Here is a 253,424-nt window from a genome sequence, read left to right on the forward strand (position 1 = left end):
AGGCCCCAAAGAGAGCAGTCCAAAACAATGAAAAAAAAAAAAAAGAAAAAACCTTACAATAACGTCAGAGCTGCCTGGACACCGCCTCTGATTTTATTTAGAGGACAACAGATGTCCAAGAATTCTACCTATTTTGAAAATGAGAATACAAACTGCTACCTGTTAAGACAAGCAAATGAGGGGCAAATCTAATTCACATAGTTAACTTAGATAAACTATAACACTATTAGGAAATGCCCAAATCACAACTCAACGTTCACTACCTTTTATAATTTGACACTCTAGTATTTTTATAATTTATTAGTTCCATGATTAGCAATTTCCCTTTAAATATATATTTTTATGACTTGGTACATTCTGAAAAAACAGTATGAACTCATTCTCATTTTATTCTAAAACAGTAGATGTGCATAATGATCTATTAGTAAATGCTTTTGCATTTTAAAACTTGATACTGGCAACACTCCTATGGTATAAATAAGGCAGGTAATAGAATCACTACTATGGAGAAGAGAAAATAGAAGCCCTAGGAAATTAAATGATTTGCTCAAGGACCTCTAACTTCCATGTAGAAGTCAGAATTCAAACCCAAGGCTTTTGATCCTTAAAATTTTTCATAGCACATTCGTTCTATTAGGATGCTTGGTCTTAGTAGTCACTTCTCATCAGGCTTAGTGAAAAACTACGCCCATGTGTTTCACATAGACTGTGTCAGTGGTAGGCTCTGGTTTGTGAAAAATGCTGGGGAGAGAGGGTTCAGATATTTTGTCCTGAACAAAAATGTATCGGTTTCTTTATCCACAAAGTCCAAAGGGAGGAAAAAACTTGTTACTGGACTCCATGGCAACAGAACCAAACTTTGACCCCTCCTTTAAAGGCTGGAGGTTTCAAAGTTAAAAGCAAATAAAATATTATTATAATTTTTATTTAAATATATCTGGTGTTAAGCGTTTCTTGAAAAGGTGTACTTAGTTTTCCTGTTTTGCAGAAGTAGACATTAAAACAAATAAAAAGAGAGTCATTAAAAAATCACAATTTTATTTTTGCAATAAATCTCTATGTGACTAAAAAAGGCAGTATTCAATGAGCAAACACACAAAGCTATTTTAAAAAGACATCTATTTTCATAAGATAGGTTTCTCTAAAATGTAGAGAAATTACATCTTATTTTTCTAAATGGCTGGTACACTCAACAAACTAAAATACTCTTATAAAGAGCAGCTTTATAAAACCTACTAGAAAGGTTACGACCAAGACACGTCAGAACCAAAGCTTAGTAGCCTTCGGGGAAGATGGTAATATTGATTCCTAGATCGTCATCATCATTTTCAAGTTCTTTATCATTTTCTTTAGTAATACACTGGGCATGTGCTTTTTCTGGGTTTCTTTGTTTCTTATGAGTATATGATGAGTTATTTTTCTCTTTGATCTTGGGATGTAAGTTAGTCATAGTTTCCCTTTCCAAAGCATGATGTAGGCAGTTATAAAACCTGTAAAGAAATAAGTACTACTGTTATATCTGTGTGTACTGAAACCAAATGCTTGAAATACACCAAGAGCTTATCAGTTATATAAATCTGACTATGTCCCATATTAGCTTTATAAATAGAAAATAAATCAAATAAATAATATGTTTTCTAGGGAAACAAATGCACTTTAGTTCTTTAAGAACAGCCCTGAAAATTGGATTGGAATCACCTCTTGACAATCTCTGTCCTACCTCACTTTCCCTCCCAAATGTAGGGGTCGAAGAAGAGGGTAAAAAAGAATGGAATTATAATTACATAAATGTAATGGCTGATTTTACGTAATTTGTGTAATGTATGGGGTTACAAATACAGATCACCTCTACATAACTAGAAATAACTGCTTTCAATATTTTTCTTTTCAGTTTATTAATGTAGTCTGAATGAATGTATTTATTAATCCATATACCTATTTTTTCACAATTAGAATATTACATATAAAGTTTTACATTGTTTTTTGAAGTTTAACATTTATTGAGAATGGCAGTATATCATTATGTCACCTAGATTGGCCTTTATTTATATTCAAAATTTTCCTGATACAAACAAAAATGTGGTAAGCATTTTTGAAAGTGATGTGAGTTTTTAGCCACTTCTTTACTACAGACACCTAGAAATATCATTACATGGTTAAAGGGCATAAACATTACAAGACTCTTGATAAATACTGCTTGTTTTCCACAATAGATATTCAGAGAAATATGCTTCTAATAGCTGCACTTGAGAGAGATCACTACACCCATACACTCAATATTCCTACCCAAAAATACATTCTACCTGGATGAGTGGAAATGATATCGCATTATTTTAACTTTCATCTCTTTGTAAGTAAAATAGAATGTTTCTCATTTATTAGCTATTTGAATATTTAGTGTAAATTATTCTTTCCCTTTATTCAGTTTTCTATTGGAGTTTTAGTGTTAGTTTTGTGATACAATAAACTGTAGGCTCTCTGAAAACCAGGCCTCGTTTCTTTTCTACCCTCATGTTAACACGTAGCACAAAACTCTGCTTGACACAGTAGCCTTCAGTCTATGTTGGAAGGCAGCAGGCAGCTGGTGTGTTGCATGCATTTGATACCAACATTCCTTTGGGAAAGAGGATGTCAGCTAATTCCAATTAATTTCCCACAGTCTTGATTTTTCACATTTATAAAGCTGGATATTATTATCCTGTAGTTATCAGGGTTGTCACAGGATTATAGATGATATATGTAAGTACCCAGAGAATTAGTTATCAAAAATGACTACTTTTATAGAATATAGACTTCAAGAGACCAAGGATCCTATCTACCTGTCTTCTGTTATATCTTAGCATGCAGTAGAGTGCTGGCATCCTCAGTAAGACTATATTGAATAAATGAATGAATAACCCCAGATTAAAAATGTAACTATAAATGTATTATCCTAGGTCCCAAATTAGAATGATCTGAAAGTTAAGAAACCCCCTTGCCACTGCAGAGATCTCATCTTACTTTTATGTCCTATTATAATGGGAGACTATGGCAGGAAATTTTTGATATCTACAGAATAGATCTCTATTTGGACCAATTTTCATCTTTGTTTGATTCAATAAACAGGCTAAGTTCTACTTACAAAGCCTATAAAACTCGAAAACTCCAAATATCCACCTATTCCTAAATACATCACCTAACTCTAATACATATACAACATGATGAGTACATATCCTGTCCATTTTCAAGAACTTACACACTCATCACTGTACACGTTGATATCTAGCGCTGTGCTTGGCAAATAACAGATGCCATTCATCACATTAAAAAAAAATAATTAAAAAAGAATGTATGCCTTACTTTAATCAACCGTTAAAGAACCTGAGAATTCAAAGCTATGTCCTTAGGGTACCAAAACAACCGGTAAAATGGAACAAAGATCCATAAAAATGAATGCCTTTAACAGCACGCAAGTCACCTGTTAAATGCTTTGCTGCTTAGAAATTTCTTCTGCCCAATACCCTAAATCATCTCTCTCAACTTTAAAGTTCCACAAATCTCGAGGGCAGGGGTAAAATGCTGCCAGTCTCTTTGCTAAAACCTAACAAGAGTCACCTTGCTCCAGTTCCCAATAAGTTCCTCATCTCCATCTGAGACTACCTCAGCCTGGATTTCCTTGTCCAAATTATAATCAGCAATTTGGTCAAAGCCATTAGATAAGTCTTTAGAAGTTCCAAATGTTCCCACATTTTCCTGTCTTCTTCTGAGCTCTCCAAACGGTTCCAACCTCTGCCTGGAACTGGTACCCAGTTCCAAAGTTGCTTCCACATTTTTGGGTATCTTTTCAGCAGTGCCCCACTCTACTGGTACCAATTTACTGTATTAGTCTGTTTTCACACTGCTGATAAAGACATACCTGAGACTGGGCAATTTATAAAAAGAAAGAGATTTAATGAACTTACAGTTCTATGTGGCTGGGGAGGTCTCAAAATCATGGTGGAAGGTGAAAGGCATGTCTCACATGGCAGCAGTCAAGTGAAGAGAGCTTGTGCAGGGCGACTTCCAGTTTTAAAACCATCAGATCTTGTGAGACTTATTCACTATCACAATAACAGCACAGGAAAGACCTGCCCCCACGATTCAGTTACCTCCCTCCAGCCCCCTCTCACAACACATGGGAATTCAAGATGAGATTTGGGTGGAGACAAAGCCAAACCATAGCACTATCTCTTTCTCCTTTGTTCATGCTATTCTTTTTTTTATCTATCATGCTATTTCTCCCTTCCGCAGAGCTCTTCATATAATAACCCTGCCTGCATTTTAGGCCCTGCTCAGTGACTTCTTCCATGAAGCTTTCTTTGATTACACTATACCACTTCTGAGTATATATATCCAACAGAACTGAAAGCAGTGACTCAGATACTTGTACAATCACCATCAATCATCATTTATCACCAATGATGTTCAGAGCAGCATTATTTACAATAGCCAAAAGGCAAAGACACTTTAAATGTCCATTGACAGATCAATGAATAACAAAATGCAGTCTATAAATACAATGGAATATTATTCAGTCTTAAAGAGAACCGAAATTCTGATACACGTTACAACATGGATAAATCCTGCATTAACTAAGTAACATCGGCCAGATACTAGAGGATGTATATTGTATGATCCCACTTAGATGAATTATCTATAATACTGGAATTCATAGAGAGAGAAAATGGAATAGTGGTTACCAGGGGAATGCAGTATGAGGAATGGAGAGTTAGTGTTTAATAGGAATAGAGATTTAGTTAGTGATGATGAAAACGTTCTGGAGATGGACAGTGGTGACAGTTGCATAACAATGTGAATGTACTTAATGCCACTGGTAAAATGGTAAATTTCCTATTACATACATTTTATCACAAAATAGAGTAAAAAAAAAAAAAAAATCAACCATTGAAAGTGGATTCAATTACTTTTCTTCCAGATTTGTTTTATCAACAATATTACATGACAATATATTCTGCCCTTTTATTACGCATTTTATGTAATATTTTCTCATTACACAGTTGGTGAAAAGAACATGGCTAGTTTTATGCTACTCATAGCCAGATGGTGGCTTCATCTGACCCATGTGCTGACTGCTTATTAACAGATTCAAAGATAGCCTTCCTCTTGTAGTTAGTCAATAGCTATCCAAAGTTCTCTAGATCGTTATGTATGGATTGTCTTCCTACATCTGGTGTCAGTTCCTGTCTCTTCCAGTCTCCAGATTAGCTATTTATAAAGCAGGCTGCTGTTTGAAGGTCTTGTCTTGACAGCTCCAGAAACAGGAACCCAATGGATAAGTCTCTTCCCACTAAGAAGTGGGCTTAGGAATTGTTTCTCATGAACAAGGCCTTCTTTTTATTAAAAATATTTTACCTGTCTAATTTTCACATTTCTAGAATATTTCTTATTGCTGAAATGTTTCTCAGGAGTTTTTGAGTTTTTGAAATTCTCTGAATTGTGAAACTTTGGTCCTTTGGCAAACCAATCTTAGTACTTAATTAATGTCTGATTGCATAACTCATCACCTCCAGTATTTTTTTCTCTTGTCAACATCAGAAGAATAACTCTTTCTCTGCATTTGGTTGAACATACAGCTGTTCCCAAAGGAGCTCCTTAATTTGTTCTCACTTTCTAAATTCACATATAATCTTCTAATCAGTATCTTAAGACATTTTTACCCTTCTTTAATTTTTCCCTGATTTTATATGATAAGCATGGCTCTTAATGGCAGCATGCACATTATAATCTCAAAACATATTTTTGAGTCAATGGATTTAAGCATAATTTGATTTTATAGTTGGTGAATGTGGCTCAATTAACTTCACCAGGTGTATAGTTAGTTGATCTTGGGCTCTATTTATAAGCTTGTTAAAATTCAAGTAAGGAAATGGAGAAAACTGATTTGCTACCTCCCATGTTTTAGCAAACAGTCTCACTGGATTACAATTTAGTAAGTGGTAAACTTATGGAATGGTACCAGTAAATACTTACGTATAGTAATCTGTAGTCTGGTGGAGTGGGTTGCTGCTTATTTAAAAGTATTACTTTAGTTAGAATACTTGCTCAAAGCATTTTGTGGCCTGGTTTTGGTGGTCAGTTTTTCTCAACCAGGGTGTGGCTGGAAAATTAAGCTCTAGTACCCTAAGACATCCACTGTAAGTAATGAATTAACTTCTCTCCAACGTATCTAAAATAGTACATGTTACATAAAATCCTTGAGAGAATTCAGAAAATAGTCACTCAAATAACTTGGTGAATTGTGTGGTTCGAATGAGGAACCCCAGCTGAGAAAGCCTGGATGGTGATATTTTTATGGTTATAGGTTTATTCTCCATCAATCAAAGACAGAGAAGGGCTATCCTGTCCTGAGAGTCCAAAACATAACAGAGTCAGGGCAGTCATTATAAATACACTACCTAATGAATATAATAATTATTCTTTAAGATAGGTATTTCCCAGAAGTCAGAGATAAGAAAATTGAAGTCCAGAGAGTTGAGCAATTTGGTGGAACCAGACTGAGTAACTCAGAACCAGGATTTGAACCCAGTTCTGCCTTGGTGGCCTACTTCTACTTCACTTCACCCTTTTACACTGCCACCACTAGCACTCCTGGCCTTCAATGCTTCAAAAAAAGTTCTAAGTATTAAAGAATCTTAAGCATGCAAGTTAAGCAATAGGAATCCTTTGCTCTTTACAAACATGATTTGATAAAGAATGGCTTAGCAGACAGGCATACTAGAAGCATCCTGAATGAGGCTATTGCGATGGTTGTGAAGGAGAAAAGCAGCAGTATGGATGGAGACAGAATGACTGAAGAGATATTCAGGCAGCGATTGACTGAATGGAGGTAGCCAAAAGGGTGGGGAGAAGAAAAAAAGAAAATTATAAATGACATCAAAATGGCTATTACTCCTTGGATAACTCAAAACTGTGCATCTAGCTGATGGCAGGTCAGTGGCATTACTTTCATATATGAAAGATAGCACAGTATTTACTACTTTATATAAAATCTTTATTCTTGCGAAAAAGTTGTAAAAGAAAATAAAAGTTTCCTTTGCCAGGAGGTAACGATGAAGAACAAAAGAAGTATGGAGATGTGAAATGAAAGCTATACCTTCCTACTTAGAAAGTTATGGTAATTCTAGATCTAATCCATGACAAAAGTTTGGTATTAAACTAGCTTAAGCCAGAGAAGTGAAATATTTATCAGACAAAAAGTCAACCAGGCTGTTCCCCTAAACAGGAAAGTCTAGGTAATCTCTGATAGGTCACATCTAGGGGCAATATGCACCTCTTCCCTGGCTGCCTTCAAAGTGATCAGTTACGGTTCCTGTAGCTGCTGGACTGTCTTTCTGGAATGATTATGTTTCTCCCCTTTATGCCGGCTTCTGGTGGTCATGTGCCCTACCATTCCCCAGAAAGCCTCTCCCGTATGCTCCATTTAGTGCCCATGGCAGCCTGACCTACTCTCATCTATTACTTTGATCATCTTTTTATTATTAATGATAATAAAAGTATTTTTAATTATCTACAAATAGATGAGCAATTAGCATTATAAACTGAAGATGGTATGTATTAATGTTTTCAAAGATGACCTAGGCATATAAGAATAACATGGAAATACCCAGTTAATATACCTCTCAATTCTTGTCTTGTTTTCCTCCATTTTTTGATTTGCCACATTTAACAGGAAGTCAATATATTCCTCTGTCACCATCAGTTTTCCTTTATGGCTTAATGGAACTTCTAAGCCATGTGTACTCCGGACAGCCTAAAAGGAAAAAACAATTTAGATATGAAGACTTAGATACCAGAGACACTGAAAATAACTCAAGAAAAGTCCCAGTCAGGGCTGTGTTTGAACATACTTTAGTTCCATTACAGCAGTTAGGTTAGTGCTTTGATAGAATTTAGCTGAACACAGTTAAAGGAGATTAAATAAAATTTTTTCCATCATCTACAGTCATTTCTAAAGAAAGACATTCTATACATTATCTTTCAGAGAGGCAGATGATATCAAAGAATCAAATAACTTTTAACAACTTCAATCTTGCTAAAGCTTAGAAAGCCATAATACACAACTTAAAGAAATAAAAGCTCAACGGAAATCTCAAGGGAAAATCAAAAGGAACTGGATGCCAAAGAGTCTCAGTGCTCTTGGAGCAGAGCACGGTTACAAGAGTAAACCATGCCTCCTCTATCATACACAGGAGCTGCTTCTCAGTGCTTTAGGGTTCACAGTCTTAATAGCCCTGTTGATGAAACAGTCAACGTGTTCCAAGTAGAGGCAAACACTGGATAGAGGTTAAGAACAACCATACAAATGCTGTAAAAATTATTATGAGAATAAAAATTCACTTCATAAACTTTTTTTTTTTTTTTTTTTTTTTTCCCAGAGTTTTGCTCTTGTTGCCCAGGCTGGAGTGCAATGGCACGATCTCAGCTCACGGCAACCTCTGCCTCCCAGGTTCAAGCGATTCTCCTGCCTCTGCCTCCAGAGTAGCTGGGATTACGGGCATGTGCCATGCCTGGTTAATTTTGTACTTTTAGTAGAGACAGGGTTTCTCCATATTGGTCAGGCTGGCCTTGAACTCCCAATCTCAGGTGATCCACTCGTTTGGCCTCCCAAAGTGCTGGGATTACAGGCGTAAGCCACTGTGCCTGCCCACTCCATAAACTTTTATTGAGCATCTGCAATGTTCTAGGCTCCCTATAAGGCATGAAGATACAGGGTGCCTATAACACGACCTCTGACTTTAAGAGTTATGACAAGACAAAACACACATGCATGTATGTGCATGTACGTACACACACATACACACACAATGGCAAGAAAATGTTGAAGAGAAGCAACTAAGTGAGTCTAAGAACTCGGCTTTATGGGAAAGGCAGCAATTGAGCTGGGATTTTAAAGGATGAGTGCAATTTCAACACACAGAAAAATTAAGAAGGGGCTGGGCATGGTGGCTCACGCCTGTAATCCCAGCACTTTGGGAGGCCAAGGAAGGTGGATCACCTGAGGTTAGGAGTTCAAGACCAGCCTGGCCAACATGGTGAGACCCAGTCTCTACTAAAAATACAAAAATTAACCGGGCATGGTGGTAAGGGCCTATAATCCCAGCTACTTGGGAGGTTGAAGCAGGAAAATCACTTGAACCTGGGAGGCGGAGGTTGCAGTGAGTCAAGATCGAGCCATTGCACTACAGCCTGGGCGACAAGATCGAAACTCTATTTCAAAAAAAAAAAAAACAGGAGGAGGAGGAGGAGAGGAAGGCGGAGGAAGAACTCCAGCCAGAGTCCAGCCAGAGGGACAACTTATCTGTGGGCATAGAGACATGAAAGAGCATGATACCGTTGAAAACAACTAATAGTTCTATGTGGCTGGAGCATAAGTATGTAAGTGGGAGATGAACATAAACAGGTAGACGCAAAATAGTCTGGGTAAGACCTTGTATACCAGGAAAATGTTTGGAGGACCTGAGATTTTTGTTTTCTTTTTTTTGAGACGGAGTCTTGCTTTGTCGCCCAGGCTAGAGTGCTGTGGCACGATCTCGGCTCACTGCAACCTCTGCCTCTCAGGTTCAAGCAATTCTCCTGCCTCAGCCTCCCAAGTAGCTGTAATTATAGGCACATGCCACCATGCCCGGTTCATTTTGGTATTTTTAGTAGAGACGAGGTTTCACCATGTTGGTCAGGTTGTCTCAAACTCCTGACCTCAGGTGATCCACCCACTTTGGCCTCCCGAAGTACTGGGATTATAGGCATGAGCCACTGCACCAAGCCAAGGCCCTGAGCTTTTTAAAGGGGGATTCTGATAGCGCTGGTTGGACGGACTCAAGGAGAAGGCCCAAAGTAGGAAGACTAGTCAGGAGACAATGTTAAACACTGAGGTTAGGGATCCTGAGGACTGGGCAGTACCAGAAGACCTAGGGTGGGGTCAAGTATTAGAAACAAGGGGCAGCATGGATAGGACCTATAATGAATTGAATATGGAAACAAAGAAGAAGGTGAAAGAATGGCTGTTTTTACTTGGGTTACCAGATGGAGTAAAGAGTGAGATGGGGACACACAGTACCACGGGCTTTAATTTTCTTTTCTTTTTTGTTTGAGACAGAGTCTCGCTCTGTCCAGCTGGCGCGCAGTGGTGTGATCTCCGTTCACTGCAGCTTCCACCTCCTGGTTCAAGCGACTCTCCTGCTTCAGCCTCCCGAGTAGCTGGGACCACAAGTGCGCACCACCAAGCCCAGCTTATTTTTGTATTTTCAGTAGAGATGGGGTTTCACCACGTTGGCCAGGCTGGTCTCAATCTCTTGACCTCATGATTTGCCTGCCTTGGCCTCCCAAGGTGCTGGCATGAGCCACCACATCCGGCCAGGCTTTGATTTTCTATTTAGCCATGCTTTAAGGGTGTCCTCTTTTGTCATACACCCCTATTTGGGAAATACGTTATTGTTAAAAATAGGTAGAAAATAGGAGAGTATAGGAAGATAGAAGGAGGGTAATCTCAGATAGTTCAAAAACATGTCATGCCAAACAGTAAATACCAAGAAATCAGAATAGGGCAAAATATCTAAAGGCTAGCTTGCCTAGAGAAGGACTCCAAAAGAAAGCAAGTCTTAAAGATCATCTAGTCGAAAGGTCGGCAAATCTTTTCTCTAAAAGGACAGATAGGAAACATTTTTTGACTTCGAAAGCCATATAGTATTTGTCACACCTACTAAAGTTTGCCATTGTCTCACAAAAGCAACCTTAGACAATAAGTAATCAAATGAGTCTAGTGGGATCTGGCCCCATGTGGGCTGAATGTGGCCCTAGGACAGTAGTTTGCTGGACCACTGACACTGCTGAGAAAATTCAAAACCTGAGGGACCGAGGAGCTTGCCCAAATTCACACAGTACAGCTGTGATCCAGCAGGCATCAGTACACGGGACTTTGGACTCTCTCTATGACTCTTTCCATGACGTCACAGTGCTTTTGGGCTTTGCCTACTTAATGAGGAGGGCAGAGTTAAGAATCAGGTTAAAAGTAAATGGAGAAGAATATTATAAAATAAGACCTCAAATGTAAATCTAAACTCTGGACTTAGCCCTGTAGGAAGGAGTTAGTCACTGAAGGTTTATGAGTAAGAGAATGGCAAGAAGACTGAGAAAGGAGACATTAAAGGAAGGAGTCTAATTAGGTTATTCAATCTCTGGATCACTTTACACTAAAAAAGATTGCTCTTTGACAAAATATCTTACCAACATAATTTTTCCTCTCTTTCCCACTGTTATGCCAGAGTTCCTGAAACCAGAATCTATTGCCACGGAATGCTGTAAGAAAATAAAACTTGTTAAATTTTGATACTGTGGGTAATCAGATCATCTGTTTAGCTCCACAAACTACAGAAGCATATATGACTCTAAAACCTATTAAGGTTTTTAAAAAAATTTTTTTTTTGGCTAGCCAATACTGACTATGCTTAAAAACGACTTTGATCAAACTCCTAACATCAGGAAAAATATTGAAATATGAACTACAGACATGTCATTGAGAAAGATTAAAAGTAGAATTCAATCACAAACAGTGACATTTGGCTAGTGATTGCTTCCAGAAAGCAGAATGTAACCAAAAAACAGTCATTCTTCTAATTGTGTTGTGTAAAAACAAACAAAACAAAATCTTTTAAAATAAGTAAAATGTTCTCAGTTTCCTTTCTATCGCTTAAAAATCTTTGTTGAAATGATAGAAGAAAGCATAGAAAGCACAAAAATTCTGATCTGACTGGGGTGGCTTTGTTAGTTATTTTATCAGTCTCTAAATGTTAGAGAGCCCTGGGGAGCAGACATGGGTCCTTTCTTTTCTCTAGCTCAGTAGTTCTTAAGCAAGAATAATTTTGAACCCCAGGGGCCATCTGGCAATGTCTGAAGACATTTTTGTTGTTAAGTTGTCACCACTCAAGGGAAGAGGAAGGGGGATCTCTAGCAAATAGTGGGTAGAGGTCAGGGATGCAGCTTAAACATTCTCCATTGTATAGGACAGCCCCCACACAAATAATTATTTGATCTGAAATGCCAGCTGCGCCATGGTTGAGAAATCTTGATCTATGTACATGCTCTCCTTTTGAGATTCCCTGGGTTAAATACCATATATATACATATATGTTTACATGTATATATGTATATCTATAGATCATCTATATACCTATAGATATATAGCTATATAGATGAATCCCATTTCCAATTCAGATCTCTACCCTGAAACTGATTCTCCCTAATATAAATCTATTTCTCTCACATCCAGTCTTTCTAATTTCAGTAAATGACACCATCATTCATCTAGCTGCTCAAGCTTCAAACCTAGAGAGCCCTGATGCTTTCTACCTCTTCACCCCCAATACCCAATTCCCATTGATTCTACCTCTATGATTACCTCAAATTAATCCAGCTCCTGCCACATCCACTGCCCACTCTTTTCAAGTCTCCATCACCTTTCTCCTTAACTTCTGGAGGAGTCTCCCAATTAGTCTCTGCTTTCATTCTTGCCCCCTTCAAACCATCCTTGCAGACTAGCCAGCGACAGAATCCAAGCTCTAAACCATGACTAATGATGTTCTATTTGCTCTAGCCCTGGCTATTTTCTCTAACCTTGAGTGGCTTCCCTTCTGTTCTTTGAATATTCCAAACCCTTTCCTACATCAGCTTCTTTATTTTTGCTGTTCCTCTATCAGTACTACTCTTTTCCTGGCTGGTTTCTTGTCATTCATCCTGTTTCCATTCAATGCTACTGCCTAAAAAGGTCGTCGTCTTCTTTTTTTTCTTTTTTATTTTGAGATGGAGTTTCACTCTTGTCACCCAGGCTGGAGTGCAATGGCGCAATCTTGGCTCACTGCAACCTAGTGATTGCTTTCAGAAAGCAGAATGTAACCAAAAAACAATCATTCTTCTAATTGTGTTGTGTAAAAATTAAGAAAATCTTTTAAAATGAGTAAAACGTTTCTCAGTATCCCTTCTACAGCTTAAAAAACTTTGTTGAAATGATATAAGAAAGCACAGAAAGCGCAAAAATTCTGATCTGACTGGGGTGGCTTTGTAAGTTATTTTATCAGTCTCTAAATGTCAGAGAGCCCTGGGGAGCAGACGTGGGTCCCTTCTTTCTTGTAGCTCGGTAGTTCTTAACCACCCTCTTTAAAGGCAGCTCTGCCCTGACTGTCTAGTGGAGTGCCCTGTTTATCTCCTTCATAGCATGTCTCACAGTGAGAAATTATGTTTATTTATGTACTTACTGTCTGCCTCTGTCCCCTAGAATACAAATATAAGTTCCTTAGGTAAGGATCCCCCTCAAAAAGGGGCTGTGAAGAAATGAATTTCTCAGTTCCTCTAAGTCCACTTCAATTTGCTCCCTGAAATGTTAGCCTTCCAATGAGGCTTAGGCCCAGAGAAGAGCACAGCTGGGCTTAATCAGGATTAGCACAGAGAACAGAACATGGATATAGAAACAGGAAAGTTAAAGTCTGGAGACACATCAGGGATGTGATGTGATATAATGAGACTAAAATAAGGTTAGATAAATGTTCAAGGTTAGAGCAGAGACTGAAGCCATGAGCCACTGAATGATTAAACACCATGTTTTGGAGACTATCTCTAAATGCTCATGTTCCTCAGGCCCTCTTCTCTTTTTCTTCTGTACTTTCTCCACAGGTGATTTTATTTAGGCTCATGTCTTAAAAGAATTGTGTATTGGCGTCTTCTCAATGTTTGTCCCCAGTCCACATGAGTTCCAGACTTCTACCCAAACATCTATTTGAAATTTTCACTTAGGCGGTGGTGTTATGGACTGAATTGTGTCTACAGGGCTTCAAAATTCAAATGTTGATGCCCTAAACTCCAATGTGACTGTATTTGGAGATGGGGCCTTTAAGGTGCTAATTAGGGTTAAATGAGGTCATAAGGATGGAGCCCTGATCCAACAGGACTGGTGTCCTTACAAGAAGTAGAAGAGACAGGTGACGTGCATACACAGAGAAAGGGCCATGAGAGGACACAGGGAGAAGGCAGCTGCTGCAACCCAAGGACAAGGGCCTCAGAAGGAACTACCCCTGTCAGTACCTTCATCCTGGACTTTCAACCTCCTAACTGTAAGAAAAATAAATTTCTGTTGTTTACGCTACCCAGTCCATGGTATATTGTTATGGCAACACTAGCAGACAAAAACAGGTGTCTTACAGACATTTCACACTTAACATATGAATCACATTCTTGATTCCCATTCCTTCTGAAAGCTGAAGCCAACTGGACTTCCTGGGTCTACTTGGGAGTTGGAAAACTTTTCTGTCTAGCTAGAGGATTGTAAATGCACCAATCAGCAGAAGATTGTAAATGTACCAATCAGCACTCTGTAAAAAAGCACCAATCAGCACTGTGTCTAGCTAAAGGATTGTAAATCCACCAATCAGCACTCTAAAAATGCACCAATCAGCGCTCTGTGTCTAGCTAAAGGATTGTAAATGCACCAATCTGCACTCTGTAAAATGGACCAATCAGCAGGACGTGGGCAGGGCCAAATAAGGGAATAAAAGCTGTCCACCTGAGCCAGCAGCCGCAATCTGCTTGGGTCACCTTCCAAGCTGTGGAAGCTTTGTTCTTTCATTCTTCACAATAAATCTTGCTGCTGCCCACTCTTTGGGTCTGCACTACCTTTATAAGCTGTAACACTCACTGTGAAGGTCTGCGGCTTCATTTCTGATGTCAGCAAGACCACGAACCCATCGGGAGGAACAAACAACTCTGGATGCGCCACCTTTAAGAGCTATAACACTCACTGCGAAGGTCTGCGGCTTCATTCCTGAAGTCAGCAAAACCACGAACCCACTGGGAGGAACAAACAACTTTGGACGTGCCACCTTTAAGAGCTGTAACACTCACTGCGAAGGTCTGTGGCTTCACTCCTGAAGTCAGCAAAACCACGAACCCACTGGGAGGAACAAACAACTCTGGACGTGCCACCTTTAAGAGCCGTAACACTCACTGCAAAGGTCTGTGGCTTCACTCCTGAAGTCAGCAAGACCACGAACCCACCGGGAGGAAAAAACAACCCCAGACGCGCCACCTTTAAGAGCCATAACACTCACTGCAAAGGTCTGTGACTTCATTCCTGACATCAGCGAGACCACAACACCACTGGGAGGAACAAACAACTCTGGACGTGCCACCTTTAAGAGCTGTAACACTTACTGTGAAGCTCTGCGGCTTCATTCCTGAAGTCAGCAAGACCATGAACACACTGGGAGGAAAAAACAACTCTGGACGTGCCCCCTTTAAGAGATGTAACACTCACTGCGAGGGTCTGTGGCTTCACTCCTGAAATCAGTGAGACGGCGAGACCACGAACCCACCAGGAGGAACAAACAACTCCAGACGTGTCACCTTTAAGAGCTGTAACACTCACTGCAAAGGTCTGCAGCTTCACTCCTGAAGTGGGCAAGACCAAGAACCCACCAGAAGGAACCAATTCCAGACACATTTTGGCAACCCAGATGGGACATATTTTGGCGACCCAGATGGGACAATCGCCTATTGCCAAGTGTTGAGTACCATTGGACCCCTTTCACTTGGTATTCTGTTCTATTTTTCCTCAGAATTTGGGGGCTACATACCGGGCACCTGTGGGCCAGTTAAAAGTGACTAGCGCGGCCGCCGGACTAAAGACATGGGTGTCAGGCTTTCTGGGAACGGGCTCTCTTCAGAGTTGGGAGCGTTGGTTTGCCTGGAACCAGTTTCCACTTCTCCTGCACTTCTGGGCTAAGCCGAGGGTCGACAGAGAGGAAAGCCATTTAGCTCTGGGGTCCCAACAATAAGTTGGTTGGCCCTGCCGCCATGAGCAGAACTCTCAAAGTCACGTTGCCCAAGCAAGACTCACCCATCTATCCTATCTATCCTGACCCTTGCCTCCTGGGTCCTAATACCTGTCAGACAAACTTTCTCTTGTCTCTTTTCTCCAAGGCTAGTCCTGCTTCTAAAAACCACTCCCTGTCTCTTGTGCTTTTCTAGTTTCTCCTATAAGAATGATTTCTAGTATAAACTTCAGGACTCTGTTCCCTTCTTTAGGTACCCAGGCTCACCAATCAGAAAGACATAATTTTTGCCTAAAGCCTTGTCAGGTTGGGGGAACTATCTGGAATTTTAGGATCCCTTTTCAGACAAGCAGACTAGCAAAAGCTATTTCTGAAGCTATGATATGGGGAGCTTCAGAAATGATATTCTTCCTATTCAAGTGAGGACAAAAGGCATCACTCTTCCAACCCTGGAGATACCTTCCCTCCCTCAGGGTATAACCCTCCACTTCATTTTTGGGGCATAACATCTTTACAGGACAGGGATAAGGTCCCAATACTAACAGGAGAATGCTTAGGACTCTAACAGGTTTTTGAGAATGTGTTGGTGAGTGTAACTATTCCAATCAGCAGGGTCCAGGGACGTCGCAGGTTCTTGGGCAGGGGGAGAAAGGAAGAAACCAAAACCATGGCAGTTTTGTCTTTCTGATGGGAAACACTCAGGCATTAACAGGCTCACCCTTGAAATGCATCCTAAGCCATTGGGACCAATTTGACCCACAAACCCTGAAAAAGAGGCAGCTCATTTTTTTTCTGCACTACAGCTTGGCCCCCTCTGATGGGGAAAAATGGCCACCTGAGGGAAATATAAATTACAATACTATCCTGCAGCTTGATCTTCTCTGTAAGAGGGAAGGTAAGTGGAGTGAAATACCTTATGTCCAAGCTTTCTTTTCATTGAAGGAGAATACACAACTATGCAAAGCTTGCAATTTACATCCCACAAGAGGACACCTCAGTTTACTCCCATATCCTAGCCTTCCTATAGCTCCCCTTCTTATTAATGATAAGCCTCCTCTAATCTCCCCTGCCCAGAAGGAAACAAGCAAAGAAATCCCCAAAGGACCACAAAACCCCCTGTGCTATCGGTTATGTCCCCTTCCAGCTGTAGGGGGAGGGGAATTTGGCCCAACCTGGGTACATGTCCCCTTCTCTCTCTCTCTGATTTAAAGAAGATCAAGGCAGATCTGGGAAAGTTTTCAGATGATCCTGATAGGTATATAGATGTCCTACAGAGTCTAGGGCAAGCCTTCAATGTCTCTTGGAGAGATATCATGCTATTGTTAGATCAAATCCTGGTCTTTAATGAAAATAATGCTAATAGCTGCAGCCTAAGAGTTTGGAGATACCTGGTATCTTCGTCAAGTAAACGACAGAATGACAGCTGAAGAAAGGGACAAATTCCCTACCGGTCAGCACTGTCCCCAGTATGGATCCCCACTGGGACCCTGACTCAAGATCATGGGGACTGGAGTCATAAACATCTGTTGACCTGTGTTCAAGAAGGACTAAGGAGAATTAGGAAAAAGTTCATGAATTATTCAATGATGTCCACTATAACTCAGGGAAAGGAAGAAAATCCTTTTGCCTTCCTCGAGAGGCTATGGGAGGCCTTAAGAAAATATACTCCCCTGTCACCTGACTCACTCGAGGGTCAGTTGATCCTTAAAGATAAGTTGATTATCCAATTAGCCGCAGATATCAGAAGAAAGCTCCAAAAGTGAGCCCTGGGCCCTGAACCAAATCTGGAGGCATTATTAAATGTGGCAACGTTGGTGTTCTATAATCAGGTCCAAGAGGAACAGGTCCAAAGCAAAAGCAAGATCAGAGAAAGGCCACAACCTTAGTCATGGCCCTCAGACAAACAAACCTTGGTGGTTCAGAGATGACAGAAAAGGGAGCAGGACAATCACCCAGTGGGACTTGTTACCAGTGTGGTTTGCAAGGACACCTTAAAAAAGATATTCCAATGAGAAGCCGCCCCCTCGTCCATGTCTGCTATGCCAACGCAATCACTGGAAGGTGCACTGCCCCAGAGAACAAAGGTTCTCTGTGCCAGAAGCCTGCAACCAGATGATCCAACAACAGGACTGAGGGTGCCCAGGGCAAGCACCTGCTCATGTCATCACCCTCACTGAGCCCTGGGTACGTTTAACCATTGAGGGCCAGGAAATTGACATCCTCCTAGACACTGGCACAGCTTTCTCAGGGTTAATCTCCTGTCCTGGACAGCTGTCCTCAAGGTCCGTTACCATCCAAGGAATCCTCAGACAGCCTGTAACCAGGTATTTTCCCCACCTCCTCAGCTGTAATTGTGAGACTTTGTTACAGATAGTAAGTATGCTTATCTAATTCTACATGCCCATGCTGCAATATGGAAAGAAAGGGAGTTTCTAACCTCTGGGGGAACCCCCATTAAATACCACAAGGAAATCATGGAGTTATTGCACACAGTGTAAAAACCCAAGGAGGTAGCAGTCTTACACTGCCAAAGCCATCAGAAAGGTGAAGGAGAAAAGGCAGAAGGAAACTGTCGGGCAGATGCTAAGGTCAAAATTGCTGCCAAGAAGAACCTCCCATTAGAAATACCTAGAGAAGGACCCTTGGTATGGAGCAACCCCCTCCAAGAGATTAAGCCCCAGTATTTCCCGACTGAAACAGAATGGGGACTTTCACGGGGGCATAGTTTTCTCCCCTTAGGGTGGTTAATGACAGAAGAAGGAAAGGTACTTATACCCAAAGCTAGCCAGTGGAAAATACTTAAAACCCTCCACCAAACTTTTCATATGGGTACTGAAAACACTCATCAAATGGCCAAATCCCTATTTACAGGACCGAATTTCCTCCGGACCATCCGACAGGTAGTCAAAGCATGTGAGGTGTGCCAAAGGAATAATCCCTTGGTCCATCCTCAGGCACCTTTTGGGGAACAAAGAATAGGTCACTATCCCGGAGAGGACTGGCAGTTAGACTTCCACCCATATGCCTATGTCAAAGGGGTTTCAATAATTGTTGGTCTGTGTTGATACCTTTACAAATTGGATAGAAGCTTTCCCCTGCAAGACAGAGAAGGCTCAGGAAGTGATTAAAGTCCTAATTTATGAAATAATTCCTAGATTTGGGCTTCCCCAAAGCTTACAGAGTGACAATGGTCCAGCTTGTAAAGCCACGATAACCCAGGGAATTTCCAGGGCACTAGGGATACAATATCACCTTCACTGTGCCTGGAGGCCACAATCCTCAGGCAAGGTCAAGAAGGCAAATAAAACACTCAAGAGGCACTTAAGGAAACTAACACAAGAAACTCCTCTCCCATGGCTTACTCTTTTGCCCATGGCATTGTTGAGAATCCAAAATTCTCCTCACAAAATGGGGCTCAGTCCATATGAAATGCTGTATGGACAACCTTTCCTCATAAATGACCTGCTACTGGATCAGGAAAAGGCCAACTTGGTCAAAGATGTAACTTCTTTGGCAAAGTATCAACGAAACCTTAAAAACCTACCTGAATGATGTCACAGAGAAAAGGGAACAGAGTTGTTTCAACCAGGAGCTCTAGTGTTGGTTAAATCTCTCCCCTCTACCTCCCGATCTATGAATTCTTTGTGGTAAGGACCATACTCGGTAATCCTCTCTACTCCCACTGCAATTAAGGTGGCAGGAGTGGAATCTTGGGTTCACCACACCCCAGTTAAATTTTGGATACCCCTGAGAAACCTGCAGAACCATCAGCTCAGGAGTCCCAAGATCAGCCAGACCAGCCTCGATACACCTGCAAACCACTGGAGGACTTGCATCTCCTATTTCGGAAGGAAACATCCCAGACTAAAAAGGCTCCTATCACTGATCCTGAGGAAGAAAAACCCCTTCCTCCTTAAAAAAGATAAGTGAAAATCTACATAATCTTTAACACCTTTAATGGAATCCTTTTACTATTTCATCATATTATTAAGCAGCATACTAACCATACTCTTTGCCATAGGACTACATACCATAGCCAAATGAGTTCAACTAACAACTTCTACCAAGGACCCCTGGATCGACCTGCTGGCCCTTTCACTGGCCTAAAGAGTTTCCCTCTGGAGGACACTACAACTGCAGGGCCCCTACTTTGCCCCTATCCAGCAGGAAGTAGCTAGAGCCGGTCATCGCCCAATTCCCAGCAGCATTTGGGGTGTCCTGTTTGGAGGGGGGATTGAGAGGTGAAGCCAGCTGGACTTCCTGGGTTGAGTGGGGACTTGGAGAACTTTTCTGTTAGCTCCAGGATTGTAAATGCACCAATCAGCACTCTAAAAACGCACCAATCAATGCTCTGTGTCTAGCTAAAGGACTGTAAATGCAGTGATCAGCACTCTAAAAACACACCAATCAGTGCTCTGTGTCTAGCTAAAGGATTGTAAATGCACGAATCAGCACTCTGTAAAAATGCACCAATCAGTGCTCTGTGTCTAGCTAAAGGACTGTAAACGCACCAATCAGCACTCTATTAAATGGACCAATCAGCACTCTGTAAAATGGACCAATCAGCAGGACATGGGCAGGGCCAAATAAGGGAATAAAAGCTGTCCACCTGAGCCAGCAGCAGCAACCGCTCAGGTCCCCTTCCAAGCTGTGGAAGCTTTGTTCTTTCATTCTTCACAATAAATCTTGCTGCTGCTCACTCTTTGGGTCCACACTACCTTTATGAGCTGTAACACTCACTGCAGAGGTCTGCAGCTTCATTCCTGAAGTCAGCGAGACCACGAACCCACTGGGACAAACAACCAACTCTGGACGTGCCACCTTTAAGAGCTGTAACACTCTTTGAGAAGGTCTGCAACTTCACTCCTGAAGTCAACAAGACCACGAACTCACCAGGAGGAACCGATAACTCTGGACGCGGCACCTTTAAGAGCTGTAACACTCACTGCGAAGGTCTGTGGCTTCATTCCTTCAGTCAGCAAGACCGAGAACCCACCGGAAGGAAGAAACTCTGGACACATCTGAAGGAACAAACTCCGGACACACCATCTTTAAGAACTGTAACATTCACTGCAAGGGTCCATAGCTTCATTCTTGAAGTTGGCGAGACCAAGAACCCACTGGAAGGAACCAATTCTGGACACACTTCAACTTCAGCACGCTCCATCTGGATAAAGGCTACTACCATAGAGCCAGGGTCTCCAGCCAGACCTAAATAGTTATCCTTGATTCCTCTTTCTCCTCCTCCCTCTGGCTGTCCTTCCCCAGGCAACCTTACAAGTCTGTTGATTCAAACGCTGAAATATATTTTGAATCTATTCCTTTCTCACCTGCTTTGGTGCTATCACTTTAGGCCAACCCACCACCACTTCCCACTTAAATCACCACAAACTACTCCTAACTCATCTCTTTTCACTTACTGCACTCCTTTCTCTATGCTGGAGCAGAACTGAGTTTTTCAGAACAGAAACCTAGAAAGCCACTCTTTGCTTAAAACTGTCGCTTCAATAACTTTTCCCTGAACTCAGAAAGCAATTCAAACTCTTTAATCTGGTCTACAAAGCTTAACTGACCTGGCCTCAGCCTCCTTCTCGCACTTTCTTTCCACTCTCTAGACCCAGTGAAACCTTGTATATACCTTTCCATCTTCCTGGAACGTTCATTTCTCAGCTACATGCCTAGCTCTTTCTGTTCCTTGTAAGTCCTAGCTTAAAGAAACGTTTTCAGAGAAGCCTATCTTCAAGTCAGCAGCTTTTTGCACTGTTCTCTATTACCAGGTTGTTTTTCCTTTGGTAGAACATTTTGCAACTTGCAGTTTTTTAAATTTAATTTTATTTTATTTGCCTGTTCACTTGTTTGTATTTGCTGTCTCCTAACTTTGGGAGAGGAAGCAAGACAGTCTCTAATCTTGTTCATCGCTGTGCCTCTAGTATTTGACACACTGAGACTCAATACATTATTGTTACTTAAAATGCAATTTAGTTTTATATATAAATATATAAAAGGTATAAAAAGGAGAATCAAGACTAAACAGATATTTACCTCATGCTCATTTAAATGGGAAAAATGAAATATTCTTTAAAATGCTTAATTGCACATGTAGTTCCACAGTATTTTTTCTTAAAGCTTAGCAAACAAAAACAAAATATAGAATGCTGAAGTACAATTTATAAATAAAAATGTTAAGAAAGAAAACAGGAGCCATAACCTGGGACTTATATTTTCCTAGTAATGATTAGGTACTCTTTTTTTCTAAAATTAAAAATGAATAGATTGAGCAGACCAATTAATAATAAATATATAACTAGTTGAATAAGGTAATATCTCATTGATGTTTATAGCAGGTTAAAAGCTTAAAATTGCATCTACCCACATATCTATAAATTTAAGTACAATTACAAAAAAATTTTACCAGAATCTGTGCATCCTGCAATTGTTGACACTGCACGTGAAGAATAAATGGTTCAAATTTCAAAGTGGCATCACCATTTGCTTTCTTCAGAGCTACAATCTAAATAAATGAAAAGTGGTATCAGACACAAGCCTATGGCTTGTCCTTTGATTACCCTTTACCCCATACATAACTTCAATTTCTCTTAGAAATTTTCAGAATCACTCAGCGTATTTTTTTTCTGCAATAACGTTTCCCTCTGCTTTCTTGGTTCTTTTTCACCCAAAATTTGTTCATTTTCTTAAAATTTCTAGTTCTCCCATAAATCTTCTATACCATTATTTCCATCTATTAGTGTACTTTGAAGAAGTAAACTACTACTTTATTTAATTCTGTAACAGATCTTTCATTAAGGAATGGAGTATAAAAACTGTATTAGGATTGTTTAAATTTTCTGTTAGATTGAGATACAGAGAAATGTAATGTAAGAGAAGGGTCCAAACAAAGCCTAACTGCCCCCCATGTTCCCAAGAAGCATTCTGTACCAAGCACCAGTGCTTACCAGCAGCACTATTAAGCTCACAAATAGCCGTCCATGCAAAGAGCTCAGTGCACAGCCAGCAAGTTCCTGTTCCCTCTGTAATAGGCACACATACAATTCCCTTGGAACTGCTTAGCTACATGAGAACAAATGGCCCCTGAGCATGTTCCTAGCTTTCTGTATTTCAGACCCTATGGGGTAGTGGTCAGGGTCTGGGGGCTACTGCAGCACAAAGTGGGGTACATGCCATCACTCTGCCCTGATCAGCTGTGGAACCAATCTGCTAGCCATGGGGACTGATACATTGAAGGGCTAGATCTTGTGTACTCTCTTTCCTCCTGCTGTAAGCGAATGTTACAACACTTGACCCTAGCACGCGTGTTTGTTGTTGTTAGTGACCTTAAGTCATGTACTAGTCTCTTCCCTAGGTAGCACTTGCCTGCCTTTTAACTTTGGCTGCACCGATGTTACAGTGCATCCGGCGGCATAGTCTGACCACCTAGTGAAACATGTAATATTGTGTCTGAGCTATAATTTATACAAGACAGTTATTATTTCTGTCTGCCCTGTATCCCTGGGCAACATCGTCCCTCCTTCACGCCATTTGATTTCTGGTAGGGCTGTCAATCATTACCCTGTCACACATCACTCTCCCTATCACAGTATCAGAGGTGCCAAGTGCTTGCTTATGTCTGATCAAGGATATTATTATAGTCCACTAGCAAATTAATTGACCTAATGTAAGCAGGACAACTCCGAGTCCTCCTCTAGGATGAACACATGAATTGCAGGAAAAAGAATTCTTTTTCTACTGGTGTTGCTGGCAGCTACCATTTCTGCAACAAAGATTATCTGCAGCAGAAGAGAATAAAGGCACATTGCAAAGAGAACCACTGCCCAAAGATGGAGATGAAGTGGGTACTCAGAAGATAAGATTTGAACATCTGAATCAGCAATACTTGATTCAAGCTCCATCCGTCCTTTCCAGTTAAATAATCTTTTTTGCTTAAAACAGAATTGGATTTGTAAATTCACTGGGAATGAAAAGTGCCTGGCTGATAAAAACTTATGAATTCATCTAAACTCCTTACCTTAGGAAACTAAATAACCTAGCAGAGATATGAAGATTTTCAAAAAGCAGTGCAGGTAAGTCACGTATAATTTATTTATATCAGTAAAGCTGGTAACACAGAGATAATGCTAATCCCCTTCTCTTTCTATAATTTGTTCTAGGTTACAGGGTTATCAAATAGCAGAATTAAAATTCAAAATTTGGATCCAGTAGGTGTCCAATATCTATGAACTTTCTGCTATGTCCAAAAGGATGTGTTGAGTAGCAGTAAGTAATGCTTCCATACTTTTATCTCCTACAACCCAAAAAAAGTCATTGTAATGAAAGCTCTCTAGGTTTCATAATCTTCAGCCATTATAATTCTGCATATAAATTACTTTGAATTTTCTATTCTTGTCATATGTATTTAAAGTACCTGAATTTAAAAGTTTATTTCCAAAACTTACCACATCATCTTTTTCACAAGGTTTGTGTGTAACTAGTAGCCAGCCACAGTTTTGTTTCTGAACCTCAAAACCATTTATACCCTAAAATAAAAAGTAACATAATTTGTTAATCATACAATATTTTACAAAAATAATAAGCATAATGTATAGCATGTTGTAGGCTTTCTTAAACTAATAATCCCAAGTTAGGATTTTAAGTATTAATAAAAACAATTCGGTATTTTTTGGGTAATGTTAACCCAGAATAAGAATGAGCCCAAATAACCTGAGGTAGAAAATTATTTGAAAGGTAAAACTACTTGATAAACATCTTCTGAAATACGGTCATGATTTTACAACAAGAAAAGGGATTAGTACAAGGGATAATACTAGCAGCACCTGAGTTGTACTCTATTTGGCTAGCACAGTATTTAAAAAATGAAATAAAAAAAAGAATTTTAATTCCTTTTGTAGGACAGCACTGTCCTAATTCCACACAAGACCTACTACCCTTAATTGTACCTATGCCATTTACACATTTATAATACTTTCTTAGTTTCTAGAGGCATAAATTCGTGACCTCTGAATTAGACTGCATATGTAGTCCTGAAGGATGGGGCTAAGACTGAAAGGCCAAAATTTCAAGAAGGCAAACATGTTAATACTAACTTAAATTTGACAAATGTTTATTTGCAAAGTTCTATTAGGTACTTTGGGTATACATAGAACCTACCCCTCAAGGACACTGGAAAGAGGATGCAGGAAACCACATGAACAGAAATCACTATACTCAAAGTAACTATAATTCATATGATGGATCCACAAAAGACTCTGCTGTCTGGCCTTGGAACGGGGAATTGCTATGCATGTCCTAAGTAAATATTCTGACTTCATTGTATGACTTTGGTGATGATGACTTACGTATCTGATGTTGTGCTGGCTACTCTAAATCTTAGAGCCAAATATATGGCCCACTTCTAGCCACTTCACAGGATCTAATGGTAGGATTGGAAACTAATGCCATCACTGACTTCATCTTATTTATATTTTCTTTATTCAGATTTTCCCACTTTTTATTTTTTTGTGTGTGTTGCCTGTTTGTAAGTTGCCCAAAATCCTTACTGAAATAAGGCAGATTTTAAAATAAACTATAATACAAGGTGTAAGATGAGAAATAAAAGTCTAACCAGTTCAGAAGCAGTCATTATTCCCAAGTAGGTAGTATGGGTTTGTGAGTGTGTTCAAGTAGGAGAGTGGAGTTTTTGGAATCATGCCTCAGATATGCAGAGATGGGAAAACATTTCAGGAAAAAAAAAAAAAAAAAAACCCAAAAACGTGAGCAAAAGCAAACAAATACAAGATGACAAAGAACAGTTCAGTTTCAGCAACTAGCTAAAGATGAAGTGAAAGCAATGGAAAAAAAAGGTTGAAAGGTATACTAGAGTAAGCATTTGGATATTCCGATGTAGAAAATGTGTAATAAAATCCAACACAGGTGAGAGATAAGCAGAGTTGTGATTTGTCAAACATGGTTTGGAGAAGAGCAGTTAAGTGGCTTGTTAGGGAATCATTGCAAAAGTCAAGGTGAGACAGAGTTGTGAAAATGGGGCAAGTGAGAGTGTGTGGCAAGAATGCCATTGCTCTGGAGGTAATGGAAGTGATTTAAAAATGAACAGGCCCTGCTAACTTGAGAGATGAGCAAATAAATGATCAGTCAATAATGGACCTAAAGAATGAGCCCAATAATGTGCTGTCTTCCATGCTGTTAACCTAATATTACGAATAAAATCAGTACACAGCCAACTTTTACAGTGCATGGGCCAGGCACAATGCCAAATATTTCAAATAAATTATCCTATTTTCTCCACATAAAATCCCTATAAAGCAGATACTTTTTATTACCCTCAGAATTTTTGGATTTCTGGATACTCTGATTTTGGTTTTGATTTTGGTTTTGTGCAAACTGCAAAAGTGTGCGTGTGCCCTTTTTACTCGTTCTCTGTTTTGTGGTGTGCGTGTGGTGTGAGCGTGGTGTTTTGTCTTGAAGAAGCGTAGGTCAGGCACAAATAAGTCCACCCTACTAGGAACCATGTTGAAAATTTTGAAAAAACCATTTAAAGGAGACTGTGGAGTACTATGACACCAGGAAAACTTAAAACTTTGTGTAAGATAGACTGGCCAGCATTAGAGGTAGGTTGGCCATTAGAAGGAAGCCTGGGCTGGGCACAGTGGCTCACGCCTGTAATCCCAGCACTTTGGGAGGTCAGGGTGGGTGGATCACGAGGTCAGGAGATCGAGACTATCCTGGCTAACACGGTGAAACCCCGTCTCTATTAAAAATTCAAAAAAATTAGCCACGTGCAATGGCGGGCACCTGTGGTCCCAGCTACTCGGGAGGTTGAGGCAGAAGAATGACATGAACCCAGGAGGTGGAGCTTGCAGCGAGCCGAGATCTCACCACTGCACTCCAGCCTGGGCGACAGAGAGAGACTCTGTCTCAAAAAGAAAGAAAAAAAAAAAAAAAAAAAAGAAGGAAGCCTGGACAGGTCCCTTGTTTCAAAGGTATGGCACAAGGTAACCTGTAAGCCAAGGAACCCAGACCAATTACTGTACTTAGACACTTGGTTACAGCTGGTTTTAGACCCCCTGCCCCCAACACACAGTGGTTTAGAGAACAGCAGCATAAACAGCTGGCAGAGGCAAGGAAAGATCAGCAGAGAGAAAGAAAGGAAAGAGGCAGAGAGGAAAAGAGGCAAAGAGAGAGGAAGAGACAGACAAAGAGGGAGTCGAGGAGAGAGAGAAAGAAAGAGAATGGCAGAGAGAGAATGGCAGAGACAGAGAAGAGATGGAGGCAAAAGGAAAGTCAAAGAGAGAGAACAAAGTCAAAGAGAGAAAGAACGAGAGATATACAAGTAGTTAAAAAAAAAAAAAGAAGTGTACCTTATTCCTTTGAAAGTCAAGGTAAATTTAAAACCTATAATTAATAATTGAAGGTATTCTCTGTAACCCTATAACCCTCCAATACCACTTTGTTGTCAGTGTAAACAAGGGCATATCCCGAAAGCACTGAGGCTTTCCTATCAAAAATCCTTAACCCAGTAACCCATGGATGGCCCAAATGCATTCAATCTGTAGCGGCAACTGTTTTGCTAACAAAAGAAAAAGAAACCAAGGGGGGGGGAGGGGATTTATATAAAAAGAGTGTTATATAGTAAATTCTTGTCCTGAAATAAATTAACTGGTTGTTTAAAGAAAGAAATGTTTGTAATAAGTCAGAAAGTTAAGGCATGTCGAAAAATTGCCTGTAAAAGTCATGGAAGAAAAAAAGGTTATTAAAAAAAGTTATAAAAAAGAATTTATGCAAAAAATGTTGTATAATTTAAATGTAACTAAGCCTTCTGAATGTAAAACTACGGGAGAATAAAACAGTTTATATGCAAGGTGTATTAGAAAAATAAAATATATCTTTGGTAAAAGGATTATAAGATGGCATAAGAATGTACATTTTTACCTACATTAAAAACTTTTAAAAAAATTATTGTTTTGAAGGTTTAAGCAAGTTTTAAAATATTAATTGTAAAGAAAATTCTGTGTGTAAACATATTAGTTAAAGTTAAAGAAGTATCATCCAGTTTTTCTGTGAACTGGACATTAAAGTAAAAGCATAACACATTTTTCTTAAAGCACCAACCTGCTCTTTAGCAAATATTATAAAAGGTTAAAAAGACTCTACAAAATCTTACCTTATGGTCAAACATTAAAAATTAGATAAATATGTCTACAAAGTTTTATTACAATTATGTTTAACATTAACAACCCACTAATATAAAGATAAAATTTAGCTTATCTCATATAAAAATCATATGAGAAGCACTGTTAAAGGTAAAATGGTATTTGGCTTTCTTTGGTTTAAAAACTAATAAAAATAGGTGCTAAAGGAAATTTCTCAGTAAAAAGGCATTAAGGACCATGAAGTCCACTGCCAAGGTCCCCACATTTGAAACAAAAGGTCAATTTCTTAAACATTATATACTTAGTTTATCTTCCACTTTCCTTTGTCTCAAAAAAAAAAAAAAAAAAAAAAAAAACCCACACTAAAAGTCTTTTAGCACATGTACCACCCCTAGAATTTCTGGTAAACCAGCACCAGCCTGAAGATCACGTTCTCATCTAAAGGTGGAAAGAAGAAAAACTTGAACCAGCCTGGGAAGGACCCTACCTTGTGCTGCTAACCACCAAGACTGCTGTTCATACAGCAAAAAAATGGACTCATCACACCCAAGTCAAGAAAGCACCACCCGCTCCAGAGTCGTGGGCTATAGTCCCAGGGGAAAACCCTACCACATTAAAGCTAAGAAAAATTTAACTCTTTTCATCTATTCTATTACTCTTTATTCTTTCCTTGTTCTACTGCTGACCATCTAGTTATTAACATAACCAAGTCAATTTCAGCTCAAACTACTACATTTAATGCTTGCCTTGTTATACCCTGTGGGGACTTGCCAAGTCAAAGACAGCTTTCTACTTCAGAAAAGTACTTCTGTTCTCCTGACTCTCCTCAGACTGGCCATTAGTAAACTAGGACCATTTAATCCAGGGAGATTTCGATAAAGACCCCAGTGCCAACCAGGAATCTTGCCCCCCGATGTAGTCTCCATAGTTGGTCCAAAGTTCGGTGGACCACTAAAGAGCAAGGATGGACTGCCCCAACTGGATTTTGTAATTTCCTAAAACCATATATTCATTTTACTAGAGGATCACAGAAGTTAAAGACTTAAAACAAACTTTAGCAATTAAGACTGGGTACCAAGATGCAAACGCCTGGTTAAAATGGATCAAATATTCCATTTGCACATTAAACAAAAGCAATTTTTACGCTTGTGCACATGGCAGGCCAGAGGCCAAGACTGTCCCCTTTCCACTAAGGTGGTCCTCCAGTCAACCAGGTGTGGACTGCACGGTAGCTCTTTTCCAGGATTCCACAGCCTGGAGTAATAAGTCATGCCAAGCTCTCTCGCTATATCCCAAAGTCCAGCACCCCACGGGTCAGCCCCCGAAAGCCATCCAGCCTCCATCTCCCAAGTTCATTTTGTGTCTCTCATGATAGGGAGGAAACTTAGCGTTCCTTGGAGACCTGAAAGGATGCAGTGAGCTTAAGAATTTTCAAGAGCTTATCAATCAGTCAGCCCTTGTTCATCCCTGAGTGGATGTGTGGTAGTATCATGGTGGACCTTTACTGGCCACTCTGCCTAGTAACTGGAGTGGCACTTGTACTTTAGTCCAATTGGCTCTCCCTTTCACCCTAGCATTTCATCAACCAGAAGGAAAAAAAACAATAAGACATCAAAAAGCGAGAGAAGCTCCCTATGGGTCTTTGAACTCTCATGTCTATTTAGACGCAATTGGAGTCCCACGAGGAATACCAGACCAATTTAAAGCTTGAAATCAAATAGCTGTAGGATTTAAGTCAATATTTTGGTAGGTGACATTTAATAAAAATGTAGATTAGATAAACTACATCTATTACAACCAACAGCAATAAGGTTTTCATGACTTAAAAGAAAAACTCGCGTCGGCCCCGGTCCTGAGGCTACCTGACCCGACAAAACTCTTTACACTCTATGTGTCAGAAAGATAAAAAATGGCACTTGGAGTTTTAACTCAGACTGTGGGGCCCTGGCCAAGGCCAGTGGCCTATCACTCAAAACAACCAGACAGGGTTTCCAAAGTCTGGCCCCCAGGTCTAAGGGCCCTGGCAGCAATGGCCCTTTTAGCACAAGAAGCAGATAAACTAACTCTTACACAAAACCTGAATATAAAGGCCCCCCATGCTGTGGTAACTTTAATAAATACCAAAGGACATCACTGGTTAACAAATGCTAGATTAACCAAGTACCAAAGCTTGCTATGTGAAAATCCCCAAATAACCATTGAAGTTTGCAACACCCTAAACCCCACCACCTTGCTCCCAGTATCAGAGAGCCTAGTTGAACATAACTGTGTAGAGGTGTTGGACTCAGTTTATTCTAGCAGGACTAACCTTCGAGACCATCCTTAAACATTAGTAGACTGTAAGCAGTACATGGATGGGAATAGCTTCACCAACCCCCTGCAAAGTGACTCTGAAAAAGACGACAGGCCCTGCTGCAGTCACACCCGGAAGCTGACTGGTCCACGCACAGACAAAGCATGAGGAAACTCATCGCGGGACTCATTTTCCTTAAAATTTGGACTTGTACAGTAAGGACTTCAACTGACCTTCCTCAGACTGAGGGCTGTTCCCAGTGTATACATCAAGTCACTGAGACAGGATAAAAGGTTGCTACGGTCCTATTATTTTATGGTTATTATAAGTGTACTGGAACTCTAAAAAGAACTCGTTTGTATAATGTTATTCTATACAAGGTATGTAGCCCAGGAAATGACCAACCTGATGTGTGTTATTAATCATCTGAGCCTCCCATGACCACAGTTTTTAAAATAAAATTAAGAACTGAAGACTGGTAGGGGCTCATAAATGATACTAGTAAAGTGTTAGCCAAAACAGAAGAAAAAGGGGTGCCCAAACAAGTCACCTTAAAATTTGATAACTGTGCTGTCATTAACAGTAAGTTAGGAAGGGGATGTGGCTCTTTTAGTTGGGAAAAAGGCTATATGACTGAAAATAAGTATATTTCACATGAATTAGGACTGTGTGGAAATGAATGTGGATCCTGGTCTTCTGCCATTTGAGCCACTTGGATAAAAAATAAAAAGGATCCAGTCCACCTTCAGAAAGAAAAAAATGGCCCTTCCTGTACTAAGGGATAATGTAACCCCTTAGAGCTAGCAATAATCAATCCTCTTGATCCTCACTGGAAAAAAGGGGAGTGTGTGACCTTAGGAATCGATGGGGTCACACTGGATCCTCGAGTAAATATCTTGGTTTGAGAAGAAGTTTACAAACACTCTCCTAAACCAGTGTTTCAAACTTTCTATGATGAACTAAATGTACCAGTACCAGAAATTCCAGGAAAAACAAGAAATTTGTTTTTGCAATTAGCCGAGCATGTAGCCCAGTCTCTCAATGTCACTTCATGTTATGTATGTGGAGGAACTGAATGGGAGATCAATGGCCATGGGAAGCACGAGAATTAGTACCTACAGACCCAGTTCCTGATGAATTCCCGGCTCAAAAAAATCACCCTGATAATTTCTGGGTCCTAAAAGCCTCAATTATTGGACAATACTGCATAGCTAGAGAAGGAAAAGAATTCACTCACTTCATAGGACAACTTAGTTGTCTGGGACAGAAACTGTATAATGGTACTACAAACACAGTCACTTGGTGGGAGTTCAAATCAAACAGAGAAGAATCCATTTAGCAAATTCCCAAAGTTTCAAACCATGTGGACCCACCTGGAGTCCCACCAGGACTGGACAGCCCCCACTGGATTATACTGGATATGTGAGCATATAGCTTATATCAAATTACGTGACCAGTGGGCAGATATTTGTGTTATTGGCACTATTAAACCATCTTTCTTCCTACTGCCCATAAAAACAGGCCAACTCCTGGGTTTCCCTGTCTATGCTTCCCAAGAAAAGAGAAGTATAGCTATAGGAAATTGGAAAGATGATGAATGGCCCCCTGAGAGAATTATACAATATTATGGGCCTGCTACTTGGGCACTAGACAGCTCATGGGGATACCAGACTTCCATTTACATAATCAACCGAATAAGGTTACAAGTTGTCTTAGAAATAATCACTAATAAAACTGGCAGAGCCTTGACTATTCTGGCCTGGCAAGAAACTCAGATGAGAAATGCTATCTATCAAAATAGATTGGCTCTCGACTATTTGCTAGCAGCTGAAGAAGGGGTGTGTGGAAAATTTAACTTTTCTAATTGCTGTCTACACATAGATGATCAAGAGCAAGTAGTTGAAGACATAGAGATATGACAAAACTGGCACATGTGCCCGTGCAAGTGTGGCATGGATTTGATCCTGGGGCCATGTTTGGAAAATGGTTCTCAGCGCTAGGAGGATTTAAAACTCTTATAATAGGAGGTATAATAATAATAGGAACCTGCCTACTGCTCCCTTGTTTGCTACCTGTACTTCCTCAAATGATAAAAAGCTTCACTGCTACCTTAGTTCACCAAAATACTTAAGCACAAGTGTACTATATTAATCACTATCAATCTGTCTTGCAAGAAGACATGGGTAGTGAAAATGAAAGTGAGAACTCCCACTAATAAAATGAGTGACAGTCTCAAAATAGAAGAATAAGGGAAGAGACTACCCCTCATATCGTCTTATGCCCAATTTCTGTCTCCAAAGAAAGAAGTAAAAATTAAAAGACAGAAATGAAATCCACAGGCAGACAGACTGGCACCACAACCTGGGCCTGGCAGTTAAAGATCGACCCCTGACCCAATCGGTTATGTTATCTATAGATTACAGACATTGTATAGAAATGCATTTTGAAAATCCCTACCTTGTTTTGTTCCAATCTAATTACCAGTGTATGCAGCCCCCAGTCACGTACCCCCTGCTTGCTCAATCAATCACAACCCTCTCACATGCACCCCCTTAGAGTTGTGAGCCCTTAAAAGGGACAGGTATTGCTCACTCGGAGAGCTCGGCTCTTGAGACAGGAATCTTGCTGATGTCCCTGGCCGAATAAACCCCTTCCTTCTTTAACTCAGTGTCTGAGGAGTTTTGTCTGTGGCTTGTCCTGCTACAACACAGCCAATGGTTTTTAATCTAAGCAGTATCACTCCCAAGCAGCCTTATCCTCAGGGGATATGTCCCCAGACACCCTAATGGATGCCTGACCTCAGAAGAATGAATTTCTTTTTCCTTCTTCACAATTTCACTGACACAGATTCATTCTTTCCATAGATCTTAGCAACCTCAGCATATTCTGTTTTTTCTTTCCTTAAGTCTTTCCTTAAGAACTTTCACCTTTTCACTTCAAAGAAGCACTTTATGACTTACTGTTGTCAGATCCAAATAGCCAGCATCATTACTCTCGTACTTCGGGGTCATTATTAAGTAAAATAAGAGTTACTTGAACACAAGCACTGTGATACCACCACAGTGGATCTGATAACCCAGAGGGCTATCAAGTAGCTAAAGGGCAGCAAGAATATATAGTGGAATATTCTGGACAAAGGGATGATTCACCTCCCATTCTGGAAGGAGCTGGTTGGCTCAAGATTTTATCACAGTACTCAGAACAGCATGCAATTTAAAACTTACTAATTGTTTATTTCTGGAATTTTCATTTAATATTTTCAGACTGCTGTTGACTGGGGTAACAAACCTGCAAATAAGGAGGTATGGCTTGTACAGCTGCTTCTTGATTTATGATGGGGTTACATCCCAATAAATGCGTCATAAGTGGAAAATGTAAGTCAAAATGCATTTACTACCGCTGTAAGCCCATCATAAAGTTAAAAATCCTAAGTCTAACCATCCTAAATTATATACGATCCTACTTATCTGCGTAAAACTACCAGAATGGTAATAACAGTTGTAATAATGGAGGGGCTCACTAGGAGGCAGTGAACTCCTTAACCCTGGGGCTCACTAGGAGGCAGTGAACTCCTTAACCCTGGTGATGTTCAAGCATGCAGTAACAATGTTAGAGCTGTTGATGAGCCGATTCCGGCATTCAATACCTGCAGGCTACGAAGTCTTTAAATTTCCTTAGTATTCATATAATAAAATCAATTTTCTAACCTTTGCCACACAAGATAGTTCCCAGGTCACCAGTTTCAACATCATTTGGCCACTTGTTAGAAATGGACAAGATCAGACCCTACCCTACACCCAAAGAATCATAATCTGTATTTTAAAAGATCCTCAGCTGATTAATTGCCACATTAAATTTTTAGGAGCACTAATCTAATCCCCTAAATCACACATATAAAGAAACAGAGACCACCCCACGGAGGTACAAACACAGACATGCTGGATCGGGTCGTCACTGGGTGGGCTGAGGGCTCCTAAAGTTTCGCACTAGAAGGCAGGCGCTGGACAGGAGCAAAGGGGCCCTCACCCCGTCAAGGAGTAGGATGCGGCCAGCGCAGGAGCTAGTGGTGAAAAACTGATCTCGCGTGTTCAGAAACTGCACAAGCTCTACCACATCCTCGTCCACACTGCCCTTCCGACTGAGGTCCGCTTTGCTCAAACACTGCGCCTTCCATTTCCTGAACTCTGCGCTGCGATCCATGTGTGAGGTACTCAGGGTTTGCGCTCGGCTCCTTCATGGATGCCTAGTCTCTCCCCGGGGGCGGCCATATTGAAGCGAGCGGTGGCCGAAAAGGTCCAAACTTCCTCTGCGTTCTTAATTTGGGAAATTCTAGTGCCTTCGGCTGGGGTTGGGGAGAGGTGCACAGCGTGGGCGGAGCCTGCAAAAGTTGGAGAACGTGTAGCAGGCCTCATCCTGTGGAATCTGAAGAGGCCCACGCAGATTTTAATTCCCACTCTAGATTCTGGTAAGTGGTTTTAAAAACTCTCCTTAGTTGTTCAGACAGCGAATCTCCCCACTGCTCGTGCAGGTGCAACGGAGGTTGATTTTGGCTGCACTCCTTTCCTGCCCTCTGTCGTCTCAGAGAATTAGTGCGTTAAGAGCTCCAGACCAAAGCCATTCCCCTCCAGGGGCTGCAAGTTCCCATCCATAAATCACGTAGGGAGTTTTGCGCTCTGGTCCTGCGTTTAGTCTCTGAGTTTAGGCTACCACACCATGAGGCGTTCGTTGGAACTACCCCTGCCCAGCCTCCACCCCCCCCACTCCCCGACCCCCAGTCCCACGCTGCATCCCCCAAGCCAGTCACCCGCTTGATTTTCCCTGCTGCCCAGTGCCTGGGTTTGGGGGGGTTTGGGGATTCCTGCAGCAACGCGCAGCGGTCTGTCCGGGGCCCGTTCCCACAGCCTAGCTGTAGGGGATTTCTCCTAGGTAGGGCCCCTTCCCACAGCCCAGCTGTAGGGGATTTCTTCTCCTAAGTAGGGCGCCTTCCCACAGCCCAGCTGTAGGGGATTTGATTTCTTCTCCTAGGTAGGGCCCCTTCCCACAGCCTAGCTGTGGGAAATTTTTTTCTCCTTGATTCCCACAATTACAGGTTTCCCGGAGCTTGCCGCCTGGTCTTCCTTGAGCTTTGTCATCAGGATTGCAGTCTTACTTTGAGAGAAATGTATGTTTTTATTGACCCTGTGACGCCCCCCACTTAGAATAATCTTCAAAAGAAAATTACGAAACACCCTGTTAACACATCGTTGGATGTTCATACTGAGTTTCTAGAGGAGACTCAGTGACCAGGGAAGGTGTGTCAATGATTAAACCTAAAGGCTAAAGTTTGGAATGCTTGTCCGTAGCTAATGGAAATTGCTGTGTGAGTCCCACTGAAGCCACTGTGATTACGTGTCTGGTTAGCGCAGCGAGTTCAGCAGCAAATCTCTCCGAGCTCTACTCCCCCAACATTAGGGACCAGACTGCCCTGTTCCATACCATCAGGGAACCTGGAGGAGTCCGGAATTGTCTATTAAACTCCTCCCTTCTTCTTACCCCGTCCTGTCACCAGTGAACAGAAGTGGCCTGATAAGATCACACAGCCAGGAAGAGACTTTCTCTGACCACTTGTAATTCTTGACTTTTTTACCTTCTGGATTAATAATAAACCATATGCTTACATGAGTCATTTTTTATTAGCAACAGAGCATTTTGTAATGATTGATTTTTTTCCTAAGTTTTCAGTTTTTTAAATTCTTGCCAGAATTCTTATTTAATTTTACTTTTGCTTTTGTCTCATCATGTTCCTTTGTCCTGGCTTTGTGAATTGATCTGTTCTTCCTATGTTAAAATATACTCCTAACATTTTCCCAATTCCTTTAATTTTCATTTAAATCAAATGGATACAAGCATGGCCAGGAAAATGATCACTGTTGGAGGAGGGATTTTAGATTTCCTATTTCCTAGATTTGTAAGGCATATTGGCAACCTTTCAGAGGTAAAATAAAACCAAAAATTAAACCAAGGGACTCCAATTTTTAAAAGTTTATATTTGATAAACAGGAAGGCCTGTTTGAAGTATAGTTTAATTAAAAACCACAAGCAATGGAAAGGTCTATCCTGTCCACAAGGATCCGATGCTAGGGAGTAATTTTTTTTACACATTTTTAAAAATAGAATCATGTCCTTTGTATTTCTGCTGCATTCCCTGACTTAGTGGGCATTTGAGAAATTTCAAACTCTAAGCAGATGCCTTAGTCATAAAATATGTGATTCTCCCCGCAGGTTAGTTTGATTTCACATTTTCTAGCTCAATCTTTCTCACTATCACTATTGTAAAGTTTCTTTCCTTCCTCCCTTCCTTCCTTCCTTCCTTCCTCCTTCCTTCCTTCCTTCTTTTTTTTTTTTTTTTTTTTTTGTTTGAGGCGGAGTCTCGCTCAGTCGCCCAGGCTGGAGTGCAGTGGCGCGATCTCGGCTCACTGCAAGCTCCGCCTCCCGGGTTCACGTGGTTGTCCTGCCTCAGCCTCCCAAATAGCTGGGACTACCGCCCCCGCCGCCACGCCCGGCTAATTTTTTGCATTTTCAGTAGAGACGGGGTTTCACTGTGTTAGCCAGGATGGTCTCGATCTCCTGACCTCGTGATCCGCCCGCCTCGGCCTCCCAAAGTGCTGGGATTACAGGCGTGAGCCACCACGCCCGGCTGTAAAGTTTATTTCTATGAAGTAAAGGGTCTTATATGCCAGCATCTCAAAGGATGAGATGAAAAGGATCGTACACTTAAAAAAAAAAAAAATCAGCTAACACCATTTACTTATAGGACTTGAGTTCTAGCTTTGCTTCTGTGTGACCCTGGCCAAGTCTCTTAACCTCTTGTGATGTTTTCTCATCCATAAAATGGATGGCGATTTTATTTTTACTTCTGCTTAAAATAATAGTTTAAATAACTTCTCTACTTGTTGTGAAAATAGTTATGTCAATGAAAGTGAGAGACTTATGCTTTTTAGAAGAAATCCAGTATTACAGGAGTTTAAGTATTATCCTATTTGCTATCAGTATGCCACGTTATTTTATTATTTGTATAATCTCTTTTGACAGGCTTCATCATTATGAAGCATATGATGATCCCGTGGATAGGTGAGTTCAAAGGCAATGAGTGCAGGTTGGAGCCTGATCAATCAGAATGCTAAAGGCTCAGTGGGAAATAAGATCAGCTGAAGCAAAGTAGGAGATAGTGTGGTCAGGCCACGCCCCATCACTTTCAAGCCCAATAGTATAATGTGGTAGTTTAGTACTGGGCAAAGCAGATGAGTCCTCTTTCTTTATTCCTTTCTCTCACTTAGCCAATGCCAAAATGTGTGTGTTTGGTTGGGGGGGGGGTGCGGTGGGGGGGAGATACAGCTCCTGTTTCAGAGTAATTTTACTTTTATTATTACAACAGTTTTTTTTATGGTAATTGTGAGATGTGAGTGAAAGACATAGGTAGGAAGTAAGTAGATATGGAAAATGGAAAAAGAGCAAGCATCTCATAGGGTATGTGTGTAGGTGTGTGAGAGAGAGAGAGCACCCAGCTTACAGAAGCTAGGGGCAGGGTGGGGCATATTCTCCTTGCTCTTTGTGTTCTCTGAGTTTAACACACTGCTTCATGCACAGTTAAGGTTCAGAAAAATACCCATTGGGTAACAACCAATGTTTGGTATTAATGTTTTGTTTAAGTCATCTTCACCGAATTCTTTGAGAATAAGAGCTTGTTTTGACAACCAGAGTCCTGTAAATATCGTTATATTAAAGATAATTACAGAACTATAGAGTATATTTTTTTCATAACATTTTAGTGACTTCTCTAGTCTGCGCTTTTTTTTTTTTTTTTTTTTTGAGACTGGGTCTCACACTGTCATCCAGGCTGAGTGGTGCAGTGGCACGATCACAGCTCACTGCTTCACTGCAGCCTTGACCTCCTGGGCTCAAGCGATCCTCCCAGCTCAGCCTCCTGAGTAGCTGGGACCACCCGTGCTTGTCACCACACCTAGCTAATTTTTTTTTTTTTTTTGTAGAGATGCCATTTTGCCATGTTGCCCAGGCTGGGCTGGGTCTCCTGGGCTCAGGCAATCCTTATGATTCAGAAACTGAAAAGAATAGAGGGGAAAACAATAATGATGTCTACTATATACAAGAGCATGTGTTTGCTAAGTTCTGTGCTTGGTGCTTGCCATGTCTCTAGCATGTAACTCTGAGTGGGAGCCCAGATTTCAGATGAGGAAACAGCATCAAGAGGTTGACTGTCTTGCCCAAGGCCATGTGGCTGCTACATGATAGAGCTGGGACTCACACCTCGAGCTGTGTATTCCAAAACCTGCTCTTCCCGTAACACCATGTTGAAAAAACAAAACAAAAACAACCTCTGTGTTCTTATATCCACCATCTCATCTGGGCAACCTGTTTCTTTTTTATTTTCTTGACACTTTCACTTTCTTGTCTAAAGAATTCTCAGCTAGAGTGAAGACCTGAATGGAGGTAGAGTGGTGAGATTGCTGAGTAGGAGTGGGCTGTTTTTTCCCAGCCCTGCCCTCTGACAGATCATCTCCCCGTCAGACACTGCCAAGCTGTTTTAAAGTGCAATCTTTATGCCGTCTGCCTGCTTCTGCCTCTTTTTTTCCCCCGAGGACCACCCTTCAGGATATGTCATTGCTAAACAGCCTTTGGAAATGTCACTTTCTCCTTTGTGCTAGACACTGTGTTAAATCATTTTAAGGGTTTTAAAGGGACACAAACTTTTGATTAATTATATCAGGAACTTTCCATCAATAACACTACCAAAATACTTCTGATTCCATCCCCTGCCCCAGCCGCTGTATGTGGAAATGTGGAATGACATTTTATAGCCAGTATGGGCTCTGTTCTGAGTAGTCCTGTATGGAGTTCTGATACAGTAAAAGTCTGAATTCTTTCGTATCAGGTCCTGGTTTCTGCAACTCTTCTTAATGTTTAAACTTCTTGTGGTTAAAGCAGATGTTTTAGGTGATGGCAGAATCTAACACTATTTGGTTGATTTCAAGAAATTATGATAACCCACAGATAAAATTATGGGGATATAGTCAAAACCTTTCATTACATCTTTACAGGTACAGAAAATTTTCTAAGATTATATAATTTACAAATGTTCTTTGTCTTTTTATAGGTTATTTGAACTCTGAGTTTCCATTTCATTTGATATTAACAGTGATATGACAGAAAGGTTAGCTGTGCCCTTGTAATTTATAAAAGATTGCATATGGTGCACTGTTTTTAGTGTTTGACGTTTTTCCCCTTTTGTTAAAATGAATGAACTACAGAAAGCCAACTGTTTCGACATTGATAAATCTCAAAAACTTAATGCTGAAAGGAAAAAGCAAATTGTAGAATTCTTTTTCAAATCAGAATTTGCTTTTTCCTTTCAGCATTAAGTTTTTGAGATTTTTGTGTTCCCTAAACTGTATGAATTTTGAAAACATGCAAAACAATAACACATTGTTTAATATTACATACACATATAGAAGCGATATTAAATGCTTGAGAATGATGAGTACTGAATTCATGGTTATAGTCACCTCTTGAAAGGGTGGGCCAGAAACAGGTTTGGCTTCAATTATATCTATAATAGTTTAGGTTTTTTAAATGTTAAGATTTGTTAAAGCTGGGTAATATGGTTTGGCTGTGTCCCCACACAAATCTCATCTTCAACTGTAGCTCCCATAATTTCCACGTGTCATGGGAGGGACCTGGGGGAGGAATTCAATCATGGGGCAGGTCCTTTGCATGCTGTTCCTGTGATAGTGAATACATCTCATGAGATCTGATGGTTTTTTTGTTTTTTGTTTTTTGTAATTTTTTTTTTTTTCTTTTTTTTTTTTTTTTTTTTTTTTTGACAGTCTTGCTCTGTTGCCGAGGCTGCAGTGTAGTGGCTGGAGTGTAGTGGCACGATCTCAGCTCACTGCAAGCTCCGCCTCCCAGGTTCATGCCATTCTCCTGCCTCAGTCTCCCAAGTAGCTGGGACTACAGGTGCCCACCACCACACCTGGCTAATTTTGTTTGTTTTGTATTTTTTAGTAGAGACAGGGTTTCACTGTGTTAGCCAGGATGATCTCGGAGATCTGATGATTTTATAAAGGGGAGTTCGTCTGCACATGCTGTCTTGTCTGCCGCCATGTAAATTGTGCCTTTGCTTTTCCTTTGCCCTCTGCCATGATTTTGAGGTCTCCCCAGCCACGTGAAACTGCGAGTCCGTTAAACCTCTTTCGTTTGTAAATTGTACCCAGTCTCAGTTGTTTTTTCATAGCGGTATGAAAATGAACTAATAATAGTAAATAGGTACTATTAGAGTTCGGTACTGCTGTAAAGATACCTGAAAATGTGGAAGCGACTTTGGAACCGGGTAACAGGCAGAGGTTGAAACAGTTTGAAGGGCTCAAAAGACAGGAAGATGTGGGAAAAAAGTTTGGAACTTCCTAGAGACTTGTTGAATGGCTTTGACCAAAATGCTGATAGTGATTTGGACAATAAAGTCCAGGCCAAGGTGGTCTTGAATGGAAATGAGGAACCTGTTGGTAACTGGAGCAAAGGTGACTTTTGTTGTGTTTTAGCAAAGAGACTGGTGGCATTTTGCACCTGTCCTAGGCATCTGTGGAGCATTGAACCTGAAAGAGATGATTTAGGGTATCTGGCAGAATAAATTTCTAAGCAGTAAAGCATTCAAGAGGTGACTTGCGCATTGTTAAAAGCATTCAGTTTTATGTATTCACAAAGATATGATTTGGAATTGGAACTTATGTTTAAAAGGAAAGCAGAGCATAAAATTTCAGAAAATTTGCAGCCTGAAGATGCAATAGAAAAAAATCCATTTTCTGAGGGAAATTCAAGCCAGCTGCAGAAACTGGCCTAAGTAAGGAGGAGCCAAATGTTAATCATCAAGATAATGGAATGGGGAAAATGTCTCCAGGGCATGTCAGAGACCTTTGCAGCAGTCTGTCACATCACAGACTCAGATGCCTAGGAGTTAAAAAATGGTTTCTTGGACTGGGCCCAGGGCGCCCATGCTGTGTGCAGCCTAGGGACTTGGTGCCCTGCATCCCAGCCATGGCCTAAAGGTGCCAACATACACATCAGGCCATTGCTTCAGAGGTGCAAGCCTGAGGCCTCTCAGGCGTTCATGTGGTGTTGGGCCTGCCAGTGCACAGAATTCAAGAATTGAAGTTTGGGAACTTCCACCTAGATTTCAGAGGTGTGGAAATTCTTGAATGTCCAGCCAGAGGTATGCTGCAGGGATGGAGCCCTCATGGAGAACCTCTGCTAGGGCAGTGTGGAAGGGAAATGTGAACCGGGAGCCCCCACACAGTGTCCCTTCTGGGGCACCACCTAGTGGAGCTGTGAGAAGAGGGCCACTGTCCTCCATACCCCGGAATGGTAGATCCACTGATAGCTCACACTGTATGCCTGGAAAGGCTGCAGACACTCAATACCAGCCCATGAAAGCAGCCAGCAGGGAGGCTTTACCCTGCAAAGCCACAGGGGCAGAGCTGACCAAGACCATGGGAACCCACCTCTTTTTTCAGAGTGATCTGGATGTGAGATGTGGAGTCAAAAGAGTTCATTTTGGAGCTTTAAGATTTGACTGCCCTGTTGGATTTCACACTTGCATGGGACCTGTAGCCCCTTTCTTTTGGCCAATTTCTCCCATTTGGAACAGCTGTATTTACCCATTTCCTGTACCCCCATTGTATCTAGGAAGTAACTAACTTGCTTTTGATTTTACAGGCTGATAGGCAGAAGGAACTTGCCTTGTCTCTGATGAGACTTTGGACTGTGAACTTTTGAGTTTATGCTGAAATTAGTTAAGATTTTGGGAGACTATTGGGAAGGCAGGACGTGGTGGGAGGTAATTGAGTCATGGGGAAGGGAGTTCCCTTGCTGTTCTAGTGATAGTGAATAAGTCTCACTAGATCTGATGGTTTTATAAAAGGGAATTCCCCTGCACAAGCTCTCTTGTCTGCCACCGTGTAAGACATGCCATTGCTTCCCCTTTGCCTTCCACCATGATTGTGACACTTCCCTAGCCATGTGGAACTGTGAGTCCATTAAACCTGTTTCCTTTATAAATTATCTAGTCGCCAGTATTTCTTCATAGCAGTATGGAAATGAACCAATACACTGGCTGTCACATAAATGTTTGAAATATTTCATAATTTAACAAAAGGAGGGCGGTTTACCTAATGTTAATAAAACTAAACTCATAAAACTTCTAAAATCGCAACCCAAGCAAGAAAACCTAAATATAGTATCATGCTATGTCTCTCCAGATGTTTTTGTTTGCATATTTGATTCCTTTGTTGAAGGCACTGAATCCCTACAGTAAGTATCATGAAGTATTTTGCTTTGTGGCTGAGGGATTTGTAAGATGAAAGGTCCTTAAACATGAAATGAGATCAGTGGTAAGCTCATGATTTAAATTGTTATTTGAAAAAATTGTTTGATCTGCTCCCTCCAGGGGGGGAAAAACATGATGATATCTTAGATACAATGTGACAATACATTAATTTTTTTTCTTTCTTAGTATCTAGATCACCATGGCGACCAGACAGAAGTTGATGAGAGCTGTTAGAGTTTTTGAATTTGGTGGACCAGAAGTCCTGAAATTGCAATCAGATATTGCAGTACCAATTCCAAAAGACCATCAGGTAGAAATAAAATTACTTTATTGAGGCCGTAATTATACTGAGTGTGAGTCTCTTGCAAATAGTGTTCAAAAGAAGCAGAGTCACAATTATTTTTAAAGACATTGAATTAGGATGCAATTTACACTACATATACATATGGACATTGATAAAGTTAACATAAACCTGATAATTAGTGAAGTAGATATATGAAAAAGAATAACCTTTGGTTATAAGAAAATTTTTGATGTAGGGAATGATCTATGTAGTGCAATAATTGGATTTTTCTGAACGGACACATAAGGAGTTTTGAATAAGTTATTCTATTACAAACATTCATGATTTTTATTTTTTGCATGCTGGGAAAACAATTTTCTTTTGCATTCATGCTTTTTCATGTGTGATTCATGAGAATTTAAGTGTATAGTTTAATCATCTCCAATGACTTTAATAATATATTTTTGATTTTAAATTATGTATTTTTATTACTGCACCCTCCATGCTTCCCAAGTCTAATCTTCTTAGCAAGCCTATGAGAGTTTTTACAGTTTGGCTGTAACCTATCTTTACAAATATTTTTCTCATCACTCCCTCTCCATATAGAGATATAGTGCTGTAACAACATGAGATTTTGTCCAGTTTCCTTAAGACTCCCTTTCATTCCTCTGTCTTTGCACATGCTATTTTTTTTTACCCAAACTATCCTTTTTCTCTCATTCCTAATTTCTACTTATATTTTAAACCCTAACTCAAATACCACTTCCTTTATAAAGCCTTCCCTTACTTTTATACCAGAGGTAATCATTCTGTGTTAATTAAGGTAAAATTAGCTCCTACAATTGCTGTAACCTAAAAATTACAATGGTCCAGCCAGGGATAATTATTTCTTATACACTAAATTTAAAAGTTCTCAAATGTGGGTGGGTAGCTGTTCTCCAACAGTGACTTAGGGACTCAGCTTCTTCTTTCATGTGGCTCTGCCACCCAACTCCTGTCTTCCAGGGTCTCCATGGAAGAGGAAAAGCACAGTGTGGCTTGGCTAGGAAGTTTTAATCGGTCAGGCCTGCAAGTGTCTGCTGTCACTTTTGCTAACATTCCATTGGCTAGAACTCAGTCACTTGGCTAATCATAACCATGAGGGAGGTGAAGAAGCACCACTCTTTCTGTGTACCCAGGAAAAGGAAAAAATGGGTTTGACGAACATGCAGAGGTCTCTACCACATATCCCCTTAAATATTTCTTTCACTATTTTCCCCAAAATGTTTTTAATACAGTACATAACCATTCTGTCATACTTATTTATGTTACCTTGTAAAACTGGAATGTGAGGTTGTTGAAGGCAAGCACTTACTTGTTTTGCTTTTTTCTCCCATTTTGATAGCTCCCATAATCAGCACAGTCCTAGCATAAAGTTAAATGAATGCCTATATTCTTTCATGAACTAAAATACATTGTCATTGCAGGTTCTAATCAAGGTCCATGCATGTGGTGTCAACCCTGTGGAGACATACATTCGCTCTGGTACTTATAGTATAAAACCACTCTTACCCTATACTCCTGGCTCAGATGTGGCTGGCGTGATAGAAGCTGTTGGAGATAATGCATGTGCTTTCAAGGTATTGCATTTTTAATTATTTCTATTTGGCTTAATTTATTTCCTTAAAATATTTGAACATAGTTTTCAACTGCATCTTATTTAAGGCTTTAAAAGGCCCTGTTACACAATTTCTGCCACTTGGGGGACTCCTCTAGTCAAGAAAGAAATTAGATTTTATCCAGAGGCCTTATTTGTTTACTACATTGTTGTGAATAGGTGCTGGATAATTTCTGTATCTTCATGTCCCCACAGAATGAACTGTGATTTTTTTGATTTAATAGAAATATGTAAGGAAAGAAAGCACACGAGGAAGTTAGACTATTTCCCAACTCTTGATGATACACAAGCTAAAATAATTTTTAATTCCTTTTATAAATCTTGCTTCATAAGATAAGGTTAATTCTTTTGAAAAATAAGTAAAACATGAAAAAATGCAAGGTCACTATACAATTTTGGAGCTCTGACTCAGTCACTGAAAATGTTATGATCAGGATATATATGTGTGTGTGTGTGTGTGTGTGTGTGTGTGTGTGTGTGTGTATATATGCCAAAAGGCATATTCATAGTAGACTGATGTCCTATCATCTTTCTTCATAATTCCTTGACCTACTCAACTTTGGCAGCACCTTACCAAAATTAGGTTGAGACAGAGAAGATTACTGTTCCTCTGTACAGGAAGACTCGCAAATTCATACAACTTTCCACTCCTCAGCCTGTGGCAACCTGGCTTCTGCCCCCATCGCTCCACTGAAAGGACTCTTGCTAGTGTCACTAATGGCCTCTGTTTTGCTGGAGTTAATGGGCCCTTTTATGTCATTATCTTTCTTGACTTCTCTGTGACATTTGACACTCTCAGCCACTTAACTTTTTCTTTAAAAAACTTTTTCTGCAGCTTCTGTGACATCATTTTCTTCTGTTCTCCTCTCCCCTTCCTTTCTGGGCCTCTGTTTTCAGGCCTCTCTTTTTCTCTGGATATTCCTCAAATCTTGGTGTTGCCTAGGGCTCTCAGTCTCTATTTAGACCTCTGCTTTCTGTATTCTTTACCTTTTTCGCAATCTCATACACTCTCTTTGTTGCCGTTATCACATGTTACATCTTTAGCATAGAATTTTCTGCTGAACTCTGGATCTGTGCTATCCAAAGCGGTAGCCACTAGCCACATGTGGCAGTTTAAAATTCAACTTAAATTCATATTGAAAATTCAGTTCCTGAGTCACTCTAGCAACATTTCAAATGCTTAATAGCCTCCTGTGTCCAGTGGCTGCCCTGCTGGACAGTACAGATGTGAACATTTCCATCACTGCAGAGAGTTCTGTTGGAGACACTGGACTCACATGGTCAACCTCCAGAAATCTCGTACAAAACGTGTCTAAAACTAGCTTATCTTTTCTCACTGCAGATAGTGCCTCTCTTGTGTGACTGTCCTGGTGACTTCTGGGATTTGAGGATTACTCCTCGCTTTCCCTTACTAGAACTGTTTTCTCTCTCCTTTCCATTTCCACTGCCAGTAGTTTAGTTCAGGCTATCTTACCTACCTAACTACACCCCTGACCTGGATTTCTATAATGGCTACATAACTTTCTCTTTTCCCTGGAATTCATCCTTAATCTAGAATGAATCATTTTATAAAATTTAATTATGATTGTTATACACCTCTGTTTTCATTCTTGCATCCATGTCTTGTAGACTTCAGGAAGACTCTCAAAATTCCTTATTGTTATGAAATAAGACTGTTTCATGCTGTCTCCCATCTGTTTTTCCAGTCTTACCTCCCACTCCTCTTCACAGTGTAGTTTATTCTTCAGTAATGAACTGTTTGTCCTTCCCTGCACATCCCATGCTCTCTCATCTCTGTGTTTTTGTTCATATTGGTTCTTCTAATGGACAAAATTTAATTAAAACTTAAAAACATGGATTCAAAGGATTTTACACTTTAGCTTCAGTTTCTTTTCATTTTATCTCCTGAAACGGTTGCATACCACACGTTAGTCTGCTTACTCATTGGTAATAAATGCTGCTAATTTCTTGGCATTTATTCCTGTCCCTATCATTTTGCCAACTTTGTTTCCTTCACCCATAATGACTCTTCCCCATTCTAGTTTTCAAAATCTTGTCCTGTTCTTCAAGATTTACCTCAATTATTAGCTTCTCAATGAAGCTATTCCTAATTTCCTCTACTTAGAAGTAATTTCTTTCTTTTTCTTTTACCTATCCTCAGTGGCTAATCATGTTTGCCTTGCTTTTTATAATTATTTCTATACTTTGCTTTTCTCTCCTCCTAGAGTCTAGGATGCTTGACATTAGGGACAGTGGTATTGATGTCCCTCACATAACTTGAAATAATGCTTTCTATATAGTATATTCGCAGTAAATGTTTGAATTATATTGAAATCAATTCAACATGTTTTTTAGCTGTAAAAACAGGATTAATCTTCATCATATTTGACATTTCTAGGCAACCATATTAAGTGGTGGTACTTGTCCTTGATTCTTGGATGACTTTTGTATCTTTTTTGTCTTTATCCTATCAGATAGCATTTCTACATTTTCAGATTTCTGTTAAAGTATACTGAGCAATTATTGCCTTAATAATTTGCCTCTTCTAAGGAATATTTACTTTTTTTTAAGAAGGAGGAGTTAAGGCACGTGGTTACGGTGGGGGGTCCAATTTTCCCTAACGTGTGAATTACATACTGGACCAATAATGCCTGGCTGGGGCATTACTTCTCCCTGAGTCCTGCATCTGCTTTTTAATAGTGAGGTCCAACAGACATTCGTTGAGACTTTACTGTGTTTCTGGTGCCGTGTCAAGAAGGCGGCTGTCCTGGGTCATCGTGCTGTCAGGGTCCTAGTATGGTTTTCTGCCTTTGGGTGTTTGCATGAGACATAGTGGCAATGCAGGGGCGAGGAAACTCATGGATGGGATTTAGAGAAGGTGTTTGGTGTGTGGAAGAAACTTCAGATTTTATTTGTTTCTTCTCCCTAGCATTTTGGGCAAAAATAACAGTTTATGTTGACTGCTATTTGCTAGCTGCTTGATCTGAGGAAATTATTGAACTTCTTTGTTCCTCAATTTCCTCATCTGTGTAGTGGGGATTGCTCTAAAATAAGAGATAATAAACATGCCCACCTCACGGGCCGTTGTGAAGATGAAATTAGATAACACTCCAGAGACACTTAATGCAGTGCCTGACATAGCAAGCTCTTCATGGACTGAGCCATCAGCATCATCATGATGCCATTCAAGGAAGTTTATCCTTCCTTATGTTTTTTTCTGTTTTCTTTAGATTTTCTTCCCATCGGTTCCCATTATTAAATATTTTTAAATGTTCAGTATTTTAAAATGATTTATGGCTGGGCACAGTAGCTCACACCTGTAATCCCAGCACTTTGGGAGGCCAAGGTGGGCAGATCACGAGGTCAGGAGTTCAAGACCAGCCTGACCAACATGGTGAAACCCTGTCTCTACTAAAAATACAAAAATTAGCTGGGCGTGGTGGTGCGTGCCTGTAATCCCAGCTACTTGGGAGGCTGAGGCAGGAGAATTGCTTGAACCTGCAAGGCAAAGGTTGCGATGAGCTGAGATCATGCCATTGTACTCCAGCCTGGATGACAGAGCAAGACTCCAACTCAAAAAAACAAAAATTATTTATATGAGACCCTAGGTATAGAGAACAATAGATAAGTACTCACTTATTTCTTGTTATAAAGGATTATACCTATTTTGACGTAATATTTTTAGAATACAAATGCATGTATTCATTTGTCTCTTCCCCTAGAAAGGTGACAGAGTTTTCACTAGCAGCACGATCTCTGGAGGCTATGCAGAGTACGCTCTTGCAGCAGACCACACTGTTTACAAACTACCTGAAAAACTGGACTTTAAACAAGGAGCCGCCATCGGTATCCCATATTTTACTGCCTGTCGAGCTCTGATCCACAGGTAATAACACACTTTGTCAATTTTATGGCCAATGCCAAATGAGGGCAGTGTTAACTGCCTCCCTTCTAGTTGTCTGTCCATCCATCTGTTCATTATTTTTGGTTACCATTTACTTACCATTAAACATTTATATAATGGAAACTGTGAATTTGGGAAATTGTACTAATCACTGGGGATACAAAAAAGAGTGAACACTGTGTTCAAGATGCTCATAGTCTAGTAAGGGAAATGACATTAGAATGATCATGTTTATATATAATGTGGAAAATACAGTGGTAGAAATGTACAGAGGGATATATAGGCTCAGAAGGCATGTGCCTGTGGTGATGAGGTAGGGCTTCCTGGCAAGGTGTAAGACTTATTATTTTTTCACGGTGGCTAACACCTGTAATCCCAGAACTTTGGGAGGCCGAGACAGGCGGATCACCAGGTCAGGAGATCAAGACCATCTTGGCTAACATGATGAAACCCCATCTCTACTAAAAATACAAAAAATTAGCCGGGCATGGTGGCAGGTGCCAGGTACTCAGGAGGCTGAGGCAGGAGAATGGCGTGAACCCAGGAGGCGGAGCTTGCAGTGAGCTGAGATCGCGCCCCTGCGTGCCAGCCTGGACAACAGAGCGAGACTCTGTCTCAAAAAAAAAAAGAAAAAAAAGACTTATTATTTTAACTTACTGTTTTAAAGCCATGGTTCAAGAATCTTGTTATCCATTAGAATCATCCAGGCAGCAATTTAATAGTACACTATAAGGCCCTACCCCAGACCCTCTGGTCAGTTTCCATAGCTGGTGCCTGAGAATCGATATTTTAATCCCGTCTACTAAGTATTTGAAAAGCATCAGAGGGAATTCACCTGAGGAATGGTAACTAGAAGGAGAGAGGACATTCTAGACATTGGGGATAGTATGGGGAAAAACAGTGTGGTGTGTGGGAACAGCTATAGCAACTTAATTTTGTTAGAGAGGAAATTTCAAGAGAAAGAGTAGTGAAGAATAAAGTTGGAACAGAGTAATCTTTCAATAAATGTTAGCTGTCATCAAATAGATAGAATTCAGATTGTAAAAGACAGATTATAGAGCTCATCTATTGCACTGTAAAGGACTGGAAGTAATGAAATGCTTTATTCAGGAGACTACCATTGTGATATTTGTGTTTGATTGAGATCACTTGTCTGCTGTGTATAGGATGGATTTGAGGATAGGAATGGAGAGAGAGATAGGAGTATCTTATAGGAGTCTCTACTAGACAAAATCCTTATGGGTCAGAGCAAGGATTCTGGTAGAAGAAGTAAGTAGAGAGGAAAGAATAACTATTTAGTGGGGATAAAATCAGGGGTATTTGGTGATTATTTGCAGGTAGAGAATGAGGAAGAGCTTAAGAGTAGTCTAGCTTTCTAGCTTGGTTCATGTTTAACTGTGACAAAGAAAAGAAGGAGAAAGTTTCAGAGGGAAGCTGTATTCAGTTTTGGATTTGAAATTATGAGAGACACATCCTAATGGAGAGGTTCAGTAGCCTGTTGGATAAAAAAGTCAGAAGCTTGAAGACTGGAGATAAAAATTTGGGGATAGCAGCATGTAGGTAAGAATTGACAAGATGAAAAGTGGTTGAAATCCCTCAGGGAGTGAGAACAGTGGAGTGAGAATAAAACCCTCGTGAACATCACCATTTAAGAATGTAGTCAGAGAAAAAGGATAGACTCGTAAGAGACTGAAAGGATTCCATGGCCGGCAGAATCTAGAGGTCATGGTATCCCTTAAGCATCCAGTGAATGCATGGGCTTTGAAGACAGAAAGGCCTGGGTTAATGTCTTCACATAGTGCTAGTTGTATGACCTTGGTTAAGTTACTTAAACATCTCAGGTGCAGTTTACTGATTTGAGAAACATAGATAATAACAGGACCTACCTGCTAGGGTGTGGTAAGAATTATTTGGAGGTAATGTGTATAAAGTTCTTAGTACAGGGCTCACACAGGGTAAGTTCACAATCACTGCTGGCAGCTTTAGGAGTGGCAATTGATAGTGCTACTAAGGAGGGAGGCCAGTTGTCAAATGCAACACAGAGGTCTGTTCAGAAGCAAATAACAGTTGGGCCCAGCAATTAAGAGGTCATTGGTGACATTAGTCAGTTCCTTTTCAATAGAATGGTGGGAAGAGCTTGATTGAGTGGATTGAGGAAGGAAGAGGAAATCAATTCCTTGAGTGATGACTATTCTTTTAAAAATCGGGGAGACAAGAGAGAGTAGAAGGTTACCTGAGGAGAGTATGTGGGAAAAAGGGATTTTTTTTTTTAAGGATAGGCAAGACTTGAACATATTTACAGATCGAACAAAATCTGCATAACGTAAGATGGAAAGGACTTAGGACATAGGTAGAGAGACTGGCTTCCAGTATGGAAAGGACAACTTATCCTTAAAACCTAGAAGGGGTAAAGATGATATAATTATGGAAATATTTATGGGTAGGGAGGTGGAGTGTTGAAGGTACTTGTATGTCATTGCCTCACTTTTCACAATTAAGTAGGAGGCAAAAAGTGATATTTTAACAATCAGAGCTAAAGTGGCACCAAAATGCATGGTCATGTGATTTTTTTTTTTTTTTCTATAATACTTAGTCATTTGGATAAAGTATCAAGGAAGCTAGATTTGAACATTAATCCAGGGCTGGAATATTGGTGGCAAAATAGAATGGTGCAAAGGAAATGAGAGCACAGGGGACTGCAGGGAGAGGAGGTTGGGCAATCTACTATGGAATCCAAGCTGAGGAGGGATGGAAGGAAGGCCAGGAGCAGGAAGCGGGCAGAAATGGAGCTGTTGAGAGTCAGTAATCTCTGCATAGTTGAAGAAAGATTTTGAGAGAATATGGGTTTTCAGAATTAGGATAGATTAGTGTCATAATCCTGGTTATTGGCATCTGATACTTCTCAGGGGGAATGATTGCTGATAGTTATAGCCCTGGGAGACAGTGGCTATAAGTGGAGGAAAATTCAGGAACTGTAGTGCTTGATTTTCTGGGGAATGCTGAATCTCCTTGATTGGAGCTGGATTTGGGGTAGAAGAGAAAGGCTATGTGCCAGGTCTTAGTCTTCAGTGACTAGAAGATGGTAGAGAACAGCAGCATGGAAGGCCAGGCTGAGTGCTGTGAGCGCCAGGGAAGATGACTGTATTAGTGGGGGTCCTCCAGAGAAGCAAATAACAGGATGTGTGTGTCTTTGTCTGCCTGTCTATCAGTCAGTCATCTATCTATTTGATCTATCTAATCTATCATTTATCTCTGTATAAATTCCTTAAGAGTCAGTCACTGTGTATACACACAGACACACACACACACGTGTGCACGCACACAGATTGATTCATTTTAAAGAGTTGACCCATGAAATTGTGGAGGACTGGTGAGTCTAAAATCTGTTGCGGTGGGCCAGCTGGCTGGAGACGCAAGGAAGAGGTGCAGTTTAAGTCCCTAGAAAGTTTGCTGGCTGAATTTACTCTTGCTCATCAGAGGTCAGTCTCTGAGAACAAAAGCCTTCAGCTGATTGGATGAGGCCCACCCACATTGTAGAGTGTCATCTGCTTTACTCAAAATCCAGCTATTTCAGTGTTAATCTCATTTAAAAAAACAAAACAAAACAAAACAAAAAAAACACTGTTACAGAAACATCCAGAGTAATGTTGGAACAAATATCGGGTTCCTTGGCCCAGTCAAGTTGACACATAACTGTCACAGCAACTCTGCACAAGGATTCAGGAAAGGATTTGCCTGCTTTTTCTCCCCTCACCCCAGGCCTAGAGATTTTTATGAGAATGTGTCTTTAGTGTTTGAGGGACATCTTACAAGAATTTTTGAAAAATTTTGTTGGAAGTATTTCATATCCCATAGTTTAACACTAGTGATCCTATCCCCTTATGTTAATGTTTTACTTTAACATATTGTCCTCAGTCTCTTTAGCTCCAAGCAAGAGTGTGGGAGAAAGCTTCTCTTATTGCTCATTGTTGCCACTTCTCAGTTGTTGGTGCACAGCTGGGAGCAGGACTCTGGTTACTGTGTTCTCTTTCCCACATGGAGCATAATGTTCCATAATGTCTCTACAGTGTGGCCACCCCACATTGTTTAAGGAAGTAAGAGATCCTTCCTAAGAGTCAGATCTGGATCCCACAGCATCTGCTGGCTTGTGACATTGGCACTGTCCATCTGGAATAGTGAGGTATCCCCTCATGCCTTGCTGCATGTCCCTTCTTTTCAGTATATACTAGAAAAGTAGTCATGTGAACCAGAAGTAAAAAGAAAATGCCATTTCACCAGAGAATCTGGACATTTTAGGGGATGACATGGGAATCTTTGTGATAGGATTTATTGCATTTCCTACTCTCTGACCTTTGCTGACTCAGCTTTGCTCTCTGAAGTGAGAGTACAAGGCTGGTGCAAGCTGATGTTCCAAGACATGGAGAAGAAAAAAATACTTTCTTTCCTCAGGCAAAAAAAATAGCTACTATGTTTACTTGGACATTACTCTAGACCACAGAATAAAGACTGAGCTATAATAAACCTGCTTTGAGGCCCTTTCTGTGGGGATATATGGGAATGAGAGATTCCAGATCCTCCAGGCTCAGCAGTTTCACTTCATGACCTACAAGGACTGTAGCTACTCAGAAGTAGCACCGCATAGTGATCCCAGTGTCCAGTAGCATAGTGCCTGGAACATAAAAGACTCCCAATAAATACTTGTTAAAGGAATAAATGAATTGAAGGCTTTGTTTATTCTGTGAAGCTTAGGGAATATTTGGGGCTGTATATCAGGTTGCATTTGCTCTTTGTGTTAGTGTTAGCCAGACTAAGGGTAGAAATTCCTTATGATGATGAAAACACCTAAGATTAATTAGCTTCAAAATATAAGATGATGTAACTTATACTTTCTTTTGCAGTGCCCGTGTGAAAGCTGGAGAAAGTGTTCTGGTTCATGGGGCGAGTGGAGGAGTAAGTATTTTTTTAGTATATTTTGAAACAAGCTTGAGTTTATTTCATTATAGTTCCTTTGGTCATTTTTAAAAGTCAGATTTATAAATATAGTCAAAGATTTTTTTTTTTTTAATGTAGTAAAACTTTTTTGATTTTGGTCTTCTGAAGGTGACAGTCATTAGTTTAGCATTTCTTGGTTAATAAACCCAACACAGCACCCCTTCAAAAATACGTTAGATTTCCCACCTGTAGTGGGTGTGGACTAAGATAAACTGGCCTTGTTTTTGCCTTCAAGTAGCATATAAAAATATTTATTTAGAATTTTAAACAGTTCTTTAAGGTCGATATTAATTCCATATTCCCTTAGATAAGGAAACTAAGGCTCATTAAAGCTTACCTATGTTGCCCCAGACAGCACGGTAAAGCTACACTGTGAATTCTTAGTCCTTTCTATCTCCCTTCCTTCCGCTGCTTGCCTGCTGTGCTTTGATGACATTCATGGAGTGCAGTGTACAGGCCTGTCCTTAACACCACAACCCATGGCTGAAAATGCTAATGTGGGGGAATGGAGGAGGAGGACTCTGAACTTAAAATAAGCCCTTCAGTGAAATCATCCAACACAGGGCTGTGAGAAACCTCTTCAGGAAACTAGCTGCCAATCTGCCTCTCAGGAGCTTAGAGCGAAAAGTTAGAGCTCTCCAGTTAGAATTTAACAAGAAATCCATACGAACTCTATCAATGGATGCTTTGGAAATTTTGGAGATAAGATTTTGCATTTTAAAAATAAAAGGCCTGGGGCTAGATACTTACTTTGAGGAAGCTGTTAACCCTTACAGAGCACTGTGTATTCTGGAGAGTGGATTGAAAGAAGTAACATATTAAATGGCTCGTTGTCCCCTGAATAATGATTGGTATCTTGAAAATGTGAATTTACCTTTAAAAGTAAAAGAACAGGTAGTTTCAGTCCTTTTTGTCTCTGTTTCTTAGGTAGATGAATCACGAGGTTTCACACCTAGCTTCCTACACTTCCAATAGATCAATTCTAAAGGATTTCACAGATCAGACAATTTATTAAAAAACACCAGGATTGTCTTTATGGGGCTTGAGAAAATATGGCAGATACACCTTGTCCAAAACTCCCATTGTTTAACTTCACTGAAGAGGCTATTTTTGGGTTAAATTAAATTTAACCCTAAATAACGAAAGGATCTGTCAAACACATACATTTATTTAAATTACCCTGGCTTTCAGAGAGCTAACATCGGGCTTTGTGCAGAAGGGAAAGATTTCAGTAGAAAAGGGAGAGAAGAGTTTAAAGAAAATCTCTTTATATTCCCTTTACCCTCTTGTAAGAAGCCCAGTTGCTTCACCATGATTTTTTTTTTTTTTTTTTTTTTAAGGTAAAATCCACACTGTTCTCTGAGCTGGCTGAGTTTGTTAAATCCTCGGCTGGCAGGGATAGGCTGGTGACCTGGTGTGTGAAGCGCTTCTGATCCTCCCTGTCCTATCAGAGGGAAACAGTACTGGGTTTTGCCTTGCTTCTGTTTGTACTTTCTGTCCTCATTTAATTCAAATTCCTTGGGGATTATGTTGTGTGTTTAAAATGGTGTGGAATTTATGAACACAGCTATTATCCAGATATGTTGGTGAGGAGTGCCCTATTTTAGTGTTAGCAAAATAAGTAGAAGAAAAATAGTTGACACATACATAATGGTACATAATCTGTTGAAGGAGTATTGCTGGTATAATTGTTGACAAGAATAGAATAAACAGTGCCTTTTTAAAAGAGCTATTGAGTACCCTTTTAAAGCAGTTAGAACATCAGGAGATGTAGTTACATTAGCTTTTTAAAGTATGGTTTTATTAGAGGTCTTCTATTTAAATTTGAAAATTAAAGTAGAAAATCAGTTGGGCCCACCCCATAGTGGATTGCGTTTTATCTAATTGGATGTTTCTCTCCTCCGTCAGACAGTGAGTTCCATGTATTTGTTTGTTTCAGTTAAGCAAATTCCTGCCATAACCTGGCTGAGTCCAGCCTCGTTATTCCCCTGTGCCATATAATCTTGAAGGTCCATTTCAGGCCTGGAAATCTGTTACAACTTTAATCTGTTTCTATCATTAGTTTTCATCTTAATTCTTTTCTTGCCCAACCCGGTCCTCCCTGTACATCACTGATTATGAGTAGCGGGTGATTTTGCATCATTTCTCCTTCCGCTCTGGGACATCTGGCAGTGTCTGAAGACATATTTGGTTGTCACAACTTGGGGAAGGGTTTCTGGCATCTAGGGGGTAGATACTCTTCAATACATGGGATAGTCTCCCACAGCAAATCAGTATCTGGCTCAAAATGTCAATAGTGCCAAGTTTGGGAAACTCTGTTCTAAATGTATGTGACACTTATTTGTATAATCATCTGTCATCTAATCAGATATATTTCCTAGTATTGTTATTTAAATAATTGCTCTTTTGTCTGTCTTCTTAAACTACTTTGATTTCTCTTTTATGCTAAGCTAAGCACATTGATCTGGTATTCTAGTGATTTCTTACAATCCCAGCACTTTGGGAGGCTGGGATTTTACCAGGTTGCCCAGGCTGGTCTCGAATTCCTGACCACAGATGATCCACCCACCTCAGCCTCCCAAAGTGCTGGGATTACAGGCATGAGCCACCATGTTCCACTTAATCTTTTGGCTTTAAATACCGTCTGTAAGATAATGAATCTTTAACATATATCTCCAACTGAACTCTTTTGAGTCCATACTCATATTCACCTGATTGCTGAACATCTTCCCCTTTAAGTAGATGAGCACTGTACAGCTCAACATGTTCCAAGTGGTTCTTTTATTTTTATTTTTTAGAGACAGTCTTGTTCCATTGCCCAGGCTGCAGTGCAGTGCAGTGCATGATCACTGCAACCTCAAACTCTTCAAAGTCCTGGGCCCAAGTAGTCCTCCCACCTCAGCCTCCCACATAGCTGGGATTACAGGCATGCACCACTACACTTGGCAAAGTGAAATCTGGAGATTTTCACAAACTTAGTGCTCTCCAGTCTCCTTCTCAGTTACTCTACCCAGTTAATCTGGCCAAAGACATAGGAGACATCCTGTATTTTTCTCTTTTCCTCATCTCCCGCATTCAATCTGGGAGGAAGTCGCATTAGCTTACTTCTAAACTATATCTGAATGTGTTTATTTTTTCCAGTGCCACCACCTTTGTTCAAGCCAGCTTCATCTCTTATCTAGACTGTTCTAACAGCTACAAACTGATCTTCCTCCTCCCATTTTCCTCGCCGCCTTCGTTGTACCTCACATATAATTGGAGCAACCTTTTTAAAGCCTGAGTCAACCAGATCATTTCCTGGCTTAAGCTCTCCAGTGGTTCTGCATAGTTTTTAATACACTCAGAAGCCTCTACCTTCACCCCTCAGATCCTATGTGACTCGGCCTTTCTGGCCTCATCTTCGACCCTTTCGCACATGCCCCTTCCTGAACCACACTGCCCCTCTTTCTGTTCTTTGACCCCAACTGCATTCCCACCTCCCCAGGTTAGCCGTGGCCATTCACTCTGCCCACGGCATCCTCCACATGGCCGATCGGATGTTCTTGTGGCTTGTTCCTCACTTTTTTCAGGTCTCGTTTTTTCAGTGACCCTTCTTGATGACCTAAATAGCCCCTATTCCTATCTCTCTAACACAACAGCCAGTCTTATTTTTTCTTAGCGCTTTTATTTCCTGAATTTATTTTATTCGTTCAATTTGTTCATATGACGATTATCTTCCTCCACCCTTAGAATGTAAATTTATTTCTTACGTTAAGTACCATGTCTAGCACATCGTAAACACTCTATAAACATTCACCATATGGATGAATTAGTTAATTTGCCCGTATACCTGTCTCTTCTACTTAAATGTTAGAAGCCTTACATTTGTTATTTAGAATTTCGTATGCACAAAGAAGTCAGAGAGCATGTTCTGATCATCTTTAAACCCTGCAAACATATTGATGCAGTGGTTAAAAACTCAAGTTCTGCAGTCAGACTGGTCTAGCTCCTCCTGTTTCCATCTCTGCATGTGACTTGGCCAAATTACTTATAATTTGAAGCTTTAACTTTCTTATCTGTAAAATAGGGACAATAATAGTATCTACTTTATAGGGTCATTGTGAGAATAAAATAAAGCAATATGTAGAAATTATTTAGTATGGTTCCTGGAATATTTTAAATGCTCAATTAAAGTTAGCTCTTTTTCTTATTTCTTCATTTACACTCTTAAGTTCCTTAAAGTTAGGGTGGGTCCCATAGGAATCTTAAGTTCCTTGTATGTATTTAAGTGTTTGCAGGAATGCAGAGAATATGTAACTCTTGGGTTGTATTTGTTTTTCAGGTTGGATTAGCAGCATGCCAGATTGCTAGAGCTTATGGCTTAAAGGTTTTGGGCACTGCTGGTACTGAGGAAGGACAAAAGATTGTTTTGCAAAATGGAGCCCATGAAGTGTTCAATCACAGAGAAGTGAATTATATTGATAAAATTAAGGTAAAATTTTCCACCATTTTACAAATGTCAAACTTTGTTCCTTGGAGACTTACGTGGTTTTTTAATACGTTTTTAACCAACTACTCCTTTAAAGCTGTTTGCTTCCGTTTTTCAGTGCCTAGATGAGTTTTTATGCGTGTTTTAAAACTTTATTTAAAAAACAGAGGTGTCTAAGTTTTAAACCTTCACTATCATTTTTGTATTGTTTATGTGTATTAAGTAGAATATAGCTTCTCTAGAATCTTATAGCTATAAAAATTGATTTTTTTAATGCAAATAACTTTTTAAGTAAAGCTGCAGCTTTGTATTTGCAGCTGTGAGGTATTCTTAATATAATTTCAACTGATGTGAATTCTCCATGGAAGGTGAGATATCCATAGATTACAAACCGGATCTGTGTGGCCCAGGGAATGAAGTTCATTTGTTAGCTGGATGTTTTGGAGGAATAATCAGTACTGCATCCAAAATGGTGAGGTGGCATTTGGTTAGTTGCTGCATTTAACAGAATTCAAGCAGATTCTGAAGTTCTTCACTTGTACTATAGTAGCAGTTTGCTAAACACTTATTGCTTTGCTAATCCTCAACCACTTCCTCATGTTAGGGAGATTAGAATTTCCCAAATATTGAGTACTGTGTAAACTAGATCATTACAAATGAAGGAAAAAATAGGAGTGAGAATTTATTACCTTTTTGGCAATCATCTTACCAAAAAGCCCAGCAAAAGCACTCCTTTGTTATACGTCTGGGAAACCTAAGATCTAGCACTCACTGCTGATACCATTATCCAAGAATATTCACAAAGATGAAAAATGGCCTGTTATTTTAATAGTATGGTTTTTGTTTAGCAATAATCTAATTTTAAGATCATGAGGTCTTGGGAGCTTCAACTGACTCCTTCTGCTTAAGTCTCTCCCATTCTCAAAAACATTCTCTTAACCTTTATCTCACCCCCCTCTCTCACGTCCTCTTTCCCACAAAACTTCTTGAAAAAGTAGTATTTATTGGTTTTACTTCCTTACCGTCCATCACTTCTCACTGCAGTTTTGCTTATAGCCCAAGTATTTATACTGCTTCTCAGAAGTCACTGAGAAGCTCCTAATTAACAGTCTGCTGGTCTTCTTTCAGTCCTCATCTTGTTTGATTTTTCAGGAGCATATGACCCTGACCACATTTCTTTGAAACTGGTTCTCTTCTTACTTTCCTGACTTTTCACTTTCAGTCTCCCCCTCTTCATGTTATTTAATATTCATATTCCTTAGGTTGTTTTTGCTTGGTCTCACATCTTCCCTGGTGCTAGACTTTCATCCTGATCAGTCTCATATACTCTTGTGGCTCCCTTAATACCCGTATGCTGTTGATTTCCAAAACTGTCTTTGGCATGAGTTGACTTCCTTCATGCCATCAACCCGCTAGACATTGCTACTCATCTGGTCCCCCAAGAGAGAAACCTTCATTTTATTTGTTTTTCCTGTCTTTTAATTATCATTTTCCCTCCCACCCAGCAAGTTGGTTACCTCATTTTATCAGTTTCTTCTCTGACATGCCTTTCAAATGTATTTCCTTGTCTCTATTCCACTCACTACCATAACTTAGTTTAGGCCTCAGTTTCTCCAGCCTTGACTGTTATTCATAACTGGGCTAATAAAAAAACTACAGAAACAACTAAAATGGAAGCTTTATGAGGACAGGAGTTTTGTCTGTCTGTTCCCTACTGTACTTGCACATGCAATAATAAACACCTGTAGAAAACAACAACAAAAACACAATCCAAATCCTTTAACATGGCATTCACTGTATTTTCACTATCTGTCCCAACTTACTGTCTCCTCTCTCCTACCTCTTCCTCTTCCTGCCACTCCCCCTTACCTGATTATGTACTTCAGCTCCACTTGTATTTCAGTCCTGTGGTCTCAGTCCCCTCCATCTTTGCTTTTCTGTTTCTTTGGTCCAGACTGACTCAGCCTCAGATCTAACTTCCCCTTACTCATCTTCCTTTCTTTTGGCTTAGGAAACTCCTATTCATCCCTCAGGGCCAAGTTCATCGTCTCTGTGGAACTTTCTCTGACCGTGGCAGGCAATCAAACCTTAACCTTTTTTCTCTGTATTGTATGATTTATTTCTGCTAATGTGTTACTTAGCCCATTGCATTATAGCTATGACTGTAGTATTTCCTGTCTTTCTCACTAGTTTTGTTTTGAGCTCCCTTTGTTTGTCTTTGCATTCCTAGTACCTAGTGTAATCCCTGGCACAAGGATTCATTTGTGTGTGTATGTTAATATAAAATGAATATAATGTAGATGTGTGTAGCTTTTTCTAAGAGCCAGCATCCATCATCCAAGAGCCCAAAAGAATTAATGCGTTAAACAGATTATAAACCATTTAGAACAAAACCAGATGCACTAAAACAACAAAAATCATGAAAAACCAAACAGCTAATGATATTTTCTTTTGCTTTTTGTTTATTAATAAAAATGGGAGCCCCTTGGGGCTTTGGGACTTTTGATTTGTTGTTTCTTTATGAAATTTTATTTTAAAGATAGAAAATTTTCAGCTAAGGAAAACTATTTTATACTCAAGTTGAGTCTAGCACCTGAAAATTCCAGGCAAATATTATTTCATTACATCAATGTATTTAGTACAAATCTTTAGCATTTTAGATGTTCTGGCTGGTACCTTGGAATTACATCATAGTTATATAATTAGATTATTTAAAATTTTGCATTATTAGTTTCAAAGATGTAGCATTTATATATCATTTGAAACATATTTTTATAATATCTTGTATAGATAGTAGCTATTTTACAGTTTTTCACTTGCTATCTTACTCTACATTTCTCTTTTATTATATAGAAATATGTTGGTGAGAAAGGAATTGATGTAATTATTGAAATGTTAGCTAATGTAAATCTTAGTAAAGACTTGAGTCTTCTGTCACATGGAGGACGAGTGATAGTAAGTATTCCTTTTCTTTTTTTTTTTTTTTTACCATTTTAATGTTTTACCATAATTTAACACTATTTTGCAGTAATCTTTAACTGTAGACTTGCCGTTTTTCATTTTAGGTTGTTGGCAACAGAGGTACTATTGAAATAAACCCAAGGGACACCATGGCAAAGGAGTCGAGTATAATTGGAGTTACTCTCTTTTCCTCAACCAAGGTAGGAAAAGAAGTACTTCTGATTTTGATAACTTAAACATTGGTACAGTTTGCCTATTCAGGCAAACAGAAAGTTTGAGTAGATGTTAAACTTAGTTATATGACTAGAGGGAGTTGGAAAGGATTAGTCACCAGAAGGACAGCTAGGGTGACAATATAATTTATATCCAAGTAAGCATACCTTTTGAGTTAGAAATGTGATACTAGTAATTATTTCAGGACAGTAGGTATTTTGTATACTAACACTGTCTCGGGCACATAGGATTTATGGTTATCATGTAGAGAACTACTTTTTCTATTGTTATGGACAAGTTGACAAAAGTCACATATTTGTAAGAGACTATGGTATAACACTTAGATTCTGAAGTTTTTTTAATGCTTCTGAAAATTAAATCATGGTTCACTACAAAAAGAAATTTATTTTTCCTTTTTCTTAGGAGGAATTTCAGCAATATGCAGCAGCCCTTCAAGCTGGAATGGAAATTGGCTGGTTGAAACCTGTAATAGGTTCTCAATATCCATTGGAGAAGGTGGCCGAGGCTCATAAAGATATCATTCATGGCAGTGGGGCTACTGGAAAAATGATTCTTCTCTTATGATTAATTCTTTCATGGATTTCCTGTGTAATCAGAGGTACTGTCTTTCCCCCAGTTGTACTTACCCTATCTTTTCTTTAATTAATATTCGATTCCATGAGTTTCTTACGTGAAAAAATAAGATTTTTCTTTAAAGAACAGAGGCAGAAGAGTAAAATTCATTGTATTGCTAGCAATATATTTTTTATGCCATCTGTCTCAAATCAAGGAGTCATCATAGTAGGAAATAGCATGTTAGTCATCGTTTGGCATGAGGGTGCATTCCAGTAATTCTTAATTGATACTTGATTAATTCCATACCTTTGATTAAAACATGCTAGTTCAAAATAAGACTGCTCAGTTTCCAAGGGTTTTCAAGCCTACTTACCTTTGTAAAGGTTCTCTAGTCTCTGATTAGCCATGGCTGTATTGGACTTGGAACATTTTCTGGACTCAAAACCTCTACTCTAAACTAACCTCATTTGGATGTGTAAGTCTTTTGTAAAGGCAAAAATAAATAATGTCCAGGATAATTTATTAGTTTTCTCAGTATTTTCCCAAATATTAGAATATTTACTTCATTATTGGTTGGCTGCCAATGACCCCATATGTTCTGTGAGAATGCGAGCTTTATCTTCGATATACTGCATAGTCTCCAAATAGGTAATACTTCTCAATTGATTAGATTTTCAGAGTAAATTTAGAGTTATCTGTTTGTCTGGTGAGGGTCATACATTTTGTTGAAATAATTAAGCTCAAAAATTTGATAAATGAAGAATTATCTTCATTTGTCTCAATAATGTGTAATAAAATCTAGAGAAAATCAAAACCTGCTTTTCCAGTTTTTATAGTGTTTGCCTCTCATCACTTCTGCATAGCTCCTGACAGTTACTTCTTAACAGTGTTCTATGCTGGAAGCCTTTATCTAAACTAAATACAGGGATGACCTCTTAGCAATCTTGCCATCAATATTGTATTCAAGGAAATAAAAGTTTGATTATTTGTTATTTTTGTTTTTCATCACATGAGCACATCCTTTTGTCGTGTCACATTATGTGGTTGATTGTTTTGACCTGATTTGTTCTGTTGAATGACAATTTCTGGCTTGAACGTGGAATCCTGTTTCAGTAATAAACAGAAAATACTGCTAATTTCTATAGTTGAAGGATATCATTGGCTTCTGGCTATATGTGCCATGACTGAAATGTTTTTGCTATTAGCATTTTCCAAGTTTATCCACTGTTTCTCTTATAGGTTAAATGCCCTGTAAAATTACTAAAAAAAAAAAAAAGAAAAGTGTTAAGGCAATGCCATCAATATAGGCTAGCATTTTATGTGCATCCTAAAATGGAGGATTCCTTTCCATGCAACAAGGTAAAAGAATAATTATTCTGTAAAAGTCAGTTTAATCTGTTTGTACATTTGCCTCATCTATAGAAAGAGCTAAAGCATACAGATGACTTAACACTTCAAAATACATCGATACAGTTTAATTAATTTTGAAGGCAAAACTAGCCAAACTGTATGCATTAACTACTATTTTTATGAATATGTAGCACTAGGTATGTTCTCTGCATAAATCTCTATGGTTTTAGTCTTGTTCCAACTTTCAACCAACTGCATTCACTACTTGGTTGGTGCCTGTGGCCTTAGGGCTACTACATAGTCATCAGTGCTCGTTCTTGATGAAAAGTAGAGAATAAACTGTATAATAAACAAACATTGTTTAACTCAGTCTTTTGAATGTCTGTTCTTGGTTGCTTTGACTTCTGTGACCTAGTCATATAATGTTTTAGAGACCAAATTGGTCAGCACCATGAGCCCAAATAGGTGAATCAACATACCAAAGGTCACATGACTAGGAGATTCAAATTCAGCTGACTTTTTTGTAGGCTGTCGATATAAAATCATACATTTAAATTTCCAGGCCTTTGGCTTTCCTTGCTCACTGTACCTCTGGCTTCTCTAATAGATTATTCTATGCATCCATTAGTCCAACAAGTATTTATTGAGTACCTAGAGTCTGAGAAAGTACCCTGTTGAATTTTGAAAATACAGAGATGTGTAAGACAGAGTCCATATCCTTGAGCTTATAGTTGAGTAAGGATGAGACCCAAGTAAAACATTTTAGAATATAAGAGGTGTCATACAGGGTTCTCCAGACAAGCAATCAAAATACAATGAGATGTGTTTGAAAGAATTTGCTCATGCAATTATGGGTACTGGCAAGTTAAAATCTGTAGGGCAGGCCAGCAGGCTAGAAATACAACTAGTTTCTATTGTTGCAGTCTTGCAGAATTCTTTCTCTGGGAAATGTTAGTTTTTCTTCTTAAGGCTTTCAACTGATTGGATGAGGCCCACCTGCATTATTGAGGGACATCTCCTTAAAGTCAACTTAAAATTTTGTATAAACACATAAGTAGGACATGATGACTATGTTGACACAGAACTAACTATCCCAAGGGTTGGGCTCTTAGTGTAGCTTGGGATTTGCAATCACACCTTTAATATATTTGATGTTAGCTGTCTCCCTCCACAGTAGCTTTAACCATAGAGGTAAAAAATAGGATGCTTCTGAAAGGAAAACAAAAAACAAAAAAACTAGCATTTTATAATGCCCTTAACTCAGCCTGTTGAGGCAAGAAATTATATGTGTGCCACGGGGCTTCCTCAATTCGTAGTATAAAGAGCTTTCTTTTTCTACACACTTTCCAAGAACAGCAAAACCTGTCAGGTCACTTTGACCTACCTCTTTCCACCTCCTTGACCATATCTCGCAAACAGAAAAACACCTCAGCTCAATCCTCCATCATTTCTAATGCTTTCATTTTTTTAGTACAGTGCGTTAAAAAGTCATTTAAAAATTGTCATATGACAATTTTGCTAATTCATAGGGCTCATACTCCAAGGACAAGGCCTAGGAAATGTTATAGAAAGAAACGTAACTTCACTTTGGTCTGTGTCGACCCCCAAGTCATACATAGAGACAGTCCATGTATGTCGTTAAAAGGGAGTCTAATACTGATCCCAAAGTTATGTGATATGGATGTTCATTAAGCGTGCTAAATATAACTACAGGTAGCAGTCCCTGATTTATTCATTCCCAACTTCACGTAAAAATACCCACAAAACTCCAGTAGTACAAGACAGTGAAGAAAAAACCATGTGCCAAAATCCACTGGGAATTTCTGACATCAGTGTCAATCATATGATTCAGTGAACCAAATTATCTACAGAGTAGGCAGGAAAAAGCCACAACTCAATCACTGCCTCTAAGTTGGGACACAGGAGGTACACTGCTTGGAAAACCAAGCCCCCCTGCCCCCCACCACTTTTTTTTTTAAACCAGAAATCATCTGAACTAGCTAGAGTTGAGGTCTAGGTTCACCCCACAGTATCCTTCAGCTCCTTGCTTTCACATGCATTTTAGAGTCTACAGGTTTCAGTTTTCAGTACAGCTATAGATTAAGGAGGAAGACGGACTGCACCCTCAGATGTCACCACAGAGAAAATCTTGCAAATGGATGGAGAATAGTGGAATTGCTGGAGAAATACAAGACTTGTGCAAACAACATTTGTCTGACTCGAGCAAAGCCAGATAATGTAGAAACTGGAGCAGAAGATGCCCATGCCTTAGTCCAGCAGGCCCTGGAATTGACACAGAGTATTGAAGAGGCTAGCTCACTCCAGATATTGATCTGGAAGAAACTGAGCTCTCTTATGGGCAGGGAGGAAGGCCACAGGTACAGCTCTGGTATAGTTGTCGAGAGCATGGGTTATGAAGGCAAAGAAACTGGATTTAAAGCCTAGCACTATTATTGACCAGCTATGGAATCCTAGGCAAATTAATTATTTGGAGCTTCAGTTTCTCATACGTAACATGGGAAGAAAGGGAGGTCAGAATTGTAAGAATTAAATGAGCTAATGGTCATGTATTACTTAGCACTCTGTCTTGCACAAACACGTGTTTAAATAATTAATAATATTTTTGTTAGCCAAAGAAGAGTAGATTGGGGCAAAGAGGAGGAATGAAGAGAGAGCATCCTGAAATATGAAGAAAGGAATCCCAAATGCAAATCCCCAGAGTAAGTGCAAACGAGCATAACTAACATTACAGAAAACTTGGTCACATGAACAAATTTCATAACTCTCCAAAAGTATAGAGAAAAATGAAGAAAATAATATGATAGAACAGACAAAAAGCAAAAACCTTTAAATTATAGGGATGGCCCCTAAATTTCACAGAATAATGAAAGAAATAATAATTAAGGAAAATTCCTGGCCTAAACCAAAGAGCTAAGTTTATTCACTGGTAATATTAATTAGGTTTGTGTAAAATTAATGAAGACCTGGAAATAAGATAATATCCTTTAAATGTTTAAATTTCACATAGATTTGGAAGGGAGCATGCTGAAGGATCATTATTTACAATTATGTTATTCAAAACCTAGAAAATGCAAGAGAACAAATAGGAAAACTATTGATAAGTTAAGAAAACTGGTTAATTATATAATAAATATATATAAATTAATATGCATCAGTAATGATTCATATTAGAAAATTAGAAAATAATGAAAAAAGATCTCTTTCACAATTGCCATGCCACTACTATCACTAATTTTAAAAGCAGTGAGAAAGCCCGGCGCGGTGGCTCAAGCCTGTAATCCCAGCACTTTGGGAGGCCGAGACGGGCGGATCACGAGGTCAGGAGATCGAGACCATCCTGGCTAACACGGTGAAACCCCGTCTCTACTAAAAAAAATACAAAAAACTAGCCGGGCGAGGTGGCGGGCGTCTGTAGTCCCAGCTACTCGGGAGGCTGAGGCAGGAGAATGTCGTAAACCCGGGAGGCGGAGCTTGCAGTGAGCTGAGAATCCGGCCACAGCACTCAAGCCTGGGCGACAGAGCGACGACTCCGTCTCATAAATAAATAAATAAATAAATAAATAAATAAATAAATAAATAAAAGCAGTGAGAATTACCTTATGTGTGTAATTGGATTGTTTGTAATTCAAAGGATAAATGCTTGAGGGGATGGATACCCAATTCTCTGTGATGTGCTTATTTCACATTGCATGCCTGTGTCAAGACATCTCATGTACCCCATAAATATGTACATGTGCTATGTGCCTACAAAAATTTAAGAACAAACAATTTTTAAGTAGTAAAATACAAGCTACCAAATTTACAAGAACACACAGGACCTTTACAAAGAAAACTACAGAAGTCTCATGGAGGACAAAAGATTACTCAAAGAAATGATTCTTGGTCAGATTCATGTGAAGATTCTCCCTTCATACGCTAGAATGTCAAAGTGATTTATATCAAAATCTCAATACGAATTTTTAGAAACTTGACAACATATTTCTAAAGTTTTTTTTGAGGGGGAGGGGGGCGGGGGAGGGAGTGGCAGGGGGAGAAAAAGGCAGCCAGAAAAAATCAGAAAAGAAAATGAGCTGGAACCAGTCCCAGCAGATGTGAACATTTTTTTCCCAAGTTAGAGTTACTAAGGTGGAATCATATTAGCTCAACGATAACTAGATTAGTGGAACAAAATAGAGTCTAGGTATGCTACTCCCTTTTGTGGATGGTAAAAATGGCTTTTCATTGGGGAGAGAGGTTATTCAATAAGAGAACTAGCTCCCCATTTGGGAAAAAAAGTAAATATTCAACTTCACTTCGAGCATCAAAAACTTTTAGATGAGCCTGGTGCAAGTGGCTCACATCTGTAATTGCAGCACTTTGTGAGGCTGAGGCGGGCGAATCACCTGAGGTCAGGAGTTCGAGACCAGCCTGACCAATATGGCAAAACCCCATCTCTACTAAAAATACAAAAAAAAAAAAAAAAAAAAAAAATAGCTGGGCTTGGTGGTACACGCCTGTAATCCCAGCTACTCGGGAGGCTGAGGCACAAGAATTGCTTGAACCCAGGAGGCAGAGATTTCGGTGAGCCGAGATTGTACCACTGCACTCCAGTCTGGGTGACGGAGCCAAGACATGGTAGAATATTTTTATAATCACGAGGGATGAAAAGCCTTACACCATTACTCAAAATCCCAAACTATAAAAGAACAAGAAAAATGGGAAAAGTAGAAAAAGATCTCCAATAACAGATAAAAATATTAACCTTAAAAAATTCTCCAAACTAATTAGTAAATTCAAAACATCCCACAAGAGAAATGGACATGAATGGATACAAGACAAAATACATATAACCAGTGAACTTATGGAAGGAGTTGTTTATTCTCACTAGTAATAGAGGAAATGGCACTCATGTACTATTGGTAGGAGTATAAAATTGATTCTGTTCTGGAGAGCAGATACGTAATGTCTTTAAATTTTAAAATGTGGATTTCCTTTGATCCATTAATTCCACTAGAGAAATTTATCCTAAAGAGATAGATATATCTGGAAAGATGTGCCAAAATTGTTTTCATTGCAGCATTCCTTATTATAGTACAATATTGGAAACGACTTAAATTTCCATCAACTGCATGATTAAAATGCCAAAACATCCATACAGTGCAATACAATGTATCTATTATAATGACAAAGTGGACCCGTAGTTCTAGACATGGGAAAATGTTTAAGGCATAGTATTAAGAGTATTATTAATAAGTTTAAAAAGCAGATATGGGAGGTATGTAGTATAATTCTACTTCTATATAATTCTTGTGTATGCATTTCAAGAGATTCCTAGTAGATAGTTATCAAAATGATTTGTCTTAGTGCTGAGATTATAAATATTTTCCCCAACAATTTTAAAACATTTTCAAATTTATTATTTTTAATAAAAAGTTATTTATGACAAATCAGTAGCTAAATTCAATTTAGGAAGAATAATTTATTAAATATTAAATATTAACAAAATCTAAAAACTTAATATCAAAAATAAAAAACTACTTCGAATTTCCAAATATATATATATTTATATTACCTTGAATCTTCTGTAATTGTATGTCTGTGCATTCAGATTAACAGTTGTCCTTCAGTATACATCAGGGATTGAATCCAGAACCCTTGAGTACGCCAAGATCCTCACATACTCAAGTCCCACGGTCATCCTTGGGGCACCTGCGTACATAAAAAGCTAGTTCTTCGTATTTGTCGGTTTCACATCCTGCAAATACACCTGCCTTTGGTTGAACAAAATCTGCATATAAGTGGACCCACACAGTTGTTCAATGGTCAGATGTATTTCTTACTTGTGCTAATAACTTATGATTTATTCTTTAAACATGCTCAGTAAAAAATTGTAGTGTGTTTGTCTTGAATTTGAACTAAGTGGATCATAATGATTTACTTATTTTTGTTTTTTTGAAATAATAAATTGTCCTTTGAAAATATTCCGTTTTATTTTCAAAAGATAAAGTATTCGTCAAGTGATGAGAACTATTCTTGGGGGAAAACTCTGTGTTTGCATTTCTCGAAATAAACTATTAGACTTAACTCAAGAGTTAATACAAAACCTAAAATTAACTTGGTCTTATTGATTTGTTTTGGATGTTTATTTTGATTGTAGCATCACATTTGAAATCCAATTGTAAGCATCACCTCTAATCAAAGCTCTTTTAGTACGGTGTGACAAATGCATTTTAACAAAATTTTACCCATGTTTTATTTGGTGAAATAATATTTTGCTTAGGAATTAGCACTGTAATTCTGTTTCACAGTTTATCCATGTAATTTGAGTTTTTACATGTCTTGCAGTTTCTTTCATCCTAGAGTAGCTTTTGAGTTTATTAGCTGGTTTCACTTAGTCTTGTTTATAGGCCTATCACTATAGCTTCTAAGTACTTCTCAGATTATGTTCCCTTTTATGTCTATCAAACTGCGTTTCCACATAAATGAAAACTCTTCAATTGCTGGAATTCTTTGCTGCTTTATTGTCAGCCTACTAGCTAACCACATGAGGAACACTACTTTCCAGAGTTTTGTTCTACCCAATGTAGGCAATTTATCTGGATTTTTTTTTTTTTCCAATGGAGGAAATAATCCTATTCACACTTACAATTTTATTTGCATTCTTTTGTCCCATTCTTCTGCTTCATTGAAAGTGATGGCCTTCCTTCTTACTAAGCACAATTTCTCTAAATCTCATTGCTCTGGCCTCTCCATGAACTTTGCTTAATCAGCCCCTGAAACTTATATCTTCATCTTCTTTCTAAAAATATAAACATCTCAATGCCTTTCCCATCCTGACTTTCAGAATATCATTCTCCTGGTATCCCCGGACCTTCTCAGCTTTATTTGCAAGCATCACTTCTTCCACTCACTTTTAAAATGTTGCTATGCTTTACTTTCTGTTTTTTATTTTTCCTCTACACATTCCCTCTGGCTGGCATCTGAACCAGGCCTCAGTATCACTGGGTATTGGTGACCCTCAAGCCTTTATCTCTAGCCTGTTCTATGCCCTAAGGTCCAGATATTAGACTGACAACTGGTTATCACTCAGATGTTTCAAAAACTTCTCAAAATCGACATGTTCCAAATCAAATTATCCCCAATAACAAACCTGTTCTACTTCCTGTATTTCCTATCTCTGTGAATAAAGACACTGTGTACCTAGTTAGCCAAGCCTGGCAGTCATTCTTAATGCATCCCTCTCCCAAGAACCCCTTCCAGACTGAGTGCACAGTGGAAAAGTAGCAGCACCTAAGTGCAGAAGAGCAAGGAGAAGCAGAGGAGCAAGACTTAGCAGCTGCAAGACAAGGAAAAGTAAAATTGGTCTAGAGAACCCTGGACCCCCAGAAGTACTTGGTGAAGATTTTTCAGGGAACTCTATGCCCTGAACCAGGCACTGGGGTCACTGAATAATATAATTTGCATCATTACTATTTCTGTGGCCTCATTTGCCCTACCTGTTAACCCCCAGGTGGTGAGGACTAGAAAAGGTTGTACACCTTTCTAAACTCATTAGAGAGGGAGGAAATCAAGTTCTAGGGCAGAGCTTCTAGACCTTCCAGATGTCATTTAAATTAGCCTCTGAAATACATGTTGTGGGCCAGGCTCAGTGACTCACACCTGTAATTCCAACACTTTAGGAGGCCGAGGCGAGCAGATCACAAGGTCAGGAGATCGAGACCATCCTGGCTAACATGGTGAAACTGCGTCTCTACTACCAACAACAACAACAAAAAATTAGCTGGTCATGGTGGCACGTACCTGTAGTCCCAGCTGCTCAGGAGGCTGAGGCAGGAGAATCACTTGAACCCAGGAGCAGGAGGTTGCAGTGAGCTGAGATTGCGCCACTGCACTCCAGCCTGGGTGTGAGACTCCATCTCAAAAAAAAAAAGAAAAATATATGTTGTGGATATTAAAATCATGGGTCTTAGTCCATTTGGGCTGCTATAACAAAGTACCTTAGACTGGGTGGCTTCTAAACAACAGAAATTTATTCCTAACAGTTCTGGAAACTGGGAAATGGAAGATCAAGGATCCGACACATTCAGTGTCTGGCGAGGATGTGCTTTCTGGTTCATGGATGGTGCCTTCTCACTGTGCCCTCACATGGTGGAAGGGCAGAGCTAGCTCTCTGGGCACTCATGACCTAATCACCTCCCAAAGACCCCACCTCCTAGTACCATCACCTTGGCGCTAGGTGCTTGTGCCTGTAAATTTTGGGAGCACAGAAACATTCAGACCATATCAATCATTTTCCCTCATTTCAATTTTACCTGCTCTTTGACCTCATTCGGTCCCTCTCTTCATTTAATCTCTCATTGCCAGTCTCAGTCCAATGGCCCTAACCAGCTCTTACATCCCACTAAGCTTAAGTTGGTCACTAAAGTACCCTCAATTATCTTGAATCACCATCCTTCTACAAAAGTCACTCATTGAAATCTAGCCCTGGATGGAACTTGTAATCTACCTCCAACTTCCAGCTTTTTCACCACTTCATATATCATAGATGTAGCCAATCATAAGGAGCAGGTGCTGTTCTGCCTCCCTCTCCAATTTGCCCTTCAAATCCAGCACTCTCCTGCCTCTAGTTCTGCTCATGCCATTTATTCCCATTTATTACCTTTTCTCTGATTAAATTTGAAAATTAATCATTTGATTAGTTTTAGAATGATCTGTGTATGTCTTTGTGTGCAGTATTTAGAAGATGAGATACGCATCTTTCCCTTTGGGAGGTGAGTGGAATAGTGGGAGCAGCTATTCATTAGATGTCACTCTAGTCATGATGGAAAGGGAATTGCTATAAACCTCACAATAGACAAAGAGATGGACTGCGTGAAGCTCATGCAGTTGCTAATCAGGAGGAATGAATATTTTCATTTTAATTTTAACTTTTTTGCTCTATAACTTAAGCAACTTGAGATGATGGATAAGACCTAGCATACCCCAGGCACTCAGATGCTAGATGAGTGAAAGATTATAACAACCTGTAATTGTACAGGTTTTCCTACCTGTACAATTTTCTCTCTCAGGATTAATGTGTCACTGATCATTAGAGAAATCCAAAGCAAAACCACAATGAGATACCATCTCACACCAGTCAGAGGCTGAGGCGGGCGAATCACCTGAGGTCGGGAGTTCAAGACCAGCCTGGTGGTCTTGACCAACATGGTGAAACCCCGTATCTACTAAAAATACAAAAAATTAGCTGGACATGGTGATGGGCGCCTGTAATCCCAGCAACTCGGGAGGCGGAGGCAGGAGAATCGCATGAACCCAACAGGTGGAGGTTGGAGTGAGCTGAGATCACGCCACTGCACTCTAGCTTGGTGACAGAGCAAGACTCTGTCTAAAAAAAAAAGGTCAAAAGATAACAGATTCTGGTGAGGTTGTGGAGAAAGGGAATGCTTATACAGTGTTGGTGGGAGTGCAGATTAGTTCAACCATTGTGGAAGACAGTGTGGTGATTCCTCAAAGACCTAACGATACAAATACCATTTGACCCAGCAATCTCATTACTGGGTATATACTTAAAGGAATATAAATCATTCCATTACAGACACACACACACACACACACACACACACACGTATGTTTACTGCAGCACTATTCACAATAAGCAAAGATGTGGAATCAACCTAAATGCCCATGAATGATAGAATGGATAAAGAAAATGTGGTACATATACACCACAGAATACTGTGCATCCATAAAAAAGAATGAAATCATGTCCTTTGAAGGGACATGGATGGAGCTGGAGGCCATTATCCTTAGCAAACTAACATAAGATCAGAAAACCAAATGCCACATATTCTCCCTTGTAAGTGGGAGCTAAATGATGAGAACACATGTACTCATAGAGGAGAACAACACACACTGGGGCCTATCAGAGGATGGAGGGTGGGAGGAGGGTGAGGATCAGGAAAAATAATTAATAGGTACTAGGCTTACTACCTGGGCAATGAAATAATCTGTACAACGAACCTGCAGGACATAAGTTTACCTATGTAACAAACCTACACATATACCCCTGAACTTAAAAGTTAAAAAAAATAATGTATTTGCATGTGTATGTGTGTGTACATATATACATACATATGTATGTATACATATTTAATTTGAAATTTAAATTGTATTGCAGAAGAACACACAGAGGTATATATACATGTTTGTACATTAATTGTAAAGTAGAAATTTGACATTTGACATTTGAATCAAGTATGAAAAAGCTGGCTTTATGTGCATCGAAAGCTTAGCTCTGGGCACGTGTCATCTTGCTTCAAAGTAAAGCTTATTTTTGATGTTTCAGAGAAATAAAATGGAATTAAAAAATAAGTAAAACCAACCTATTAAAATTATTTTTCTTTATTATTTTGTTTAGGTGAAACAAGAATCTGCTTCTCTTAAACTTATTCAATTTTTTACCTTTAAAACTTTTAACAGCCTAACTCACATTCTAAATACTGAAAGTGCATAACATAGGTCAGTATTAATTTTTTAAAGTCAATTCAACTTAGTAGAAAAAAGCAATTGATGTGCTTCAGTAATAACTTCCACTTGTTTTAACTTGTTATATTAGCGCTTGCAGTTCTATTTAATTGGCATGTAATTTAATTGCCACATAAGTTATTTAATTATATACTACAAATGGGAAAAGTTGTTTATAGGCAATCATATCTCTTTTGCTAAAATCTGGAATACTGAATCTTCCTCAATCTTGTGTTTATGTGTCATTCCTTCATGCTGATTATTTGCATTGCATGGTTGAGTTATATCACATATTAATTCATTCTGTCATTGTTTATAGTAGGGTATATATTTATATTTTTAGTAACAAATTCAGACAGTCAAATTTCAATCTACTTTATTATTAAAAACAAAGGCACTAAGACCTGTGTTTTTCTCTTTATGGAAATTACAATATCACAATAATTCACATATGTTATTTGTTCAGGCCAGCATGCCTTACTCTCTCTCTTTCTTTGCCTAATTTCAGCATATTACTTTTGAAGGTTTACCATAGGTGTTACTTTTACTTAGAAGGCTTTTCTGACCTCACTAATGATCAGGTGGCTTTTCTCTGTGTTCCTTTCAGTACCGTAACAATACAGAGTGAGACAGAACTAGGGTATAGTCTTTATTTTTCAGTAGTGTGGCAACCTTGGACTCTAGCAAGATATCCTTGGAAAGCCTTGGGTTTTTTGGTTGTAAATCAGGGATAATAGTTACTTATTTGATTGTTATGAAAGATATATTAAACAAACCTTATTATGTTTTTGCCTGATGCCTGGCACATAGAAAAACTGAAAAATCTGGCCTTCTCTTTAATGTGCAATAAATAAAGGTTGAATGAATGAATGGGTTACAATTATTTATTGACTTGTTTGACTTCCATTGTTCTGTTCATTTATTCAGGAATGGGTCTGTGATCTCTTGTCTCATATAAGACAGAAAATAGTACTTTCCTCATAGTAAGTGGCTGACAAGTTGTAAAAACCTTTTGCTTTTCCATCTGACTAAATCTTTCATAAATATTTCAAGTAAATATTACTCATTTAACAAGTATTTGTTAAACCCTTACTCTGAGCCAGGGATTGTTCTGCAGGCAGGTTGTACTTCAGTGACAAAGTCTCTGGTTTCATGGAATTTGCAATTCAATGGAGAAAGACTAACAATAAGCAGATAGACAGGCAAGTACACTGTCCAGTGACGAGAAGAGCTATGCAGAAACATGAGCAAGGGGTCAAGAGAGTATCAGGAGCAGATGCTATTTTTATGCAGCATAGTCAGGAAAGATGATATTTGAACAGGAGACCTAAAGGAAATGAGGAAGTCAGTCCTGTGGACAGATATCTGGATACAGAGCTTTCCAGGTGGAAGGAATAGCAAGTATAAGAAATCTGCACTTGTGCCTCTTAAATATATAACAGTTTTTTTTTAATTTAAAAGAAACCTTGGCTTTCTAGCATTTGCTATACAAGGTGGCAGGCTAAGATGCTCCAGTAGTTGCTGAGACCCTATCAGTGGCAATCCACTCAAACCACTCATTATTCGTCACTGGCAGTCATAGGAGGGTATTCAGGAAATACACAATCTGAGCTGGGTTTTAACAAGACCACTCCCGCTGCTGTGTAGGGAACAGACAATAGAAGACCACTTAGCGGCCACCTTAATAATCCAGTGAAAGATGATGGGGCTTCGGTGTAATCTTGTGTTTGAAAGAAATGTTATAATCTAGCCCAACTCAGTCATTAAGCTATGTCATTCATTCATTCATTCAACAGTTTATGTATCTTATAATAGCACATTGTATCTGTAATTCTTAAAGATATATATCTGTGTGGTCTTATTCAAAACGGAGTAAACATTTCTGTAAAACCAATAGTGAAATTTGTATACCTATGTGAATTAAAGTTTAATTTTAAACAATCTTTCCAATGATGATAACCTACATTGAAAAATTCAAATACACTTAAAATAGTTTTCTTTCATTTTTTAACATCACAAGATAAACTAGTTTATCTCATCCACTTGGCTACATATAAAGCATGTCCAAACTTGTAGGAGGTTGAATTATAGACAATTACTCCTTGCAGGTTTGATATAGGACACTTGCACATTTGGCAATATTGCTTATTTACATGACCCTCATGGAAGCTCATTATTTTGTAGATCGGGATGTGGTAATCATTCCGATGAAGAAATCAATATTATGTAGCCAAATCTGGTTCTTACAGGAAATTTTATTTTTTACCATTTTATTTTTTCAATTCTTAAAATTTATTCAGATTGACATAAAATTCCAAAATATGAATAAATGCCAGCAGATGGCATTTAAATTGGCCTCTGAAATACATGTTGCAAATTTTAAGCAGATGATTAAAAAATAGACTTCATCATAAACATAATTTTTATTTTTCGATCAAATATTTTTGTAGGTAAAAATAATTCAGCTTCCCTGCTTAGTTATAGTAAGATATGTTTTCCCAGGTGATAGTTTTAATTACATTAGCTGGCAACATTAATTCACTCTATGTTTGAATTTTTATTCCTTTGTACCTCTTTTTAATATATTCAACACATACTTTGTTTTTCAAAAGAACACTATAATAATTATTCCTGTGGAACCATGTAATGTATTGAGTTAAATGATTTTAAAATATATATATCTTTGTACATAGTACCCACACAAGTAAATATATATGTAATGTTTATGATTATTATATTATAATTTTGTTGTTAATTCAAATTTCTTTATTTTTATTTTTTATTAATTTTTTCTTTAAGTTTCTGTAAGTTATATTTTAACATACTTGACTAAATAAGTGGTATTATAATTAAATACTCTGTTCTCACTAGTCAGCTGTCAGGTAAAATATGTCTAATACATAAGAAAATTTTCATTGTTTATTTCTAGAATACTTCCTCACACTTCATGGGTTAAAACAGATATATACACACCCTCATACACATGTGCACACACACATACATACACACAAGCGTATGTATATATTGTATAAATATATGCAATACATATATATATATATACACACACACACACACACACACACTTTAGTAAATGGGACTATCTGTTCCTGGAAGCTGAGGGATTTATATTATTTTTAATACTTTTATCTTAGTTCATACATACAAACACTCAGTAAATATTTGTTAAATAAATGAATTAAGTGCATGCCCTTGTCTGATTCTCAACGGGAAAATGTATTCCTCTGAGTTACTTTGACAGAGAGGGAAATCATGGCCTCTTTTTCACTATATTTAATTTCTCAGTGTATAACTATAGCTATTCGTTTAAGAATTTTAGGATGGGTACAGTGGCTCATGCCTGTAATCACAGCAGTTTGGGAGGCTGAAGCAGAAGGATCACTTGAGCTCAGGTGTTCAAGAATGCCACTATGGCACCACTGTACTCTAGCCTGGGCGACAGAGCAAGACTCTATCTCTAAATAAGTAAGTGAGTAAGTAAATAAATAAATATTTTACACCTTCCTTTGAAAAAACATTTATTACGGTCATCCAAATTTCTCAAGGACCTTGAGTATGTTTTTCATTGGAGCACTTAAGCACTGTTGACACAAATTGGTGTCTCTGCGTCCTTGTCTCCAAATTGCACTTATTAAACACTGTCTTCAGGTGAGATCAATATTTTTTGAAAGTCTCCAAATTTACTTTATATAATTATGTGCTTGGATTTGCAGAGCAATTAGGCTCTCATAAGATGTGAAATATTTTAACTCTTTCCTAAGTCCACACACAAAGAAAAGAAAGCTATCTACACTAAAAAGCCAGACTCTCTTTTTTTATTTTTTTATTTTTAAGAAAAATAAATGGCTCCTATTGTTTGTAACCATATAGACATAAAGGATCTTTTCAAAAATCCTTCTTCTTTCTCAGAGTCCACACCCAAAACATGCTTTAATATTGGCTGATGTTCTTTCTTAAGAAAATGTTCTACTTACTGCATCTCCACATTCCCTGCCCTAATTTAGGCTTGACCTCTCCCGAGCTTTCTCAGCAGCTTCCTGTCTACCTTCCTGACCCTAACTAGTCTCTCTCCCTTCTTGCACATTGCGGTCAGGGTGATTTTTCTAAGGTGAAAATCTGATCCCTTCACTGTTATGCTTACATCTTCCAGTGGGTCCCTGGCTCCTCCTCCTTCAATATTTCAGCATCCCCTTCTCTGTGACACTGTCTCTGATTCGTGAGAGAAGGTCATCTCTGTGGGCCCTGTGGTATGTTAGAGGTACCCAACCCAACCTGACAACCTTGACTGTAGAAAATAGTCTCTCTATATTTAGGTGAGCATATAGGGATATTTCTTCCCCGGAAGTCTGTGTGATTCTTGGGTGTAAGGATCAGACCCCCACCCCCATCAGTTCCAGTGCCTGTCACAGCACCTGAGACATACCAGGTATTCACAAAAGATAGGTTTGTAGGAATAAAATCTATCCAAGCGATCCATTGTCTCCATTTGTTTTTGCTGTTGTTGACACAATGCACTTTGTTTCTTACCAGCAGGTGTCGCAATAGCTCCATGTTTTCAGCATGATTTTTGGCTTTTCAGCTTTGCTGTAACATATTAATTGGGCTGTTATGGGAAGGAGATGATAATTTAGGCACTGTTTACAGAATAAAGCTGATTTAACCTTCAGTTTCTCTGTGAACGTTTTTTTTTTTTCAAACGCAGTGTTCCAACTGAAATTGCCAAAGTAAAAGGAAGACTTCAAATTTAAAAAACGATTAGAGTGAAATAAAAATTCAAGCTAGGGCATCAAGTTGAAAACACAGGAAAAATGTGAAGCACAAAATCAACACCTCAGAATGGTAATGGCACAATGATAGCTATAGCCACACAACTGTTTCTTTCCATCTCACAAGCAAAAAGCAAATTGTGTTTGGTATTTTACCAAGAGAGCTCAAAGGAAAAACATGGCCCAGACTGAAATGTGCCTTGTTTTTAGGTTTCTTTAGCTTTGAAGAGCTCAAGATCCTGACAAAAACTTTAATTCATGGACCTATGAACATTAGAAACGTAACACTTTTATAAGCTGAGAACCAGGGAAAACGAAGAAACAAACAGAAAAAGAAACACTAGGAGATGATAAATCATCTCCGAAGATATGAAAACATATAGTGAAGATAATTTTTTAAATAAGATGTGCAGTGGTCAGGTACACATTACTGAATACTTGCAGCTCAAGGTAGTAAAGGGAAAAGAAAGTCTTGGAATCAGACGATCCAGGTGATGGATTCTAAAATCACTAGTCGTGTGACCTGGGACTATATTGACCCTGGCATCTTAAATCGTGTATATTTCCAAACATAAAATAAAGCCCATTTACAAAGGGTGTTGTGAGGTTCAAATAAGATAAGTCATGTAAATATGCTTCATGTTCTTTAAAATGCTGTATTTGCATAAAACAGTATTAGAGAAGGACGAGGCAACACTTACTGAGCATCTGTGGTGTGGCGAGTGGAGTGCTGGATACTTTACATAAAATCACATGCAATTATTTTCCAGTGGGGAAGATTCTCTCCAAAGTTTCCTAGTCCATAAGCTGCAATCACAGCTCCCTCCTCCTCACATCTCCTTTCTGTCATGGCCCTGTCACCATATTCCAATGAATACCTCTGAAATATGTAAATGATCGATATTACTGCTAGCCTAAACACTGAAGGAACTCAATGAAGGGTGAGCTTTACTAGAACTAGTACTTTTCAGCTTCCAGAGGCATTGTGGTAGTGGTGAGTTAGAATTAGTGCTTCTAAAGAAGCTCTGGATATATTTGCCAACAAATTCTGAGTGGAAACTTCCTTTTGAAGATGTAAAGGAATTTATCATCAGATAAGATCACATATACCTTTTTAGACCTTTTTATGTGGATAGAAGAGACTTTTAAAAAAAAATTCAAAGGTTTCTTCTATTTCAGGTTAAAACTAGTTTTGGAAGATGACACTTTGAGACAATAGGAATAGCCTTACCCCAGATGAGCCCTCAATGAATTTTTTCTTAATAAATTAAGATTAGGCCATATACCAATCAATACAGCAATCTGTATTTCTAAGGTTATTAATTTCAGTATATGCACAAAAGTATAAGTTGTTTAGTGGTTTGTAATTTCCATTCCAGAAATAATCAGACTTGGTCAGGCAAAATATATCATCTTATATATATATACTTTTAGGTGCGTTAGAGTCAATAGTGTTATTCTAATGAACATCACATGGGCTGGGTGAAAAAAAAAGAAGCCAAAAAAAGAGTGAAAGAGAAAGGAAACTCTAAAATTTTGTTCAGTTTAAGGTACAGAAAGTGAATCTTACAGCAGTGAATGTGCTTAATTCCATGCTAACTTTCTCTCCTTCTATTGATCTTTGGTTTTAAATAAATTATGCTTGAGATATTTACTGTTAAAAGAAGCCAAATAGTGCCAGAAATTAAACTGTTCATCCTAAAAAATTTGCAGAGTTTTGAATCATTATCACCCAAACACTGTTAGGACATTAGCAATCTATGCAATAGCTTATAACTTCCATAGATTTTCTTGTGCAGTTCTGCAAAACTTCATTATTTCCATGACTGTTGAACTGGAACTATTTCTAGTTGCTAAAAAGGCAGGTCGAATATTATGTCAATTGCTGATTAATCATTCTATTTCTTGACAAGGTTACCAGTGCTGCCATTTGATGTTTTGCACCTAGTGGAATTAATGTTATTCAGGGAAGTAATGGTAATGAACTAAATTTCATATCTACAAAGAAGCCTGGACAGCGGGGCAGTCTTGCACTTTGGTCTTTATCTGAAATCAGATGCCTTATCACCACAAATCCTGTCTGTCAAGCTCCCCCAAATAAGCTGGATTTATTACGAGTTGTTACTCTTTGTTCCAATAATGAGCTCCACTACTGGTGGTGGCTCAAAGAACCACAGAAAAGCAAAGCAGAGGGCCTGTCATTAGATAGCAGACTACATAGGCAGCGGGAATTGGATATGGCTTTTAACTCCATGCCATTGATGGTAATTTTTGGTTGCTTTGCTGATTTGCCTGGGGCAACTAAAAACATCACCTTAGTTTTATTCAGGCTAATTGTCAGCCTGTGCAGTGGTGCCAAATTTGAGAAATGATTGACAACTAGATACATATCCTCAGATGTATTACCCTCCAGTTCATAGTCATTAGCACTCCATCACAAGGCTGCTCTGCCTCAAAGACATTAGTAGAGGGCAATGATCTGCTGAGTTCAAAGAGCTCTGGGGAGGAGAAGCAGCACATTCCCACCCAGGTGTTCACAATATTTGTTGCATTATTGACCATCTTGCATAGGAGAAGCCTGATGGTGTAGGGCCTATCAATGACCTTGTTTGACACCCATTTGTGTGCAGAGGCAGCTCAGGCTAGATGCCATCTGTCCTGACTTGCTGGCCATATCGTCATGTAGCTGTCTATTTGTGTTGATGGATTTCTTCGATTAGCTGAGTGAGTCGAGCATTAGCTAAGTCCATAAAAAAACAATGTAGAAACCCTGATGTTGCTTATCACATTTTTTCTCACTCTGGAAAATCCTAAAGACTGTGTCTCTGAGACTTGTCTGTATTTTAAAGAAATGCACATGATAACAAGGAGAAAGAAAGATACATAGATATTACATCCATCAACTTTAAAATCTAAACATATCTCAAACTCTATTCTTTTCCCCTTTGTTCTTTTTAAACACATTCCCCACACAGTGAAAGAGGATTACCCTGTGCCTGTCACTTTTTTCGGTGCTTCTAGTGCTTGGTTGTGTAACCAAACATATTAAAGTTAAAATCCATATGAACAAGCTGTTGAAGATTACATCTAAAAACAGGGCTGATGGCAAATGTGCTATGTACTGAAGGTTATCTTTATCAGGAAAAGACCCTTGAAATGATAAAGTAAATACGACTTTTTCCCCAGTCTGAGGGAAACAAAAAAATCATGCAAAGAATTAAAGCTTTCACGGGTGTCTTCTGGTGGTCATCCCCACTTTCTAATTTTGCTACACTTCCTTAGGTCCCTGCTCCTTCCTAAGAATGACTTTCTCTTCAAACTAGGCCTTGAGGGTCATTTGCCCTTTGGGAAAAATCCACTCCCCACCTACAAGGGCTGATGTTGCAGATGATCCAGTGGCCTTCCCAAGTCTGAGCTATTTCTTCCAGAGAGAAATACTCAGTAGCTTCAGCAAGACAGTGAAGAGGGGTCTCTGACCCTTCAAGTCCTGCAAAGCAATCTCATGTGGGCGGCGTCACTCTAATTGAGTCTTCTTCAGATCTTCCAACCAGAGTGGTTGTTCCTACTTTTCTTTGTCTCCATTTGCCTGATAGATACCTGCTGGTTGATATGGAGACATATATGTGTGCATGGGCTTCCCACTCGCTGTTTTCTGAAGGTCAGGCCTTCCTTTCCTGAGTAGGAAGCTTATATTCCTACTCTGTTGTCATAAACTGGAAGCCAGTGGGCAGAATTCTAACCATAGATATTATTTGTTTGGCTTCCATAATGTTCTAAAAAATTTTTTAAAATTCACTCAATCTATCTAGCTTTTCAGTTTCTTTGGAAAAATCAGAATCTGTGGCAACCTTAGAAGGCATTTCTAGAAGGCGACATAGCTTCGGAGCTCAGAAGCAGCCAACTTTTAGACAGACCATGCTATAGGACTGTCTGCCATTCCCCAGTGTCATAATGTTTTTCTTTCTCCTTTGGGTTTTCAATTCCTGGTTTAAGACCATAAGGAACAAGAAAAACTTTTCAGATCAGACACTGCTCTCACAGTGGATTTGGCAGAACTTATTGATATACAGAGCAGTATTAGGTTCTTTATTTCTACTCTCACTCCTCTCTGAAATTGTGATTCTTAGGCCTTCCAGGAATAAAAAATAAAACCAGCCCTTTAATAAAACATAGAATTTCTGTGGCTGTTTGCTTAACTACATGAGACCTGACAGAAACTTTGAAACGCTCACATGTAAGGGCTGGATCAAGCACTCTCTATAAGGCCTCAACCTCCTTCCAGGGGGAAGGTAATGGGAGTTCCTTCTTCCAGGACTGGTCGAGGTTAATAGGTTTTCATACCATCATGTAAACACAGAGTTAGTTTCCTAGAAGATGCCTTATAATCCATTTAGTTCAATATAACTCTATGCAAGGATATCCTATAGAGTATTTGATTCCTCTTTTTGATCAATTCCAGAGATAAAGTGTTTCACTATCATAAATATTATCCATTTTTGGACTTGTGCCCTATAAAATGGGTCTAAAGTGTTAAACTATGCCCTTTATCGTAGGGTTTTTGTGACAAGATTTCTATTTGTTGTTTGGTTCTGGAAAGTTATTTCTTTTGCTGAGCCAAAATTCATCTCATAGCTTCTCCTAATTATCTCCCATAGATCTCAGTCTCTTCCCTCTTCTGCATAAAATCCTTTCTAATGTTTTATGACATTGATACTTTCCATGGTCCCAATATCATTTACTTTAGACATCACCAGTTATTTCAATGCTTTCTCCTATGAAATAGTTTCTAGAGTGATCATCATTTTAATAAATTTATATTTTATATTGTGTTTTAAAAGGAAGTTCTTTAGTTTTGGAGTGTTGAATGTCATACTTAGCAGTAAATTAAACATGCATTTTTCTATTTAATTTCACGAGAGCTTGCACAGACAGAGAATAAAGCAATATGTGCCAGTAGGGCTGCTGAATTGCACAATCAACCATGGGGGGCATCATTCCCATCATGGTCCATGTAAACAGTATACTCTGTAGTTATGCATGCAGTATGCAGCCTGAGTGACCCTACATGGAAGTCCCTGACACATCTCAGAGAGAAGTACCAGACACGTATGCAGAATAAGCATTAGCATATTACCCATTTCCAGGGTGTAAGAAAGAAGGCAAGCAGTTCATTGTAAGAAGGAAGAAGTTAGTGGTATGGATTTCACTGGAGAGAGCTATAAATGTTTTGAGTTCTCCCTGTTCCTACACCTACCTGCCATGCATGAGAGGGAATGCTTCCCCCTCACTTTAAACCAAATGAAGAGGGTTTTCAGAGCACAACTCAGAGAAAGTGGTCCTTGCCTCTGAATTTGGAGAATGCAGTGAAAAATACATACTTTGAGATATAAGTCTGTCATATAAGCACAGTATTCCAAACATGATCGGTTTGATGCAAAACCCAAAGGAACTTTTATATCTCAGAGCATAAACCAGTATCACATTGATGGTTTTAGTTATCATGTCACAAAATTGCCTTATATTGAGTTTCCAAGCAACTAAAATATCCAGGTATTTCCAGATGAACTGAAATTTGATCACATATATAGATACTTTATATGGGCAAATAATTTTTCGAGAGTAAATCTGAAGCAACTTGCTACAGAAGCAGTGTCATGAATGTGGGGATTTACAATGCCTTGGTTTGTCTCTTACCTTGTTTACTTAGTTGACCAATCATTGATCTCTCTGAGCCTCAATATCCTTATCACCATGAGAATAATACCTCCCCCAAGGAATTGTGGAAGTTAAATGAGATGATTTGTGTAGGTGGTTAGCACATTAGAAGCACTAGATAAGTACAAATTCCCTTCCGCCTTCTTTGATGACACCCACAGTTTGTGATTTTGCTCATCTCCAATCACCGTCCATGGGACAGTGTGACACAGGGACTGAGAATGGTTGCTAAGGAGGAGGAACCACTTACAAGCATGTGACTTCAGGCAAGTTTCTTCAATTCCCTGCTTCTCAGAACCTTTCTTTGTAAAAAGGAGGAAACAATAGCATTTGAGCATAAGTTGAGATATGGCACTTGAAGCATTTGGGCACAGAGCCTGGCATACATCATATGTTCAGTATTTTTTAAATTGTCATTACTCCCACCCCAGCGACCATGACTATCGTGGGGTTTATTTACTTTGATGGCAGGGCCAAAAACTGTCCTTCAGAAATCTGACCAAAGGGTGACTTTGAAATACTATCTTTGTTTTGTTACAACTGAAGAGCCTTTAATTTAGTCTGGAAACCAATAGCCGATTTCTAGCAGGGAAAGCTAGAAGGAAGGATGGCCACAGAACTCCATTTTGAGAGTCATTCATTTTGACCCACATCGTCTACAAAGTCTTTTGTCAATTTCTCTGAGAGACATCCTCACCCAAATTCTAGGTGTTCTGTTCTGTTCCCCATAAATGACAAGGTAAATTTGAGTCTGTCACTTTCATTTCACCTGTCACCTCTTCCTTTTATGGAATTGACTTGAAGAGAAGTGGCTTTCCTCCTCTTTTCCCTGAATTCATTCTCTGGCTGGTTCCTCTACTAACACTGAGTTTTTTGCCATCCTCCCTTGGCCATCACATATGATGTTTCCTGGTGTGTTGCTTCCCTGTACCTCTTGGGACTACAGGGACAACCTGGGTTGTTAGGAGCTAAGCTGCAAATAGATGGAGAAATGAAAATTTACACTTGTACTGGCCAAAATTTAAGACTTGGGATATAGTAGTGTTTAACAACCTTTTTATAACTAATGGGCCCTTGTATAATTTTTTTGAATTACTAAGAATGTAGTGTTTTGATAAAGATTATTTTTATGCAAGAAAAATAACAAATAATGTCCTCCTATGAGAAAGCCAAATGTACTACAATGAGATGACCTACTATAATTATTATAAAAAAGAAAAAAGCAATTTTTATTTGGCTTGGGCCATGTTGCCCTATGTAACTCTCATTTCTTCTAGGCTTGTGGAAATCCTGAGAACAGGTTGCAAACCCATATTATTACCTTAATAAACCCTTAGGGGTTGGTCACCCTAGGTTGGGAATGACTGAGCATAACTTTACTGGAATTATTAAAACAAAATCATTTAGTGATAAAGGTGATTTGTCTGAAGAATATAATAATTTAAAATTCTAATTTATTTTCTTTTTATTTGTTTTTAATGTTATGATACTTGTCTTAATATTGTAAGTTCTCACTTATTTAATGATGGATTAGCTGCATTTTCTTAAGAGAGGCAGCATGGTGAATAAAGCAAGAGCTTTGAATCAGAAAGATCTGATTCTTCCACCTACGAGCTGGTACTTTCATCAATCTGTAAACCTCTCTGAGGCGTGGTTTCATCATCTATAAAAAAGATCAAGAACACCTACTTTATAAGATTGGTGTGAGGATGAGAGATGATGTATGTACAGGGAAGATAGTGACTGGCACAGTGTAGGTGTCTAATAAAGTGTAGTTATTATCATGAAGATGGGTAAATTACCATTTTTGAATGCTTGCTATATACCAGATCCTCCTCATTTTCTGATTAGAAAATAGAGGCTTTGAGAAAGTAGCTTTCTCCAAATCACATAGCTAATTTATGACTGTGTTCATCACCATAGGCCAGCTTTGCTGTGATAACCAGCAGCCCCCATCTCTGAATAGCTTTAATCAGCAAAGATTCATTTCTCATACATGTCATGTCCATCATGGGTTTGTGTGTGGCTCTGTGCCACATCATCCTCAGTGAGGAGGACAAGCTGAGGAAAGCACCACCATCTGGAATGTTGCTGGTCACTGGGGCCAGTAAAAGAGAGATGAAGAATTCTGCTGGAGCTCTTAAAAGATTCTACCCAGAAGTGACACACATCACTTTTCATATTTCATTGGCCAAAACAAGTCAAATGGCCATCCGTGCCTAACATCAAAGAAGTAGAAACATACAAGCCTTTCCTATAACCCAAAGTGATAACATCTTTACAGTGACTGAATTGTAATTCAAACCTGGATCTCTGATTTGCATATGGACAAAATAGGGCAACTGGAACCTCTTGCTTCTTCTTAAATCCATTCTTCATAACATGGCCTTTTTGGTACATCTGAAAAAAATTCTCAGAATTTACAATATCACAAGCATAACTACTCAAGTCTTAAGTGCAAAGGTATAATGCCAAGCAAACTAGAGGGGATTTGTGGATTTTCTCCTTTTTGTGATTATGCATAATGAAACTATGCACCTTCCTTGTCAACTTCGCCTCCTTCTTTTTCATTTATTTGCCTTTTAAGTGAGTAAAGTTATATATTCCCCTCTCGACTTCCTTTCACTGCTTACAAAATATTTCTCCACATCATAGCACACTCCAGTGTTAACCACGTTGCTTTTTCCCCTTTGGCTTATAGCTTAAGAAATAGCCTTGGTTGCTGTGTCTGAGTACAGAACACATCAGAACTATGAGCACCATAAAATTTTTTGCTTCTGTTTCCAATGTTGCAGAACCTTGGCTCATCAGAGCATTTTTCTCACGTCCTGTCTGACTGACCATTTAGCTCAGGGATAAAAGCTCCCTGTGGTGACAGGCTTGCACAGGTGCAGAGAATAAACCCTGTAGTCATGATTCTTCCTCCTGAACCAAAAGGTGGATTTTGATATGGCCTTTAAGTGAGAGAAAAACTTATTGAAAAAGAAGCCCAGAGGAACGAAGAAACCCCACAATTCTGATCTTGGGTCAGCTATGGGGATCATATTACAAACTGTCAATTTATCAAGGAATCCCCAGATTATTCTTCTCAAGTGATTCTGCGGAGCTTAGGAGCATGGTTGTGCTGTTTTAATCTGCCTATTTATTAATTTATTTTTACTGCTTTGGGTTTTCCTGCAATTCACCAATGAATAATCTCTCTCTCCAAACTCTCACTCTAGAAATGTGTTTTTTTTCTTTGATGTTCGTTCCACAACTTCCATTGAGTTATTGTCTTTTATCATAACAAGAAATTCTCATTAGTTCAGAATTTGTGATCATTCCAACAGCAACAAAACTTTTTTTAACCTATGTGCCCTCAAGGAGGAAATGTTGGCTAAGCAATTTACTAGTGAAAGCATGCTTGTCTGGAGAGTATTTAAGCCCTATGAGAAAAATCCATGAACTCCTTTAAGGGTGTTTCTTTCCATGAAACTAATATGGTCATTACCAAGAAGAATCTTTACCTAATCAATAACTATGTCTTAAAGTCCCATCAGGTGGCATTTCCTTAATCAAGTCTCAGTTACAACATGAATGTGTAAGTAATAAAGTTATGTGTTTTTTTTTTAAAGAAAAAAAAGATAGTATAGGTCACATGGTTTGTTCTATGAGCTTAACTACCATTTACCTCCCAAATGAATAATCCTAGTCTTCTATTCAAGACCATGAATCTACTTATAACCTAAGTTTAAGAAGCATAAGTTTCTTGTCTATACAATTTAATTCAAAGGTTGTGGAGATGAAGAGAATAAGGCAATTCAGCCAGCAGTTTATGATGCAGGAATGCTTGAAGACCAGTGCTGCTATGCTTTCATGGAAGGGCCAACTCCAATGTCATTTAAACCAAATGAAGCTATAACAATGTTTTGGAGATGGTTGCTCTTAAGGGTGAGAGGACATGGAGTACACTATTTACTCTGTCAGAAAACAGATGTGTGGTAATGAATGAAATTCCTGCTCTTCAGTTTTGTTTTTCACCAGCCACATTATTGAGTCACTGTGAGTGATGAGGGTTGGGAGAAGAACAGTTGGCACAGTTGAGAACAGCTTTTATTTGAGATCAGCGACCTTGCATTTATTACCTTCCCTTTGTGAGGTTATGTCTTTTTACCTCTTGGATGTGGGAAGCAATACAGCAAAGTGTTTAAGAGTGTGGGTTCTAGAAACATAGACAACGGGATTTGAATCTCAGCTGTGCCATTTACTAGCTGGTATTTAATTTATCTGAACCTCAGCTTTCTCATTTGTAAAATAGTGATAAAAATAAAACCTACCTCAAGGTGCGAAGATTCAATGAGTACCTGATATATAGTAAATGGTCAATGGATATTTTCTGATCTTAGGCCAAGTGGAGTCTTAGTTCTGTGAATGCCAAGTATAATGTCTATTTCTAATGGCAAACAGTAGTGTCAGCCATCTGTAGCTGTTTCAGAAACATTGGATCAAGTAAGCTAACCTAATCTATTGTGTCAGGCCATTGTGATGGCTCTACTCAGTTCCTCTCCCAAAATTCAATGCCTGTTGTTTAGAATGCCTTTAGGCTAGCAGTGGACAATCACAGACATGCTGAACTCCTTAATATCGCTCAAGTTCACTCATACATGGGTGGCGCCAGAGCCAAAGACATATCCATTTATTACTCTTTTTATGTCACATTTTTCGTGTCCTCTCCTCCAACTGGAGTGTCAAGGAAAACATGGATTATACTCTTTCTATCATTGTTCATGAAATACTTGTTAAATACTTTCTAAATCATGGTAATTTGATTGATACTGAAGGAAAGAGCAGAAATTTATGCTAGGGTTGGAAGAGAGTAGGCGTGCACACCAACAACACAGTGTGTGGATAGGAGGCAGGAGTGACACAGACAATCCACAGTAGAAGAGGCGACGACCTCGTAGCAGCAGCTTGACACAGCTGAGCCCTGCTTGAACCCCATCTCAGTCCACGAGTGTCAGGGCCTTAAGGCATCATGATTTGATGTGATCCAGGGCTACTTTCTTTATCATCATTATATAAAAGCCCAGTGGGAGGCCAGTAAGGTAAGCATTTCATCAGGACATGCTCCATTGTGCAGAAGGTTAAATTTACAAGTGAGCTTTGAAGATCTCCGAAATGCCTTTGGGATTACATCTGGGGAGAAAGTCTTGGTAACCTGAACTCTGTCTTTCAGGAGAATAATAAACACATGGAAAAACTTATTTCTTCAATCTATTCATTAATTCCTTCATTTGCCTATTTATTCAGCACCCCTCTGTGAGAGGCACAGAGCATTTGGTACTGGGAATACAAGGGTGTGGTCCTTGTTCTCAAAGTCGGTGAGGGTAAGTTACGTCTTCAATTGTGGTGATAAGTTAGTCCAGAGGTCAGCAAACTTCTTCTGTAATGGGAAAGATAGCAAGCATTTTAGGTTTCATGGGCCGTAAAGTCACTGTTACAACTACTCAACTCTGCCATTGTTACATGAAAGCATAGGTCATTTGTTAAAAAAAAAACCAAAAAAACAAAAAACAACAACAAAACACAAATGGGTGTGAGCATATTCTAATAAATCTTTATTTGTAGACATAAAAAACAATGTGAATTTCATATACTTGTTATGTATCATATAATATTATTATTCTTTTGATTTTTTCCCCAAGCATTTAAAACTGTAGCAGCCATTCTTAGTTATAGACTGCACAAAAACAGGCAGTGGGTCAGATGTTGTCGGCAAACCATACATTGCCTACCTCTGATCCAAGACATGGTCACTGCTATGGTTTGAATGCATCCTCCAAACTTCCTTTGTTGGAGACTTAATCACCAAATTCATATGTTGATAGTATTTGGAGGTGGTGCCTTTGGGAGGTAATTAGGACTAGATAAGGTTATTAAAGTGGAGCCCCCATTGATGACTTTGGTGGCTTTGTAAGAAGAGGAGAGACCTGAGCTGACATGTTCTTGCCCTCTCACCGGGTGATGCTCTCCTCGATGTTATCACTGCAGCAAGAAAGCCCCCACCAGATGTGGCCTCTTAACATCGGACTTCACAGCCTCCAGAATTGTAAGAAATAAATTTCTTTATAAATTACCTCATCTGTGGTATTCTGTTATAGCAACAGAAAACGAATAAGACCGTCACTGATAGTTTAGATCTGTGATTCCTAAGTCCAGCTGCTGTTCACCCTAAATGAAGATCCAATCAACACTGTAGGTGTAATCCTCATCTCCCCACTGCCATTCTACTTCTCTCAATCTCCTGACCTCGACTCTCACTCCGCAGGTCTTTCTATAAAACCAGTATCATTTTATACATTTATGATACTTCTGGGGACATCTGGGGACTTTTATTTCCTGTGAGAAAATGAAAAGGACTCCAGTGACTATTTGGTCTTGAAACAGTTTAATTTAGTTTTTTTCTTTATTCCCTTTCCCTATCTCCATTCTAGAAATTAACATAAAAATTCATTCTGGCTAAATTCCCAATACATTTTCACAGTGAGCATTTTCTGAAGTGAAAATTAGTAGCTTCCTTGCAGTTTCATCAGGAATGTGAAATTTTGGAGCTCACAGGGGTGGAAAACTCAAACCCATTTATGAATTAATACATGCTGTTGAGGGTACCTCACTGTCTGCAGAGTGCTGGGGAATCTTTTCTGCAGAATCCTGAGTATCTAAATAGTATATTTTAATTTCCTTTCTCATTGTGCAGTGAGAAAATACCATGTTTTATTTGCAATTGAATTTTGGAACAACTAGTACCTATATAAGATTATATTATTTACACCTTAGGGATTGGCAGCACCTGGAGTAAGTTACAATGTATCTTTCTAGTTCCTCCTCCTCCTTCCCCCTCCCCATTTTTATCCAGGTGAAATCTAGTTACAGTGAACTTTAAGGGCAACCTCAAATAGGAACCAATGTTAGTGGGGATAGACATATGGTAGAGGGGTGTGGGGAGATGACCTCTGCCTTGGTCTAGCTCTAGCCATTTGGGCCCTGAAGCAGCCTTGAATCCTTCAGTCTCAGGACCTAAGCGAGCATCCTATTTCTTTTTTCTTGGAATGGCTCTGGTCACTCAGGTCCAAAACCTGTAATGGTATAGAATATCTGGCTTCTCTGGCAATTTATAGGGGCCACGGAAAAGTAAATCAACTTGTAATTGTTAAAGACATTTGTAGGCTCAAATCAGATAGATCTAGATTTGAATCCTAGTTTTTCCTGTTGGAAGCCATTGTAGATGTCAGAAAAAATAATTAATTTCTTTATGTATTAGTTTTGATAGCTATGAAATGGAGAAAAAAAAAAAACCTGTCTCATAAAATGAAGATGAGGATTAAATGAGATAGTAAATGCTCAATAAAAGGCTGAGGAGAGCATTTATTAACAATTCATTACAAATGCTACCACTCTTTTTTTCCCTTCACTCATGCTGCAAATATTTATTAAACTGTTGCTTCCTTCTGAGAATATGGAAAAATGGAATAGATGTACAAAATGAAATGGAGAAGCTTGCATTTGAGTAGAAAAGGCAGCCATCTACTTTAGCAAATGTAATACAGGGAGGTAAGCATAAAACAGAGGCATATCCTGGCTGAGTGGCCCCCAGAGGCCAGAGTCATTAGCACACCTGAGGATGTCAAAGAGGAAGTGTTCAAGCTAAGTGTTCCAGGATGAATAGGAGTTTTCCAAGTAGTCAAGGGTGAAAGTATGTTTCCACTAGAGGGATAGTGCAAGAGTTTGGTTTTGCTAGAGTTTAAGGTAGTGGAGAAAGTGGTCCCAGAGGCTCGGGAAAGATGCTGGGGCCAGGTGATGAGGGCTCCTGAATGTCACACTAACGAGTTTGAATTCTGTCATACTCAGTGGGCCTTTACCATGTAAGGAAAAGCAGAATGATATTAATGAGGTGATGCTCTTCCCACCTCTAAGTGTGACTGACCCAGAATAGAGACCCTAGAAAGTTCAGTCACCACTGATACGTCCAACCCTTCACTTATACATGAGGAACCTGAGGCCAGAGATCAACTCATTCTGCAAAACACCTGATCAAGCATGAACAAAACAAAAATAGGTTATCTGAGTCTAGTGCTTAAACTTCCTCCATATTAAGATCCTCATTTAAATCCAGGCTGCTTCATCTAAGCCCTGCATTCCATGTACTGGATTCCAATACAAGTACTGTTCCTGGGTGCTTTACTGAATAACTGCGTCTCCCCTACCTACTGAAAGCCAGCACTGTCAGCCCTGCACGCTGGAAGTGGGGACCTCAGCTAGGAACAAGGATAGGAGTTTTCCAAGGAGGAAATGAGTCGATTGTAATGCATTACAGATGCAGAAACAAATTCAAAACCCAAAACAGATTGAGAGACTTCCTTCTTTCCCTTGAATTTGCAATCGCTGTTTTAGCACTGGAAACCACCGCATCACGCAGTAGCTGCTCCCTGCTCTTATTACCCCCAGCTGCCACCCAGTCCTTCCTTCCCCAGGGCCTAGCAGGAAGCACGCCAGCCAAAATGTGTGCGTGTACCTGTGTGTGTGTGCAAGCGTGTTTGTGTTTTCATATTACAGGTGCCTGGGGGAACTCTCGCCCCAGAGCAACAGAGCAGGGGCTTGCCTGGGTCTCCTCCCACATCAGGGCCCAGAAAAAGGGGTAGAAGCTGGCTTCACCCCCAGCTTCTGCAGGCTGGGTTCCAGCAGCGCCTCCACTTCTCCAGACCCTGGGCGCTTGTCTCTCTCCTCCCTTAGCAACCGCGAAGCTGTGGATACCAACGGAGAGTGGGAGCCCGGTAGGCTGCGGGTAGCCCGGGCGCCCAGGGGCGGCGGCGGCCCAGCCCAGGTGCCCGCGCACAGGGGACCTCAGTGCGGAGCCACCCTGCGAGTGCGACTGTCGCAGCGCCAGCGCGCACGGGGCCCCACGCACCCACCCTCCGCACCTGCCGCGGGGTCCAAAAGGGATCCTGCAAAAATGAGCCATTCTCATCCCGCTGGGTAAGTGACAACTGGAGCTTTTCCACTCTGTGGCAGGTGGCGGCTTCAGCCAGCGGCCCCTCCTCCTCCCTCCTGCTGCGGAGGGAAGGGGCGAGAGGGGAACGAGGGGGAGGGCTGGGGAGAGGAAAAAATATACGAATTCTGGGTTGCAGCTAGGATGGCAGAAATCCCAGGCATCATGTCTCCTCCCTCCCCTTCTTCGTTTCTTTCACCCACGTTCGCCCCTTTTGAAATTTTCACCCTGAAAGGATTAAAAAATGGATGTGAAAAACGCATACATTAAGTAAGGACCTTCGCTGGGATCAAGAAGATCCTGTGTTGTGGAACATGTATGTTTAGATGCAAAAGAAGAGGTTACCAAAATATGCATTCATTTGGAGATTTGAGACTAGGAGATGCATTCTCGCCGCAGCTTACATATAAGCGAGGTGTGAGTTCATTCAGTATCGAAAGAGGTTTCACTGGGAAGAGGGGGTATTATTTCAGGGATTTTTTTCCGCCCAACTCAAAAGAATCACAAGAGTTTTTAAAAAGTATTTTAATAAAGGAAGCTTATATGGCACAAGAAAAGAGAGGAAGGAGTTGTGTGCCTGTGTATTTACTCATGATCTTCAGTTGCTTTAGGTAGGTGAACCCCTTAGAGGACCTATTTTGGCATTATTCATTGTATTCTAGAAAGAACACCGTCATCATTGGCTGTTGAAAAAAAAAAGGTTTCTTTTTTTTATTGGAAGGGAGACTATCCAATTTCCTCCTGAATTAAACAATGTAATGCATATTAGACAGTTTTTTATTATGATACATCTAGTAAGAAGATAAATATCGTAGTCAATCTTGCAATTAAATTGAAGATACTTTCCTTTTTAATTGCATTTATTGCACATTTTTAGGAGCAGCAAATTAGCAGAGGACAACATATTTGAGATCATTTGGAGTTTGTGATGTTTGAAATACCACATTAGTCGTTGTGTTGGAACTTACACCGAAACTTCAAGATTTTACTTTTTAATGAATTCTCTGAGTGTAATGACATAAACGTAAATGTTTGAAAAAACTAAAGCCATATAAGGTGCCATGTTGGAAATCATTTTGAGAACTTTTAGAAAAGTGATATAGCTATGATTAAATGAACTTTTTGTTTTGTCTCAAGTTGAATTTAATTTAGGTACTTTTAAACATTTTGATGCTGAACTCCTATGCAATTTTAGTTTTCTGTGGGTCATGTAAGATGTAAATAGCACTATTTTTCAGCAGCTGATGTTTGCAATATGTTTGCATTTGGGAAAATAAATGTGTCAGTCATGGTTGTCTTCCTATGTTTTTCAAGTTTTTGGCTAGTTAGAATCTGATTAGACCATTTAATCATCTTTTATAAAATGTGAAAAAAAAAAAACCTGTAGCTATTTATTAAACTGTGCATGATTAAGATTTCAGAAACTGAAGTCAAATTTTTCTGAAGTTCCATTAGTTCCAAGCCTATGGGGAAAAGGGAAAATTTGTAATTTAATGAAAGAGTATGTTTCATGGTTCTCTTCAGGAAAGATATTAAGATGGCAACAAATACTTTGCACTTAAATGGTAAGCTCCTGAAAAGTAGGCACCATATTATATTAATTTCTCTGCAACCTTTACTTAGGACAGTGTTCAGAACAAAATAAAACTCAACAAATATGTGTTGAATACATGGTATCGCCGGATGGTGCATCCAATCTAGAGGTGCATGTATTCAGAAATGAAAACTTTGTTAGAACTAAATATTTATTAAGTGCCTACCATGTGCCAGGCTCTACTCCAGTGTTTTACATGAACTACCTTATTAAATCTTCCCACTCATGCCGGTTTTTAGTCACCCTCATTTTTAAAGATAAGGATTTTGAGGACTGAGAAGTTTCTAGAAGTAGCATTGCTAGAAAGGGTAAGGGTTGGAATACAAAGCCAGACAATATAGCATCAGAGTCATTGCTCTTCACCATCACAATATGTTGCCTCACATGGTCAGCAACTGAGATGTGTAGGAGCCTAAATACATAAAACTTTGTGTCTGGATCAAACCAACATCTGACAGAGGATGGCTGTATGTAAGTATCTAGTATTTTGATAGATGATTAGAGGCTAATTTTGTAATAGTGTGTGTCTGTACATTTTTTTGGTTTTAATTTATCAAAAGTAAATGAAGACAATAAGCATAAATACAACAAATCTAAATGTCTTAAAATTCACCCAAGAACAAAATTATTTGAATTGCTAAAGTTTTTCCTCAAATGAAAGTAGTGACTTTTTCTTGCTTATGTTACCATTTGGAAATAATAAAAGTTTCATTAGCAAATAAAAGGTTTCATTAAAGCTGAGAAGGCTTTTCTATCATTACTGAAGCAGTTTGTACTTATTACATTTGAGAATAAAATGGTAATAAAATGCAGTTATACACTAAAACAAAAATTTTAAATCCCTCAAATGCCACCAATCAATAAATGATGTCCTGATTCCTTCTCTTAGTGCTTCCTTTGATTTCCATTGCTTACTTAATTATAGCATGAAGCACTTGATGTAAACATTGCAAAGGGCCTGTGCTGGCTTTGTTCAGATAGAGTTTGGAGTAAATAAAAACGGTTTTTAAAACTTCTGCCAAAGATAATAGAGATTTTGAATCTGAGCTGCATCATAATTTGGTGGAAGTCAACTATAAAATACCATTTCCAGCACTGCGATCTCGAATGAAATTGTTTTAGAGTGCGAAATTACAATTGATTGTCCCTCTAGTTTGCTAAATCTCACTCATGTTGCCATTTGTGTGTGTGTTTGTGGATTGTGCATGAGTTCTAGAGGTGGAATGGGGATTTTATATCCCTCAGCCATGCATGAGGATAAAATGATATGGCTCTTCTGGCTCCTTCAAAGGATCACTGAATTCATGTGAAGTTGGCTTTCTGTGTGAAAGATACACTTGGCTCTAAATAGAGATAGTCACACTCATCTGTAAATTTTCTTTGAGGAAGGACGAATGAGAAGCATTATAGATCATGACAAGAAAAAAAGCAGAAGACATATGTTTTGAAAGACTGTTCAAAGGTTTAGAAGCATTTTTTGTTAGTTTAGACTTATTAGTTTATACCTTTTTAATGTAAAGAAGTGTTTCTGTAATGACAGAGTACACTGAAGACTGGTAAAGAAAGAATTAATACATCCTTAGTACTACCTGATAACTTAGTCGTTTTTTCATCAAAGGCAGATTAAAAACCACTGTTAGGTCAAGTTGTCAATTTTACATAGTATGTGTATCCAGGAGGGACAACAATGATAAACCCACCACATTATTTACTACAGAAATGTCCGTTGCATTCTTAAGTAGCATACGTTTCTTGCCTTCTGAGTTAGCAAACTAGGATGTACTTTGGATAGCTACAGTAACATTCTAGTCTGTTTGTTACCCACTGGCACCACCAAAATCATCTCTTTTACACAGAATTTCAGACTTTAAGTCATTAAATATTTAAATTCAACTTTGGTAGTTTCTATTCACCCTCCCGTTAAATATTAACAAATTAAGGAGTAAATTGATTGTGCTTAAATGAGGTGAATTGAATAGGCTCATTTGTTGTGGCTTCCTCTGTAAAGCATTTCATGTTATAGATTCTGCTTTTTTAAAAATATATATCGATATCTTTTATTCTCTTACTCCTTTAACAAACATGTTTATGTAAGTAGACGGGAATGGAAAGGGGTCTATTATGGCAATGTCACTTAATTCTTTGAATTCCTTCAGAGTTATAAGCCAAATATCACATAGTGATCACACACAAAAAATGTTTTTGATGATCTTTCAAATGACAGCTCAATTAGGTCCTTCTTCAACTGAACTGAAAGCTAAGGATTGGAAACTACAGTGTTTGAATTGCAATTAGATTTGTTGCCCAGTCATGAAAGTCATTTGTTGTATAAATACCTGTGCAATACTTCAAATTGTCTGTTTCTCAGGTGTTTTTCTAAGCTCAAAGCACTACCTAATAAGACCACCAGATGAAGAGAGATGTGTCTTTCTGCTGGAAAATACAAAGATAATTATAACAAAGTAGGTGGAAATCAACATGACTGGAAGTGCATTTTTCAGGAAGATCAATTTTAGGGGAGTACAAAGTAAACTTGAGCAGTAGAAATTGATTCTCTTAAAACAATTGTATTGGCCTGTTTTTACACTGCTATAAACATACTACCTGATACTGGGTAATTTATAAAGAAAAAAGGTTTAATTGACTCATAGTTCTGTATGGCTGGAGAGGTCTCAGGAAACTTACAATCATGGTGGAAGGCGAAGGGGAAGCAAGGAACGTCTTACATTGTGGCAGGAAAGAAAGCAAGTGAAGGGGAAGTGCCATACTTTTAAACCATCAGATCTCATGAGAACTCCCTCACTATCACAAGAACAGCATGGGGGAAAGCGCTTCCATAATCCAATCACCTCCTACCAGGTCCCTCCCTCAACATGTGGGGATTAAACTTCGAGAAGAGATTTGGGTGGGGACACAGAGCCAAAGTATATCAACTATCCTTACCCAAGTTCCCCCAGGAAAATCTTTGGGTTTCACTCAGTCTCTGCTGAGAAAAACCATCTCTAACTAGGAGGATAGGTGGAGATTTGCCCAACTTATTTTGATTATTCATAAATCCATATAAGGTTTTCAGAGGGATGGGAAAATAAAATTTCTGATTCAATTCTGAATTTAAAAATCAGCCCCAAATATTCTGAATCTGAGGTAAAGTTTAATCATTTTTGAGGTTTTTAATTTCCAGTGCTATCACTTTCAATTTAAACTTTAGCCACTGAAGGTAGTACTGAAATAATCTAACCTGTAGTTATTCATTTTGGTACAGACCAAGAGAAGTGGTGTGCAGACTGAATTACTGGATTTTCCCCTGCTATGGCTTACTCATTTCCCCACACAAATAGTTGAGAATAGTGTTATGTTATGGAATGACTCCATACATGTCAATCAGTTTAAATAAATCTATCAAATTAGGTGGGGATAAAATTTGCAAAAAAAGAAAATCTAAGATTAAACATTCACATTAGTTTGTAAGTGTCTTTGTCACCTTTTTCTAAACTGGAAATCCTAAATGATATATTATGTATATGATTCATATAAAAAAAGGATAGAGGAAAATCAACTGAGTCATAGACAAAATAAAGACCTTGGCATCACAAAAAATAGTGAATAGATATATATTTATGCTTTTATTTAAAAAAATTAAGGTAAACTGTATTCATACACAGTTATTTCATTAATTTTACTTTTTGTTTAACTGACCAGCTGATTATATTGAATAGGAAGACTTGCGCAGTGCCCTACTTCTACAATGTCTACATATTCAAGAGAGAATTATTTGAGTCTGTAGACACTGCATTTTGATGTTTCCTTTGTTTATTTCTTTGGCTTAGATCCATGGTTCTAAAACTTAAGCATATAAAAATTGCTGAATAGTACATTGAACACACAATCATGTGTATTGTACTTCATGGGTTAAATAAGTGATTTTCAAGGATAGATTTTTTTTTTTTTAAAACCAGGTAGTAAATTTGCATATTGTGCTAACTAAAAAGTTGACCCAAACACAAGATAGGATTCACCATACCTCTGGGTTCCAGCAGAGCAGAAGTCATTTTGTTCTTTCACTGGCCATAAGCTCTAAATCACTCTCCTCTTGCACAAGTCCCAGTAACGAAACACATTCTTCATTGACAACATCATTGCTGCAAATTGTTGTATCAGGAAATATACTCAGATTAAAGTAATTCACCTGAGAGCTTGCCTTTTTGGATTAATGTTTTTCTGGAGGAAGGAGAAAAAGATGTGACAAGTTGAATAGCGCAGCTTGAAAAATCATACCTTACTGAGGCTCTTTCAGTATTAGGATTAAAAATTTTTTGACAATTGTAAAATCATTGCTTTCATAGTGAGCCACAAGAAGCATACTTTAAAAGTGAAGAACATTGAAGAGTGTAGATATATAGATTTCATATAGATCTGGATTCTTTAATAATTTCTTATTCTCTTGTGGGTCTACTCACTCTTGCTGTCTTTGTCCCCTTGCCTCTTTTGTATGGTTAACTTTTTTGGTCAATGAGCAAGTTACTATGAAGTGCAGTTTTTTTCTGACAGTGAAACCATGGTTTCCCCATGCTCTGGGGACTCTCTTAGAGATCCTCATTATCCTCTTCTCTTTCTTCTGAGCTATCTACGTGAATGTTCTGGGATGTAGAAGGTATCTATGCCCTTTTTTTGATGGTTATCAATGATCTTTTTCTGTTTGCCAGCACGGATAATTCAGAATCAAGGTATGGTATTTTGGGTTTTCATGTACTCAGAAAAGATGTCCCTTATTTCTTCTGTCTAAATCCATGATACATAATTAAGTTGGTCACCTTTCTGGTTATTTCTGTGTCATGGACTCAATTGTGCCACCCTCCCCTCTGTCTGCCACCCCTCCCCTTGTAATGTAAATGTTGAAGTCCTAACCCTCAGTTCCTCAGAATGTGACTGTATTGGAGACAGAGTTTTAAAGAGATAATTAAGGTTAAATCAGGCCAATGTGTGGACCCTAATCCAATGTAACTGTTGTCTTCAAAAGAGGAGATTAGGACAAAGATATGCTCACATACACGGCCATCTGCAAACCAAAAAGAGAGACCTGAAACAGACTCTTCTCTCATGGCCCTCAGAAGAAACCAACCCTGCTCACACCTTGATATCAGATTTCTAGCCTCCAGAACTATGAGAAAATAATTTTTTCTTGTTTGAGCTACCTGATGCCTTGTTACGGCAGCCCTACCAAACTAATGCAACCTGTTTGCAGCTGCTAATGCTCCTCATTACTTGGCTCTGCAAAGGCTGAAAGTGTTTTTTTATGAGAAATGCAAAATCATTTAAAATAAATGATTGGTTGATTGACTGATTGATAACATATGGGGGTCATAGTCAATTTGGGCCCTTAAAATAGAATACCTGAGTGGTTTATAGAATAGTCTGAGTGGTTTATAAACAATAGAAATTTATTTCTCATAGCTTTGGAGGTTGGGGAGCCCAAGAGACATTTGCAGGGTCCGGTGAGGGCCTGCTCTCTGGTTCACAGAGGGCCATCTTCTTGTTGGGCCTTCACATGGCAGAAGGGGTGAGAACTCTCTGAGGTCTTTTTTTTTTTTTTTTTTTTTTTTTTGAGACGGAGTCTCGCTCTATCGCCCAGGCTGGAGTGGAGTGGCGCGATCTCTGCTCACTGCAAGCTCCGCCTCCTGGATTCACGCCGTTCTCTTGCCTTAGCTTCCGAGCAGCTGGGACTACAGGCCACCACGCCCGGCTAATTTTTTGTATGTTTAGCAGAGACGGGGTTTCACCATGTTAGCCAGGATGGCTGAGGGCTGAGGTCTCTTTTTTTAATGCACTAATTCTGTTCATGAGGGTCCTACCTTCACTTAATTGACTCCTAAAGGCCCCATCTCCTAATAGCATCACATTGTGAGTTAGGATTTCAACATATGAATTTTGGGGTGATACAGACATTAAGTCTATAACATAGAGAATAGAGATCTGAAGCCAAAAGTTCAAAAGGGAGATAAAAGTCAAAGCTAACAAAAAATATGAGTAAAAGCTTAATGAGGAGAAATAATTAAGATAATAAATCAATGATCTCTACAGGTAAGTGTTGAACTGTTAAGTCTGATTAGTAATCAAATTACTCCCTACCTCTCAGTGCCTGATGCTGGTTGAGATAGAAAATTGAACATTTTAAGCTGGTGATCCATTTTTATGTGACTGTTATTATTTTTCTATAATAGTCATAAACATTTACAAATTAATGAAAATTCTTAGGGCAAAATATTGAAGCAAGGAAAGAAACAGCAGGAAACTAAACAGACAATATAAATTGCACATAGTAGTTATGAAACAGCATTAAAAACTAAGGATTTTAAATTGAATTGAATCATAGTGTTTTATAGTAGCAGTTAATTTGGCATTCTCTATATGCCACAGATTGTAATATTTTATATTTGTGAATATTATTTGGCTCTCATACAAAGAAGCTGTTTCTCTTCATAGCTTGCTCCAAGATATTTACAATAATATTGTTTCTGTTGTTTAGATTGAAATAAAATAATCTGCTGTAAATTAGAGTAATAGAGTTAGAAGGAATTTCAACTCTCTGGGTACTAGGGATACAAGTGTGTGTGTGTTTTTTTTAAATCTTCCTCTTTGTATTTATTGTATTTTGAAAATTTTTTACTTTGAGTAAAGTACCACGAGGAAAATCAAAATCATTTGAACTTCTACATCCATACATAATTATAGTTTGCATTTTTGTTATATTCCTGTGGATTATTTAAGTTGATTATTCTGTTTTTAAAACTATACTGATAAAGCTGTACTACTTAAAGAGCTGCTTCTAAGACTATTTTGTCTTTGAAGTTATACCAACAAGTACCACACAGATACTTTCCTTGTAGCATTTGAGTAGTTTTTATATCTCCCATGTAAATTGCAAACTCCATGGGGTGGAGACCATACCTCTCTACATCTTTGGGTTCTCACTGTACCCCAGGACTATGCTCCAAACTTAGCTCAATAATTCCTACCATATGTCTCTGACTTTAGTGACCTTAGGAATACTTTCAGCTGCAAGTAACAGAAAGCCGAACTACTAGTGGCTTAAATCATAATAAAAGTTATTATCTATTTTACAAGTAGTCCTACAGGTAGGTGATTATATTTTTTAGTAATATCAGGACTTGGGGTCTTATCTCTGCAACATTTTTTAAATTTTTTTCTATGTTAGCAAGATGACGACCCTAGATTCAGTCATTATATTCTTATCAAACCACTCCAAACCAAAAGGAAAAAGATGGGTAAAAAGAAGATTTCTTTTAACAAAAATCAGGAAGGATACCATTTTAAGAACCCTTCCACTAGACTTTTCTTTATATCTCATGGACCATAACTGCAACAATGGACATGCTTTGCTATAACAGAGAGTAGGAAAGGGTGTATTTGACTTCTCTAACTTCTACTATGGGAGATAGGCAAGGAAGACAAGTTTGGGAATGGCTTTTTATAGCCAGTCAACCATGTCCACTACAAAGCTTTAGTGACTGGCTGTCTGCTACTGGACTTCAGTTGAGTTTTAGATTGTCATATTTGCCAGATAGTTGTTGTGTGACCCTAAGCAAATTTTGTAATCTCTCTGATTCTTGTTTTTTTCCATCCTTGTGGGATTTATATCTGCTTTGTAGTTGTTGTTAGGGTTAAATTAGATGCTGTAGTACATTTACCACAGGGCCTGACACGTAGTATGTGTCAATATGTTTGCTTGGTGTCTGGTAGCTTATAATACTGATAGTATGTAAGTAGGCACAGACTTCTATAGAACAACTTCCATACCTAAGTCCTGAGCTAGATGCAGAGTTGGGTTAATTGGAGAAGGCATCCTGGGGAGATTAATTTGGGGAAAGAATGTTGAAGGACGGGAAAGACATAAAATGATCTATCTGGAAACATTTTTAACTTTTTTAGAGAGATGATCTCACCATGTTTCCTAGGCTGGTCTCAAACTCCTGAGCTCAAGCAATTATCCCACCTTAGCCTCCCAAATAGCTGGGATTACAGGCATGAGCCACTATGCCTCGTTGGGAAACATTTTTAAATAGTAAAAAGCACTCTTTAAAAACTTGGTGTAATTTCAGTCATCACTGCAGTAGTCTATTGTGACTTTGAATAAGTGAGAAGAGACAGCAGCATTACTTGTTTATTCAGGTGACATGTTCTTAGAAGCAGGCAAGGATGCTATAAAACCATGTGAAAGCTGGCCTGTAAGGAGAAGTTAATACCTCTAATTAACTTTTGTTTTTAAGTTCTACTTGTGTCTTGCTTAGTTTTTGGAACCTTGAGTAGAACATTAACTGTACATAACAGATTAGGATTTTTCTTTTTTTAACAAAATGATATTTGCCTTCAATTTTAAGTCATAAATTAATTTCAGATTTATTTCTGATCATCTCCTAAGCCTTTATAAAAATGGGTTTGAACATTTTTTTTCTGTTGAAGTCAACAGTTGGCAATATCTCTGCAGCTGTAACAAATGAATATTTTACCACAATTCATAGGGATTTATGTAAGATTATGACTTTTAAAATCTTCTTTCCCATAGTTCTTCTTTCCTTTCAGTCAAGCTGGAGACATGGAACTTCAACTCATGCTGGAATCTTCCAGAACAAAACCTTAGGGAGTGGGTGAGGCTGGCCTCAGGCTGCAGTGTGTGAAGAGGAATATTGAGATTTCAGTCCTTGGTGAGGAGATTGGCTCAGAAAAATTAATGGAAAGTCTGATGTTTCAGGGCCACATGCAAGAGTATGGAGCAGAAATCAAACTTGAGAATGCTGTGGCAGGGAGAAGGAGAGCCCAGGCACAGTGGTTAAAAGACAGAGATATTCAGAAACTGCAGTCAGGAGTGTGGGCAAAAAATGGGAACACTTCAAAGAAGGAATGAATACAATTCCAACTGTCTGAAACTCATCTTTCCTATTTTTTTTCTCTTCCTCTAAATTAAAAGGACTGATATTCCAAAGAGAAAACATCAATGTCCAATGCAAAAAACTATGAAATAAACATGCTATTTCAGAAGAGGATTTATTTTTGGAGTCAGAAGGATGTAGCTTTAAATTCCAGTTATGCCTTATGTAAACTCAGGAGAGTTAATTTCTGCATCTCATTTTCCTCCTTCAAAAATATGGAGCTAATAAATATCGACACATAATGGGAACTCAGTGAATGGCAGCTATTGTGTATTTATTTTGATCTTTGTGTAAAGCATAAGTTGCTTAAGTCTTTAGGATTTAATTCTTAAGGGACATAAACCCCAAATAAATAAAATACACAGTTCAAAATAAGCAGACATGTCCCAAGCTAATTGGAAGGGAGCATAGAGAAGGTGTTCCCAGTCAATAATTCACTTTCTTGTTCAATTAAACTAATTTCTTTTAAATGACAACCTGTTCTTAGATTCATGAATCTTTACAAAGAAAATTAATATTGACCTACCAATTCATGACCCCTCAAAATGAGGTTGCTCCTTTAAGGAAATCATGCTCTGAACAACTGAGCATTTTAATAAAAATGGAAGCAATGACTCAGAATATTTGTACCTCTCGAGCACACTTGCTCTTTTTATCAAATTTGAGAATTCAAGACAAACTCATGAAACTGCATCATTGCTTTGACATTGACAAATGGTAGAAAGACTGGTGAAAATCTTATGGGTATTATTTTTAAATAGTTGAGTATTTAAAAGTTAGTCAACCTCTTTAACCTTTGCCCACATGTCATTACCATTTTAAATCTTACTACTGCGCATAAGAATTACATTTTAGGGCACTTAAGAAGCTTTTAACATGGTTGATTATGTTTTCCTTCTCAACACACATAGTAAATTTATTGATTTGTTCTCTTTGGTGTCTGGCTTTTCTGTTTTGGTTTTTCTTCCTTTTTCATTTCCTTCTTCTTCTTCTTTTATTCTTTCTCATAGTACCTCACTCTGTGGGATCATTTCTGAACATTTTCCCATTGTACATTAAAAAGTACTATTAACATTGAAAAGCATATGTGAGAGTTTTCTTTATATTTGCCAAGTTTGCTTCAGATAAGCAGACCCTATGATTTGCATCACAGAAGACTAGTGGAAATCATTGACAGACACTAGGTACCATTCATAAGCATTTGAGGAAATACCCAAAGACTAGAAAGTAATTGAAAATGATACATACATGTGTAAAAGTGTGTGTGTGTGTGTGTGTATATATATATACTTCTGTGTCTGAATGTGTGCACACATATATATTGAGCCATCTTATAATCAATGGATGGTAAAGAGTTTAAGTAAGCTATTCGTATCTATAAGAGACTGTGTTCCAAGATCAAATATAAATAAAGAGTGATCACATTTCCTAGCCAACATAGCCCTCTAAAGTATATTTGACACATAATGGTAACTGCCTTAATCAACAATTTATAATTTAATAATAATGTAAACTAAATTCCGTTTTATTATACTAATTTTATGTTAAATTGTATTAGTCTGTTCTCACACTGCTATAAAGAACTACCTTAGACTGGGTAATTTACAAAGGAAAGAAGTTTAAACAGGTTCCTGGTAAGGTCTCAGGAAACTTGCAATCACGGTGGAAGGGGAAGCAAACATGTCCTTCCTCACATGGTGGCAGGAAAGAGAAGTGCCAAGCAAAAGGGGAAGCCCCTTATAAAGCCATCAGATCTCATGAGAATTCACTCACTATCACAAGAATAGCACAAGTAGCATGAGGGTAACCCCATGATTAAATTATCTCCCACCAGGTCCCTCCCATGACACATGGGGATTATGGGAACTATAATTCAAGATGAGATTTGGGTGGGGACATAGCCAAGCCATAGCATAAATAATCAACCAATTCCTATTTGGGTGACAGAAACTTGTGATCTCTCTCTCTCTCTGGGACTTTGTGTATGATTTCCCTACTTCTTAGAATGAGTCCAGATAGTACTTCTGTCCCCATAATTACCCACCCAGATTTTACTTCTTCCCTCAAAACTTGACTTGTCATTTAGGACCCAGTTCAGATTTCAGTTCTTCTTGGATACCCTTCTTGTATGAGTATAATTTACTTATTTGTGAAATGGGATAATAATCTGATATATAGGATGTTTTACAGATTAAATGAGATTGTGCATGCTGTTGTGATTGTAGCACATCATACTGCACTGCCATTCTTTCATTGGTTGGATTGTCCCTTCAGGGCAGGGACTGTGCTTATGCAGCTTTGCAGCTTTGTAACCTTGGGATAGTGCGAGGCCAGGCACATAATAAGCACTTTGGGTTTGTTACACAAAATAACTCTTCTAATCTCCTTTGTGTCTGGCAGCAGGCATGCTGACTGACTCCCCGCCTCTCAGTTTTACCCTCTGGGCTTTAAAAGACGGTGGGTGTCTTCTGTTTTTCCAAGGGGGGTTTTAGAGCTGTGCATGTGTGTGCACAGGCACACACACACACACAGACACAGACACACACATGCACCTGTGCAACAGGGGTGGAGACAGTAGCAGGAGGTGCTTCTAGCAGGAGGACAGTGTAAAGATAGGCACCATAGCGCTGTCTTATCCCTGGACCTTTGCATATGGCAATCCCTCTTCCTGGAGCAATCCTCTTGTAAGTTCCCGCACCTGCCCCTCAAATTGCAAGGCACTTATTCAGTTCCCTTCTAGTGGCTCAGACTTCATTTTCTTCCTGATTGTTTAAATCATCCCCCTTCTCCCAAGTCGTCTTACTGCACTTCTTCTATGATTCTAAACCATGGTTTAGAATCCTGGGTTGAATCCTGGATCTGCTTTTAACTAGTTATGGACTAGTTATCTACCCACTCTACATCTGTTTACTCATGTATGAAGAGGGAAGATAATACTAATTCACAAGATTGTGTATATTATATAGTTTATGCACTACAAAAATTTAAGAAAGTACTCAATAAATGCTAGTGATAAAAATTCGTAGTTTGCAGAACTTTCCATCCTGGTCACCTTTCCTCTGAACAGCCTTATTATCTCCCTTAGTTTAGATACTATTTTTCTATTAATGCATATTTTTCAAGCTGCTACAATTTTTTTCTGTTCAAAGATGTAACATTATAAAGAGAAGAATTCATGGTATCTGAAAGCATATACCATGTCTCATATGCAACTGGTCAAACTTAATGTGTCTCAGGCCTACTGACTCCCATTCACTGCTTCCCTATTGCCTCGTCTGTGAACACTGCAAAATTATCTTACCAGCAGTCAGCACAGTTGGAGACCAGTCTTGTTTTACTAGTCACTTCAAACCATCATATTAAGGCTATAAATAAAATAATATTATGGTTCTCATCTGGCTTCATTGTTAGAATAAGCTGAGAAAAATTGTAAATCAATATTTAGCATAATTGCTGAGATCTGGCAGGTTTGGATGCAAATAAAAAAGAATGAAGAATGTAATATAAAATCATTTATATGATATCAGTTTAATCACCCCTTATAAAGTGACAGGCTGTAGAGACTCTTGGTGTAATTGTAGCTGGCAAAGAGTTTTCTTATATAGGAATATAAAATAATTGACCCTCATGTCAATTGTTCTATATTTGTCCTTCATCAAGTTTCTTCAAAAGGATATATTTTTTTCTGCCTCCCTGGGAACTATATTTTATTCTAATGAAATATGCAGCATGCCACAAAGGCACCATTTTGTCAAACACAAGAACAAAAACAAATGACAAAAACAAATTGTTAGTATGATAACTCACGTGGACAATGCTGCATTTAAAAAAGCCAAAATACACAAAACATACTTTTCCCATAGACTACTTCCATTTATTGTCCAGAAGCAGAAAAGAAAGGTGATTATCCTCACATGTGGATTTTATAAAAGGATATATGTCAAGAAATTGGACCAATATGCTTTGTTTCCATTAACTTATTTGTACATTTACTCAACAAATCTTGGCTGAGTTTGTGACAGTTTACTGTGTGCATGGCTCCATGCAACACCTTGTAGGAGGGTGTACAGGAAGAGAATCTTACATGAGTCTGAAGAAAGTGATTAAACATGGGTGAAAGAAATTCTGGTGGAAAGTGGTAAGACAAGGACCCTAGGAAAGAGATAGGTACAATTTTAAGGGAACTCCTGTGACATTTTGGCATGTTCTTTATTGATTTATCGAGGAACCATACCTACTTTTAGAACCTCAGCTTCCTGAATGTAAAATGAGGCAGTTTGCCAGATTCTATGTGCGTATTTCCGTATGTGAATTTCTATATTCCAAAAATGATGAAGCTTTAAGCAAATATATTTCCAGACAAGTAAACTGAGATGTTCTCTGCAGGGAGTAGTGCGAGCATTTTACTTGATGGATAGTGGCAAGGTAAAGAAGATTGAACTATCAAGGGTCATGTATCTTATAAGGGGAAGAATTAGAATTGGACCTCAAGTCAAGGGCAAATCATGGGAATCAAAATCAAATCATGGGAATGGATGTGCTCTCTTGCCCTTCCACCTTCTGCCATGTGATGACTATTTTGTGATGGGGTTGTTTCAAAAGTGGTGGTAGGGGAATTCCCACAAGGGAGGGCCTCAAACCATCCTGTGATGGGGCCAGTTGGGATTCCAAAGAAAGAAACACTAAAGGCCAAGGTGATCAGTCCAAAGCATTTATTAAGGGAACCTAGATGGAGAGTGCAGCTGCATATTATCACAATGAACAGTGAGAGAAAAGGGATGTGCTATCTAGGCATGTCCATGGTTAGGGGGCCAGGGTATGGAGATCATATGAAATTTGAGGAAATTTGGTTCACAGTCCGGGCCAGTTTCTTTCCAGCAAACCCAGATAACTTTTTCAGTGCCTGAGAATGTTCAACCCCTCAGTTTGGATTCAGGTCTGCTGGGCAAAACCTACAGCTGGCTGGTTCATAAAGCAGTCAAGGCACTCTGACTTTTAGTCATGATACAGAAAAAAATTGAAGTAACTGGGGAACCTTAAAATGACACAGTGAGAAGGGAGAAGGCCCTCACCAGATGATGGCACCTTGATCTTGAACTTCTCATCCTCCAGTACTGTGAGAAATAAATTTCTATTTTTTAATAAATTACCCAGTCTGTGGTATTCCATTACAGCAGCATGAAATGGGCTAAGACACAGTCCAATCACCATCACATTCAGTGTCCAGTGTTTCTGCTCCTGGCATCAGGCTTAGGGGAGAGACCTTGCAGAACACAGAAGAATGGCCCTCAAAGATGTTCATATTTTTGTCTTCAGAGCATGTGGATCTGTTACTTTACATGAAAAGGAGGAATAAAAGTTGCAGATGGAATTAATATTGTAAATCATCTGATGTAAAATAAGGAAATTATCCTTGATTAATGTGGGTGGGCCCCATGTAATCACAAAGGTGCATACATGGGGAAGAGGGAGGCAGAAGAGCCAGAACCTGAGAGATGTCATTGTGAGAAATAGTTGACCAGCCATGGCTGCATTTGGCAATGCATGTAGGCAGGCATGTAAACAACCTGCAGAAGATTGAAAGGAAAAATAACTGAATTCTCCTTTAGAGCCTGCAGAAGGAATGCCACCTTAATTTGAGTCGTTTCTGTCTTCTGACCTCCAGAGCTATAAGATAATAGATTTGTATTGCTTTAAGCTACTAGTATGTGGTAATTTGTTATAGCAGCAATAGGAAACTAATGAACACTTTATTAGTTAGATGGAATAAGTCACAATTTGGGTTAAATAAAACGAACCTGGTTGAACCAAAATTATTTTTAATATCTCCTCAAACAAGTATACTTTTGAGGAAATTTTTAGTGCAAAGCATGATGCAGGAATATATATTTAAGAGATTAGCTGATTTTAAGACTTCAGCACATTGCTTTTATGCTAAAATTATAAAGGAAAGTTATGTATTTATTAATATGTCTATAATAATTTTCATTTAAAAGATTTCTATCTCTGTAGCGGAGAATTGGGTGGATTATATTTCTCTGTGAATATTTCACTATTCACATTTTTCCGTCATTATACTTAGCATACTGCAGTCCTCACATTAGCAAGACAAGATGAGCGGTGTTCACTATGATTTGTTACATATTAGCAGGAATAAGTCTTAGGTTATATGATCTTTGCCAAGTGATTTAAACTAAGGCTTGTTTTTCTCATCTACACAATGGGGATGATCATATCTTCTGGTATGGACTGCATGTCTGTGTCTCCCTAAAATTCATATGTTGAAACCCTAATCCCCAATGTGATAGTATTTGGAGATGAGGCCTTTGGGAGATAATTAGATCATGAGGGATTGGTGCCCTTATAAGAAGAGACATAAGAGAGCTTGCTTCTCTCTCCATTCTCTGCCATATGAGGACACGATGAGAAGACTGTCATCTGTAAACCAGGGAGAGGGTCTTCTTTAAGAACCCAAATATGTTGGTACCCTGATCTTAGACTTCCAGCCTCCAAAAATAGTGTTTGTTTAAGCCGCCTAGGCTATGGTATTCTGTTGGAGCAGCCCCAAAGAGACTACGAGAAATTGGTACTAACAGTAGGATACACGTATCTAAAAATGTGGAAGTGGCTTTAGAACTAAGTAGTGGGTGGAGGCTGGAAGAGCTCTGAGGTGCATGCTAGAAAAAACCTAGATTGCCATGAGGCGATTTTTAAAGGTGATTCTTGTGTGGACTCAGAAACAAGAGAAAACCTCCATCTTCTTAGAAAATACATAAACAATAATAAACAGAGTGTTGGTGGAAATACGGATGGTAAAGGTCATTTTAATGAGATTTCAAATGGAAATGAGGAACATGTTATTTGAAATTGGAGAAAAGGCAATCTTACAATAAATTGACAAAGAATTGGCTGAACTGTGTTCATATACTAGTGTTTTTGAAAGGTAGAAAAATTGATGCAGAGAATCACTTGCTCCCAGTTATGGAGGCAGTAATGGTGGAGCCAGAATTGAACTGAAGCTAGAGTTGGAATTTCTCTATCTCTTTTCATCCCCAAAGGTAATGTAGACAGTGTGCAGATGGGTAGTATAGGAAGAGATGAGGGTAGAGTTGCAGGGTGCTTCAGGCCAGAAGAAATGACTTTATCAATGTGATTCATAAAGAAATATTGCCTTAGGTTTTCCTAAAGCTGACTCATGTTAAGCAGTAATCTTGTTTTGGAGCTTTTCCACTTTAGCAAGATAAAAGAGCTGTAATAGTTAGATATTGTTCATATTACATGAGTCTAAAAGCAACTAGATGAGACTATGTATGTGAGAGTGCTTTGTAATCCGCAAAATGGAATATGGGTATTACACTCCTTCCCCAGCTCAGGATTCAGGGCCTGACATGAAGATACTTGGTAATGAATTAGCTTATGATGCAGGAAGAAATCTCTCTCTCTCTCTCTCTCTCTCTCTCTCTCTCTCTCTCTCTCTCTCTCCCTCTCTCTCTCTCTGTCTCTCTGTCTCTCTGTCTCTCTCTCTCTCTCACACACACACACACAGACACACACACACGTACACACAGTATGTATATGTGTATCTCCTCACTAGATTGGGAGCTCCATGAGTGCAGTGTCTGTGCCATCTCTGTGTCCCCAATGCCTTACAGAATAACCTAAAATTAGTCATTAAACAATAAGCGTTTGTGATTTTAAAAAACTATTATAGTGCCTTTCCTTTTAGCTGGGATTTTTATATGGTAGACTATCTCAGTTTGGGATCAGGAGAAAGGATTGTCAGGAATCACTGACTTTACTACAGAGCCACATTTGTATATTACATGGTGGGAGGCAAGGGTCCGAGAGTTAAGTGCTGAAAGGCCTTAGCTGGGAAGGTAGCACCCCAGTAACTCAGCTTTGACTCCTCTAAACTTCAGGCCCTGAAGGATGTGGCATCTGCACTGAAGTGAGGGAAACAGAAGCCACCATGGAGACAAGGTTGCTGTGTTTCCTGGGAGACTGTTTTCCCCAGTGCATTGAGCCAGCAAGTGGGTTTTTCCCCACCTAGTGACCAGGGGATGGGTAGATAATCTTGTTCATCACATAAAGAAACAAACATGGTAGACTGGTCTGGCCAGTGAGTTGTGGGTCTTGACATGACAACGTGGCCTGCGAGTAATATGGTCACAATGACCTGGTGCTTTCTGTGACCAATGGAATCAATGAACAGGGTGCAGTGGAGGGTCACAGGCCTGAGGCAGCATGACCAGGAAGTCTAGTGTTGACACTGGATGCAGAGCATAACATACAAAAGGAATGGAGTGTTCAGCTGCAACACAATCACCAAGCCCAGAGCAAGGTGACCTTATTCAGCCCAGGGTTATGCCGTGAGCAAGGAAAAAAAAAAAAAAAAGAAAGAAAGAAAAGTGAAGGTAATAAGTGGCAATGAATGCAGAGGAAAGGGTGGAATTTCAGAAAAGCTCTACTAACCTGAATTTGTGTTGGTCAGTGAAGCTCTTGTAGTTGGCTAATTGCAATGGTGGACTACAAGTCCATGTCAAGTACAGGTGAAAAGGACCAGAACAGAGAGGATCAGCCAGACCACAGTGTGGCTGACACCGACCCACACAGCATTTGACCATCTCCCTGGAAAAGAGTCTTGATGGTCAGAAAGATGGTGACATGTATATGTATGCAGTGGAAATGTTTGCATTGACCATTTTACCAAATCTGTATATAATTAACTTTAGTGCAATTTCTTGATATCAAACAATTTAGTAATCTAAAGTTTCAGTTAAAACATTCCAGCATTGTCTGAAAAGGAAATAACTGAGCCTGGGTGGGCCCTGCTGGTTATTATTCAGCTGTTCTACCAAGCTAGTCATAGGATGATAGTTGTGGAACGAGTTGCTTACAAATGGTATCCGAAGCAAGAACACACATTTATTCCTAAATAGGAAAAGGTGATGTGTAAAAAGTTTCAACCTAATTGGACCTGCTCGACGATTTGTAAGCCTGGACAGGCATCATGCACACATTTGTTAGTAGAAGCCCGAGAGAGCAGAATTAAAATTAGGTGCTACCACAGCTGGCCAAGCAATTGTTATTAGGATCTAATTTATCAGTCAATAAGGAAGTTGAGGCTTATGTGATCCCAACTTTTTGACCCCCATTTCATTTAATCAGGGTTTTAGCACTCCCAGCTATTCCCAAGCTATTGATATTTTTAAGAAAAAACTTGAGCCTGAAAAACAGACAAAAGACTATATATTATATAACTCTAATGATTTATCTTAAGAATCTGTGAACTGTGGAATCATGATTGTTAGGACTGAGAGACACCTGCTCACCTTTCTGAAATGAGGAGCTGAAAAGATATTCTGAGATTTAGAAAGGGTAAGGTATACAATGTTGACCTTTTGGAGACAGGAAACCTTTGATGAACTATAGGACACCAAGACAGTTCATTTAAAAGATGGTTTCAAAGCATTAACTGGAGCTGGTTTTCTATGTGCCTTACTGAAGCTCTTGGGTTGTCTTTTTACATAAACCTAGTGAAATAATGGCTTTTGCAGTTGTTCATATGTCTGCAACCCTCATGTGGCACCTTGGTTTCTAAGCTTTGTAACTGCTTTCAGTCTCTTTTGAGGATGAAATTAAACTTTTCTTACCGTTTGGCAGCATGGAACTTTCCTGCGATGTGCTGTTAAGGAGAAAAGAGGCATGAAGAAGTCACCCATATCATCTCCATGTAATTAAGGAGTACAAACTGTTAAATAAAATTGTTGCTAATGATATTTACTTGACTACAATATGAGTCCCTGCTCTGATCTCAGAATAAATTAAGGATTAGCGGCTCATAAAATGTATAGATTGTAAGACTTTGTTGCCTGTAATAGGGTATGCATTTTTTTAAAGACAGCTTTGTGTTTGGACTATCTTTAGGCTTTCTTGTTCTCTTTCTCTCTCTGCCTCTCCCTGACTCTGCCTCTGTCTATCTCTGTCTGTCTTCCTCTCTCTCCCTCTCTCTCTCTCCCTCTCTCTCTATATATATATGTATATAAGTGTATATGTACACACACACACACACACACACACACACAGAGAGTAGCCCCCTCTTATCTGTGATTTCACTTCCAGTGGTTTCAATTACCCGTGGTCAGCTACAGTCCAAAAATATTAAATGGAAAAATTCCAGAAATAAACAATTTATGTTTTAAATTGCACGCTGTTCTGAGTAGTGTTGTCAGATCCTATGTTGTCCTGCTCCGTCCTGCCCAGGATGTGAATCATCCATTTTTCCTGGGTATACACACAGTATATGCCACCCACCCTTTAGTCACTTAGCAGCCATATTGGATATCAGATTGAAAAAACCTAGTATACATAGGATTTGGTGCTATCCATGGTTTCAGGCATCCACTGGGGGTCTTGGAATGTATTCCCTGTGGATAAGGGAGGACTACTGTATATACTAACATCTATGTGTATGTCTATGTACGAATGTGTATGTGCATGCACCATGTATACATACATATATGTGTACATGTTTTTGTAAGTTACTGAATAATTAATGAAGGATAGGTTGAAACAGAAAATAGTGCTCAACTTTGACATACAGACTTAGATTGACAATTTACTAAGGTATAGCATATAATCAACAAACCAATTTATCCTCTTTTAACTCTTAAAATACTGTAAAAATCAAAAGTGATCTATGAATTATTATTTTGATGCTGGATGTGAAATTAATGGAAATGTCTAGATATATATGAGTTAACACTTCAAAATACTGAGCTTAAATTTAGTTAGGAACTTATAACAAGAAAAATAAGTCCCAAACAAAATCATATCTTTATTTACTGGGCACATTATTATTTTGATACATGACAAATAACATCAGTAGGGATACTAAGAATAATGCTCTATCCTGGCCTAGCCTTCAAATCTAGCAGAGGATACCAAGAAATAAACAATTACATATTATGTGATGAGATAGTAACTCAGGGTCTTATGGGGTAGGAGGTGGGCAGCGGGAGTGGAAGGCAACACAGCACACCAGGACATATCAGAGAATATTTCCGAAGAGATGCTTATACACCACAGATATTATCTACTGGCTGGCAGGTGAAGGAAGGTCCTTCACAGTTGGGGCATCACGTTGTATTCTGAACATGAGAGACAGCAGGTAAGTTTGAGTTACCAGAGTTTAGGGTATGTTATGAGAGGCTAAAGACTCTGCTGAAGGAGCTCTTACTTTCCCATCAGGCGTCCTCTGTGAAGCCCTTTTTGACAACTGGAGCTGGTGGCCTCCTTCTCTGTGCGGCCATGACTTTTTGCATATTTCTCTTGTTGACTTCCCCCATTCACTTTACTTGTTGATGTGTGATTTACATACTTGTCTGTGGAATAATTAAAATCAGGATGATTTTCTAGGTCTTATCATGAGACTTACAAAAGAGTAGGGACTCAATACATGTTTATTAAATACATACATGAATGACTGGCAGGCTGCATGAGTGAATGATTATGCACTGTTTGGGGAGAAAGTAAAGAATTGCCTTGGTTATCAAACAACCCCTTGTAAAACCTTATTGATTTTATTTTTGCATTTTAGGTTACTTGCAGCATATAATAGCCTTATGGATAAACACCTGGCTGGGTATTTTAACAATACAAGGATAAGGCGTCATCTCTTAAGATCAGGACTGGTAAGTTTTGGTTTACTTTCCAACGACCTTCTTGCTTCATGAAGTCCAATAATTCCCTACCTTTTCAGACTTTCTCTTTGAGTGACATCTTCCACTGCCCCTCATTTTAGAAAAATTTCTTTCTTTCCAAAGTTTTGATTTATGTATTTGAGGTTGTCTGAGAAGATAGGAAGGCAGGTCACAATGACTGCTAAGAAAACTTATAAATCATTGAGGAAAAGGCCCTGAGAGTTTCCAACAGCCTATTTCAATTGTTTGTTTATTCATTCATTCAACACATATTTACTGAACACATTGTATGAGCTAGAAACTGTTAGGAACTGAAGATAGAGAAGATTTTACTGTCATCTTCGGAAAAAATATTGCTTTTGATATTCACGGAATATGGTGTGGAAGACATGTACATTTCAACATTTCCCCCACATTTAAAAGCAAATTATTTACTGTGATGGTTTATTGATAATATTAGTGTATTTCATTAGCTTCACAACTGTTCTTTCCACAAAATTTCTATTCCTCTGAATGTATACAATGTCAAACCTTTTCAAAATGTTACGGTATTCCATGGAAAGAAAGAGATGTGGTTATAGAAAGTGTTAGCTGTTTACCTTCTTAAAACACAATGGGTTTCCTTAACTATTGTTGCCATGGTTTTGAAAGAGCACGTATTGCATTTCTAATCGTTGTTTCTGTGCTTGGCACTCTAGCTGATAGATCTCAGAGAGCTTGCTTTTCTCCTCCTGAGGCTTTGTTATCAGACAGACCTGCTGAAACCGAGCTTGCCATTTATAAGCCATAGAATCTTGAGTAAATCACTTTCTTAACTTTTTCAGCCCCAGCTTCCTCAGTTGTAAAATGAGAATGATGGCACGCAGCGCTCAGAATTGTTGTGGCAGTTAGAGATGTGCAATAAATGGGTGTTGTAATTATTGTTACTATTAACATCACTTCTTTGGATAACAGTCTGTGAGTTTTGTGTACAAATGGGAAGGACTTTGTATTTACTTATCAGCATCATTAACAAGCACTTATTGAACACTGGTTGTATGCATGGCAATTCAAATAAGAAAGATGCAGCTCTTTCTCTAGAGGTTCAAATATAGCCTCTCAGCTAGCAGTGTTCAGGGACACCCAGAATCCTGATAGAATATGCAAATATGAGAGCCCTGCCGCAGACTTAGTTGAATCAGAAGCTCTGGTAAGGGGCCTATCAGTTTTTCAACAAGCTCTGCAGGTGGTTCTGATGCAGGGTCAAGTTTAAGCACCTTTGCCCTATAGGAGCTTCCACTCTAGTTGGGGAGCTCAGACATAGTCGCACAAAGACTGTAAGTGGATTATCTGTAATTCCAAGCACACTTTCTATAGGTATATCTCTTTCTTCCATTGGAAAATGTATTTGCAAAAAAAGAGTACCAGTAACCCATCACTTGTAGCACAACTCTGGTTGATCTCAACACTCCAGTGTGTTGCAACAGTAGTGGTAAAAAAATATAGTTAGCAGAATTAAGAAAAATATGTGTCTTGCATGAAAGAGGGGAGCAAAGCTTAAATAAGTGGAAAAGAAGAAGGTAAACAATCCATATGGGTAATGCTCTTTGTTTACAGGGGATAGAGAACAATACAACACAGCAACAAATATGCCCACAGGAAGAATTAAAGAAAAGGAAAATAAGTAAATCCACAACAAAAATTGTCACTCCTGGGACTTGCAATGATGCCAGTTGAGACCAATATTGAATATCTTCTATGTATGCTACCACATAATGTGTAAAATTCTGAATCAAAACAACAAATTAAATTACATTTTGGGCTGGAGAGTGGAAGAAAAAAAAAGCAGTAGGAAAACAAAGTAATGAAACCAATTATTTTTAAAACACACTGATGAGCTCCTCTGTAGCTACCATGTTTCCCATCAAAGTATTTCCTGCGAGATCATCAGTCTTATGATCACTGCTCCTGGTCATTGTTTCAAGGTAATACCCCACCCTGTTCCTCCAGGAACATGTTCAAAAGCGAAATGAAAAGAACACCTGGGTTCCATCAGGGAAAATTGTTACTGTGATGAAAATCTTGTTTTAAACGTCAAGTGTACCACCTGTGTGTGTTTTCACAATGAAGGGTGTATGAGACTTCCTTTCTCCTTTTTGCCTCATGAAATATGCATTAAAAGTGAAAGTTTATCAACCATAGTGATATATTCTTTTAGGCTTAAAAGCTACTGCTGCTTTCTCTCCCTCTTTCTCCCCTCTCCATTTTTTTCTCTCTCCCTCCTTCCCCGCCTCCCCAAGGCCTCTCTCTCTCTCTTTCTCTCTCTCTCAGTGTGTGTGTGTGTGTGTGTGTGTGTGTGTGTGCCTGTCTTCTCCACCCTCCAGCCTCTCTTTTTTGGAAACTAACACCACATTTTCTATTTTGTATTTCTATGTATGTTTTATTTATTCATGACAGATCACAAGAAGTGGAAGAATACTTTCTGAAAAAGAATATAAACTAAATATTATGAAGCGGGATCATCAAAAATATATCCGGGAGTGCTTAGCCCAGGCAATTTTTCATAAAGTTCTTGATATGGAGGTATAAATATATACTTATTTTTTATTTTATTTTTTTCTACTTCCACATCAATGAAGATGGAGGTATAAATCTTTACTATTTTCTTTGTAATTGATATTGTCTAATATGATAATTAATAATGCTTTTGTACCTAGAAAAAGAGATATTCTTTCTGCATTTCATTAAAAAAGAAAATGAAACAAAGAAATACTCAATATCTCTCTGGGCAGCCAGGAGCCAGAAGTCTAGTGTAAGCTTTTCTCCATTTCAGTTGGAGAAAAATATGGACATCATTATATATTTTGTGATATTTAATTTTCCAAATGTAGATTTTTCATTCACAATGGCTACTCTAAAACATACCAGCCCTCACCATCTGTACCTCAATTTCCATTTGCTGAAAAAAGTGACATCTGTTTAAATATCAGTAATTCCATTGCCATGAAGTATTTCAAATCCGTTATTCTTTTAAGGCTCTGAAGCTCAGCCGTATGTTACATTTCAAGGAATAGGCATTTTAACATCTGCTGTCCCTTCTACCGTAGGCCACGCTGGTCAACATAGATGCACAAACCAAGCATCAACAATATATTTTTTTAATCTGACAGGGCATCTTAGTGGGATATCTAGCTAATTGATAAATTATTTCAGCCTTGCTCCATGGAACTTGAAGTTTCAAGCATCAACACCATTTTAATCTCTGTGAAAAAGCATGTCGCTTCTTGGCTTGACCATACAAGCAGTAAATCAGAAAACTTGGCTCATAAACCATTGACCTGTGAGTGCAGTAAACATTTATGAACAACTGTAGAATCATCAGTAAACCAATATTAAGTCTAGTGCCACTGAAAATATTTGTTATTATGCTGCATTAGGTAGATGAAGTGTTCACTTAAGATGTGTATGATCTGTTCATTTAGGAATTTACTTTGTGCTTCATATCATGACCGTGCATTACATAGAATTGTTGTTTGTGGCCCTAAATTCTTGCTTATAAAAGTATTAGCTGTAATTTTTCTGTGAAAACAATAAATAGTACAGCATAAAATTAACACCTTGTTTCAAATTTACCCCACAGGCACTGAGTTCTCTGTTAGCCTTAATCCTTGAAGTCTAGTTTTTCAAAATCTCACTTAACACATTCTGACACATCATAACTGTTGAATATGCTATTATTTAAATCTTTGTGGATTCCTAGTTCTGAATAAATATTTTAGATAAATGTTAATATGTAATATATTAAATAATATAATTGTTACATAATAGAATAAATCATATATAAATATAATAGAGCAAACTATTTATCTTTAAATTGTCACATCTGTCTCACATTTACTTTATGCTGATGCTCCTTGCTAATACTGCTGTATTCACATTCATGCATTCACTCATGCAACAAGCCATAACTGCAGACTACCATGTGCCAGTATGAGGCTCTGTGTTGAAGCTGCAAGGTAGGATTTAAAAAAATACTGTAGAATGTGACTAAGTGCTAGAGAAGAGGAACAAATAGAGTGAGCTCAGAAAAGAAGAGAAGGATGACTTTTCTCTGTGGGAGTCAGAGGAAGCTGAACAGAGGCCTTGCTGTTTGAAGACTGAGTGAGGGTTCCTGTGAAAACGTGGAAAAGGTGCTCTAGACCTCAGAAATTACAGAGGTGTGAAAGGACATAGTAGATGGAAAGGAACCCTCACTGAGGCCAGACTGCACAGTGGGTCAGTTGGCAGGAGTGGCAAAAAGTGACACACTCCCACAAGTTGGTACCCAGTCTCTGGAGAGCCTTAAATTCTCAAGTAACTTTGGGGTGTAGGTGATGAGGCGATGAAATGTTTTTCAGCAGGGGAGTAAAAGAAATGAGCAGAGCTGTTTTAGAAAGATGATGTTGCTAAAAATGTGGAAGATGGATTAATGAGCTGGAAAAGATTGGAGGTGGGAGGTCAATTAGGAAGCTATTGCCGAAGGGTGTAGGCTAATAGCAGTAGTGGTAGTGCTGGGAGATGCAGCTGTCTACAGAGAAGCTGAAGTGGGAGAAAGATTTAAGCTGACTGAATGCGAAGGAGTGAGGGAGAAGAAAGAGCTCAGAAGAAAGAGTTTCTCACCTGGTTGGAGGTATGTGCACTGCAGGAGATCAAGAACAACAGCATGGGCTGAAAAGGAACCTTCAAGTGGTCACAAACATGCCTGTTAGAATGGTGTCCTGGAAGCGGGAAGATTCTCACAAGCTGCAGAATGGTTAAAAATGATGAGCACTGGGGAAACAAAGGGAAATTAGGTTTGACCCAGAAGACAAAAACATTGGTGGACTTGGCAAAAGTAGTTTCAGCAGTAGGGAAGTGGCAAGTCAGTCGATGTGGATGACTACAGTGAGATGGGAATAAATGGAAGGTGGAAAAAGGTTGATAGTGAGTTGAACAGTTTGATAATAAGTGGGTAGGAGATCAGAGGAAGAGAGAGAGGAAAGGGAAGTGTTAAGAAGAGGGTTGATGATAGGGAATTATTGAGTCTGCAGGGCTCCTAAGGCAGTAGGAGGGAACCAAGAACAGAGGCGAAACATTTTTTCAAAGGGCCAATGAATAAAACACTCTCGAATATGTCTAATTAATTTCAATTTGCCTTTTAAATGGATTATTTTTATGTGAGGCTTATTTTAAAATTGTAGAATAATATATTACAAAAACTTGGGGGGGAAAGCATAAAAAAGGAAAATAATTATATACAATTCCTCCTTCAGAGACAACTGCTGTTAACATCCATTTCTTTCTAGTCTCTTTTCTATTCATATTTTTACCTTAGTAAACTCATACTATGTTGTGACAGGGACAACAAGGTTTTGTGAAAAAACAAGCAAAAAACAGGAAGTTAGTGTCAGATAGGCCAAGGCTGAAATTACAGCTCCTCCACTGGCTGGGTATATGACCTGGGGCAAGTTCATTATCCTCTGCCTCAGTGTTTTTGTTTGTAAAATAGGGTGGCTTGGCAATTAGAGTTGTTCAAGAAGAAAATGTATGTGAAACATCTTCCTAGCACAGGGACAGACACACAATAAGAGCTTGATAAATTAAATTGTATTTCTGTGAAATTCTGTATCCTGCTTTTATCCTGCATTAGGTGCGTTGTCCATCTTTTTAAACAGAATCTGTATGAACCTTATTTAATGATCTGTATGAACCATTATTTAAATGATCAATTATATTTTATTCCATCATATGGATGTGCCAGAAATATAACCATTCTCTTTATAGTCTATATTGTTTCTGCATTTTCTTTTACCTTAAAGTAAAAGGAAAAAAAAAATTTTCAGATAGCATCTTTGTGCATAAGACATTTTAAAAAATTACTTAGATTTCCCACAGGTTCAGAAATGAAATTTAAGGGTTAAAGGTTATGAACACTTTTAACTGCCTAATATATGTTGAAAATTGAATTTCCAAATAGTTGCACCAATTTATATTCCCACTTGTGCACTGATGCAGATGATTCTTCTCCATTTCAATGACAAGAGGGGTAATTGAGAATATAGTTAGCTGTTGGAATTATTTTTCTGTAAACTGGTCGTTGCTATAACCGATATGATTCTCTCCTTTATTCTTTCCTGTATGCTTAGCGTTACCATCAGCTTGAAATAAAAAAGAAATTGGAGACTTTAGCTAGGAAGGAGCGAATCCAGATGTTTAAGGTAAGGAGTTATATAACTGTCTTTTACTTCATAGTATTATTTTATGATTTAAAAAAACATAAAAATACAGTGAAACTATGATTCTAGTTCCCTGGGACACTTTACTTTTGGGTAAAACATAGTTGAAGTCAATGATGGTTCAACCAAGCCTACACTTTAGCCATCACTATTACAGAAGATTGTGACAAAAATAGAAGCTGTTTGTACAAAATAAATTGTAATGAGGCACAAACCTTTCAAAGACAAACTTGAAAATGTTCCTGAAATTTTGCTTTTATATATTCTTGTGATAGAGGGCAAGGGATTTTTGTTTGTGTCTTAAGAAGGTAAAAATGGATGGTAATGTTTCCAACCTGATGGTAAAAAGGGCTTTTTAAGAATGATACTATGACACATTTTCATTTGAATGTGACCCTTGGAAATATATGGTGGAAAGGATCCTCATTAGCAAAAGAAAGCATGATAAAGTGTAGATTTTGTAAAAGGCATTTTAAAATTCCTTGTTTTCTATTTTTAAATATATCTTCTTTGCAGTGAACTCAGGAAATATAAACTTGAATCAAGAGATGAGATATTCAGTTAAATTCAAAATTTCCATTTAGGTTGGCAGTTTTACTCAATTTCTGAAGTCATTCGTAATCACATGTTGTTCTTAATTTTCTGTGTACTGTGGTATTACAAATATGTGGCCTCAGATACGTTTCACGAACTGATGAATATTTGTAAAGCTTCTGTAGAATAACTTGTCATAAAAGACAGTAATTTTTCACCCTTGCCTGATGGACTCAGGTCTAGTTTATCAGGGTGAGAAGATAATTTTGTTACAAAAATGTTTTCAAATGACAGAGGATGGGTCAGTTTTTCAAGATCAAAGAGTTGGTGTGTAGAGATTTGTGGTTAATCCAGTTTTGCCAATATTGCCCTACATCAGGGACTAAGTCATAGATTCTATAATTTATCTGCTGAAATGTTGATGGAAAAAATGTGGTTACTGGAAAAATTAGAGTCACTCACACTGCATGAAGCAGGAAAAGTTGCTATGTGTTATTCACCCTTGCCCAGGTAGCCAGACCCACTAAAGGAAGTACATGGGCATATTGTAGCATTGTCAGAGATTTGCTACCCTTGTGCCTCTTCATATGATTTTTATTTGAACAGTTTTCACTTTATTACTGAATTTGGCACAAGATATATTTTAGCTCTCATTTTTTAAAACATGGGACACTTTTTGCCTAATGGAATTATTCATTTTCTAAGATAGAAAAGTACTATTTTCTGGTAGTCTACTGATCACAGTAGTAAAGTTCATTATGCCTTTTGTAGTGATCTGCTTAAAATTAACAAATATTATTGCTAAAATGGAGGAGACACTGCTTTTGCAGTTATTTCTTTGAGCACAACTAAAGCTGACTCAATTTCTTGCCTTTTACCACCACACCTAACTCCTTAACAAAAGTAACTCTTGGAAGAAACGAGAAAGAATTTCTTTAGTCATATAGTATTTCGTACATGTCATGCATAATCTAACCTAGATTACTAACTCTGTGTCTATTTGCTAAATTGCTTTCTTATTCTAGGGAGAGCACATAAGAAGGTCTGTTGAAAATAACATGCCAATCCTATCTCCCCACCCACCAGTTGGCCCAAAGACTAATCGTGGCCATAGTGTTCTGGTTGATGAAGGACATTCCAGTCCATTAGCACTGGTGAGTAATATTAAACACTTTGTCATGCAGTATCCCAGCCAATTCATTTATTATTTCTTATTCTCAGAAAGGATACTCTCTGGGAGCATGTCTGCATAATCCCTGCCAGTCCTACTGAATGAAAATATAGTCTTATAACTATTCAACTGTATCTCTTCTGAATGTCTCACTTTCAGTAAATATCACTACTGCCAAATCAATTTTGCTCATGAATGCTAGATTAGTTTTCTGAAAGTCCTGATTACTTATATTACTTATATACCCAAATACTTTCCCTGGCCTGAGAAAAGCTCAGACTCTCAGGTGACATTTAAGACCTTAAACCATATGACCTCAAATTAGCTATTCCAAATTTTTTTCTGCATGATTACTCTTCAGCATCCTTCAATGCAGCCAAATGGGACCACTAAACATATTCTATATTTTCTGACCTCTGGATTTTGTTCTTGCTGTTCCCTCTACTTCCACCTTATCTGTATATTGTCAATGGTTCCATATAGAATATTGGGCTAAATACTAACATTTGAGCTTCTTTTATTAAAAGTCTGCGCACATACTCTAAGATAAAAATAATTAAATGTACAGAAATTCTATCCGAAGAAACTAAACAGTGATATTTTATTCCAGTTTGATTCTTTTCTAATCTAAAGGTGGTGTTTGCCTGAGGGAAGGTAAAGTACCTTGAAATAATATAGATACAGGAAAAGATTTGTAAAACATTTGCTGGGGGTTGGTGGTTTAAGTTGTAAATGAATTGCTTGATTATATCTTTATTCTTGCTTCATATAGCCTAATATATTTCCTTGTTAGCATGTACTTTTTCTGAATTGCAAAATATTTATGGAGAAATTGCAATGCTTTCACAGATTGTTGAAGTAGGTTCATCACATATAGTGTTAAGCTTTGACATTTTTCAAAGGGTAAATATGTTTTGACATTTCTTGATGAACAGCTCAAATGATGAAAAGCAACCATCTTTCCTTTGTTGTCACCCTATTTCCAGGTTTGATTTGAATATATATGTATACAAATTCTTTTATTGGATGGCAAATTCACTAGACTTTCAAAAGCTTAACCTGAGTGAAACAAAAGAAACAATCACGTGCTGTTTCCTGTCTTCCCACCTGTTTCAGAGAGGAAAAATCCTTGAAAGGCTTTCTTTTCAATTTTCCAGCTGAACACCCTCAATAAATAGTTTATGATACATCCAGCAGATCTTAATGTGGTAGGAGTGAAAAAGTAATTTTAAAATTACAGGAAACACTGACACCAGCTTCAAAAACCTTTCTCTCTGGTAAGCCAGGATTCTTCACATGGCCCGCCCTGATGTTGCTTTTGCACCGTGATACCTATTGTGATCTTGGAATTAAATAGTTCCCATTTTACAGAAATCAAAATCTCCCTCCTTTTTTATTTTCCAATCTGGATACATCTTCTTTAAATTTGACTTATGATCTCCAAGTGTCCCTGAGATAAAGATAATAATCCTTTTGAGATATTGCCATTGATTTTTTTTTCTTTTTTAACTTTTTTAAGTGAATAAGGAAATCATCCAACACAATGTTAGTGCCCTTGGTAACCTAAACTTTCAAAATAGTATACAGATTTTTAGCTGTACCACTCCCATTAAAACTATGGAAAATCATTTCAGCTAATTCTGCATATGCTTGGAACATTCACCCCTACTGATCTACTAAGAATTAGAAATGCTCAGCTAAGCTGAGTAATCACCAGGTAGTTAATTTCAATTCCTATTCTGGTATGGTTTTCAGAATGTTAAGCTACAATGCCATATTTATTCCAAGAAAATATATTACACACAATTTAAAATATAACGAATTTAAGGTGGCTTCTGATGTGAACTACAACAATTTGTAGCTCACAGCTGTTAGTTAATGGTGCAGATTTGTTTTTAGAGATAAATGTAATCAGTTAAACATTTGACTACCACATTCATCTAACTGAATGATATCTACATGCAAATGTAGGGAAGTAAAATTTAGAGCACAGCAGCCGATAGATCATGTTCTAGTTTGCAGTAAACTGTTCTCTTGAATTTCTACAATAGATTTTTCAAGTTTTTGCGTTCAGTTGGATTATTTGACAGGAGAGATCCTTGAGGCATGTTTGTTTTACAAAGTTCAAACGAATTCTTTTAGGTGATCTGATTCCTTTGTTCAGAAACCTCTATTCTAATTTCTCCTTTTGGGTTTTAAGACCTTTTACCTTTTGGACTATATAGGCTTATTTTTTTGTTTCTTTAAACCAAATGTTGCTTTAGTCAATTCACTTGGCTTCTCATATTGGTTGTGATATAGGTTTGTGTATGGAAACCATAAATGTAATAACATTGGCATAAACGAAAGGGTCTCCTCCCCATCTCAGCATATACATGAGTCTCAGCTGGCATGCTATCTTAACTCTATGAAGTCATCAAGAGTCCAGACTCCTTTTGTGTTGCTGATCTGCCAGACTTAGGGTATCGCTTTTATCCATAAAAGCCAAGATGGCATATCACCATTTGGATATTTCAACCAGAGGGAAGGGTAAAGTGAGAGCACATATCTTCTCTCTAACCACATGACCTGGAAGTTTCATGTGTCACTTCTGCTCACATCTTATTGGCCAAAACTGAGGCATACCTCTACACAGAATTGCAAGGGATGCTGGGAAATATCATCTTTATTCATAGTAACCATGTTCCCAGTGGAAAAAAGAAAACAGATATTGGGGAATATTATCTTTGCTACTCTTTCCAGGTCTTGCTCACAACCAGCTCTCTTCCTGGTTGGATGTTCAAATTTATCCTTCTTCTCTGCTTATCCACTTTCTTCTCTTGTTTACCATTTGGATAAAATCCAACTGCTTTTGTGGAACTTTAAGTTGTATTAGCCTCCTTGGCTTACCCTAAACGTTCTAAGAACTTTTACTTCTAAGTTACGGTCTCAGGTATTTTATTGTCTGTTTGGCAGTATTTGTGTGGTTCATTTGACACTAGTTGTTTTGTGTTGCCATTAGATGTTAAAAAATACTTTTCATGTTCTCACGGTTTCTATGGTGGAAATTCAATAAATGCTGACTTAACAAAATCAGAGATTTAGCAACATATGGCATGCTTCTTAAGCCTAATTTCTAAGGCTGGTTTTTGGTAGTAGGAGCTGCCTTATCATCATTTTTTGAAGTATTTACACATACTTTTCCAGAGCTGAATGTTTGTTGTTCACCATTCTTTAAAGTCAATGTATTAAACGCTTTTCATTAGTCACTTATATACCATCCTTCTCATCCTCCTACCTAAATATGTATGTACTGTTCCTGATAGGCTTTCTACTATTTTATTGCATTAGAACAATTGGGTCAAAAGTCTGATGTATTCTACTTTTGACACATTGCTAACCTATTTTTCTTTTTTTTTTTTTCTTCTAAGACAGCATCCCACTCTGTGGCCAAGGCTGAAGTGTAGTGGCACAGTCCCAGCTCACTGCCGCCTTGACCTGCCTGGGTTCAGGTGACCTCCCACCTCAGACTCCGAGCAGCTGGTGCACAGCACCACACCCAGCTAATTTTTGGATTTTTTGTAGAGACAAGGTTTCACCGTGTTGCCCAGGCCAATCTCCAACTACTGGGCTCAAGTGTTGTACCCACCTTGTCCTCCCAAAGTGTTGGGATTATAGGTGTGAGCCGCTGCACCCAGCCACATTGCTAGTCTTTATACTAAACTAACAATATTCTTTCAATGCCCCCAAAGGCACTTCTAATGCATTATACTAGCACTTCTGGCATTTGCTGCAGTACATTCTCGATTAGAAAATGCATCAATCAGTGGCTCAGCAGGAGACAGATGGCTCAAACAAACAGTGTAATCAGAAAGTGTTTAATAAACTATTTGCAAAGAAGTAGGCAGGGCTAAGGAAATCCAACTAGGGATGCTAAGCATGCTAGGGTCAGCATGTCAGAAGCCACAGCACCCAGGCCTAATGGGAGAACAGAGGAATTGGATACCAGAACCAGCTGCTAGTACCTGTAACTGGGAGAGGGCTTCCCAGAAGGAGCTGTGGACTTTGGTAGAGGGACCTACCTGGCCCATTATGACCCTGCACGGTGAGTCAAGGAGAAGAAAGACCCTAATCTCATCTCCTGCTAGTGCCTCTCACTGGTGGACTCCAGCTGCAATCCTGAGGTTAGTGAGTGTAGTCCCAAAAGGAGTGACCCCCAAAGTCTAGGTCAGGCCAGAGAAGGTGAACGGTAGATCTAGAGAGACAAATGGAAAATATCTAGCATAGAAAACATATCCAATTCTATATACATTTTCCAAAGTTGACAGTTACATTTTTTTTTATTTTTGTTTTCCTAGTATTTCAAGGATGCCGTTGAATAAATTGCAATGCATTTCCTTTCCTCTTTTGTTTGAATTATACTGTCGCTTTTACTTCAGCACCAGTCTTAAGGCTGAAAAGATTCAGAGTAGAGTTTATATAGAAGACATTTAGACAGAAATGAGTCCATTCCAATAATATTCTTTTAGACCCCTAAAATAGGAACATTATTCAGCGTAACATTCAATTGAGCAAAGCCATTGTATGAAGAGCATAAATTAGTTATTGTCAGCAAGTTTGCAGTATGAATAAAAATACAGGAATGTAACAGAGGACATCTCCTTTGTCTAGAATACTCTATAATTGTGGCATATAGTTATGTAGAGGACTTCAACACCATATGTTTTAACAAATACTTTGGGTCATAAGGGTATGTATAATGGAAGGACATAATTAAAGTTTAATCTGTTCAGTAAAAAGGCACCATTAATTACACTAGGCAATTTATTGGGTTATTAATTGGTTCTGGAAACATGTCAAGATACTAATTTAAATGGAATTTTTTCCCTTAATTGTCTAGACAGCCCCTCGACCATATACTGCTCCAGGAAACATGCAGCCTCCAATTCGATTACAGCCTCTTCCCAGTCACCCTGCAGTAGAAACTGTTCCAAAGGTAACTTCGAGGTCCAGATCAAAAACCTCATTGCTGGAAAACGAAGCTCTGTTTCCCATTGGGGTAAATGTTATTTTTGTCAACAAATATATTTTCATTTTTGAGTAGATTATTATAGGTAATTATAGTGGTCAAGGTATTATATTAGATTAGAATCTACACAGTGAAAATTATATTGTATATGTATACAATACTTACTACATACTTGTGATTAATTATGTCTTACTCAAATGGGAAGGCCTATAATTTGTGTCATTGAGCAAAAAAGTAAAGAACAGATTGGTAATAATGTATGGTGATTTCTCATTAGTTTACAAGGCTGATTGAAAAACAAAGGGGAAAACTTTTCCGAACCAGATATGACTTCTATCAGAAAAGGCCCAGTGTTGACTTCCTCCAAATTTTAAATGCATGAAACCTAGAAAATGAAACTTTCCAAGAATAGGTTTGCATTTGCATGCTGACTTACTTTCCCATCAATGTATGAAATTGCTTCAAGTTTGACTTTTAGAAGGTTGAATATAGAAAGAAAAGAATGTCCATCTTTAAAAAATGCTGAGTTAATCACACATAGGAGCTTGTTTCTGCTACCCTCTCAAGGTTATATCTCAGATAATTTTCCCTTATTTAATAGAGCACAGGAAGGAGTTATGGTAACCATGGAATATGAGTTACTTAAATAGGGAGGAAGAATTAGTACATTCACTAATTTGGAAGGTATTGTTAATTTTTCTAACATGAAGAAAATTTTGCCAGCTTAAGAAAAAACCTGCGACATGAGTACAATTGTCATTATGTTCAAAGGAATGATTATGTTTCATTTCTTAAGAAACATAAGACACATGAAATTAAGATATTTTTATTTTTAATTGACAGATAACCTTGACACTAAGAAATTAATTCAGACAAATGATTGTGTTTCACAGTAAAAGTATAAATACAACACTAAAAATAATAATATATTAATCCACTTAATGTGCTTTTCAGTTTCTGAAGCACTTTTCATAAATCTTATTTCAGTTAATTTAATAATAGTTTTCTAGAAACCAAGAGAAATTAATCCAAAAGTGGTGGTGCTTTATCTAGGGAAGACTACTTACAGTTGGGCAGGAACTTGTTGAGTCATATGTCAATTAGTTTGACACTTTCTAGGCTCTGGTCTCCACTTTGAAGGCCCAGAGAGTTCCTGTGTTAGCCAGTGTCTGGGAATAGTCACATCTTGTGAGACTGTCCAGGCTAACTAAACGAACTCAAAACAAGCTCATTTTTCCCTAGATAATAAACAAAAATAGGAAACTCAATGGTATTCAGGAGCTATTTATTCACCAAGAGATGTCATAGTCAAAGCTTATAGAAGTGCATTATCCCCTAGTAGGCAGACATATATGAGAAGCCAAATCACAATGAGAAAGTTGCCTAGTGAGCATGGAATCAGAATGAGGGGATACAGTGTAATAGAATGTTAATCATATAAGGCCTAGATGGCCTGATACACTCGTCTCATCTTGGGAATGGGCTAGCCAAAGGTACCAGAAAACTCAAAAGTCTTTGACTAAAACCCTCTTTATCCTCCAGCGGTAACTTTGACATTAGGACTAGAAATATTCAAAGTCCAATGGGTAGGATTTCCTCTCCCCTAGATAGTACTCGGATGGGTACTTTCCATGCTTGCCAAGGTGATTATATTCGTTTTTAAGTTCCATAATTATTAATTCTACTTTGATCAATACTTTGTCCCATTAGATACGTGGACACCATCAATCAGGTATTATTTAAGCTCTGCTGGCTGGGGAGCAATTTTTTTTTCCTTTAATGTGACTCTTCAAATCTGTTCTGAGCCACTGGATAGATTTACTAATTGAATCTTTACAGGGCCTTTTCCTGTTTCAAGTTTTTGGGGTATGTGTTATTGAGAGCAGGCAGCTAATGGTAGCTCTCATGTGCTGACAAGATTGAGATAAATTCCACAATAATGTCAACTAGCTAAACTCACTTTTCATTTAGTAAATATTTATTGAGCATTTACGATGGCCTAGGTACTGCTTTAGGCATCAAGATAGCCAAAAGTAACTTATTGGAGCTTACAGTGTAATGTTCACAGACAAAGTATACTGTGATTATGTCTTATCTGTAATTTTTTTCAATGGCACTGATGATGACAATGATTTAATATAAAATCGGACAAGAAGCTCCTAAAGAAGAATAATACTCTGTACAGCGCTGAGCATGTAGTGAGCATTCAGAAAACTCTTATTGCTTTTTAAAAGAGTAAAGTATATACATGTTGAAAGTACTTGAAGGTACAACAGATAGAAGTAGGTTGAACTTTGCTAAGTAGCAGCAGTGAGAGTCTTTAATTTAGGCAAAAGTGATTTGGTCACAAACAGACTGGATGAGATGCAAATGAGTAAAAATAATGACTTGATTGAAAATGAATGTCCTTAGAATGAGAGTTTCTCATATATCATTGGTAGAAGTAGAAATTAGTACAAGTATTTGTGAAGGCAATATGCAAATATCTATCACCATTTTAAATGAACACGCTCAAGCATTTTAACAAGTAGGAATTTATCCTAGGAATACACACATATGTATAAAGAAGCAGATTCAAGAATATTTTGTACTGTTGTATTTGCAATAGCGAACAACTGGAAGATGCCTAAGTAATAGCGTATTGTTTTACCTTGTTGTGTTATATTAAAGTACATTTAAAAAGTATAAAGCAGGGGCCGGGAGTGGTGGCTCAGGCCTGTAATCCCAGCACTTTGAGAGGCCGAGGCGGGCGGATCATAAGGTCACAAGATTGAGACCATCCTGGCTAACATGGTGAAACCCTGTCTGTACTAAAAATACAAAAAATTAGCCGGATGTGGTGGCGGGTGCCTATAGTCCCGGTTACTCGGGAGGCTGAGGCAGGAGAATGGCTGAACCCGGGAGGCGGAGCATGCAGTGAGCCGAGATCGCGCCACTGTACTCCAGCCTGGTGACAGAGCGAGACTCCGTCTCAAAAAAAAAAAAAAAAAAAAAAAAAAAAAAAAAAAAAAAAAAAATGTATAAAGCAGAATTATTGCACTGGCATGAAAAGATGTCCACAATGCTGTTGAACTAAAACAAGCAAGGTAAAGAACAACATGTTAATGTTTTTGAAAAAATGATAAACCATTTCTAAACAAGGCATGCAATTGATTGATACCTACACAGAAATCATTTTGTTTTAAATCCTTAAATTCAAAAAGTTCTAGATTCATTGATTTTCTTGTCCTTATTATTTTTTTACTTACTTTTATTTTTTATTACAATATAAATATGCTCCATTACAGAAAAAATGGAAAATATAAGAAAAGCAAAGTTAGAACGTGACACAATGCAATATCAACCATTCTAACAATTGTGAACTCCTTGGTGAATATCTACTTAAATCTCTTTCTGTTCATATGCTTTTTTCAATCAAAATATGGGCTATCCATCCCCTTCGCTTATAAGTTCCTTTTGCTCATTTAGCAATGAGAGATATTTAGAGAATGACTTCTCTTTCTACAAAATAATTTTTCACCAATAGCCATTTTAAAATACAAACTAAGTTGGTCAAAAATTAATTAGAAATTTCAAAATAAACATAAGTACAATATAAATTGATATTTTAGAAATATAAGTAAATTTTTGCAAAATATATAAATCTACTTAAATATTCCTTAAAATTTGGAAAACTACCTCAGGTACACAAAAATTACCAATTTGTGAAAATTCAGTGACTCACTTATACCTGACAAATGTAATTATTGACTATACCTTTGGTGTTTTTTAATGATTAAAATAATACATGCTGATTAAACTCTAAAACAGTATGAAGGTATATCCCTAAAGGCAGCCCCACATTCAATTTTTTTCAGTCATTGTTGTTTTTAATCAGAATTCACACATAAATTATTTAAAAGAAATTTATGGTCATACCATATGAACCTTTTAATTTCAGGATAAATAGATTCATGTTATTTTTGTTTAAGCCTAGTGAGATCTATCATATGAACAAAGCAAGATTTAGTTAAACACCCTCCTATTGATGGACTTATATGATGTTACATTTTGTGTGACTAACTTCCTTATATATATATGTGTGTGTGTGTGTGTATGTGTGTATATGTATCCTTACACACATTTATATTAGTAAACTTGTATGGTTATTGGTGTAGGATTTATTCCTACCACTAGAATTTCTAGGTCAAAGGGTATGTACCTTAAAATTTTGATAAATATTTTAATGCTCCCTCTGTAAATGTGGTAATAATTTACTCTAAATAGTACATGAGTTATTTATGCTAAACAGTACATGCCAGTTTGTTTATAGCTTTGCAAACCCTGCATATTCTAATACCTAGATGCTTGAAATCAGAATATGAGAAAAGTACTAATTTCCTATTGCAAAGTGGGCTAAAGCTCTGCTTTAAAGCACAACACTTCAAACTTCTTGATTTTAAATTGTTTAATTGTGTTGGATTTAATGGATTGTTGAAGAAAAACCCCAAAAGTACTATAAAAAGTCATCACTTTATGTTATTTAAAAAATATACCACATAAGGTTAGAATTTTATGAATATTTAATTTGCTGCAGATGCTACAAAGTGTCATTTTTCAGCAGACTGGAATGTTTTGAGTTTGTCTATTGATATCAGTTGTGTTTGCATGCAATGTCAATCATTTAGGCTTGTCTTTAAATTTGGGTTACACTGAGTCACTGATTCTGTTTCATTGCTTCTTATGTGATGAAATATGATTACAGGGCAAGAAGGCAGTGATGAAGTTCAGGAACTCCATAGGCAATTCACAGAGAATGAATTCATATCAACTTCCAAACATTAACAGTTACATGATGCCTATTCCTCCTCCACCACCCCCAAATGGGAAAATCACAAGAGAAAATAGATCTGAAACATGGAGAAGGAGAAGATTTCGTCCAACCACTGCTCCAAATGGCTTAGAACCTCTTTTGACCAGGGTAATTATGGAACACATTTTTCTTTTATTAATTCATCACAGATTACATTGCACTATTAGATTTCTAGGTTTACAGTAAAAGAATGTGGAGGAAATTGCATGCAAAATATTCTGTGTAAAGAAATACAATTTTATAAGTAAGCTTGAATGAACCTGAAACCAAAGACTTGAGTAGTTCAGTTGCATAATGAGTTTAGCAAAATTAATAATAAAAGATTTAACAACTTTTGTGGTCAAATTTAATTCGAACAATACGTATGTCCAAATCATTTATTTCCTTAAATGCACCGATTCAATCACATGTTGTTAGAAGTATCTTAACATCTAATTTGTAAAAATTGAGAAACCTTGATATACCTAAAAAACATAATATAGTTTTTTTTTTTTTTTTTTTTTTTTTTTTGAGACGGAGTGTTGCTCTGTCGCCTGGGCTGGAGTGCGGTGGCCGGATCTCAGCTCACCGCAAGCTCCGCCTCCCAGGTTTACGCCATTCTCCTGCCTCAGCCTCCCGTGTAGCTGGGACTACAGGTGCCTGACACCTCGCCCAGCTAGTTTTTTGTTTTTTTTTTGTTTTTGTTTTTTTTTTTTTTTTTTTGAGACGGAGTCTTGCTCTGTCGCCCGGGCTGGAGTGCAGTGGCCAGATCTCAGCTCACTGCAAGCTCCGCCTCCCGGGTTTACGCCATTCTCCTGCCTCAGCCTCCCGAGTAGCGAGGACTACAGGCGCCCGCCACCTCGCCCGGCTAGTTTTTTGTGTTTTTAGTAGAGACGGGGTTTCACCGTGTTAGCCAGGATGGTCTCGATCTCCTGACCTCGTGATCCACCCGTCTCGGCCTCCCAAAGTGCTGGGATTACAGGCTTGAGCCACCGCGCCCGGCCTAGTTTTTTGTATTTTTTAGTAGAGACGGGGTTTCACCGTGTTAGCCAGGATGGTCTCGATCTCCTGACCTCGTGTTCCGCCCATCTCGGCCTCCCAAAGTGCTGGGATTACAGGCTTGAGCCACCGCGCCCGGCCAATATAGTTTATTTTTAACAATTTATGGCAAATTACTATATCATACCTAGAAAAAATTATTTCGGTGTTCTTTGAAGAGATTACAGTTTGTTGTACTCATTTCCTCAAAATACTAGTAGAAGAAACAGTTTTAAGGCCTGTTGGACTTTATAAACATACAAGCTAGTAAGAAAGCAAAATAGCTCTTCATTTTTATTGCGTTAAATATACAACCAATAGCAATTAAATGAAAGTTTTGTGATTGGCAAATAAGCTGGGTTAACATTTCACTGGCTGACCATCAGGAAATGAAGTGTCAGCATGCACATAGATTCTTAAAAATCAACCTCACTTTCAGGACCCTTATTCACCCCATGTCCACATCTCACTCCCAGCAGCTGTCCTTACCTCTAACCTTCTCAAAAGAAGGGGACCATCTTCTTCCTACTTGCTTGAATTTCCTTCTTTCAACTCTACTTTTACCAATTCTCTCCCTTTGTTGCTGTCTTTGACAGATTGTTTTCTCTCTCATCCCCAAGGCCCACCTTGCCCTGTGTCTTTGATAAGATACTCTTTCACTGTTGGTGGTACTTCGTATTATCTGTCATTCTCTCTAATTTGGATTTGCCACCGTCCTCTAATATTCATCTCTGTCTCTCAACATATCCAGGCCTTAGATAAAGGAGCAAATTCTTTCCTCACATGATGTAACCTTAGACTTCTGTTTTATCCTGTTCTTCATTAGTAAGTTCTCTATAGAGCCTTTTACTGGAGCTTAGTCTAACAACCCCAGGCAACTCAACTTACAACAATATTCTTGCTCACAATCTTATCTACTGTTGGTCTTATCTACTTGCTCACAATCTTATCTACTGTTGGTCAGCTGTAATTCTGGGACCCAGACTGGAGAAACAGCTCAGAATGAAAGAGTCTGGAGTATGTTGGCCTCATGGGCAACAGAACCACAGAATGTTTTTAAGGTTCCACTCAGGAGTGGCACATGTCACTTACACTGGAATGCCATTTGGCAAGCCCTTGACCAAGACTGACCTCGGAGTAGGAAGTATCAGTCTCTAACAGAAAAGGGTGGTAAATATTTACAACAATAATAGAATCTACCACATCCACTCACTTAATTTTTCACTCTGCATGCTGGCATTGGTTTCCACCTGGCCAATGAACATGCTCTCCAAAGGTGTGGCTCACACTTAGCAAAAACAGTGACTTACTCCTCATTCTCAAACACTTGGGTGGCAGGATTTGATTTTCTGATGTTAAAATGTAACACTGGGGTACATTCTACCTGTTCATGCTCTTTAAAAAAACAAGTTTAAATGTCTCACAAGCCACAAGAATATATAAAGTCTTATCTATATATACAAGTTCAACAACAATAACCAAGCAAGCACCATGCACTCACTACATCTTCACAATGAACTCTACTATCATATTATGCAGGAGCCCCCTTTTTCCTGCCCCATCATTCTTTTTTCCAGAGCAACCGCCACACTGACTTCTCTGTGAACTATGTCCCTGCTTTTCTTTAGAGTTCTATCGCTTATATGCACAAAACTTCAGAAATAAGCTCAAACCTAGCATTGTAATGAAAGGACACGATTTCTAGAAGAAAACAAGCTGAATAGAATCTTTGGGTCACAGTCTGGGTTTGGTTTTTAAACAGTTTTAAAAGCCCCTTCTGGGGAAGTCAGAGTGGTCAGGTCACGAATGTGTCAAGGTTTCTGGTGAGGTCCTAGTGTGAGTCAGTCACTGGATGTCCAGCAAGAAAATGACCAGGGGAATGGGCTTCTGTAGCTGGGCATGGAGGAGGGAGCAGCAGCTTCTTCAACCCAGGGTCATGACAAGTGAAGCACAAATAAGCATCTGAGCCAGGTTCCCCTGGGATTCTGCATTCAGGTTAGAAGCACAGCATGGTGTCAGCAGGCATGCTGGCTTTGACAGGCCTTATCATGTCTGTCTCCTGAGTCACAGGGCTTCAGTCTGACTTACTCTTTTTTTTTCCCCCCAAGAAAGAAAACCTTTTTTCTCTCTTTTTGGAATCTCTATTTTGGGAATGTTAGAACTACTAGACTGATGCTCTAAGATTCTTAGCTTTTCTCTCCTACTTTCTACCTCTTTGTCTTTTTGTTCTACTTGCTGAGAGGTTTTTTCAATTTTATCTTCCACACATTCTACTGAGTTTTTTCTCCTGCCATGTTTCAGTTCTAAGAACTCCTTTTGTGTTCACTGAATGCTGCTTTTAAAATGCATCTTATTCTTGATCTGTATGATTTTAACTCCTTGGTATTTGTGGAGACTTGCTTTGTGAGCTAATATATGTTCAGTTTTGGGAAAGAATCATATTCTTTAAATGTTGGAATTAGGGTTCTATAAATGTCCAATAGATAAATGTTAAGCATGTTACTCATATTTTTATATTTGTAGACTTTTTATGTGTTTCATCTCTTAGTTCTTGAGTTATAATGAAAATCCATTCTCTATAATTATGGATTTGTCAATTTGTCTTTGTAATTATGCCAAGTTCTGTTTTGTATATGTTTAGAAAATCTTCTTATATGCTCTCAGACTTAAGATTATTTTAATCTTACTGGTGAGGAGATCCTTTTTGTCATATTACTTTTTGTCTTAAAATCTATTTTGTCTAATAATACTTCTTATTTTCTTTAGATTAGTGTGTGTGTGTCTTTGTATGTGTGAGTGTGTGTGTGTGTGTACTGTATATGGAGAGTTGACATTTGAATAACATGGGGGTTAGGGATGTCATTACTCTGCACAGTTGAAAATTTGTGTATAAACTTTGACTCCCCCAAAACTTAACTACTTATAACCTACTGTTGACTGGAAGCCTTACCAATAACATAAATATTCAATTAACACATATTTTGTATGCTATTTGTATTATATACTGTATTCTTACAAAGTTAAGTTAGAGAAAAGAAAATGTTATTAGGAAAACTATAAATAAGAGAGATTACCTTTATAGTACTGTACTGTATTTATCAATACCATAAGTTATGTCTTCTTTTATAAAATGAATCCTCCACCTATGAGCAATCTCAGCTAGAGAATTCAATTCAATCTTTTCTTGTAATGTCATGACTTTGCTTCTTGGAATGCTTCTAGCTTCACCAGTAAAACTTTGTTGAGTCCCATGATGTTATTCAGTGTTTACAGTATTTTGCTAAACACAGTGAAAAATATGTAAGAACTTTGAGAGACTACTTTTTACTCTGATGGATGATTTACTAAAGAGATGAATTGCTCATGTGGACATGACTAGTGTCACATGGCATTTTAAGTGGATACTTGCAACACTTGAGCTCACTACAATAGCAACAGAAGGTGCCTATGAAATTATTACAGCAGTATAGTATGTACTGCAGTTAATTTTATGCAGTTATGATTTAATACTGCGTCTTTATATTTGTTTACATTTATCTTAATTGTAAATGGCACCATGCATGGTCTGTTAAGTGTATGTGTAAGTTTTGATAAATCTTAACTTTTTATAATAGATTTGTATGTATTTTATGGTAGTAAATGATAAAACAGACTAGCATCTACATATATTTTATGCATTCATAACATACCTTTTTCTTATTTTTCAAAATATTTCTTGCTATACAGTTTGTCTTCAAGTCTTTCAAATTGTTGTAAATCTCCAAAGAATTTTCCAATATGTTTATTGAAAAAATCTGCATATATGTGGACCCACGTGGTTCAAATCCGTGTTGTTCAAGGGTCAACTGTGTATATGCACATATGTATGTGTGTGTATATGCATATGTGTGTATATATTCCTTTCACTCTTAGTCTTTTGGTGTCTTTAGTTTTAAACTTTAGACTTTAAATATGTTTATGTAGCATAGGGGTGGATTGTGTTTGATTCAATCTGAGAATCCCTGTTCTATTAATACATGAGTTTAGTCCAAGTATAGTTATTTTCTTTAGTGATATATTTAGCCTTATTTCTACCATCTTAGTTTTTTTTTTTAAATTTGCCATGACATTTCTTTGTAGAATTTTATGCTATTAAGTGCCTCTTCCTAAAACCTCTCCTCTCTTGCCTTCCACGGCATTTTGTTTTCATGCTTCCTTGCTGTCTCCTTTTACGTCTTGTCCTACTCCTTTGTGATTCCTTTTCATCTTCACCCATAAATCTACCCATCCCTATAGGCTTCAGCCTTTACACTTGTTTTTCTATTCAAGATGTAGTCATCTTCACACATGATTTCATGCTAGATGTCTGTTGGAGTTGACTCTAGCCCTGATTCTTAGGCATAGAGTAAAATTGACTCACTGAGGAGAGTCACACACTTTTACATTAATACTTGAGTTTAGTTTATTTAGATACAGAAAAGATTAATTTAAGGGGAGATGGCTATTGTGACTAATTTACACATAAATCCATCTTTCGTTTTATGGCTACCATCCACCAAAGAATCTTTTAAAGGCTCTTAAAAAAAGGAAAGAGAGTAAAAAGCGATGAAATGTGGCTTGCTGGTAGCCACCACCTGCTTCTCTATGAATGTGTAGAACAACATGGTTTCTGGCTTCTGTAATTCATGTCTCTGGACATGATCAGTAGAGCCAAATGACAAGGTGTGTTAAGACTCACAGTCCAGCAAGTTGTCTCTGGACTCTGCTGCTTTGTCCTGTTTTGCTCTAGCACCTTCAGAGCTTTGTACTACATTTACAGAATCCATGAGACTAGTTACATTTTGCACTAAGGTTTACGTCACTACCTCCAGACTTTTGTGTTCCCATTCAGATCGAGGTAGTCTAACCTTACCAGTCACCTACTCTACACAGAAGCCTGCTAAAATGCGGATAGTTTCATATATAGCTTTTATAAAAGTGAAAGTACAGGCTTCCAAATAAGAGCCTACTTAATGGTTATGTTTATCTATTTTAAAAACCAATAACAAAGTTTGCTTTTATTTTTTGTACATTTTTTGAAAGAGAGGGCAAAAAGTTTATGATACTAGTTTGGGACTTTTCCATGAAAGCCCCCTATCTACCTCCTAGGTACCAAATGAGCCCTGTGCAATTACAGATGCCCAATTGATAGGTCTTACTGCTCCTCAAATTCAACATGGTTACAACTTAAGTCAGTTTCTTCATTCAGTTGCCTTATTTCTCTTAAAGCACAAACTTTTGTCCTGTAATTTGGCCTCAAAATCTGTAATTTCTTCTTCCTTGTGCATTGCACATCCAGCTAGTTGTTAAGTTCTCTAGATCAGAGATGTCCAATAGAAATAGAAGACAAGCCACGTATGCAATTCTAAAATTTTCTAATAGTCAATTTAAAAAGATAAAGAGAAACAAGAAATAAATTTTAAGATTTTAATTATTTTATTTAATCAAGTATATCTAAAATATCATTTCCATGTGTAATCAATATGAAAAAAATTTAATTAAGTATGGTATGTTTTCTTATACTATGTGTTTGATATTCAGTGAATATTTTATACTTACAGCAAATGAGCTACCTTTCAAATGCCCAGCATCCAAATGGGGGAAATGACTGCTGTCCTGGATGGCACAACTTTAGATGCCACCTGAACAGTGGCTCATGTCTCTGACAATCCTTTTTCATACTTACTGCTACATCTCTAGTTCAGGGACTTGGTAACTAATCTCTTAATGGAACTATTGCAGTCATCTATATACTTGTCCTGCCTCTAAATGAGAACATAGCTCAGTCCAGTTTTTATTGATAATGGCAAATGATATACTAGGTCCTGAGGTTACCAAGATGAGTAAGACTAAACTCTTTCTCTCAGAAAGATTGCAGTCTAGCAAGAGAGACAGATATATAAAGCATGATTTTATTGTGATGAGTACTATAATTATGATATAAATAAAACACAGTAGAAACACAGAGGAAAGAAATATTAGTTCTGACTGAGGAGATTAGAGAATGCCTCATAGAGAAGGTGGCATTTGAAATGGGCTTTGAATGATCAGTAGGAAGTTAGCAGATAGAACCAGGGAACTGAGATTGAAAGGCAGGAAGGGAAAAAAAGAATGAGCAAAATTCATCTCGTTTTTATTAGATTCTACATAATGGTGCTAAATTAAACTTTATGGAAAAACTCTCAACATGCTCCTCTGCTGCTTGAAACCTTCACTAGTTGACCCTTTCTTAATGAAAGTAGGTATATCGTTCTGTATGGCTATTTTAAAATGTGGGTTTTTAAAAATTATTCAGGTTTGGTGAGACTTACAGATTAAGAGACAATTGCCATCAAAAAGATAGATTGTTACTCACAGTTCCCAAGAGGAGGGGACACACCACGTGCATTGGTCAGGGATCCATCCAGAATAATGTTTGCCAATCTGGGCATTGGAGTCTAGCTAAATTAATAGGTAAAATTAACCATCACAAGGCTAGGTGCAGTGGCTCACATCTGTAACCCTAGTGACTTGAAAGGCTGAGGCAAGAGGATCGCTTGAGGTCAGGAGTTTGATACCAGACTGGCCAACATAGCAAGACCCCATCTCTAACACCTGTAATCTTAGCTACTCAGGAGGCTGAGGCAGGAGGTTGGCTTGGGCCCAGGAGTTTAATACTGTAGTGATTGCACCACTATGATTGCACCACTACACTCCAGCCCAGGCAACATAGCGAGACCCCATCTTCAATAATATTAATAATAACCCTTACACTACACCATGCAGAGCCACACAAGGAAGCACCAGAGTAGATTAGGAAGCAGAGGGAGTGGGGAAGGAAATGTGAGCAGGAACCCTTATTATGATTTCTGTGGGAAGGAAGGAATAGGTGAGGTAGATCCTGAAAAATCTAGAGCTCTGATGCCTCTGTAAGGGATGAGGTGTTTCTGGGCATGTTAGGAATAAGCATGAGGTAAGGTTTACACAGTAGTAAGAAAAATGGCCCAGAAGAAAATGAAAAGAGAAACCACACTAAAAGCAAAGTGGGAGGCAAAACCAGCGAGAAAGAGAAGAGAAAGAGAAGAACATACATAATGCAGTGCTGTGAGGTTTTCATACAACCAGCTGCTCCCTAAGTCTTTGGGATATGAACACTCTTCCTCTGGCTTGTGTCAGATTTTCTCTGTCTAGGGCCACCAGCATCAACATGGGGATTGCCACTCTTTATGTTCAGTCTGGTTTTGTATCAATCTTTATCAAGGAATAGTTACCAAAGTTGGTGTTTGGTTTAACAAGACACTGTGAGTCAGTTTTCTTGTTCTGGTAACTATTGAGTTCCTATAAATGTACCAAGCTTCCTATTTAGGGTGGAATCCACCTACTGTAGCTTTATCAGAATATGGAAAGGACAGAATATGGAATGCCTAATTGTTCCATGTCTGTGTCCAGTTGGATCAATGTTAATTCGGTCCTTACTAAGCGTCAGCACTGGCAAGTTACTGGGGGCATGATATCAGTAGGACGTCATCCTTATCTACTGAGAGAGAGATAATACAAGGAAATAGTTCCAATATCATGTGACTCATACAATTATAGAGGCCTGGAGATTAAAAGTAGTTGATAGTCTTTGGGCCACTACAATCTGTTCAGTTGCCAGACATTTAAATGTAGCATGAGAAATTGCAATCACTGGGAGATCATAGGTGTTAGAAAATATAACACATTTTATGTTGTCTGGGGAATGTTGGAACTTATCCCATGGATAATGGGAATCACTGGAGGGCTTTAAGCAGGAGAGTCACATGATCTATTTAATAACAATAGATCCTTCTGATTTCCAACAGGATGGAGATTTTGAGGGATATCAGACTAGAAGTGGGGAGACTAATTCGTAGGGTGACCATACTTCTCAGTTTTCCTGGAAGAGTTCAAAATTCTGCCCTTTTCTCCCCATTTCCTAATTATTAATAACACTTCTTTCCCTGTGTGTCTAAGTTTGGATAATAAATTTCATGGTCACCCTACTTGGTGTCCAGAATTCACCAGGGCTTTGTGAAGCAGATGGAGAGGAGTTACTGCCCGACACTATGAACAAGAACAGGCCCTTTGACACCTATACTGTTTGTGTGGGCGTGGATAAAAGAGATTTCAGTGAAAACTTAGTATATCAATTGAATGCTAAATGTTGCAAATATATAATGGCTAGTGGGTTAACCACTCAATGGACTTGCTGTTTATTTATCAGCTCAGTTGTACTTGCCTGAGAAATCTGGAAAGAAATGAGAAGGAAAGTCATAAGCAACTGGTGAAGGAAGTCAGAAAGATGAGCTTTAGTTATGCAGGGGCCTGAGGCCTTGCTCCTGTTCTTCAAACGAAACTGAATTTTCGTGAAAGGTTTTGATACTTACTTGAGGATAGCAGAAAGGGCCAAGAAACCTTTTAAAGTTTCATCTGTCTCTGGTCATTATATCTTTGCAAGATGGTAAGTATAGAGGCAATTCAGTCAATTGAAAGAAACTACTGTTTGTTTCCTAGTGCATATATTGAATCACAAGCTGTCACTTGGGCCTTGTGTTAGAACTCAGAAAAATTTACTTGGTGGCAGTAATTAGGGGATATTTTTTAAAAAGAGAATGAAATAATGAGACCCAAGAGAAAAGAGATGTTACTATCAGAAATAAGCTTTAGTGGAAAGAAATATGAATAAGAGGAAATGAAAAGGATAAGGGTCTGCCTTTTCCTGTATTCTTCTCTTTAAAAGTTTTTCCTTCCAGTTTCTCATTTCATACATAGGACACAGGTCTTTCCCTGACTCTAATCCCACTATTACCTTGTATTTATATAGTGCTTATCTCCTACAAACTCACAGGGCTACCTCTAAATCCATGCTGCTTCAGAAAGTATTACTTAACAAAAGGGGGATGCTTTTATTTAATCAGTCACTTCATTAAGGTGCTAGGCGCAGCTTGGAGCTGGATTTGCCTGAGGTCTGCTGATTGTGCAGTGGGCTGCACACAGGTTTGTCACAGCTCCACAGTTGCCCAGGCAAGAGGAAACATGGGATTATGATTGTCCAAGTAGGAGCCAGACCTGCCATCATCCCTTTGCTTCAACTGTGATTCAGGGAGATGTTTTTAATCTGCAAGAAATTATCCAGTTTGCTGATTTACTTTCATGGCTCTTGATGCCCCTGTAATATGTCTGTTGATTATCTCTTTATTTGAGAGCTCTTCCTTCCAACAGGCAAGAAAATTTGCTTGAATTTTTAAATCTTGGACTTTCTCCCTCATTTATACTTTCAGACCGTTGCTAGCAGAATTTCATTCCATCAGATTTCTTTCCTCTGGTTTTTGCTTCAGAGAAATAGAATGAAATGGAAAAAAAATATCTGAAGTGGAAGAGGATGAGTTTAGGGATAGAAATATTTTAGTAGTTCCTTCAAAAATGTTTGTTGCAACTTTGTTATTCTTTAGAAAATTTATGCTTCTCATGCATCTATAATTTGATGGAATCAACTCAAATTACTGCCTTGGATCCACTTAAAGTTGGTCTCTGCACATTTTTTGTCTAGCTTAAAATTGATTTTTAGAAAAGTGAAGTAGATGAGAAGGAAAGGCTGGCCTGTGTACAATTCTAGAGGGCTAGGATTTTCTTACTAGGCCCCCTTAAAGTCTTTCAACTCTCTCAGCCTTTCTTATTTCTCTGCCTCTTCTTCCTTTCCTTTTTTCTGCCTCTCCTTCTTCCTCTTCGTCATAGAGGTTAGGCAAACAATGTGCCCATTCACTATGATGAAAATATTTCAAACAATTAATTAGGAGTCAATGCCAAGGACATTGATTTTCTGGCATACACATTTGCTACATATTTTATAAATAATTTAAATTGGGCAATGCCACAGGATATCAAATAAGTTTATGTAGTAATTTTAGAGACTTTGTTGGGTAGATTGTTTTGATACTATAAACAATATTGATATTGGGTTTTCAATTAACTGAATGCCCCTGTGAAACTGGATAGTCCCAAGCACAAATTATTGATGACCCCTGATCTTCAGAATGACCGTAGAAGAAATCACACATGTGCCTCTCCCTCTCAGATGGAATAAGCCCGGGGAAGGATATGTTGTCAGTGCTTAGTTGTAAAGATAAAGCAGCCAATTACAAAAACTATTGCTAAATCTCTAAGTCAGTACAAATTGGAACAAAATAATGTTACTAATATTTATTTAGTTCATTTGTTTGGATTTTTATTGGAGAACCAGCTAAAAGAGCCAAAAGTTTCTTCTTGGTGTCTTTGAAATTTTTACTATATATAACAAACACAACCCCACACACCTCCCCACATACTTGCACTTAAAGTAAAAAATGACAAACTCTATCCAAATCCCCAGTATTTACATTAAAAATACAAAGCCAAAACATATATGTTATAGTTATTTAGGAGGATTTAGTTTGCAATGGGTTTGACTTTTTGTGCATTTGTAAATTGACACTTTATTTAGATTTTGTTGGTAGGTATTTAAAAATAACCTTCTTTATTCTTCATATTACAATGTCAGGTAAGAACTCTGATTAGAAAGTAATTTGTTAATAAGCCTCATTTTTTTGTTTATTTCAGGATTCAAGAAGGATTCATAAAACATCCTTGCATAGTAATGCAGCTATTACAATGATCTATTTGGGGAAAAATGTGCACCTATCTTCTGATAATCCTGACTTCCGGGATGAAATTAAAGTTTATCAACAGCACTGTGGTGGGGAAAACCTTTGTGTCTACAAAGGCAAACTACTTGAAAAAGGTACACATAAAATGTGAATGTTTTTTAATTGCTTGGAGTTGGTGCTATAGATAAGCTGCTGTTGATATAATATCAAAATGACTTCAATCACTTTATGAAATTATGCATATCCAGGGACTTATAAACCAGCTGCCTAAAAGTAAATCTAGATTTACTGCTCTATGATTGAAACTGAAGCAGCAATTACTCTCGCAGATTGTGGAAGAAAGGATTTGGAGTGATTTAACCTGGTAACAGATTAATTTTGGGATGGAGATATATGATCATTAAAATGTTGCACGAATAAGCTGTCCCCCAAATTACAAGTTAACTATTTGGCTTGCCATAGTGAATTATACCATACATTATTCTAAGAGAAAAATACCAGATTGGCAATTTGTTCTTTAGAAGTATGTTGAGATAAAATCACAAATCCAATAAACTGCAGGGTGAGTCACACCTAAATAACTTGGTGGAGAATTTGGCTAAATAGCTTTTCAGTACATTTTTGCTTTCATTTGATCATAAGTCCACGTTTGTCAGCATGGGATAATTTTTATATGCAACATAGGTTTTCACAAATTATACTGTAATGGTTTTTCTTCAATATTTAGTTCAAGGGAGCAGCAGTGAAAAGAAATAGTGTTTACAGGGTTATATTATTACTTCTTTGCTTAAGAAACTGGGTCCAAAAAGTAATAGCATTTTTACCAATTAAAAGAAATATTTATATTTGGATAATCTTGGTAGGAGTTAAGGGGAAAATTAGGGGCAAACATGGAATTTTTACTTTTAGTCTTTCTGATTTCCCTCATTAATTGAAGACAGTGACTATCACTTAACATAAAATTCATGTCCTTAAAGAGAGACTATAAATTCATATTGAGGAATTACATATGGAAAACTTTCCATCACAAAAATGGTAAACACTTAAATGGTAGTTTTAACTTCAAGTGAAACATAATATGATGCTCAATGATGTTAGAAACAGTTTTTTTTCCATTTTAATTTTATATATTTGGTGGGAATGCAATTTACCTTGTTTATTTTGCTGTAGCATTCCAGAGTTCATTCCTTTCATTTTGTAGATGAGGAAAATGAGATGATTCCAGAGGTGGAGTGGCTCCCCAAGGTAACACTCTGACCAGAGTTGAGAGAAAATCTCGAGCCCCTGGCTAGGTGCAAGGCCCTTGGTCAGTTCCAGGCAGCCCCAGTGAGCTATTCTGAGTAGCATGGAGTTTCCTACATTTTCATGATATGAGTGGTATGAAATCCCTAATGATAGTAGCATAGATGCATACACTTTTTTTTAAAAAAGTATAACTTTCAGCTGTTAATTTAGGAGAATGCTGAAATTAGCTGTAAAGTCGGAATTAACATGATGAAAAACTGTCCTGGACTTTATATCATACTTTATTCAACAAAATGCATATATAACATCTATTTGCTGGAAAACATGGTAGATACAAATTAAAAAGGAATGCGGCTTAGCTAAATGATTCTCTGGTAGATGATGTACACTCTGTGACGAGAGTGAAAAACCAAAGGTTATGGGAGAAAGGGTGTTACTTGGCTCAGTGTTATTTTGCATACATATTGATGCTGGGACGTTTTGTTATGGCATTGGACAGTCTTGAATAATAGGATGGAATGGGGACTTAAATAATTGAATCTTGTCCATGCAATAATTTTGTCTCAGCTTGCCCTTGATTGCCAGGAAAGTAATTGTTCAAAATTGAAAAGTTGGGTGGCTCAGAGTTGACTTGTGGTTCAGCAATCTTAGCAATTTAGCTGGACTGAAAAGAATCTGCCCTTTCTACAAATCAAAGCTGTGCATGATTCAGTAAAATGTGAATAGGGTTTTAAAAGACTTCCGTTAACAAAAGTTGGAGAGGGAGCATTTAACATTGTGCTTGGAACAGTAAACTCATTAAAAATTGACTTTTGTTAATTCATCTTGCCTTTTTATTTGAAGTATCAATAAAATCAATTATTTAGAAATGTGGCAAGTGCATCCTTTATTCCCAAGTAATTCATGATGTCTTGAGATTTGATTTCAGACTTCAATCCACAAACTGATTGTTTATTATATACACCTATGAAGTTACTGAATATTTTCTGCTACTTGTAGAGTACAGTTTCTTCACAGGCATTTTTATTTGCCATGTTTATCTTTTCAGACAACACAAACCATGGCTTCTTGGGTTCATTTTAAGTGCAAAAAAAAAACTAACATTTTTTTTTTTCTGGCTTTCTTAGAATCCCTTCCTTTTCTGCCCCATTTTCTTGTATTTCCATAAACGGATCCTGTTGCATCTATCTGTGCATTCCTCATTATGCTCTGACAAATACAGCTGCTTCACTATCCCATCCACACTTTTATTTTGCCTTTGCTTGTGCTATTTCCTTTGTCTATAATACTTTCTCTTTTCTCCTTTTCAAATTCAAATCTTACTCATCTTTTAGGACTCAGATTAAGGCTATGCAGCTTTCTCACTGACTTCTCTGTTTTATCCCAATAGCTTTCAGTCAACACTCAAAACTGAAGCAGTTCATTGTGCTTTGACTTACATTAACTGTTTTTAATTTTTTCTTTTTTGAGAGACAGTCTCTCTCTCTCTCTCACCCAGACTAGAGTGCAGTGGCACAATCATAGCTCACTATAGCCTTGAACTCCTGGGGTAAAGTGATCTTCCTATATCAGCCATGCCCATCTAATTTTTAAAATTTTTTTATAGAGATAGGGTCTTGCTATGTTGCCCAGTCTGGTCTCAAACTCCTGGACTCCAGCAATGCCCCTGCCTTGCCCTCACAAAGCATTGGGATTACAGGCTTTGGCCACCACACTCAGCTCTGTTTCTCGTTTTTCTTTTATTCATTGACTTTTTCTTTCAGTTTTAAAGAATAGCTTTATTGAGGTGTAAATTAAATACCATAAAATGTATTCATTATAAGTGTATAATTCAATTTCTTTTTGGAATTATACAGAGTTGTGCAGCCATTATCACAAACTAGGTGTGGGACATCTCCAGCACTTCAGGATGTTCCCTTGTTCTCTTTGACAGTTGGTCCCTGTCTCAGAGTCAGCCCCAGGAAGACACTGATCTGCTTTCTGACTGCACAGATTTTCTTTTCTGGACATTTCCTATAAACACAATCATACCATGGGTAGTATTTTGTCTTTTTGCTCTCACTTAGCATAATGCTTTTGAGAGTCATGCATATTTATAGTATCAGTAGTGGCTCTCTCTTTGTATTGCTAAGTATATTCCATTATATGGATATACCATATTTTAAAAAATTTATTCCCCAGTTAGAGGACATTTGTACTGATACTAGTTTGGGACTATGAACATAAACACACAAGTTTTTGTGTAGATACATGTTGGTCTTGATTAGATTCCTGGCTGTGGTTTTGATTGCTTTTATATCTAAGTATAGGTCACATTTTTCCGTTTTCAAAAACATGTCTTTGGATTGCTTGTTAAAAACTCCATATTTAGGTGGTATATATATTTTTTAATTTTTGTATTATTTTTACTTTATTTATTTTCTTAATTTTTTATTATACTTTAAGTTCTAGGGTACATGTGCACAACGTGCAGGTTTGTTACATATGTATACATGTGCCATGCTGGTGTGCTGCACCCATTAACTCATCATTTACATTAGGTATATCTCCTAATGCTATTCCTCCCTCCTCCCCCCTCCCCACAATAGGCCCCGGTGTGTGATGTTCCCCTTCCTGTGTCCAAGTGATCTCATTGTTCATTTCCCACCTATAAGTGAGAACATGCGGTGTTTGGTTTTCTGTTCTTGCAATAGTTTGCTGAGAATGATGGTTTCCAGTTGCCTCCATGTCCCTACAAAGGACACAAACTCATCCTTTTTATGGCTGCATAGTATTCCATGGTGTATATATGCCACATTTTCTTAATCCAGTCTGTCATTGATGGATATTTGGGTTGATTCCAAGTCTTTGCTATTGTGAATAGTGCTGCAATAAACATACGTGTGCATGTGTCTTTATAGTAGCATGATTTATAATCCTTTGGGTATATCCCCAGTAATGGGATGGCTGGGTCAAATGGTATTTCTAGTTCTTGATCCTTGAGGAATTACCACACTGTTTTCCACAATGGTTGAACTAGTTTACAGTCCCACCAATGGTGTAAAAGTGTTCCTATTTCTCCACATCCTCTCCAGCACCTGTTGTTTCCTGAATTTTTAGTGATTGCCATTCTAACTGGTGTGAGATGGTATCTCATTGTGGTTTTGAATTGCATTTCTCTGATGACCAGTGATGATGAGCATGTTTTCATGTGTCTGTTGGCTGCATAGATGTCTTCTTTTGAGACGTGTCTGTTCCTATTCTTTGCCCACATTTTGATGGGGTTGATTTTTTTCTTATAAATTTGTTTAAGTTCTTTGTAGATTCTGGATATTAGCCCTTTGTCAGATGGGTAGATTGCAAAAATTTTCTCCCATTCTGTAGGTTGCCTGTTCACTCTGATGGCAGTTTCTTTTGCTGTGCAGAAGCTCTTTCGTTTAATTAGATCCCATTTGTCAATTTTGGCTTTTGTTGCCGTTGCTTTTGGTGTTTTAGTCATGAAGTCCTTGCCCATACCTATGTCCTGAATGGTATTGCCTAGGTTTTCTTCTAGGGTTTTTATGGTTTTAGGTCTAACATTTAAGTCTTTAATTCATCTTGAAATAACTTTTGCATAAGATGTAAGGAAGGGATCCAGTTTCAGCTTTCTACATATGGCTAGCCAGTTTTCCCAGCACCATTTATTAAATAGGGAATCCTTTCCTCATTTCTTGTTTTTGTTAGGTTTGTCAAAGATCAGATGGTTGTAGATGTGTGGAATTGTTTCTGAGGGCTCTGTTCTGTTCCATTGGTCTATGTCTCTGTTTTGGTATCAGTACCATGCTCTTTTGGTTGCTGTAGCCTTGTAGTATAGTTTGAAGTCAGGTAGCATGATGCCTCCAGCTTTGTTCCTTTGGCTTAGGATTGTCTTGGCAATGTGGGCTCTTTTTTGGTTCCACATGAACTTTAAAGTAGATTTTTCCAAATCTGTGAAGAAAGTCATTGGTAGCTTGATGAGGATGGCGTTGAATCTATAAATTACCTTGGGCAATATGGCCATTTTCACGATATTGATTCTTCCTATCCATGAGCATGGAATGTTCGTCCATTTGTTTGTGTCCTCTTTTATTTCGTTGAGCAGTGATGTGTAGCTCTCCTTGAAGAGGTCCTTCACATACCTTGTAAGTTGGATTCCTAGGTATTTTATTCTCTTTGAAGCTATTGTGAATGGAAGTTCACTCATGATTTGGCTCTCTGTCTGTTATTGGTGTATAGGAATGCTTGTGATTTTTGCACATTGATTTTGTTTCCTGAGACTTTGCTGAAGTTACTTATCAGCTTAAGGAGATTTTGGGCTGAGATGATGGGATTTTCTAAATATACAGTCATGTCATCTGCAAATAAGGACAATTTGACTTCCTCTTTTCCTAGTTGAATACCCTTTATTTCTTTCTCCTGCCTGATTGCCGTGGCCAGAACTTCCAACACTATATTGAATAGGAGTGGTGAGAGAGGGCATCCCTGTCCTGTGTCAGTTTTCAGAGGGAATGCGTCCAGTTTTTGCCCACACTTTTGGTATTTTAGACATGAAGTCCTTGCCCTTGCCTATGACCTGAATGGTATTGCCTAGGTGTTCTTCTAGGGTTTTTATGGTTTTAGGTCTAACATTTTAGGCAGTATATTAAAGCTCCTGTGAATTCTGGATTCTGACTTTTCTCCTCAGAGGTTATTGTTGTTTCCGTTTCTTCCTTCTTTTTTTTGTTTAATTTTTGTTTTTATTTTTATGTTTTTAGTTTTGTTGTTGTTTTTTTTTTTAGTAAGTTACCAAAATTAAATCTGTGAAATTTTGCCTTTGTCATTCTGGTGCAGAGCCAGCCATGTTTTGCTCAGATTAAAACATATTATATAGCTATTTTTTAGTCTGGACTCTTGGGGTAGTCTCTGTGTTTTATAGCTCAGGGCTAATGTCTCCAAAAGTATATCTGAAAACATCAAGAATTCATTCTCTCATAGGTTTCTAGGCCAAAAGTCCAAAATAAAGGTGTTGGCAAGGATACATTCCTTGAAAAACCCCAAGGAAGCATTCTTCTTAACTCTGTCAACTGGCTTTCCTCACCCTGTGGTTCCATCACTTCAATCTCTGCCTCTGTGTTCACATGGTATTCTTGTACGTCTGTGTGTGTCCTCACCTCTTTTTATAAGGACATCAATCATTGAATTAAGGGCCAAAGTTAAATCCAGGATGATCTCATCTCGATCCTTCACTAATTATATCTTTAAAGACCCTATGTCCAAACAAGATCACATTCTGAGGTTCCGGGTGGTCATGAATTTTTGGAGCACACAATTCAGCTGACTATAGTGGGTTCAGGGGTACATCTAAACTTTGGGCAATTTTCAAGTCTGTTCCAACTTTTATTTTCCACCAGATTCTCTTATGTTTCTTCTATGCCTAAGGGAAAGCTACTGGTAGACTAGAGATGTATGAAAAGGTTGAGCCCTCTCTGATCCATGCCACTTCCAGTTAGCCAGGGATATATAGGGAGCTTATCAAATGCTTCTGTGACTGCCGTATTGCTTCTGTCTTCCTTTTAAATTTTGACTTGTCCACTGGCCTGTTGCTTGCCCTTAGTAGAACTATAGTCATGGCTGGGTTTAAGTGGCTCATGCCTGTAACCCCAGCACTTTGGGAGGCCAAGGTGGGCAGACCACCTAAGGTTAGACATTTGAGACCAGTCTGGCCAGCATGGCGAAACCCTGTCTCTACTAAAAAATACAAAAAAAAAAATATATATATATATATATATATTTATATATATATATAGCTGGGCGTGGTGGTGTGTGCCTGTAATCCCAGCTACTCAGGAGGCTGAGGCACGAGAATAGCTTGAACCCAGAAGGCAGAGGTTGCAGTGAGCTGAGATTGTGTCACTGCACTCCAGCCTGGACAACAGAACAAGAATTCTTCTCAAAAAAACAAAAACCAAACCAAACCAACCAACGAACCAAACAAACAAACAAAAAACCCCCAAAACTACAGTCACAGGCCCATGGGACCTCTGACCTTCCCTGTTAGTTTGCCTCTGAGATTCCTGCTTATTCCTGGTCATGCCATGGGCCAAGGGCTTTTCTTGCTCTCCAATCAAGTTAGCCCCCACTGACAGTGAAACGGCTGGTTATTTGTGGCCTGGCCTACCCTACTAGAACTGCTGTGATAAGGTAGTAGTTAGATGTTGGGGATGAGAGTAGCCCAGGAAAAAATGCATGGATTCCCATTACCTAAAGTTCAGTAATTTTTCATAAATGCATGCTTCTCACTTTGTTTTAAGCCTTTGGTTCATCTCCAGAGATAAAATTTTAAAGAAGAGAGGATTTGGTGACTGCAATCCAGATTAATTGTTTATTGATATCTTTTTCAGTGAAGAGACCACATTTGATATTTTTCTCTATTTTTGTTTCTCTTTAGTACCTAAAACAGTGCTACCAACTGTCAGTGAACAATAAATAATTAACTGTACAAATATTGTAATTATAATCATATATAATGCTTTCTAATATTTTGCATTCTAAAATCTTTAAGATTGTGTGGTAGATAGACGAGTGCATTCTACCCACCCCCATCTCTATTTTATGGGTGAGAATTCTGAAAGACAACAAAGTTAAATGACCTACCAAGATACGCTAACCTGTGCCTTGGACCAAAACCTTCTAATTTCTAGACTATATTCTTTCCACTGCTCCATGAAGAAATCATCAAGTCAGGATGGGGAGGTGTCACTTTATTTAAAATACAAAAATAAGTAACAAAGGAGTAAAGCCAAAGGGTGTCAATTGTTCTAGAAGTCTGAAAAACAATGAAAAAACAAAATGGAGTAGTATCTGGTTATGCTCTCCAGCTACATGAGCATCAGATGGAAGGGCAGTCACTTTTAGGGCCTGATTTCCTGAGCCCATTCTCAACATTTCCTTAACTGCACTCTCTTCCTGAACTGGGAACGCAGGACGTTGTGGGGTATGACACTGCAGCAGAATGCTTTATATTACATGAGTGTAGAATCAAGCTTCTATAACAAAAACAATCAAACTCGCTTTCAACACCTGAGGAATCCATTCATCATTAAGACAGAAGGATTTTTAAAGATATTGTATCCTAGTTTTCCCAGACTCTAAACTTTGTCAACTTTCTCTTTCCAAATTTGTTTAATTTTACATCAGAAATACTAAGGTATAAATGACTGAATTACCTTTTTAATATGTCTGTTCTTTAGAATGAGTTGCATGTAATGTAACTTTTTTTTTTTTTTAAGGGAACAATGTGGTATACACAGTGGTTCTAAATAACTTAAAAATAGATTAAAATAATAATTCGCTCATTATTTTGGGGGAGCCTTCTATGCCATTGTCCTGGGACTTGGAGAAAAAAGATGCATCAATTTCAGCTCTTATGGATTTCACAAACATGTAAAGCAGCAAACATCTAGATTAGGGAGGGTTCTTAGAAGCCAGTCCCTAGACCAATAGCATCAGCATCACCTGGAAACTTGTTAGAAATGCAAATTCTTGGTTCTTACCACAGACCTGACGTATCAGAAACAGAGATAAAGCCCAGCAATCTGTATTTCAATAAGCCCTCTAGGTGATGCTGATACACCATTAACATTTGAAAACCACTGGTATAGCTACATCTTAATCTATTGTAGTAAGTGCAACAATAGGAAATGTGTACATAGTAGAGAGGTGAAAATTGTCAACTTTATTATCGGCAGATGTGGAAGGGTCCAGAGAGGCTCTTTTTTCTTTTTCTTTTTTAGGAAGTGACATAAGAAATATTCATGAGGCACAGGATTTTGAGTCACTCTGTAGAGAATAAAGTTTCCCAGACTTAGGGTTTAGGATGTCTGTGGGGATAGCGGGGCAGGGTGGGGGCTTTGCAAAGAGCATTATAAAGACTTGGAATTATTAAAAACTATTAATTTTAGGCAGTGGTTCTAAATTTATTGGTGGAACTTTTGGGTGGGTGGGGAAAACAAAGTGTTCTCAAATCAAAACAGAATTCAGTATAGCTTGGAGATGAAATAACTGCTTCATTCATGTTTGTATTCAAATATTTAAAGTCACAACTAAAAATAAAAGCATTTTAAAAGGCATTAATGAGTTCACAGTAGGCTTCTCTTATTAACTGCTTTGTTAATAAATGGCATAGCAAGATAGAGGCATGGAATCTACAGAGATGTTTGGATTCAAACTCTAACTCTCCAACTCGCTGTAAGATCTTGAGGGCCGGGCGCGGTGGCTCAAGCCTGTAATCCCAGCACTTTGGGAGGCCGAGACGGGCGGATCACGAGGTCAGGAGATCGAGACCATCCTGGCTAACACGGTGAAACCCCGTCTCTACTAAAAATACAAAAAACTAGCCGGGCGAGGTGGCGGGCGCCTGTAGTCCCAGCTACTCGGGAGGCTGAGGCAGGAGAATGGCGTAAACCCGGGAGGCGGAGCTTGCAGTGAGCTGAGATCCGGCCACTGCAGTCCAGCTCGGGCTACAGAGCAAGACTCCGTCTCAAAAAAAAAAGATCTTGAGTAAGTTATTGAACTCTTCTAAGCCTTAATTTCTTGACCTAGAATCTAGTGATAGAAAAATTCCCACTTCACGTGATTGAAAAATAACAAGATAATAAGGCATAATGCCTGGCCATAGTATGTGCTCATATAACTTTAGGTATTATTATTTTATTAAAAATCAAAGAGTTTTTATAAAAACTTGGAGTATTTATTACAAATAAAAGTTATCAAATGCAATTTTATCATTGAAAATTGTCCTCAAATTAAAAGATGATCTAGATCAAGCTTGTCCAATCCATGGCCCACGGGCCACAGAATGGCTTTGAATGTGGCCCTACACAAATTTGAAAACTTTCTTAAAACTTTATGAGATTTATACAAGAACATTTTGTTTTGTTTTGTTTTGTTTTGTTTCGTTTTGCTCATCAGCTATTGTTTGTGTTAGTGTATTTTATATGTGACCCAAGACAATTCTTCTTCTTCCAGTGTGGACCAGGGAAGCCAAAAGATTGGACACCCCGATCTAGATCATAATATTGTTATTTATCTAATAGAAAAACATGATTTAACAGATGTTAGTCCAAAGTCAGCTGCTTTCACTAATGTATTTCTATTTTAATTCCAGAGACCTTTCAGTTTATTTCCAAAAGGCATCATGGTTTCCCCTTCAGTCTCACCTTTTTCCTGAATGGGATGCAGGTGAACAGGTTAAGCTCCTGTTGTGAATATAAGCATCGAAAAAGTTCCAGGCTCGGAGGCAAACGAGGCTACTTTGGGTTTGTGTGTGTTGAGAGATCATCTCCTTGCTACAAGTACGGAAACAAATGTCCTTTGGTAGAGCGCAAGTTTTGCTACATTTTTCTTTGAATGCTTTTACTAATGCATTTCTCTTCACAATAGTTAAAAAAAATTCAGTATAGATGAGCCTGAAATATCTAAGTTCAGGGTTATTTATTGTAACATGGTGTGCTGAATTTGAAATTTTAAGATGGAAATCAGACTTACAGAGGTGTTATATGATGAAGATAAAAGCTAGTACATTTTAAATTATTTCACTTTCTATCTCTCCTTTCTTCTCACTTTAAGAACTGTTTCTGAAGGGAAGGAGAGAGATTTTTTGTTTGTTTGTTTGTTTGGCTGTTTTTCCTCATTCATCTTAGTAACTGGTTTTAGGCTGAGCCTTAAAGTGTGTGCCAAGCATCTGACTTACTTGACTGGACATTTTCAGTTATGCCTATTAGAGGTTAGGTTTGCCTGCATTACTGTCTGACCCAGTTTTCATCATCTCCCTTAGTTTCAATCTTGGGCATAACAAAATGCATGATAAAAGGTCAGTTTTGACTGTTACCAGCTTTCATATTGAACATTCTGTTTGAAATTAGGAGTCTTCCTTATAAGCTTTCATATTTTCTAAAAGTATTGGCTAGATGCCAAGCTAGAACACAAGAGTGAATCAACTAAAGTACTTGTCTCCATGGAACTTATTCTAATGGAGGAAAAGCTGATAACATACCAACGAAGAAGTTAATATATGTGAGATGGTCAGCATGATGAACACAAAACAGGGTAAGGGAGATACGTGGAGTGATGGGAGACAAGAGTCATGAGGAGTGTGTTATTTTATGTAGGATGGTTAGGAAGGGCCTCTCTGATGAGATGTCTTTTGAGCAGAAACCAGGAAAAAAAAGTTGCTTTCTTGAAATAGCTTTTGAGATAGAGGAAAAGCATATACAGAAGGCATGAAGCAGGTACACGTTTGGTGTGTCTAAGGTAGCTTGACCAGAGCAAAAGGAATAGAACCATGAAATTGGAGATGAGGTCAGAGAGACCATGAGGGCAAGCCATGTAGAGTCCTAGAGTCATTGCAAGGACATTAACTTTTATCTGAGAAGGATGGGAATCTTCTAAGGTGGGTTTTGAGCAATGACTTATCATGATCTAATAGTAACTCTTATGGGAAAAATAAACAAGGGAGTGTGGGGAAAATAGCAGAAACTGCTTTAATCCAGAGAAGAGATAATGGTGGAATGAGTTAGAAGTAATTTTAAAGGTAGAGCTTACTGATGAATTGAATGCAGGAAATGAGATAAAGAGCAGAGTCAAAGATGTTTCAATTTTTTTTGTCTTGAATAACTGGAAAGAAGTCCAGTTAACATGTATGTAAGATGAGACTGTGGAAGAAGCAGGTTTTTGGGGTGGAATGAAGCAGTTTTGGTTGAGGACACATTGAGTCTGAGACATATATGAGATAAGCAAGTAGAGATGCTGAGTAGGCAGTTGAATATACGAATCCAGGGTGAGGTGAGAGGTCCAGGCTGGAGATGCAAATCTGAGACTGGTTTTTATACAGATGAAATTTATAAGATTGCTTAAGAATTGAACATAGAGAAGATGTCTGAGTAATGAGTGTCACTCTATTTAAAAGATGAGGGAGGTAAAGAGGAACCGGCCTAAGAAGGGAAGGCAGTGAGTAGAAAGAGAACCTAGAGAGAGTAGTATCTTGGAAATAAAGAAAATGGTTAAAGAATAAGGGCATGATTAATGGAGTTGAATGTGTGGATAGGTGAAGTAAAATGAAGACTCAAGATTGGACATTGATTTGGTAGTGTGTTGGCTACTGGTGATCATGGCACAAGTTACAGTGCAGCAATTGGGGTATAAGCTTTCTTGGAGTGGATTTAAAAAATAGTTGGAGAAGAACTAAGGCCAGAGACTATAGAGAAGGTTTAAAAATAATTTTGCTATAAAGAATGGTAATTAGGTGGTAGCCAGGAGGAAGAACGTAGGGGTTCAAGGAAGGCTCTTTATTTTTTAAGATGGGAGATACTATAATATGTTTATATGCTGATACAAAGGATTATTGAATACCTTAGAGAAGAAGAAACGTGAAGTATGACATAAAGGTGGAAATTTCTGGAGCTAAATACTTGGGTAGACTGGAGAAGATGAGATGTAGGGCTCAAGTAGGGGTATAAGCCTTAAGAAGAGGAGAAACATTCTTGTATGGTAACAGGAAGAAAGAAAGAAGGCATACAAGATAGAGATGTAAGTTGCTATTAATAGATGTGCTGGGAACAACTGGAAGCTCTCTGCTGATTGTTTCTATTTCTTAAACAATACATAAATTTATCAGCTGAGGATAAGGCTGAGAGAAGAGGGGTTGGGTGTTTCCAGAGAGAGAAGAGCGTGAAAGAATCATCCAGAGAATGGAAGATTGAATGGCCTAGGGCAAGATAGTATCAGTGCCCACCTGTACTTAGGGACCACATGAGCTGCCTTCCTATTCCAACTCAGATATGCTATCTCCTTATTTGGGGGCAGGTCATTTAACACAGTTCTGTTTAATTCCCAGGAAAGCTAATAAAAATCTGCAATCATCTATGTGCAAATATATTACATTCTTTTGGAGTTGTGGTATAAATCCAAGCTGTAAATTATTAACCCTGAGCACTTTCTATGGAAGTTCAGTACCAAAATCTGACTGACAGCGTTTACTCTCATTCCACACTCACTAGCCTCTGTATAATTCTTTCTATGATTTCAACACTTGGTCCCCTCTAGATTCTTTCTTCAACCTTTTCAAATAATAACATCAAAATGGTTGTAATATTAAAGAATAAGGCCTATGACTCTCAACCGAAATGCATGGTTCTTACAGAAGACTGGTTTTCAATTGTTTTGTTAACTTCATAACCATTTTTCCAATGAAATCTGTGAATGCCCAAAATAGAACAGTACATTGTCATTGGCTGTCTCCCTGTTGCAGGTCAGGTGAAAGTTGAGTCAGTGGTTTAAATGGGACAGGGTTAGGTGAGTGAGTGTTAGAGCCTTGCTTGTTTGTCCTCTTCCTCACTTGAGACTTTTCTGGTTATTCTAGAGACCATGACACTGCAGAACTCCATGGAGAGTTGAGAACTACCCCAAAGGAGACTGATAGCACTTACTATCTTCTGTAACTTTGGTTTTTTTGTCACACCCATAATGATACTTTTAGTTATATTAAGCAATGCACACTAATTCCTCCAATATATTCAAAATGAAATTAATTTTAATTTATTTTAAAAATGCCAGTCCCTGAAACATTTATGATGAGAAAAAGGAGGACATAGTACAATAAAATAACAGAAAATTATATTTCTAAAATGATTAGGAATTACCTGTTTAAGGTCCTCAGAAAACAAGAAAAGCTGAGCAGTGGTCACTTCCAAAGTGTGAGGTTCCACAACTGTCCTCATCTCTCAATTATAGGAACTGTTTGAAGAGGCATAGTAATTTTCAATTGCTAGCATGAAACATGGGAAGAAATGCCTAACCATGTAGAATGCAGACGGCTTTGAGCTTTAGTAATCATAATCAACACCTCAAATTATATTCAGAAGTCAAATAGGTAGTCAGTGACGAGGAGAGCAGATGTTGCTCACTTTGTTTGTCCAATTCCCTTCAGCAGATGGGCAATAAAAAGTCTGTGCATGCAGTAGGGAGGCATCAAAGCCTTTACGCAGCCACAACATAAACTAAAAGTAACAGCATATCAGAGGCTCCAAATCAATGGATTTGGTGTTGCAATTGATAAGGGAAGAACAGCTTGAACAGAAGGCAATGCTAGTAATCATATACTGTGAAGATTCATGACACCTTTATTCCAAGGAAAGCAATGTGCTAAGCACATCATCATTATAGTCAAGAAATATTTATCGTGCTTAATATGGGTGAGATAAGTATAATCTCGTTATCTCATTTTTTACAACCTGATAGTTACTTTGAGTGCAAATCCTTTTAGCTTTATTTTATGGGGAGATATTGAAAAGTTAAGTGATATAACTCAGTTCTCATATTTGCTTGTTGGAAAAAATGTATTAAGATCAATTCCTTTGCTATTTCTATACTACAGACAGCTGAAATTTCGTGAAATCTTCAGTTTTAGAAATTGCCATTGGATTTGTTCAGGTTGAGGCATTTTTCAGATTTTACAAATTATTCCTATTCTTCTGGGACCAGCAAGTCTTGACTGCTTGCTGATCCCTTTCACCTACCCACTATAAATTCAGTTCTCTGATAGTTGTGTCACATGGAGAGAGGGGCATGTGAGTAGTTCTAGAGAAAGAAAATGAAGAGACTGATAACTACCAGATACCTTTTTCAGATCATGAATTTTATCCAGGTCTTGCCAGAAACTTCTCCAGATTGTATTAGTGTCAGCTGAGAGAGTGTGACATTTGTCTGTGTAACTAGTCATCTCTCCTAGTTATATCATAACTAGGAACTGGAGGCCTACACCTGTAATAGACCAATATGGTTGTGCTTCAGTATGTCGTGATGGAGCCTAGCAGTCTTGAGCTAGAATCCAGCTCCATCACCCACGTACTGGGTGACCTTGAACTGCTAGAGCCTTTTAAGCCTCAGTTTTCTCATTTGTAAAGTGGTAATGATAGTTCTTAATTTATTGGTCTATGAGATAATGAATTCCTTAAGATAATGGATACAGAGTACCCAGAAAAGAGCTTGGCACAGCGAGTGCTCAATAATCTTATCATTATCATAATCATCATTTTTATTAATGTATATATTATTATCATTGAAATTCTTATTTTAATATCAACTTAGATATAAAAAAAGCTTTAGAAGACAATTTATTCACATTACTTTTGTTATAATGGATTTAAAAGTTTGAATGTCATAATGCCTTCAGATTATCTGCATGGTTCACCAGATTTGACTTGGAATGACTTCATAACCTCTATAAATTATTGCCATTTTTGAGGAATAAGAACTTATTACTAGTAAAAATCACCAAAAGGCTGTCGTACAGACTTCAAAAGGCCATTCTAAAAGCAATAATGACAGTTCTATGAAAACGAGTGTACAAACTCCTGAGTTACTTACCTAAAAGATGCAACAATATTTGACTGTATATATTACTTTAAAAAATCAATTATATTTATTTAGAGCCAATCTTGTAAGTCTTTTGTTACTGTTGTTGTGCTGTTAAAATACAAGTTATCAGACTGAATGGCATCTTGCTGCTTCTGACTATTTTTATATTAGCTTCTCTATGTTTATAAATCTGCATGTTCTATTATCACATAATTCTCATTTAAAGACTTGAAATATATTTTTATGTATGTAAAATTATATACCCATCTATATTTCTGTATCTATGATACATGTTACTGTTTAGTACCAAAAATATTCTTGAAGGCACAGATTTTAGTTTGAAACTGTAGTTCTTGGTTGATGTTTTATTTTATTTTGTTTATTATTGTGGATAACATTATTAAGAATTTGTTGTGTTTGTTTACAAGATTTTAGTATCAAAAATAGTTTATTTTTAATTAGCTTTTTAATTGTCTATTTTTATCAGTGTATACTGTAATCAAAATATTTTTGTATCTTTTTTTACTAGTATAAGAGATAAGTGCTTTCAAAAGCTTTGAGGTTCCATTGTGCTGTCTATAAGGGTTAACACACACTTCCTGTTAATATTTTTCATAGGTGCATTATTGCAATGGGCCTTGACAAAAAAACATCTTTGCCAAAATCTAGGAAAGAAAAGAGCACTGAGAAAGGAGAGGACCTGAAGAAGGCTGAGGGGAAAATGAGGCAAGAGAGGGAGTATGTGATACCGAAAGGAAATGAGATCAAGGAGAACCAATCCTCTGTCTTAGCCAAATTTTCAGCTCAAGAAATAAAAACAGGGCCCAAAGAAGTTATAACTGCTGTGGAGGAAATGACAAGTAAAGGAAAACCAGGACACGATGTCTGGGAAGACGACCAGGAAAATACTTTAAAATATGGTAATCAACAACACAAGTTTCTTTTCTTGTTGCTGCGGCTGTTTCATTTGTCTTTGAAGTGTGATTATCAAAATTTTCAAAAATACCCATTAAATGTTACCCAGCTGTGGACTTCAGGCAGCTCTGTTACTGTGGGGTGTCCCTGACCTCCTTCCTCTGCTGTTTTGTGTGGAATCCTTTGTCACCTACCTTAGAGGAGGGCAGACCTAACCCCCGAAAGGTTAAAGGTTCTTGCTGCAGAGATGAAGAGGGAGAAAAGAGTATATGTCAATATGAGTTAGAGACTCTATTGACTTCTGCAGAGACCATTTTGGCCAAATAGAATTTTACCTATTTTAAAAGTTTTTGAATGTACTGTTTTTCATGAAATTGATGAATTGCTTTGACACCAGGTAGGTACAACCAATATAATTATGTGGTGATAGAGTATTCCATAACCAAAAACAGTTGGCTATAGGCTTAGGGTTGTAGAACCTATCTGTCTGCTGTTTTTCACTTTCTTCTTTATTCTCTGTTCTCTCCTTCTTCCTCTCTCCTGCCTTCCCCTGCTTCTCTGTCTCCCTCTCTCCGTACACATACACCCAACACCCCCGCCACACACACACATGCACACATGAACATTCATATATATACATGCACACATACGTATGCAAGCATGTCTCATTTTATTGTGCTCGCTTTATTGCACAAGCTTTGCAAATACAGCACGTTTTATAAATTAAAAGTTTGTGGCAACCCTGCATCAAAATCTATCAGCATCATTTGTCCAACAGCATGTGCTCACCTCATCTCTGTGTCACATTTTGTCAATATTTCTAACTTTTTCATTATTATGATATCTGTCATGGTGATCTGTGATCAGTGATCTGTGTTGTTACCATTGCAATTGTTTTGGGATGCCATGAGCTGTACCCTGTAAGAAAGTGAACTTAATCAATGTTCTGACTGCTCCACTGACCAGTTGTTCTCCAGTCTCTCCCCTCTCCTTGGTCTTCTCTGTTCCCTAACACACAACAGCATTGAAATTAGGTTAATTAATAACCCTATACAATATACTCTAGATGTTCAAGTGAAAGGAAAAGTCTCATGTCTTTCACGTTAAATCAAAAGAATCAATTAAGCTTAATGAGGACGGCATATCAAAAGCCAAGATATGCTAAAAGCTAGGCTACTTGTGCCAAACAGTTAGCCAAGTTGTGAATACAAAAGTAAAGTTCCTGAAGGAAGTTAAGAGTGCTACTTCAAGTGAACATGTGCATGATAAAAAAGAAATCCTTATTGCTGATATATAGAGAATTTTCGTGGTCTTGTTAGAAGATCTAACTAGCTACAACATTCTCATAAGCCAAAGACTAAGTCAGAGCAAGGCCCTAATTCTCTGCAATTCTATGAAGGCTGAGAGAGGTGAAGAAGCTACAGAAGAGAAGTATGAAGCTAGCAGAGGTTGGTTCATGAGGGTTAAAGAAAGAAGCCATCTCCATAGCATAAAAGTGTGAGGTAAAGTGGCAAGTGCTGATGTAGGAGCTGCTGCAATTTTATCCAGAAGACTAGCTAAGATCATTTATAAATGTAGCTACATTAAACAGTAGGTCTTCAGTGTAGGTGAAACAGCCTTACATTGAAAAATATGCCATCTAGGACTTTCATAGCTAGAGAGGAGAAGTCAACACCTGACTTCAAAGCTTCAAAGGATAGGCTGACTCTTCTTTTAGCAGCCAGTGCAGCTGGTGAGTTCATGATGAAGCCAGTGCTCATTTAGCATTCAAAAAGTCCTAGGGCCCTTAAACACTATGCTAAATTTTATCTGCTTCTGCTCTATAAATGAAACAAACAAAGCCTGGATGACAGCACATCTACTTACAGCATGGTTTGTGGAGTATTTTCAGCCCACTGTTGAGACCTACTGCTCAGGGAAAAAGATTTCTTTCAACATATTACCACTCATTGACAATGTACCTGGTGACTCAAGAACTTTGATGAAGATGTGCAGTGCGATAATGTTGTTTTCATGCCTGCTAGCACAACATCCATTCTGTTATTATCCTTATGGATCAAGGAGTAATTTCAGATCTTATTCTTTAAAGAATATATTTTATAAGGCTATAACTGCCATAGATAGTGATTCCTCTGATGGATCAGGGCAAATTCAGTTGGAACCTTTCTGGAAAGGATTCACAATTCTAGACGCCATTAAGAACATTCATGATTCATGGAAGGAGGTAAAAATGTCAACATGAACAGGAGTTTGAAAGAAGGTGATTTTAGCCCTCATGGGTGACTTTGAGGAGCTCAAGACTTTGGTGGAGGGAGTAATTGCAGATGTGGTAGAAATAGCAAGAGAATTAGAAGTGGAGCCTAAGATGAGATTGAATTGTTGCAATCTCATGATAAAACTTGAATAGATAAGGAGTTGCTTCTTAGGGATGAACAGAGAAAGAAGTTTCCTGAGATGAAATTTACTCTTGTTGAAGATGCTGTGAACATTGTTGAAATGACAACAAAGAATTTAGAATATGTATAAAATGTATTAGTTGATAAAGGAGTGGCAGGATTTGAGAGGATGGAGCCCAATTTTGAAGGAGGGTTTACTGTGAGTAAATGCTATTAAACAACATTTCATGCTACAGATAAATATTCATGAAAGCAAGAGTCAATAGATGTGGCAAACTTTATTGTTGTCTTATTTTAAGAAATTTCCACAGCCACCCCAGCCTTCAACAACCACCACCCCGATCAGTCAGGAACCATTAACATCAAGGGAATAACCTCCACCAGCAAAAAGACAATGACCAGCTAAGGCTCAGATGATTGTTAGCATCTTTTATCAATAAAGTTATTTTAGTTAAGGTGTACACATTTTTTTAGATATAATGCTGTTGTATACTCAATAGACTGTAGCATAGTAGGAACATAATTTTGGATGCACTGGGAAACCAAAAAGTTTATGTGACTATCTTTTTTGCAATGACCTGGAACTCAACCTGCAATATCCCTGAGGTATACCTGTATATTGAACATATATAGGTATACATTCAGGAGTATAGGTATGCTTGTATATACTTACATGTGTATATAGGTATGCCTGTATATACTTATCCCTAAAGCAGTAATAACAACAATAATAAAAGTGCCAAGCACTGAGCACTGAACTAGGCACTGTGCACACACAATCTCATTTTATCCTCACCATTCAATATGGTAGGTATTATTATTACTTCAATTTTACAGGCTGGGAAATTGAGGCTTAGATACACACAAAAAAAGTAGCAGAACAAGGATTTGCACCCAGGTTTGTCTAATTCCAAAGCTCAGTCTTTCAAACACTGTACAACCTTCTATTACAAGTTAGCCTACCCACTACATGGTTGTGGATAGTGTGTCCAAAGTATCAGAAAGGGAGAACTGCCTGTGTGTCCCTCATTCTCAGGAGACAAAGCCTGGTTAGGGGGCACAATAACCATGGGTTGGGATGACCTGTGGAAGGGCTGGCTTCGGGAAAGGGACAACTTCTAGGTATCTTCTTCCCCACCTCATATTTTTGCTGCCCAAGTGTTTCAGGAATCCAAGAGAATAATTACAGGGCTGTTATAGCGCTAGACTTCATGTTGGATTACTACTGAATATAGTGAATCTTTTACAAAAGATTTCACTTAGAACGGTTTTACCAGCTCACCATTCTTCACAATCTCTTCTAGTCTTTGTCCTATCTTGGCATGAGAATTTTAATATATCTGTAGCAATAGTAATCACAGAGGTATTAACAAATAGGATGTGTTTTCATGTGTTTTAACTTGGAAGACATGGTGGTTTATGGAAGTCATGTTCGGTGGAAGCTTTTCATTTTCTTTTTTTTTTTCTTAAACCAACCTAACTAGTGCTATGAGTGATGTACTTTATACTCATGATACCTATGATAAAGTTTTTCCTGGGGTCTTTCTTCCGGGTTGGCTAGTTAATGGACTTTAAATGTCCATGTCCGTTTTTAAAAACGCAGCCACAGCAGCAAGGGTTCAGCTCTCTGCATAATAGTCACTGATGAAAGAGCAGCAAGAAGTTTGAATCGAGGCCAGCAAGATTAGGTTGTGGCTAGATTGATGTTGACCTGGTGTTGACTCACGTCCTCATTAGTGGGGGTGGTAAATAACAACCTAATTAAATTCTCTAGAAGGCGGCAAATGGGATAAGGAGAACAGAAGAAATTATGTAAAAGGTTTTAGAAAGCATGCCGCTGTTTTATTCATATCAAAAACGTGAGTAGATGGCACAAAAGTGGTGTGCTTTGAGCTATAATGCCAATGGAAGGCTTGTGGTTAATAGAAAGCTAATATTTAAATGTGATGATAACAGGGATAGAATAAAACCAGGGCAGCCTTGACTTTATAATTGAGAGAAAACACAAAATATGATGCCGGGACTGTTCTTGTGGTTCACTTCATGTTCCTTCACTTTTGTGCTGTGCTTCAATTATATAACTGTAATTGTGTCCTAATTGTGGGCACTTGTACTGCCTGATTTTAATCAGGTGCCTCGACTAAAGTGTGTTGCTGTCAAAGGAGTACATATCATTTGTGTTTTCTCCTGTTCTATAATCTACTCCCTTCGCTACGCAATCACAAGGACTATTAGTACTAATCCATAATATTTATTATGCACCTGCTATTCATGGCACTGTGCTAAGCATGTTTCAGGGATTATTGCTCTCAATCCTCACCACAGTGTTGTATTACCCATGTTACAGATGGAGAAACTGAAGCTTAAAGACAAATTGCCCAAGGTCACATAGTTAGTAGGTGTTTTAACTGGGTCTTGGGCACATGAATGCCTGATTCCCAAACCCTCACATTTCACTACTATGTAACACTATGGATGGAATTACAGCAATCCACTCATATTCTCTCTGGCCCTCTGCTTATCTTATGATCAGTAGCAAACACCTGTAGTGTGATATATGTATGTGTATTCTGCAGCTAATCTCACCTTTCTCTTTGGGGAAGTCTTCCTTGAGACCCTAAAATGACTTTCCGCTCACTTTTCATTCCATTCTGCTTACTTGACACTACTTCACACAATTAATTATATGTCCTATATAAAAATCCATAGCAATCCAGCCCAGTTGTGTTGAAAAACACATTACTGAGGATCACATATTAAAAACTACGATAAAGTGAGTACAGTGTTTCTTGTGTACCTACATCTTATTCCCTCAATAAAAATTGGAGAGTCCTTCATGGCAGGGAATGTCTTATTGTAGTGTCTTCTATCTTGCAATTTTATCCTCTTAAACATAGAAGATTCTCAAAAAATAGGCTTATTGATTGATAGTTAACAGGGTTATCCTATAACTTGGGAATTATCCTATAACTTGGCCGGTAATACTTGGATCAAAATATTTGCTCGTTTTTATTAGTATTTTCTGTTTGTGTCTAGCAATATAAAGCAAATTCTTTATCTTCTTGCTTATTTTACAGTTTTGGTTTACTGATATTCATATTTTGTATTTAAATGTATTAAATCTCTTTTGTGGAAACGTTTTTGTGATTATCTAATTTTCTTTGTTACAAGTTTTGGTTTCACTTTTCCCCTTCTATCTCCCTCATTCTCTGTATTTACAGAGCTTTCTGCATATGCACAGGGCATACATTTCTAGATTAAGTTTCTTTCACTGGGTGGACAGCTCTCAAGTAAATTACCCGAGAGACCCACCCCTGCACTGACAGAGAAGCCAGAATAGCTAATAACTAAAACACACAACATTGAGAAACCTTTATTTTAATGGTAATTTTTATTTTAAGGATAATTGTTTATTTGCTTAATTGGTTCTGCATGAGATCCTTTTGCTCTCTATCCTTGGCATGTTGTCACTTCAAGATTTTTAGTTTTTCGTGGAAGAAAAGGGGGAACAATTAAATATGAAAGGTGAAAAATTATAACCACGAGGGACAGCTGGAGTTTATCTGATGTGACAATTTCCTTTTCCTGCTACAGATTTTTTGCACCTCTGCAGGGAATAAAGCAAATACGTGACTGTGACAGGAATATTCTATTTTGTATAAATTTTTATCATTGAAATGTAATTATTTCATTTATTGTAGGAATGAGGAATGCATATGATTTCAGTTCTGGCCTACATATAGAATCCTTCATAATGCCTTTTCTTGATGTCCATTTGTTTCTTAAAGAATGTGCTATTCACAGTGTTACTTCTCAGGGCCTTTGGACTTGATTAATTGAATTTTTCCACTTCACTATTCATTAAGTTGATATCCAAATATTTTGAACACTTTTCGTATGAAATATGACCTCACTGGATCTCCAAATTAACTTTCATTATTATAATCCTGTTCTCTTCATTTTTAATTTATTTCTAATTTATTGTTTTATATCAAGTTCTTCTCTTTCCATTTTGGTTATTTTAGATGATGATGTTCATTTGTAAATGAACTTTTATTAGGTTTCAGCCTTGTGATTTGGAGCTTCATTTCTTTTGTGCTCTTGTGTATGTAACTGATTGGAATCTTTGATCATTTGCTGTTAGTTTTCCATGTTCACTAATTGAACGAAAAAGAAGCAGCAAAGAAAGGCTCAGAGAAGAGAGGATAATGGAGTCAAAGTTCTCATTAGAGAGAAATAGGTTAAGATAAGGGGTTCTATTTTCATTCTTATAGTGGAGATTTTCTTTTTTCAGAGTACGAAGAAGATTTTGAAGTAGATGAGGAGAAACAAGGTGAAAAAGCTAATGAAGAAGGAAAGGCCGATGTTCAAATGAATGGAATACCACAGTCACCTTTGGATGATAAAAGAGATAATTTAGACCCTGAAAAAGAGAATGAAACCTCATCACAGAAGGCACCAGATGCCCATGACAATGTGAAAGATGAGAATGATGGATGCTCTGAGAGTGAACTGGAAGAGGATAAACAAGGCGAGTTGTTCAGCTTATCATGTAACATAGGCTGTTTACTGAGTGTGTTTACTACTTTTCTTTGTTTTCTATTTAATGAAATAATCCTCTTTTTTTCTCTTGAAAAAAACGTATATATATATATTTAACTTTTAAATAAGGGGTACATGAGAAGGTTTGTTACACAAATAAACTTATGGGGGTTCGTCGTACATATTATTTCATCACCTAGGTATTAAAACTAGCACACATTAGTTATTTTTCCTGATCCTTTTTCTCCTCCCATGCTCCACCCTTCAATAGGCCCCAGTGTTTGTTCTTCCTCACTATGTGTTCACATGTTCTCATCATTTAGCTCCCACTTTTGAGAGCATGAGGTAATTTGTTACCTTCGTACTTTATTAATGCAGCTTCAAAAATCTAATGAAAGAGAGACGTAAAACAAATGTGTCTGTAACTATTTTAGAATGTAAAGGAATCTTAAAAAGGACATTTATGACTATAGCCATATCCTATCAGTGTTCCAGTTACATCGCAAATGTAACAAATTGTTTGGAAGGAAAAAGTTAAAAATTTCCTATTTCCACAGTTCAGTGTATCTTTCCAGTACATAAACTTACATACCAATATTTATGTAATTTTTTACAAATATGTGAACATATAATTCATGTTACTCTTGAAATTTTTTTTTCAGTTTAACTATGCACATATATTAAGTATCCCAAGAATTCAATACATGTATGGATAACTTGTTATTGCTAATAGCAATATGAATGTTTATGGTATGCCAATTTATTGTTTTGTGTACTGATATTTCTGCATCTTTAGGCCATATTTCCTTAAGTATTTGCTTATGTTTAATTTTAGTAAATCCTGGCAGACTGCTTTCTGAAAGGTTCATATAATTCACATTCCTAACAAGGATATAAGAGAAAGCCTGTTTTGTGATACACCCACTCACTGGATTTTATTAATCTTATTTATGTTAATCTTATGGGCAAAAAAATACTAGCTTCTTGTTTTAGTTTTTATTACCCTAACTTCTGGTGGGTTGAGCATCTTTCCTAATATTCATTGTCCATTTATATTTCCTTTTCTGTGAATATATTGCTTGCTTTACCCATTTTTCTATTGGATATTATGGTTATTGGGGGGCTCTTTATTAGGCATAGTTTATCACATGCTATCATGCTTTCATTTAATTTTTTTTTTTTACTTCGTTAATATTTGGTCATTCAGAACTTTTTGATTTTTATTACTCTAATCTATTAATCTTGTTTGTTATTGTTTATCAGTTTCTTTTCTAATTAAAAAGACTTCTCCTAATCCAAAGGTTAGGGACACATTCCCAAATTTTCATCTATTTTCATTATTTAATTTTGATTCAGATACTTAATCCCTATGAAATTTATGAGTTTTTTTTTTAAACAACTTGAGGTAAAGATTCTTTTCAATTCAAGACCATAAAATCCATGTAATAAATAGTACTAAATTTCACTTTTAACATAAGTTGAATCAATGATTTTCACACATACCTCAGCATTTCAGAAATATAAAAAAGTATAATTTTAATAATAGGTAAGATGGGAGAAAGAGAGAAAGCTATATATAAGAAAATATGTGGAAAACAACAATCAGTAGACTTTCATGGTAAAAGAAAGAGAAATAAAAAAATCCTAAGTTAGAAAAGAAAATGCAAGAGGAGTAGAGAATGTTGGAGAGGATCGAAACACCAGTGGCAGACTACAGCATAATAAGCAATGTTCTCATTAAATGTTAGGAGTTTGGAAACTCAACAGATGTTCAGAAGATGGATACAGGAGATGAGGCAAAATGTCTGACTCTTTTTTGGTTCCATATGAATTTTAAAATAGGTTTTTCTAGTTCTGTGAAAAATCTCAATGTTAGTTTGATAGAAACAGCATTGAATGTATAAAAAACTGTTTGGGGAAGTATGGCCATTTAAATAATATTGATTCTTCGTATCCATGAGCATGGAATGTTTTTCCATTTGTTTTTGTCATCATTGATTTCCTTGAGCAGAGTTTTGTGGTTCTCCTTGTAAAGATCTTTCACCTCCCTGGTTAACTGTATTCCTAGGTATTTTATTTTATTTTATTTTTGTGGCAATTGTGAATGGGACTGCATTTTTGATCTGACTCTTGGCTTGAGTGTTGTTGTATAGGAATGTTAGTGATTTTCGCACATTGATTTTGTATCGTAAGACTTTGCTGAAGTTATTTATCAGCCTAAGGGGCTCTTGGTCCAAGACTGTGGGGTTTTCTAGATATAGGGTCATGTTGTCTGCCAAACACGGATGGTTTGACTTCCTCTCTTCCTATTTGGATGCCTTTATTTCTTTCTCTTGCCTGATTGCCCTGGGTAGGGCTTCCAATACTATGTTGAATAGGAATGGTGAGATAAGGCATCCTTGTCTTGTGCTGGTTTTCAAGGGGAATGCTTCCAGCATGTGCCCAATCAGTATGATGTTGGCTGTGGGTTTGTCATAGATGGCTCTTATTATTTTGAGTTATGTTCCTTCAATACTTAGCTTATTGACAGTTTCTAACATGAAGGGGTATTGAATTTTATCAAAAACCTTTCCTGCATCTATTAGGATAATCATGTGGGTTTTGTATTTAATTCCGCTTATGTGATGAATCACATTTATTGATTTGCATATGTCAAACCAACATTGCATCCCAGGTATACAGCCTACTTGATCATGGTGAATAAGCTTTTTGGTGTGCTGCTGGATTTGATTTGCCAGTATTTGGTTGAGGATCTTTGCATTGATGTTCATCAAGGATATTGGCCTGAAGTTTCCTTTTTTGATGTTGTGTCTGTGTCAGGTTTTGGTATCAGGATGATGCTGGCCTCAGAGAATGAGTTAGGGAGGAGTCCCTCGTCCTTGAATTTTTTGGAATAGTTTCAGTAGGAATAGTACCAGCTGTTCTTTATACATCTAGTCAAAATCAGTTATAAATCCATCTGGTCCTTGGCTTTTTTGATTGATAGGCTATTACTAACTCAATTTCAGAGCTTATTATTGGTCTTTTCAGGGATTCATTTTCTTTCTGGTTCATTCTTGAGAGGGTGTGTGTCCAGGAATTTATCCATTTCTTCTAGATTTTCTAGTTTATGTGCATAGAGGTGTTCATATTATTCTCTGATAGTTGTTTGTATTTCTGTGGGGTCAGTGGTAATATCCCCCTCGTAGTTTCTGATTGTGTTTATTTGAATCTTCTTTGTCTTCTTTTTTATTGGTCTAACTAGTGTTCTGTTTTATTAACTAAAAGAAACTAGCTCCAGAATTTGTTGATCTTTTGAATTATCTTTCATGTCTCAATCTCTTTCAATTCAGGCCTGATTTTGATTATCTGTTGTTTTCTGCTAGCTTAGAGATTTGTTTGCTGATGATTCTCCAGTTCTTTTAGTTATGATGTTAGGTTATTAAACTTGAGATCTTTCTAACTTCTTGATGTGGGCATTTAGTGCTATCAGTTTCCCTCTCAATACTCTCCTTAGCTGTATTCCAGAGATTCTACTATGTTGTGTCTTTATTCTCTACTCAAATGTCATTCTGGGGCAAATTATTCAATTTCCATGTAATCATATGGTTTAGAGTACATTTCTTAGTTTGATTTCTAATTTGATTGTGCTGTGGTCTGAGAGATGTTTTATATGATTTCAGTTCTTTTGCATTTGCTGAGGAATGTTTTACTTCTGATAATGTGATTGATTTTAGAGTATGTGCCATATGGCAATAAGAAGAATGTATATTCTGTTGTTTTGAGGTGGAGAATTCTGTAGTAGTTTACAAGATCCATTTCAACCAGTGCTGAGTTCAGGTCCTGAATATCTTTGTTAATGTTCTATCTCAATGATCTGTGTAATATTGCCAGTGTGGTGTTAAAGTATAAGTGAGAGACTTTAACACCACACTGGCAACATTGCACAGTTACCTCCACATTATTGTTATGTGGGAGTCTAGGTCTCTTTAAAGGTCTCTAAGAACTTGCTTTACTTTATGTATCTGGGTGCTCCTGTGTTGGGAGCATACATATTTAGGATAGTTAGATCTTGTTGAATTGAATCCTTTAACATTATGTCATGTCCCTCTTTGTCTTTTTTTTTTTTTTTTTAATCTGTGTTGGTTTAAAGTCTGTTTTGTTTGGAACTAGAATTGGAGCCACTGCTTTTTTCTGTTTTCTATTTGCTTGGTAGATTTTTCTCCATCCCTTTATTTTGAGCCTATGTGTGTGACTGCATGTGAGATGGGTCTCTTGAAAACAGCATAGCAATAGGTCTTGGTTCGTTATCTAGCTTGCCATTCTGTGTCTTTTAATTGGGGCATTTAGCCCACTTGCATTCAAGGTTAGTTGACATGTGTGGATTTGATACTGTCATCAGGATGTTAACTGGTTATTATTTTCGCATTGTTTTTACATCTGAAATTTTTTTGGTATAAAATCTCAAAATTATGAATTTGAGAAGTATATTAGGATAATATAAAATAAAAGTAAATTAAGTAATCAAAATATTTAGTTTACAGTTCTACTCTTTCAAAAAAGAATTCAAGCAATCCTATTCTAAAATTTTATGTACACATATACAAGGCAATAAAATAAAGAACATAAATTATTAGACAAAAAGAGAAGATAGTTTTGCAAGTGCCAGAGATGGGACTGTGACTAGGCTTGAACTAAAAATTTAATCCCAGGCTTCCTGATAGTCAAGGTAAAGAATAAAGTACAATGGGCAAAATAAGAATGATGTTAATTATCAGTAAATTTTAAAACAACATTTGCCATTATTTTTATTATGTTGAAAGAACTACTCAAGACCAATGGTCAGGCAATGAAATTTTCTTTTTAAGGTTTTAAACCAGGTCTTTTCTGTAATTTATCTTAATACATATATTTTATGTTTCTTAGATTAAATGTGACTAGTACATAAGCTCTTTTGTCAATTTGAATATTAATATTGGAGTTAGGCTTATAATCCTATATGATCTAGAGAAAGTGAAATATATTTTTGGAAAAGTGATATAATCTAAGTCAATAATTTTGAAGAAACTATCCAAGTGTCTCGAACCTGGAAAAACAGTGAAAATATGTTTGCATATTCATATAACTAGTTCAAAACACAAAGGACTCTTAATTGTTTATTTCTTTAGTACTGGTGGGAAATTATCAAATTGTTGATTTCATAAAGATTCAGTATACTCTTTGGATATCTTGTAATTGAGGGTACATTTTTTCCTGTATAATAATCTTGCTTTCTAGGAATCAAATAGATTTTTCTGAAACTGAATAATTTTTTATGTTCAAACAGAGAAAAAATTAGGCAGTTCTGGGTTCTTTCTTGGAAGGAAAGCTTTAATCATTTAGACTTGTAATTATTGAATGACAGCAATAGATAAGCTTTAACATTGAACACTGTTTGCACATAACTAATTGGAATCCTATGTTTGGAAAGGTATCTTATAATTGATAATGCAATAGGTCACATACTAGGCACTCTTTATTAAGACTATTTAAAGTGTTAAGCCCTATGCTAAATATTTTATGTGAATTATCTCAGTTACCTCAAACAACCTTAAAATGCAGACAATTTTCTTTTATCACCATTTTACAAATAAATAAACTTGGAAATGGTGATATTAGTTAATTCCCAAAGTCACACAGTCAGAAAGCAGTGAAATCAAGATGCAAATGCTACCCAACTTTGGAACCTGCATTTTGGAGAAAAAATAATCAAAATCAGAGAATATCCACTTACCTGAAGTTAAAGCAAATCTCCCCAATAAAAGAGTTGTGTTTCCTTAAAAATATGCATTTTAGATAAATTTATCTTGAGCTCTTCACTTTACCCTAGTCTCTAGCCTTTGTTGTGTTTTTTAAATTTTGTTTTTAAAATGAAGAAAATGGACAGTTTCTATGATCAACTTTTAGCTTTTTCCTCCCTGGATGGACTTCCCTATCTACTTTAGGATGGTTTGCTTAGTTCTAGCACATCTCTCTCTTCTCCCATGACTGTCATCTACATCACCAGTCTTTATTGAGCTCTATATTTTATAAAAACCTATCATTCAATAGTTTAGTTTTCACTCATTGTTTAGGTATGTTAAATTTTGCCCTCTAATTTATTACACAAGTTAGTAACACAAATTAATTATACTGTAAAAGCTAGGACTGTGTGTACTTCTTATTTCTCACATAGCTGATTTCTTTTTTTTTAACTTTCATGTTCAGGCATTCATGTGCAGTTTTGTCATATACATAAATTGCATGTCATGGGGGTTTGGTGTACAGATTATTTTGTCACCGAGGTAATAAGCATAGTAGCCAATGGGTAGTTTTTTGATCCTCTCCTCTCACTCTCTACCCTCAAGTAGGCCCCAGCATCTATTGTTCCCTTCTTTGTATCCATATGTATGCAAAGTTTAACTCCTACTTTAAGTGAGAATATGTAGTATTTGGTTTTCTGTTCCTGTGTTAGCTAACTCAGAATAATGGCCTCCAGCTCCATCCATGTTGCTGCAAAAGGCATGATCTCATGGCTGCATAGTATTCTATGCAATGGAATAGTATGGCTGCATAGTATTTTTTATGGGTCTATAGTATTCCATAGTGTATATGTAACACATTTTTTAAAATCCAGTCTACTGTTGATAGCATTTAGATTTATTCCATGTCTTTGTTCTTATAAATAGTGCTGCAATGGACATGTGTATGTATTTGTCTTTATGGTAGAATAATTTATATTTGTTTGGGTATATACTCAATAATGGCATTTGCTGGATCAAATGGTAACTGTGTTTTAAGTTCTTTGCAAAAACACCAGGTGCTTTCCAAAATGGCTGAACTAATTTACATTCCCATCAGCAGTGTATAAGCATCCCTTTTCTCCACGACCTTACCAGCATCTGTTATTTTTTGATTTTTTTTTTTTTTTTTTTTTTTTTTTTTTTTGAGACGGAGTCTCGCTCTGTCACCCAGGCTGGAGTGCAGTGGCCGGATCTCAGCTCACTGCAAGCTCCGCCTCCCGGGTTTACGCCATTCTCCTGCCTCAGCCTCCCGAGTAGCTGGGACTACAGGCGCCCGCCACCTCGCCCGGCTAGTTTTTTGTATTTTTAGTAGAGACGGGGTTTCACCGTGTTAGCCAGGATGGTCTCGATCTCCTGACCTCGTGATCCGCCCGTCTCGGCCTCCCAAAGTGCTGGGATTACAGGCTTGAGCCACCGCGCCCGGCCATTTTTTGATTTTTTAATAATAGTCATTCTGACAGTGTGAGATGGTATCTCATTGTGGTTTTGATTGGCATTTATCTAATGATTAGTGAAGTTAAAAGTTTTTTCATATACTTATTGGTCATGTGCATTTCTCCTTTTTTAAAAAGGAATGTCCTTTGGCCACTTTTTAATGGGGTTATCTTTTTCTTTTAAACTTAAGTTCCTTATTGATTCTCAATATTAGACCTTTGTCAGATGCATAGTTCACAAATATTGCCTCCTGTTCTGTAGGTTGTCTGTTTAGTCTGTTGATAGTTCCTTTTGATGTGCAGAAACTCTTTAGTTTAATTAGGTCCTATTTGTCATTTTAGTTTATTATTTTTTATTTTTTATTTTTTTGAGATAGAGTCTCGCTCTGTGGCCCAGGCTGCAGTGCAGTGGTGGGATCTCGGCTCACTGCACGCTCTGCCTCCCGGGTTCACCCCATTCTCTTGCCTCAGCCTCCCAAGTAGCTGGGACTACAGACACACACCACCACACCCGGCTAATTTTTTTTGTATTTTTAGTAGAGATGGGGTTTCACTGTGTTAGCCAGGATAGTCTCCATCTCCTGACCTCGTGATCCACCCGCCTTGGCCTCCCAAAGTGCTGGGATTACGGGCGTGAGCCACCATGCCCGGCAATTTTTATTTCAATTGCTTTTGGTGTCTTCATCATGAAATATTTGTCAGGTTTTATGTCCAGAATGGTATTTTCTAGGTTATCTTGTACAGTTTTTATAGTTTTGGGTTTTACTTTTAAGTCTTTAATACATCTTGAGTTGATTTTTATATATGATGTAAGGAAGGGGTTTAGTTTCAATCTTCTGCATATTTCTAACATAGCTGATTTCTTGAAGTATATTTTTAAAATATTAAGCAAGTACTTGAATGCTAACACCAATAATAGTAAGATGCTTTGTTTTGTGCCATGATATCTAGCTACATTTATGCTTTATGGTTATTGGAATTTTCAATGGAAAAATTATATAATTTGCAACATTGTACAGGTACATAATATATAATATTTTAAATAGATATGCAATGAAAACTATAAGAACATATAGCTGGTTCAAGAATATTGGGAAATTTAAGAGCTAAAATTAAATTGGCTAGCTATTTTCTTTCGTTGTTTCATTAATGATATTATTAAGCTACGCTTTTAAAGGTCTCTTTTGCATGCTTAGTGTTTCAAAACAGTGTCATTCTGAAATCAAATCTCATTGCTGATTGTGGTTTTTTTTTACTCATTGTCAGACTTTCTTATTTTCCATTCCTTTATTGTGATAACTTGCCTTTGTGTTATTCAAGGCATAAACATGCCTTTTAGTATGTGGAGTATCAGCATTAGAGATTTTATCCAGCGAACGAGTAGCATGTATTAAAAATGATAATGACATGATGGATTCCTTGGAATACTCTGTTGAAAAGCCAGACTGCATTTCATTTTCAAAAGTGTGAGAGGCATATGTGACCACTGAATCCCAGACACCAGTACATCCTTTTTATTGACATGATTAAGAATCTTGCTGTTAGTATTTGGATGTATTTCATTTGAACCTGCCTGCACCTGTTCCCAGAGGGCAAACAATTGCCCAGGCTGTCATTCTTGTGACAAGTCGGCCCCATTTGAACTGCCAGCTAACAATTGCGTCGGACCGCCTTGATGAATACACTGTGCTGAGCAGCCCATGAGTGATAGAGTGCTACTGGCTGCAAGCTGACTAAGAGAGGACCCTGGTTTAGGAATGATGTGTGAGACTTCCTATCATTTAAAAAGAACGACAGCTTCCTTTTCTCTGCATTTGTGTTGACAACCCCAGGCACTAATTCACCAGTTGAAAATATATTGTCATAGATGAATGTTATAAGGTTGAGGGGAAAAGTATCATGTCGCTGAGAATATACTTTTATGGACAGTTTGGATGATAGTGTCCATGAGTAAGAGGTCAACGGGTACAAAGTTACAGTTAGACAGGAAGAATAAGTTCTAGTATTTTACTACACAGTAGGGTGACTATAGCGAATAACAATGTAATATATATTTCAAGATAGCTGGAAGATTGAATGTTATCGCCACAAAGAAACAATGAACACTGAAAGTGATGCATATGTAATTACCCCAATTTGATCATTATACTATGTGTACATGCATTGAAACATCACACTGTATCTCATAAATATATAAAAGAATTATTTGTCAATTAAAAATTTAAAAATTAGTAATGAAAAAAAGACTAGCTCCTTTTGAGAAAGATTACACAGATTGAGATAAAAGTAGAGATAAAGAGACAGAGAAGAGACTTCTCCCAGAATATGGAAAAAAGAAAGTAAGACTTGAAGTAATTTTTTTCTAGGAAGAAAGATAATTTCATTTGTGCTATTTTTCGATCTGTTGAAGAAGTAAACCTTATAAACTTTTGAAGTCTCGGAATCACAATAATATTCTACTTAATTGATTTATGATTTTAATAATCTCACCCTTAATCTTTCGGCTTCAATATGGGTTTGAACAGAAGTATAGGGGTGGAGGCTTCTCCTGTGTTGAAATTCTATGTGCTGTGAGACGCACCCTTGGACTTTAGTGTAACGTGTCTGCTTCTTGGATCAGAGAGGATTATGGGAATATTATAGTTGGCTTCTGATTAAAGACTATAATACGTGTGATTTTTTGCTTGGTCAATCAAACTTAAGTGTTTCTTAATGGTAATAATTCCCCAATCCATAGTCACTTTTCAATTGTTGAAGTAGGAAGGCATAACTTCAGGTGAATACTTAAATGTAGAACCATCCTTTAATACACACAGAAGTACTTTACTATGAAGTGTTTCTCTACAATTTGAATCTGCCTTGTAGAAAACAAAGGCATTACGTAGACACTCAGTGAACTCTTGTGAATGAAGGGCTGATTGACTAGATCAATAGATGAATGCAAATAATGTATGAAGCATAATGTTGCACATGATTTGCTTGTATTATAAATATTTTAATAATTTATTTTAGTGTTTAGAAAGTGAAATTTAAGATAAATATGGAGAACATTTTATTTTGTTTTATTCTCCTCCTACTATATCTGCATTTACCTGTGAATATGTATTCTTACATATACTTATCTCACTGATGATTTGAGACATTTCAACTGATAATAATAACTATCAGTATGAGGGCATATGTTCTCTCTTAAGGCTAAAAATCAGTTACTGTTCATGGCTGGAATCTGATAATTTATACTTTTAGTTTCATTAAGCACAGATTCATCCTACAATACTTATTGAGTATAAAGCACTTATCTAATTATCTATTACTGTACATGAAGATACTGATTGAACTGACATATAATATAAACAGATTTTCATGAACTTGTATCATTAAGACAGAACTATTTATACAACTAATAGTAGGATATATAAATTCATGTGTCATGGCTAGTTTGAAGAAAATAAGAGCAGCACATATGCAGATTTTGCTGTGAACTCTTGGACTAAGGAATAGGAAGGAGAGAATTGGTTGGTATTAGAGTTGAAAAGTTTATTGGATCCACTGGGTTGGGATCCATGATTATGCCACTGAGATCATTTAAATTTTTAATTTAATTTACTCATTTTAGTTAGTGAACTTAAACTGCAGTTTCTGTATGTGCTTTCAGCTAATAAACCAAAAACAAAGTAGTTAAAATCAGGACACTAATTAAGGAAATGGTGAATTTAAACTGTGGTAAAAGTATGCTGCTTGCTAGCAGGTGAGAAAGTGATTGAAAACTGAGGTCAGGTCTTGTCATTGGTTTAAAACAATTTGGCTACTGATTGCAATAAGAGTGTGGCAATAGTTTCTGAGAGAGTTATCTGCAGTCACTGTTAGAGTGAACCAATATCTTTATGAACATGTGCAGTGGATCTATTGCCCTCATGCGAAAGGAGGTGGATAATTAGTCAGTCTCTGTTTTGAGTGTATATTATAGGTAGAAGCAAGGACCAAGGCTTCTGTTTTCTTGTAGAACATTGTCTGGCACATAGGAAGTTCTCAATATATATTTAGTGGACAAATGAATCTATGTAAGTTGGAAGGAAAGTGAAGGACAACTCAGAACCTCAGTTATAAGGAGGGAGAGCAGACTTTATCCTGGATTTGCTGGGCTGGTGTTGACTTCGGATGTGTGTGTGGCTGGTGCCCTTGGTCAGGTGTATCAAGCTAGCAATCAGACAGTATAAACAGTGAGGATTGCTGGCATACAAAGCATACACACGCGTGCGCACACACACACACCCCCCATTTTTGTGAGTGTCCCCACAGTGTTCCATAGTTATTTGTAAACAACTGAATAACATGTATAGTTTCATAAAATAGCATCATGATCGATGTTATAAATAAACTAGGGAAGACTTTGATTGCTACCTTTTGCTTTTGTTTTTGCTTTGTATTCATATTCTGTGCCTCGGATTATTTTAAATGGAGTTTGTGCTCTAGAGTGGTGGACAAAATTAATAATGACCAATACAGATAAAATGCGAGGACAGACTACACATTTCATGAGTTCTGATTTTTGAAAGAGAACAATTTCCTGTCTGTCAGTCTTGAGTGGTAACAGAGGAAAGTTAGCTAAGAGGAGCAATGGCGGGTCCGTGGCTGTGAGTACTTCCTGTCCCAAAGCCTTTTAGCAAATAGAAGGGTCTTGGTTTTATTGCAGTGTATCGTTACAAAATAAGCATTTACAAAAACTTTCTACTTACTAGCTAATGGACATTGGGTACTATTGAACCTCTTTGGACCTCTCTTTCTGGATCTCAAAGTAGAAGATAATTATTATTCCATAGGATTAAGTGAGATGTTTGTAAAGTGCTATTTCATGGTTTGGTTTACAGTAGGTGCATAATCATGATTAGTTTTATCTTTATCATGGTAGCTGTGATATCACTCAATATCACAAAAACGAAACTACAAGAGATAAATTTATTAGAATATACTACATGTATGACATCACAGAGGAAAAAAGACTATAAAGATAATTATTTCATTTGATTAGATTAAATATTTTTCTCGTGTAATTTCTACAATTTTGTAAGGAGAACAAGTAGAATTATCCCCATTTTACAGTTAAGAAAACAGAGGCATCACGAGGTCAGGAGATCGAGACCATCCTGACCAACATGGTGAAACCCCGTCTCTACTAAAAAAATACAAAAAACTAGCCGGGCGAGGTGGCGGGCGCCTGTAGTCCCAGCTACTCAGGAGGCTGAGGCAGGAGAATGGCGTGAACCCGGGAGGCGGAGCTTGCAGTGAGCTGAGATTCGGCCACTGCATTCCAACCTGGGCGACAGAGCGAGACACGGTCCCAAAAAAAAAAAAAAAAAAAAAAAAAAGAAAGAAAGAAAAAAGAAAACAGAGGTTTAGATAAGTTAAATAGCATAACCTATTAAGTAACTGAGCTGTGACTGGGACACCAGGATTTGTCGTACAGAAGAATATGTCATTTTCTCTCAACCTCGTGCTGTGTCAAACAAGATTTTAATTATAGTGATGCCAAAAAAGAAAGAAAGAAACAATTATCAATGACATGAAAAGGGAAGAAGTGTCTGGAGAGCTCCTGACTGTGGAAAGAGAAAAGTCAAAGATCTTGCTTAGGACATGGAACATGGCACCAAACTTGCTGGCTTCGGCCAAGACCTCAGGCAATGAGTGCAGATCTTTTCTTTGCCAAAACAAGCAAAAGCGGGTTCTTACAGCATCACTGCCAGAAGGGAATACACGAACAAATGGACTTGGGTAGGAGGCATAGCTGTTTATCAACATGCTTGCAAGATAATTTTTCCCTCCTAATGACAAAGCGAATTTACATATGTGTTGTGAAAGTTTTTTTTTTTTTTAATATAAGCATTTGCTTTATTTCTAAGAGAATAAATAAAATCAGTTTTGAAAATCCTATTCCATAACCCTGAAGCTTTTTTAACTTTTTTATAGGCAAAGTCTTACCCCAGTGTCTGTGTATGTAAATGACAGAAAGAAATGAGAGTGAAACTAAATTATAGCATGAGGTTAGGGAGAAATTTGAAAACTGAAATGAGTTTGTATGGGAGGTCAGGTGCCCTGGCCACTTGGAGGCCATTCATTCTCCTGATCTTTCTTCTCTGAAGGACTGATTCAAACTTGAACCAGAGTATATTTCAGCCCTTTGAAATGAAATAATACAATTAATGGAAGCTACTAAAGAAAGTCAGAGGAGCACTCATTTTAAAAATTATATGACCAACTCTCAGAGCCAAAAGTAGGAGTCATCATTTCCATATTCAGATAGTAGATATATTTTTGGAGTTCCAAACGAGTATAACATTGAGTCCTAGCTAACTATGTAATTAATGAAAGCCATCAGTTAAACTGCTAATAAACCAGAATTGATGTTCTTTTTGAAAGAAGAAACATAAGACTCCGAAGGGAAAGGGGAGTTCAGAGAACCTAAAGTTTCTGAACAGATACAAATAAGATGGGGAAGAACTCTCCTTCATCTGCTACATTTTCTACCGGGGACACGGCATAGCCAGATTTTATAAAATGGAGAATAAAGAATGAGTAGCTAGAGTGTATGATTTATTTGAAAAATAGTGGTCATCTGGTGTTTGTCAAGGTATCAGGAGATAAAAGCAAATGGAATTAGACTTAGGGGCTCTGTTGCTTAAAGGCTTTTTGAGTTTGTTTTTTACTGCTGTGTAGCATCTCTCAAATCTTTGTGGAAACTCTGATATGTCTCTGAGACTATATTTAAAATGCTAAGACCTGTCATGGAGAGCCGGCAGGACTGGAGGCTTGGAGAGAAGAGGATAAGGGCAAAGACAGTTATTTCTTCTCTTAAACTTTGCACTAGCTGCTACAGCTATTGGTGCAGCTGCCACATGGAACTGAAAGAAATAAAGAAACAGAAAAAACAGTGAGGAGTACAGAGAAGACAAAAAAATAGGCAGCATTTAAATGTAGGATATTTTATTTGAAAGTATATTTATGAAAAAAACAATTACAAATATAGACCTATTGGTTAGAAAAGCAAGATTGTATTTCTGTGGCCTATAGCAATGTATGCAGTGGTTTTTTATGCTGTTCAGCTTCCTTATTGAGATTCAGTGTGTATGGTACTTTATTGGAAATTGTTAAAACCTTTTTAGGTATTACATAAACCAGTTGTGGCTACCGTAAGTTTCTAGACTGCATATCTGCAGCACCCTGTCGTCGAACTGCCTAGATGTCCCAGAATCTCTTACCAACTTTATTCGCCCATTGCCCATCTTCTGCTCCCTTCACCTTTTTCAGAGGACTGCCCTGACTACTGGAGGTGCTTCACCCTCAAAGAGCCTGGAAATGCCAGAGAGTTTACATCCCCCTAGGGAGGCCCATAGCCAATGTCTGACTTTTCCAAAGTGTGAAAGCCCAGCTCCTGCCTAATATAAATTACATCCTAATATAGCTTACACTTCAGAAGTGCCCATGGGATCAGGTTGAGGTTGAGATGGGGCTTGAAATAGCTCCCTTGATTAATTTCTGCCCTTCTTTCCTTTGCTTCCCCCACTCCCTTAAGAGTTCTCCTGGAGCACATCTTTAATACATTTCTCGCACATGAATCTTCATCTCAGCTTCTGCTTCTGCAGAGCTCAAAATAAGATAAAATCTCCATCTATGCACACACTCACATGCAAGTGTAACCTACATATATTTGTCTACTTACTGGGCAAATACACAGATCTTACTGTGTCCAGATACCAAGATATACTAGGATGATGGATGGTATGGTAGATAAAAATTTAAGTTTCATACACACGGAACACTGTGGTGATAGAAGGAAATAAATAAATAAAGCTTTTCTTGAAGACACAAAGGATTATTATTTTTTCTATAACAAAGTGGATATTTACAAAGGTTTGCCAATAAAATGGCTTTCTAAAAACAACAACAACAAAAAACAGGAATGGTTGATAGTTAAATGTGATCTTTTGAAAATTTCTGTATACTCATATATTCCATCGATTCGGTAAGTTTTCTGTATCCTAACAATGATTTAGACCAGGGATCTAATCCCTGGGCCATGGACTGGTACAAGGTCCATGGCCTATTAGGAACCAGACTGCACAGCAGGAGGTGAGTGGTGGGGAAGCCAGCGAAGCTTCATCTGTATTTACAGCCACTGCCCATTCCCCATTGCTGGCGTTACTGCCCGAGGTCCATCTCCTGTTAGATCAGTGGAAGCATTCGATCCTCATAGGAGCAGAAACCCTATTGCGAACTGTGCATACCAGGGTTCTAGGTTGTGAGCTCCTTATGAGAATCTAATGCCTGATGGTCTGCCACTGTCTCGCATTATCTCCAAATCAGACTGTCTAGATGCAGGAAAACAAGCTCAGGGCTCCCACTAGTTCTACATTATTGTCAGTTGTATAATTACTTCGTTATATATTACAATGTAATAATAATAGAAATAAAGTGCACAATAAATGCAATGCACTTGAATCATCCCAAAACCATCCCCGCTCAACCCCAGTCCGTGGAAAAATTGTCTTCCACGAAACCAATCCCCAGTATAAAAAAGGTTGCGGACCACTAAGTAGACTATATGGGAAAAGGATATCAAGTCTGTACTAAACTATATTTTAAAATTTTTAGTATGATTAATTGCTAACATAATTTTCACAATTAAACCAGTTGCTTTATGGAAGAACAACAATGTCATCACTTGTATTTTTTTGTAGATATGAAAACTGCTTCATCAACCTCATCCAGAAGTCACTCTTATTCTAGTGACAGTGAGGATGAATCTGCGGTGGGGGACAGGGAAGCCCATGCTGACAGCAGCACAGAGGAAAGTGCCAGAAGTTCATCTTCTCAGGAGCTGAGTGAAAATGATGAGCCAAGAAAGTCCCACCTTCCAATTGAGGAATCCTTAGACATTGAAATTGAAGACCAAGAAATAACAAAAGCAGATGTGGAGGCCAAGCCAATACCAATAGAGGAAAACTTTGAGAATGTTCTTAAAGAAGGAACGGAGAAAGGAACCCAAGGGATTGCAGAGGGTTTATCTGAGAAGTCCGGGAAACATGTTTCTGCAGAAGAAAAGGAAAAGGATAAGAGTAAGCTTTGGGAAGAAAGCACTGCTCAGGTGAAGGACAAAAAGGCAGGTCTCCCTGGGGTGGAGGAAGGTGGTAAGTATGGCCGTTAAGTTGAGCTGCCATCGTGCTCATGCATGGAAGCTGATTTTGGTCATTGCATTACGCCAAAGCTTGGGAAATACTATTGTGATAATGCTTCAGGGATTCAAGATTTTTCCTGTGTCTCTCTTTGTCACATAATCATACATGTATTTTCAGTTTGCTGTTTGCCTTCTCTTGCACTTAAAAAATTACTTGATAATTTCTATCCAGCCTGTTTCTTATTTTCAGTAAATTCCCTCCTATGGGAATTTCACTTCAAGAATGAAATAAAGCACAATATGTGTTTGAAGGCAAGGATGTCTGTGGCTTTTAGAGGTTATTTATTAGTAGAAATACTATTTGCTTTTAGCTATATATGGATTTTGAGATATATAGCTAATGTTAATAGGTGCTTACTATGTTCCAGGCAAGGTTCTAAACACTTAGATATTAACTCATCACATCCTCACAAAAACCCAATCGCCCTCTAAGTTACATTCTATTATCATCATCTCTTTTTTACAGATGAAAAATAAAATGTGGCTTCAAAAGGTTAAATAAGTTACCAAGGATTACACAGCTAAAAGAGGCATTCCTAGGATATGAATTCAGGCAGAGTTGTTCCAGAACTTCTAAATATTGCCTATCGTGTCTGTGTAATATGAATTTAGATTTAGATAATAGTGTAAAATTTTCTTACAAGATTACAAACTTGCCTTTGAGTTCTTCTCTGAAACTGAGTTACTTTCTGATCCCTGGGGATCCTGAGTGTGTAAGATTGTTCATTTGACATGGAAAGAGTAAGGAGTGTCTGGATAATCAGGCCCCAGACCTTAGACACATGGAAGGTCTGATGCTTTTCTCACCTTGAGGAGCAGAGTGAAAGGGCTGAGGGGTATCCTGTGGACAGCTGGATTGTACCTGCCTGACGCTTGCCTCTCACATAACCTCTTGTGCCCTGGAACTGGTTCACAGTCCTTTTGTTGCTCTCTCTCATCTGTCTCCCCTGTCAATGCAGGAGCCGTTCTTCTTGATTTTAAGACAAAATTTGTTTTCACATTTTAATATTACTAAAATTCAGCTGCATTTTAAAAACATATGAATATTTTTGGTGTCTATGTTACTTTTAGGCCCTTAAAAACTACTATTAAACCACTGAGGTCTCCTTCTAGGAATTGAAGATGTCGAATAGTTATTTATCGCTTCAACCAATATTATTAATCTTCTACTATGCACAAGGCACCATAGTCAATAAAAAATGTGTAAGAGAGGGTTTCTCCCATAACATGCTGAGTGGAAGCCTTGGCACAGCACTGGACAAAGGTTAGTAATCCTATGTAAAATAGAGGAGTTACAAAATGCTATGTGGCTTCAAAGGAAGAGAAGTCCTGTTTGTTAAAGGACACCTTGAAAGTTTTCATGAAGAACATATTTGAGAGACTGTAAAGGTTAAATACAATTTTGAAGGTGGGATACAGGAGGGTAAAGGTGTTTTAGATAGTGGAGTATAGCAATGCATATGACCTTTGAATAAGTTACCAAAAATAACTTTAGAACAGAGTTTGACAAACTTTGGCCCTGGGGCCAAATCTGAACCATTACTGTTTTGTCGTGTTTTCTAAATAGCCTGAAAGCCAAGAATGATTTTTGTATTGTTAAATAACCCACAAAATCCTAAGAATTTACAAACTGGGACTTTAGAGATAAAATTCATCAACCCCTGCCCTAGAATTATAATGCAAAGACCCTGAACATCTTCAAAAGAATTTTTGTCATCTATAAATCAAGATTCTAGCTCCAATATAGTTGAAACTCTTTAATAAAATAATTCAAATCTTTGATCTTGAATTTCATTATGAAATTTTCATACATATAAGGTGTCATCTAGAAAATGTGTACAAGATGACAAGCTACTAATCAAAAAGATAGAGGTGTTAAAGGTCAATAGAAACACTAACATTATTTTTATTTTTTAAATTTTCACTTCAGAAAACTAGATTGTTTACCTGAATTTGTGCAAGTAGACATCTTTTTGTAAAGTAGAATATACATAATGAGTATAATAATTAGGCTGTAGAATATCAGAAATGTGGCACTATGATCATGTCACCTGGAAAACAGTAGTTTTTGTTTTTCTCTGAGTTTGTGAAATGAAAAGTGTATTGGCTTATTACTTTTCTCAAATATATTGGGAAACCATGTTCTTAACTTGATAACATCTATAATTTTAAAACATTTTGTTATCTTTTTATTAAGGTGGATTCAACACAAAATGGCAAGGTTTGGGACTGTTTATCTTTGTTAAGCTGTAATATATGTGCTATTATTAATTTTTTTGTTAACAATACACATGGAATGACATTTAGACAGTAGAGAAAAGTAATTTTGAAAAATTACTCATAGGTTTATTACACACAAAAAGATCCCTTTTAACATTTGCTCAGGATTTTTATTTGTAAACTTAGGATTTACAAAGTTTTGTTTTCATATTTTGTAAAATATATCCTGCTTTATATCTTAACATTAGACCATGATCATTTTTCACATCTTTAATCTTTATGAACATATTTAACCTCTGTATGTTATGCCATTCTGTGGTTTTCTCATAATTTAGCCGTTTCCTTATAGTTGGACATTTATATTTTTTCTTACTTTCACTTTTGCTATTAGTACTTTAGTGAGTGTCTTACTGCTAAAATTATTTCAAATTTATAAACATTTTCTTAATATACATTTCAGTAAGCCTAATTTTTGCTCAAAAGTTATAGATATTTTAAGGTTTTTAATAAACTTTTTTCTCACAAAAGTTTGGTTTAAAAGTTTAAACATTACAGAACAGACAAGAATAAAGTGAAAGTGAAAGTCTTTCTTGCCCAACCTCTACTCTTTTTCTCCAGGGATAATGGTGGATAGCAATTTTTCTGTGTGTGCATGATTACAGAAATTATAGGTAGGTAGATAGATATAGATATATTAATATGTATTGATATATTACAAAGATACATACATGTATGTTATTTTTATATAGAGATGGAAACATACTATACATTTTGTTCTGAGACTTGCTTTTTTTTTTCACTTAACCGTATATCTTGAATGTCTTGTCACATAAGCACACTTCTCTTTTCTTCATATTCATCTAATCTGTTATTCTTATATTGCCACAGTATTGTATAACTGCACATTTTTAAAAAATAGTTCTTTAAAACCTATTTTAAAGAACTCATGGTTTTGTTCTATTGTTCATCTTCCACAAAAGAACAAAATTTGAGGGTTGTGAAAGCTAGGAAATACAGAGTCAGGGAATATAAAGCACAAGACATTAACAGGTAAAACAGAACAAAGACCATGTATAACATTCAGAATGATGTAGAAGGATTAATGCTATCAAAAATCTGAGGCTAAGTAAATTATAACAGTTGGGCGGCTAATGTTTTCTAAATATGAATACTCAGGGAAATGATTCAATAAATTTGTTAATATTTTAAATAATAGATTTAAAAGTCAAAAATATTCTTTAAATTTTTGTATGAATAACAATTTCTAAGAAAATTCCACATAAAATCACAAAATATGCACACGTATATATTTTACTTAGATCCCTGACTAGAACTGTAGGTAGAAATGAAAGAGGGCTGAGAGAATGTGTAAATGACCATGTCTCACATTTGTATGATACTTAACCTTTCTCAGTTAGGATAAAAGCTGTGATTACGTTAAAGAATAACCTATGTTACGAATAAATCTGTGGGCTAAAAATCATATACAATTAATAGTGTTTTATAGACTCTAAGCTAACACAATTTAATTTGAATTGTTTTTACTTGAGATCATAGTAGCGGTGGATAAATGAGTAAAGTAAAGCCATTGCCTTCATACCTTTTAGGCTGATTGCATAAAATGATATTTTCCTTCTCACTGTTTTATAGCATGTCATATTTAATTGGACTTTGTCCAATCCATCAACAAATCAGATGAATTGAATAAAAGATATACTGTACACAGTGAAGTAGAAAGTAAAAGATTATAATTGCTAGCTACAATGAGACAGTGTTCTTGCGTGTTAATCCAGTATTACAGGGCATGGTCTTATTTTAATATGTTTGTTTTTCTGTTATTTTCAGCTTAAGCTGTCATGCATCGTGACACAATCTTGGCAATATGTTCTAATAGTGGAATAACTCAAGTGCATTTATTTGTAAAGTTAATTTAATTTATATATCATAAATAAAAATGAAATAAAGAGTAGTATATTTAATGCAAATTATAATGTAAAATGCATATGGGAGTAAGCATTTTTTATTTTTGTATGTGAGTCAGGAAAAGTCATAGTGCTTGACCAGGCAATTTGAACTTAAATAATAGTATAACTAAAATGAAATACAATTTTGTTATCAGGCAGGCAGGATAAAATGGTCCTGATGAAAGAACAAGAAAGTCAAGTGTTATGAGTTGAGGTCTAAATACAATTTCTGAATGACCTGTGGAAGCATGTAGTTGTTCTAATAGACCTCTTCAGTCAATAAATATTTGCTGAGGATCTGCTTTATGCCACGCACTGTTCCCATGTGAACACGACAGTCCCTTTCCACATGAATTTTATATTCTAGGAGGGAGATATGCCTGCCAAGTGGAAAATAAGCATGTGATGGGGTATCTGGGCTAAGTGATAGAAGGAAAATAAAAGCAGGGTAAGGGGATAATAGAGTGATGGTTTGAGGAAGGGGTGGTATTTTTGGGATGGCCTCTCTAATGATCAGACATCTGAACAGAGATGAATAAAGTACAGAGGGAGGCCACTCTGTCATCTACAGAAAGACCACAGGGAACAGGGAGTCCCGCAAATGCAACAGTCCCAAGTTGGGAGCATAGTTGCTGAATGAAGGATTTGGAAAGGAGGCCAGTGTGACAGAGTCTAGTAAACGAGTGAGAGAGTAGCACAGGATGAGGTCAGAGGAAGAAGCTCATAGGTCATGGGAAGGAATTTATTCTGAGTTAGGAAATCTTTCCTGTAGAAAGATGTGAGCCCAAAATGGTATGATCTGAACGTTTTGAAAAGATTATTCTGGCTACTATATGGAGGCTAAACTTTAGCATTCTCTGCAACTGTCTTTGAACAGCTGTGGTCTTTGGTTTGTAATTAATCCTGGTATTTTGTGGGCCATGTGTCAATGTCAAAGATGACACAAGGACATCTTCACTGTGTAGGTAGATGATGTTAGTCATGAATTTTGTCATGGTGAGTTGTTGGGAAGATAATCGACTGGCTACACAAAAATGATGAAAGCACAGGGATGCTTTTCAAGGTCACCAGGAACTTGGAATAAGTTTGGGCATGTCTTTATGGTGTTTTTATGGGCTTCTTACATTCTTAAAATACAGATGAAAATTCTTGATAAAACAATCTTCTGATATTCAGTTGCTCAGGATTCTTAACATGTTTTAAGATGGGATCAATTTGTGTTGTTTAAAACAGCATAGGAGAGAGAATGAATTAGATGTCATTGAGAATACACGATAGGAAATGTAAAAGATGTAATGTATACCAAATTAGAGCATTTATGTTTGACATTTGGGAACCTGGAAGAAAGAACCGATAATGAAGATTCAGGTAAGTATGAAATAGAATAACTAGTATTTTTGTTTCATGATTTAAGCCATTTATTAAAGTTATATGTATTAGTGGTTCTACTTCTCCTTACCTTTCTATTGCCCAAACCCCTCAGACACTATTGGCTAGAAAATATGTAGCACAGTTGACCTGCTTATCTGCGGTTTCAGTTACTCATGGTTTACCTCAGTCTGAAGATAGGTGAGTACAGTACAATAAGACAGACAGAGAGAGAGAGGAGGAGGAGAGAGAGAGAGAGAGAGAAAGTGAGAGAGAGAGAGAGACCACATCAACATACCTTTTATTGTAGTATATTGTTATAATTTTCTATGTTATTATTAGTTATTGTTGTTAATCTCTTATGTGCTTAATTTATAAATTAAACTTTATTATAAGGATGCATGTATAGAAAAAAGCATAGTATATAGAGAGTTTGATACTATCTACCGTTTCAAGCATCTGCTGGGGTTGTGAATTGTGTACCCTGTAGATAAGGTCACTCCTGTACTGTAAAAACAAACAAACAAACAAAACCCCTGAAGCCCCAAGATATACAGTACGTTGAAGTTCTTTTATGATTTCTTGAACTTTCCTTCTTATTCCTCTGCATATTTTTCTTTTCATCTGCTCTGGCCGACAGTGACATCTAAAGCTTTACCATGGAGAACAGGCAATTACAGGACAGAAATACTGTGGCTTTGTTCTGCCCCTTTTACATTGTTTTAAAGGAGAAAAATGGCCTAGAGGATGTGTAAAATTGTGGGAAAGTCAGGGGAGAAACGAGAAAGAAATAAACAAAATAAGCACAGAATTACTAAAAAAAAAAAATTAGAAAAGAGAAAATGCTAACCTGCAACTATGTTAGACCTGAAAAATTATAACCATCATCATCATCATTCTAAATATTTTTTGTTAAATCAAAGTTTATGGTAAAGAATACCTGAAAAATTCCAAATTATTCATTTAAACCACATAAATAATGCTTCAAAGTGATCATAAGAATGTTTTTTATTTAGTAAATATTTAATAATTCAATTTGCATCTTGACTAGTAGATATTAAAGTGTCAACTTTTACATCCCACCTGTGATGGCCTGAATTTTAATATGTGATCTGATTTGTTTCCACAAAAGCAGCTGAATTATTGCCGTGAGTTTCTAAGTTTCTACATTAACATAGCAGCAAGTGATATGAAGGCTATAAATCGACTTTTAAGGAGAATGTTAATTAGAAACACTGTGAAATTTACTTCATTTGGTAATATGAATTCAAGTACCTGATTTCTTTCTCCCTGTTCTATTTTGAATGAGGAAGAAAGTATAAAAATAGCAGTTGAAATGTTTCACAAAGTTTAAAAAGTGTTTTTGTATCTGAGGAAGGTACCATCCAAATGTCACAAAATCCAAGGAATTTGCTACATGAGGGCAAATTAGAGAAAGACATCAGGAGCTATCTTGTGTTTGTTTCCCACGAGAAAGAGGAGCGTCCTCATAGAAGTTTAAAAAAAAAAAAATCACCCTAGACTTAAAGGATTAGAAGAGGCTGGAAGCAGGGGTGAGCTGTGAGGACGCAGAAAGCCGGTATGCTGGCCTCTAACAGTTCAGTGTTCTTCACTGTTGCCACCCTCCCAGGAAAGTTTGTGAGGCAATACCAACAAAAAGTCAGCTGCACTGATGGGTAGAGGGTCTTTTCCCCTGAATTCATAGAGGCACTTCCCTAACAAAGAAGATGGCAATGTCAAGAGTAGCTGTGTAACCAAGCCTGGAAGCTCTTGCAACCATAGAAAAGTAACGCAGTGAATTACATTTCTGCTAAGAAGGTTCAAAGCCCCACTTTCCTTTCCTTTCTCCTTTAGCTCTTGGGTCACTGAATTGGAATTGGAAACTACTTCAGCTTAACATTTGTGAGGAAGATCTGCATCCCAGTGGGATTTAAGAGCATTCAAGAAGCTAACCACTCTCTTAATGGAAAACACAAAATGAATAACTCTCATTTGTATTTAAACATAAACATCAGTCCTTTTTGTAATACATAAGGACATAGAAAAAATGATTAATGTGATTTAGAAGGTTGGTCTATCACGTAACTATTATTCTCCATGTGCCCTTTTTCATAGCAGCACAGAGCAGAATTTGTTGAATCCACATTACATGATAACAGTGCAATAAAACTATAAATTATTTACAAAATATAATTAACTCTCACCAGAAAAATTGAAAATTTAAAAGCAGTACTCTAAATAATTCTTGGATCTAAGAGAAAAAAACAATTCACTGGATAATTAATTAATTGCAATTATTAGTGCCAATAAGTGGTATTTGTAAGGTGACCAATTTCTAACTATAGCCTCAAACTACTGCCCCACTGAAACTATAACAACAACAACAAAAGTAATAAACCACAATGGAGAAGTATTCATAAACAGACTTTAAGAAACTTATAAGAAGGAAGAACTTAACATATGGACAATAAGAAAAACACGCTATTCCACACAAAGAGGATGAAAGAGAAATATGATAAATGGGAAATCACTCCCACTATTTGAATAGAAGACTAAATATAAAGATGATGATAATTTTTGCCAGATTAAATCCAAAATTTGATGTAGAATGTCTGTAAATCCTAACAATAATAGTTTGGGATTTGAAAACAATTCATTAATTTGGAAGAAATAGTACTGAGTAATGTGAGATTCTTTGCAATAGCAGCAGCAATAACAGCAATAACACACGACTATATAGGAAAACAAACTCTGGAGGAAATCTTTGCAAGATGGATATGCAAAAAATTTATGTTCGTATGCACATAAAGATGGCAACAATAAATATTGGGGACTACCAGGTGGGGGAAAGTGAAAGGGGGCCGTGGGTCGAAAAACTACTTATTGGGTATTATGTTCACTGCATGGTGATGGGATCATTTGCACACCAAATCTCAGTGACATGTAATTTACTCATGTAAGAAACCTGCATATGTACTTCCTGAATCTAAAATAAAAGCTGGAAAAAATGATTGATGTTTATAATACATAAAGAGTTCTTACAAATCAATAAAAAGGCAAACATCATAACAGAAGAATGTACATTGTATAGCAGGAAATTCACAAAAGGAAAGTTTGCTGCTAATCTTGAAAGCTCTATCCTTGCCACTACTTTTCAATTACTAAAATATCAAATAAAGAAAGAATTGGTGGAAATTGTGAAAATAGTGCAGGTACATAGGCCTTTCAGTCATTATTGATGACATTGTTCATCCCACCTCCTTTTTAAAAGAACATTTAGAAATATGTATAAAAAGCTTCTAAAAATTCATGGCAATTCCTATTCTAGGAATGTGTCCTAAGGGAATAGTCAAAAATATGTGTAAAAATGATTATAAGTAGTGTTTAAAGTAGCTTTATAATCACAGAATAATAGAAATAGCTCAATATTTAACAATAGACGTTGATGAACTGAAATTTAGTAAGACTTTATTAGAATGTTTTATGTGTTACTGAAGAGTCTTTTAAATTTAATTATATGGGAAAATAGTCACAATACATTTCTAAATTAATAAAGTTGGATATTAAGTGCTACCTTTAGTAAGAATTTAGTAAAAAATACTTGGAAATCTATTAAAATGTTAACTAGCAGCCTTCTCTGAGTAGTGAAACTATGGTAATTATTTTCTTCTTTGTATCCTTTAATTTTTTCAAGCTTTGGATAATCTATCTAAATACTATCTCCATATTTAGGGAAAATACAATACATATTAAAATATATTTGTTTTTATACTAAAAAGCTGACATTGTAATATAAGAATATTTTGATATTTTAAAAAATACCTTAATGTATCATTATATCATCTGAGTGAAAAGAAAAAGCTTATTCTCTAAGAAATTTTCTATGTGTGACAATTCCATTTTGCAACTAATGCTGTGAGAACTGACAATCACCTTTGCCTCTAGTGGTCACCTTTATCCATAGGTAAAAGACAGGAGCCTTAGGGGATGAAGGGCTAAATAGAGAGAGGCAACAAAGTGATTGTGTCACATTGCTGAAATGGGAGTCTCAGTATGCACAGTCCTCTTTTACTATGGGTGGAGAACAGTTGGGGTTAGACACCAGCCAAGTTCTTGCTTTTAAGCTTCAGTTTCAGAAGAACATCTGAGAAAAAATGACCAAGTGAAGCCTTTTCTGGTTTCAAACGTAGTAAGTCCTTGATACTTAGGCTAGCATTCCACTCATGCTGAACCTGAAATAGGCAACACCTAACTATACAGGCTCTCATCTACTTCCAAAGGCTAATCCTCCAGGGGCAAGCCAGCAGACGTGGGAAAATGGTGATAACATCCCTGAGACAGAGGGACTACAAGCTTCACTATCATTTCTGAGGGAGTTTTAATTTTCAGAAGATGTTAGTATCGTTTGGCTTCTTATAGTAGTCTTTTGATTCAGTAGCTGCTAATTGCATAATTGTTTATTATTAATATTGTAGACTATATTTTTATACCCTGTGGACTACTTGTACAAAATTTTGATGTCTTAGCACTGATGGAATAAAGCTTCATGTAATTGCCAAATAAATTTATATGCAAAACCTAAAACATTGTTTATTTGAACTCTCTAGATATACAGTATTCACATTATACTGGAAGGAAGAAAAGGAAGGAAGGAAGGAAAGAAGGAAGGAAAAAGGGAGAAAAGGAAAGAAAGGAAGAAAGGAAAGGATGATATTTGACTCATATGTATTGTGTTTATCAAGTTTCTAAAATGAAAACTTGATAGCAAATCCAACTATTACATCATTGTCATGAGTCAATATCATCTCTAAACCCTTATTGTTAAAACCTTTTGTTGTATTGGATAAATGAGGAAAACTGACATTCAAATATTTTTAAAAGAGAATATATTTGAACTATATTATTCCCCTTTTTCATTTCTGTTTGTCCTCTTAATATTGTTAAGTCACAATTTTCCCTCCAAAACCGATTTGAGGCAGGTATTCCACTATTTGTTTCCAAATACAGAGGAGTCAGTAAGTAATTACCCCTTAGTAGTTCACCTTAAAAGAAGCAAGAAACTGCATTCTAGTTCTGTTTTCTCAAAGTAAAGTCGTTTTATCTGCTGTAACAGAATATCGGGGGAGAATGAAGGAAGGAAGGAAAGGAAAGAAGGAAGGAAGGAAGGAAAGAAGGAAGGAAGGAACGAAGGAAGGAAGGAAGGAAGGAAAGGAAAGGAAAAAAGGATAAAAGGGAGGAAAAAGGGAGAAAAGGAAAGAAAGGAAGAAAGGAAAGGAAAGAAATTAGTTTCAGAAATACCATGTTCTTATCCCAGAAGACAGATCTAAGTCTAGTGTTATTTGAAATAACTTGTTAACAAGGAGGTGATATAATGGTAATATCAAGGATTTATGGGATTTATGATATGGGTCATCAGATGATGAGCAAGGGTTGTAGAAAGGGAATTGTCGGAAACTAAAGACAAACTTAATTGACTTTACACTTTGGCCTAGAATCATACCACATTGGGTGATGACACTTAGAAATGCCCATTATCATCATCATCGTCATCATCACTGGTATTTATTAAGTGCCTAGACACTTGCTAGTAAGTGGAAGATGAAGATGCTCTCTCTCCATATTATTTCATTTAATCCTCTCAAGAACTATTGAGTAGATAACTCTTTTTGACAGATGGGTAAACCAAGGCATTGGCTTAGGCCAAAGCAATTGCTCAATGTGATATGGTTAGTATGTAATATGAGAATTGAATTTAGGTCTCTGTGATCCTGAAGTCTATGCTAGTAACCAACTACAGATAACAGGAATTTCTACAATAGCTTTTACTGTCAAATTTATAGGAATTGTGTAATAGCTTTTTTGCTTCTGTCCACATGGAGTGAATATTGGGGTCAAATCACTAAAATCTACTAATGGATGAAATGTTCGTAGTGTAGTGAGCTCTAGTAGTTTTAGTAATTTAAAAAAGCAGTGATGATTGGTGTCATAAAAGCCATAGCACACATTCCTAGAAGGGAAAATGCAACTAAACTGCTTTTTTCAATCATTTCATTGCATGTTCATTTGGCAAATCTGTCACTGCTCCTGGCTACTCGCTCTCTTCTTTTTTAATGCAAGTATTTCTCTGCATAGATTTCTTTACTTCATGATCTTCTCTTGTGTATTGTGTTTTCTCTTTGAAATCATAGCTCGGGAGTTGTTTGTGCTTCAGAGATTTTTAAAACAAGGTTACATTTTAATGTAAATGCATTTAAATTGAACCACTTGTTTAAATGATGTGAAATGGCTCAACAATGTTCCCATGACCTGTTTTTATACCTTTTGATATTCTATGTGACATCCAATAAGCTGGACAGATAATAGCAGAAGTCTTGGCATCGGACTACCACTGCCACTATGATGCTGAGTCTGGTGTCAGCAGTGAAGATGAGGGTGGGAAGCCACCGAGGAAGCTGGAGGTTGACACAAGTGGCGGTAAGGGCACATCATTACCTAGGAACGACCTTCAGAAATCCTCTGCAAAAAATGGCCTGTTTCTACCCTTCTTATTCTTGTTTCTTCCTTCTGCCACCTTTTTTTTTTTCTTTTCAACTAATGAATAGCATGGCCAGAAGTAGTTGAAAGGCCCTAAGGGGAGCTTTACAACTAACATCAGATAAAAATTTATTGTTCTTTTTTGAATATATTGATGTCTAGGATTAAATAAAAGAATGTTAGATTATACAATACCGGTAGGAATTTTCACATCAGTTTTATTTCAATAGCCTGCCTCCCAGACAGTTGAACAGCTAGGTGAATTTGCCTTAACTGATCCAACTGGAGAGATGGAGAACGATGGTACATTTCACAGTGATTCATTTGAACTTTTCTTTCCTTTTTTTTTTTTTTTTAACTAGGAAAGGATTCATTTCCATTAGCCTATGACCTGGCTCTTGGTGGTAAGTATTCTGTCTGCAAGAGTTCCAATTAGAGTGATTCAACAGACCATGACTCACATAAATCTGGTCAAACTTCCCATGTTCTTGAAATCACTAGGCTTTCTGGTATTTATTGAATGACTTTTTAAAAATGCCCTGATTTGAATATATTTATGTGTATGGGGGCAGGGAAATATATTCATTTATTCATCATATGGTCACTTTATCCCACCTTCAATTTTAGTAATTGTCATCAAGCATTGTGAGGCATTTGAGATTTTACCCTTCTTTCAAGCAATAACTTAGCCAGCCACAGTTTTATGGATCATGGCAGAAGACATAAGACACCTGGGTCAGAGAAAAAGGACTTTATTGCTCATAGCAAATAGCAGTAGCCAGAGTACCTGTATTTATGCTGGTTCCCTGAGCTCCAATTCTCCCTTGGCAACATGAAGAGGAGCAGGTAACACTTGATTGTGCAGTGGGCTGAGTTACAGCAGAGGGACCCTGAGCTTAGAGAACCCACATCTTTTATAGTGGGCATTCAACTAGAAGAATTCAGGTGCACCTTCCCACATATTTATTCTTCAATGCAGAGATACTGGTTATTATTGGTCAAATGGAATTCAAGCAAGAAAATCTAATTATTTGTAAGCAATGAAAGGTGTGCACAAGGAAGATTATTAGGGCTTTCTTTATGCCAGGAACTGTGCTAAGCTTAAATTATCTCATTTACTGTCAAAGGATTCTGTGAGCACAGCATTGCTATTCCCATTTCATGGATAAGAAAATGAAAGATTAGAGAGGTGTTATTTCCCAAGTTTGTATAATTAGTAAATGGCAGAGCTGGTGTTTTTTACCCACGTTAGTCTGACTTCCAAGTACACACTCATTCCACTAAATCAAATTGGCACTGTTCGTGAATATTACTTGTTTCTCATATTAAATATTTTTTCAAAAGCCCATGGGGTTGCCATCAAAAAACATGTCATGTTTTTATACTAATATTTCTTAGAAAAGCTTCAGTTACTCTTTCTCCCTTGCTTGAGAAACATCATATCTGGCTCCTTTATTATGTGTGTGTGTGTGTGTGTGTGTGTGTGTTCATATAATATCTCAGCTGGATGCCATTAGCACTTTCTCTCCTAGAATTTAGGCATAGTATATTACTACATGGTGGCTAGGCAATTTTATTTCCCTGTTTCCCTGAATGTTCCTTAATTAATCCATAAATTTAGAAACCAGATTAGAAAAACAGGGGACTTTTTTTTATATATTTTCATGCAGGAATTTGAATAGCAGCAGATACACTATTAAAGAAACTTGACACATTATTGTTTCCTATTGTTTCAATTTAATTTTGTTTCAAATCCGGTAATAATCTGTAATGAAATAAAATGGACCATATTCTCTCAGGTGAATTGGCTACATGTTCTGTGAACCAATATTTGATTCTATATTTCACTTTGGAAGCTTTTAGGTAAAAGTTAGGAAATAACTGCTGTGATAAGCAGAGGATGACCTATAAAGTCAACCTCAGCCCTATTGATAGAGCTGAAATTTTTATTTTACTCCTTTGAAAGGAGACATCACAAATGACCTTCCAAACACATTTTAAGGGAAATGTAATATCAGCTATTATTGCTTTACTTCAAAATGGTTTATCATAATAGCTGGCAAGAGACCGAGGAAACGCAACAAATGATAAGCATCTTTTGTGTTAGAAGAGGTAATGAAATGGTAAGACAGTCTTGGACGGGGTATAAAGTAGAGAAGTGAGTAAGATAAGGACTTCAGGCTTCTGGTAGATTGTTGGTGATGATGTTGGGGGTAAGATGGCTAGCCAAGAAGGCAAGCAAGTACAAAACAAATGAGGCACATCATACTTGCCTACTTTACAAGTTTTTTTTTTTTAGAGTTTGACATCTTGATATGTTAACTAATTTTATAAAATCTAGTCTAGTGTTTTTTTTAATAAATGAAAAAGAAGATTAAATTGATATAAATTATTAAGATGACCCTTTTCAAAGTTTCCAGCTCCCTAAGTCCTATTCTGCCGTTGGGAAATCGAAATGCTTTAGGTGTTTGGCATAACATGCCTTTTTTTACTTATTTTGCTTGCAAATATATATAACTTCATTTAATAAAAAAAAATCCACTTGTTGCTATTAAAAAGCATATCAAACCTATATTTATTGAACTATGAACTATGATAGCTTGTGCACCCAGGTTTGCCAGGAAATTATGGGTGAAAACTTGTATTTCAAGAAGAGTATTTAGGCTGAAAACTGTCCCAGTGATCCTGTTTTACCAAAGGCAAATTAGCTTCTGAACATAGGTGAGAGGTAATGCAAATTGGTATCTTTAGTAAAAAGTCTTACTTTGAGCTACAGAGGTAAGACTTTTCACTAAAGACACCAATTTGTGATGACTAAATCTAGATATAGTAGCTTATCATCTGGGAGTGAGAATCATCAGTTCACACTGTATAATGATTGTGTTGCTAAAGGCCCATGTGAGTTCCAGAAAACATAGGCAGAAAAGAGACATATTATGCTGCTGCAGAAAATAATGATTTCAGGGCCAGGTGCAGTGGCTCACACCTGTAATCCCAACACTTTGGGAGTTTGAGACCCAAGAGTTGAAACCAGCCAGGGCAACATAGACAGACCCTGTCTCTACTAACAAAACAAAACAAATCAAAACAAAAAAATTAGCCTGGCATAGTGGCATGCACCTATGGTCCCAGCTACTCGATGGGCTGAGGCAGGAGGATTTTTGAGACCAGGAAATCAAGACTGAAGTGGGTCATGTTCACACCACTGCCCTCCAGCCTGGGTGACACAGAGAGACCCTGCCTGGAAAAAAAAAAAAAAAGAAAGAAAGAAAAAGAGACAAATAAAACAATAATTTATTTGAAAACTAAATACTCATTATTTTTCTTATTGCATAATTTTTTCCATTCCACTTATTATTATTTCTAAGAAAGGAATCTTGTATGTATGTGAGAGAGAGAAAGAGGAAGCCAAGAGAAAGAGTGAGGTGGAGATTTTATTGATTCCAAGACATGGGGACATGATAATTTTTTTGCTTATTGCTGCTTATGTTAAACATCTCTGATGTTCAGCTTTTCTTTAATATCAATGTGTTCCTTAAATTGGAAGACATTTCTTTTCATAGTGAAAAACCATTATTAAGTCATGGTGCATGTTACAGTCAGCTTCCTAGAATCAATGGAAAAAGTGTTTTATATATAATTCAATGGCCTTGTGATATCACATATAAATATCTCACACTGTAAAGAAGTGTTATATAAGATTATAGTGTCTCCTCCCTTGTTCACTTGGATTAAAGTAACCTTGATTTCTAACCTCATTTTTATAGCGCCAAGAATGAATTTAGTGGTGGATGAAACAGCAGCAATTAACTCAAACAAGGAATGCCAGCAATTGGCCCAAGAAACATATACACTGGAGAAGAAAGAAGCAAAGGAGGAAGATGAAGGGCCCCAGCACAGAGATGCTGACATAGTACAGGGAAAAGGGGAGGCAGCCCTGTGGGGAGAAGCAGGAGTTGTTCACAAGGCTCCCTTGAGGGCATGGAAGCCAACAGCAGAGCAGTCAGAGTTGGCAGAAGAGTTTACAGAAAAAGTGGAGATCCCTCCAGGCATAGAAAGGCGGGCAGAGGCAGCAGCAGAAGCAGAAGGGGCCAGAAGGCTGGGTGAAGCATGCTCAGATCCCGTAGGACAAGCAGCAGCAAAAGATGCTATGGGTCTGAGTAAAGATAAGGCTCCCGAAAAGCAGGCTTTGATGCTCACAGTGCTTGAGACAGACAAGGCAGCTTTTGAAGGGGAACAGGGTTTGAAGAAGGCGGTGCTTGCAAATAAAGCAGCAACTCTGAACTCGGAGAATCTTCAGGAGGCAGCAGCCCTAAGAGAGGCAGCGACATCGGAGGAGGGAGAGGCTGAGGGTGGGGTGGCTGTGAATGATGTCGGGGAAAGTGAAGAGGAAGCATCCATAGACCTAGAGGACACGGGACCCATGGAGGACACAGCACCAAAGAGAGAGGATGGTTCTGAAGAGGCAATTCTTGGGGGAGAGGAACCAGCCAAAGAGAGAAAGGAGGTTATGAGAACAGAAACAGCCTTGAGCCCCTTCACAGGAGAGGCAGAGGCAAGTCGGATGCAGGTTTCGGAGGGCAGCCCTGAAGACCTTTGCCAGGAAGATGTGGAAGGGGAACAGATGGTGACTGAGGCAGAAGCTAATAGGGAAGATGATAGGAAAGAAATTTTACCCAAGGAATTAGATGTAGCAGGAGAGCGAAAGAAAGCTAAGAGGCCAAAAACACCTCTGAGGAAAACTGACTCTGAGAGAGAAGAGGTGACAAGGGTAAATGCACTCAAGGATGAAGACGCTTTTAAAGAAGAGCAAAAACTTAAAGCAGAAGAGGGGAAAACAGAGACGGAAGTAAGATCTGAGGAAGAGACAAAAGCCCCCACAAATGAAATGGGATCTGATGCTGAGAACGAAGCACCTGTGGAGGCATCTGAGTTGTCTGACAATCCAGGGATTCTAGGAGAAGATTCACTAAAAGACACAGTGGTTCCCATATTTGAAGCAACGCCTGGATTTGAAAAGTCGCTGGAAAACATAACAGCTTTGAGGAAAGAAGGAGGAGGAGAAAGACTGAGCGAAGCCAGAGACACAAAGCACAAAGACAGAGAAGAGCTGTCAAGCAGGGAGAATAGGGCTCTGAAAGAGAGGCCCCGCCAAGATGCAGAGGGGCCCTTGGCAGCTCCTGAAGGTGAGCCAGCAGGAAAGGTGCAGACCCCTGAGGGGTTGATCCCAGCCACAGGCCAGGCAGAGGAGCTGGCAGCCAAAGATCACGACTCCTGTGCAGGACTGGAGGGGAGGGCTGAAGGACAGGGAGGAGCGGATGTCATGCTAAGGACCCAGGAAGCTGTTCCTGAGGAAGATCCCACGACAGCAGAAAAGTTCAGGCAGGAAGCAAAGGGTGAGGACCCAGAGAAGGAAGAGGACAAAGAGTGCACTCTGGGGACAGAAGCGATGTGGGACAGGAACTCGGAAGGGGACGGGGCCATGGAAGGCGGAGGAAACACAGAAAAGAATGAGGGTATGGGAGGAGGAAGGGTTGTGGCTGAGGAAGATCTACATGGAGGTAGGGAAATGGCAGAAACAGCCGCAGAGGAAAGGGAGGTGTTGGCAGGTTCGGAGACAGCCGAAGAGAAAACAATAACAAATAAAGCCTCCTCCTTTTCAGATGTTGCTGAGGAAGAAACCTGGCACCAAAAGGATGAGTTAGTAGGAAAAACAGCAGCTGCAGGGAGGGTGGTGGTAGAGGAATTAGCACGGAGTGGGGAGGAAGTGCCTGCAGTAGAGGAGATGACAGTGACATGTACAACAGAGACTGGGGTGGGCACTCCAGGAGTCCTGGAAGGGAAGACCTCAGGGCTAGGACAGGAGCAAGAAGGAGGGTCAGAGGGCCAGGAGGCAGCCACTGGGAGTGGCGATGGGAGGCAGGAGTCGGGAGCAGCTGAAAAATTCCGATTAGGATTATCACGGGAGGGAGAGAGGGAAGTGAGTCCAGAGAGTCTACAGACGATGGCAGCACTTCCTGTGAAGCCTGATTTCACTGCAACCCAAAAGAAGCAACAGCATATGGTGCAAGGAGAAAGCGAGACTGCAGATGTTTCTCCCCAAAACATGCAGGCCTAAGAGACTTGCTGGCAGACGGTGAGTTTAAGCCTGATGTGTTTGTAGAATTAAATAGCAGCCCTGCGGTGGGTCTCCTCCCCTTGGGGCTGGCTTGTCCCTTTATTGGTGTTTGTGCACATATAAACACACAGGCTTCAATTCTGTGTCACTTAGCCCTGAGCCTGTCAGGAAAGGGGCCGGAAAAGATGAAGGAGGGGCCAAAGCACACACAGGAGCCACTGCTCTTCCCGGTGTGACAAGTCATAGTCAGTCTTTGCAAGGCAGCTCCCTCAAGTAGTGAGACCTGTGTCTCCTGGATAGGACCCCAAAGACAAAATGCAGAGGACAATGTGCCACAAAAGACAGACCATAAAAGTAAAGAATCAAACTCTATCTCACAATTCATTTCCACCTTAGTGTTTTAAAGGATGAGATGAAGGTTGTTTGTAATCATTTGCCTTTAAGTGGGCCCTATGCTTTCATTTCTGCAGTTTTGCAAAGTTTAATACATTTCATTTTTACATATATAAAATATAAGCATTCTATATTTAATATTTTAAGTATATAAAATATTTTACATTCTGTGTGTAAAATATTTAAATATATCAATCTTGAAGAGTGGAACTAAAGACTAAAATTATTTTTTTGCATATTCTGCTATTTCCTTAATGCCCTCACATTGTTAGTGTCCAGTTTCTACTATTGTGAGTGATTTTATCCTGTTACTACTATCCTTTTTATTGTTTTTCAGAATAATTTAAAGATGTCTTCTGGAAGATGTAAAGAGTGGAGAAAGATTCACCCAAGCATCTCACCAGGATTCTTGATTTTTTCTCTCTCTTCTTTTTAGTTGCTGGTTGCGCTTGTCTGAGATGATTCCCAATCTGTCAGCCCTGGTCAGTAGCTCAGTAAGCACCTTGAGAATAGCTCAAGTAGATCTGTAGGACCCTTATTAGGAGCAGTGGTTCCTCAGAGAGAAACTTGTGAGGCTGTTACACATTCTACACACCTAACATTTTCAAATGAAAATGATAATTTTCAAATGTTTGACTTTTACCAAAGATCACTGGAAGGCCCAGTTTGTAATGTTAGGGGTTTGTTTAAAGTCGTTTTTATTTTACAATACAGAGCCCCAATCAATTCCACAATCTCGATTTCATACATGGGACTTTTACTTAAAATCTGTGGTTTGGGGCTTTAATGAATTGGCCTGTGAAAATGAGCTCTAAAGGTCCTCCCACGCACACTCAAAACTAAAATTGCTCCAAACCTCTAAGTTCTTCCAGCAAAAGATTTCTTGGCATGTATATTCACTTATACTTAGAAATAGTCGTTCTTTTAATTTATGCCAGAATAACAAAGTGAAAATCTTATTTCAAAATGTTCTTTGTGTGTGTGTGTGTGTGTGTGTGTGTCTGTAGTTCTGCTTTCTGGGGTAGACTAGTAAAGTGGTAGCTTCCAGCATTTTTTCCCTGGGGCCTTATTTATAGGGCCACTCAGATTTAAATAAAAGTAGTAAATAATTTAGCTAAGTGGAATAAGTATAATAATTATAGCGGTAGGCATATCAGCATTATGCCAACATTCTAGACTCTTTAGTTGATGTCATTAAATGGAAAAGAAACTTGAATTAAATGGGTGTACTGTTCACCTTCCCAAGTTCTGTTATTTCAAACCTGTGAACTAACCTTGCAGTTCATTATAAATCAACAGTCGCAATTGCATTCTGAATTACTCCCTGATATTATTTTCTAGTTGTGTATCAGCCTGCCTCCTAGGGGTTTTCAGTTCCTTGAAGACATAACCAGTGCCCCAGAGGGCATGTATTTATCTACCATTTCTCTATGTAAGAAGGTAAAAAAAATTTCCTTAAGCAGTGATTTTCCAGCCAGAATATACATTAGATTTTCATAGGATACTTTTATAAATGACTCAACCCTTTTCCCCACCCCAGAGATTCAGATTTAATTCGTTTTAGATGGATCTATGCATCAGTATATCTATTTTTAACTTTTCACTTGATTCTTCTATGTAGCCAAGGTTGAGAACCACTGCTCTAAATCATCATATAATCCATGCTGGCCACACTACACTCAAGGTCCCTAGGGACCAGTCATATTATCATAAGAAGTATTTTCCATTTTAATGTGTAATGGAGTCATTCAATGATCAAAAATACACTGGGCCAGATAGTAGACTGGTACCTTGATCAGAAGGATCAGCACACCAGCATTACCTGGAAATTGTTCCCAGCCTCTGTCTCCTACCTACTAAATTAGAAACTCTTGGTTGGGTCCAGTAACCCATAGCTTAACAAGTCCTCCAGGTAATACTGATGTACACTGATGTCTGAAAACTGCTGTCATGGACTATTGATTGTATTGAGGATTAGTCTCAGTTGGAAAGCCAACTACAGAGGCATTTTGAACTTTCTTTCTTTGCCTCTCTGTGTCTATCTTTTCCTGTCTTCTCATTTATCTGTCTCTTTCTCTAGTAAATGGCACTCAATATAAAAGTGGTGAAGTCAATCTTAAACTTATTTTTATTATGATTTTATGGATACATGCACGAAGTCCCTCTACCCTACTCCCTATTAAAGGATATTACTCACTGCACATCATAAATCTCCATCATCTGTCTTAAAGTTTTACGAGTAGATTTCAACTACATTATATTCAAGTTCATTTATTACTGAACTGTATTACTGTGGACCTCTAACAGTATTTGTTTCCTGATTTCAACCTCAGTGCTACAGAGCACTTTGAATACATCGCACCTTATGGGAAAGATAGTAAACTTATTAATCCCTTTGAAAAATTAGTTTTGTACAATGTGCTAAGTGGTAATTGCTTTGGATTACTTTTATATTTAACATACTCCATCAAAACATCCCGTAACATAATTCTACAATCTGCATGTGAATTTGACTGTGAAATTCAGTATTGTGATATTTTGAATAAGTTAATTCTTTCTCTGCAAATGCTATGTTGATAAAATTACTTGTATGTTCACCTGAAATGATTTGTTTCCTGTTTCTTCATTATTAAAACATAAATCAATCATACGTTTACAGATACATGTGAATGGTTCTTTGTAAATAAGATTCAACTTTTAAAATCTCTGTGTTCTTCCCTTACAATATTTGAACTCCACAGAGCAGAGAAGAAAGAATTAGTTTCACTGGGCTGTATTTTTGCGTACAGTATATGGTGTATTTATACTGACTGTCTACACTCACATGAGATAATGTCAGGGAGAAAAATTGTTATCGCCTATCACCATTTTTTAGGTAACTGAACAAAAGCTCAATAAAGTTAAATGGCTTGTCTAAAAATCAGTCAATCTCAGGTCATCTGACAGAAAATTTGGACTTTTTCTTTTTTTTTTTTTTTTTTTTTTTTGAGACGGAGTCTTGCTCTGTCGCCCAGGCTGGAGTGCAGTGGCCGGATCTCGGCTCACTACAAGCTCCGCCTCCCGGGTTTACGCCATTCTCCTGCCTCAGCCTCCAGAGTAGCTGGGACTACAGGCACCCACCACCTCGCCCGGCTAGTTTTTTGTATTTTTTAGTAGAGACGGGGTTTCACCGTGTTAGCCAGGATGGTCTCGATCTCCTGACCTCGTGATCCGCCCGTCTCGGCCTCCCAAAGTGCTGGGATTACAGGCTTGAGCCACCGTGCCCGGCCCTGGACTTTTTCTTATATACACGACTTCTAAGAAGAGGTATCTTAAATAGATACTAAGATACTATATGTGAACATCTACATGTTTTTGTTTACTTGTAGAAGGGAAAAATTTAAACTTCCTCAATATATCCTCTATCAGTGAGAAGGCAGTTATATTTCCAGCTAATGTCAATCAAAGAACAAAAGAGATTATTAAAATAGTTCAAAAGAAAAATAGGCAATCAAAGGAAATGTAGGTAGAATTAGGTTTTCTGCTTGAACTTCTTGAGTTAAGCCTTTTCTAAGAGTGTTGTAAAGTTAAAGTACAGTTGAGTTCCTTAATCCTTCTAAGATCAGTAATTTTGCCAGAATTATTGCCTTTGGAAAAATGATTGTTTGAGAAAAGAAAAGAAAGCCTTAAGGAAGATTCATCTAGTAAGTGAAATATTCCAACAGACTCAAGGACAGCCCAGAAGAGGCCGCTTCTGACCTTGGGTAATATTTCCTCTCTGTTTTCTGTACCATTTGATTATGTCATTTAAAAAATAAGTTCCTGACACCATGGCCAGCAGCAAGAGGTACAAAAGAACAAGGAATAAATACAGCTGGAATTCTTTAAAAGTTGCTCTCAAATTCACCCCTCTTTTTTTTCCTTTACTTTTTTGTTCTTTATGCTAATAGCATACCCTGTGACAGGGAAACTAAGCTCTTCAAAATAACTGGAAACTAAATCTGTAAGATAAAATGCTGAAATTTGAGAATGCACATGCCTTTTGTAATTTTTTCCAGAAGGCTCAAGCTATTTAATAATCTGTGGGACTCAACAGTATTTTGGAAAGTTGAAATACCCTCATTTTTAATTAGGGAAAATGCAGTACACAGAACATTCTTGGGACAGAGAAGCTGGTGTCTAAGTCTTGCTGCTTTGTCATATGTTTCCTGGTCTTTATTAAATATCTATTTATAATTAAATATTATATTAGGGAACCATAAATTATGCGAGAAATCTCACAGTTGTTCAGGAGATTGGTGCTAATGAGACACAGAGACTTTCAAACTGGTGTAAATGTACCTCCCAGGGAAGATGAAACTTTTCATGGGATTCACTGGCAAGGCTAGTTTGCAGATGCTTAACCTCCATATGCACTTTATCTTAAAATGGACTTGAGAACTAGCCTGCAGTCAAAGTTTTTGTCAGACCCCCACGTCTTTTCACAATAGAGACCAACTCTTCATTCACTTACCAAGTTTACTGTGATGCAATGACTCCTAGAAAGACACAAATCAGACAAAGGAACAATGTGAAATATAGCATAGGGGAAGGACTTTCCTTCCTGGAAATGACCGGGTAACAAATCTTTCTGCAAATCGGGTGGTTTTCAACTCTTTGTTTACAACAAAATTAAATGAGGATGTGATTGAATTGCCAACTGATAAATCATTGAAATATTTTTGGTATATTATCAGCCTGTAAATTTTGCCAAATCAGAAGGAGTTCAAATCGGAGCATTGTTGTACAATATAACAAAGTGACTTCCATTCCCATCCACTTATTTATGTGGCATGCATAATTACTATATTTTTATATCTATGAAAATGAAACCAAAAGTGGAATAGAACTGATGTTGAACACTGTTATTTCAGCAGTAAATAATATTTGCTCACAGACATACAAACAAATTAAAAATAGAAATCACTATCTTAGATGCATTTTTACTTTTACTTTTTATGTGTAATATTTGCCAAAATTTATGGTATGAATGTTGTTTTGATCAAATGTGTATTACTAATAATTGCAATGATAGCTCAGTCCAGGCGAAATTTAGCACATAGAGTCTTATGGTCACAAGAAATTTTTTAAATTAAAATTTAATTTACGTAATAATTTAATGGCAGATAATTATGACAGGCTGAGAAGTAAAAGACTTTTAAGTATAAAAATATACTGAAGTAGCATACAAATCTGTGGGCAAAGTGGAATGGAAATGTAAGTTTAAGAAAATAAAAAACATGAGACTTTCTAACACTAAAGAAGAGCTTAGCCACGTACTTTTGAAAATGGATGTCTTAGGTCAGGTTCCTCCAAAACACTCTGGGTTAGAGGTTTGTGTGCAGAAGGTTTATTGGGGCATGCCCTGGAAACAACACTGTGGAGAACTGAAAAAGCAGAAATGGGCCAAGATACAAGATAGATAGAGATGTAGTTGCCACAGAGGCGCAACTCCTCAAAGGGGAGCTCTCAAGGTGGGATGGCCAAATGCAGATGAGAGACCAGGCCTCTAAGTCCCCACAATAGGACAGTCGCTTGATGTTGGCTTCCTACTCAGGAGCAAGCATAATCTTGGACTGGGTGATCCCTTCAGTCAAAAGCAATTCCTGTGGAGAAACTCAGATAGCATACCCTACCCCAGGCTGCTGGAGGCCGATCGTGTCCACTGTGAAGAGACTATCAGCGTGGCACCCCACTGCATCCACGACATGGATAAAGGTGATATGGAATTGCTATGGCATTTTCATTTCTTTGGATACATGTAGAAAAGAGATACAACCATTTCATCTTAAAATGTCTTGTTTTATAAACTGATAGAAGTTACATCTGTAACTATTTAAATATATAAAAATGTTTACATGTCAATATAAAAATATATGAAGGGATATTGTTTTTCAAAACCCTTTCAGAGCTATGTGAACAGAAATATTGGCAGTCCACTAGTGTAAAGGACAAGATGAATAGCTGAGGGCCATTTTTCTCGTGGCCTGGCAGTCATCCAGAGTCAGTAGCCAAAATTTTGATTAATGTACAAAATTTGTTTTGTCTACATACTATTAAAGTGATGTCTGCCAGTAAAATAAATGAGTGGGTCATCCAGCTTGGTGTTGCTACAAGGAAGAAGAGTCCTAGCATAACGTCCAGCTGTTTCTAGGCAAGGAAGTGCGCCCCTCTAGTGTGTCTGAGTACACCATCAGGGCATGATATGGTTTGGTTCTATGTCCCCACCCAAATCTCCTAATTGTAATCCCCACATGTTGAAGGTAGGGCTGGGGGGAGGTTATTGGATCATGGGAGTGGTTTCTAATGGTTTAGCACCATTGCCCTAATGCTGTTTAGTAATGAGTTCTCATGAGATCTGATAGTTTAAAAGTGTGTGGCAGCTTTCCCCTTGCTTTCTCTCTCTCCTGCCACCATGTAAGATGTGCCTTGCTTCCTCTTCACCTTCTGCCATGATTGTACATTTCCTGAGGCTTCCCTAGTCACACAGAACTGTGAGTCAATTAAACCTTGTTTCCTTATAAATTACCCAGTCTCAGGTAGTTGTTTATAGCAGTAATACAAGGCAGTTAACAGTTGTATTCAAACAAAATCTCACTGCTAATGAACAGGGATTAGCTAACTTTTCCTGTAAAGAACCAACTGGTAAATATTAAATCTTTTAGGCTTTGTGGGATATAAAGTTGCAAATATTCAACCCTGTCATTTTAGGATGAAAGTTGCCATAGACAATACTTACAAGATTTGGAATTGGTATGGGTATGGGTGTGTTCCAATAAAACTTTATTTACAAAGAGAGGCAAAGTGTCAGATTTGGCCTGAGGACTGGACTCTGCAGACCTCTTCTAAAGTGCTTTCAACTTAATAGTTCTGTAACTGTGAAGAATAATCTTCACTCTGCCACAGAAATTTTAATTTTCAAAATGTCCCTTAAACACAAATATTTGGAAACAACTAGAGTAAGGAACTAATGACCTTTAATCATTCAGGGGAATGGATGATTTATCAGAATTTGCCTCTCCTTTTAAGATTATTATTTTAAAAACTTCATTTTAGTCAGGTTTTCAGTCCTTCCTTTCCATTCCCATCTTCTCTGTTATATCTGTTAGAATGCAAATGTGGGATGTTGTGAAGAAGGGAAAAATAACTTCAGAATTCTGACAATTACATTTCATGTTAACACAGGCTGATTTGTTCTTCAATAGAACAGTATTTGCCCCATGAGAGAAGAGATGTGATCTGTTCTGGCCCACGTGCAATCCCCTGTGCGAAGAACAGTGTCTGGCACACTGCTCAATAAATATATGGAAATGAATGAATACCTGAAATAACATCCAGACTGGGGGAACATTTTATATGCTGTTCTAAACATTTTTAAGGCCAGATTTGAGCGATGCTGATAGGATGCATAGAGTATCTGAGTTTGTTGATTGAAGAGAAAAACTAATAATTTTCATAATACATTACAGTTGGTAGGGACATTAGATATCACACACTCTACCTGTTCCCCTTTATGTATCAGATTGAGAAAGCAGAGGCCCAGAGGGTCTGAGGAGTGGGTTACACATTAATTAGGGACAAAAACAGAAATAGAACTTCTATCTTTAGTCTAGAGCTTGTTTCACTTCAAAATGCTGTTTCTCATTGGTCAGATTTTCTTTTCAGAGATGCAGAATCCTAATTTCTAATCAAATTTACTCTCTAAAACTCAATGGGTTTTTTTTTGTTTGTTTGCTTTTTGTTTTTTTTTTTTTTAGAAGAGCTAATTTAGTTCTTGCTTTGCAAACATGGAAATCCAAGTTTTCAAATGCAGTATAAGGTGAAACATTTTGGTTGTCCGGATCTTAGAGGTCACTGAAATTAGTCATTGCCCTTTTATAATCCCCACTGAGACTGTCAAGGTCAGTTAAAGAGACAGTGGTTATTTAGCACACATACATACACACATCCGTGCATGCACACACACACACACACACCCGTCATTAACTTAAAGAAAAGAAAATCTCTGAGAATGAATGGAAACTCTTCCCACTGAACTGATCATAATGTTAATGACTCCCTACTTAGCACTGAACTCTCCAGTAAAATTCAACAAATTACAAACCTATCTAAGCATACACAAATTGGCTTAACAAACTCAAATCTAAATTCCTGCATATTAACGATATTGGTTGTACATCAGAATTTTCCTGAAGAGATTTTTTTAAATTTCTGGGGGTAGAAGTTGGGCATAAGAACAACAACAACAAAAATCTTCCCAGGTGATTGATACATGCAGCTAAGCTTTCCCACCACTAATCTCAAGTTTGAATAGCTACTGTGATTAAAAAGTAGACCTAAATGTTATTTCACAAGCCAATTTAAAACGTTATAACATACCTTAACCCATTATGCTTTTACTATTGTACTCTTTTACTCTTTAGTTTTCCTCTTTTTCTCCTTTACTCTTTAAACCTCAGAATGCCATGAGGAAGATACTATTAGCCCATTTTACAGATGATAAAATTGAGGCACAGAAAAGTGAAGTAACATATTCAAGACACAGAGCAAGGAAGTATCACAGCTGGTATTCAGATCAGGCAAAGTGGCTCCATCTGCAACAGGAGTTCTCAAAGTTTGGTCTGTGTAAGACTGAAGGGTTTAGTAGGATAGAATTTACTGGACCTTATCCCTAGAATTTCTGATTCAATAGGGCTGCAAACCACCTGTAATTCTGTATTTCTAACAAGTTTCCATGTGATGTTGATGTTGCTACTACAGGGACCAGATTTTGAGAACCTAGAACTCAAATTGTGTTGGTAATATGGATGTAAGCTAGAGTTTGAAAATGACCAGTCAGTGGTTCTCAGCCTAGGCTGCACATGGAGTCCCGTGGGAAGCTTTAAAAATCCTGATCCCCATTCACCCCAGACAATTGGAATCTCTGGGGTAAGACCAGGGCATCAATACTTTTTAAAGCTCTCTGTGCAGCCATGATAAAGAACCACTGCTTTAGAGTACACTGTATTAGCCACAACATTCTATCCCGCCCTCCACACCACTGAAATTCGTCTCTAATACATAATACTGCTACAATTACAACGTTTCCAATGCACAGTCCTACTGCAATTACAAGAGCCATGGTGGGATCATTGTTCTGTCATCCAAGACACAGTTTTTGAGTTGTACACTATTACTCTGTAAGATGCCAATATCCTTCCATTTACCACTGAGGCCTCTTCTGGAGTAGAATATTTCTCCCATAATAGATTCTATTGGTTTTCAGGGCTTCATCACCTTTCACAAACCATAAGATCCATGAAGCTGAGTCCTGGTGGACGTGAGGTTGATGTTGCCTCTGGACAGCCATGGTGTGTTAAGTGCTGTGTCTAAGTAGAGAGCCCATGTTCGTGGCAATCACTAGCCCATGTGACCCTTGACGCTTAATGTAAGATAATTGTGCACCCCCATCCACCAAGTCAAGGCGCCTTCTCTAAACTGAGTGCCTCTAACCTCCACGCTTGTCCAGTCCACCCCTCAAAAACATCTGCCTTAGCTGATCCAAAAGTGGTTGGGAAGGGTCAAATCACAGTGTGTATTTATCTTATCTCCCAAAATTCATCTCCAAGGGAAAACATGGTATAATAAAGAAGAATGGTTTTGAGAAAAATAAGTTAGACAAGAGTAGCCCGAGGAGAAAAGTTGGAAAGGGACCAAGGCGGTCTCATGGATTATACCTGTTGGCATGTAATAGTGGTTTCCATTTACAGGTTATTATCACACATACCTTGAGTTCTCATGAAGTAGGCTCTAGTAGCAAAGGAAAGAAGATAGGGCAGGTGTTTGAGTTCCTCATAGGTGAGGCAAAAAAGCTCTGAGATTTTTCCTACCCTTTTGTTCTTAAATGTTGCATTCTATATAATTTTTTCAGAGTCATCTGCCAATTTGATTTTTATTTCTCTGTTTCTAATTTTCTGTTTAATGCATCCACTGAACTTGTGCTTTCAACAATTTTCTTTTTTTTCTTTTCTCCTTTTTTTTTTTTTTTTTTTTTTTTTTTTTTTTTTTTTTTTTGAGATGGAGTCCCACTCTGTTGCCTAGACTGGAGGGCAGTGGCGCAGTCTTGGCTCACTGCAACCTCCGACTCCTGGGTTCTAGCGATTCTCTTGCCTCAGCCTCTGGAGCAGTTGGGATTGCAGGCGCCAGCCACCATGCCTGACTAATTTTTTTGTCTTTCTAGTAGAGACGGGGTTTCGCCATGTTGCCCAGGCTCGTCTCGAACTCCTGACCTCAGGTAATCCGCCTGCCTAGGCCTCCCAAAGTGCTGGGATTACAGGAGTAAGCCACCATATCTGGTCTGTTTTTTTTTTTTCTTAAGGTTTTATGCAGTCACTAATCCAAATCTACCTGATCATATTTGATAGTCACAGGCTGCTTGTTAAGTTTTCATACTTCACATCATTTCTTTTAAAAATTTCTTTAAATATTTTACACTTAGTTATTTCCTGTTCTGAAATGGATTCTTCCACTATCTGGAATTCTTAGTGATCTGTTACTGCAGTTTGTTATTTCCACTGACTTTTATTCATGATGGTTTGTTTCTTAATTATGTATGTGTATTCAGTTAATCTTAATTTGTGAATGATTTTTTGGGGTCCAGTTTAATGTGCCAGTCTTTAGTAAATCTTCTCCTTATTGTTGTCTGAAGGCTTAATCTTGAATTTTAGTACTAATATTTCATTGTGCTCAGGGAAACCTTGATTTTCTGTTGTGATTACCAAGATCACTGCTGGTAGCTCACTTTTTTTAGAAAAAGAGTTTCCTTATTTCCTACAAGTTCAGCAATAAAAAAAAAATATGTTTTATGTAGGCTCTACTAGTGTTATAATGGAAAGGCCCTTCAAAGTATAGAGTCCCTATATTATAAAAGGCAGACTTTTGACACAATCTTTAAAATAACTGTATCATTTAATTGAAAAGAAAGAATACATATATGTTTTCCAAATATTCATAGGTACCAATATATAAATAGGTATGAGGTCCCAAGAATAAGGTTTGAATTTGATTATAAAGATACTAGCAATTGAGACCATTTTTTTCACAACCAAAGCTTCTTGCATGATGGTTTAACACAATTGTCTTTAAATGGTTGTGAAGAGATTTTAAAATCGCAGTGCTCTTGTTATTGGCATTTAACATTGTAATATTCTTTTTAGTGGCGTTCAAAATTGCAATGCTCTTGTTAGTAGTATTTCTTCTCTTATTTCGACTCCAAGGCAGGGTTCATACATGGGTCAAGGAAACAGCTAGATTGCATGAAACTTTAGAGAAGTAAAGGATTGAAGTATTTTGAGAACCCTATTTTTTGATTTTTTTTTTTTTAACTCTTTTGTAACTTGTCTGCTGCAGCTGATAAAATAAGATGGACTCAGAGCCTCTTTCTACTTAGCAGCAAATAATAGGACCATTTAATGGGGAAGTGGGTTATCTTAGTCTGTTTATGCTGCTATAACAAAACACTCTCATACACTGCTTAATGACAGGGATACATTCTGAGAAACATGTCAAGCAAGTTTGTTATGGGAACGTTGAAGTGTACTAACACAAACTTAAACCTTATATAGCCTGGGCTATATCTATGGTGTAGCCTATTGCTCCTAGACTACAAAGCTGTGCAGCATGTTACTGTACGGAATACTGTAGGCAACACACAGTGATGAGTATTTGTGTATCTAAACATAGCAAAGATGCAGTAAAAATGTGGCATGAAAGATTGAAAAAAATGGTACATGTGTATAGAGCACTTACCATGAATAGAGCTTGTAAGACTGGAAGTTGCTTTGGGTGAGTCAGTCAGAAAGTGAATGTGAAGACCTAGAACATTACTATATCCTACTTCAAACTTTGTAAACACTGTAAAGTTAGACTACACTAAATTTATTTAAAAAACTTTTTCTTCAATAAATTAACCTTACCTTACTATAATTTTTTACTTTATACATTTTTAATGTGTTATTGACTCTTGTAATAACACTTTGCTTAAAACATAAACACATTGTATATGGTACATAAATATTTTACTTCTTTATATACTTGTTCTATAAGCTTTCTGCATTTTAAAAATTTTCTATTTTTGTACTTTTTAAGCATTTTCATTGTGGCTCAAGCCTGTAATCCCAGCACTTTGGGAGGCGGAGACGGGTGGATCACGAGGTCAGGAGATCGAGACCATCCTGGCTAACACGGTGAAACCCCGTCTCTACTAAATATTACAAAAAACTAGCCGGGTGAGGTGGCGGGTGCCTGTAGTCCCAGCTACTCAGGAGGCTGAGGCAGGAGAATGGCGTGAACCCGGGAGGCGGAGCTTGCAGTGAGCCGAGATCTGGCCACTGCACTCCAGCCTGGGTGACAGAGCAAGACTCCGTCTCAAAAAAAAAAAAAAAAAAAAAAAAAAAACTAAGACACAAACATACATATTAGCCTAGGTCTATGTAGAGTCAAGATCATCAGCACATTACTAGGCAATAGAAATTTTTCAGCTCCATTATAATCTGATGGGATCACCATCCCATATGCAGTTAGTCTTTGACCAAAACATTGCTATACAGCACATGACTGTATCTGGGACTTGGTCATGTATAAACAACAGATTTTTTTTTTTTCCACAATTCTCAAGGCTGGTGAGTCCAAGATCAAACTGCTGGCAGATGCCGTGTCAGGTGAGGGCTCATTTCTCATAGATGGCACGGTCTTAGTGTCCTCACATGGCAGAAGGGACAGAAGGGAGAAGGAAACTATCTTTTTTAAAATTTTTAAAAATTATTATTATACTTTAAGTTTGGGGTTACATGTACAGAATGTGCAGTTATGTTGCATAGGTATACACATGTCATGGTGGATTGTTGCACCCATCAACCTGTCACCTACATTAGGTATTTCTCCTAATGCTATCCCTTCCCACAAGTCCCCCACCCCACCACAGGCCCTGGTGTGTGATGATACCCTCCCTGTGTCCATGTGTTCTCATTGTTCAACTCCCACTTATGAGTGAGAACATGCAGTGCCTTCTTTTGAGAAGCATTTGTAAATATCCTTCACTCACTTTTTTGGGGGTTGTTTGTGTTTTTCTTGTAAATTTAAGTTCTTATAGATTCTGGATATTAGCCCTTTGTCAGATGGATAGATTGCAAAAATTTTCTCTCATTCTGTAGGTTGCCCGTTCACTCTAATGATAGTTTCTTTTGCTATGCAGAAGCTCTTTAGTTTAATTAGATCCCACTTGTCAATTTTGGATTTTGTTGCCGTTGCTTTTGGTGTTTTAGACATGAAGTCTTTGCCCATGCCTATGGCCTGAATGGTATTGCCTAGGTGTTCTTCTAGGGGTTTTATGGTGTTAAGTTTCCTTGTAGGTCTCTAAGAACTTGCTTTGTGAATCTGGGTGCTCCTGTATTGGATGCATATAAGTGTAAGACAGTTAGCTCTTCTTGTTGAATTGATCCCTTTACCATTATGTAATGGCCTTCTTTGTCTCTTTTGATCTTTGTTGGTTTTAAATCTGTTCTATCAGACACCAGGATTGCAACCCCTGCTTTTTTTGTTGTTTTCCATTTGCTTGGTAGATCTTCCTCCATCCCTTTATTTTGAGCCAATGTGTGTCTCTGCACATGAGATGGGTCTCCTGAATACAGCACACCAATGGGTCTTGACTCTTTATCCAATTTTCCAGTCTGTGTCTTTTAATTGAGCCATGTAGCCCATTTACATTTAAGGTTAATATTGTCATGTGTGAATTTGATCCTGTCATTATGATGCTAGTTGGCTATTTCGCCCATTAATTGATGCAGCTTCTTCATAGCATCAATGGCCTTTACAATTTCGCATGTATTTGCAGTAGCTGGTACCGGTTGTTCCTATCCATGTTTACTGCTTCCTTCAGGAGCTCTTGTAAGGCAGGCATGGTGGTGACAAAATCTCTCAGCGTTTGCTTGTCTGTAAAGGATTTTATTTCTCCTTGACTTATGAAGCTTAGTTTGGCTGCATATGATATTCTGGGTGGAAATTTTTTTCTTTAAGAATGTTGAATTTTGGCCCCCACTCTCTTCTTGCTTATAGGGTTTCTGCTGAGAGATCTGCTGTTAGCCTGATGAACTTCCCTTTGTTGGTAACCTGACCTTTCTCTCAGGCTGCCCTTAACATTTTTTCCCTTCATTTCAACCTTGATGAATCTGACAACTATGTGTCTTGGGGTTGCTCTTCTCAAGGAGTATCTTTGTGGTGTTCTCTGTATTTCCTGAATTTGAATGTTGGCCTGCCTTGCTAGGTTGGGGAAGTTCTCCTGGATAACATCCTGAAGAGTGTTTTCTAATTTGGTTCTGTTCTCCCCATTACTTCTGCGAAGCTTGTTTTAAAAGGGCATTAATCACATCATCTTCCAAGGTGCCCAGTTCTTAATAATACCATCAACTTAGGGGTTAAGTTGCAGCCTATGAAGTTTGGAGGGACACACACATTTAAACCATAGTCTGGACCAATGTCAATTTCCTGGTTTTGGAGCTACACTATACTAACACAAAATATTCCATTTGGAGAAAATGAGTGATGAATATCAATACCTCTCTGTACAGTGTCTTGCAAATTCCTGTGAATTGATTGTTACCTAAAATAAAAAATGTTTTCTAAAAAACCAAAGTGGGGGCCTAGCACAGTGGCTGTAATCCCAGTTATTTGGGAGGCTGAGGTAGGAAGATCCCTTAAGTCCAGGAGTTCAAGATTGGCCTACACCAGACAGTGAGATTCCAGTCTCAAAACTGAAAAATAAGTAATAATGTAAAAATGTTTTAAAAATCAAAGTGGAAACTAGGGTAAGGCCTAGAGGATGGGAGACAATAAAGGAGAATGTTGTACCTGTCTCTGACTAGACCTGAAAAGAATGGAGAAAAAGGAGTCTTTGTGACACAGACAGTTTGCTCTAGTTCTCCAAAGGCCTTGTGAGCCAAAGCTCTAATTAGTGATAACAAGCATTCATTTGCCTGTTGTGTACTCTGTTATGAAATCCCTGAGTGACCTGGCAGGGTGACACGCAGCTATATGAGGGTACAGAAAACCAGTCATCTTCTCCTTGGAGACACAACTAATAGCCCCTTTTAAATGAATAGTGTTATTTGGATAGTTATTAATGCCATGCTTTACAAACATACCCCATAAATTAGCACCACAGGAAAAATAAACTCTATGAAATATATAAAAATCAGTGAAAACATGACTTTTAAGGCAGATTATTTAAAATTATAAGGGGATGAAAGGCAATCTTTTAACCAGAGTAAGAACATTTGTAAACACTCCTATTTGTTGTGCAATGTGGTTCTGATTAATTACAATGAAGGCTTGTGTTATGAATAATCATTTTTGATATGGCAGTAATATTTGATGGAAAAATGGCAAACAGGAGGTATCTTTCTGTGATTCTTGAGCTGTATTAATACAAATCAATTAACAGCTTAATGGACAGGGTGGGGAAAGGAACATACTAATTTAGCTTAAGCAAGCAACTTGGACAGTTTCCACTACTCACTATTTTACATTATGCAGAATTTCCATTGGTATTAATAACTTATTACTTCTATTAAACATGCATTTTCCTTAAAGCTTAATGTTTCTTCAGTGGACGCCAATTAACTGAGACAATCTTCTCTTAGTTAGCCAGTTATTTTAATTACTAAAATTTTTAAAAATGTGCCTGCTTTGCATAGATTTGACCAGTTGAACTTGCCCAAAGAATTCATTGACTTAGTGTAACAAGAGGTGAAAGATTTTTCATGAATAATTCTAAAAAAAATTTCAGACAGTTGGGTTCCACTGAGCATAACAATCCTGTGTTGCTATTACTTTGCATTTTAGTATTTATCTAGAACTTTAATGTGGTACCTTTCCAATCCAGCAGTTGTTTTTTTTTTTTGTTTTTTTGTTTTTTTGTTTTTTTTTTTTTGAGACAGAGTTTCACTCTGTTATCTAGGCTGGAGGGCAGTAGCAGCGAGATCTCGGCTCACTGCAACCTCTGCCTCCCGGGTTCAAGCGAGTCCCCTGCCTAGGCCTCCCGAGTAGCTGGGATTATAGGCACAAGCCACCATGCCTGGCTAATTTTTTTGTATTTTTAGTAGAGACGGGATTTCACTGTGTTGGCAAGGCTGGTCTAGAATTCCTGACCTCAGGCAATCCCCCCACCTCAGCCTGCCAAAGTGCTGGGATTACAGGTGTGAGCCACTGTGCCCAGTCTAATCCAGCAGTGTTTTTTTCTGTTTTTTATTTAGTTTCTTTGTTCTCTTTGTGCAGAACTGTGGCTTGAAGGATGGGCAGGCAATTATTATAACTAAGGAGGAACTATAATGTGGTGGGTAGGTGCAACTCTCCTATAGAAAAACTTGAGTTTTTGCTTCCTGATTCTTCCTGGACTAGTGGTGAAAAACAATGCGTGAGGCCCACGTTAATGAGTATTGAAGAGTTAAAAGTACAAGTAATAAAAGATCATTGTACTCATTAGTCCTCTAGGGTGGTGAGGAATGCTTAAAAGGAAGGAATGAGAAGCACAGGAAGACAGAGTTTGTTTGGGGGGTTGGTATCCTCCAGACCACACCAGGAATCCAATTATTTTCATGCAAATAACAGAAGATCCTGAAAAGTAGGTAAAAAGTCCTTGCCACCTTGTGGAGACACTGATCAAGCAAATCAAGAATACTATTAATAATGTGAAATTTAAATATTAATATTCAAATAAAATAGGAAAGTGAGTAAGCAGATTAATAGAATAAGGGCTACAACAAAGAGAGAGAGAGAGGAAACAAATAACTTCATGGAAATAGATAGAGCAAAGGCAGCAAATTCCTAGTAACACTCCCTAATTTTGCTGATGATAGCTGGACTGCAAAGGGATTGATGAAGCACAGCAGTGCTGAGTACCACATGCCATATGTAAGTGACTGTGAAATAGTGAAAACAGAGACAACAGGAGACATCACAGGGACTGAAAGAAACAAGACTAAAAATATAATCTCATCTTAACATCCAACTAAACCCATTCATTAATTTACTGATTCATTCTTACTCTCATTTGAGCATTAATTCACTTATTCCTTCATTCCACACACAACTCCTTACTAAGGAGGAGCTGATGGTGAAAATTTATTTGTATACTGTCTATCCTAGTTTGGTCCCACCTGAAAGCACAGCCTGAGGCAAAAGTTCAGAAACTGCTACTTTTTAAAGGCATGCAATCCTATAAAAGTAGGTTTGAATGGATGAAAGTCAGAGTGAGAAGGGAGAGGAGGGAGAGCACGTCTTACAGTTTGTTATTGAGCTAGATGCTGTTTGGAAGCCAGGGCAACTGATTGTCAGTCTCAAGGAATTGTCTTCTGAGGCTCTAAACATGACTGTGCCTCAGGACAACGGGGTGCTGTGCAGAAGGGAAAGAATTTATTTCCTGGCTTTGGTCTCCACAGGGCTGGGAAGACCTGGAATATTTCTCCTCAAGGCAACGGGAGAGCTCAGGGGAACAGAGCAAGAGGCAATAGGCACCCACCTTGCCCTTAGGTGAATGTGTTGAGGTTGTGTCCACATGAAGTTAGTTATGGTAATGGTGGGTGGCTTAAAGGCCAAGGGCATAGGTGATGCCAAGGTCTGAGGTGGGACCTAAAAGATTTCTACTGTATATTCCATAAAGATATTAGCAATTGTTTAACTGTTCTGCAAGTCTAGTTATAATTGTATCCGGATAAGATTGTGCTTTTGTGTTTATTTTCATATTCTTTTTGTTATAGAGCCTCAATTGCAGCATGCTACTCTAGGGCTTATCTTACAAACACTCAAATTTTCTCACACCATAATGCCTTCTTAGCATCCAGGAAATAAATAATTAGTCCTGGGTGCCTGGTTGATTCCTCTCTCAGTCATGTGATTTCAAGCATGGCCAATTGTTATGGAACATTTATCATGTGCCTGGCCCTGTGATAAGTGATTTTCATGCATTATTTCACTTAATTCTGTCTCTGAGGTAAGAATCATTATCTCCATTTTACAGATGAGGAATCTGAGATGAGAGAAATAAAGTAACTTGCCCATGTTTGCACAGGTCACACAGTGATGGGGGGAGCCAGACATTCACTCAAGCTTAACTATAAAGTTCATGCCCTTGACAACTATGCACATGCTTCGCAAGTATGGTTCCAGGACAAGCAGCATCAGCATCTTCTGGGAACTTGTTAGAAATACAATTTCTTGGGTCCAATTCCAGAGCTTCTGATTCCACAATGCTGGCGGTGGGCCCAGCAACCTGTGTTTTAATGAGCCCTCTACAAATTCTGCTGCAGGCTAAAGTTTAAGAACTGCTCTATGCTATTCCACCTTTTATAGTTCCATAACTGTATAAGGCACACATGTGTCATCTGTTATTCTGATCACCTCAAGGTACCCTCAATATTGACATTAATTGTTATTCCTCAGATGATTTTGAGTTTCAGGAAAGAAAAAAAAATAGTCTTAAAGACGAGCCTGATATTCTTCACTGTGGACTAATTTTTGAAGTGGTGTTAAGCAGACCATGGATTATTATAAGTAAAACGCTGAAGGGCAAACTTACATTCAAATTATTTTTATTGCATATCATGGTCCTGCTTCAATCTTACCCTTCCCTGATTAGTTGAGATAAAAGAAGAGATAGAGGTCAGTGAAATTAGTGCGCTTCAAAATCTTCATTAAAGATAGTAAAGATACCTTTCTTCTGCATATGAGCCCATTGGTTAAAAGACAGATACTTGAGATAATATTCTTTTTATCTCACTAATTAAACATAAAGCTAGGCTGGGCGTGCTTTGGAGACGTGTCCTCATCAGCAGGGCCTGGCCCTCATGGCAGTGTTTTAATTCAAGAAGCCTAATTTAATTAGCACCCTGCCACTGGGTCGGCTGCTCTGCCGCCTTGGATCTCTGGCCCAAGGAGATATGTGCAACCCCTGCTCTTTTTATTTCTAGTTAGCCTCATAAAAGGTAGGATGTCCAAGGAGAGAGGGGAACTTTGCTTCTCCATCATGTTTTGCATATGGTGCTAATTGAGCTGACAGTCTTGGACCACAGTCTGTTATTGCTGCAGCTGAGTCTTGAGCTGATACCCAGTGAAGGGATTGCACATGTCAAATGGCTCATCTTTGCCCTTGTGGCTCTTGAAATATGGAAGCAAATTGATCAGGGGGAGCTCTTCAGTCTGCATGCTTGAGTAACTGCAAGCAAAACAAAACTAGGAAAAAATAAGGTATTCAAATCCTACTGGTAATGGCTACACCCTCTCTCCTCACTTTCCCTACCCAGTGTGCTAATGAGGAAAGGAAAATGTGAAACTCCTTGGCTTCCCTAATTGCTGTGCTTTGCCCTTATAACTTTTTTTTGTTGTTGCTTATCATGGTGAGAGTCCTGTTTCTGTCAATCACTTTTGGTTCTTTCTGCCTAGAAAATAACAATGCATTTTTTTTTTTTTTTTTTTTTTTTTTTTAGCCTTGAGATTATTCCAGCCCCTTCTCTTCCAGAATTACGACAGGGAAAATAATGATTATTATTTTTTTGTTTTACTTTGCAATAATAAGCTGTAGCAATCAGGAAAGGGTTTATTTTTCTGGCCGCTGAAAGTTCTCCTGTGATAGTTTCCAAATTTTCCTCAGGACTGTAGAACTGCAGAGTTGTTCACTTTTACCACAGTTCTGGATTGTGAGTATGTGCTGTTTTCTATCGTTTCCTCCCTCACAGTGGAGGCTGTATTGTGTAGTGAACGAATCATGGACATGAGTGCAAGACAAAAGTTGTTTGAAACCTGCCTCTACTCTATACGAGTTTGGATTCATTACTTTGCTTCTCTGATTCCCCACTTGAATAATAATAATAATAATAATAATAATAATAATAATCCCCTCTTTCCAGGGCTATGCAGAAAATTAGGCCAAATACTATATTTTAAGTAGTTTTAAGCCATTTTTCCACATAATAGTGCTCAATAAATGTATACTCTTTCTATTTTCACTTAGCATCCCCCTTGCTTGGGGAATCCTTTCTGGTTCTTGTATTTGGCTGAAAGGATTTGATTTGTCTTCTAATTTAGTTTTAGGATAAACAAGGCATTGCTATCTAAGGTCTGCTGGATCTTGGCTCAAACTGCCTCAGAAGTGTAGGCTCCTCAACTTGCTGTTTGCAAAGATGAGATTTTTAGGGACATTGATAGTTATTTTTACAACGGAGAAAAAAGTCTTCACTGTTTTCATGCTCTTCTTTTATAATATAGTTCTTTGGATGCATAATCATGTAACAATAACATAAACAACAACATATGCTGGCCAGGTCTGGTGGCTCAGGCCTGTAGTCCCAGCACTTTGGGAGACTAAGGCAGGCAGATTTCTTGAGCCCAGGAATTCAAGACCAGTCTGGGCAACATGGCAAAATCCTGTCTCTATAAAAAATATAAAAATTAGCTGGGTATGGTGGTGTATGCCTCTAGTCCCAGCTACTTGGGAGGCTGAGGCTAGAGGATTGATTGAGTCTGGGAGGTGGAGGTTGCAGTGAGCTGAGATCACGCCACTGCACTCCAGCCCAGGTGACAGAGCAAGACTCCATCTAAAGAAAAAAAAAAAAAAAGAGAGAGAGAAAATTGTTATGGTGTTTCGTGAACTATAGTACATACTTTATATCATTTGAAACCCTTATAGCAAATCTACAGGATAAATTTTTGTTTGTTTGTTTGTTTTTGAGACAGGGTCTCACTCTGTCATCCAGGTTGTACAGCAGTCGTACAATCACAGTCTTGATCTCCCAGGCTCAGGTGATTCTCCCACCTCAGCCTCCTGAGTAGCTGGTACCACAGGTGTGCACCACCACATCCAGCAAATTTTTTTTTTTTTTTTTTTTTTTTTTTTGTAATTTTAGTAGAGACAGGGTTTTATCATGTTGCTCTGGCTGATCTTGAACTCCTGGGCTCCAGTAATCTGCCTGCCTCGGCCTCCCAAAGTGCTGAGATTGCCACCACACCCAGCCAAAAAGATATATTTTATTATTATCACCTTACAGATAATAAACTGGAGCTCAGACTGGTTGAGTGACTTGCCCAAGGTCACACAACTACTATGACAGGTCTGAGTGACTTCAAAGCCACTGCTTATTGTTTAAGAAAGAGAAAACAAATAAATAAAATAGGAAAGGAAGGACAAAGGGAAAGGAAAAATAAAAAAGAGAGAGACAAAGAGAAAGAAACACAGAGAAATCAAACATTTCATTTTAGATGGATTGTCTAGCATTAGCCTTTTCTCCTACCACAAGCACCCATTTTTTTTCTCTTTCCTAGGGAAATATCAGCCTTGGAAAAAATTTAACCCAAATAATCACTCTGTTGGAATAACTCTCTCCTGGTGCTGCTATAATTTGGCTTACAATTACAGTTAATTGAACATCTTCAGAGTGAGCTCAATGCTGCATGCACGTAGAAAGAAATTTAATGTGCTAAGCATGCAAAAACATGATCTTAGAAGTTCATTTTTTCTGAGAGAAAAAGAAAGCAATTAGTGAGACATTTTTCAGCAAGGAAGAAAAAAACCTTATAAAACCCATGGTCTTGAGACAAGCTCTAAGATGATCCCTGGGCCCCATTAAGGGTGCAGTAATGAAAAGGGTTTGTGAGCTACAGGTTGTAATCTGCGAAAAGGTTCTTCTCAGGAATCAAGACACATTAGTCTCATTATTTGCAGACACTTGACAAGACAAGAGCCAGAGGGAAGCAGCAACATCAGGAAATGCAGTGTGAAGAGAGGAGGTGGCTAATTAGAGGAAACAAAGAAAGAGATCTTGACGAATCTGTTCTAAAAAATCTCTTTCTAAAAGAGGGGCATTTCAGAAGCAAACAATCCTCTCTCTGAATATGACCTGGGAGGACACCTGGCTGGGGTTACCTAAGCAGATAAGCCTAAATACAGCCAGCGAGAGTTACCCCAGCACTGTCCACTGCCCTGACTATGCACACATTTGGCACTATGTATACTGTGACTCTTTTGGTTAAAACTATCTTTTGAAAAAAACTCTCTAAGGTATTTATTTCAACTCGACTCCTAAAAGGATTAAGTCCCCAAAGTATCCCAGGCTAAGTGCTGGTTCGTTTCCTAGAGTAGCTAGAGCAAAAGAATATAGGGAAAACTATGGAGACAGGTGTTCTTTAATCAGCTCCTTTTTCTCCTTCTCTGTCTTTGCCAGAGGGTTTATGCCTGAGCGGTCACTTCAGGTTCCTCAGTCCTGCTTATTATACAGTCCTTTGGGAACCTGATTGGTGGGATAGAGTACCTGTGACTCCAGAATAATTGCGTAAGGAAATGAAAAGGCTGGAGGCTAAAAGAAGATAAATCTAGTTGGAAGTACCAAGTTGCTTTTAATTTCTGTCTCTGAACCTACACTGGGCTCTCCACAAGCTAATCAGAGCATGCCAGGATTTGTGACTTTGCAACCATAAGTCATAACAAGAGGCTCAAAGGGATTTGAAAGGTGGGTTTGCTGTTCTTCTGATAGAAAATGCCCTCTAGAAACATAATTTCTAACTGGCAAGGGAGAAGTGGAGGAGAGCGGAGCTTGCCACAGATATCTAAGGAGCAATCAGCACTTCTACTATCCAATTCCATTTATATATGAACCCACATTACTTCAGGAGGAGGGGAAAGCAGGTATGCCTAAATTCAGCCAGCTAGGGTCAGGCTCTAAATTTCTTGTTTGCTCTTTAGGCCTGTGGTTATCCTCTTTGAATTCAGAGAAATGGGTCTCAACTTGGGACAATTTTGTCCCCCATGGCATATGTAGAAATGTCTGAAGACACTTGATTGTCGTAACTTGGGAGTGTGTGTATTAGGGCTCTCTGTTAGAAAGAGAACCAATCAGATATATATATATGTATGTGTGTGTATGTATGTATGTGTGTGTGTGTGTGTATGTATGTGTGTGTGTGTGTGTATGTATGTGTGTGTGTGTGTGTGTATATATATATACATATGAAATTCTGGAGGCTGGGAAGTCCCATCATCTGCTATCTACAAATGGGAGACCCAGAATAGCCAGTGGTAGAGTTCAGAGGCCTGAGAGCTGGAGAGCCGATAGTGTACATTCCAACCTGAGTGTGAAATCCTGAGAACCAGGAGCACCAAGGGCAGGAGAAGATGGATGCTCCAGCTCAAGCAGTCAGGCAGAGAGCAAATCTTCCCTTCCTCCACCTTTTTGCTCTATTCAGGCCTTCAATGGATAAGATGATGCTACTCACACTGGGAAGGGCTATCTGCCTTTCTACTGGTTCAGATGGTAATCTCTTAAGGAAACACCTTCACAGACACACCTAGAAAGAATGTTTAACCACATATCTGGGTATCCCATGGTCCAGTCAAGTTGACACATAAAATTAACTATCATAGGGGGTGTTACTGGCACCTGGGGTAGAGACCAGAAAGCTGCTAAACATCCTACAAGTTGTGCATGGCACAACTCCCCACCCTCTCAACAAATATCAACAGTGCCAAGGTTGAGAAACCTTGATTTAGAGGATGTCCAGGATTCCTTTGCTAACCTTATTTCTCTTGCCAAAACCAAAATACATGATTATCTTTCAATTTGCAGCCTTCTTGACCCAAAACTTGTTACTGTTTTACCAATATGGCTGAAAAAAAATATACTCAGTGGAAGTCTTGTTGAAATAAAATACACTCCTAAATCAATTTTCTATTTCACCAAAGAATCTTTAATCACAGAGGTGAACACTAGAAGTAACATAATGAGAAAAGAAAATGAACAATGTTCTAAGAAATCAAACCCATAGCTATCAAACACAAGTCTACATAATTCAGTCCTGGAAAACATAATTATTATCTGTCCACCACAGACTTAGGCTCCATCTCCAAGTAATGATCTAATTTTTTTTTTTAATTTACAAAATTAAAAACAATTCTTCATATACATTCTGTCTTGGTTCTTTTGCGTATTATTCCTTAGGCACAAATCCAAAGCCTGCTAATAGTGGGGAATTAAATAGGACCAGTAAATACCATTCCAATATAAAGAGACCTTTGAGAATAAAATGTTATAGTTGGAAGCCAGCTTGCCGTGGTTGGAATCGTTGCTGTCAGTTCGGGGAAAAAACTCTCCTTAGGTATACGCCGAATGCTGTCAGCTGCTGTCCTCAAAGCTGCTACTATTTCGGCAAAAATGAAAATGCATAGGGCTCATGGGATCGGATACATAGCCTGCATGAGAAAAGAAGTTCAGTTGTTACTTACTAGTCTTTCAGTACATCCCCCAATTTTTTATTACCAGCCTGAACCAGGCAGATCTTCCAGATCATGTGAACAGAGAATCTGGACAATGGTTGCTGGTGAGTGGTTGCAAAGCAGAAGCAACATTTACAATGAAAACAGAGAGCTGAGACCAGGCAAATATGAATGATGAATGTCTAATTCGGACCCAAGCTGGCTAGGTGGCATTTTGGGTTTGGAGTAAAGAAGGGTACAGCTCAGGCAGATGGCATGTCAGGCTGGCTAAAAGCACAGGCCTTCACGTCAGGCAAATCTGGGTTTAAGCACGGATTCCACTACTTGCTGGCTCTGTGACTTTTGTCAACTTAAACTTTCTATGCCTCAGTGTCTTCATTTGTAAATGGGAGAAATAATAGCACTTATTCATAAGGTCGGCAATGCACCTAAGACAATTAGCACTGTCTAATACCCAGTGAATGCTAAACAAACAATGGCTATAGAAAGGAAGGTGGAGAGAGCAGTAAAGAAAAAGGAAAGAGGCCAGGCGCAGTGGCTCATGCCTGAAATCGAGCATTTTGGGAGGCCCAGGCAAGCGAATCACGAGGTCAGGAGATCGAGGCCATCCTAGTCAATATGGTGAAACCCCATCTCTACTAAAATACCAGAAATAGCCGGCTGTGGTGGCACATGCCAGTAGTCTCAGCTACTCGGGAGGCTGAGGCAGGAGAGTCACTTGAACCCAGGAAGCAGAGGTTGCAGTGAGCCGAGATTGCGCCACTGCACTCCAGCCTGGTGACAGGGCAAGACTGTCTCAAAAAAAAAAAGAAAAAAAAAAAAAAGAAAGGGAAAGGAAAGAGCCTTTGTTTCTCAAACCAGATGGCTTTGTTTGTTTTCTTCTCCCTGGTAGCCCAAATTTTAAAGGTACATAAAATTCTCAGGTCTAAATACCAGTGGCATTTGATGCCCTTTGAAGCAATAGCCTTGGATGTGTCCAGAGAATGAACCTAGTGGCTCAGGATCAGGCCACTGTCCGAGAGAACCACAGGGCTATGTATAGGGAAGCAGTTTTCTTTCCACTCTGAAGCAAGAAAGCCATTCATTGCTTCTGTGAAAGTGAGTAATTTGTCAATAGCTATTGCTGCTTTTGCTTCCCTTTGATAGCTGAGTTTTCATAACCAACCCAGTCATCTACATTTTCATTAAGACACCTAGCAATATGCAGTTGGGTAGACATATTTATTTTCATAAGAAAGGTCTCTGTCAAAATATCTTAGGTAGCACATAAACTCTCTTGAGAGAAAATGCCACTGATAGCGATACTCCTGTCAACTGGTATCTCCCACTCACTTCTTTTGGAACTGGCTCTGGTCAGATGTGAGGAAGGTTATGATGGGGCAGGATGAGATGATGGGCAGTGGGATATGTATCAGCGAATCTAAATTCTGTGTAGACTAAAACAAAATCTACCTCCTACAGCAATATATTTTCTATATCCAGGCAAAAATGAGACTTCATTTCAGGCACAGATAGATGCTTTCATAAACTTGTAATACTTTTATGACCATAATCAGCCTTCTAACATACCACATGCAATTTTACTGGCCTGTGATATTCCAGTGCCTCTTGCCCCATAGGACTCCAGTGGAAATTTGATTGTGGATATACTTCCCACAAGGGTGGGTGGGCTCTCCCCTCAGGAATGAGCAGCCAAATTAGTAAAGCATTGAGGTTAGCATTTATTATTGATGCCATTATTGCCAGAATGTAAGAATAGATGTGTTGGATTGTGGACCCAGTCGGTTTAAGAGGAACTCAACTGAAATTTGACCATAGGCTTTAGGAAAGGACTGAACCAAGTCTGCATGTTTTGTTACTTTAAGGTAAAAGATCTCAGGTATAGAGAAAACAGCTATGTGTTTCATTTTATCTCCATTTTTGAGCTCTGCTCTTTGGCAGCAAAGCAGAGGGAGAAGCAGCCCATAAAATTGCTGTTATATTGCAATCAGTTTGGAAATAGAATAAAGGGCAATTAAAGGGTTCTTTCCTGTGTGATGTGATGCTCCTAATGGGAGATATCAAATGTATCTTCTTTGTTTATAGGTACTCTCACTGCATCCAAACACCCTCATGTTTTCTTCCATCCCTGAGACAGATATGCATAGGAAAACCCAAATTTTGCATTATTACACCACATGTGTCTTACTTCTCCATCTTGGGGGGATTCTTCTTTAAGAAACAAATTAAGTTAAAGAAATGCTTCATCTTGAAACCTCACCACAAAAGGAAAGACTTCTGGTCAAAGCACATGTTTCAAAGGATGCCCTATATTTTGTGGTTGTGAAGTTACATCTGTAAAGGTTTGAAGAAACAATATTATATCTATTAAAAAATGTGAGGATGTGACACTTGGAGTGCATTTTCCCCTCAAAAGGATCTGTTACTGGACTGGCCAATTATGTTGTAAAGCTGATGATAAAAAGCACTCATCTGCATTCTAGACATGTATTGGGAGTCAGAAGCACAAAGTTTCCCTTTTTTTTAATGTGCCCAAGTAGTTTGTCTGCATCCATTCAGAACATATATTTTTCTTTGTTTCTTAAAAGGTTTCTAATGCCTTAGGTAATGAGTCTTTGCAGATGAGGTGAATTGGTGAGGATCCCAAAGCCGAAGGTCTCCTGGGTCTCTTGCCCCCTACCCAGGCTCACATCATCCAATTTACTCTTTCCCAAACCCAGCTCTTATAATAAATCTGATCTCTTTAACTGACAGACACTTTTTCAGTTCTTCATATAGTCAAAGGAAGTAGCAGTGGATAAATGGGACCATTGTGCTAAAATTCCAATTAGACATAGTGCCTCTCAGGCTTAAAGGTTGGTAAAAGGACATCCCAGCCCTAACACATTGATATGGCAGCTGATGATAAAGGCAATTGTCCACCCTCTGGCTTCCAGAGGCCTGAAAAAACTTTGCTAATTATTTCTAAGAGCTTTATTAATTCTTTCTGAAGCAGCCCTGTGTAAAATGGATCCCATCAACTGTCCTCACCGCCTCTCCAGCTGTTTGAAGGAATGGCTGGATTTGCACTTTACCCTTGAGTGCTTGGCTAAAGGGGAAGAGCTCTCCCAACATATTATGTCATTGTGAAAATTCATCTCTTGTTTTTCCTCTCCCTGCCTACACACACTTAATGTGGGGCTTAGAAGCAATGGACTTAATAAAATGTTGACAAAGTATTTGGAATATCATGAGAAGAAGGAGTGTTTTTTTTTTTTTTTTTTGAAAGAGTTGTACTTTTTTCTATGTACACAAACACAAACAGGTACTCACAAATAATCACACATATACTTACACACTCATGCACATTCCACACATGTTCACACACACGTTATTAACCTTAAAGGTAAATGAGTTATAAAAGACATATAAAATCAAATTTTATACTTTTACATTTTTAAAGCATCTGTCATTTTGGATATTACAATATGCAATGTTTTCTCCCTTTTCGTTAAATAGATATCACCTTCCTAAGGGTAGTTTTCTTAACAAACCTAACGAATCTGTCTACTTACCATATTTGTCAATGGGTGAGTATTGAAGACTTCTTTTCATCTCCTCCAAAGACAGACTTTGAGAGGAATATTGTCCAGCACTGGAAAATTAATAAAACACATAGTTTCACAGTGTGGTGATCTGATAATAACACTTTTATAAACACAGAATTTTTCCACTCAATATAGATCCCAGAGAAATGGCAAAGTGATACAAAGAAGCTTTTATCTTAAAAGTGATTAGTTGGGAAAGAGTTCAGAATTATTTGGTTTAAGTCATATCTAAGTGTGAATCCTGGCTCTTATGCATAGGTTACAATTTCTAGCAGTATAACCTCAGGTATGCCACCCTTTCTGAGCCTCAGTTTATTTATCTGTAAAATAGGAAAAGAACATAAATAATTTCCAGTTTGTGCTTGTAATCCTTACTAAAAAGAACTAAAACAAGAACATTATTATCTTAGTAATAATATAAATAAAACACATCCCAAGAAGCATTATTATATTATTTTTATGATAATGATAATGTATAGTGATAATATTCATTACATGATTCTTTTGTGTTTATATATTACTTTACATATAATATCATTTCCTTATTTGATAGATAACAAAACTGACACTGGAACAATTAAGTAACTTGTCACACAGGTTGGCTAATAGTTCATCCAGGATTCAAATCCAAGTCTTTTAGATTCCAAAGATGATGTATTTATCTACCATCAAATATGAAGCTCTTTCTGATTCCTACCTTCCTGACCCTTCTCCTTTCTCAAACTCCTCCTGCTCTTTTGCCCATTTGGTAAATGGGGCCACTTTCTTTCCAGTTCATTTGACTCAAAACCTGAATTTATCAAAACCCTCATCCTAAAATCTACATCCCAGTTAATTATATATCTATTATCTCTCTTGAAGTCATTCATCATTTGTCATTCTCAAAGCATCTACTCTAGTTCCCCCTAGAACTTCACCATGACTGTAGAAGAACTTTTTTTTTTAAAATTATACTTTAAATTCTAGGGCACACGTGCACAATGTGCAGATTTGTTACATATGTATACATGTGCCATGTTGGTGTGCTGCACCCATCAACTTGTCAGCACCCATCAACTTGTCATTTACATCAGTTATAACTCCCAATGCCATCCCTTCCCCCTCCTCCTCCCCATAATAGGCCCCGGTGTGTGATGTTCCCCTTCCCGAGTCCAAGTGTTCTCATTGTTCAATTCCCACCTATGAGTGAGAACATGCGGTATTTGGTTTTCTGTTCTTGCGAAAGTTTGCTGAGAATGATGGTTTCCAGCTGCACCCATGTCCCTACAAAGGACATGAGCTCATCCTTTTTTATGGCTGCATAGTATTCCATGGTGTATATGTGCCACATTTTCTTAATCCAGTCTGTCACTGATGGACATTTGGGTTGATTCCAAGTCTTTGCTATTGTGAATAGTGCCACAATAAACATACATGTGCATGTGTCTTTATAGCAGCATGATTTATAATCCTTTGGGTATATACCCAGTAATGCGATGGCTGGGTCATATGGTATTTCTAGTTCTAGATCCTTGAGGAATCGCTATACTGTTTTCCACAATTGTTGAACTAGTTTACAGTCCCACCAACGGTGTAAAAGTGTTCCTATTTCTCCACATCCTCTCCAGCACCTGTTGTTTCCTGACTTTTTAATGATTGCCATACTAACTGGTGTGAGATGGTATCTTATTGTGGTTTTGATTTGCATTTCTCTGATGGCCAGTGATGATGAGCATTTTTTCATGTGTCTGTTGGCTGTATGAATGTCTTCTTTTGAGAACTGTCTGTTCATATCCTTTGCCCACTTTTTGATGGGGTTGTTTGTTTTTTTCTTGTAAATCTGTTTGAGTTCTTTGTAGGTTCTGGATATTAGCCCTTTGTCAGATGAGTAGATTGCAAAAATTTTCTCTCATTCTGTAGGTTGCCTGTTCACTCTGATGGTAGTTTCTTTTGCTGTGCAGAAGCTCTTTAGTTTAATGAGATCCCATTTGTCAATTTTGGCTTTTGTTGCCATTGATTTGGTGTTTTAGACATGAAGTCCTTACCCATGCCTATGTCCTGAATGGTGTAGAAGAACTCTTAATTCTCCCAGCCCTCAAGCCAGTTCTTTCCATTTCAGTTACTAGTATTACATCATTCAGTTACCTTGAGCCAAAATTCTTGGAGTCATCCTTTGTAATAGCGTCTTTCTCTCATGTTTCTCCCTCAATTCAAGTTTTTTAGCTCAGCCTACAAAACATAATCCTAATCTATCCACCTCTCACCAGCCTCAAGGCCCAGACTAATCTTTTTCTTCTTTGGGCTTTTCCAGTTTGCCACCTAATTGATCTTTCACTTCTGTCTCTATATTGTCCATTCTTCATATATTATCCAGGGTGATCTTTTCAAAATATAAAACAGATTACATCATTCACCTACTGAAAACTTTTCAATGGCTTCCCAGTTCATTAAGAATAAAATACAAATGTTCTACCTACAAGGTCCTGGTCCTGCCTATTTCTCAAACTTCAACCCATTCCCCTCTCCATCATCTTTTGCTAAATGCTTCTTTTTGGCATTCTTTCTGCCCCTTGAACCCTCCAAGCTCTTTCCCAATTCAGAGATTCTGCATTTGTTAACTCTTCTTGTAATGCTCTTCTTAATAAACATAAATCCCCTTTTGCTGAACACTTGCCCTGCCTTCATCTATCACTGCCTCCTCTGCCATTTAGGCCTCAGTTCAGGCCTGTGACAGTCACAGATCCTGAACACCACTCTGAGTGAATACTCCTCTGCCCATGGCCACTCTCTATCGCATCACATCACTTTATTTCCTTCTTTCAGAACTATAGAAAATTATCTTGTTTATTTATCTGTTTACTTATATACCCTCCATATTCTTTCCACACAATGAGGGTGGGCACTTCTCTCTCTTGTTCCCTGCTATATCCTCAACACTCAGAACAGTTCCTGGTACATAAGAGAAGCTTAACAAAGAGTTTTTGGAGCATTTAATAGAATTAATAGATCCTTAAATGACATTCTCTCCCTAGTCATTCAGTACTCCCCCTAAAGGGTCCTATTATGATAAAAACCTTACCACAGCATTCCCCTGCAACTCCCCAAGCCGATATACCAAGTTCTCTATAGCCCTACTTGTGTCTCTGTGTCTTGTATTCTACAATTCCTCAACACATTTTTTGCCCAAGTTCAAGTCAGACTAATAAACTGAATTTTTCAAACATTCCTCAGTTTTCTCTTCTCTATGACTGTGGCTGAGCTGCTCTCAACTGCTTGAATATGCTTATTTATCCCTGACAGGAAGCAGTATAGTACTATGGTTAAGAATGAGCATTGTAGTGCCAGACTCCTTGAATTTGAATCCTGACACCATCACTTACTATCTTGGCAAGTTATTTAACTATTCTATGCCTCAGTGATGCAACTATAAAATGGGAATTATAGCAAGACTTAGCTTATAAAGTTAATCATGAGACTTAAAAGAGTTAATAAGTTTAAAGCACTTTGAACATTGTTGAAATTTAGTAAGCACTCAATAAATGTTACCTACTTTTATTATTCTTCAAGTTCCAACTCAAAGTTGGCATCTTCCTTGAGGCCCTCTTGAAAACTCCCAGTCAGAATTAACCTCTTCCTCTTCCATATCCCTCTAGAACCTGATAATTCTACACAGTACTCATCAGAGTCTGCCTTAGTGTAGAATTATCTGTATTTGTATGCTAGTGAACCTTGTTAGACAGATAGTTCCTGGAGGTCAGAGATTATGTCTGACATCTTTAGATTCCCCACAGGGGTTAGCCAATACTTTGCAAATACTTAAAATAAAAGTATGTTAAATTAAATAAAATTAAATTATTACAAAATGTTCATTTAAAGACATCAGATTTTCCTGAAAGCTAACATCAGTTCACACTGATTAATTCTTTCTACCTGCCTTAAAAATGACTGCGTCTTTGGCCTCACTTCCTTAAGCTATAGAGTAGACACTTTTTTTTTTTTTTTTTTTTTTTTTGAGAGGGAGTCTCGCTCTGTCGCCCAGGCTGGAGTGCAGTGGCCAGATCTCAGCTCACTGCAAGCTCCGCCTCCCGGGTTTACGCCATTCTCCTGCCTCAGCCTCCCGAGTAGCTGGGACTACAGGCACCCGCCGCCTCACCTGGCTAGTTTTTTGTATTTTTTAGTAGAGACGGGGTTTCACCGTGTTAGCCAGGATGGTCTCGATCTCCTGACCTCGTGATCCGCCCGTCTCGGCCTCCCAAAGTGCTGGGATTACAGGCTTGAGCCACCACGCCTGGCGACACGCTGTTTTTTTAGAAGAAAGCAATGCTTAAAAAAAAAGACAAAGTATTGACTTAAATGTGACATGATGTGTTCTCAGTCAACATTAAACATGGCAATAGAATGTCACTCAAGACATTTTTCAAAATGTAATTCCCCTTATTAATAAGAACTAACTTCTTTAAAACCCTATCTCCTTTTAAGAAATGTGCTATACACAGTAGTCTTGGCAACACAAGATAATAGGAAATCAATATTTTATCACCAAAATGGCTATCTGGTTTCCTCTAAATAAAAGCTCATATCCAAGCTGCTCTGTTTGTTCAGTTGCTAAATGCAATCCATGTCAGGGGACTTAACCTTTTTGCCCAAGAGATAGATACCACCTAGTCTGGCTCCAGATGCTGTTCTAGAATGACAGACAGATGGAAGCTACCCATGGCCAGGTCAAACAAAACAGAAGAAACCAGACCCTGATCAATGGAACTAGCTGTTTCAACCCATGTGCATCCAGACTTCAGCAAGTGTTTCGCAGATGCCCAGGTTTAGAAGATACATCAGGACCTCTATTTGCTGAAGTTGTGGTCAGTGAAAATAAGGAACTTACAGCGATGCAGCTGCCTCAAGAATTCAACAAAAGTAAATGCGAACTAATGACAGGTAAGGAAAGCACTCAATTTTGCAAGTATTTCAACATTGCTGGTCAACTAGGTAGTCTTCCTTATGCTAAAAAAGATGATCTATATCACAGATGGCCATATATATGAATTACTAGTTACTATATGGGTAATTTTGTGGATGTAAAATAAAACTTTATTTTATAAAAAGAGAGTAACAGTCTTTAGGTTAGTTTTTGCATACTACCATGTTATATTAGTATATATTATTTTAGTGCTAATTCAAATTAGCTCCATGATGTATACATAAATATAAACATTATCATCAGTCACTGTTTTTATAAAGGTACATTAGGATATGAATAATTTATTAAAATGAAGAATAGAACCAAATTTTTAAAAAAATATTTTTACTAATTAATTCATGCTTTAGGGGTATAGATGTCCTAGTGAACATATGCCAATTAGACCAGTTCACACTCAAATCCACAATATGTAAACTGTATTTTGGAGCATGCATGCCATTTAGGCCATGGCTTGTCAGAACAAACTAGCCTGTTTGCAAATGGTCACATTGTCTGTGAATGAATTAATGTACCCTGGGTAAAGACAGGAACCAGGGCATTTAAAACTAATGGCAGAAGAGTGAAGAATAATAGGAAAAGTGCTAGAAAATAATATATGCAAATATAGCCTCAACTCCCCAAAGCAGGAGTAAGACAGAGCCTACAAACTAGGCTAGTGAGTTAATGTACATTATAGGCAAAGCTTCAGAAAGGAATGATTTAAACAGAAGTTTTCCGCACTCTTAGAAAAATACTGATTCCTAGGAGCTACCATGGATACATTAAGAAAAGAAAATCATTCTAGATTTACTTTATTATATTTTTGGTGAAGATAAACATACAGGGGAAATCAATAGGCTAGAACATACAACTGGATTCTAGCAGAGTGTTGGACAGAATGACTCCTGACTGCTTTGTAAGTAAGAAGGGGAGATTGGTGCCAGATGACAAGTGGTTAGATTGAATTATGACTGACTGAATATCCACAATTGACACAGTCTTCAAATGGTGAAGGCATTTTCATATAGATGACATTCCCACAGAGTTAAGTTGAGCCTTAGACATCGACAACAATTAAAACAAAACACAGCATTTCCTAAGATTAGAACTGTCCAAAAATAGATTGAATTGTTCTAATAGGGGATACTGTTCCATCCCTGGAAGTCTGTAAGCTAAGGACTGAAGCACCTCTTGGCTGTAGAGGGATCCAGGCACCTATCTGTAGAGGGATCCAGGTGCTGTAGAGGGATCCAGGCACCTACCTGGAGGTCACAAGATGTGACGAGTGACATTCCAGATTCCTCCATTTCTTACATTCTGTGATTCTTTTTTTGTTTGTTTGATTTGAGACGGAGTCTCTCTTGGTCATCCAGGCTGGATTGCAGTGGTGCAATCTCGGCTCATTGCAATCTCTGCCTCCCACACTCAAACAATTCTTGTGCGTCAGCACAAAAGTAGTTGGGATTACAGGAATGTGCCACCATGCCCAGATAATTTTTTGTATTTTTAGTAGAGATGGGGTTTCATCATGTTGGTCAGGCTGGTGTCGAACTCCTGTTGATCCACCCACCTCGACCTCCGAAAGTGCTGGGATTACAGGTGTGAGCCACAGCGCCTGGTCACACGTGATTCTTTAGAAGGCATTCGTGAATCATGTAGACTTTAAGAAGCTAGCTTTGGCATGTTGGAAAGGCAGAGTGAGATTACACAGTCCCCATTTAGGCAGGAGACTTTTATCTTCCTTATCTGACATGTCCAACATTTGGCCAGGGCTGAATGCCTGATTTGTACATACATGCCACAGTGCATCTGGCTATACGTTACCACTGCTACTCAGCGTGCTGTTAGTAGCTTTTGTCTAAATACATTTCATTTGAAATGGTAACTGAAACATGCTATATGCCTGAAGGAACGATTGCATTTAGTGCTCCATTTCAAAGGAGGAACTACATTGGCATTTAAAATGAAACAAAGGAAACTGTAGAGAAACCACTTTCACATAAACCCATCGTTAAGGATTTGAATGACAGGTTGTGTAAGGCTGGCACTAGGAAATCCAGAGTTGCTTAACAAGAATTCTTATATAAAAGAAATTTGTAGAATATTCATGTTGCAATGCTTACAGGATAGAGGAGATACTCCTAAAACTCTATGCAATTTAATCCAAAGAGATATATTGTTAAGCAAGTCCCAAGAAGAAATACAAAAAATAATGTCTGAAGAGACTGGGGAATTCTGGTGCCATCTCTTTAGTGTGGTGGGACTAGGCAGTGTCACATTGAATCCAAATGGCCCCATTTAGAGCCTTGAAAATAGACAGTGTTGTGGCTTCCAAACTATAGCCTGCCAAATGTTTTTGGTATTGGAGCAATGAATCATGGTTTTGGCTGTGGGATTTCATGAATTCTCAGAATATTTGCTAGTGCCACAATTGCTTCTGACTGAATTGCATTCCAAAGAAGACTTCAGATGGATATGCAGTCCAAAAGGAATCATTTTTAAAAACCACATTCTTCTGAGTGTGGCTTTGCAAACTTGGGATCTTTGATTTGATGAATTATAACAGATGTATACTATTTTACATGGCTTGAAAGTAAGAGTGAAATTAAAACAATTAAATAAAAATAAAGAGATCTAGAACATTAAGTTTGACTATGATATAATAATAATAATTTTTTATACTTGTAGAAGGCTTTATAGCTTGCATACACTTTTCTATCGACTAGCTTGTAACATTTTTACAAAACCCCTGTGGGGTGTCTGGGAAGGAATTAATTTCACCTGCGTTTCGGGGATGCAAAGTCAGGCTCAGAAAGTTTGAATGACTTGCAGAAACTCACAATGCTAGCCAGAGGCAAAAACCTAACTTGAACAGAAGTTTTTCAGACTTTCATTTCATACTCTTTCTACTAAAACACACTCCATTTAATAATAGCACATGTCAAACTATTGTTCAGTTACCATTTGGAGAGCTCATTGAATTACAGAGCTGATAATAAGTTACAGAGTTTTGGATTATGTGCATATGAAGATGAACACTAAATTCTTCTTAGAGAAACATCCCTTATAATCATAGCAAAATCAGAATCAGCTTTCTCATGTTTGCTTGATCTTTAAAAAATACTTTCCTTATTCAACAATTGCTTGCTGTTACCTTGCTATGATGCAAAAACATGAGATACACATGCACTAAACTTTCTAAATGAGAGATTTATTATTCCTCTCAACCCTCTGATCTTTCGTAAAATTTTCTAAGCTGCATGCATGGATTCATCTTCCTAAACACAGCCTGGGCTATGTTGAATAGAAAACCATTAGGTTATTAGTGTGATTAAAGACTTCAGGCAAAATTTTCTTCCATTCAAATTGGTCCAATTAGTTTTTATGCAGCCAATAATGCCCTCAGGCTACCTGTACCCCGGAAGATTTAGCCATTTGGATTTTTAATAAGGCAACACCACTTAAGGCCTCACAAGTTTGCAAACATGTTTTGTGGTTTATTGCCATGTGTCATAACAATGTTACCTATGTGATAATATTAGCACCAGGATCAATGGCCATATGCACACTTCTCCCCTTCTTCATGAGGAATATCTCCAAGTCAGAAGTTATCTCTTATACTCAAAAGGAAACACATACAATAATACCTGAACAGAATTTCAGTTCTTTGCCCCAATCTAAGGAACTAATACAAAGAAAAGGTGGAGAATCAGCTTGCTGAGATGCCTAATAAAGGTGTTTACACAAGGATAATAAATGTCTTGCCATAGAAAAGGCTACTAGAGTCATCTGGCTCATCCTTTTGGCATTTAGCTGAAAACAAATAGACCTATTTAAAACAGATCTGTCAGACGAGGTAAATGCCTTTCTATGCTTTGCAGTGTCTTTCTATGCAGTCCACCTTTCCTCTGGCCTAAAGAGTAAGATGATATTTCTATTAGAGACAGGAATTTATTTGGCTTAACTTTGAAATGGTCCAGGCAGACTCTTATGAATGATTATTTGCTAATTTATCAGTTAAGTTCAACATGTTTGTTTATTCATGATTTCATCCTGGCTGTTTTCAAAGCATTATTTTGTTTTTGTCAATATTTCCTACTTGACAATGTCCTAAATTGAAACAAATTTATTGCTCCCATTACAGTGAATGGGCAAGGGCGAAAGCATTTAATGGGGTCAGAGGTCAGTGCAAAATATCTCTTTCAGGAATATCAAACCCATCAGTTTTCTTTCAGTGGCAAATGTCCCCAGGCTATAAAAGAACTGAAAGACTTGGCAACCAGGTCATGGTTCTGCTTGAGCCATTAGGCAAATATCCAAGGTCTCAGCTTCCCCCATTTTTAAAGGAAAAAGCAATTAGGCAAAGAATTATGAATAAGGAAAAATGCAGTGAGAACTTAAAGTGTGTATTAATTCCTAGATGGCTCATAAATTATTAAAAGGCTCAACAGTAACCTAACAACACTACCACCTCTCAATTTACCTACTAATTTAAGCAGGTATAAATGAGTCAGCAGTACAAACCATTAGGAGGCACGCTTCGCACGCCTTGACTGCTAAAACTGAGGAACATCCTCTATAGCAAAATCTTTCATAGCCCTCCTCTTCTATACTATCATCCAGAAAGAAAAAAAACAAACGTTTTGAGTTCTTGGGTTCTTGGTAGCATGACAGTCATAAGGCCTACTCCTTACTTCCTCATTTTCTCACCTATCATTTCACCAGGAAGGAAACTGAGGCCTTGAGAATTGAAGTAACCTATCCCAGTTCATATAGTAAGGCTGTAGTGAAATCGAGAATATAACCTAGAATTCTGATCTTCTAGTTTTATTTGATGATTTTTATTTTTATTTTTAAGGAGAGTAGGAAAAGAAAATTGTTTCATACCTGCTAAGTGCCAGGGACTCTACTCGATGCTTTACAAAACTTACAAAATTTGCCCCACCTAACAACTCATTTTATATATGAGGAAACCAAGGCTCAGAGAGTCTATGTCTTATCCAAGATAACTCAGTTGTAATTCAAACCTAGGCCAGGCAGTTATTAAATCTTTTCCAACTTAAACCTGTTGGCTCTAGAAGTGATTCTCAAAGTGATGTCTATATCCTTATCTCTCTCCCTTTTTCCGTGACTTTTTATCAAGCACAATGCCAGGAGCTGTGCTCTGTATTAGGAATGCAGACATGAGTGTGATGGACACAGATCCTACCCTCTGGGGTAAATGGAAATGTAGACACATAATGGCTGGGCACAGTGGTTCATGCTTGTAATCCCAGCACTTTGGGAGGCCAAGGCAGTAGGATCTCTTGAGGCCAGGAGGTAGAGGTTGCAGTAAGCTGTGATCATGCCACTGTTCTCCAGCCTGGGTGACAGAGTGAGACCCTGCCTCGAAACAAGAAAAAATCCCATAGACATGTACAGGTAAACTTCAACACAGGAGAAGAAGGGACATGCTCTAAAGACACTCTCCTTATGCAGAGAAAATGAAGAACAGCCCTGGTTCACAAGGGGTGGGGTCATCCAGGGATAGAGCAAGGTAGGGGCATGTGCAAAGACTTTGGAATCAAATGTCTGAAGTGAATATATGAACTTTCTTTAAAAAAACTTTTCATTTAAAAACTCTTAAACATAAAGAAAAGTTGCCACAATTATACAGTGTTTATTTTTCTGAACCACTCGAGAGTAAGTTGCCAATCTAATGCCCATCATCTCCCAAATACTTTAGTGTATTTCTACAATAAAGACATTCTCCTACATAACCACAATACAATCATTTGATTCTTCCATCTACCCTCAGACACCATTCAAGTTTTGCCAATTATCTCAATAATGCTTTTTACAGCAAAAGAATCTAATTCAGAATCACATGCAGCATTGAGTTGTCATGTTTCTTTATTTTCTTTCTGTCTGAAATGGTCTCAGTCTCTACTTGAATTTCATAACCATGACATTTTTGAGGATGACAAACCAGTAATTTTGCAGAATGTCTTTCAATTTGGTTTTATCAGAGGTTTTCTAATGATTAGATTGAAATTATGCATCTTTGGAGGGAAGTATCACAGAAGTGACATTGTTTCTTTCGTTGTGTCCCATCACATTTTGATTTGTCTCATTATTGTGTTGTTAATTTTGATTACTTGATTGAGTGATATCTGATAGGCTTCCACACTATAAAACTACTCTTTTTCTCCTTGTAATTAATAAGTATTTTGTGAGGAAGTACTTTCAGACTATATAAATATTCTGCATCTCAGACAAATTTTATTTACTTCTATCATTTACTTATATCTATATGAACTTACAGTTATAATTTTATTGATGTCCTGTCATTATTTATTTTGATAGTCAAATTAACTCATAGTTGACCACCTGGGGTGCCTTCGCTATGTCCCTTTGATATATCACCATCTTTCTTTGTATCTCTCTACTTTCTGGTGCAAGATGTTTCAGGCTTATTTTCTTGTTTTGTACTTGTCTGAGCCTTAAAGCCTGTCATTTCTTCAAGTGCCTTGTTTCCTTTTGGTAAATAATAGTATTTGGAAATGAGGATCAAGGTACCAGGTGTGTTCCTGCGGATGAAGTGCCGCTCCTCCCAGGCCCTCTCATTTAGCAAGCACAGCTACAGCATATGTATGAGAATACATAGGTGTGTAAACACATTTAGACTTCACTCTGTCAAAGCATAAGTTTCCAGCAACATCTCCAATTCCAAACTAACAAGCCGAGTGGATTCTAGTTTTCATTCTCTCCATATTTACAACACCATTCTCTGACAGTGAGAAACCTAACTCCCATTATCCTAAATATATTTACTTATTTGATCATTTTCCCTGAATGTACAAATCTCCCATTGCTGTTGTACCCTTTCCCCACTCCAACACACACACAGATATCCTCCTTTACCCACAAGGGCTCCAATATCCCACACCCATGCGGAAGGCTTCCTCACTCTCATGTATTCTGACACCCACATGCCTATTCCCCACCTGCCTGCCCCAAGTGGGTCTGCTCCTCACTTACCTGGGGATCCAGCACTCAGCACTGTACTATGTCCCTATGCCATGCCTTCCTTACCCTGCTCAGGCTCCAGCCCCTTGCTTGCACTGGGCTGCCTGCCCACACATACACCTTCTTCACTACCCTTATGCTCCAACTTCCTTCCACCAGGCACTATCCTGTGCCCATGTCCTTCTTAGCCTGCATGGAAGCACAGTGGCACTACTCTGTAGGATGTCCTGCTTACCATGCTTGGGCTCTGGCCTTACTTGAGCCACTGTTCTCTCCACCCTTCTCATAGATACCCTTCTTCTTGGGCTTGGATTCTGATCTCCTATGCCAGGGTGCTTTCCCATGTGGCTACCTTCTTTACCATACTTAAGCACTACCACCTTGGCTGGGCAGCCCCAACCTCCTGTGGAAACTCTTTCCTTCTCCCACTTTTGTTCTGACATCCCATGCCAGGCAGTGCCACCCATCACTCCCATCCACCACATAGACATTCTCCACACCTTACTTGGATTCTGACATTCTGCTCCATATCCATTGGGGAAGTCCACCTTACTCAGCCCTGTCTAATGACTTTGGACTAAATCATTCATGAAGGGAAGGGAAGGGAAGGGGAAGGGAAGGGGAAGGGAAGGGGAAGGGAAGGGGAAGGGAAGGGGAAGGGAGGGGAAGGGAAGGGGAAGGGAGGGGAAGGGAAGGGGAAGGGAAGGAAGGGAAAAACAGTAACAATGGTGAAAGTTTTAAAATGCTAATCAGATCATGTCACCTCCCTGATTACAATCCCTCAATGGCTGACCAACACATGTAGATCAATAACCTAACACCCTGTCTGATAAAGCCCTCATGACCTGGACTCTATCTAGTTCTGGAACTTTATCTTGTGCCACTCTGCCCTGTCTCCTCTCCCTATCCACCATGGTGGCCTTCTGGTTCTCCTTTTTGCTCATGCCTTAGAAACCCCACATTTGCTTTTCAGCTCTACTGAATGCATTTCTCAGAGTCTTCTTATGGCAGACTTGTTTTTGTCATTTACCACATCATCTAACCTTGTGTTTCCTATTTTCTCCTGTGCCTTGTTTCTCAGTAAATATGGATTAAACAAATGATGGAATGAATGAATGATGTTTCCTCTTCTGCAATTTTATTCATGTTTATCTTTGTCTGTTTACTTTGATTCTTTTTAACAAAGTTTGTGGTCATTGGTGAACCTCCTTTCATTTCTTTAGCCACTGCTCAAGGATGAGCCGTATGAGTCTCCGTGTGCCTGGCACTTCCCACAGCACCTGGCACGGACTAATAAAAGTGTTTATAGTGACCTGAAGGTAGCCTTCGTATTTTTCCACAGGGAGATGGATTTCCAATCTATACAGTTTTGGGGCTATGTGACTTGAACAAATATAGATTTTTATGCTTTTAGAGCAGGCAGGGATCAGCAAACTTTTCCTGTAAAGGACCAGACAGTAAATATTTTAGGCTTTGTGGACCATATGGGCTCTTGCAACTACTCAACTCTGCTGTTTCAGTGCAAACACAGACATAGATAATATGTAAACAAATGAGTGTGGCTGTATTCCAATAAAACTTTAGGAAACAAGCAGGGAGTTGAATTTACCCATGAGTTGTAGTTTACCAATCTCTTTTTTAGAGTGTCAGATAAGTCCTATATATGTTGCTCTCCTAAGCTGCCTTCTACCTTTGGGCCAAACAATGATATCTCAGTGAATGTAAGATCTCCATTCTTCTTAGATTTTCATAGCTTCTCCTAGGAGAGGAATGTTAAAGACTAAAATGCATGAGCTAATGGAAAACAGAAAAAATACCCAATTTATATTGACTTAGTGTTTACCATATATTAGACATGTAGAAATTGCATTCTCACGTCATCTTCATTGCAACCTAATGAAGAAGATGATATTAATATTTTCATCCTATAGCTGAGAAATTTGAGACTTGAAGAGCTCAACCAACACGGCCAAGGTCACAGGTTATAAGTCGTAGAACTTGAATTTGAACTCAGGTCCATCTGAGCCCAAGCTTTTAACCACTACTTTATACTCATGGCCACTGGGTAGTTACATAAATAAAAATCACAAAACCAATTTTATTGATGGAAGATAAAAGCAGCAACTAGATTGGAGCCTACAGAACAATACATATTCTTTTCCCCTATTGGATTGAGGAAAGTTCAAAGGCCATCTTTGTTGATTTTAGATCTCTGGGCTCCTTTGTGTGAATTCAGATCCCTGCAAGAAATTCCATGTTCCTTTGTTCTTTATGACAAGCCAGTCTGAATGGGAAGGTTTTAAAACTCCCTAAACTCTTTGAACATGCAGAACATTGATCTTCACAAACCATTTGAAATACCCTAAGGAGGTTGCAAAATTACAAGCAATGTTTTTTTGTTTTGTTTTGTTTTAAGTGAATGTATACCAAACCTCTGGGACCCTTTGCTTCATCACACAACACCAAAGTTTTCCTCTCCTCCTCTGTGTATTCTTTGCTGTCAGACCCTGAATAAAAATGATATTATGTAGTGGGGGTGCCTTGTTCTCATTGAAAACCTCTTCTCTTGCTGGTAATGTGGGGGCTCTTAACCCCACTCTGGTGTGAAGTGCTGTGATGCTTCTTTGAATCCTGGGGCAATCCAGGGTTTGACATTTCCTGCTGGGCCAGCTGTTGCTCTTGGCTTTTGTATTGACAGGAACATGACTGTGGATGCTGTAAGAAGTACTCTGTGGCCTTCTGCACAGCCAGGCCTCCATGATCATATTTATATTGGTATTTATTAAGCTTTAATATGTGGCACACCAGAAGCACATTCCTTCAGAATAGGAGTCATGCTTTGTTACTTATCTCGTAGCCCTGGCATTTGGACACAGAGTTTACTTGCAACACTTATTTTAAAAATAAATTTGATTGAATTGAGCTCCTGGTCATTTCTTCAGCCTCATCTCTCAGACTCAATGTTCTATGCAAGTTGGCCAAGTGGTCAGGAACTTGGGGTGTGAAGCTGACTGAGCCAGTTTTCAGTCTGGGCATCTCTACTTCCTAGCTGCTGGCCTTGAGCAGATTATTTTACCTTCCTGTGCCTCACATTCCTTTTTTGTTGCATGAGGACAATAACAATACTTATCACATATGTAGTTATTTGTGAGAATTATATGAGATGGTATACATGCAAAGTGCTTAGAAGAATCCCTAACACACAGGAGGTGCTCAGTATTAGCTATCTTATTATTGTTGTTATTATTCTCATTCTCATGTATGCCTGCAGCATTCTTTCCTCCCCCTCTTCCACTGGATAATGCTACTGATTTTTCAGCCCTCAGCTTCCCCTGCACTTGGTTAGGTGTCCTCTTTAGCATGTTTTTTATCACACTGAAGAATCTCATCTTTCATTCTTTGTCTCTTTCCCCAGTATCCAGCTCATAGCCCATGCTAAGTAAAATACTTACTATATAATTGAATGCATAGAAAGTAGGTATAAAAGAGCAAATTAATTGGCAACCTCTCCTTCCAGCCCCAAAGTACCTCAGCAATCCTTTCAGAAACAACCCTAATGATGTTACCTCTCTGCCCAAACCCCTGCAGTGGCACGCATCTCAATCATAGTAAATCTCCAAGTCTTGCTCGTGGCCAGTCCCCTTTCATGATGTGGCCCCCTTAGTTCCTTTTTTTTTTTTTCTGTTTCTTTTTTTCCTTTTTCTCTTTTCCTTTCTTTTCTTTCTTTTTTTTTTTTTTTTTTTTTTTTTTTTTTTTTTTTTTTGAGACAGAGTCTCCCTCTGTTGCCAGGCTGGAGTGCAGTGGTGCGATCTTGGCTCACTGTAGCATCCGCCTCCTGGGTTCCAGAGATTCTCCTGCCTTAGCCTTCTGAGTAGCTAGTATTACAGGTGCCCGCCACCATGCCCAGCTAATTTATGTATTTTTAGTAGAGACGGGGGTTTCACCATGTTGACTAGGATGGTCTTGATCTCCTGACCTTGTGATCCGCCTGCCTTGGCCTCCCAAAGTGCTGGGATTACAGGTGTGAGCCACCACACCCGGCCGTGGCCCCCTTACTTCCCTACTTCATCTCCTACTACACTTACCCATGATTATTTTCCTTCATCTGGCCTCCTGGCTATATTCTCTAAATCTGCAGACATAATCCCACCTCAGAAAATTTGCACTTGCTGTTCCTAGAACTTGCAAAGCTGTTCCCCAGGGACTTGTGGCTCTCTTGTTCACTTAATTCACGTCTTTGCTCAAATGCTATCTTCTGGGTGAGGCTTTTCTTCACCATTCTGTTTGAAATTGCAAACTACATTGCTTTCTTCACTCCCTATCCTCCATACCTACTGTAATACTATATAATTTACTTTTTAAAAAGTTGCCTGTCACTCTCCTCTCACATTAGAATAAAACCTCCATGAGGGAAGAGATTATTTTGTGTGTTTTATTTGCTGCTGTATCTCCAGAGCCTAAAAGTAAAAACTTTGGATATTTGCTATATGAATGAATACATTAGATTAAAGTATGCCCATTGCCCTTAGAACCAAGAAAAATGACAAATCTTTTATGAGCATCATTCCAGAAGAGATTTATGTGACCTTTTCCTAATGCATTTTCCTGTACAATTTTTTAATAGGGAGAAGCTGTGTGGAGATTCCATAGCGAGTCACCAGTTGGCCCTACATACCCCAGCTGTGACCACAGCCAGTGAAACTCCACAGCAGCCCTGGATTCCACACAGTGTCAGGTGCAGAATACTTGCACTTTGCTATCTAATAGGCCAAGCCCCCTCTATTTCTGGCAGGCCCACAGAGCTATTCACTTTGCATGTTTCCATAACCATCTGAATGGGGCAGAGATCAGGCTGTTAAAATTCCCAACGCACTCTTCAGAATGCCTCTAAATACTTCTGATGGTAATTGCCACACAGTTACTCTGTGTTTTGAAGACTTTTCACATAAAAGAATTCACTGAAGCTTTTGTGGACACTGCCACCAAAATTACTGGATTGTGTTTGCGGCTGGCCACAGTTAGGCTCTTGACAAATACCAATGCTTTGCAAAAACAATTTTTGGTGAAAGCAACAACTCCACATTCACTCACACCTTTGGAATTGTGGCTTGATAGAATTGCCTTGTTCTCCATATGGACACAGAGAGTGGAACATCCCACACTGGGGCCTGTCAGAGGTTGGGGAGAAAGGGGAGGGATAAAATTAGGAGAAATGCCTAATGTAGATGATGGATTAATGGGTGCAACAAACCACCATGGCACATGTATACCTATGTAACAAACCTGCACGTTCTGCACATGTATCCCAGAACTTAAGTATAATTTAAAAAAAAAAAAAAAAAGAGCAAACCACATGCCACAGGGCACTGGTTCCTCAAGACCAAAGAAAACCTCAAAAGTTGTATTAGCAATTACCAATAACTATGTATTAATCACCTACTGTATGCCAGACCAGACACTGCCAACTGTCAGGGCCTGGCATACAGTAGGATGCTCAACCTCTGCAAAGCTAGACTCACAAAGAGGGCAGAGCTGAAGTCTAAATTTTCACTGAAATTACTATAAGCAGCTAATGGTCAGGCAGAGTCTATAACTTTGAGGCCCCCCCCCTTTTTTTTTAAGTCAATCTCTTTCTCTCGTTCTCTTTCTTGTTCTTGCTTTGGACATTTCAAAAAAAAAAAAAAAAAGAAAAAGAAAGAAAGAAAAATCTTACACAAGAGCCAACTATATTTGAATACACACACAAAAGAAAGGAAAAAAAAGAATTGCTTGTTCTCCTAGATACGTGTGTAGAAAAACACAAATATCATGCTCAAAATTTGATGATACATGTCTTTACAAATCCATATGAAGTATCAAGTGAGTTAATGTCTATAGATGTGCTTTCTGAAATAATAGGTGTTAGAAAATTTATTTCACATACAATTCCTTATTTAATCTTCCCAGCTCCTCTGTGATATCGGTATTATTACATATTTTTTTCTTGAAGAAACTGAAGGGCAAATTGGTCAGGTAACTTGCCTCAGGTCACCTGGCCAGTAAGAGGGAAGAGAAGAATCAGACAGAACCCACACTGAGGCGCATTGTTTTTCTGTTCCACAACGCGACTGTGTTACAGAAACCTTGTGATCTGCTGTAGTGAATGCTTGGGGTGTTCCCCCTCGTTAGTAATTTGGATTCTTCAATTTCCAGTGGACAGTCGGGCTTGGAGTTAGAAGTGTAGGCTTCTGATCATGAACCTACTGAAGCTTTGGATCATGCACCGCTGGATTGTAAGTGTTCACAGTTTAATCTCGAATTCCTTCTACAGGCAAAGTTTCCACTAAAGCCAGGGGCCAAGGTAGAAAGACTACAGATTTTCAACCTAACAAATACACCAGTTTTAATCCAGATTTGAATCAAATGATCAATATTCCAATCAGAAAATGAATCATGTTATTCTGGGATTGCTTCCTGGGGTATTTCTCTCTCTCTCTCTCTCTCTCTCTCTCTCACACACACACACACACACACACACACACACACACACACTTTAGGGACCAGAAAAACAGCTACTTACATTTTGGGAATATGCGGTAAAAAGACAGATTCTCTCTTTTTCATGCTACTTTTTAAATGTATAATACCCTCAGGAGTAGGTCTTCTATACCGTGTGGGGAGAATTAGTCATACAACTCCTACTACAAATATTCCCCAAGCACCATTCTGGAAGTGTACACCTTGGTCTACCTTTTAATATGAGACACCAAGCTGAAAGGAAATCCTGTCTAGGGAACTGGTAATCTGAGCTGCTGCAGGTTCCCATAGGAATGCTAGGAACTCATTGCCTTTATTTATGCGCATTTGCGGCAGCTGTCTCCTTTGGATTCTGGCTCTTAGCAAGTACAAGCAGCAGCTCCAAGAGCAGATCTGTCCTAAATGTCTCTCTTTGAAGCCCTTGAGTCCATAGCCTTCTATTTGTGTCTGGCCCCGATTCATCAAGGGCCTGAATGCTTTACCTGCTATGTTAAGTTTCCAATAGCACCTGAACCAGATTTTTTTTTTTAAAAAAAAGAACAATCCCTGGCCAGCGAATCAGCATGAGAGCATTGGAAAAGTGATAAGGCAGATAGTAATTACTGCCCGTCATCTATTATTGGAGGGATGTTGATATATCTCCCTCATCTGAATTGTTTTGACTCTACCTGGATCTCAGTTACCTGTTTAGAAGATTAACAACAGTTGGATGCAGCCCCAGAATCACTGTGGGCTTTTGAGTAGTTATAATTCATAGCAGAAACGGCATTATGAATAGACCCGCACAGGCTTTAAAGAAATTCTGACTTATTCTCAGGGATCAAAACACTTAACATTTCAGTAGAAATAGCAAGAAACATTCACTCACACATTTATTCATTCATGTATTCATTTATTAGACCCTGTGCCCCTCTTATCATAAATGTATCACGCTTTGCTGCAATGGCTTGTTCACCAACTCCGTGAGAATAGAGACTGGGGCTGTCTTGCTGACACTGTGACCTCCGTGCTAGGAATATAGTGTGTCTTTACCAATCGTTTGCTTAATAAAGGAAGGCAGAAAGGTAACGACAAAGGCTTTATGGAAACAGTAGCATTTAATTTTGACTGCATACATATATATATATGTGTGTATATATATGGATATTATCTAAAAATATTCTGAAGTTGAAGCTGTTGCCCAAAGAAAAAGATATATATATATATGTGTATATATATATACACACACACACATACACACACATACATAAAGCATTTACATGTATGTGTGTGTGAGAGATAAGGTAATGATTTATTGTACTAGAATACATATTTCATAAAATAGTTAACATTTATTGAACAGTAACTATGTGCCAGGCATTGTTTTAAGTGACTTACATAGATTGTTTCATTTAATCTTCACAATAACCATGAAGTAAGTATCATTATTATGCCTGTTTTATAGATTAGGAAGCAAAGGCAACTGGAAAGAAGTGAATGAGCTTGGGTAAGATCTCACAGAGAAAATGGCAGTGCCACAATGTGAACCCAGCCAGTCTTCCTGGGAGCACATGTTCCTCATCACTACGATATACAACCTCCAAATATATCCTAAGTTCAGCTCTACAAACTTCTATGGTGATGGAGAGAGGACATTATCTAAAACTATTCTGAAGTTGAAGCCGTTGCCCAAAGGAGAAACAGCTGTAAGAACACTCTGTCCAGTCAGGGCATCCAGAGCAGAGAAGGTGGATCTGTGCTCCCAGAGATAGGACCCCCACACTGCCACAGGGACCCTGCAGACCATTCAATCTTCCCTTCACCTCTGCTCCCATGTCACCACTATTCACAACTGTGCAAATTAAAGCTCCAAGCAATCCTCCCCAAGATGAGTCAGCTCCACATATAACTACCAGGTCTAAATTTCATAAGGGGCCTCTTAGCCCTGTTACACCCACCCCAGCTGCTTAAACATGTTGCAACTCAAAGGGGACTGTTTTCTTTATCACCGCCACATAGACCAAGTCCCAAGTACCATATAGTATGCCCCAGATCTCCCTTCCTTCTTCCTTCTCATTTGTTCTCAGTGTCTTAAAAATGGAGGCAGACCATACAGTTACCATTTAAAAAAGGATTGATTTTTCCCATTTTTTTGAAGTTGGGAGACAAAAACGTTGGTGTTTTTCCAAATATTTTGAAAAGGGAGGAAGGAAAAGGTGAAAAGAGACAAGCAAGGACTGAGGGAAAAAGAGCCAGAGGCAGAAGAGATAACAGGGAAATAGATGGATGGATGGGCCTCAGAAATGAAAAGGTCGATTTCCCCATCCAAGGCAAAGAGAGGAGAATCCATGGAGTCACAGAGAGACTGGAGGGGCTGAGGAAGAAAGGTGGTGGAACTCATGCGAGGTAGTCTCAAATTCTTCAGAAAAGTCAGAGGCGAGGTCACTTCGATTCTGTACGTGTATTTAAATACCATATTTTAAAATTTCACACTCAAGATCCCGGTTCAGTCAATTCTTTTGAAAAATTGAATTATCATTTATAATCAAGGTATATGAGGATGCAGATGCATAAGAATGACACTATGGGCTTTGTGGACTCAGGGGGAAAAGGTGGGAAGGGGGTAAGAGATAAAAGACTACAAATTGGGTTCGGCGTATACTGCTCAGGTCATGGGTGCTCCAAAATCTCACAAATCACTGTTAAAGAACTTACTCATGTAACCAAATGCCACCTGTTTCCCAAAAACCTATGGAAATCAAAAATTAAATATATAAATGAGCTTGGGCAAAATCACACAGAGAAAATGGCAGTGCCCAAAGGAGAAACAGCTGTAAGAACACTCTGTCCAGTCAGGGCATCCAGAGCAGAGAAGGTGGATCTGTGCTCCCACAGATAGGACCTCCACACTGCCACAGGGACCCTGCGGATTATTCAATCTTCCCTTCACCTCTGCTGCCGTGTGTGTGTGTGTGTGTGTGTGTGTGTGTGTGTGTGTGTATACACATATATATATGTATATATTCTAGGCATAGATAACGAACTTTTCACAACAGAATGACACACATTATAAACTTAAAACTTTGGCTTAACTATAACATATCTTCATTACAGTTACTTGTCCTTACATTAGAAAAATTTCATGTATAAAATTTAATTTTCTTTTAAAGATATATTCTGTGGGGTTATTTTATAAGATTATTTACTTTATAAAAAAAGATTCTTAGAAGTTTTTATCTCCATTATTCTAACTTTCCTATGATTTTAGTTTAAAAATCAATTCAAAAAATTATACTTTTAAAGTAAGGTAATTTGTTTTAAATTGAAGACTAAATACTCCTTAAATAATCCATATTTGTAAATGTTGTCTTAAAAACACATCCTTTACTTATGGAAATAAATTATATAAAAGCAAAATATGTGTTCAAAACACTAATATAATAATTTTGAGCTTAAAAAACAGATACTGTTTTGAAAACACTATTAGCGATGGATTATGAAGCCTCTGCACTGACAGTGTGCTCTCCAGCTAGGTATCAGGTAAAACATGGGAACCATAAGCTTCATTATGATTATCAAGATTCACGATTAGTAGAATCCACTAAGATCTGTAAGCAGTGGGAGCCACAGAGCCACCCTAAAAAGGAGGTATATTGGGGTGGGAGAATCAGAGATCCTTGAGGTAAGAGTAGCAT

At 38.0% G+C, this 253,424-nt stretch overlaps 3 protein-coding genes across 11 annotated transcripts; 2 read left to right on the forward strand and 1 right to left on the reverse strand.

The window, feature by feature from the left end:
• Positions 1–1,017: 1,017 nt before the first annotated feature.
• On the reverse strand, positions 1,018–34,505 carry TYW3 (tRNA-yW synthesizing protein 3 homolog). Of its 2 annotated transcripts, none has more exons than XM_007978282.3 (6): positions 34,332–34,505; positions 24,302–24,382; positions 22,264–22,362; positions 11,260–11,331; positions 7,656–7,789; positions 1,018–1,490 (listed from the first exon to the last, which is right to left on the reverse strand). In XM_007978282.3, exons 1-6 carry the CDS (start codon positions 34,503–34,505, stop codon positions 1,274–1,276), a joined length of 777 nt encoding a protein of 258 aa, XP_007976473.2. In that variant the 3' UTR covers positions 1,018–1,273. The 2 variants fall into 2 exon arrangements, with proteins under 2 accessions (XP_007976473.2, XP_037857753.2); XM_038001825.2 differs by lacking the exon at positions 34,332–34,505 and adding an exon at positions 34,013–34,126.
• Positions 34,506–34,571: 66 nt separating this feature from the next.
• Positions 34,572–63,451, forward strand: CRYZ (crystallin zeta). Of its 5 annotated transcripts, none has more exons than XM_073007206.1 (11): positions 34,671–34,770; positions 35,395–35,596; positions 37,377–37,415; positions 42,865–42,988; positions 44,428–44,580; positions 48,341–48,504; positions 53,421–53,472; positions 57,836–57,985; positions 60,836–60,937; positions 61,048–61,143; positions 61,580–63,451. In XM_073007206.1, the coding sequence occupies exons 4-11, from the start codon at positions 42,878–42,880 to the stop codon at positions 61,739–61,741; spliced, it is 990 nt and encodes a 329-aa protein (XP_072863307.1). In that variant the 5' UTR covers positions 34,671–34,770; positions 35,395–35,596; positions 37,377–37,415; positions 42,865–42,877; the 3' UTR covers positions 61,742–63,451. The 5 variants fall into 5 exon arrangements, with proteins under 5 accessions (XP_007976469.3, XP_007976470.3, XP_072863307.1 ...); XM_007978280.3 differs by having other exon boundaries at positions 35,395–35,466; XM_007978279.3 differs by lacking the exon at positions 35,395–35,596 and having other exon boundaries at positions 34,610–34,770.
• Positions 63,452–92,620: 29,169 nt separating this feature from the next.
• On the forward strand, positions 92,621–206,044 carry ERICH3 (glutamate rich 3). 4 transcript variants are annotated; one of them, XM_007978286.3, is made up of 16 exons: positions 92,621–93,117; positions 115,269–115,362; positions 117,808–117,933; positions 121,515–121,586; positions 123,164–123,292; positions 128,189–128,347; positions 133,062–133,277; positions 144,801–144,981; positions 155,235–155,421; positions 161,102–161,403; positions 168,089–168,325; positions 184,303–184,752; positions 196,700–196,825; positions 197,248–197,289; positions 200,653–203,021; positions 203,734–206,044. In XM_007978286.3, exons 1-15 carry the CDS (start codon positions 93,095–93,097, stop codon positions 203,001–203,003), a joined length of 4,695 nt encoding a protein of 1,564 aa, XP_007976477.3. In that variant the 5' UTR covers positions 92,621–93,094; the 3' UTR covers positions 203,004–203,021; positions 203,734–206,044. The 4 variants fall into 4 exon arrangements, with proteins under 4 accessions (XP_007976477.3, XP_037857709.2, XP_037857706.2 ...); XM_038001781.2 differs by having other exon boundaries at positions 92,638–93,117; positions 128,189–128,284; XM_038001778.2 differs by lacking the exon at positions 197,248–197,289 and having other exon boundaries at positions 92,638–93,117.
• Positions 206,045–253,424: the final 47,380 nt, after the last annotated feature.

The sequence above is a fragment of the Chlorocebus sabaeus genome, chromosome 20 (genome assembly GCF_047675955.1).
Source record: "Chlorocebus sabaeus isolate Y175 chromosome 20, mChlSab1.0.hap1, whole genome shotgun sequence".
Lineage (NCBI taxonomy): Eukaryota > Metazoa > Chordata > Mammalia > Primates > Cercopithecidae > Chlorocebus > Chlorocebus sabaeus.

What these genes read in the sequence shown, in the direction of transcription:
- TYW3 (XM_007978282.3), bottom strand. Translation starts at nt 34,505, where the DNA reads ATGGATCGCAGCGCAGAGTTCAGGAAATGGAAGGCGCAGTGTTTGAGC. An exon ending in TGCAGGATGCACAGATTCTG is followed by an intron (nt 11,332 to 22,263) that starts GTAAAATTTTTT and finishes ATTTTCTTACAG; the next exon opens with CATTCCGTGGCAATAGATTC. An exon ending in AGAGAGGAAAAATTATGTTG is followed by an intron (nt 7,790 to 11,259) that starts GTAAGATATTTT and finishes TTTTCCTTTTAG; the next exon opens with GCTGTCCGGAGTACACATGG.
- CRYZ (XM_007978278.3), top strand. Translation starts at nt 42,878, where the DNA reads ATGGCGACCAGACAGAAGTTGATGAGAGCTGTTAGAGTTTTTGAATTT. An exon ending in CAATTCCAAAAGACCATCAG is followed by an intron (nt 42,989 to 44,427) that starts GTAGAAATAAAA and finishes TTGTCATTGCAG; the next exon opens with GTTCTAATCAAGGTCCATGC. An exon ending in CACATGGAGGACGAGTGATA is followed by an intron (nt 60,938 to 61,047) that starts GTAAGTATTCCT and finishes TTTTCATTTTAG; the next exon opens with GTTGTTGGCAACAGAGGTAC.
- ERICH3 (XM_007978286.3), top strand. Translation starts at nt 93,095, where the DNA reads ATGAGCCATTCTCATCCCGCTGG. An exon ending in CCCTGGGGTGGAGGAAGGTG is followed by an intron (nt 184,753 to 196,699) that starts GTAAGTATGGCC and finishes ACATCCAATAAG; the next exon opens with CTGGACAGATAATAGCAGAA. An exon ending in CTATGACCTGGCTCTTGGTG is followed by an intron (nt 197,290 to 200,652) that starts GTAAGTATTCTG and finishes TCATTTTTATAG; the next exon opens with CGCCAAGAATGAATTTAGTG.